Here is a 268,324-nt window from a genome sequence, read left to right on the forward strand (position 1 = left end):
CCTCCCTCCCCATCCCATCCCTCTGGGTCATCCCAGTGCACCAGCCCTGAGCACCCTGTTTCATGCATCGAACCTGGATTGGTGATCTATTTCACATATGATAATATACATGTTTCAATGCTATTCTCTCAAATCATCCCACCCTCGCCTTCTCCCACAGAGTCCAAAAGTCTGTTCTTTACATTCATGTCTCTTTTGCTGTCTCGCATATAGGGTCATTGTTACCATCTTTCTAAATTCCATATATATGCATTAGTATACTGTATTGGTGTTTTTCTTTCTGACATACTTTACTCTGTATAATAGGCTCCAGTTTCATCCACCTCATTAGAACTGATTCAAATGTTTTCTTTTTAATGGCTGAGTAATACTCCATTGTGTATATGTACCACAGCTTTCTTATCCATTCATCTGCTGATGGATATCTAGGTTGCTTCCAAGTCCTGGCTATTGTAAACAGTGCTGCAATGAACATTGGGGTACACATGTCTCTTCAATTCTAGTTTCCTTGATGTGTATGCCCAGCAGTGGGATTGCTAGGTCATATGGCAGTTCTATTTCCAGTTTTTTAAGGAATCTCCACACTGTTCTCCATAGTGGCTGTACTAGTTTGCATTCCTACCAACAGTACATTGCGCAATTTTAGACTAGACATAGTAAGTATCAATCACTTGCTTTATACTTTTGGTACTGCAACAATCTGGATCATTATCATTCCTCGCTGATGACGATCAACTTGAAGTACAATCTGCCATGAACTTCCAGGAATGTTTAGCACCTACGAGGCCCAACGGTAGACAACTTTGCCTAAGGTGTGGGTGCATGCATGCTAAGTTGCTTCAGTCATGTCTGACTCTTTGTGACCCTGTAGACTGTAGTCCACCAGGCTGCTCTGTCCATGGGATTCCCCAGGCAAAAATACTGGAGTGGGTTGCCATGCCCTCCACCAAGGGATCATCTTAACCAAGAGATCGAACCCACATCTCCTGTGTCTCCTGCATTACAGGCAGATTCTTTACTGCTGAGCCACCAGGGAAGCCCCTGCCTTAGGACAGTGATAGGAAAATTTTTATGTATTCTTTACTTGCAAGAAATGTCCCAAGATCAATAATGCCACTATTCTCTCTACCTGACTGCTGTGGAATTAACCAAGAGAGGTGAAATGACCAGCCAACTCACTGCAAATTTTGTGTGGCAAGACACTAGAGCAATGATTAAAGAGCACTCTCCTTGGACTTCCTTGGTAGTCCAGCAGCTAAGACTCGTGCTCCCAAAGCAGGGTTCAATCCCTGGTCTGGGAATGAGATCCCACGTGCTGCAACTAAGATTTTACTCAATTTAAATAAAAGATCCTGCATGATGCAATGAAGACAGATGATCCCGTGTGCCACAACTAAGACCTGGGGCAGCCAAAAAAACCCCCAGACACTCTCTCCTTTCACTGCTTAATGGGGCATAAGCATCAGTAAGACATAGAATCTGATCAATTTTAACACCAGCACAATTAAAAAGTAATAGCACCAAAAGGCAATAGCGAGAGTGCAAATCTTTATGGTTACCCCCTTACAAATAGCTGTGAAAAGAAGAGAAGCGAAAAGCAAAGGAGGAAAGGAAAGATATAAGTATCTGAATGCAGAGTTTCAAAGAATAGCAAGAAGAGATAAGAAAGCCTTCCTCAGCTAAAAATGCAAAGAAATAGAGGAAAACAACAGAATGGGAAAGACTAGAGATCTCTTCAAGAAAATTAGAGATACCAAGGGAGCATTTCATGCAAAGATGGGCACAATAAAGGACAGAAATGGTATGGACATAACAGAAGCAGAAGATATTAAGAAGAGGTGGCAAGAATACACAGAAGAACTGTACAAAAAAGATCTTCACAACCCAGATAATCACAATGATGTGATCACTCACCTAGAGCCAGACAGCCTGGAATGTGAAGCCAAGTGGGCCTTAGAAAGCATCACTACGAACAAAGCTAGTGGAGGTGATGGAATTCCAGTTGAGCTCTTTCAAATCCTGAAAGATGATGCTGTGAAAGTGCTGCACTCAATATGCCAGCAAATTTGGAAAACTCAGCAGTGGCCACAGGACTGGAAAAGGTCAGTTTCTATTCCAGTCCCAAAGAAGGGCAATGCCAAAGAATGCTCAAACTACCGCACAATTGCACTCATCTCACATGCTAGTAAAGTAATGCTCAAAATTCCCCAAGCCAGGCTTCAGCAATACGTGAACCGTGAACTTCCTGATGTTCAAGCTGATTTTAGAAAAGGCAGGGGAACCAGAGATCAAATTGCCAACATCCGCTGGATCATGGAAAAAGCAAGAAAGTTCCAGAAAAACATCTATTTCTGCTTTCTTGACTATGCCAAAGCCTTTGACTCTGTGCATCACAATAAACTGTGGAAAATTCTGAAAGAGATGGGAATACCAGACCACCTGACCTGCCTCTTGAGAAATCTGTATGCAGGTCAGGAAGCAACAGTTAGAACTGGACATGGAACAACAGACTGCCTCCAAATAGGAAAAGGAGTACGTCAAGGCTGTTAATTGTTACCCTGCTTATTTAACTTCTATGCAGAGTACATCATGAGAAACGCTGGACTGGAAGAAGCACAAGCTGGAATCAAGATTGCAGGCAGAAATATCAATAATCTCAGATATGCAGATGACACCACCCTTATGGCAGAAAGTGAAGAGGAACTAAAAAGCCTCTTGATGAAAGTGAAAGAGGAGAGGGAAAAAGTTGGCTTAAAGCTCAACGTTGATTCAGAAAACGAAGATCATGGCATCGAGTCCCATCACTTAATGGCAGATAGATGGGGAAACAGTGGAAACAGTGTCAGACTTTATTCTTGGGGGCTCCAAATTCACTGAAGATGATGATTGCAGCCATGAAATTAAAAGACGCTTACTCCTTGGAAGGAAAGTTATGAGCAACCTAGATAGCATATTCAAAAGCAGAGATATTACTTTGCCAACAAAGGTCTGTCTAGTCAAGGCTATGGTTTTTCCTGTGGTCATGGATGGATGTGGGAGTTGGACTGTGAAGAAGGCTGAGCGCCGAAGAATTGATGCTTTTGAACTGTGGTGTTGGAGTAGACTCTAGAGAATCCCTTGGACTGCAAGGAGATCCAACCAGTCCATTCTGAAGGAGATCAGCCCTGGGTGTTCTTTGGAAGGAATGATGCTGAAGCTGAAACTCCAGTACTTTGGCTACCTCATGCGAAGTGTTGACTCATTGGAAAAGACTCTGATGCTGGGAGGGATTGGGGGCAGGAGGAGAAGGGGACGACAGAGGATGAGATGGCTGGATGGCATCACCGATTTGATGCACATGAGTTTGAGTGAACTCCGGGAGTTGGTGATGGACAGGGAGGCCTGGTGTGCTGCAATTCATGGAGTCGCAAAGAGTTGTACACGACTAAGTGACTGAACTGAACTGACTATGTTGGTTTACTCATGCAGCAAGAGTTAGGTGAATTGCTAAGAGAATAATGACAATCACTAACAGAGCTTTACTAGGCACCAGATGCTATGCTAGTCCCCTAACCTACATCATCTCTGAACCTTACATGGAGATTTTATTATCCCAGTTTTTCTTATACAGAGCTGAAGCTGAGAGAATTCCAGTGACTTGTCTGAGGTCCCCTAGCTGGTAAGGAGCAGATGGGTTTGATGTTGCTGCCCTATATGAGGCAGCAGCAGCTAGGGACTTTGGGTTCGGCATTCTGAGAGAGATGCTAGTAGTAGAAATGAACAAACTGTAAAGAAGTTGTGGTGCAGTGGATAACTTGATTGTCCTGTAAGAATTCCAAGAACAACAAAGTTGAATTATAGTAGTAAGGGAGATGTTTTAGTAATGTGAACAGTACAACAAAGGGAGGAGAAAAATCTCTTCTACCTGACTATACCACAAACCACTGCTGATCAAAAATCATGCCTTTAAGAAATATTTTAGATTAAATCAGTTGTTTAGGAAGCCACTATAATGTTTTCTGTCTAGGAGGCAATAAAGTAGATTGGTTAGGACCGTGCACCTGGAGCAAGACTGCCTTGAATCAAATCCTGGTGCTGCCACTTCCCAGCCATGTGACCTTGAACTAGCTACTTATGTTTAGTACCTACCCCATAGGGCTGCCATGAGGGTTAAATCATTAAATACGCATGAAATGCTTAGAAAACACCTGGTCCAGGAAAAGCATATGGTCAATGTTATTCAATACTGTGTGCAGAGTAGTTATAAATGGTGTGATGAGATTGAAGGCATGGTCCCCACTTTCAAGGAACTTAGCGACGAGCTGGGATGAAAAAGCATCTGCTAATAATATGTCTCAAGAACTGGTACAACATTAAAACATCTGTTGTCAAGCTATATGCTCTTATATCACTGAAAAAATTTCCAATAAATATTAATAATAATGATTAAGGAAATAAAAGAGAAAGTAAGCTATGACTTAGATTTTGAAGAAGCTGATGGCTCACCACTAGAAAAACTTTTATTCCAGGATTCTGGAAAAGTGACTTGTCCATTATCATTATTGTTCCTCTTTATCTGTTATGTATTTAATGATAACCTTCTCCGTGCAAGACACTGAGATAGTGGTAACAAAGGACTACAAATCTGAAGGAACTCTTATCCTCAAGGAGCTTAAAATCTATTATAAGAAGTTAGATATTAATGAAATTCAAGGTAGAAAGTGCATTAAAGGCATCACCAGTTGTTAACACAATAGTTTCTAGAAGTTCTATTATGTACTTTTTTTTTTTTTTAAGTGTTAATCAGGTGCACACAGGAGCCCAGATGCCAAGTGCAATAATGAACATGAGAGAGATCTTGTTCTTTTAGGAGGGGCCTACTTGGTTATAGTAGGAATGGGGAGCAGTCCTCCCTAGGAATCCTCTGCAGGATGAGAAATTTAATCAGGATACAGAGACTGAGGAGATCTCACTAAATGGGCAAGAGCATCGGGATGAGAATTTATTAAATTACCTAGCCAGATCATCCATATGGTCCTAATTCTCTCTCTCCAGCTGTGCCTCCCCTATCTCACCATGCTTCAAAGGTAGATTCATTTTGGGAATAAATACTAGATAATAGATTGTGAGTCAGATAGACTGATATTTTCCACTCTAAGAATATTTCTGTTTTAACTAGATAAAACAGTTTTGTATCTGGACAATTACCTTTTAGATTCCTCTTTTTTACATTTTTTCCTACTATTACATCTGAACAAGGATTTTTAGCATGTTACAGTTTTCAAGTTGATAGCTCATTTTCCATTGGCTACACTCTTACTTTCTTCCTGATGACATTCAGTGGGGAATCTTCCTTTCTTATAAATCCGGCTAGAGGATGGGTTATGTTGCAAGGCTTTCTGTAGAAAACAGAAACCACTAGGGCTTCCCTGGTAGCTCAGATGGTAAAGAATCTGCCTGTAATGCAGGAGACCTGGGTTTGATCTCTGGGTGGGAAAGATTCCCCTGGAGAAGGGAATGGCAAACCCACTCCAGTATTCTTGTCTGGAGAATTCCATGGACAGAGAAGCCTGGCAGGTTACAATCAGTGTGGTCTCAAACAGTCAGACATGACTGAGCGGCTAACATGCACACACAATAGTTGATTATTAATACTTTTTTACCTGGAAATTTCATCTTCTTCCTGACTTTTTGTCTCTATCTCTTGTCCTAGATCTTGAATACTAATTTTAGGTTTGACTTCTGTTTGCTGATTACATAACAAATTCTGTTTGGTTAATTGAATAGGATTTATAGTTCATATGAAACCTAGCTCCTTTGTAGCTCAGCACCACTTTGGCTTTCCCTAGTGGGTTATATCGGAGAAGGCAATGGCAACCCACTCCAGTACTCTTGCCTGGAAAATCCCATGGATGGAGGAGCCTAGTGGGCTGCAGTCCATGGGGTCACTAAGAGTCGGACAGGACTGAGCGACTTTACTTTCACTTTTCACTTTCATGTATTGGAGAAGGCAATGGCAACCCACTCCAGTGTTCTTGCCTGGAGAATCCCAGGGATGGGGGAGCCTGGTGGGCTGCTGTCCATGGAGTTGCACAGAGTTGGACACGACTGAAGCGACTTAGCAGCAGCAGCAGCAGCAGCAGTGGGTTATATGAAACCTGAGGAAATCACACAGTGCCCTGCCTAATGGAAAGAGATGTGTACAGGTAACATCAAATTGAAATAAACGTAAAAGGAAACGAAAGTTAGGCAAAAGCTGGTGTTTGTAAGAAGGATAGAGTGTGGAGTTTGGGCCTTCCAGAAGGGGGATGGAGGTTGAAAGATGACTGATTTTTCAGTCACCTCCCAACAATGTGGCAGGACAGAAAGTTTTTATACTGTGAGTGTAGAGCCCAAAATGGGTTTATCACATGAATTCCTCTAGAAAGAATAGATGTGTTGACTAAATGCTGCTCAAGTAAGTTTGTGTGAATTCCCTTTCTAGGCCAGTTGGGCCCTGAACTTCTAGGCAAGTTGAGGAGCCTGCCGTGGACATGGGCAGGCAAGGCTAGCCCAGGGTTTGATGAGGCAGAGAATTGGAAGGCATCTAAAACAAGGTAAACACAGCATTGACCTGATATTTCTGGGCAGTAATTTGGAAACAAGGAAAAGGAAATGCAGATACTGTGATTGTACCAGTCTTATAATTTCAAGCACCAAACATTGGTGATTTAGAAGAGTGCTTAGAAGTTAACGTCATAACATATAACAAAGGATATTACTTATACAATCCAACAGAAACACTTTTCAAGGTTATTTTTTTAACTTTTGTAATATTATTTAATGTTTAGAATAATGACATGAGGAATGACATGGGTACAGTTTTCTCAGTACCCCATCTCTCCAATTCCTAAACTTCTCAGAGTTCTGCTGTGCAAATCAGCTAGCTTCTTTTTGCCTTTTAAAAAGACAGCTCATTACATTTTACTCCACTTACTTAAATCTATTTATCCTTTATTTTTTCATCTTCTAAAAATCTTTATTCATTATCCTTTCTTCTTTCATTCTTTTTATACTTTATTGTAATTTTATGTGAATTTTGGGAGGTAGCAGATATAAACTTGAATATTCAATTCACCAAGTTTAGAAGGTAGTCTATAAATTTGTTTTTAATTTATCAGAAGCCTTGCCTTTCTTGTGGTTATATTTCAAAATTAATCATGTTGATAAGGAAGAAAAGTACCGAGATATAAGTACATCTAGACAAGTATGGGAAATAGATGGGGAAACAGTGGAAACAGTGTCAGGCTTTATTTTGGGGGGCTCCAAAATCACTGCAGATGGGGACTGCAGCCATGAAATTAAAAGACGCTTACTCCTTGGAAAGAAAGTTATGACCAACCTAGACAGCATATTGAAGAGCAGAGACATTACTTTGCCAACTAAGGTCCGTCTAGTCAAGGCTATGGTTTTTCCATTGGTCATGTATGGATGTGAGAGTTGGACTGTGAAGAAAGCTGAGCGCCGAAGAATTGATGCTTTTGAACTGCGGTGCTGGAGAAGACTCTTGAGAGTCCCTTGGACTGCAAGGAGATCCAACCAGTCTATTCTAAAGGAGATCAGCCCTGGGTGTTCTTTGGAAGGAATGATGCTAAAGCTGAAACTCCAGTACTTTGGCCACCTCATGCAAAGAGTTGACTCATTGGAAAAGACTCTGATGCTGGGAGGGATTGGGGGCAGGAGGAGAAGGGGACGACAGAGGATGAGATGGCTGGATGGCATCACCGACTCGATGGACATGAGTTTGAGTGAACTCCGGGAGACGGTGATGGACAGGGAGGCCTGGCGTGCTGGGATTCATGGGGTCGCAAAGAGTCAGACATGACTGAGTGACTGAACTGAACTGAGACAAGTATCAATATTTATGTTTAGGTATAACTTGGCCCCAAAGCCCATTAGTTTTAAAGTGGCTTTATTTCAGTTTCAGCATGTGTGCTGCTATTGTTTATATTATAGTACATATTAGTAAATTGAAAACAATTTTTTGAAAAATAACTGTTTTTAATGACATCATGATTTCTAAGTGTAGTCACAATTTTAAAGTCAGTCTATAACTAGTTTTACCACCATTTATATTTTCTCAAGTTAAATACTCTTAATAACCACTATGTTATAGATACAGTGAAGAAAAATATAATTGCCATTATTCAACAATGAGTTTTCAAATCTGTGTATGCTCAGTCATAGTGAAGAAAGTCTCTCTGGCTAAGTGAAGTCTCTATTAAATACAGTAAGAGTTATATAACATGTATTGGTTGGTCTAACAGAGGGACAATTAAATGCTTATGTTACTAATTTTCAGAAGGAGTTAGAATATTTATTTTCAGAATGCGAAACCACAGATAGAATTACATCTCTCCAGGGAAAGGGACTCATTGGTTATGCAGTAAGATTTTCCCATCTGTAATGTGAGAAGCAACTTTATTACTACACTCAGTTCAGTTTGGTTCAGTCACACACACAGTCATGTTGAAATCTTTGCGACCCCATGGACTACAGCACGCCAGGCCTCCCTGTCCATCATCAACTCCTGGAGTTTACTCAAACTCATGGCCATCGAGTCAGTGATGCCATCCAACAATCTCATCCTCTGTTGTCCCCTTCTCCTCCTGCCTTCAATCTTTCCCAGCATCAGGGTCTTTTCTAGTGAGTCAGTTCTTCGCATCAGGTAGCCAAAGTATTGGAGTTTCAGCTTCAGCATCAGTCCTTCCAATGAATATTCAGGACTGATTTCCTTAAGGGTGGACTGGTTGGATCTCCTTGCAGTCCAAGGGACTCTCAAGAGTCTTCTCCAACACCACAGTTCAAAAGCATCAATTCTTTAGTGCTCAGCTTTCTTTACAGTCCAACTCTCACATCCATACATGACTACTGGAAAAACCATAGCTTTGACTAGACGGACTTTTGTTGGCAAAGTAATGTCTCTGCTTTTGAATATGCTATCTAGGTTGGTTGTAACTTTCCTTCCAAGGAGTAAGCGTCTTTTAATTTCATGGCTGCAGTCCCCATCTGCAGTGATTTTGGAGCCCCCAGAAATAAAGTCTGCCACTGTTTGCATTGTTTCCCCATCTATTTGCCACCAAGTAATTGGACCGGAATCCATGATCTTAGTTTTCTGAATTATGAGTTTTAATCCAACATTTTCACTCTCCTCTTAGACTTTCATCAAGAGGCTCTTTAGTTCTCTTCTCTTTCTGCCTTAAGGGTGGTGTCATTGGCATATCTGAGGTTATTGATATTTCTCCCAGCAATCTTGATTCCAGCTTGTGCTTCATCCAGCCCAGCATTTTGCAAGATGTACTCTGCATATAAATTAAATAAGCAGGGTGACAATATACAGCCTTGATGTACTCCTTTACCTATTTGGAACCAGTTCCATGTCCAGTTCTAACTGTTGCTTCTTGACTTGCGTACAGATTTCTCAGGAGGCAGGTCAGATGGTCTGGTATTCCCATCTCCTTCAGAATTTTCCACAGTTTGTTGTGATCCACAGTCAAAAGGCTTTGGCGTAGTCAATAAAGCAGAAGTAGATGTTTTTCTGAAACTCTCTTGCTTTTTTTGATGATCCAATGGATGTTGGCAATTTGATCTCTGGTTCCCCTGCCTTTTCTAAATCCAGCTTGAACATCTGAAAGTTCACAGTTCACGTATTGCTGAAGCCTGGCTTGGAGAATTTTGAGCATTACTTTACTAGTGTGTGAGATGAGTGCAATTGTGCGGTAGTTTGAGCATTCTTTGCCATTGCCTTTCTTTGGGATTGGAATGGAAACTGACCTTTTCCAGTCCTGTGGCCACTGCTGAGTTTTCCAAATTTGCTGGCATGTTGAGTGCAGCACTTTAACAGCATCATCTTTCAGGATTTGAAATAGCTCAACTGGAATTCCATCACCTCCACTAGTTTTGTTCATAGTGATGTTTCCTAAGGCCCACTTGACTTTGCATTCCAGGATGTCTGGCTCTAGGTGAGTGATCACACCATCGTGGTTATCTCAGTCATGAAGATCTTTTCTGTTCAGTTCTTTGGTGTTTTCTTGCCACCTCTTCTTAATATCTTCTGCTTCTGTTAAGTCCATACCATTTCTGTCCTTTATTGAGCCCATCTTTGCATGAAATGTTCCCTTTGTATCTCTAATTTTCTTGAAGAGATCTCTAGTCTTTCCCATTCTATTGTTTTCCTCTATTTCTTTGCACTGATCACTGAGAAAGGCTTTCTTATCTCTCCTTGCTATTCTTTGGAACTCTGCATTCAAATGGGTATATCTTTCCTTCTCTCCTTTGCCTTTCATGTTTCTTCTTTTCTCAGCTATTTGTAAGGCCTCCTCAGACAACCATTCTGCCTTTTTGCATTTCTTTTTCTTGGGGATGGTCTTGATCACTGCCTCCTCTACAATGTCATGAACCTTTATCCATAGTTCTTCAGGCACTCTATCAGATCTAATCTCTTGAATTTATTTGTCACTTCCACTGTATAATCGTAAGGGATTTGATTTAGGTCATACCTGCATGGTCTAGTGGTTTTCCCTACTTTCTTCAATTTAAGTCTGAATTTGGCAATCGGGAGTTCATGATCTGAGCCACAGTCAGTTCCTGACTGTGAGCTAGCAAAAACTTTCAAGAACCAGAGTAAGCAAAAACACTAAATGACAGACTCCAGTTTCACTGTTAAATTTTATACGCATATCTCTCAATATATAAATGCAGAAAGAGATATAGAAAGATATTCTTTCAAATATCTTTTATAATATCATTTCATAAAGGTGATATAGTAGAAAATTCTCTCCTGTAATATATTTTAAAATTTTCTACCATATCACCTTTATGAAGTGATATTAAGTACTTTGGTCACCTCATGCAAAGAGTTGACTCATTGGAAAAGACTGATGCTGGGAGGGATTGGGGGCAGGAGGAGAAGGGGATGACAGAGGATGAAATGGCTGGATGGCATCACTGACTCGATGGACGTGAGTCTGAGTGAACTCTGGGAGTTGGTGATGGACAGGGAGGCCTGGCATGCTGCGATTCATGGGGTCGCAAAGAGTCGGACACAACTGAGTAACTGAACTGAACTGAACTGAATGCTATTTTTTTCCCACTTAACTTTCTCCATTATTCTAAAAATATTTTGATTTTTGAAAGCAATTTTACTCTGGAGCTCATGAATAAGCTTCTATAACCAAGCTGAATTCTAGGAAATATTAAACATATATTGAGTATCTCATGCCAAATTGTTCATAGTTAGTATAAAATATATTCAATAAGTATTTTCCAAGCTTCATATATGTATATGACATTGTGCTGTTTATTGATAAGAATATACAAGGAACTATTTAAAAATCCTAACAGATGATGCTGTTAAAGTGCTGCACTCAATATGTCAGCAAATTTGGAAAACTCAGCAGTAGCCACAGGATTGGAAAAGGTCAGTTTTCATTCCAACCCCAAAGAAGGGCAATTCCAAAGAATGTTCAAACTACTGTACAATGTGCTCATTTCACATGTTAGTAAGGTTATGCGTAAAATCCTTCAAGGTAAGCTTTAACAGTACATGAACCAATAACTTCCAGATGTTCAAGCTGGATTTAGAAAAGGCAGAAGAACCAGAGATCAAACTGCCAACATCCGTTGCATCCTAGAGAAAGCAAGGGAATTCCAGAAAAAACATCTACTTCTGCTTCACTGACTATGTGAAAGCCTTTAAGTGTGTAGATTACAACTGTGAAAAATTCTTAAGGAGATGGGAACACCAGACCACCTTACCTGCTTCCTGAGAAACCTGTATGTGGGTCAAGAAGCATCCGTTAGAACCAGACATGGAACAACTGACTTGTTCCCAATTATGAAAGGAGTACATTAAGGCTGTATATTGTCACCCTGCTTATTTAACTTCTTTGCAGAGTATATCATGCAAAATGCCAGGCTGGATGAATCTACAAGCTGGAATCAAAACTGCCAGGAGAAATATCAACAACCTTAGATACGCAGATGACACCACTCTTACAGCAGAAAGTTAAGAAGAACTAATAAGCCTCTTGATGAGGGTGAAAGAAGAGTGAAAAAGCTTAAATTCAACATTCAAAAAACTCAGATCATGGCATCCAGTTTCATCATTTCATAGAAAATAGAAGGGGGGAAAATGGAAGAAATGACAGATTTTATTTTCTTGAGCTCCAAAGTCACTGCAGATAGTGACTGCAACCATGAAATTTAAAGATATTTGCTCCTTGGAAGGAAAGCAATGACAAACCTACACAGCATATTAAAAAGCAGAGACATCACTTTGATGACAAAGGTCCATCTAGTCAAAGCTACGGTTTTTCCAGTGAAAGTGAACGTGAAGTCGCTCAGTCGTGTCCGACTCTTCTCGACCCCATGGACTGCAGCCTACCAGGCTCCTCCATCCATGGGATTTTCCAGGCAAGAGTACTGGAGTGGGGTGCCATCGCCTTCTAGTCATGTACAAATGTGGAGAAGGCAATGGCACCTCACTCCAGTACTCTTGCCTGGAAAATCCCATGAACGGAGGAGCCTGGAAGGCTGCAGTCCATGGAGTCACTGAGGGTCAGACACGACTGAGCGGCTTCACTTTCACTTTTCACTTTTATGCATTGGAGAAGGAAATGGCAACCCACTCCAGTGTTCTTGCCTGGAGAATCCCAGGGATGGGGGACCCTGGTGGGCTGCCATCTCTGGGGTCACACAGAGTCGGACACGACTGAAGTGACTTAGCAGCAGCATGTACAAATGTGAGAGATGGACCATAAAGAAGACTGAGTGCCAAAGAATCGATACTTTCGAATTGTGGTGCTTGAGAAGATTCTTGAGAGTCTCTTGGACTGCAAGGAGGTCAAACTAGTCAATTGTAAAAGAAATCAACCCTGAAAATTCATGGGAAGGCTTGATGCTGAAGCTGAAGTTCCAAACTTAGGCCACCTGATGCTTAGAACCGACTCATTAGAAAAGACCCTGAAGCTGGGAAAGATTGAAGGCAAAAGGAGAAGGTGAGAGCAGAGAATGAGATGGTTAGATAGCATCACCAACTCAGTGGACAGGAATCTAAACAAACTCTGGGACATAGTGAAGGACAGGGAGGCCCGGTGTGCTGCTGTCCGTGTGGTCTCAAAGAGTCAGACGTGACTTAGTGACTGAACAAGTGTGTGGAGTGGTGATAGGCGGAGAGTGGACTGAGGTTATGGAAGTCCCTGGATGCCTCCTTGTTGAACCATAAAGAACTGGGAATTTTTCAACTGGCAAATGAGTAAGGATGGAGAAGACTTGTGACATAATGAAAACAGTGATGGAGGAAAAGTGAGCAAAAGAATAAAAAAAGGGTGTAGTTAAATCTAAGAGACTAGTTAGGAATACCTTTCTACATACATTGTTTGAGCTTATAGTTGCAAAACAGTCTGCAAATAAATTATAAGGATCAAGAATAAGTGGATAAATGTTAAAGGAGGGAAAAGAGTAAACATTCATTCTAAAGCCTGGAAAAGAGAAGTGATAGGAACAGTAACTGTTAGGAACTTTAGGAACTGATAGGAATTTTAACAGATTAAAGAAAAGTTTTCAGGTTAAAAAGAAAGCTCTTTGATTGTTGTGCTATGCTATGCTTAGTCACTCAGTAGTGTCCGACTCATTGTGAAGATTCTCCAGGCAAAAATACTAGAGCAAGTTGCCATGCCCTGCTCCAGGGGATCTTCCCAACCCAGGGATCGAACCTAGGTCTCCCACGTTGCGGGCAGATTCTTTACAGTCTGAGCCACCAAAGAAGCCCAAGAATACTGGAGTGGGTAACCTATCCCTCCTCCAGGGATCCTGACCCAGGAATCAAACCAGGGTCTCCTGCATTGCAGGTGGATCCTTTATCAGCTGAGCTACCAGGGAAACCCTTGATTGCTGTGGTTGCTTTTATAAAAGCTATCATGCTTCTGGTAAAACAAAAACAAAACAACAACAACAACAAAACCCCACAATGATAAAAGCAAACAATAGAAATATATAAAGTAGAAAAATGAAGTCCCCTTCTCCACTCCTAATTCCATTCCCCTGGAGTAACCATTGTGACAGCTTTTCTCTGCTGATTTCTATGTACGCACCAACTTAAAAGGAAACTGGAGACTCATGTACATGATTCCCTTCAATGTTTGGGCTCTTTCCCATATTGGTCTATATATAGCTATGTTTTCATGTATACAAAGAAACAGTATAATTGTTTTTACCTACCCTTGTATTGCAGAGTTCCAAAGAATAGCAAGGAGAAATAAGAAAACCTTCCTTAGAGATTAATGCAAAGAAATAGAGGGAAACAACAGAATGGGAAAGACTAGAGACCTCTTCAAGAAAATTAGAGATACCAAGGGAACATTTCATGTAAACATGGACTTGATAAAGGACAGAAATGGTATGGACCTAACAGAAGCAGAAGATATTAAGAAGAGGTGGCAAGAATACACAGAAGAACTGTACAAAAAAGATCTTCAAGACCAAGATAATCACGATGGTGTGATCACTCACCTAGAGCCAGACATCCTGGAATGTGAAGTCAAGTGGGCCTTAGAAAGCATCATTATGAACAAAGCTAGTGGAGGTGATAGAATCCCAGTTGAGCTATTTCAAATCCTGAAAGATGATGCTGTGAAAGTGCTGCACTCAATATGCCAGCAAATTTGGAAAACTCAGCAGTGGCCACAGGACTGGAAAAGGTCAGTTTCCATTCCAATCCCAAAGAAAGGCAATGCCAAATAATATTTAAACTACTGCACAATTTCACTCATCTCACACACTAGTAAAGTAATGCTCAAAATTCTCCAAGCCAAGCTTCAGCAAGACATGAACCGTGAACTTCCAGATGTTCAAGCTGGTTTTAGAAAAGGCAGAGGAACCAGAGATCAAATTGCCAACATCCGCTGGATCATGGAAAAAAGCAAGAGAGTTCCAGAAAAACATCTATTTCTGCTTTCTTGACTATGCCAAAGCCTTTGACTGTGTGGATCACAATAAACTGTGGAAAATTCTGAAAGAGATGGGAATACCAGACCACCTGACCTGCTTCTTGAGAAACCTATATGCAGGTCAGGAAGCAACAGGTAGAACTGGACATGGAACAACAGACTGGTTCCAAATAGGAAAAGGAGTACGTCAAGGCTGTATATCAACACCCTGCTTATTTAACTTCTATGCAGAGTACATCATGAGAAACGCTGGACTGGAAGAAGCACAAGCTGGAATCAAGATTGCCAGGAGAAATATCAATAACCTCAGATATGCAGATGACACCACCCTTATGGCAGAAAGTGAAGAGGAACTAAAAAGCCTCTTGATGAAAGTAAAAGAGGAGGGGGGAAAAGTTGGCTTAAAGCTCAACGTTGATTCAGAAAACGAAGATCATGGCATCCAGTCCCATCACTTAATGGCAGATAGATGGGGAAACAGTGGAAACAGTGTCAGACTTTATTTTGGGGGCTCCGAAATCACTGAAGATGGTGATTGCAGCCATGAAATTAAAAGACGCTTACTCCTTGGAAGGAAAGTTATGACCAACCTAGATAGCATATTGAAAAGCAGAGACATTACTTTGCCAACAAAGGTCCGTCTAGTCAAGGCTATGGTTTTTCCAGTGGTCATGTATGGATGTGAGAGTTGGACTGTGAAGAAAGCTGAGCACTGAAGAATTGATGCTTTTGAACTGTGGCGTTGGAGAAGATTCTTGAGAGTCCCTTGGACTGCAAGGAGATCCAACCAGTCCATCCTAAAGGAGATCAGTCCTGGGTGTTCATTGGAAAGACTGATGCTGAGGCTGAATTTCCAATACTTTGGCCACGTCATGCGAAGAGTTGACTCATTGGAAAAGACTCTGATGCTGGGAGGGATTGGGGGCAGGAGGAGAAGGGGATGACAGAGGATGAGATGGCTGGATGGCATCACCAACTCGATGCACATGAGTTTGAGTGAACTCCGGGAGTTGGTGATCGACAGGGAGACCTGGTGTGCTGCGATTCATGGGGTTGCAAAGAGTCGGACATGACTGAGCAACTGAACGGAACTGAATTGAACCCTTTTATTGATAGATATTAAGTATTCCAATTCTTGCTATTACAAACAATACTAAAAGAGCAGTCCTATATATTTCTTTGAATGTCGTCACAGTATTTTTTTTTAGACAAGTAATATCTACATGTGAAATTGCTTAGTCAAAAAGTATGTACATTAAGATTTTCCTTAATTTTGGCAAACTGTCCACCAGAGAGATATGCTCATTTAAACTCCTGCCATCAGTTTATTAGACAGTCTGTTGCTTACATTCTGGCTAAACTTGAACATTATGAATCTTATTAATGGGTCAATCTATTAGGTGAAACATGTCTTGCTTTAATATCTCTTTCTCTGATTATCACGAAGGGTAGGTGTATTTTCATAGGTTTTATTTTTATTTTTTCTCCTGTGGTTATTTCAGTTTTGTAGGGGTTGAACTGATGATGAGTGTCCTCATCTAGATGTCCATGGAAGCAATTAGATGTGTGGACAGAGGTCTGGGAGACTTTCACCAGTGGAACAGTGATAGTTGAAACAGTAAGGCCATAATAATTCCCTGTATAATCATAAAAAGAAGGGAATACAAGAACCGTAGGAAACAGCGTTAGGAAGGAGGAAAGAGAAAGTGATAGAAACTGAGCAGTAACCTCAGATAGAAAGCTCAGCAGTTGTAGGGACTGAAGTAGAATCAAGACGGTGCTCTGACATGTTAACTGGTTCAAGAGTTTAGGATAAGTCTTGAATCTCTGAGCTGCAGTTTCCTCATTTATGAAATAAAAAGGTTGGATAAGATGACTCTAATTATAAAAATTCACCATATCTGTAATTTTAACCCAAGAGATGAGACAATTTCATGGAAGTAGTCAATTTTAGAAAGCATAGGGGATTTGGCAGTAAGGTGGCCATTTAAAATAATTAGCATGTTACGGTCTAGGATGGATTGCTTACTTCTGTCACTGCTGCTTTTTTTTTCTTAATGATTTTTTAAAAATCCATTTATTTAAAAAAAGCTTTTTATTTGGAAATAATTTCAGATTTATAGAAGTTACAAGGAACAGCCAAGCAATGTTTATCCAGAGTCACTTATTCTTAACATTTCACTTTTTTATTACTTTTGTTTTCTCTTCTCTCTCCCTCTCTCTCTCTTTATATAAATATATTTCTTCCCTCCAATTATACATAGATCTTAGCCTATTACTCCTAAATATTGCAGTATTTATGGACATTATCACAGTATAGCTATGAATTTCAGTGATTTTAATGATATAATGATACAGTACTTTGATCAATCTAATATCTGCTTTCCAATTAATAAAATAATTTGCTTTATAAAATTTTCCCCCTCCATTTAAAGATCCAACCTAGTATCTCATATTGCCTTTAGCTGTCATGGCTCTTTAGCTAGAATATTTTCACAACTTTTGCCTTTTATGGCATTGATAGCTTTGAAGAATATAACTCCCACCCCCTTAAAAAAAAAAAAAAGACAACATAACATTCCTCATTTGGGATTTATCTGATATTTCCTCATTAGATTCCTCATTATATTTCCTCATTTCCTCATTAGATGCTACGTCCTCTGGGAACTGCATCTTGAGGCAAAGAATGTCCATCTGTCCCTCATTCGTGACGTTAATTTTGATTACCTGGTAAAGGTTTTGTTCAGTTTCTCCAGTGTATAATTACTGTGTTTCATTCCTTGCAACTAACAGGATATCTCTAGGAAGAACTCTTAAGATGACCCAAATATCCTGTTCCTCATCAAAATTTCTCATAGTTAGTGCCTATTGATGATTCTTGTCTTACCCAAACTGTGCCACTGTGGTTGCAAAATGACTGTCCAACTCCAGTACTCCCTCCACATTTACCTGTTCAAGTATAAGCAAGAGTATATCCTTCTCCATTGATTTAATGTTTATTACTAGTACGGATTTATGAGTTTCTGTTGTTTTTTAATTCTAACCTTTTTTTTTTTTGGCTGTGCTGGTTCTTCGTTGCTGTGCACAGGCTTTTTTCTAGTTACGGGGTGGGGGAGCTGCTACTCTTAGTTGTGGGTTCGCTGGCTTCTCACTGTAGTGGAGCATGGGCTCTTGTCGCAGAGCACAGCTCCAGGCACTCTCGGGCTTCAGTAGTCGTGGCTCGTGGACTCTGAGTGCAGGCTCAGTCACTGTGGGACATGGGGCTTAGTTGCTCTGCAGCATGTGGTATCTTTCCCGACCAGGGATCGCACACTACGTGCCCCACATTGGCAGGCAGATTCTTAACTACTGGACTACCAGGGAAGTCCTCTAGCCTTAATCTGAATGGAAGATGTATGAATATGAGGAAACTACTGTGATGAACATTATTGACAAAGATGCTCACCTTCCATTAAGTATGTAGAACATTTTTTATAAAGGAAGTAGAGTGCAATAATAATTTACTTATCTGGTAAACTCAATTTCCAAAATAGGAAAATACGAAAGTAGGCAGATGGCTTTTGCCCCACATATCAGAGTTGTTTTAGCATTATCTGAGTTTCTTTACTCCCACCTTTTGAAAAATATTGGTTATTTGGCTAGCATGATAAGACAATTCAAATGGAGGTGTGAATGTGCACACAGGCAATGCTGTAGCAGCAGTACAGCAAGAAGGGACAGCAGGAAGATTGATCATGAGGACTATCCAGCTCATTTAGACTCAAAGGGGTGCAGGAACATAGTAGGCCATGATTATTTGCCGTAGAATGAAGGGTTCTAAGTACTTCTAAGCTTCTGGGGGCATCCTGGTATTATAGCTTTTGTATTGATATAAGATACCTCTGGGTCATTAGGAATAGGTTAAGCTACACCATATTGTATTAGTTTCAGGCAGAGAAGCAAGTGGTATTTCCGAAAAAAACATCAATACAAGTGGGTTAAATGAAACTTACTAACTAGTACTTGAAGATGAAAACCTCAGTTACTTAGAATATCTAATTATGTTCAATCCCTCGCTGCCCTCTTTCCTTATCCTGTCATATAAATAAGGCATTACTGTAATTGTCATTAAAGTTCATTTGTATTAGTTCATACAAACATTTATTTACATACTAGTTTGTCTCCCCAAGAGTTGTGCCAGGGAGACATTAATCTTCACAAAGTAAATATATCCCTGCTGATCCATACCCTGCAGAGTTGCCCTTATTAGAGGTAGCTCAGTCATAAAATAAGTCCTTACTGGACAGCAAGGAGATCAAACCAGTCAATCCTAAAGGAAATCAATCCTGAATATTCATTGGAAGGACTGATGCTGAAGCTGAAGCTCCAATACTCTGGCCACCTGATGTGAAGATCTGACTCATTGGATAAGACCCTGATACTGGGAAAGATTGAGGGCAGGAGGAGAAGGGGATGACAGAGGATGAGATGGTTGGATGGCATCACTGACTCAGTGGACATGAGTTTGAACAAGTTCCAGGAGTTGGTGATGGACAGGGAAGCCTGGCATGCTGCAGTCTATGGGGTTGCAAATAGTTGAACATGACTGAGCAACTGAACTGAACTGATGTCTTTTGAAATTTGTTGCTCATATTTGAATGGACGGGTGATTATCTCTGTTCTTTGTATCTTATTATCTGTGGCATGTCTCTCTTGATTTGGGAATTGTGGCAGGCTTTTCCAGTAACTTGGTGTCAAGTTTTCTGGAGAATGCCTGTCTATTCCTTCAAACACCTGTGCATTTGAATTTTGAATATGCTACTTTGCCTATACTTTCAGTCAGAACACTGCAAACATAACAGATCTTTTCAAAATGTCCAGCCAATAAATATATTTGAAAAAAAAAAAGATTAAAGCTTAGGAAAATACCAGAGATACATGTTATTACTGAAATTCTGTTGGTTGTAAAAGAATTAAGTGTTACTGAAATAATAAGCTTTCTTATGCCACCAGTTCGATTTTGTTTTGACAGCTGTAATGACAAGAGTTATTTGTTGATTCTTTTTTACAGTGGTGGTCTCGTCTTTGAAACTGCTTGTTCTACATCTAAATGAGTTCCTTGGCTTACCCCTTGGAAATAAGATTGATGGACAGTAATAAAACTGTTACATAATGGTGGTTGTTCTGAAACTACTTTTAAGCCTATTGAATTCTTATTGATTTCTATTTTATATAATGGCATTTCTATTTTATACATTAGTACTTTTTGTTATACTAAGACTTTGTATATTTCTTGTCTTTTGGCAAAAGCAAATGGAAAACATAAAGCAACTCAGAGAATTTAACTGTGATTAAAGATGCTCTTGGAGAAGGCAATGGCACCCCACTCCAGAACTCTTGCTTGGAAAATCCCATGGATGGAAGAGCCTGGTAGGCTGCAGTCCATGGGGTCGCTAAAAGAGCAACTTCACTTTCACTTTTCACTTTCATGCATTGGAGAAGGAAATGGCAACCCACTCCAGTGTTCTTGCCTGGAGAATCCCAGGGGCGGGGGAGTCTGGTGGGCTGCAGTCAATGGGGTCGCACAGAGGACTGAAGTGACTTAGCAAAGATACTCTGATAAAGAAAAGTTGCTATTCTTCCTCTTTGGACGTAAAAAGTCACTGTTTCATTTGCATATCAATGAATAGGAAAGGATACTGACTTCCTAAAATAATTTCCAAGCTATGGAAAAAAAAGAACCAGACATTGAGAGTGAACTTTTTCTGTATTTTTATACACAAATTCTCAATCTTAACGAAATTTGGACTTTTGGAAATTTGAACTTAACACAACTCTAAAGGTTAATAAAATTACTATTTTACAGGTTATCAACATGAGAAACAGATTTTGAGTAATTATGCCAAACTCAGAAATTCAGTATGTTAGAATTTAGTATCTCCATGGCCTAGCTTCATGAGTCACAGGACTTCTTCTCAAGTCCAGGTGAAAACTTCACTGCTCTTACAGTAAATTTTGAAAGATTATTGGCAGATACAGGAAGACAGGCTCATTTGTTTTTAGGAAACTCTCCTAGTTTTATTCCTAGCTATGGAAAGCAATCAGAACCTTTGTAGGTGTGAAGGGAAGAAATGAGATCTGAGTCCTGTTTCCTGAAAGCCCATTTCTTTTTCTCAATCAACCCCACCGGGTGAACAGTACAGAGTAAAGGCTTTTACAATAAGCCTTTGTCATTGCACAAGTCGGATAGTGTGGTGCGGGCAGTTCCGAGGTTGGGTGATTCCGAGGCTGGAGAAATCCGTTTCAGCTATCTCATGCAGAGTCAATACTGTCCATGGAAAATGGAAAACTTTGGGGAATTACAGCAGATTCTAGCTCAGATCTTTTCTGCAGGAGCTGGGTAATGTCCACACTGAAACCACCAGCGGGTAGGAAATGAGGATCCCCACTGGGTTCATATCACTCCTCATTCCCTCCAGGAAACAGGAGACAGAGTGCCAGTCTGCCTCACCTGAGAACATTGGGAATAAAAGATACACAGTGTGTGGCCTGACTGCTGGTAGAAGTGGGACAGTTTCCGCAACAGACACTGGCAATGCTACGTCTCAGGCCAAGGGAAGGTCCTGCCAAGGTGAGAAAATATATAGCAGCTCCTGAAAGCTTCCCACATGTACCTGGTACTTGAAGTTATCTCCCCATGTGGATACTGGATGTATGAAGTTCAACTTCTGGCTGTTGGTTCCATTGCAAAGGCTACTATCAGAATTTTCTCTTTTATGAGTCACACTATGTTGAGCAAGGAGAAACCCTAATCAAAATTTAAAGTTATTACAATTACACAAACTAAAATTCCCTGTTGTTCCTCAGTCTTCCTATTTTTCAAAAGCAGTGATAATGGGATTTATATATGCAGATCTATATTGTTGAATTATTACTGTGGGCACATAACCTTTTCCTTAATCTCTAACAATTTAAGAAGATTAAAGATTTACCCAACTAGAAGGATTTTTCCTCCAAATGCTAGTTCTGTTTGCTTATTATTTTTTGGAACTTGAAGCAATTAACATCTGTGGAAAAACTTTCTTTACACATCACACATTCTCCCCTTTTCACCATTAGTCTGCTCTACTTTCCCTTGGTCTATTCTCATTTGACAGTTTGGTTGACCGTTTACTTCTCCTAGTGATTTCATCATGATTTTTTTTTTTTTAGGACTTTCTTTGAAAGTAAATGAAATAAAAATGAAAAGAACATGAACTTTACCTATCCTTTTTTGTTTGCTCTTTAACAACTTTGGGTGTGGAGAAGGAGGCGGGGAGGTGCTTTAAAGAAGTAACTCTATTTAAGAGACAAGGGTTGAAGGGCATTCTAGCTTCCCTAACTAGAGAGAAGGGCAGTCAGTGGAGAAAATAATTAGCATCCTACAATATATACGATTAATCTGTTCTGTTTAGGGGTAATTAGAGAGGAAAGAAAGTAAATGGGAAGGATTTTGTCGCTTTCCTATTTTATGGGCAACGCTGGTTCACAGTATTCCTTTCACATTCTACCATACATTGCCTGGAGAGAGAGGCAGATCATCCAATAAACCATCCATTTCTAAATGGTCTAATGATAGCACATACAAAGGTGGATCACCTTCCTTTTATAGTCAGACTGCATCAAATGGTGCTAATTCTAAATAGGCCACCCGGTATAGTGCACCCTCCGAAACAACACCCTTCCGCTGTTTAACGAAATCCATTCCTTTTTTATTCACAGGAAATATTTAATATTCCAGAATCTTGTTCTTGGATTCAACGTGAAAATATTGCTCACCTGAAACTCATCAATCTGAGACCCAAGGGATGCCAAAGTCCCTGTCATCTGCTCATTAAGCCAAGGGCATCACACAAAGGCCTACTTCTAACACCTCCTGAATCTTAATGAGAGTATTGATCTCTACAATTTATGATCCTACGGCAGTGGGGTGGCTCTTCACACGTGGAACCTCCTCACTTGTGCTCAGTGACTTCGAAAAATACCTCTAGCGCGGGCTGGATATAGTATCCGCGAGCCGAGGGTTTTCTCGGTTTCTTCGTTCTCTGGCCTTAAAGGTAAGGTGCCGGGCGCTGAAAGAGGCGGCCACCGCAGCAGATTTCACCGCCGAGGGCCGGGCGCGGGGAGCCGGTGGCCCGGCTGCTGCGGAGGCCCCACCTGTGCGTCCCTCCAATCCTTCCCTGCCCCCTCGTTTGGCTGGTAGCGGCCCCTCCTTCCGGCGGGCTCGAGGCGGAGGGACTGCGGCTGTGGGCGCGCGCCGCGGCCCCGGGCCTCCGGGGACAGTTGGGCTCGGCCCGGCCAAGGAGCCGCTGGCGGGAGCGCGCGCCGGGAAGACCCCCGCCGGCCGCGACGCTCGGGGCCCGCGCGAGCGCGCTCGGTTGGTGCACGAGCGCGGCTCCGCCCCGCCTGCTCGGAGCGCGCCCCCGCCCTGCCCGCTCTCCTCCCCCACCCCCGGCGCGGACGGGGTGGATCCAGCTCACTCCCCTCCCCCGAGCGGCCGCGGCGGCGGCCGGCGCTGAATGAGAGACGCCGACTGCTCCGGTCGCTGAGCGCTAGCCTAGGCGGCGGCGGCGGCGGCGGCGGCAAAACGGCGGAACGCGAGGCCCGCGCCGTCCTTCCAACCTCCGAGGCGTTTGCCGGGGCTGCACAGGTCGGTGCCTTCGCCGCGGGCCTGGAGCGGAGTCTCGGTGGGCGGTGCGGGGGAGGGAAGGTGGGTGCGCTGCGACCCTAGAGCGGCGCGGAGCCGCAGCAGCGGCGGCGGCATCGCGGGGAATGGCGGCGCCTGGGGCGCTGCGGTGTGTGTCGTTCGCCCGGCCGCGGGCCCCGGGACTGCTCGCCCTCGTCGAGAAGAGGGGGTTGCGGGGCTCGGGCTGAGGGAGGAGGGGGCTCGGAACCCAGGGCCGCGCCTCCCTCGGCAGCTCGCTTTCGGCGTCAGGAGGCGGCCATGGGGTCCCCGCTCCGGCTCCCTGTCCTGCGGCCGGGGGTCAGCCCGTCTCGCCTCCCCTCGCTTCTCCCCTGGGTGGCGGAAGCCCCTGGCCTCCGCCCGCGCTGCCTTGGCGCCCAGCGGCACCTCAGCCTCTCTTCAGGTGAGCGGAGCCGGGGCTCCGGGAGCCGGAACCCGCCGAGGCGGGCCACACCCCCTCCCCAGCCCTCGCAGCTGCGCCTCAGAAGCCCGGCCGCCCGGCTGGCCGCCTTGCGGACCCGCACTCTCGCGGTCAGGGTGACCTGTTGCGGAGCGGCCCGCAGCCCGAGTCGCCCGCCGACTCGGACCCGGAGGGACCGGTCTTGCGCTGGCCCCGCGCGGCGGGACGCGGGGCCGGCGCCGCTGCCGGAGATCGGGTGTGCTGTACTGCTAGGAGCGGGCGTACTGAAAAAATAAAAAATAAGAGGTTCCCCCAGGGGTCTGATCAAACACTTGCAGAGCGGGGATATCTGTCTGCAAATATCCGGGATTCCATTGCAGTATCGGATTAGGTAGGCTCATAAACACCATGCTTTGGAGGTGATTTAAGAGAAACCCGAGCCAGGAGTGAGGAGCTGTTATCTGTATCTGGAAAATAACCTTAAACCTGTGCTGAGCTAAATTATGCCCCCACATGCCCCCATCAAAGCTCTTTTCCTGTAGCTGTATGTTGTGTAGACGCAGTCCAGTTTCACTGTACGTGGGCGTGTTTGGGAAGAAGCTGCGAGCTGATAGGAGGTACCTTAGTACAAATGTTAATTTGTTTTACCCAGGAGGGTTGAGGGAGGAGGAAGAAAGGGCACTGATGTTAGCTGTGGAGGAGGGGGCCATTGAAACACTAAATTTCTGTTGAAGAAAGCTCTGAAAAGAAATACAGAGTACCTGGCCTTTAAGATGGTTAAGAAGGAAATACAGTCAGCAGTTAATTGAGCTTTGTCTTTTACATGCCCAGGATTTTTAAATTTCGACACTGTAGTTGCTATAGAGAGCTTTGTTTTCGTACCGGTGTTTGTGAATTGATCTTGGTGTTTTTCTGTATTCACCATCAAGCCAGCTCTGTCTCTTTGAAGATGACCATCAGAATTTTGGGAAACTTTTGGATCTGAGCAGCATAGTATTACAGTCATAGATCATAGCTTGCTGGCTCTAAAAGCCTATTCCATCCAGATAATTATGGTTATACAGTGCTGTAGAATCATAAATAATGTGTGTTACTGTTACTGCTGCATATCTTCCTGGAGACTTTAGAATTATGAAGGATCTTATCCAAACGGTATTATTTTAATAAAAGCCTCTTACTCAAGCTTTGTAGGCATAAAGTTTATCGTCTAGCTTCAAAGATTTGGAAAAGTACTTGTTTTATTAGCTTACAGACCAAATGCAAGGACATTATTTTGAAATGGTAAGATCTACCTTTTTTTTTTTTTTTCCATTTTATTCCACCTTTCATTCAATTAAGAAATTTGACTTTAAAACACTGAGAATGGAACTCTGGAAATATTGTTCATTTTGCCTAAATCATTCCAGATTGCAATATGCTTTTCTGATACATTCTTTGATTATCAGCAAGAACTGACCAAAATGTCCTGAGAGAAAATATAACTACTTTAAAACTGACCTTGTGGATCCTTGATGTTCTTTTATCATATATGTGAGTAGTGTATTTGTGTGTGTTTATGTACCTAGTACATGTCTCTTTCGGTTTAGTACCTGTCATTAGAGCTGAGACAGCAGTTTTTTGTAGTGAATGATGGATATATGTGTAAGTGAAATTGTTCTGTTGCAGTTTAAGGCACTTTTGTCCAGAGGCCCAGATTGTACATTCATTCATTCATTCCACACATGTTTATTCGTTTTCTACTTGGTGCCAGTTAGTTGCCTAGTTGTTGGTGATACAACAGAGAAAAGGATAGGTCTGTGCCCTGATGGAGCTTAAAGGGTAGGTAGGCAGATTGTCAGATAACACTATTTAGCATTAGTTTACAACTTTAAGAAGTAAAAACTCCTCTGAAGAGTTTTTTTGGTTAAGGATATTTGTTGTGTTTTTCCTTCTAAGGATAGTGGGTATTATTACTGAGTGAACAAAAGCATCAAGACAAGTTAATTTAAAAATACACTGATGTTTATGTACTTTGGGTATCTGGTTCCCCAAAATAAACACTCTACCTTAAGTCACATGATGCACAGTTTACTTGTGGTTAGACAGCTTTATACTTTTGGTTTATATAGTTAAATGAGATGTTTGCTAAAAATATTTTTCTTGGCACTTGTTTTTAAGGGAGTCTAATTCTTTTTTTCCCTAAATTTTTAAAATCGTTCCTAAATTTTTTCTTCCTCTGGCTGTGTATGTGTGAGTGGACCAAGGTCCTATTGTTCTTCCTTAGAATGTAATAACTGTTATCGCTAAATCAGAGAATTCTGACGGAAATTTTTCTTTTTAAAATATGACAAACACTGGTATAGTTTGTCACAAATTATTGTTGTTGTTTAGTCGCTAAGTCATGTCTGACTCTTTTGAGACCCTATGGACTATATAGCCCACCAGGCTCTTCTGTCCATGAGATTTCCCAGGGAAGAATACTGGAATGGGTTCCCATTTCCTTCTCCAGGGGATCATCCCGACCCAGGGACCTTTGCAGATCACAAAACTTTTTAATATACTGCTGCTGCTAAGTCGCTTCAGTCGTGTCCTACTCCGTGCGACCCCATAGATGGCAGCCCACCAGGCTCCCCCGTCCCTGGAATTCTCTAGGCAGGAACACTGGAGTGGATTGCCATTTCCTTCTCCAGGGGATCATCCCGACCCAGGGACCTTTGCAGATTACAAAACTTTTTAATATACTGTTGATTCTTAAATATGTTGGTACTTATTTACAGGAGTGCCAGCAATTAACATTGACCTTGTGCGTGTGCTCAGTCACTTTGGTCATGTCTGACAGTTTGTGACGCCTGCCAGACTCCTCTGTTCATGAAATTTTCTCGGCAAGAATACTGGAGTAGGTTGCTGTGCCCTCCTCCAGGGGATCTTCCCCACCCAGGGATGGAGTCCCTGTCTCCTGCATTGGCAGGCGTATTCTTTACCATGGAGCCACCGGGGAGGCCCAGAACATTGACCTTATGTAGGTATTATCACCTCCATTTTGAGCTGAGGAAATGGGTTTGAAAATGTGAGTACACCAACGAGCAAGCAGTGAACCTAAACCCAAGTCTTAGCTCTTACTACAGTGTGATGCTCCACCTGGGGAGTGTTGATGGGGGAGCATCCACATCCACTGCTGCAGTTCAGCATACGGTATAGCTGCTAGCCTGCCTTTCCAGAAATTTCTAAATAACTTTTAAACTCTAAACCCAACTGTTAGTTGAGATTTAATTAGACCTGTTTAGAATCTAAAAGTTCTGCTTTTTATTGCTGTATAAAAAAAGACAGTTTGGATCTACTTTTAATGATATAAATGTTTTGAGAATAAGATGTATTAAAATTAATCTTCTTTTCTGAATGTGAAGTTTTTATTGTATAACAACTGTATTTAGAATAAAGCAAATAGCTTCACTCAGTTTTCAATAAAAAGATAATTCAGATAGCCTGAAACTCTGGCTTAACCTGCGTGAGATTTCTTGGAGAATAAATTACCCTCTAAATTGTTTTTTTTGTTGTTGTTTTTGTTTTTTAATATGTCTTACTCCCGTTGGTTTACGGATTTTCTTCAGTGAGAAAATAAAGATTGGACGTGATATATTTCAGTAGCTTGAAATTAATCTGGAGTCCTTCTTGATTAACATCTTGAACTTTTGGTTTAGGAAACCTTTTAACCATGTCATAGGAATAAAAACACTGAAATTTGAAATATGTGGCATCTGCCTATTCTATGGAAAGAAGAAAGTTTGAGTATATATTTAGTGAGTCCCTTTAGTCAGTAATGGCTAGTTAGGGATGTAGGAAGCAGTGTTCATAGGACTCAGCTTGAAGGTGTCTGGCAGCTTATGTGTGCCACCACAGGGAACTTTGATACAGGCTTTTGAATGACACATGGCTTTGGTGTATGAGAGGCTTGAAAATGAAGCCCTCACCTTGAGCTTAATTGATACCCTTCTGTTATTTTGCTTATATGACCTTTTCTCCAACCAGATTTTTCCTTTAGAGCTCTATTTCCTTGTTGTTCATTCTTGGAGAACCCTTTTCTGAAAACCTTGCCTAAAAAGCAGCCCCATCACACTCTACCCTCATCTTTATTTCTCTTCACAACAGTAATTTATCTGACATTAAAGCATATGTTAATTTGCTTATTATCTGCTTCCCTCTGGATATAAGGAGGGACCTTCCTTGAAGTCCTTCACAGGGTCAAAGACTTTACTCGCTGATGTCTTCCTAGCACCTAGAAAAGTGCCTGGCACAGTCAATGTCCAGATAAACTTTGTGGAGTGGTTGAATTAATTGATACTAAATGATACAAAAAACACTAGTTATGTTTCTTGAAAACAACAACACATTAACTTTTGACTTTAAATAATACACCTGTGCAGTTAAAAAGAAAGTTGTACCGTAAGACTTAAAATGAAAACCCCACCCCCTGAATAATTTTCCCTCCCAGGTCCTGCTTTTAGAGCAATTATTTTTGATACATTTAGCTGGTTTTTTTTTTCTTTCTGATATTTATTTCCATATTTTAAGATATTACTTGTTTTTCAATTTTAGATATCTGTTGGTTTCCTCCTCTGGAAAATGAGTCTATGCTTTAGGGTTCTTAGGCCCGCTGAGCTTCCTCTCCCTTTATCTCCTTAATACAGTCACCTCCTATTACGTTATATCTCCTAATGTAACATATAGTTATGTAACTTGTTGTTTATAGTTTACATTATTATGACTTTGTGTATCTGTTTACTGTTGAACTATGCAGTATTCTGTGATTGTATTTCATGGATTTAAAATTTTGGGGGGACTTCTCTGGTGGTCCAGTAGCTGAGACTCTGTGCTCCAGTGCAGGGGGCCTAGGTTGCATTGCTGGTCAGGGAACGAGATCCCACATGCCACAGCTGAGTTTGCATGCCACAGCTAAGACCTGTTGCAGCCAAATAAATAAATATTAAATTTTTTTTCTTTTTTTTTTTTGCTTAGTGTCCTATTTGTCTCCCCCCAACCCCGCCCCCACCAGGAACTGTCGCAGTATGTGCAAACACATCAGATTGATCACTTGATTTTTTTTTTTTAATTAGAAATATCTCAGAGTTCCCTGTCCTTATGCCCAAATCAGCACTGGGGCTCTTCACTCTGCTGGGCATCAGCTTGTGATTTCCCTTTGTGACCCTGGGGGTTCTCTTTACCTTTTCCCTGTGTTAGGGTCCATGTTCTCTGGATCCCTGTCCTCCTCTTTCCCTGATTTACCCCTTTGTTTTGGTGAAATACATCCCTCAGTAACTTTCAAGAAAGAGTGTTTGAGGCGGTGAAATTTCTGAGACGTTTGCATTGCTGAAAATATCTTTCTTCTACCCTGACAGCTGGTTGATAATTTGGCCCGCCTCAGTGTGGGATTCTAAACTGAAGTAATTGTCCTTCAGAATTTCAGGGGTGGTACTGTAATTACCTAGCTTCAGGTGGCTGTTGAAAAGCCTTATGCCCTTTCATCTTCTTCATCCTTTCTACGTGACCGGTGTCTGTTGAGATCCTTTCTTGGTCATCAGTCTGTGTCTCTCGTGTCTTCTGTGTCTTGTGTGGGTCTTAGCGCATTTCTTCTGCGCAGGACTCACTGGGCACTTCAGCCAGCAGTGTCTGTATTAGATGAGAGGAGAGGTGATCATCTAGTGCGAGGCTGAGCCAGTTTTTTCTTTGAAGGGCTGAATAGTATTGTAGGCTTTGTGGGCAGTACCATGTGTTACTGCTACTCAGCTTTGCTTTTGCAGCATGAAGCTGCCGTAGACAGCACAGGCACGTGGTTTGCTGACCCCAGTCTGAGCACAGGTGGAAGGATTAGCCGTTGCTTTACTAGGAGTCCGGAGAGAAGACCAGAATTTGCAGACAGACATGATGGTGGTGGCTTGAGGAAGTTCTCATCTGAGGTTTTCTGTTAGTGGATGATAAGCAGGATCATTAGCTGAGAGTGAGGAAGAAAGGTTGTGTGTATCGGAAGTTTGACAAGGGGGAAAGTACATGACACAGTTGTCCATCAAAGAGTGGAAAAGTGAAGAGAATAGAGGAGAGGAATATATTGTGTTGGCTTGTCAGCATTAAGGGCTCACTTACCTGAGAGAGATGATTCTAAATTTCAGGTTCCTGGCTTTAATAGAAATATCTCTAAAATCTCACTAAATATGATATCTTACTAAAGGTCTCACCCCTCCCCCCACAATCAGGTGAGGTTTTTTAAAATTAATCATCAGAACTATTCACATATAAGTACTGTATACTTATATGTGTATATGTTTTTATATATACAAACATGACCTATATAACTTCTCATTTGTAGAGAAATGCCAAAAGAAAGTACTATAATTTTTCCCAAATGCATATTTGATTTAGAAATCATTTGCTTATTCATTTTTTAAAAGCCATGGAGCATTTTCTGTGTTCCAGGAATAGTTCTTGGTGCTGGGGATACAGCTGTAAACAAAAATACAAAAACATTTGCCTTTATTACACTTATATTTTAACTAACATCATCGACATTAACAAAGAAAGGAACATTATGCAGAGATGAGAAAATATAATGTTATTAAATGTATTTTTTTTCAGCTTTCTTGAGGTATAATTGACAAAATCGTGTAAGACATTTAAAGTATACAGAATGATGATTTAATACATGTTTACATTGTGAAAATGCTCAGCATCATTAGCTGTAAGACAGTGGTCCCCAACCTTTTTGGCACCAGAGACTAATTTCGTGGAAGACAGTTTCCATGGATAGGAGTTGGGGGTGGTGGTTCAGGCAGTAATGTGAGCAGTGGGAAACAGCAGATGAAGCGTCACGGCACTAGCCCCCTGCGTGGCCCAGTCCTAACAGGCCGTGGACAGATATCAGTCCGTGACCTGGGGATTGGTATAAGGGAAGTGAAATCAAGCCGTGATGAGATACCCCTTCACATTACTAGAAGGGCTAGAATTTAAAAAGTTTGGTGATGTAGCAAGTATAGGTGTGGATGTTGAGAAATTGGATCCCTCAAACACTAACAGGAATATAAAATTATGTAGCTTCTTTGGAAGATAGTATGGCAGTTCTTAAGGAGATTAAATGTTGAGTTACCATTATGACCCAGCAGTTCTTTCCTAGGTATATACCCAAGGAAGATGAAAGCATGTCTCCATAAAAAAATTGTTCCCAAATGATTATGGCAACATTATTCATTGTAAGGAAAAAAATAGAAATAACACAAATGTCTATCACCCAACAAGTGAATAAACAAAATGTGATATATCCATCCAATGGGATTATTATTTAGCCCTTAAAAGGAGTAAGGTACGATACATGTTATATCATCAGTAAATTTTGAAAATATTATGCTTGGTGAAAGAAGCAGTCACAAAAGGCCTGATATTATATGATTACATTTGTATGAAACATGCAGAACGGGAATCTGTAGAGATAGAAAGCTGATTAGTGATTGCGTGAGGTTGCAGGTAGGGGATGGGAAGGCCTAAAGAGTATAGGGTTTCTTTTTAAGATTTTAAAAATGTGCTACAGTTGACTGCATTGATAGTTCTACATGCCATTGAACTGTATACATTTTCTTTTTGGCCTCTCCGTGTGGCTTGTCGTATTTTAGCTCCCTTATCAGTGATTGAACGTGAGGCCTTGTCAGTGAAAACTCAGGAGTCCTAACCACTGGACCACAAGGGAAATTCCTGAATTGTGTACTTTAAATGGATAAATTGTATGGTATGTGACTTATATTTCAAAGCTGTTTAAAAAAGCAAGACATGGCAAAAATAATCAGTGATATGAGGCAATGTCATTATATTTAATTGAGAAAAGCAAGTTACAGAGAAAAGTATAAAATATCCCATTTTAATAAAATAGTAAAAATCCAATGTTTATTACAGAGTATAAGTGATCTTGTAAGATTGAAAAATGTTGCACACCAGATGTAAACATTTGTTACCTAGGTGGTCTTAGGTAAAAAAGAGGGAGAGAAAGAAGGGAGAAAATAACTTGAAGGAAAAGGGCTTGATATAGAAGAAAGAGCATTTATAACATAATAAACATAAATCTTGAAAAGAAAATGGTAGTTGTCTATGTGGTGAGATACCAGGGTTTTTTTCTTTTTCTTATTATATTTTTCTGGATTGTTTGATTTATTTTATCAATATAAATATCTAAAACTAAATAAGAAACAATACAAATAAAACATTTATGAAATCTGAAAAAATGCAGCAGTTTGTTTTCCATAATAGCACCCAACTGGAAACAAGCCAGATGCCCATCAGCAGAAAAATGTAGCAATAATTTGTGGTATGCTCTATACTGGCATACTATATATCAGTGAAAAATAAGGAACTACTGCTATACTTAGCAAATATGGGTGAATATCACAAACTATTGATAGAAATCAGACACAAAAGAGTATGTTCTGTGTGATCCTCTTTTCTTGAAGCTCAGGAAAAGGTCAAACTCATCTCTGTTGTTGGAAGTCAAAGTAGTGGTTAAGGGTTGGAACTAGCAGAGCAAGACTTCTGGAGTGCTGGAAATGCTCTATATCTTTATTTGGTGGTTACATGCACATCTACATAGTAAAAATTCATAAGTACATTTTAGTGTTTATGTGTATCTCAATAAAAAAAGTAAAACACATCAAGCCAGAAAAAAATGAAAAAAATAAGCTTTAAAAAATCTGGTGCTCATGTAAAAAGTCTTTGTATACTTTTAAGGATACTTATATCATTTCCAAAGACAGTTTCTCTCTGCCTTCAGTTTTTTATTAATTAATTTTTAATTGAAAGATAATTGCTTTACATAATTGTGTTGGTTTCTGCCAAACATCAGCACGAATCAGCCATATCTGCCTTCATTTTTAATGGTTGCATCATATCACTTTCTGTGGGTGCATCATAATTTATTTAAGCAGTCTCTCGATGGAACTCTTGGGTTGTTTCTAACTTTTATATACTGTAAAGAGTGGTAGAGTTTGCATTTTTTCTTATACTTCTTCCTGTACTTTTCTGGTCGTTTCCTTTTGATGAATTCCTAAAAGGAGGATGGTTTGCTTGTTTGGAGGTTAAGTCCATTTGCATTCTTGCCTGTGCCGTATAATTGTTTCTCTGCACTCTCACTGACTTGGTGATTAACTTTACAAACATAGATTTTGATCTGTTATGTAATAAATTCTTATTTTAATTTGCATTTTAAAATATTTTTGGTGAGATATTTTCATGTTTTTGGACATGTAGGCTATAATTCCCTTTTCATATCTTATATACTTATTGCTTGTATTCTTATCTCTTAAAAGTCTTTTAAGCAGGTAAGTCAAGTAAACAAAAAATACATAAAGATTAATACACTTAACACCTCAGATAGAAAAAGACAAATAAATACCAAATGATATCACTTACCTGTGAAATCTAAAATATGATACAAATGAACTTATCTGTGAAGCGGAAACAGACTCACAGAGAGAACAGACTGGTGGTTGCCAGGCAGGAGGGTTAGGGGAGGGGTGGATTGGGAGTCTGGGGTTAGCAGATGCAAGCTGTTATATAGAATGGATAAACAAGTTCCTGTTGTATAGCACAGGGGACTATTTTTAATATCCTGTGACAAACCATAATGGAAAAAAAAAGAAAAATACAGTTAACTTGAGAAATGAAGCATTACCAGTGCAGTTGAAGCATCCTGTTGCTTAACATTAATAACATGTTAGGGCTCTTCATGTATGAAGAATATTGGTTTTGTTGCTTGTTGTAGACCTTTTCCCTATCTTATTTTCTGTCATATAACTTAGTATTTCCGTGGTGGCTCAGACGGTAAAGAATCTACCTGCAATGCAGGAGACCTCGGTTCAGTCCCTGGGTTGGAAAGATCCCTTGGAGAAGGAAATGGCAACCACTCCAGTATTCTTACCTGAAGAATCCCATGGACAGAGGAGCCTGGTGGGCTACAGTCCATGAGATTCAAAGAGTTGGATGTGACTGAGTAACTATCTCTTTTTAGAGTCTTTTATTAAATCTATGTTGGCTTCAGTTGTGAGATATTCTGTTTAATAAACAATTAAGGATAGAAATATACTGTCAGTTAAACCATGACACTCTTAGTTTAAGAGGCATCCTAATTTCAGAGATGTTAAAAGATGAGAAAATATTCATCCTAGAATTGATGAAATATATATATATGTTTGGCTGTATGTGTGTGTTGTATGTTTTCTTTAGTCAGATTTATCAGTCTTTTCTACTATTTCCTGTTTTTCTATTGTCAGTCCTAGACTTTCCTACGCCAACATTAAAAAAAAATTCACCTAGTTTTACTTCTAGTATTTTTATGCCTTAAACATTTTTCATCTTTAATTCATCCTGTTTATTTTAATGTAAGATCTAGTTTTTGTCCTTTTACCCAAATAGTTAGCCAGTTGTCATAAAGTTAAAGGCCACTAGCAGTTTTTTGAATAAGTAATGAGTGATACAGTCAGATGTGCTTTTTGAAAAATATTAATATGGCAGTGGGTCTTGGTTGGGTTTAGTCTAAAAAGTCCCAGTTGCATTTTCTATTAAATGTATATCTTAATTCATTTGCAATAAGAGGAATATGAACATTACAACTGTGATTTCATATTGCCTTAAATAATGCATCTGAATATTCTTGGAATCAGTCAAATAATTAAAACAATTTTTTGCCACATAGACCATGGTTTTAATCCTGTGCTTAAAGTTTGTGTGAATCTGGGCAAGTTACTTAATTTTTCTTAATATTCAGCCTCCCTGTTTGTGAAGTGGGCATAGAAGTGTCTTCTCATAGGATCGCTGTAAGGATTAGATGAGGAGATATAAAAGCAAAGTACTAGGCTGAATTAGTTCTTAACTCTTCCTCCTTTCAGGACCGTGAAGATCAAGTGTACTAATCACAGCCTAGCTTCTCTTGTATCTGGGGTTACTCTAGATCTCTAGGGTTACTTGAGTAAAGAATTCGTTAGACCTCTTCAAATTCTGATTTAGGTGTCTCAGGATTTGACTAGAACTTTTCTGGCCTCCTGGAAGTAGCTTACATGACAGATCTGTCTGTTTTCTGTTGTTGCTTTTAAGCTGCTCTTCTGTGAATGTGCTGAAATCTTCATAGCTTTTAGGGTTTTGTAGGTAGGGGATTCGTATGTATTTTAGGTTTCACTGATACAGCTTTTATCCTGTCAGTTGTCATTAGGATAACCTCTGCTGCTTTTCTTTCACAGTTTAGATTTGTGGATATATTTTTTTGATAGGTTTGTGTGGTTCAGATCCCATTTCTTAGGGCTGAGGGTACAGGGGTAAGTTATTAAAAGGGAAATGTTTTGAAGATACCCTTGGATAAGAAACTCCTCTTTTGACTTGCTTCTTTTTGTCAGCAGTGTTTTTGAATGGTTTCTGTGAGCCCAGTACTTGCGAATGTTATCCTTGGAGGAGTAAGTTCTAGATCTTGCACTGGTTGTTTACATCTTCTTGGTGAAGAGGAGAGAGAGAGATGAAATCTTCTATATGAAACCACAGTAAATCACATGAGATTGTACGTAGTTATGTGTCAGATTGAAGAGCAGTGTGCAGGAGAAGAGGGGGGAGGAGTGCTCAGTGAGGGCAGGAGTGGTCCTTAGGAAATGTGTTTCATTAAGGTGGTAAGAACATAAGCTTTGGGGAGCAGCAGTACTGAAGTTACAGCAACAACAATCAGTTTTGGCATGCTTTGGCCCGAAGGGTTTTTGGAGGTTTTGGAAATAATTTGATAAAATGAGACCAAATTATTCAGTCCTTAGAAGCAAAGCAAGTTAAAATTTAAGGGATAACATATACTGTTACTGACTTTTGGCTTCTCACTCTATTTCCTTTCTTTTTAAGGTTGTAAATTGATCAATTGTAAATGAAGATTGGAGGGAAAATCCAAACTGTTTAGAACCAGTGTTTTTGTTTTTTTTTTTTTCCCCAAAAGGAGGGGGTTTCTACGTAAGTTATATATGTATTGGGTTATCCTCCCAACAAGATTTAAAACAACATTGATAGGAAAGTAGCATTGATAAGTTATATGTTTGCTTTTTCCTTTCTGTCCCTCTTACTTGGTTTTAGCTAATTATGTAGCAGAAAGTTCTTTCCCCTGCCATTGAAAAAGCCAAGGGGTGTAGGGTCAAACTCATCTGCAAAAGGATATTTTGAGCTATAATTCTGCAGGTTTGAACTTGGGGGAACCAGAGTACTGTTGAGGCCTCTGTGCTGTGTGTGAGCAGCTGTGAATTGGCTGTAGTAATAGTGTCAGCACATCTAGACCCCTCTTCTGCTTCAGTTCAGTGCGGTGCAGCGGACGTAGCTACGAAGGGAGAGGGTTATTGACGTTTACTACTTCTGTCTGAGCAGAATTGAAAATGATAGACGATGATGGGCTTTCCTTGTCTCAGTCGTAATATCGTTGCTGTCGTGTGGCCACCCTCGACTTAACAATCACTGGGCCTATGTCCCATGTCTTACTTGTGTGACGCTGTAAATTATATGATCTCCTTAATAACAACCAAAAGTTGTATTTATGACTGCTTAATTACTATAACTAAATAGATTAAAAATACTGACAAGACTTTTGAGCCCCAGATGAAGGGTGACTTGGCTGACTCAGTGTCCCAGACATGTGTTTGATAATTCTGGTGTGCCTGCAGTTGCACAGTACATTGCAGAGGAATAGACCTCAATAGCTATGTTTTTAACCACATAAAAGCTGTATTCCACCTGATTGATCCAGGAGTGGGCATTTGACCTAAGGGCTGCTAATCTGTAAACCAGCTAACAACCTAGCATTGTCTGGTGGGGAAAATTACAGCCATGTATAGGGAACATGGAGTTAATTTGCCACTGAGCCATGAGAGCCTAAGCTGGGAAGATAACGTTAGTGTGGAGTCCTGTAAAACTAAAGTTTAAGAGACTGGAAAGTTAAGTATAAGCAGAAGCTGTGAGTTACAGAAATGGTAAAGGAGTTGAGGAAGCCAGTTGGTAACCAGAAGAGAATGAGGCATCTGTGATGAGAGAAGCACAAAATTGTAAGCAGGAAGCCATGTGGTGAGAGAGGGATGGGCACAGAGCCTGAGACTGGAGATTGTGCTGTCTGGCTCTGTAGATACTCCTCTCCGGTTACTCCAGGACTTCTGTGGCTCCTGCCCTCCTGGAGACGCCATCCCGTTTTTTCCCCAGGAAAGCGTGCAGGCATTGGTGTCAGACTTTTGGCAGTAGAGTTCTGGCTCTGTCTTTTACTACTTGTGTGACCTTGGAAAGGTTGTTTTAACTCCTCTGTCTCATTCCTTATGTGTAAAAAGTGAGCATCATAAGTAATATTGATACCTTTCCTAATGGGGCTGATGTCAGGATTAAATGAGATGACACAAAAGTTTTAATAACAATAGTAAGATCATAACCAGTGTTCAGTGAGTAGTGTCATACATAACATGCTCTTTAGGGTAATTTGAATGAATTTCTTGCAACTAAAAGAGCCTAAGGAAATAATTTGCTTGGAGATTCACTTAGAGAAGTGCAGCCTAGTGTGTGGGTTGAGTAATCAGGGTTATTTTAGGTAGTGAACAGGGCACTAAAAAATAGTCTTATTCACCTTATGAGTAATGGGACTTGCTGTATTTACTCACATACCTTCTTTTATTGTATTTTGCTTCATTGTAGTTCACAGATACTTTGTTTTTTACAGTTTGAAGGTTTGTGGCAACCCTCCATGAGCAAGTCTGTTGGTGCCTTTTTTCCAGCAGCATTTGCTCACTTCTTGTCTCTGGGTCGCATTTTGGTAATAATTCTCAAAATATTTCAAGCTTTTTTCTTATTATATTTGTTATGGTGATCTGTGATCAGTGAACTTTGATGTTACATTGTAATTGTTTTGGGACACCCGAAACCTTCCCCATATACCATAGTGAGCTTAATGTGTGCATTCTGTCTACTCCACCAACTGGCCATTGATGTCTCCACCCCTACTGATCTCTGTCCATCTGTTGAGGCCTCCCTATTCCAAAAAAATGGGGTATTGAAATTAGGCCAAGTAATAACCCTACAGTGGCCTCTTAAGTGTTCAAGGGAAAGGAAGAGTGGCGCGCCTTTCACTTGAAATCAAAAGCTAGAAATGATTAAGTTTAGCGTGGAAGACATGTTGAAAGCCAAGATAAGAAAGCGGAACCAGCCTTATTGTTCATAATGGATCTGAACAGAAGATCAAACCAGTTAAATATTCTATTAGGGGAAGGCCCCAACTCTCTTCAGTTGTATGAACACTGGGAGGGGTGAAGAAGCTGCAGAAGAAAAGTTTGAAGCTATCAGAAGTTGGTTCACGAGGTTTAAGGAAAGAAGCCGTCTCTGTAACATAAAAGTGCAAGGTGAAGCAGCAAGTACTGATGAAGAAGCTGCAGCAACCTGGCCAAAAGTTTTAGCTAATGAAGGTGGCCACACTAAACAACAGGTTGTCAATGTAGACAAAACAGCCTACTGTTGGAAAAAGATGCCATCTAGGACTTTGACAGGTAGAGAGGAGAAGCCAAAGCCTGGCTTCAGAGGACGGGTTGACTCTCTTGTTAGGGACTAATGTATCTGGTATCTTTAAAGTGAAGCCAGTGCTCATTTACCTTTCCTCAAATCCTGTGGCCCTTAAGAATTATGCTAAGTCTTCTTTCCCTGTGCTGTACAAATGGCGTAATAAAATCTTGATGGTAGCACATTGGTTTACATGTTTGTTGTGGTTTTTTTTTCCAAGACAACTTTTATTGACGCATAGTTGATTTACAGTGTCGTGTTTCAGGTGTACAGCAAAGTGAAGCAGTTATTTTTTTTCAGATTCTTTTCCATTATAGGTTCTTGCAAGATATCAAGTATACTTCCCTGTGCCATACAACAGGTCCTTGTTGTTTATCTAATTTATATACAGTAGTATGTATCTGTTAATCCCAAACTCCTAATTTATCCCTCCACTTCCCGTTCCCCTTTGGTAACCGTAAGTTTGTTTTCTGTGTCTGTGAGTCTGTTCTGTTTTATAAATAATTTCATTTGTATCACTTTTTTAGACTATACATATAAATAATGTGATATTTGTCTTTGACCTACTTCACTTAGTGTAATAATCTCTAGATCCACCCATGTTGCTGCAAATGGCATTATTTCCTCCTTTTTTTTTATGGCTAAGTAATATACGACTATATAAATCTCACATCATCTTTATCCATTCATCTGTTAATAGACATTGGGTTGCTTCCAAGTCTTTGCTATTATAAACAGTGCTGCTGTGACCATTGAGGGGGGTGCATCTTTTCAAATTAGTTTCTGTCTCTTTCGGATATATGCCCAGGAGTGGATTGCTGGATCATGTGGTAACTATTTTTTAAGCAGTCTCCATACTGCTCTCCATAGTGGCTATACCGATTTACATTCCCACCAACAGTGTTTACGACGTGTTTTACTGAATATTTTAAGTCTACTGTTGAGACCTACTGCTCAGAAAAAAGATTCCTTTCAAAATATTACTGTTCATTGACAATGCACTTGGTTCCCAAGAGATGGAGATGTTCAAGATTAGTGTTGTTTTCATGCTTGCTAATACATCTATTCTGCAGCCCGTGGATCAAAGAGTAATTTTGACTTTCAAGTCATTATTATTTAAGAAATATATTTTGTAAGGCTATCAGTGAAAGTGTTAGTCATTCAGTCATGTCTGCCTCTTTGCGACCCCATGGATAGTAGCCCACCAGGCTCCTCTGTCCATGGGATTCTCCAGGCAAGAATACTGGAGTGGGTTGCCATTTCCTTCTCCAGGGGATCTTCCTAACCCAGGGATCAAACCCAGGTCTCCTGCATTGCAGACATAGTCTTAACCGTTTGAGCCACCAGGGAAGCCCGTAGCTGTCACAGATGTAAGGCTATGGCTGCCACAGATAGTGATTACTTTGATGAATCCAGGCAAAGTAAATTGAAAACCTTCTGGAAAGGATTCATCATATTTGCTGCCAGTAAGAACATTCATGATTCCTTGGAAGAGGTCAAAATATCGACATAAATAGGAGTTTGGAAGAAGTTGCTTCTGGATGACTTTAAAGGGTTCAAGATATAAGTGGAGGAAATAACTAGCGATGGTGGAAATAGAACTATAAGTGGAGCCTGAATGTGTGATTGAATTGCTACAATCCTATGATTGCTGCTGCTGCTGCTAAGTCACTTCAGTTGTGTCCAACCCTGTGCGACCCCAGAGACAGCAGCCCACCAGGCCCCACTGTCCCTGGGATTCTCCAGGCAAAAACACTGGAGTGGGTTCCCATTGCCTTCTCCAGTGCATGAAAGTGAAAAGGGAAAGTGAAGTCGCTCAGTCATGTCCGACTCTTCATGACCCCGTGGACTGTAGCCTATCAGGTTCCTCCGTCCATGGGATTTTCCAGGCAAGAGTACGGAGTGGGTTGCCATTTCCTTCTCCAATCTCATGATTAAACTCGGATGAATGAAGAGTTGCTTTTTATGGGTGAGCAAGAAAGTGTTTCCTTGATATAGAATCCTCTGGTGAAGAAGCAATGATGATTGTTGAAATTTTAACAAAGAGTTTAGAATATTACAAAAACCTAATGATAAAGCAGTGGCAGTGTTTGAGAGGATTGACTCCAATTTTTGAAAGAAGTTCTGTAGGTAAAATGCTATCAGTCAGCATTGCATGCTACAAGAAAATCATTCATGAAAGGAAGGGTCAGTCACTGTGTCAGGCTTCATCTTTGTCTCATTTTAAGAAATTGCCACAGCCACCCCAACCTTTGGTAGCCACCAACATGATCATCAGCAGCCATTGACATTGAAGCAAGACCCTCCACCAGCAAAATGATTGACTTGCTAAAGGCTCAGATGGTGGTTAGCGATTTTTAGAAATAAAAGATGTTTAAATTAAGGTATGTCCTTTTTTTAAGACATAATGCTATTGTACACTTAATTGACCGTAGTATAAACATGACTTATATGCACTGGAAAACCAAAAAACTGGTATGACTTGCTTTATAGCAATATTTAGTTTATTGCAGTGTTCTGGAACTAAACCCAGAATATTTCAGGGATATCCTTTATTTTTCAACCATTTACTAGTTGCTTGGAGCTGTTCTAAGTATTTTACCTGTATTAATTCATTGGATCATCACAATTAACTGTTAAAGAAGGTACGGTTGTTACCTTCATTTTAAAGAGGTAGAAACTTAGCAACAGGAAGGCTAACTGTCTTGCTTTATATTATACAGTATGTAAGTAGCAGAATTAGGAAATGAACCCAGGTGGTATGGTTATAGTTTTAGGCTTTTTTGAAAGCATCTATGTCTTTTTCAGTTTTTATTTACCATTTTAAATGAAGCCAAGGAGAAGGTTTGAGTTTGTTGCTACAGTTTCTTTTACATTATTCTAGTGCTTCTCTCCCATTTTAATAAAGAGTTAGCATCTAGTTATAGAGTATTAGTTGGGCAAGATAGTGATACTAGGTAGTATACTATCGTAAGAGGCTTATACTGTATGTGAAGTGGTACTGTCCCTTGAAGTTAGACCATGGTAAGTCGAAAGTTATATGCTGTAAATCCTGAAGCAATTCTATTTTTAAAAAGGTTGAAGGTAATAAGCCATCAAAAGAGATAAAGTGAAGTCAGAGTTATACTTATTTAATTCAAAAGAAGGCATTAAAAAAAGGAGAAAAAGAACCTTGGACAAATAGAAACAAATTGTAAGATAATAGACCTAAATTTGACCAGATTGGGAATCATATTAAATATAAATGGTCTAAACAGAGATTCTCAGATTGGGTTAAAAAGCAAGACTCAACTATATCCTTGCCTATAAAAAATATGCTTTACATATAAAGATGCAAACCGTAAAGGATGGAAAAAGATACACTCTACTCACAACAGTCAAAAAGAAAGATGGAGTGACTGTATTAATATTAGACAAAGTAGACTTCTTCAGAGCAAAGGATATTTCCAAGAATAAAGGATGTCATTAAAAAATGATAAAGAGGTCAGATAATCAGGAGGACATAACGGATCTAAACATTTGTGTCTCTAAGAACAGAACTTCAAAAATGGATAGCGCTCCAAGGAGAAACAGTCAAATATGCAATTTTAGCTGGATGTTTCAATACCCTTTCTTGAGAATTTAAAAAATTGACCTAATTAACATTTACAGAATATTTCATCTAACAGCAGCGGAGTATTATTCTCAGGTCTCTTTAAATGTACATAAAGCATTTTCCATTATGGACCATATTTTGGGTCATAAAGTAAGTCTCTATAATTTAAAAGGATTGAGATCTTATGTTCTCTGATCACAATGGAATTAAATTAGAAACAGAAAACTTTGGAAAATTTACTAATACTTGGAAACTAAATAATGCAATTCAAAGAGATTAAAAGTTTTGTACCGAATGAAAATGAAAACAGAACATACCAGAATTTGTGGGATTCCATTAAAGCAATACTTAGGGGGAATTTATATCACTGAATGCCTGTATTAGAAAAATATCTCAAATTAATGACCTCTACTTCTACCTTAAGAAATTAAAAAGCAAATTAAACCAAAGTAATTAGAAGAGAGGAAATGGTATAGACCAATGTGGAAATTAATGTATAGAAAACAGACAAATAGTAGATAAAATCACTACAACCCCAAACTGCTTCTTTGGGAACATCAGTAAAATGGATAAAGCTTTAACCAGACTTTCAGAGTTATCATCATTACAGACTCCACAGATAATGAAAGGACAACAGGAAAGTATTATAGACAGCTTTATGTCTGTAAATTTTATAACAAGAAAAAGATTGTTCAAAGACATATACTCAGGAGTAGACAACCTGAGTGGCTGTGTATCTATTAGAAAAATTGGATTTGTCATTTAAATATTTCCCCCAAAACACCATTCAAGCCCAGATGGTGAATTCTACTAACCATTTAAGAAATAAATTATATCAGTTCTGTACAAACACTTGAAAAAATTGCAGAGGAGGAGTGCTTCCTAATTTTCTTTGTGAGGCCAGCATAACCCTTATACTTAAACAAGATATACACTTTATGAGAAAAGAAGTCTGCACAAAAATATTCCACATGCAAAAATTTTAAATTATAGGAAATTGAAGGCGACATTTCATTAAAAATATATATATAATGACCAAGTGGAGTAATCATTCAGGAATGCAAGGTTAGTTTAACATTTAAAAAGCAGTAAATGTAATTCACTCTATGAACCAACTAAAAAAGAAAAACCATGTAATCATCTCTATAAATGCAAAAATAAAAACATTTAATAGTCTTACGTCCATTCCAGATAATACCTGAGCACAACAAGATTAGAAAGGAACTTCTTCAACCCAATAAAGAGCATATCCCCCCAAAACTACGGATAATGTATTTTTAATGATGGAAAACCAAATGATTTCTCCCTGAGACCAGAAGCAAGGTTGTCTACTCTCACCACTTCTGTTCCACACTGTACTATAAATTCTAGACACTACAGTCAAGCAAGCAAAAAAGATAAAAGGCACCTAGAATGGAAAGGAAAAAGGAAAAGTATCTCTTTTTTCTTTTTTAAACACAACTGTTAGAAAATCTGATGGAACCTATGAAACTACTGGAACTGCTAAGTTTTGTAAATTTATGGGATACAGGATCAATGTAGAAATATCAGTTGCACTTCTTTATACTAGCAACAAACAGAAATTGAAATTTAATACAACCGATACCATTGACAATAGCAACATGTATGCAATACTGAAAACTACACGGCAGTGCTGAGCAAAATTAGAGAGCATTTAGATAAGGCAGGAGACATTCTTTGTGCATGGGGTCAGAGACTCATTGCTGCTAAGGTGAAAGCTCTGCCCAGTTGAGTTATTGATTCACTGCAAGCCCAATCAGAATCTTAGCAGGCTTTTTCTGTAGAAATGGACAAGGCGATTCTGAAATTCATGTAGAAATGGCCAGGACCCAGAATATCTAAAACAACTTTGAGAAAGAAGAACGGGCTTGGAGAGCTAATACTACCTGATATCACAATTCATTGCAGAACTAAAGTAATCAAAACAGTGTAGTATTGGTATAAAGATTGAGAAATAGATCAATGGAATAGAAGAGTCCAGAAAAAAGTCCAATAAATATATGGACAACTGAATTTTAATGCAAGTACAAAGGCAATTTATTGAAGAAAAGATAGTCTGTTAAAAAAAATGATGCTGGCTCAATTGGATATATATCTATATATAAGCAAATGAACTTCATCTATACCTTGTACTGTATACAAAAATTAAATCAAAATGAATCATAGACCTCAATGTAAAACCTGAAGTTATAAAACATGGAGACAAAAACAGGGCAAAATCTCTGTAACCTTGATTTAGGTACAACACCAAAAGCACAGCCCAAAAAACCACACAACGATGAATCGAACTCCATCAAATTAAAGTGCGTGCCCTTTGAAAAATATTAAGAGGTGCTTAGTAAGCACCTGTGGAATTGAACTGGTTCTTTGGTCCTCCTGGTATCCTGACCTGGAACTGGGGATCATGGGCTCCTGTCTCTCTTCAGATCACAACTGTTCCAGTGGCCCTCTGTGGCCCTTATTTTTCTCACCTGTAACATGTATGGTTTGGACCACATGATTTCCAAGGTTCCTTCCAGCTTAGACACCTAACATGTCTGTGAAACAATTGACTTGCAAAGCAATATCTACCATTAAATGTATTTTTAAAAATAAAAATTAAAAAAATTTAATTCATTTGGTGAAGTAGTTCTCAAATGAGGCAGTTTTGTCCCCCAGGGGACATTTGGAGTATCTGGAGATGTTTGATTGCCAAAACTAGTTAATGGCGTCTAGTGGATAGAGACCACAGATACTACCAAACAGCCTGTTATGCATAGCCAAGTCCTCCTCACATAGAATTATCTAGTCCCAAATATCAGTAGTGCCAAGGTTAAGAAATCCTAGTATAGAATATCTAAAATCTGTTTAGCTGCTTATTATTTGAAACCTGTGGTATTACACCTTCCTATGTTGAATTCGATGGGCATGAGTTTGAGTAGACTCCGGGAGTTGGTGGTGGACAGGGAGGCCTGGCGTGCTGTGATTCATGGAGTTGCAGAGTTGGACACGACTGAGGGACTGAACTGAACTGATGTCGAACATATTCTTGGTAAAACAAGTTGCTTAATAAAATCCTTTGGAGAACATTGTGTCTTAGATTTTGGGGAATGTGTGTAGATGATGTATTTATGAGACTCTTATTTTTGAAATAATTTTTATATAACTGTGGGGAGTTGATCAATTTGGATATGTTGAAGTTTGTGTTCTCATACCATTTAGAAAAAATATATATTTTTTGGAATTCCCTGGTGGTCCAGCGGTTAAGAGTCCAGCTTGCACTGCAGGGGATATGAATTTGATCCCTGCTCAGGGAGTTAAGATCCCAGCCACATGCCGCAGAAAAACTAAGCTCACTCGCCTCAACTACTGAGCCCATGCGCCACAGCTGGAGAATCCATGTGCCAGAACAAAGATCCTGCATGACACAACTAAGACCCGACACGGCCGATAAATAAAAATCTAAAAATGTTTTTAAAAACTTACCACCACCATACATATAATTTCCCAGCCTAGTCTAATAGAGGCCACCAGTAGAGCTTAATTTTAATGGATGAACTAAAATTTAGTTTTTTAAATAATCTGAAATTTACGTTTGCTGCTGCTGCTGCTGCTAAGTCGCTTCAGTCATGTCCGACTCTGTGCGACCCCATAGACAGCAGCCCACCAGGCTCTGCCATCCCTGGGATTCTCCAGGCAAGAACACTGGAGTGGGTTGCCATTTCCTTCTCCATTGTGTGAAAGTGAAAAGTGAAAGTGAAAGTGAAGTCGTGTCCGACTTGTAGCGACCCCATGGACTGTAGCCCACCAGGCTCCTCCACCCATGGGATTTTCTAGGCAAGTGTACTGGAGTGGCTTGCATTGCCTTCTCCGGAAATTTATGTTTAAGATTCGCTAATGCCTACTTTGCTAACTTTTTGCCAATATTCCACAAATAGGCCGAGACCCAGGTTCTCAGATTGGAGAATTTAATCAGTTTATATGGTGATGCTTAGATCTTAGTATTTTTTGTTTTCTTGTTACTTAAAAAAAAAGAGAGAGAACCTAGGGGAGAGAGAAAATAGGTTTTAGTGGAAGAATGAAGGAAATGAACAGGGATTTGAATTGGGTTGAGAACATTGGCCCTTAATATGTTGCCTTATGAGAAGTGGTATTTTTTCAAATAGAGGGAAACTAGGAATTTTGTATATTCAGTTTGATAAGTAGTTTGCTGCTAATACAAGTTTATCTACAGCTGCACCCAGAAGACTGATGTTACACAGTTGAATTTAGTCCACGCATAGCCGCCTTCTACATGTTAATCCCACCTGTTGTACTGAAGGAGTATTTTCTGAGATAGAATCTATCCCTGTTTTTGTTCTAGGCCAGGAGTTGGCTGACTTTCCATCAAGGCCCCAGATAGTAAATACTTAAGGCTTTTTTCTCTGTAGGCCATACAGTCTGTGTTGCGTCTATTCAGGTCTGCCTTTGTAGCATAAAAGGAACCATAAACAGTACAGAAATGAAGAAGTGTGGCTGTATCCCAGTAAAACATAATTTACAAAAATGAGCCTGGGTCCAGCTTGTAGATCATAGTTTGCCAACCCCTGTTGTAAGCCATCAGCATTTTCTCTTTGGAACATTTGGCATTTCTGGTTAGTTTCCCAGTGGTGGCTGGTTGCAGATGGAAGAAAGAGGTACCTTGTCACTTGCAGCTGCTCTGCTGTATTGAATGGCTTTTCTTGATGATGGTGTAGGGTAAGTAGATGATAGGAGCTTTAACTGAGAAAGAGAGTTAACTTCTTAATTCTTTAATTAGAGTTAAAAAGGCTTGGTTCCCTTCTCCATCACAACCCATATGCAGGTGGTTGACAAATTCTAGCAAGTTTACCTTTGAAAAATCTCTGGAATTAGGTTGTGTGTGTGTGTTTAATAGAAGTACTTATAACCTCTTGGCTGGAGCAGGGTAATACCTTCTTATCACTCTCTGCTTTTAAGGTTCTTTTCTCTAATCCATCAACCTCCACAGATGTTGCCAGCTACCTTTCTAAAATGAAAGTGTTATGGCACACATGTCTGCCTATAAAAAATTATACAGTGGTTCCCAGTCATTCAGAATAGTGGTTCTTAACCACTTTTTATTTCTGAGTTCCTTTGAAAATCATTTGATAGCTGCAGATCCAGGAAAATGAGTTTGTGTGTGTGTGTGTTTATCACACAATTTTCATACTTTGGGGAGCAGGGCATTTCATGGCCCTAGGGTTTAATTCGTGATCTCTCAGTTAAGAAATCTTGATTTAGAGAATAAAGTGCATGTTTCTTCCCAGGCTGTTGTTAATATTTCGTGATCTGCCGCCAGTCTGTCTTCATAGGTTATTGTTCATTTCCGTACACACACGCACACATATACGCATGCGCACTTTTTCTGCAGCACATTAACCAGCATTGTCCTGACATGCCAATTTCTTCCATTCTTCTGTCTTTGCAAGTATTATTTACTCTTGTCAGGAATGTCCTTCCCATTACCCTCCATCTGCCCAATATTTGCTCATTAAGGCTCATCTCAAATATCAGGTTCTCTGTGAAAGCCATCCTCACCTTTCCTCCTTGACAGACATAAGTAAATACGGAGGAATTGTAGTGACTGAGACTTGTAGAGAATCCTTCCCTTTGGAAGGGAAAGGTATGGATAAGGATGGAAGAAGGAAAATTCTAGGAGAGAGTTCCTTACTTTTAAGAGATATTCCTCCTCTTAACCTCCGTGAGCCTCAGTTTCCTAAGTTGAATGTGATAATATTTATCTCAGGGGGCCGTTAAAATAAATGAATGTCCCAGTCCCTACATCAAGTCAGTCTTTATGCAGGCAATTCCCTTCCTCTGGTCATTGGGTGGCCCCAGGAACTTAGGCAGGAGCAAACATCTTCAGAGATCCAGTACTCTCGGTTCTTAATAAAATATCTGAATGGAAAACTAGGCTGTAAATCTAGTAATACAAGATTTCTTGAAATCCTTCTGCCAAAATTGTGGTAAGGTGTGTGTTGTAAGCTACAAGTTGCTATGCTAATATTTATGTTGTTATAGGCATTGCTGCTTTTAAAAGACCAGTGGATCTTTGCTATTAAAGTACGTGATGCTTTTTTTGGCTAGTCAGTTGCTGCTAGAATAGAGCTCCATCTTTCACAAATTAACACTTATGGTTTTCACTGTTCAGTGAATGACTGGGAGGGTGTATGATCTGATAATTCGTAATTTTGCTGGGCACATATTTGGTCCTAGTCTGCCACTGGTAGGCACATTTGTTATTCTCTGGTTTTTTTTGTGTGTGTGTAGTAACTTTGGTTGTGAGGACTGTTTATGCTGCAGGAGGCAACTAGTTCTGGTGATCAAAGAGAAGTAGAAGACAGTACATCTAGAAAGGAATTTGGGGTAAATTGTAAGATTCTGTGGTGGCTTAATAAATTCATGATGTAAAAGAGTCTGGTTTGCAACTTGCAAATAACTAGGGATTCAGTTCAGTTCAGTTCAGTTGCTCAGTAGTGTCCGACTCTTTGCAACCCCATGAATCACAGCACACCAAGACTCCCTGTCCATCACCATCTCCTGGAGTTCACTCAAACTCATGTCCATCGAGTCGGTGATGCTATCCAGCCATCTCATACTCTGTCATCCCCTTCTCCTCCTGCCCCCAATCCCTCCCAGCATCAGAGTCTTTTCCAATGAGTCAACTCTTCGCATGAGGTGGCCAAAGTATTGGAGTTTCAGCATCAGTCCTTCCAATGAACACCCAGGACTGATCTCCCTTAGGATGGACTGGTTGGATCTCCTTGCAGTCCAAGGGACTCTCAAGAGTCTTCTCCAACACGACAGTTCAAAAGCATCAATTCTTCGGCACTCAGCTTTCTTCACGGCACTCTCACATCTATACATGACTACTGGAAAAACCATAGCCTTGACTAGACGGACCTTTGTTGGCAAAGAAACGTCTCTGCTTTTGAATATGCTATCTAGGTTGGTCGTAACTTTCCTTCCAAGGAGTAAGTGTCCTTTAATTTCATGGCTGCAATCACCATCTGCAGTGATTTTGGAGCCCCCAAAAATAAAGTCTGACACTGTTTCTACTGTTTCCCCATCTATTTCCCATGAAGTGATGGGACCAGATGCCATGATCTTAGTTTTCTGAATCACCATTGAGCTTTAAGCCAACTTTTTCACTCTCCACTTTCACTTTCATCAAGAGGCTTTTCAGTTCCTCTTCACTTTCTGCCATAAGGGTGGTGTCATCTGCATATCTGAGATTATTGATATTTCTCCCTGCAATCTTGATTCCAGCTTGTGCTTCTTCCAGCCCAGCGTTTCTCATGATGTACTCTGCATATAAGTTAAATAAGCAGGGTAACCATATACAGCCTTGATGTACTCCTTTTCCTATTTGGAACCAGTCTCTTGGTCCATGTCCAGTTCTAACTGTTGCTTCCTGACCTGCATATAGGTTTCTCAAGAGGCAGATCAGGTGGTCTGGTATTCCCATCTCTTTCAGAATTTTCCACATTATTTCAGGGTTTTTTAGAATCACTGAAAGTCTGTTGGAGTAAAAAAATTAGTTATACTTTAATGTGCTACTTGCCTGGAAAATCCCATGGATGGAGGAGCCTGGTAGGCTGCAGTCCATGGGGTCACTAAGAGTTGGGCATGACTGAGCAACTTCACTTTCACTTTTCATTTCATGCATTGGAGAAGGAAATGGCAACCCACTCCAGTGTTCTTGCCTGGAGAATCCCAGGGACAGAGGAGCCTAGTGGGCTGCTGTCTATGGGGTCGCACAGAGTCGGAGACGACTGAAGCGACTTAGCAGCAGCAACATTCTCAAATTTGGGAATATTTCAAGATGTCTTGAGACAGATCGCTCTTAAACATTGAGGATCTGTTGTACTTGAAGTAATTACACAGGTACCCATTTGTTGAGGTTTATGAATTCAACAGGAAAGTCTTTCTATCACTGTGTATGTATATGTGTGTATATCTTCTTAATGAGACTTGTAAGATCCTGTAATTTAATAGTCCCATTTATAAGGACTGTCTTTTTATTGCCTCCAGTCCAAGCTTTTGTTTTTGCTGTGGCAAACGTTGCCCTTTATACCAGCTTTTCCAGACTCACTTCCTGATGCTTCCCATCACTCTTTTTTACATTTTACCCTCTAATTATATTGTACTCCACTACTGACAGTTCCCTGAATGCCAGTGACAAAGGATTTCACTGTCCCTAGCCTTTGTACATGGTGTTTTCCTTTGTCATTGTGTTTACCTAATGAACTTCTGTTAGAAGTGGAAAGAGAGAAACCAGATATTTTACCCTCTACCACTCCCACATTTCCACAGTACTTAAACATCCAGTTAAGGATTAGTAGGAAGAGGGTAATTTGGCATTGTAGAAAGCACCAAGGATTAGCAAATAGAAGGCTTGTGTTTAAGAGCTACCTGTCCCTTTAATGATGTGAGCTTGGCCAGATCACATGACCTCCCTCCCATTAGATTGTTGTCTAGCTGTAAAATCAGGAGATTGGAATAAAGCAAAGGGTTAGCAAACTCACCCACTCCTTCTTTCCTTTACTTCCATTTTTCTTCCCTCCCCTTTTTTTTCTTGCACATTGGAAGGATACAGTGCTTTCACGTTGCTTTATAGTAAATTACTACAGCAGTGATTCTCCTAGGGAAGGATAATGGCATTACCTGGGTTGAGAGGGGCAAATATTAAAATGAAGACTTGGAGCTTTGAAATGTACTCCAAGTGGAGATCTCCAGAGTACCTTTCCACCTCTTAAATAATGTTCATCTGTGTTATTCTTGGTAGTAGCATGAGGCAGAAATATTTGAGGGTTTATGTAGCTTAGTTCCAGAACGCTGTTCATGAGATCGTTTCTGGCTCTGAGGTTGAAAGTGACACTAAATAAATAGCCACTAGCGCCATCTATTGGTGGAAAGAGTTATACTTTTTATTAGAAATGGACCTTATTCTTTGAAATTTTACAAGTTGAAGATTTTTGGGACTTCCCCACTGGTTCAGTAGTAAAGAATCTGCCTGCAGTACAGAGACACAGGAAATGCAGGTTCAATTCCTGGGTTGGGAACATCCCTTGGAGGAGGAGATGGCAACCCACTCCAGTATTCGTGCCCGGAAATGGACCGAGGAACCTGTTGGGCTGCTGTCCATGGGGTCATAGAGAGCTGGACGTGACTGATCATACACACACTATGAAATGAAGATTTTAAGGCCAATAAGGTTTTGTATAACTCAGAAGAACTTGTAGGATTCCCTTCACTTTTTACTTTGAAAGACTTTCAAACCAAAAAGAAAATTATGAGAGCAGTAAAGAGAACTCCTGTTTACCCTCTGTACAAATTCATCAATTTTCAACATTTTGCCCTATTTACTTTGTAATTGATTTATTTCTCCCTCACACACACATATATGCTGTTTTTCTGAAATATTTGAGATTAGTTTTCATACCTCATACCCTTTTATCTCTTAATACTTCGATTGTATTTCTTAACAGCAAATTTATTTTTTTATATAACCACAATATAGTTATCAAATTCAGGAAACTGACACAGTACTTTGATTTTCAGTCTGTATTCTGGTTTCTGAATTGCCCTCAATAACATCTGTATAGCACTTACTGTAGTCCAATACAGCGGGTGTAGTTATCATGTGTCTTTGCGTTTTCTTTCATTTGTAATGGTTCCTCAACTTTTCTTAGTGTCTCATGACAGTGGCATTTTTAAAAGACTATCCAAAGACCATTCCTCAGTTTAGGTTTGTCTATTTCCTTGAGATTAGGTTCAGGTTATGGGTGAATTTAACTCAGATGACCATTATATCTACTACTGTGGGCAGGAATCCCTCAGAAGAAATGGAGTAGCCGTCATAGTCAACAAAAGAGTCCGAAATGCAGTACTTGGATGCAGTTTTAAAAACGACAGAATGATCTCTGTTCGTTTCCAAGGTAAACCATTCAGTATCATGGTAATCCCAAGTCTATGCCCTGACCAGTAACGCTGAAGAAGCTGAAGTTGAACGGTTCTATGAAGACCTACAAGACCTTTTAGAACTAACACCCAAAAAAGATGTCCTTTTCATTACAGGGGACTGGAATGCAAAAGTAGGAAGTCAAGAAACACCTGGAGTAACAGGCAAATTTGGCCTTGGAGTACAGAATGAAGCAGGGCAAAGGCTAATAGATCTTTGCCAAGAGAACACACTGGTCATAGCAAACACCCTCTTCCAACAACACAAGAGAAGATTCTACACATGGACATCACCAGATGGTCAATACTGAAATTAGATTGATTATATTCTTTGAAGCCAGAGATGGAGAAGCTCTACACAGTCAGCAAAAACAAGTCCAGAAGCTGACTGTGGCTCAGACCATGAACTCCTTATTGCCAAATTCAGACTTAAATTGAAGAAAGTAGGGAAAACCACTAGACCATTCAGGTATGACCTAAATCAAATCCCTTATGATTACACAGTGGAAGTGAGAAATAGATTCATGGGATTAGATCTAATAGACAGAGTGCCTGATGAACTATGGACGGAGGTTCGTGACATTGTACAGGAGACAGGGATCAAGACCATCCCCCCCCAAAAAAAATGCAGAAAAGCAAAATGGCTGTCTGAAGAGGCCTTACAAATAGCTGTGAAAGAAGAGAAGTGAAAAGCAAAGGAGAAAAGCAAAGATACACCCATTTGAATGCAGATTTCCAAAGAATAGCAAGGAGAGATAAGAAAACCTTCCTCAGTGATCAGTGCAAAGAAATAGAGGAAGACAACAGAATGGGAAACACTAGAGATCTCTTTAAGAATATTAGAGCTACCAAGGGAACATTTCATGCAAAGATGGGCTCAATAAAGGACGGAGGTGGTATGGACCTAACAGAAGCAGAAGATATTAAGAAGAGGTGGCAAGAATACATAGAAGAACTGTACAAAAAGGATCTTCATGACCCAGATAATCACGATGGTGTGATCACTGACCTAGAGCCAGACATTCTGGAATGTGAAGCCAAGTGGGCCTTAGAAAGCATCACTACGAACAAAGCTAGTGGAGGTGATGGAATTCCAGTTGAGCTCTTTCAAATCCTGAAAGATGATGCTGTGAAAGTGCTGCACTCAATATGCCAGCAAATTTGGAAAACTCAGCAGTGGCCACAGGACTGGAAAAGGTCAGTTTTCACTTCCAATCCCAAAGAAAGGCAATGCCAAAGAATGTTCAAACTACCGCACAATTGCACTCATCTCACATGCTAGTAAAGTAATGCTCAAAATTCTCCAAGCCAGGCTTCAGCAATACATGAACCATGAACTTCCATATGTTCAAGCTGGTTTTAGAAAGGCAGGGGAACCAGAGATCAAATTGCCAACATCTGCTGGATCATGGAAAAAGCAAGAGAGTTCTAGAAAAACATCTGCTTCTGCTTTATTGACTATGCCAAAGCCTTTGACGGTGTGGATCACAACAAACTGTGGAAAATTCTGAGAGATGGGAATACCAGACCACCTGACCTGCCTCTTGGGAAACCTATATGCAGGTCAGGAAGCAACAGTTAGAACTGGACATGGACCAACAGACTGGTTCCAAATAGGGAAAGGAGTACATCAAGGCTGTATATTGTCACCTTGCTTATTTAACTTCTATGCAGAGTACATCATGCAAAATGCCGGGCTGGATGAAGTACAAGCTGGAATCAAGATTGCCGGGAGAAATATCAATAACCTCAGATATGCAGATGACACCACCCTTATGGCAGAAAGTGAAGAAGAACTAAAGAGCCTCTTTTTTTTTTTTTTTTTCTAAAGAGCCTCTTGATGAAAGTGAAAGAGGAGAGTGAAAAAGTTGGCTTAAAGCTCAATGGTGATTCAGAAAACGAAGATCATGGCATCTGGTCCAGTCACTTCATGGCAAATAGATGGGGAAACAATGAGAGACTTTATTTTTGGGGGCTCCAAAATCACTGCAGATAGTGACTGCAGCCATGAAATTAAAAGACACGCCTTGGAAGAAAAGTTTGACCAACCTGGACAGCATATTAAAAAGCAGAGACATTACTGTCCATCTAGTCAGAGCTATGGTTTTTCCAGTAGTCATATATGGATTGTGAGTTGGACTGTAAAGATAGCTGAGCTCTGCAGAATTGCTGCTTTTGAACTGTGGTGTTGGAGAAGACTCTTGAGAGTCCCTTGGACTGCAAGGAAATCCAACCAGTCCATCCTAAAGGAAATCAGTCCTGAATATTCATTGGAAGGACTGATGTTGAAGCTGAAACTCCAGTAATTTGGCCACCTAATATGAAGAACTGACTCACTGGAAAATATCCTGATGCTAGGAAAGATTGAAGGCGGGAGGAGAAGGGGATGACAGAGGTTGAGATGGTTGGATGGCAACACTGACTTAATGGACATGCACTTGAGTAAACTCCAGGAGTTGATGATGGGCAGGGAGACTTGGCGTGCTGCAGTCCATGGGGTCGGAAAGAGTCGGACATGACTGAGCAACTGAACTGAACTGTGCAGTCGCAGCTCAAGTACTCGTAAGTGGTGTGTCCCAGAGTATCCCATGAGAGACACACGATGTCTGTCTGCTCCTCAGCTCAAGGCATTGTCCAGTTTCATCACAGTATACTTGTTTATTTTTCCTCTTGCAGCTAATAAGCAGTCTGTGAGAAGACACTGGTTTTTTGGGTTTTTTTTACTTTTCAAAAATTGAAGTCTTTGTGGGAAAGTTTAAAATATGCCGGTAAGCCAAAGTTAGGGAAAACTTGATGTGTAAACCTGGAGACAGCCCCATTTTAGTGTGTGTTGGTACAGGTTCTCTTCCATGCTGCAATGATAATGACAGCCGAAAGGGATTATACCTCAAATACCTTTTTTGTCACATTGCTTTATTGATTTAGCAGTAAGTTGTGGACATTTCTGCATGTATCATTGAGGATTCTTTTGTTCTTTAGTGACTGCATAGTGTTCCATTGCCTATAGATTGTTCCCTGGTGTTCAGTCAGCCTCACATTTCAGGTTTAAGAATCTCCTGAATGTCCAGGCTGTTTAATTGTCCTCCTTTTTATTTATTCCTTTTTAAAAAAATCTTTTTGGCTGTGCCACGTGGCTTGTGGGATCTTAGTTCCCTGACTGGGGATTGAACCCAGGCCCTCAACTATGAGACCGCAGAGTCCTAACCACTGGACCGCCAGGGAATTCCCTGCCCTTGTCTATAGAGCCTTTTCCCCTGTGTCTTAAGGGAGGCGCTGCGGCTGTACGGTTGCCCCACCTGAAATCTTTGCTTGGACATAGAGTTCTGATGTCTGTCCTGCTTCTGCCACACTGATTCACCATGCTGTCTTTCTCTTCCACTATTTGAATACTAACAGGCTGAGTTCCTTTCTCTAATCATTTCTAGGCCTACAATGACACACTTTTGCCAAATACGTAAATGTACTTCTGATTCAGTTGACTTGTCTTTATGCTTTATTTGCCAATATTGTGCAGTATGTTTTGTTTTTTTTTTTTCAAATAGCATGTAGTCTTATGAATTAAATGGACATTTATGGGCTAGTCTTCTGAGTTGAGCCTCTGACCAAAATGCGCACACACCCACCAAAACACAAAAACAGATGTTTGAGGGACAGGGTATCTTTTTGCTTGGAGCTTCCTTTCTGTTAATGGAATTTCTAGTTAACCTATATTTATATTTTGGGCCAAGTCATATAGGAGATCTTGGAGCTTTTTTTTTTTTTTTTTTAAATTATTTGGCTGCACTGGGTCTTAGTTGCTGTACACGGGATCTTCAATCTTCCTTGCAGCACGCACGATCTTTAACTGAGGCATGTGGAATCTAGTTCCTTGAACAGGGATCAAACCTGGGACCCCTGTATTGGGAGCTCAGAGTCATAGCCACTGGACCACGGGGGAAATCCCCTCTTAAGTATTAGAATCTTGGTAGATTATCTTTATGAACATTTTATGCTAGAGATTGAGTATAACCTTTAAAGGCATTACTTAGTAGATTATCCCCCTTTAGTATCTAATTTGAAAGCCTCGCCTCCCCTACAGATAGTTTTAGGCCATTTAGGTACATAGACATACAAGTTTTCTGTGCAGCTGTGGGCCAGTTTATAAATGGTTCATCCCATTATATGTACAATTTAGTAGAAATGCAACAAAATTATATCTGAAAAACTTATATTGAGTCTTTAGATAGGGAGGTTTAAGCGGGCTAGTTTGTTTTCATCATTGCCTGTAATATATGCTGTAACCCTGCTTCAGGCAGGCTGTTAAAGTGGCAGTGTGCTAAGTGAAATACTTTTCTGCTATCCCTATCTTCTTCCTTCTAATTTAAGGTCTCAGCTTGCTTTGTTTTGAAAATCATCTTTCTCACATATCTTAAATATGTACCTAAAATATCTCTAAATAAAATACATGCCTGGAAAAAAACATGGAGACATTTAAACTTAAACAGTAATTTGGGAAGTGATCTAGTAAACAGTCTTGCTGGGAAACAGTTTATTAAGTTCTTTTGACAGAAGATTTCTAAATATGTAGATTAGTTTAAACACTGTCTTTTTTTCTCCTCAACCTGGGTGGTGTGTGAAATTGCTAAACCTGTCTTTGTGGTTGGCTTACAGTGATTGAAGCTTCTCCAGCACATCTTGTTTTTCTTACAGTTTCAGGGTGTTCTTGCCATGTGAATTACTATTGTTTGAAAATGCTTGTTATCCTTTGATTAAGAATTAAGTATAGCTTAGAATATCTTATCACTTATTCTGTACTACTAAGGATACATGGGATAATTTCAGTGGACTTTTGAATAAATTTATAAAATAATTTACAACATTCATGTTTAATTTACACTTGGAAGTTAGCCAGCCAGCATGCAAAGTGGTGTCTCTCCTAAGAGACCTCTCATCATTAAATGCAGTGATTTAGTGTTGGAGACTGTTTTGTAGGTTTATCTCCTTCTTGTGCTGAAAGATAACAGTTGTTATTAACATGTGATACACATAGCACTTCTAAGAAATGAATATTTTTTAAGTAAAAGAAATTTTTAATTGTTCAGTACATTTCTTTTCCAGTGTGCTGCTGCTGCTGCTAAGTCGCTTCAGTCGTACTTGTGTCTTAAAATATGCTTTCAAAATGGTTCATTTAGAGGCATAGTTTACCATTTTTTCTAATTCATTAATTTATATTGTAATTTTCACATGCTTCTGGAATTTTAAAGAAGGGTTATTTGAGATCTGCCTCTTCCTTTCCTTTTGATTTTTTGTGGATTTTTTTTGCGGGGGGAGGGGGGTGGATTACTTGTTTTTATGTTTGTTTTGTTTTGTTTTAAGCCCATCACTGATAGATGGACTTTGAGCCTCTGTCTAAATATTAGCAAAGTTCCTTGGCCAACGCCTTACAGCTGGCTGGCAAGTGCCCAAGCTAGAATTTGAGCCAGGGCTTTCCAACTCCAAAATTTGTGTTCTTGCTATTATACTCAACATTTATACATGCATTGAATTTTTCCTATTTGATTACATATAATTCTCACAAAATCACTTTGATGTACACTTTATTGTTTCTTATGACTATGCATGAGTGCTCAGTCTTGTCCGACTCTTTGCAACCCATGGACTGTAGCCTGCCAGGCTCCTCTGTTCATGAGATTATTCCAGCAAGAATACTAGAGTGGGTTGCTATATCCTCCTCCAGGGGATCTTCCTGACCCAGGGATCAAACTTGTGTCTACTGCATCTCCTGCATTGGCAGGCAGATTCTTTACCACTGAGCCATCCAGGAAGCCCATTGTCTCTTATTTATACACAGAGAAATCAAAGTTCAGAGATTACATAATTTACGCAACAGCACATAGCTAAAGTTCTAGAATTAGTATTACTGTCTTACAGTTTTCCCACTGAACTGCTCTCACTACCCCTCAGGATGGGTGGAGCCAGTATTCACAAATGAATATGAATTTTGTTAGATTTTTTTTCTCTTAAATGTCATCCAAAGTTGCTATTTTCACAGCATCAGGTATTCTGAATTAGAAACTGGTGATGGAGGGTGAAGGTGATGGCAGTTAAGGGGATAGGGTGTGATCAGGGGCTTTTTATACAACCAGGAGACTAGGCGAGGGTCCTGGAGAGCAGAGATTGGAGAAGCCTGGGTAGGAAAGGGGTCTGCACATCATTTCAAGTGCTTCGCTGTTCTTGGCAGAAGGTAAGAGCGTGTTTTTTACTACTCACCTTCCATAAAGCTCAGTGGCATACCCCTGGCATGGTAATCCTTGAAATACTGGTTTTAGTTTCCTAAGGTCATTTCCCTACTCAGAAAACTTGAATGGTTCCTAGCGCCTTTCCTTTCCAATCTCAATTCCTCCTTTTAACAGTTGAGACCATCTGCAGTCTGGTCCTGTCACTTCTTTTCAGAATAACTCAGAAAGGTTGTCCCCACTAAGCAAGTCTGTCCACATCATACTTTCTCTCTGGGCCACCTTTGCTTTTAAATTTGCACCCTTGGTGGTGGTGTTTTACTTCCCCTTCTCTTCAAACCCTTCAACCTGTCTTATTTGGTAAACCTAAAGATATTTCCTCCTCTAGAAATCATGTGACTCTTGAAGCTGAATCACTGTGTAGTAAGTTGTAGTATTCCCTGATGTCTTCTGTTTCCCCTCTAGTTGTATTATAAATCTGCTCAGAGGAAGGAAAAACTTTTGGATTCTCTTCTTTGAACCCCCACTTCCCTCGTTTTGTCCCCCTACCGTCCCTCTCCACTCCTTTCCCTCTCTTTTTTACCTCCTCCCTCCCCACCCCAAGTTTTTGTTCTATCTGTGCAACAGTTTATCCATCTTTGCTATCTTTTGTTTTTCTGTCCATCCATCCTCCTTCCCTTTTTCTTCTTCTAGCTGCCTGTTTCTACTGTGTAAGCTTAGGCAAGTTACCTTTCCACTCATCTCTAAAAACGGGAGTATAATGTAATAATTTTGTAGGATTTGTTTTGATCATTGAGTGATTTTTTAGTGGAAAAATGCTTAGAGTGGGACCTACTGGATAGCAGGCACTCCATAAATGTTAGCTTTGATTTGTTATTGCAGTGTTTTGTGTATTTCAGTGTATAAAACAAAATGATAGGATTGTCTATAAAAGAAGTAATTTTTTTACGTAAACGTAGGTCATTATTTTAAAAAGTTATTAAATAGAGGTTAATTTTAAACTTATAAACACATTGACAATCTAAAATCACTAATCATCCTAATCACAGTTAACATAAATATTTATATTTTGATCTTGACAGTGAGAACTTATTTTCAGAATTCCACATTGCCTGGATTGAAGGAATGTTACTTCCCACAAATTTTGTTTCCTTCATCTGCTTTGGGTTGTGTACATCTCATTGGCTTGTGTACATATTGTATGTGAATATCTTATCTTGAAGGTCTTGGACCTTGCTGGTAGTATAAATTCAATTGCTGTATTTATGCTGGAGCATGCCTAGGATAACAGATTTTCATTTCGTAGGCAGCCTCCTCCAGCCACCGTATTAAGCCCAGGCAAAGACATACAGGTACTTATCTTTCTGTACCAGAATTGTTTTGTAAACCATCTTATCACTGATTGGGTAGACTATCAGTCTCTCTGGTTTTATTCTGGTTAAAATTGTGTGTGGATGGGGTAGAGAGGATAGTATATGTGTCTCTGTCCTCATCTCTTGGTTGATTTTTCTGTTCAACTGGTGTCAGAGTCCAAGCCCCCATCTCTATCCCTTGTTGTCATTTTTTAGCCATGTTGCTAGAAATAGAAAGATTCCTTTAAAAAAAAAAAAAAAAACTACAGCCGCGCCAGCTCATCATTGCTGTACTTAGGCTTTTCTCTAGGTGTGGCGAGTGGGGGCTGCGCTCTAGTTGTGGATGGGCTGCTTGTTGCCGTGGCTTCTCTTGTTATGGCGCACAGGCTTAGTTGCCCCCCACCATGTGGAATCTTCCCAGACTGGGGATCGAACCCATGTCCCCTGCTTTGGCAGGCAGATTCTTAACCACTGAGCCGTCAGCAAAGTCCTGTATTCATTTAAATGTGTATATTATTGTGTGCACTGATTATTTGATTGCCATTATGCCGGTATGTTTGTTGTTAAATGGACATTTATTTAATGTTGTCATGTAAACAACTGCTTTGTTCAGTCATTCACTCATGTTTCACAGACAGGTGCTTAAGTTAGGCAGTTAAGGTCAGTATAATGTTTATGTGCCTGAGTGCAAAGATGAAAAATCATGGTTTTTCTGTTGTGTTTTGTTTTCAATATGGGTCCTTGACATCAAGAAGCTCAAAGTTCATTATGGAGAGATATATAAATCAGTGAGAAAATAGAGCAATAGAATTTTGACAAAAGAACAGTGGAAGCATAAAGGAAGGAGACTAATGACCTCTTTGTGGGAGGCATTGGGGAGCTCATATAACCCTGGATGGAGGTATATCATAACCTCTTTCTATTTCTTTTGTAATAACTTGAACTTGTTATAAGCAAATACCCAAAGATAATCTTGTTTTGTGCTCTAGTAGAAATGATTTTAAGAGGCAACCACATTCTTTACTAAACTTCTCTCAAAATAGCTCAATATCAGTCATGTCAAAGTCAAAATTGTCTTTTTTTGTTACTCATCAGTGTTTTTTGTTGGCTGTAATTATTGAAACAAAATACTGGGGGATTTGGGACTAATCTCTAATTTTCTTAAATAAAAATTAAAGAAGGCAGTGAAAGTTCAGCTGTCATACATGCTGAAAGTGCTGTGATATACAGGCCGTTTAAACCTTTTGCCTTCCACGTAAAAATAAAGTGTTTGTTGCTCAGTCGTGTCCAACTCTTTGCAACCCCATGGACTGTAGCCCGCCAGGCTCCTCTGTCCATGGGATTTTCCAGGCAAGAGTACTGGAGTGGGTTGCCATGCCCTCCTCATTGTCATATAAAATGTGTCTTTAATATTTATTTAAAAATAAATTTTAAAGGAAAGCAAGTGCTATGACAGCATATAAATATTGAGTTTCTATTATGGTGTTTTAATTTCACCATATTGCTTTTTTTTCTTATGAAATTTATATGATCATAATACGATTTAGGTTCTGTGGTTGAAATTGTCATTTCTGTTTTCATATTTTTTCCTTAAAATTGTCTATTTGAATTTTTTAACGTGATTATGTACAAAGGCATTAAGGTCACTTTTGGTTTTCACTGTTGTAAATAGTGCTTGTTTGAATAACTTTTAATCTATGTAGTTTTTGCTTCTTCTCCAGAGTTTTAGTGAGATTATTTTTGTTACTGAGAGTTTAAGCCAGCATGTATAAGCATATCAATTCTGTATTATCTGAATGTTTCCAAAGAAATTGCACTAATGAATTATAATTCACTATTTTCCTTATAATTGCTTAACTCTTCTAAAGTATATTTTGTAAAATTACTAGTGTTTTTAACATAATATTCCTAATGATGATAGCATAAATTATTTTAGAAAAGAATACATAACTGGTATTATGATAGGAGATTAATTAGTGAGAAGTTGTCACTTTAACTTTACCCTCTTGGTATTTTTGTTTGGAATAAAACAATTTTCTCTCCTAAAAAAATAAAATGAAAAGTATTGGGCTTCTTGGTGGAGATACTATTGAGAAGGTGAGGAGGGGTTAGGAGACTGAATGATTTTGCCTCTTATTTAATAATCTGGTTTGGGCTTCCCTAGTGGCTCAGCTAGTAAAGAAACCACCTGCAATGTGGGAGACCTGGGTTCAATCTCTGGGTGGGAAGATCCCCTGGAGAAGGGAACAGCTACCCACTCCAGTATTGTGGCCTGGAGAATTCTGTGGACTGTATAGTCCCTGGGGTCGCAAAGAGTCGAACACGACTGAACGACTGCACTTTCTTTTTTTTCTTTCTTGTGACCTCAAGCAAGGAGCTAAATCTGCATATTTCAGGTTTTGTATTTGAGGATGATACTGCTTGGAAAGAAGCAGCATTGATGTTTGGGGATTATATTGAAGCACTATGCCTGTCTGGGGATTTAAACCTTTCTAAAAGACAGGTAAACTGTTTTTAGAAGTTTCAGAAGAGAATAGTAGGAAATAATTTAACTAAGAAAAGCGCTTCTGTCATGTTGGTGTTTACTGTGAATGATTGTGCTGTTTATACATAGTATTAGGAAAAGTAAATAATATTAAAGCATGTATTTGTCTTATCCAATTTGAACATTTTTGTGTGCAAAGCACAGGAATGTATTGAGGCACATGTTGTAAAAATTAACCCATGCCTGTTTCTTAGGACTTGCAATGTTTTTATGGTATTGTATGAGGCTTTGTTGTACTTGAACGCTGTTAAATACTATTGACATGTAGTACATTTGTAAGTGATTATTAGAATAAGACTTTCATTAAGGTATGCTTTGCTGCCTTTCATTTCACATAATGGATTTTAATATGACAGTTTTCATTAGGATATTTGAATGACTTTTTAATTAAATGCAGGCAGAGAGAGTGATTCTTTACTGTCAATAGTTTGCAAACGTATTAGTGTTTACTCCTGGTATATTACCTGCTTTTTAGTAAATAATAGCCATGCTGCTGCTGCTGCTAAGTTGCTTCAGGCGTGTCTGACTCTGTGCGACCCCATACACGGCAGCCTACCAGGCTCCTCTGTCCACAGGATTCTCTAGGCAAGAGTACTGGAGTGGGTTGCCATTTCCTTCTCCGATTATTAACCATAAAATTTATTTATCTGATATGTAAGTTAGACTAAGGATACATTTCTTTTAACGATTTGATGAATTTTTCTTAACACTAGGGGGCACTCTTGATCTATGAATTTGTATCTAAATTAATCAGGTGCAGAATGTGGAATGAAATGAAATTGTTTGAAAACATTTCATTGCAAACTGAATGTTGCCTTCAGAAAGAATTTGGATTATCAAGTTCATTTTGCATAGTAGCATAAATATAAATGATTCTTAGATCCTTAAAAATAAAGTTTATAAAATGAAATACTGTAGATTGGAGGACATTAAAGTATTTCTGTGCTCTATTCCTTTTCACATTGGTTTTCCAAATGATTATTTTAAAAATCATTGTTCCTAATATATTTCTAATTTAAAAAATTCTGTCACAGTGTTTTGCTCATAGCAGGTACTTAGGATATATCTGAAGAAATGAAGATAAATTTAGGATGTGACTGAAGCCTGCTACCATTAGTAAAAATTTTTAAGCATTTGAAAACCAGCAACATGTTTTTGCTACATCTGGGAAACATATTTTAGGTATTCTCATTCATTGTTTCTGCAATCAGGATATTGCTGATGCCCACCAACAAGTGTTTTGTCGGAGGTATATTCCTAAGATTTTTGTATTTTTTTAATTAGAAGATTCTCTTGAACTTAAGCTTCGTGTGGATTCAGTAGCGAGTAGACAGAATGTGCATTATTATCACAGTGCTCTTCACGTGTGTCAGCGCTGTTGTAGGCGCTTTACATGTGTTAGTTTCTCATCACCACTCTGTGAAGCAGGTACTTCTATCTCTGGGCACAGAAAAGGTAAACAGTTCACTGGGTTTAAACTTAGGCAGTTTTGTCCTGTAGTTTGTGCTTCTAAATCACTGCCATACGTTGCTTTTCCAGAGAAAGGAAACTTAGCATTTCAGGCAAATTAGTATTTCAAGCTCCGGTTGTTAAGTGGGTATAATTTTATAACGTACAGCATAGGGAATGTGGTCAGCAATATTGTTAATAACTCTATGTGGTGACAGATGGTTACTAGCCTTAATGTGATGCTCATTGTAATGTGTAAAAATAGCAAATCCCTATGTTGTATAGCTGAAACTAACTAATAATGTAAGTCAATTATACTTCAGTAAAAATAGATACAGTTTTAAATACCTAATTGATAGACACTTATTTCTCTTCTGGAAAATATCTTAGAAATTTAAAGTTTGAAAGGGGCCTTACTCTGTTTAGAGGAAGAAATTGCCTCCGAAACAGGTAGTTACCAACATACCCATCTAGGAGGCAGTTTCTTTGTGGAAAGGGATTAGAATCACAAGTAAACGTTTTGAGTTTCAGTAAAGTAGAAAAAATATGGTAATGTGGAAAAAATATTTGACAAGAATTTCAGATGGCTTGAATTTTATTCTTGACTCCTCATTTACCAGCCTGTGTCCTCAGAGACGGTGTTTGTGTTATGACTATAATGAAATCCTCCTTAATTAGCTTTATGGTCATTGTGAAGATCAGTGAGATAATGGATTGAGGCTATTCAATAAGCTTTAAAGCCCTATACAAATAAATATATATATATATCATATATTGTGTTATTTTTATAACATGTGATATCTTTATAAATAATAATTTGTTTTTAATTATTTGTGATATCTTTGTCAACTATCAACTTGTAAACTTTGTGACTGTAGACTATCAGCAATGCTAAACTTATTCAGTATGGTTGATTTAGGGATGTCTTTAGATCTCTAAGACATTATTTTGTTAAGCCATGTGTTACTTGGCAAGATTTTTTTTACACTTTATTTTATTAAAGCAAACACTTTAAAAATTTTTCTAACAATAAATGAAAAGTTATATCTTTGTTTGGCTGATAAGGAACATAACAGTAGCATGTATTGAACATACGTGTTGAAAGTAGCATTAATAGGATTGTCCTCAGACTGAATTTACTGATTTAAATGAAAAACAGAATTTGGTAAACTGGAAGTATTTTATTTGGGGGCATGGTGAGAGGTATGGGTTTGTTTTCTTAAACTTCCAATAAGACGCACAGTTAAAGTTTGCTGTTTATTTTTTTACAGGAATAATAATGTATTTGTGGCCTTGGACGTGATGCAGTCAGTCTTCTGTTGCTATTAAATAGCGTCAGGGACTGATGTTGTGGGAAGCATGGACCTAATGAACGGGCAGGCAAGCAATGTTAATATTGCTGCTACTGCTTCTGAGGTAAGACAGTTAAGAAGTTCAGTTGTAAAATTTCTTACCTGGCATTTCTAATTTTTTAAGCATTATGGTTGGTTACAGATTTTAAATCATAGCGTGAGAAAAGGGTTACAGACTTTTCAGTTTTTTTAAAAACTATTTTAATTGTACCATCCATGTGTTCATTATACATTTTAGGAGTTAATCCCTACCTACTTAATATAATTGACAGATAATGATTACTTAAAACTCTTTTTTAGTTTTAGTTTTGAAGGATGCATAGGATTTCTTTTTAAGGTATTTTCACATTATATGAACCTTGAGGGCATTAAAACAAGTGGGGCAGAGAATGACCAGTTGACACTGTCAGATCCCTTGATTCCAAGCCTGTCGAAGGAGGCTGAAGAACCGTTAGGCTGGAATGTTGAAAGGGCTCTTCTGGTGATGTAGCTCAGACTGTTGGAGATGAAGACTGAACTAGATGCTCATCTCTGGTTAATGGATTATGATTTTATTTTTGCCGCACCCCCCCCCCCCCTTTTTTTTTTGCTTTGTCTATAGATCTAGGGTACTTGCCTGCTTTCCTTAATACTTTCAACATCTAGCGTCTGTATTTCCCCTTTATTTCATCCTTACTGTAGAGGATGAGAAAAAATGTTTGACGCTTTTACACCTTGACTTCAGAGTTCCTTGGTAATTTCAGCTTCATTTTGCCCAGCCAGCTTACGTAGGCCTTGCTGTTGTTAGAATATTCTCAGTCAGTAGTTTCAATTATTTTTCCTATGTAGATTATTTCCATATTTTTAACTCTAGCTCTGGCTTCTGTTACAAATTTTATTAAGCATTTGTGATGGACCAGGCATTTTACTTATAATATGAACAAAATCAGTTTACTTGTTTCTCTTTTGCTCTACTACTTGTAAAGAAAATAGCTCACCCTCCTTCTCTGACTTCCATCAGTAACATCACTATTTCCTTAGCATCTAAGTTCAGTTCTATAGATTTTGCATTAACCTGCTTCTCCTTTGCCCAGCACAACCATTTTCACATCACAGCAGGGAGAGTCCACTAGCAGAACATAAGCTGGAATCCTCTGTAATGTAATCATCTAGTAACATCTTGGGTCCTGCCTGCACTGTAGCGGAGAGGATTACACAGGCCAGTGACCACCAAGAGCTAGAGAATGCCTGGCACCGGCTTAGAGCCTGGCCACCACACCTTATCTCTGAGAGCCAGTCCTGTTCTCCTTGTTTCTACTAGTAGCATCTTAGTTTGGTCAGTTATTATTTCTTGTCTAGAATATTGTTGTGGGCTTTTATTTTGATCTTGCACTTCTGTTCTCTGCTGTTTTTGGTCCATTTGACTGTAACTCAATTTTAACATTCTTAAAATACAGTTGTTATACTTTATTGTATTCCCGAACTGTCCGTGGTTCCTCATTACCTACTAACTAAATACCCATGACATTCAGCCCTGCATTTGGGACTTTTGTCAAAATGGGCTTAAATTTTCCTTCTAATGGATTTAACTACCACTGATTCTCTACTTGAAATTTATATTCTAATGAAAGAATACTACATCTTGCTGATGTTTGGATAAACCCTCAGCTTTTTCTATTTTAAATGGTATACTTTTATGAAAGTTTTCTCCTGATTCCCTAAACAGGAGCTTTCTTCTTTCTGAAGCTATTACTTTAAAAAAATTTTTTTAATCATTTTTTCCATAAATTTGTATATAGCTTTTATTCCTCCTTGAGGCATGGATTAAATATATTTGTAAATATGTCTATATTGCATGTATATTTACTTGGTATCTTTATAATCATATTTCTTAACTTTCTTAGATGTATGTGGGTATATGATGGTATATTTATGACTTTGTGTCCTGAAATATATGAAATAATATTATAGGAAACAGTACAGAATTGTTTGTTAAATAAAACAGATCATTTCACTTGTATAAAAACTTATGTTGGCTTTTTCTAAAAGTAGATGAATTTCATGAGACCTCAGAGTAGTATAATTCAGTATGTGAGAAGTAAGGGTAGAAAGTCTGCCTTTTAAATTGTCTTCCTGCTATGTCAAGAAAATAAAATAAAAAATATATATTTTTCTACCTTCTCTTGAAATAAAGATGTATTAACATATCAAAATGCAAGCTTCTCAGAAATGCGGTACCCTTACCCTTCTATCTTTACCTTTTAGACCTAACCTGTGCTTAAGCATCTGGTATCAGTAGAGGGGTGGTGAACTTTTTTCATACATTTAGAAGTGTCAATAGTTTTTTAGTCTTTCAGTGGATAAAGAATAACTACTGTGAACTTAGTGTACATTATGTCTCGGTACTGCTTAGCTTCTTATCAATACCACTGTTTATTGCCAGTGGGGAAGCAGGTAGAAGCACATCACTCAGAATTTTTTAAGCCCCTGCTACTGGTTTGTAAGAAGGAAAGGAGGAAAATGATTATTCATTTTGATAAGCATTAAGATTGCCATTATGACCTGCTCACTTCTTTTGAATGAGTTAGAAACTTGGAGAAAATTGGCAAGTTATATTTAAAATGAATGTCTTTACCTGACAGAATATATTTATTATTTGGTAGTTACTGGATTAGTATATACTGTTTAACTGATGTCTATTTGGATTATTGACATGAATAAATTTCTGTGTTAGTCTTGGAATATAAAATAACATTGTTGACATATCGTAAGCTAGTCATAGTTACAGAGATCAAATACATGGAATAAGATAAATATATGAAATCCATTTATGAGACTTTGGGTTTCTGCTCAGACACATAAAGAGCTTGGAATTCATGACTCCTGTCCTCACAGCTTGAAAAAAGCTGAACAGTCTGAAAACCTGCTCTGTTGGAGAACTGATGTCACAGAGCAAATTGACAAGTGATGCCCTGAGAACTGGAGAGAGAAGCAAATAGAGAGAATAACTGTTTACCAAGAGCAGAAATCACTGGAGTCAGGAAAGGGCAGGAACACTTAGTGTAGTTGACAAGCTGCTAGAGGCTCTGTGTGGACTAGCTTGAGAGTTAGCCTCTCCTGGGGGCTTAGTTTAGGCCTCCCACCCCACTTTTGTGAATTTTACCTCCAGGAGCCCCACCAGGTTTTCACAGTGAAGATCATGGAAAAATCCCTCATGCTTCCAGCTGGAGGAGGGGAAGTAACCATTTTGAAATATACTAAGGGGAAGTAATCATCCTGAAATATGCCCAGCATGTTCTTTTCTCCACCCGTCCTCAGGGGAGACTTTACCAGATCCTAATCTACCTGGGGAAAGAGGAATACCGAATTCCGAGCCCTCCAGCCTTCCTGTCTTACTTTCTAAGGGGAGTCTGGGGTACTGAGAATCACCTAAGGTCACAGCCCAAGCGCACAGGCTCACCAAAGTAACAGACTGTAGGGTGGTGGAACATGTCTTCTCTTCCTACTTCCCATACCTTACCACCACATCAGCAGGGTTCCTGTATGATAATAAAGGATCACAGCCTAAAGAACTGCAAGGCACATATCTTATCTAAGGAGTTTCTAGGGAAACCCAGAGACAAAAACAAGGACACCACAGGAAAGTGAAGACGCCTCTAGCCACAACAAATAATAAACAAAGTAACTCCTATCTAGATAAACATAAACTCTTACACTAAAGGCCTATTTACCTCAGTTTCTGTTACCCACTAAGTCACATCTGACTTTCAGCAAATTTTAAGACATGCTGAAAGATAACCAGAAAAACTTAGATTGAAGAGGCAAAGCAAACAATGTAGTAAGAGACTCCAGATATGGCAAGAGATTTTGGGATTAACAGGCTGGGAATTAAAATAGCCAAGATTAGTAATGTTAAGAGCTCTAATGGAAAATAATGGACAACGTGTAAGAATAGATGGGTAATATAAGCAGGAATATTGAAACTCCAAGAATCAAAAGGAAATGCTGAAAATCAAAAACGTTGTACCAGATGACTTTGATTGACTCACCAGGAGACTGATGACCAGCAGACACCTAAGGAAAGAATCAGTGAACCTGACATGAAGACATGTCAGTAGAATCTTCGCAAGCTGAAGTGCAATGAGAAAAATAGAATGAGGAAAACGGAACTCAATATTCAAGAGTGGTGGGGCCAGTGACAAAAGGTGTAGGGTACACATAATGGAACATCAGAGGAGGAGAGAGAGGAAGGAGCAGAAGAAATATTTTAAGTAATAATGGTGCAGAATTTCCCAAGATTAACGAGAGATCCCTTCCTTTGTAATGATTTCGATATTTAGTTGCTACTGAAAGGGTCACAAAGAGTCTGACAGGACTGAGGGACTGAACTAAACTGAACTGAAAGAGAAGGAAAAAGTAAAAATGAAATGTAATGACAGGTGCTCAAAACTGATGTATAATAGCTGTTGGCTTGACATACATATTATACCTCTGTAATTGAAACTTTGGTTAATTTTTTGTGCCATTTACTGAAGCCTGATATTCTATCACCATTTAACAGAACATGATCTGAATGTTCTTATAGTGCTTTTTCTTTGATTTCAGTCAATGATTTGCAAAATGCATCTTTATTTTGTAGTACAGATGAAGTGGAAATTTAACAGAAATAAGGTTTTCAGAGCCAAAAGCCACCTTTTGTTCTACATATGGCAACAACAAATTAAAATTAAGCAGTAACCTTAAAGCAGAAAACACTTAAATTTGTACTGTAATAGAAAGGGCAGTATCAATTGTACTATCACAGACAGACATTCACTTGACAGATAAGACTGGGTCATTTATTATTTAGTTAATGGAATTTTAAATGTTTTCCTGTTATGTTAGGAAAATAATTTATCTTTTTCTTAATAAACATCAGTTTTAAAAATTATAGATGAGTGTATCCCCCCTCTTTTTTTTAATCTCATTTGAAAATCGTTGAACTTGTTAAAATCTTTCATTTCTATTGGAAATGATAGGAGGTCAGGGTGAGGAAACTGACATACAGAAAAATGACTTACTCGCAAACCTAAAATCTAAAGTTGAGGTTAAATTTAGGAACTGACTTATTTGAAAAGACCCTGATGCTGGGAAAGATTGAAGGCAGGAGGAGAAGGAGACGACAGAGGATAAGGTGGTTGGATGGCATCACCAACTCAATGGACATGAGTTTGAATAAGCTCTGGGAGTTGGTGATGGACAGGGAAGCCTGGCGTGCTGCAGTCTATGGGGTCACAAAGAGTAGGACACAACTGAGAGACTGAACTGACTGACTGAGGCTGAATTTTACATTGCCCGACCCTTTTTCTAGTGCTCTTCCAACTAAGCAGTCTGTTCCGACTAACTTTTCTACAATTTGTTAACTCAGTATTCTTAGCTTCCTCAGTTTTAAAGCCAGTCTAGTTTCTGTGATATTGACTGCAAGACAATTTTTTAGTGGCTTCTTTTTTTTTTTTTTTTAATTTAACAGAAAAGTAGCAGTTCTGAATCATTAAGTGACAAAGGTTCTGAATTGAAGAAAAGTTTTGATGCTGTGGTATTTGATGTCCTTAAGGTTACACCAGAAGAATATGCGGTAAGTCTTCCACCTCTTGTTCTCCAGTTTTTGCACATAATTTACATATTGGTACTATCCAATTAGAATTTGTAGGCCCAACAGAGGAGATGTTTAAAAAAGAAAAAACAAACTGGATGTGGGAATCAGTGGAGAGAGTAGCACAACAATGGAGCAAGCAGAGGAATGAAATGGGGAAGATGAAAGAAAAAAATCCACTGATACTTTTAGAGAAGCTTTGTAGGTTACACTATCAACTTGAGAAGTAATAGTAAGCCTTTATGATAATTGCTTTCGTCTCTACCTACACCTCCTCCTCCAGCTAAATGTACTTTACTGACATAGGTAGGAAAGAAGTACTTTTATTTTTTTGTAAATTAAAAAATTAAAGTTGAAGGCATTATTGCATTTTCATGAAGGATACCTAAAAAAACTTAGTTCTTAACAGACAAGTGTTCATTTATTTGCGTTATCTTTTTCCGTTGGCTTGTTAGCAGAATATACTGAGTTCCTGATATTGAACTACTCTTACATTCCAGGAATAAACTTTGGTATATTGCTAGGTTTTGTTTTATGTGTGTAGTCACAAGAGGGATAGGTCCATAAGCACGTGAAGACCTTCAGTATGAGTTGCCACTAGTGTAGAGTCAGTTACTTTTCATAAGTTGGGAAAAAATACCCTTGTATTATTATCACATTTTATATTACTGTTTGAGTAGGTATGATTTAATAGTCACAGCAACACCACTGCTTTATAAACCAGTAGATCCAATTTTTGTTTTTTGTTTTGATTTAATGTATGTATTTGGGCTTCCTTGGTGGCTCAGGTGGTAAAGAATCTGCCTGCAATACAGGAGACTCATGTTCAGTCCCTGGGTCGGGAAGATCCTCTGGAGAAGGAAATGGCAACCCACTCCAGTATTCTTGCCCGGGAAATCCCATGAATTAGAGGAGCCTGTTGGGCTACAGTCATTAGGGTCAAAAAGAGTCAGACACTACTGAACAGCTAACACACACAATGTATGACCATGTTCAAACTTTGAAAATTATTTGTTTATTTTGTAACTTTACCCCACTTGTCTCACAGGAAAATATAAAAAGGCATGAGATAAATAGAAATAATTTTATTTTATGGTGTAAGGACTAAATTTTCATTTTTTTAAGCCCTTATAAAATTGGGACTTTTTTCTAGTAAAGATTTGAGTACAGACTAATAATTTTAATTTCAAATATATGTCATATTATGGCATTCCAAAGAAGAAATTCTAAAAATTTTTTACTTTTTATTTCAGGGTCAGATAACACTAATGGATGTTCCAGTATTTAAAGCCATTCAACCAGATGTGAGTAGTTTTAAGAACTTCCCTTTAAAATATGCAAAATGGTGAATTATATCTCAAATTGAGAAGTTTTAGAAACGAAAAATTACACTTTATATTAATTTTTAAATGTTTAAAGCTTTTGGCACTATTCAGGCTTTGGAAATGCGTGGCATTCATAGCTATACACTGTTGAGTCATAGATGAGACTCAGTCATTTTGGTTGATTTGGTTTCATCACTTTACTGAAGGGGGCATAGACTTAGGCAGGTTGGATGATCTACCTGAGGCTTTGAATCTTGTACTCCCAAGAAGTAAGCTACTGGGTTTCACAGCTCACTTCAGTAATCGTTTCCCTTGTTCCTTAATTTTATGACTTTATAATATGACTGTGTGTTGACACTTGGGCAAGAAGAGAGAGAAGGAAGGCATTTTTTGTTTTATTAAGAAGAAGGAGACTATCTGCATCTACCCACTGTAAACTGTTTATTACACTGTGTGTGTATGTATGTTCCTATCGTTATCACAGTCTGAATATGGTAGCATCTATTTTACTGATGAGAAAACAGAATGACAGTTGTCCCTGATTACAGCTTAGTATTAGAACTGGTTTTCAGACTTTAAAAATTGATGCTTTTTCCACTCTTATCAGGTGAGAATATACATATGACTTTGTATCCCCAAACTAAGTCATCAATAATACTGACATATTCAGTACCTTAAGACAGATACATTTTTAGTTCTTTCAGAACAAAATATAATGTATTTGTTATAGTATTTTCAAGTCAACTATAACATAGATGTTAGAGAAAACATCTGTATCTTCAGTGGCATAGACAGTCCTGTGTTTTTCAAGTTACTTAATTTCTGAATATCTCAAGTTTGTCGCTTACAAAATGAAAGCATGGGCCTAAATGACCTCTGAGTCTTTGTTATATCTACAGTTTTGTTTTGGTTTTTTTTTTCCCCTTTTTCCCTATACCGTGGATGGAGGGCACTCTGAAACCATTAGTTTAGCAATAGAGGAAGCAGAACAATCTAGTCTATAAAGAAGACACAAACAGAAAAATGGCTTTTGTATTTAAATAACAGTAACTGAAGTATTCATTTCCTCACATCCTTGAACAAAGCAAACTGAATTCTTCATAAAAAGAACAACGTTTAGTCCTAAAGTTCAGTCATCTTCTCTTTTTGTGCATGCTCAGGCACTTCAGTCATGTGTAACTATTGGCCACCTCATGCCAAGAGTTGACTCATTGTAAAAGACTCTGATGCTGGGAGGGATTGGGGGCAGGAGGAGAAGGGGACGACAGAGGATGAGATGGCTGGATGGCATCACTGACTCGATGGACGTGAGTCTCAGTGAACTCTAGGAGCTGGTGATGGACAAGGAGGCCTGGCGTGCTGTGATTCACGGGGTTGCAAAGGGTCGGACACGACTGAGCGACTGATCTGATCTGATCTGATGGGCACTTGCCTACCAGGCTCCTCTGTCCATGGGATTCTCCAGGGAAGGATACTGGAGTGGGTTGCCATGCCCTCCCTCAGGGAATCTTCCCAACCCAGGGATTGAACCCACATCTTTTATGTCTCCTGCATTGGCAGGTGGGTTCTTTACCACTAGCACTACCTCTTCTCTTTAGACATATTTTTTTTCCTTTTGAATAAACTGTGATTACTATATTTCTAGAAGTTTCATCCGAGATTAGTGCCATCCAGTAGAAATATGTGAACCATTTATATAACTTTACATTTTCTACAAAATAAAAAGAAACAAGTAAAATTAATTTCAATAATTGTATTTAACTGCAACATCCAAAATATTATCACTTCAACCTGTAATCAGTATAAAAATTATTGAGATTTTTACTCTCTTTTTTCTGTGCTAAGACTTTGAGATTCAGTGTATATTGTACAATTACAGCACATCTTGCCACATTGCAGGTGCTCCATAGCCATTTGTGGCAAGGGGTTGAACACTGAAGATCTAGCAGTGACTGCTTATGGACATAAGCTTCAAGTCAATGGGAATTTTTTGTGAACTTCCTAGAAGTGAACCTTAAAAATTCCCTTGACCCCACTTCCTGATCGAATTTAACACTGATCCTGTTGATTTTTTTTTTTTTTTTTTAGCCTAAATCTCTTATTTATCCATTCTATCTCTACTCTGAACACCCTAATCAAATACACCATGGTAACTCATCTGAATTGTTGCATTGCCCTCTACCTTATCTGTCCACATCCATCCTGACCCTTCTAAACTTTCTCTACCCAGGATCCAAGGTCATCTTTCAATACATAAATCTGCTTTCATGATTCTTCTGCTTAGAATGCTTCAGCGGCTTCCTGTTGCTCTGAAGATAAAGACAAATTGTCCCAATATTGTCTACGAACCTATTCTAAGTTTTGCCTCTTCCTACCTACTCCAACCTCATCTTCCGCCTTTTCCACCTCTTTCTGGTCTAGCTACAGTGGCCTTTTAGCCCGTCTCACCACTGAGCCTGTGTGCGTCCTAGTTAACTCCTAATCATCCTTCACTTCTCAAGTTAAGTTTGACTTTCTCAGATGAGTTTTTTTCTCTTCATACAGGCTCTCCCAGCACTTCCTACTACTTCACTGGACTTGTCAGTTGCAGTTTTACATTTATGGATTGTGGTTCAATAAGTATTTACTGAGTGTCTGTTCTATGTCAGATGCTGGTTTATAGCAGTGAAGAGACCAAAATTCCTGCCCTTGTGCATCTTACATTTGAGTAAAGTAAGCTAGTAGTGTGTCATGGGAAGTATCAGCCAGCCAGAAGAGGACAGGGTGTGAGGGCCGTGAGAGCTGTGATTTTGCATAGGGTGATCAGACAGGCTTCACTGCAAAGGTGCCATCTGAGAAAGACCTGAACGAGATGAGAGAGCAAGCCCTGCAACTGTTTGGGGGGAAGGGTGTTCCAAGCAGACAGAACAGTGCCGATATATAGTGCCATAAGTTTCTTTCTTAGTTCTTTTGGGAACAAAATATAGTGTATTTGGTGTAGTATATACAAGTCTACAATGGCCCTGAATACTTTTCCTTCCTTTATTTTGTGACTTTATAATATGACTGTGTGTTGTATCTTAAAGACAAGAAAAAAATCAAGGAAGACATTTTTAAAAAGAATTAGACTAACATTTATTATGTATCTACCCACTGTAAACTATTTATTATGCTCACATAAGGGAAAAGATTACTGGAGTGAGGTGTGAAGCCCAGGGCAAAGGCCAGTGAGCTCAGTGAGTAAGTGTGGGGGTCTAGTAGAAAGTGAGAGGGCCAGATGGCATGGGACCTGGGGAACCGTTACTCTGAAAAAAATCAGAAGGTATGGATGGTTTTGAGCAAATGAATGACATTTTCTGATTTGGGTTTTAAGTAGCTCTTCCTGACTAACTGGCCATGGTATGTGGGGAAGCAACCATGGGGGTGGGGAGGGGCAGGGACCAAGGACTGAATCGAGGAGACCAGATGAGCAAGGAAGGTGACTTGGGTCAGGGTGTGAAGGGAGGAGGTGGTGAGAAGTTGTCAGGCACTGTATGCTTAAGAGGAGTCAAGGATGATGGCAAGATTTTTGGCCTGACACCTGAAACATTTACTCCATAGCCTTTGAGATGGAAAATGGTTAGTATTGTGTTCATAGCTCCTGGGACTGCCATTTATAGAAAACAGAATATGCAGTGTATTCTGGAGAAAGGCCAGAAGAGCAGATTTTGAAGGAAGAGCTTGAGTTTGGCTTTGGACATGTTTAGTTTTACATGTGTGTTGGACAGCCAAAGAGAATGTTGAATTAGGTAATATATACTGTATTTTATATATGTATATGTATATATATATTCTACCACCACCACCCCACCACCCCCAGTTCAAGCTGGAAATGTAAGTTTGGGAGTTGTCAGTGTAGAGATATTTAAAGCGTGGGTGAGATTACCGAGAGTGAATATACTTGGAGAAAAGAAGGAACCTATTTAGTGTTGAGGAGGAGCTAGCAAAAGAAATTGAGATGCAGCACCTGGTGATTTAGGAGGAAAACTAGGTTAGTGTGAAATTCAGTGAACCAAGTGAAGTACGTGTTTTTAAGAAGGAAGGAGTGATCTGGTGTAAAGTGATGTTAATCCTGGGCTTATATGTTTATTGCTTGCTACTTCCACTAGGTTTTAAGCTACATGAGGACACTTAGGACAGATACTGTTACTATTTTATCTGGCATGTAGTGGGAACTCAATATTTAGAATGAGAAAATGAACAATGTTTAGTAAGTTTTATCCAATGAGAGAATGTTTTTCTTTTTTTTTCCCCCAAAATTGAAGCAGTAACTCTTGGAAGAAGCAATGTAGCACCAAAATATTCTTGTCATGTATCCATCTCATATAATCTTCAAGGTTACATTAACTCTGGCAGCATCAACAGGACTTTGTCACCTGGCAGAAAAACGTCTTCTGATTTATCCTGGGATATTTAAGACGTGTAATAAGATGTAAAGTGTAACAAGATGAAACTCTGTGTACTGACCTAGCCCAGTACTGTTTGAAGCCACTCTGCGTCCTTCCGTATTCGCCTGTCTTCCCTCCTCCCACCAGAGGAACCACTATCCAGTGTTGATCTGTATCATTCCTGTGCATTTAGCTATCGATTTTCTATAAGTGTATGTTCTCCCTTAACAGTATTTGCTTTTGCATGTTTCTGATTTTTTATGTATGGTATCCCGTGATTTTCTTTTTTGTCTACTTATGTCCAACATTGTTGACCAGCATCCATGTTTATACTCTAGTGTGTTAATTACTGAGTTGTAGCACATTAATATCCTTAAGTTTATTAAATACTGCCAAATTGTTTTCCATATTGTTTGTACAGATATTATTTGTTTATTATGTAAAACTCTTGCTATTGATAACTTTAACAAAAGATTTTTTAAGTCAAGATGTTGTCCAGTCTAATGTATTAGTCTCATATATTAGCATAAAATGAGGTCTCTCTATGTAGTCAGAATATTAATTTGACTACCAGATGAATTATTTTTGTTAAATCCAAATTTAACCTCAGATATGAAAAAACAGTGGTTATCACTGAACCAAATAAATTTTTCTTCATGTTTCTATCCATTATACCAATGTTCAAGTCTGTATAATTTTATATAAAGCTTTAAAAACTATATATATAATATATAAAAGGAAACTATTTAAAAGATCGTTAGTTACACTAAAACTGTTTTAGTCAAAACTCAGTATTCTGTGTATATATCCACATGTAACTATTTCAGGTGATGATTTATTCACATTTTCTGAAATAAAATGTTCTAAATCTGAGCTTTGAAGAATGTAGATTCTGAATCCAGCTATGTGGTTTAGTGATTTGATTTGCAAGTTGGTGATTGAGCCACACAGGTCTCAGTTTTCTGCAAATGAGGCAATTTCTGAGCTACTTGCAACTTATATATTTCACATTAATTCTGTTCCCTAAGTAGATCATTGCCATTGTTACCAGCTTGTGGAATTCTATATTCCCAAGTCTTTTTGTATCATGCAGAATTTATTTAAACTTTTGTCCCTAAACTTGTTATTGACTTGTAGGCAGAAAGTCCAGTTGTTTTCCCAGAATAAAGCTGTTTATCTGCCTGTCTGCTGCACTGTCTACCTCAGAATTGCTCAGGGGAAAAAAAAAAGAAAAACTCAAAGCCTTTTGTTTCCCTCTGGAAACTATTGGCCTTATGTTTGAGATGTCAAAAATTATTTTTTATTATATAGAGACTGTCCTTAGTCATCAGTAAAACACTGGCTGAAGAAATCTGGTCTTTTAGTAAGCAGATTTGAGTCAGATTTAATGCTCAGTCTGGTTTTTCTCCAACCTTGTGTTACACTTGAAATGGCTTGAAAGTGAAGGGAAGACAAAAGAACACATTTTGCCACTTTGTTTTTTTGTTTTATAATAGAGAATAATGGGAGAAAAACATGTTTACCAATGAAAAGAATTTAATGGTAAAGGAAAGTTCAGTAATTTTACAAACTACTTAATAGAATTATACAGAAAAAATGTTTGCTCAGGTTTTAAAGTTGTCTTTCTGAGTGGTTTGCACCATCTGTCTATCCATTTTTAGTACCAATCAGAAACCTGCGAGTCATTCTTTTCTCTTCTCCCTCTGTCCTCTTTCTTCTGTTTTTTAGTATCTCCAGTTGATTTTATTTCCTAAATAACTTTTCTCCCCTTCTGCTTCCCTATGCTTCCCTGTCAACGCTGAAGGAAATTTTTTAAAAGAGCACAGTATTTTTACAGGGCTGCAGCTCACTGGCTCAGAGTATGAACCTTCCCTAGCGCCTGTACATGTTTGTTCATCTCAGTCTGTTACCTGTGTTTACTGGTGGATCCTCCTTTATGTGGACACTGCCCTGACGTCCCTATAGCTGCTACTGCTAAGTCGCTTCAGTCGTGTCCGACTCTGTGTGACCCCATAGACGGCAGCCCACCAGGCTCTCCCATCTCTGGGATTCTCCAGGCAAGAACACTGGAGTGGGTTGCCATGTCCTTCTCCAGTGCATGAAAGTGAAAAGTGAAAGTGAAGTTGCTCAGTCGTGTCCAACTCTTAGCGACCCCATGGACTGCAGCCCACCAGGCTCCTCCATCCATGGGATTTTCCAGGCAAGAGTACTGGAGTGGGGTGCCACTGCCTTCTCCGCCCCTGTAGCTAGTGCTACAGAAATCCCATGCCCTGATATTCCTATAGCTAGTGCTGCAGAAATCCTAAGAATCTTCATTTGCACCCTGGCCCAAGCAGCATGGCCAAATTTGGAAGCTTCTGTGAATGGTGATTACTCTCACACAAAACCCGGCTTTTCATTCTTCTCCCGTTCCTCCTTCTAAGTAGCCATTCCTTAGTGATAGGCATGGGACGGAGACACCATGATATACGGTTGCTGACACTGCAGTTACACTGATTACAAGGAAGGAAAAAGCTGGTACTTCTGTTATTACATCATTACAGTTCTTAACTATCAGAGTTGCTCACTGTCTTTTTGTTCTCAGTATTCTTTAAATTAGACCAGTTTAGGGGGTAAATGGGCTTCCCTGATAGCTCAATTGGTAAAATCCACCGGTAATGCAGGAGACCCAGTTCAATCCCTGGGTTAGGAAGATCCCCTGGAGAGGATACCCACTCCAGTATTCTGGCCTGGAGAATTCCATGGACTGTATAGTCCATGGGGTCACAAAGAGTTAAACACAACTGAGTGACTTTCACTTTCACTTTGGGAGGTAAATTGTCATGTATTTTGCTTTCTCTTTTTTAAATCGGTCCAACATTCACAGCTCTTTCTGTGGGTGCTCAGAAAATTCTCAATTACTTAATTTCACTTATTTTAAAATTTATTTTAAAGCCCTTTGAATTCCAAAAAATAATTTAGTAGCAAAACATAAAAGGCATGAGCCAGAAGACTTGCGGTTTTGTTTCAGTTTTGACATCTACAGAGTGTGCCACTAACATAACCTATTTCATGTCATTCAGTTCAGTTCAGTTCAGTCGCTCAGTCGTGTCCGACTCTTTGCGACCCCGTGAATCGCAGCATGCCAGGCCTCCCTGTCCATCACCAACTCCTGGAGTTCACCCAGACTCACGTGCATCGAATCAGTGATGCCATCCAGCCATCTTATCCTCTGTTGTCCCCTTCTCCTCCTGCCCCCAATCCCTCCCAGCATCAGAGTCTTTTCCAATGAGTCAACTCTTCGCATGAGGTGGCCAAAGTACTGGAGTTTCAGCTTTAACATCATTCCTTCCAAAGAAGTCCCAGGGGTGATCTCCTTCAGAATGCACTGGTTGAATCTCCTTGCAGTCCAAGGGACTCTCAAGAGTCTTCTCCAACACCACAGTTCAAAAGCATCAATTCTTCAGCACTCAACTTTCTTCACAGTCCAACTCTGACATCCATCCATGACCACAGGGAAAACCATAGCCTTGACTAGATGGACCTTTGTTGGCAAAGTAATGTCTCTGCTTTTGAATATGCTATCTAGGTTAGTCATAACTTTCCTTCCAAGGAGTAAGTGTCTTTTAATTTCATGGCTGCAATCACCATCTGCAGTGATTTTGGAGCCCCAAAAAATAAAGTCTGACACTGTTTCCACTGTTTCCCCATCTATTTCCCATGAAGTGATGGGACCAGATGCCGTGATCTTCGTTTTCTGAATGTTGAGCTTTAAGCCAACTTTTTAACTCTCCACTTTCACTTTCATCAAGAGGCTTTGTAGTTCCTCTTCACTTTCTGCCATAAGGGTGGTGTCATCTACATATCTGAGGTTATTGATATTTCTCCCGGCAAACCATTCAGTATCACAGTAATCCAGGTCTATGCCCCAACTAGTAACGCTGAAGAAGCTGAAGTTGAATGGTTCTATGAAGACCTACAAGACCTTTTAGAACTAACACCCCAAAAAGATGTCCTTTTCATTATAGGGGACTGGAATGCAAAAGTAGGAAGTCAAGAAACACCTGGAGTAACAGGCAAATTTGGCCTTGGAATATGGAATGAAGCAGGGCAAAGACTAATAGAGTTTTGCCAAGAAAATGCACTGGTCATAACAAACACCCTCTTCCAACAACACGAGAGAAGACTGTACACATGGACATCACCAGATGGTCAACACCAAAATCAGACTGATTATATTCTTTGCAGCCAAAGATGGAGAAGCTCTATACAGTCAGCAAAAACAAGACCAGGAGCTGACTGTGGCTCAGACCATGAACTCCTTATTGCCAAATTCAGACTTAAATTGAAGAAAGTAGGGAAGACCACTAGACCATTCAGGTATGACCTAAATCAAATCCCTTATGATTATACAGTGGAAGTGAGAAATATATTTAAGGGCCTAGATCTGATAGAGTGCCTGATGAACTATGGAATGAGGTTCGTGATATTGTACAGGAGACAGGGATCAAGACCATCCCCATGGAAAAGAAATGCAAAAAAGCAAAATGGCTGTTTGGGGAGGCCTTACAAATAGCTGTGAAAAGAAGAGAAGCAAAAAGCAAAGGAGAAAAGGAAAGATATAAGCATCTGAATGCAGAGTTCCAAAGAATAGCAAGAAGAGATAAGAAAGCCTTCCTCAGTGATCAATGCAAAGAAATAGAGGAAAACAACAGAATGGGAAACACTAGAGATCTCTTCAAGAAAATTAGAGCTACCAAGGGAACATTTCATGCAAAGATGGGCTCAATAAAGGACAGAAATGGTATGCACCTAACAGAAGCAGAAGATATTAAGAAGAGATGGCAAGAATACACAGAAGAACTGTATAAAAAAGATCTTCATGACCTAGATAATCACGATGGTGTGATCACTCACCTAGAGCCAGACATCCTGGAATGTGAAGTCAAGTGGGCCTTAGAAAGCATCACTATGAACAAAGCTAGTGGAGGTGATGGAATTCCAGGGGAGCTATTTCAAATCCTGAAAGATGATGCTGTTGAAAGCTCTACATTTAATATGCCAGCAAATTTGTAAAACTCAGCAGTGGCCACAGGACTGGAAAAGGTCACTTTGCATTTCAATCCCAAAGAAAGGCAATGACAAAGAATGCTCAAACTACCGCACAATTGTACTCATCTCACACGCTAGTAAAGTAATGCTCAAAATTCTCCAAGCCAGGCTTCAGCAATACGTGAACCATGAACTTCCAGATGTTCAAGCTGGTTTTAGAAAAGGCTGAGGAACCAGAGATCAAATTGCCAACATCTGCTGGATCATGGAAAAAGCAAGAGAGTTCCAGAAAAATTTCTGCTTTATTGACTATGCCAAAGCCTTTGACTGTGTGGATCACAATATATGGGAAATTCTGAAAGAGATGGAAATACCAGACCACCTGACCTGCCTCTTGAGAAAATTGTTTGCAGGTCAGGAAGCAACAGTTAGAACTGGACATAGAACAACAGACTGGTTCCAAATAGGAAAAGGAGTACGTCAAGGCTGTATATTGTCACCCTGTTTATTTAACTTATATGCAGAGTACATCATGAGAAACGCTGGACTGGAAGAAACACAAGTTGGAATCAAGATTGCCGGGAGAAATATCAATTTCATGTCATTAGGCTTTGTTAAAAAAAAAATTTAGATAAGTGAAGGGATATTAGACTACTTGACCTTTAAAATACTCTTTAGGTCTTTGAGGATTCCTGAAAGTAGAATAAATTTGGGTGGTAACTTCAGAGTAAGAGCTTCAGTTAAGTGTAGCTTCAATCAGTAATAAATAGGATTTTGACCAAAACTGCAGAAGTCTTGAGATGATAAGTGTTGGGGGTGGTCAGAAGTCAAGTTTTTAGAGATTGGGGTCGGGGGCGGGAGGGTCTCAATGGAACATAAATTCCACCAAGGCAGAAACTTGTCTGCTCATGTGTCTATAGTGATTGAATGATACTTATTCGATACTTGAATTTGAGTGACCATTCCAAGGCTTGTACACTGTACAGCCTGTACAGCCTGCAAGCATATCATCTCCCATTGTTTACCATGTTTAGTTATTTTCACAAAAGTCTATTACCCAGTCCAAGAACGTAATTTTTATCAAGTAACACTTGTTCTATGGAAGCAGAAGTGTTTTTTCCTCTCTGCCCATAATCCACAACATTTTCTTCCTTAGTGTGAATTCTTCAGTGTTCAGTAAGGGCAAAAGTTTACCATAAGGTAAACACTCATTAATTTCTAGAATGAATTTTCTGGTATTTAGTTGAGGCTCTGCTGCTGCTAAGTCACTTCAGTCGCGTCCAACTCTGTGTGACCCCATAGACGGCAGCCCACCACGCTCCCCCATCCCTGGGATTCTCCAGGCAAGAACACTGGAGTGGGTTGCCATTTCCTTCTCCAATGCATGAAAGTGAAAAGTGAAAGTGAAGTCGCTCAGTCATGCCCAACTCTTAGTGACCCCATGGACTGCAGCCTACCAGGCTCCTCCATCTATGGGATTTTCCAGGCAAGAGTACTGGAGTGGGGTGCCATTAACTCTTGTTAAAGTTTTTGCACATTTCTTATATACAGAGGTTGCCCGAGTATGGTTTCTCTTCTAATCATGAACGTTTTTTATTTTTCCTTTAGAAAGCTCTTACACATTTACTGGGCTTCTCTCCAGTGTGAGTTCTCTCATGTTGAGGAAGCAATGACTGTATTCTGAGGAATTTTCCATGTTTCTTTATAGGATTTTTGTGGTTTTTTCCTATTATGAATTCTTGGATGCTCTATAAAACTTGTATTTCTTCTGAAGTCATTGCCACATTCACTACACTGATGGGATTTCTCCTCAAAATGAGTATCACGTTACTCAGCACAGGATGAGTTATGACAGAACGCTCTCTTGCAATCAGGTTTTCTCTCCATTAGCAGCTGTGCTTGAAATCTGTACTGTAGTCATTACATTGGATAATGTTTACTTCTCTTAGAGGTTCCCAAATCTTTATGAAGTAACAGGATCTGACTGAAAGTCCTCTGACGTGTATTACATTCAAAGAAGAAAGTTCTGTGCTTTATTGTTTATTCTGTTCAGTTCGGTTCAGTTGCTCAGTCATGTTCAACTCTTTGCGACCCCATGAACCACAGCATGGGGTTCCAGAGTCCACCCAAACCAACTCCCAGAGTCCACCCAAACCCATGTCCATTGAGTCGGTGATGCCATTCCACCATCTCATCCTCTCATCCCCTTCTCCTCCTGCCCTCAATCTTTCCCAGCATCAGGTCTTTTCAAATGAGTCAGCTCTTCGCATCAGGTGGCCAAAGTATTGGAGTTTCATCTTCAACATCAATCCCTCCAATGAACACCCAGGACTGATCTCCTTTAGGATGGACTGGTTGGATCTCCTTGCAGTCCAAGGGACTCTCAAGAGTCTTTTCCAACACTACAGTTCAAAAGCATCAATTCTTCAGCGCTTAGCTTTCTTTATAGTCCAACTCTCACATGCATACATGACTACTGGAAAAGCCATAGCCTTGACTAAACAGACCTTTGTTGACAAAGTAATGTCTCTGCTTTTTAATATGCTGTCTAGGTTGGTCATAACTTTCCTTCCAAGGAGTAAGCGTCTTTTAATTTCAGGGCTGCAGTCACCATCTGCAGTGATTTTGGAGCCCAAAAAAGTACAGTCAGCCACTGTTTCCCCATCTATTTGCCATGAAGTGATGGGACGTAGGTCAGTATAATAAGTCATTTAGATTATATCAATAAACACAATATAATATATGCAAACACAGTACAATAAGTCATTTAGATTATATCAATAAACAGTAAATACAAAGGATAGATAAAACCTTCCTGTATAACTGGGATACACTAGAGATGGAGGAAGAATTCTGGTTAAATGAGGGAAAGTACATATAGGTCATTCTGAATCTTATTAAAACATTTCTGAAGAACTTGCAATTGTGATCTTTCTGGTGATATATGTAAAGAGCTTTCTCTATGCAAAATTTCTTTCATATGCAAAGAGGCTATTGTCTTGGCAACATCCGAAATTCCAACATCAGGAATATCATAATTCTGTCCTTGTTTTAATGAAAAGTAACATTTTCATTAGGCTTAAAATATAAAAATCCATAAATACAGTAGGAGATTTGAAGAAAGCAAAGAAGACATACGACTTTTTTTCTCATATTTCGTTGGACGTAAGGTTAGCTGCTTTGTCAGTTCTTATTGCTGTTTCTCACTGAAAATTTTCTTAATACATAGTAAGGTCAGACTTAGGGAACTAGGGAAGGTGAAGAAGAAAGCTGTTGACTAGGAGAGTAGGTATATCACACCATCAGTGGTAGCAGAAGATAGCTCCTGCCTTAATCTCTGACCTCACTGTAAGGGGCAACATTAAGGTATTGGAAGTAGGGAGGTTGGGGGAGTAGAGAATGTGAGTTCATTAGAAAAGTGATGTGATATTTTTAATTTAACATAATACATTAGAATTATATAGTTTCAGAGCTTATTCTGTGGATTAGAAGCATAGGAGTCGCAGTGAGTGCTTCATTTCAGGCTGTGACTTCTTTCTAAACAGCCATATAGGCTGAATGGATATACTGGATATACCAGTTCCCTCCAGATCTTCCAGGTTTTGAGCCTAGGAATACCTACCTCAACAGTAGTGATTTTCTCATTGTGAGGACCCCTACCCTTTCAGTCTTGTACAGATTCCATCGCTTTTTCTTTCTTTCCCTCAGTCTTTGTCTACAACTGGTCTATATTGGCCTTTTCTCTTCTTCTATCTATAGGTATCCCTACAACATCACCCTTAGAGCAGTCCTTTTAAGAGTGTTGGAACCTACAAGATGAAATTTAGACCAAGAATTTGACTTTACAGAACAGACCTACAAGACATAAGAGAAGCTGTGACTCCCGTGAAATTCAGTAATTCTTTCATAGGGTAGGTGGTCATCAGTTGTGGTGTTTGCCTTCCCACATGCTTTCAAAATAATCTGTTTAATGGCTAAAAATGAACCCACGCATATTCTCTCTGATACACTTTTAGTGACCATTAAGAAATTGCCTTTGTATATGTGAGTTACTGTTAGAAGCTTTCTCTTCACTGCCTGTTTTAAAAATTGCAAGTTGAATCCATTTGAGCAGATTTTAAGCATCGAGGCTGCTCTATTTCCTTTAGCCTTTGCTGAAATGGAGGCTTATTTACATAGTGTACTTAACTTGAATCAGTCCTATTCATGAGTCAAACCCTAAAAAAACATCTTTTGAGTCACTAAGTTTACTTAAACTTTTTGGTGTTCATGGGAAGTGGTTTAGTATAGAGTAACTGGAGACCTGGCAGATAACCTGTCAATACAGTATGGTGCTGGTAGGAGAATTCATTTCTTAGATGGTATAGTCTCATGTGGAGAAAGATTCTAGGGTCTGAGACAGAAAGAGACAGAGACAAAGGGAAAAGCAGGTTTTTTTCCCACAGAGATATTTAGTGGCTGTTGAGGTAGAGATGGGGCAAGACAGATTCCTGTAAGGTCAGCTAAGCATAAATGCATGTCAGGGTTTAGGAGGAAAGCACTGAATGAGTCGCAGTGCGGTGTCTCCTTCATAGTCCATTATATGGGTTTTTCTTGTTGTTGTTTTATAAACTTTTTATTTTAAGGTAATTAGAGATTCACAGAAAGTTACAAAAAAAATACTACAAGCATAGTTTTATTTTAGATAGGGAACTGTTTTTCTTTTCCTTTTTTAAAAAATGTGTTTAGCTGCACCATGTTTTAGTCACGGCATGGGGGATCTAGTTCCCTAGCTAGGGATGGAATCCAGGCCCCCTGCCCTGGGAACACAGAGTCGTAACCGCTGGACCACCAGGGAAGTCCCCAGAGATAGTGTTAGATTCACGGTTTTGAAACCAAGAAGTAGGTGTTTATACAGTGCATGTCTGTACAGTCCTGTGGCGTTTCAGCGTCTGTGCAGATTTCCTAATTGCTGCCTCCATCAGGACACACAGCTGTTCCCCCAGCACAAAGCTCTCTCACCTGTGCTTCCCCGTCGCAGTCACACCCCCACTCCCCTCATCCACGATTCCTGGCAGCCTCCATGTTGTCCTCTACCCTAGTCTGTTTGATGTTGTATTAGATGAGCTAGTAATGGAACATTGTTTCCAAGGGGAAATGTTTTCTGAAGCAGAAAATATACTCTTAAAAGGTAAAGAACCTCTTTATTTCTTCATGTTTTTTATGTATAAGATGGAGAGCTCCAATGGAATTTTAACCCATTTGCTCCCAAGTAATTTGACTGGAGTTTCATTCATCCCCTGCCTTCTTTCAGGTCTGCTTCGAACAGAGTTTTCTTAGAGGAAAAGCATTTTTTCATTAAGTTAGTGATGTTGCAACTCACCAAAAATTGGATGGATTTTTCAAAACCTCTTAGCTTCTCTTATTTTGAGGAGTCAGAAAAGAATTTTAAAAATTTTAATGTAAAAAATAAGGCTATAATCCACTGCTACCTTTGTGTTCCTTATCATAATAAATTGTAATGATAAAGATAGGATCAAATGAGTTGATATGTGTAAGGCATTTAGAGTAGTGCCTGGCACATAGTGATCTCTGCCTTCGGGTTAGCTTTTATTTTTATTGCAGCTGTTAAGACCTGTGTTTTAAGGAAGAAAGAACTTTTTAAGCCCAGAGTCAGAAGATTAGATCACACAGAAAAGGACAGATGTATTGGCTACCGTCAATAGTTCTATATGCACATAAAGGAGATAGGGAAGATGTTTACGTAGGTTTATTCAGGTGGTGGGTTCTGGGTGGTGTATGGTCCCTGCCTGCTGCCCCTCTCCACCCCCCGATTTTCTGTTTAACAAATTTTGTTATTTAACAACTGTAATTACTCTTACAGATGGGGAAGTTAAGATATAACGTATAGAAAGAGAATTAAGTACACCTAGTTTTGATAAGACGCTTGTGAAACTGACAGGAGTTGCTAGTATGAATGATTCAGTATTTCAGAAGGGCAGTTTGACAAGCGTCAAGACCTTGAAAGAAAGGGTTCCTACTCTTTGACTTAGTGATTTCGCTTCTAGGACTGTATATTTAGGAAATGATCAGAAAAGGTGCAAGGATATTCTTTATTTATACTATATAGCCTTACTTATGACAGGAAAATGGCTTGTCAAATGGCTAGATAAGTTGAATAGCAATTTCATAGAAACACTTTGATTATAGCATTAATATAAATTTGGAAATTTTGTAATTGGTTAAAAACAAATTCAGAGTTGATGGATTTAATCCTAGAAATTGTGTCCTAAACCTTGACATCTTTATATAGTTGTATAAATATACTGTGATATTTAGGAAGACCAAACATGTTTTCTAGCAGTTTGATGTTTTTAATATAGTTATCATGTGTCATGTTTATGTTAATATAATATCTACCACTAAATATTTTGTGTCTATACAGGAAGATTATGTGAAATGAGTATATATCTAGGCTGAGTACAGAGTACTCAAATTCCTTTTTATTGTAGAGTTGCTTCTGTCATTTTCTTTTCCTTGATTAATTTCAGATTTGAAATTTGCAAATTCTAGGTTTAAAAAAAGTACTTTATATCTTTAGAAAATTTACTGTTTACTGTGTTAAAGTGATAATTGTTGTCTCTTTCTTCAGTATTCCCCATCTCAATTGCTCAGGCCAGAAACTTGGGAATTTTAGTACTTCTGGATACCTCATTCTTAACACTGTGTGGATCCAGTTTTTGATCAAGTGATATTTTCAGTATCCACTGATACTACCCTATTCCAGGGAACATTAAACAACATATAAAGTTGTTATAATACCATCATAACTTCCTCAGTCTTTCCGAAGTCAGTTCATTCTTTTTTGTTTTTATTTAATTTTTAAATTATATTGAAGATATGCATATATCATGTTTAAAAAGCTAAATATTTCCACAAGAGAGCAAAATATAACAATATCCTGTTGTTTCCACCCTTCCAACCTCCACCTTTGAGCCCTACACCCATCCAGGTCTCTTAACTTTTCTTATTTGGAAGACTTTATATTTGTTTTAAAGATAATATATCTAAATACCTATTGTTTATGAGTTTTCAATTTTGGTTATGATTTATTGACTCTCTACTATGGAAGATGATTTCACTCTATTTTCTCTTCCTCTCACATTTGCACAATTTATTTCCTCTTCTTTTCTTTATAGTTACGTCACAATTTTGACATGAATAAGTAATCATGGCTCAGCTGTTCTTTACAAGTGTAGAGAAAGCTGAAGAACAGTTGATCCGTGATTACTTACTTAAATTTTGTTTTCTTTCAGCTAAATAACTTACTTTAACTTTCTCTGTTTTTGGGCGCATGCTCAGTAGTATCCAGTTCTTTGCGATCCCGTGATTGTAGCCTGCCAGGCTCCTCTGTCCTTGGGATTTTCCTGGCAAGAATACTGGAGTGGGCTGCCATTTCCTCCAGGGGATCTTCCCAACCCAGGGTTCGAACCCATGTCTTCTGCATCTCCTGCGTTGGCTGGAGTGTTCTTTACCACTGAGCCACCTGAGAATCCCTTTAGCTTTCTCTATGACTTGTCACTGATTTTTCTGCCAGAAGTGAATGCAGTGAGTGTGTTTTCTCTGTGTTCAAACATTCCAGATAGTGTTTCATCTTTCAGAGATGTCTCTCTTGGAATTTCCGTCCTTGCTATTTACCATCTGGACTATCGTTCTTATGGTCTGCTCTTAGGTTTGTCTCAGAATCTCCCTTTACTCTTTTTTTTTTTTAATTTATTTTTTTAAATTTTATTTTATTTTTAAACTTTACGTAATTGTATTAGTTTTGCCAAATATCAGAATGAATCCACCACAGGTATACATGTGTTCCCCATCCTGAACCCTCCTCCCTCCTCCCTCCCCATATCATCCCTCTGTGTCGTCCCAGTGCACTAGCCCCAAGCATCCAGTATCGTGCATCGAACCTGGACTGGCATCTCGTTTCATACATGATACTTGACATGTTTCAATGCCATTCTCCCAAATCTTCCCACCCTCTCCCTCTCCCACAGAGTCCACAAGACTGTTCTATACATCAGTGTCTCTTTTGCTGTCTCGTACACAGGGTTATTGTTAGCATCTTTGTAAATTCCATATATATGTGTTAGTATACTGTATTGGTGTTTTTCCTTCTGGCTTACTTCACTCTGTATAATAGGCTCCAGTTTCATCCACCTCATTAGAACTGATTCAAATGTATTCTTTTTAATGGCTTAGTAATACTCAATCGTGTATATGTACCATAGCTTTCTTATCCATTCATCTGCTGATGGACATCTAGGTTGCTTCCATGTCCTGGCTATTATAAAAACCCTTTACTCTTAATTTGGGAATTTCCAGTATTTTCTTTCGGTCTTGGTTCTGTGGTTTCCTGGATCTTCTCTCCCTTTTTCTGACTTTGCTAGTTTGTTTTGATGGAAGACATATTCTGCAAGCTCTGTGAGAATAGGTGCATAAAAGGAAGATTCCCCAAGACTTCCTGAAAATGTCTGTGATATACTTTCATACTTAATTGATTCTTTTGTTGAATATAGAATTCTAGGATTTTGAAGGCTTTGTTTCAGTTGTCTTCTATCTTCTAGAGTTGCTGTTGAAATACCTGATACCTTCTGATCCCTTTTTTTCTGTATGTTATCTGTTTTTGTTTTGTTTTTGAATTGACAGATTTTATGATTTCTTTGTCTCCAGTGTGCTACAGGTTTTTGATGCTAGGCCTTGATTTGAGTATTTTTTTTTTAATCTTTTATAATGGACATTAGACAGGTCTTGTCCTTTAGATTCAGGAGACATTTTCTTGAATTAGCATTTTTTTCAGTAAGTTACTTTCCTCTATTCTCTCTGTATTCTTTTAGAATTATTTTTATTATTCAGAAGTTGACTCTAGTGGACTCTTCTAATTAACATACTATTTTGCCCCCATATTTAGCTTATTGTTTAAAAGGTATTATCACCTTTATCTTTGCTGATTTTTAACAGTTCTTTTATTATATTTTTCATGTCCAAGAGTTTTATTTGGTTCTCTGAATCTTTCTTGTTTGTACCCTTCTATTTTTTCTGTTTAATGGGAGCAATATCTAGCTGGAAGTAATAATTACATGGTTTTACCCTTTTCTCCAGAGAAGGTGATGGCACCCCACTCCAGTACTCTTGCCAGGAAAATCCCATAGATGGTGGGAGCCTGGTGGGCTACAATCCATGGGGTCGCTAAGAGTCGGACACGATTGAGTGACTTCACTATCACTTTTCACTTTCATGCATTGGAGAAGGAAATGGCAACCCACTCCAGTGTTCCTGCCTGGAGAATCCCAGGGACTGGGGAGCCTGGTGGGCTGCCATCTCAGGGGTCGCACAGAGTCAGACACGACTGAAGTGACTTAGCAGCACCCTTTTCTCCGTTTTCTTTTTTCTCCACCCTAACTCAGTGTCCTCAGAATTCTTCTTTCCTATGGATTATGTCTCTTTCTGGCCATGGTGGTTGTATTACAGCAGGGTTCCTAACCTGTTTTGACTCTTGAACCCCTTTGGAAAACTGAAGCTTCTGGAGCTGAACCCTTACTTAAAATCCAAGAAAATCAGTTCTAATAACATATACCTATCAAAATATTTTTTTAAAACTGTCCTATGGCTATATATGTGCCCCTTTGTTAACATATTAAGTATCTAGAGGTGCTGAAATTATAACTTCAAAGCAGTGATGAGTGTAAATGATGTTTTTGAGATATCTGTACCAACCGTAATGTGATATGAAAAATCTGTGTTTTTATTAGTCATAGATAAGTCACATATATTGCCAATTCTTCTATAGTTGGTAGCCTACATGTATAATTAAAAGCAATGTCATTTCAGTTGGAGGTTAGTGTAAAACAGAATTGTAATTTTCTTTTTTTTTTTTTTTTTTTTACATCTAAGTTCTTGAGCTCTTTGAATTCTATTGATAGATCTATGGGGAATCAAACATCCCCTTTTAGGGGTTTCTTCAAATGCCTGGGGTCATTGGCTTTCAGCTCAAAAGATTGAGGTTACCAGAAAGTTGATTGGAAGCTCTGAATGATTGACTGGGACTTGGCAACAAGTAGGCTTCGCTTTACGTTGTGGGATGCTCATCTTTCATTATTTGTAGATTTTCTTCTTGGGATTCAAATCTCTTCAAAGAAGAACCTACATTCTGCATATGGAGTATAGATCTAATTATCTATGTTCATATGGATAAGTAATTGTGCCCACTTGTATTCTTGTAAAATTTGTTTTTGTGATTTGCCTGAATGGTTATACTATTAAATATGTTCCTATTAAATAAAACAATTCTAGGAAAGTACGCAAACTGTCTTTAATGCTTTTAAACCATTAATGTAACACGAAAACTGGGCTTTTTCATGAATTTATATTTAATTTTTTAGGAGCTTGCAAGTTGTGGATGGAATAAAAAAGAAAAATACAGTTCTGCACCAAATGCAGTTGCCTTCACAAGAAGATTTAATCATGTGAGTTGCTTATAAAATTTTGATATTTAGTTTCTGAAATTCAATTCCTCAGTATGTAATTTTTCATTAAGAAATAATTTAAGTTTTTACATCAGTTCTAGAGCATTTTCAACCAATATCTCTTCAGTGTCTTTCCATATAATCTTTTTTTCTTTTTCCTTCTGTAATTCCTATTGAAAATTTACTGGAACTTTATGTTCTTTCCTACTTGTGTCTTAACCTGTCATATTTTACATCTATCCCTTTGTGCTCCATTCTGTGTTATTTACTCAGATTTATATTTCAGTTCACTAAAACAGTTCTCTTCAGATGTGTTAAATCTGCTTCAAATCTATGTACTTTTTTTTACACTAATATCATTCCCCCCCCCTTTTTTTTTCAATTGCTTAAGTCATCTTCAACTTTTTATTTTGTTTTATTATAAGGTGTATTAAATCCCACATCCCTAAGCTCTTGAGAGGAAATCTGCCAACGGCAGCTGTCATACCCTTTCCTTTTTTGCCTTTATTTCCTTTATTTTTGGCCTCAAGTGAAATCTTTTCTTTTCAAGTTAGTCATGTGCAGTGCTTAGTCAGTCAGTTGTGTCTGACTCTTTGCAACCCCATGAAGTATAGCCCACCAGGTTCCTCTGTCCATGGAGATTCTCCGGGCAAGAATACTAGAATGGGTTGCCGGGCCCTCCTCCAGGGGATCTTCCCAACCCAGGGATCAAATCCAGGTCTTCCGTATTACAGCTAGATTCTTTACCGTCTGAGCCACAGGGAAGCCCAAAATTACTGGAGTGGGTAGCCTATCCCTTCTCCAGGGGATCTTTCCAACCCAAGAATCAAACTGGGGTCTCCTGCATTGCAGGCAGATTCTTTACCAGCTGAGCTACCAGGGAAGCCTACTTTTTAAAAAATGGTTTTCTTTAACTCAGCATTTCTAGGGGTTTATAGCAAATAGTATATCTCAAGTTATTTGGTTCACTGCATTACCCAAAATGGAAGTCCGTTAGTATTTTTTTTTTCAGTTAGATTAAACCGTTAGTAAGGAACCTACAGCAAACATGTCTTATACTGAATTGCTTATTTAAACTATATGGCAGTTGTTTTAAATTTTTTCTGGAGTGGTCAGAATTTATCATCGTGGTAAACTTTTTTTTGCCAACAAAAACATTGTCACAATACCCACAAATTTGACTTTAGATTTTTAAACACTAATATTATTCTTAAGTAAGTCAAAAGATTGTTAGGGTCAAATATGTCACCATGTACCAAAAGCTTTTACACTTAATCAAGATTACAGTTGATCTATAATAAAATTCATTACTTAGTTATTCCATTACTCTATTATTTTCTCTTAGAAGTGTGATGGGAAATCTGAAGTAGCAAATTACAAAAGAAGTTGCAAAGAGACTTTTATTTTTAAAATGAATTTCTTGTAGATAGCATATAGTTGAGTCCTCCTTTTTTTTTTTTTTTTTTTGCCCCATCTGACACAATTTTAGTAGGTAGTTGCTAAAATAAAATCATTACTGTTTGAAAGAAGACAACAAAATCCACAGTCTCTATAACATTATCCATAATGATGACTATACAATTGAAAAAATTACCAGACACACAAAGAAAAAGAAAAAGTTGACTGAGTATTAAGAGAAAAAGCATTAAAACTCCAGGAGTTGGTGATGGACAGGTAAGCCTGGCGTTCTACAGTCCATGGGGTCGCAAAGAATTGGACATGACATGCGAATGAACTGACTGACTGAGTTAACTCGGCCGGGCTCAAACTCTAAATTCTCTTTCTTGTTGGAGAATAGATCGGTTCTTTCCAGATTTTGTCTTTATCTGGGCTTCTTAAAGTTTCTCCTGCACATGCACAGTTCCGAGGTCAACTGGAGATTTGGATGAACTTTTTATATAGATTTGGGGGACTTTTCTTACCTTTCCAGAATTTCACCCCTTATTGTCTAGCCGATTGTTCTCTGACTCTTGAAGCCATCAAGACTGTGGCCTTCTCTAAAATTCTCGGTGCACCACCTGGTAACCCTGAATGTCCTCAGACACTTAACTTTATAAGTGCAAATCTCATCCAGTGCATCTTACTTCTTTCAAAGATCTTTTCTCCAGTTTATGCCTTCTTTTGGTTCCTCTCTTGTGCTTTTAAATACTGTTTTTATAATTTGTAATTATAATCAGAGGAGCATTTCCAGAGATACCTGCTTCTCCACATTACCAGAAATGGAACTCTCCCACATCTTTTTAAAACTATGCTTTTTTCAATTGATAATCAAAACACTGGCACACATTGCCAGAAAACTGAAAAAATGTAGAAATGTATGAAAAGCTGGGGGGTAGGTGCAGAATCACCCAGAAATGACTGTTACTAATATTTTAGTATATATTCTTCCATTCTTTATTTTTTTCTTAATCTAATAGAAATCATGTTGTACATATAATTTACAGTCCTATTGTCTTCACATATCATGAAATATTACTGTATCATATTGATAAAATCACTTTGAAAACATTTTAAGTATCTGTATAGTCTCCTGTGACTTGACTCTATCAAAATTTTAATATTCATTCTATTTTGGCTATTTCTTTGGTCACTTTTATTTATGCCTTCTGGCCAGTGGCTTTCTGATTTTTTTTTTGGTGGGGGGGGGAAAGGTTGTCTAAATTTTTTAAAAATGTTACCTTTAGATAATTGGAAATTTGATTAATTAGAAATTAATGTTTTTAGAAATGATATTAATTTTAGGTTATGTTTGTAGAAAGACTCCTTTTTGAAAATGTTGATAGATACTATCATATATTGTCTGTGATTTGCTTCACAGTATTAATGGAGCATTTGAGAGTGGGATGAGAGTAGAAGTGAGAGAACTTGGCCATAACTTGGTTGTTGAAGCTGGTTGATGTGTACTGGGGAGTTCATTATTATTATGTTTAGTTCAGTATACGTTTGAAGATTTCCATGATAAAAAGTTAGGAATTATCTTTAAAGCTTAACAAATGTTTGGCTGTAAATAAAAGGTTTTCATAACACTTTTATATGATTATAAAAGCTTGAATAAAGCAGCAACAGTTAGAAATAACCTCTGAATAAAAGTTTTCTAAGATATACTTTTTAATGAAATACTTGATTCACTCCTAAAATACTTTAAATGTTTGTTTGAATCTTCTGAAACTGCCAGTTCTGGCCTACGGAACTGGCAGGTTCATATGGTTAATCTAATGTATATTAGGAAGTATTATAATAAAACAACTGTGAATTCACCACCTAAACTAAGAATATTACCAAAACTATTGAAGCATTTTATATGTTCTCTGCTCTGTCCTCACTAAAAGGGTAACTATTATCTGAAAAAAATTTTTTATCTTTTGTCTTTTCTTAATTTGATTTTAAAAATTTTAACTCTTGTTATAATTCCTATATGAGTAGATTTACCAGAAAAAGTTGTGCCCCTAAACAACATATTGTATATCTTGCTTTTCATCTTTGTAAAACATATCATCAGACTATATAGAGACTTCTGTGGTTGGCTTTTTTTCACTTGTATTTCTCTGCTGTATCCATGATAATGCATATAGTGCTTACTCATTGATTTTCAGTGCTGTCTTCTAGCATTTCATTGCATGAATGTATCAGAAAGAATTCATCATTCTTTTGAGGGTAAACTAATTTTGAGGGTGGACTAATGTGTCTCCTAATTTTTTGCTGTTGTGAAGAATGTTGCTATGAATATTCTAAGAGTTTGGGTGCCCATGTGCAGTAGTTTCTCTAATTGGTGGTTTTCAAACATTTTTTGCTATGACCCACAATAAGATAAAATATTTTTACATTGTAACTGAATATACAAACTAAAGTTTTCTGAAATAATACTTACCTGTATTAGACAATATGTACTTCGGTCTTTGCTTAAAAAAAAAAATTGCTGCTTAAACTTACTAAATTGATTACCATAAAATAACGGGAAAACACTGTGATTTGTTTGAAAAATGTGTTCCTAAATACAAAATTTGTGTCAGAGAGAGTATATCCATGTTTAACTACATAAGACAATATGTATTTTTAAAAATGATTATACCAGTTTGCTTTGAGCTTTCATCACTGTGTATCCTTATCAGCACTTGGTGTCATTAAACTTTGAAATCTAATTGATGTAAAATGACTCAACTTTTATTTTCATTCATTTAAATATTTACTAAGTTCCTACTATGTCCTGAATATTGGTCTTGATGTTGGGGATATATTAGTGAATAAGGAAAACAGAGATCATTCTCTTTATGGACTTTTTCATTCAGTTCTTCCTAATTTTAATTTTACTTTTTTTTTTTTTTTCATTTTCAGACATTCTATCATTTTCAGATTTCTCTGGTCATGTGTATTATTCTCTTATTTTTTATTTTAAACTCTTTATTGTAAAATAAAGCATGGATACAAAAAGAACCCATAAAACAAACATATGGTTTAATGAAAGTTTGGGAACTACCCTAGAAACCCCTCCATGTGCCTTCATCACAGTTCACAGCCTTTCTTCCTCCAACAATAAGTACTGTCCTGACTTTTATAGCACTCACTGTCATGTATTTATTTTTATAGTTTTTATCACATAAATATGGATCCCTAACTTAGCCTGGCCAGTTTTTTTAATTTGTTAAATGTTTGCAACTTTTTAATTTGCAATTTCTCCCTTTATCCTTTTCTCTTCCTTACTATTTCCTGTGGAAGAACCTCTAGAGTCTCCCATAGTCTCCCATAGTCTATATTGCATTTTGTGTAGTATATGTTCTATGTTCTCTGGAAATTAGCTGCTAATTCCTAAGGTTTAGTTGGGTTGAGTGCCTTTGGCAAGAGTCTGGGTTGTATGGGGTTTCTTCATCAGATCTTTTCTGTGATATTAGTAGATACATTAGATATTAGATATAAAGAAATATTTTTAGTGGGGATAATTTTATAGAGATATTTTCCCCTCATCTAGTATTTGCATACCTAGAGATTCCATTTCATACAGGTAAGGAAGAATAAGTATTTGATTTTTTTTCACTTTATTTAGCGGTTTTGAAGATAATGAATTGGTGTTCTGTCATCCTTTAACAATGACAGAGTAGTTTTTAATTTTTTAATTTTATTTTAAACTCATAAATGTAAACATACATGATGTGAATCAGTATTTTCATTACCATTATTATCATTATTGAAACTCATATTATCCTGTCATTGGCCAACAGGAGCCTCTTCAAGTTGGCTTTCATGACCTTTCTCATGACCCTTGTAATCTTGAACAGTTTCTTTGCTTTTGTTTGCAAAGACATTGCATGTTCATTTTGTCCATTACCAGCTCTCTGCCTGGAATCAGCGTTTCTTTAACAAATGTTGGTTTCTTATAGTAGGAAATGGACCTAGGTGCTAAAAATGCTCATTGCTATTAGAGTGACCATAATTTCTAGGCTTTTTTAGCAGATATAGCTAGGATAACTATATGTCATACACACACACATATATATACCAACTACTTGAAGATAAAATATTTCATAAATTCATACTAGTACTTCTAATTCAAATTCAAGACCAGAGTTCTACTTAATCTCTTCCATATTATATCTGTATATCCTTTCTTCCACACCTGCAACCTGGTTTTTCATGAATTTGGGGCGTGATACAGTATCCTACAAGTTACTCATTTGCCTTAACCTGCATAAATAAATAACAGTCTCAGAATAGCAATACTAATGCCAATAATACTCCTTTAAACAGTTATGTACATATTCTTGCAAATGTTGTATTTCTTTTATAATAAATAATATATAGTGTCTGGGCATATAGGCATTATATAATGTACTCTCCTTCTTTTAACCCTTATCATTCTTATTTCTGTGAATGTGTGTATTTAACAGTCACTGTCTTTCTAATGTTGGTGTTTCTCTAGTCATTTGATTTTCTGAAGCCTGTTCTCCAGGCATTTACTCAGGAAGGGCTCATTGGAACAATAATTCTTGAGTTCTTACACGTTGATAAGTTTGCCTGTCCTTTGTATGAAATTTTCTTTCCTTGATAATACTTGATGTAGTACTCCCATTTTTTTTCTGGCAAAGTGTTGCTATTAAAAAGTCTGATGATAATTAAATTTTCTTTTCCTTAAAAATCACTTTCTCTTTTCTTAGCCTAAAGATTTTTCTCTTTTAAGTCCAGTAATTTCATTAAACTGTGTCTTGCTGTTGATCATTCTGGGGTGGTATTATCAGGTGTGATTGGCTTTAGATGGGACTGTGAATTGGGAAGCACCTACACTTAGCCTTTCTGTCATGGAGGTCTCAGGGTAGCTGGACTTCTTACGTGGTAGTTTAGGAATCCCATAGAGAATGTTCCAACAATCAAGGCATGGGCTGCATGCTCTTTTATGACCTTGTCACGGAAGTCAGTATCAGTTTTGTTAATTTTCTATTCCTTGAAGCAGTCATGAGCTTGTCTAGGTTCGATGAGAGGTGACATATACCCCCAACTTTCAGTGTGAGGAGTGACAAAGAGTTTGTGGCCATGTTTTTAAATTACCATAGTATTTGTCTTAAAATTTGACATTAAATTTATTAAGTCAGTGATCATGAAGTTTAGATTGAATCATAATTAATATTTTCTAATAAGGTTGTTGTTGGGCTTCCCTGGTGGCTCAGTTGGTAAAGAATCCACCTGCAATGCCCAGGGAGACCTGGGTTCAATCCCTAAGTTGGGTGGATCCCGGGGAGGAGGGTGTGGCAGCCCACTCCAGTATACTTGCCTGGAGAATCCCCATGGACAGAGGAGGCTGGCGGGCTGCAGTCCACGGGGTTGCAAAGAGTTGGAAACGACTGAGCGACTAAGCACAGGACAGCACAAGGTTGTTGTTAAAATAACCTTAACTTTAGATACATTTTAGAAGTAAAATTTATTAGAATCAGGGATAATTATTGTCATTAGTAGCTCAAATATAGTAACAAATATAAAGATGTCTTTGTAAAATATATTCATTTTACATTTACATATACACTTTAAAATATACAAATTTTGACTGTTTATAGATGAAAGTGCAAATAAATTCTGAAATATTTCTCAGAAGAAAAGGTGGTAGTGGCTTTATTTTTGCACTGAGATTTCTAACTACATCCTACTTTTAGATTTGTATAATTTTGAACCAACTGATAGTGCTTTGATTTTGCTTTTATAGTACATGAATTGAAATATGTTATATAAAAAATGTGTATTACATACATATTGCTCTGTGTCATATGATAAGCACACTATTTTCACCAGAGCATTTTAGTAATGTTACAGACCCATCCTGCCTTATGATGAATGATGTTTATTGTTTTTTAAAAGAAATCTTGAAGATGGTTTCATTGAATTAGAAAGCATTACATAATTGTTAAAAATACAATCTTGATTTTAGAATGACTTAGATATATTTTTCTTTAAGTAGTTTTATATTTTATCCTATTCATATCAGGAAAACCATACTTGAGATTCTTGACATTTAGGATTCTACTCCATGTAAATAAATGGCAGCATGGGATTATACAGACACAGAAAAACATTCTATAAGTAGCATGTTTTACAGAGTCTGATCTTAGAGCTTATCTAATTCTGCCAGAGTGTTATAAAATACAGCAAAAAACACTTGTATACTGTTCTTGTTGCATCATTCTGGTTTTATTGCTTTCTCTTTTCCTTCAAATTTTACATTCGCTTTTATAGATGAAAAATCATTATGATGTGTTTATGTGTCTGTACGAATGTGTATATATGTTTCCCTGATGGCTCAGCGGTGAAGAATATGCCTGCCAATGCAAGAGACGTGGGTTCGATCCCTAGATTGGCAAGATCCCCTGGAGAAGGAAGTGGCAACCCACGCCAGTAGTCTTGACTGGGAAATCCTATGGACAAAGGAGCCTGGTGGGCTACAGTCACAGAGAGCTGGACATGACTTAGTGACAGGGACTCACACACAAACAAATACTCATGTCTATATCTGTCTGTCTATATATGTGTATGAAGTATGTGCAGCATTTGAAGAGTTATGTCCTGGTGGTGAGTCAGGGGCAAGAGAAAGTATTTTTACACAATTCTCAGTGGTTCATCAAGTAGCTCTTGTCATTCTTTGATCCTGTAAGTAAAGAATCTTACCATTCACCTATTTTTATTTTTTATTTGCAGGTAAGCTTTTGGGTTGTTAGAGAGATTCTTCATGCTCAAACATTAAAAATTAGAGCAGAAGTTTTGAGCCACTATATTAAAACTGCTAAGGTAAGATAAACTTGTGCTTCTGTTTTTAATTCAGTCATTTACGAATGCTTGTGAGTAAGTATTTGCCTGTGTGACTATAGTCACTATTTATTGACGCTGGAAAATAAGGCCTACTGATTAACCTAAGTTAATTTTTTAAATTGCATGTCTGTTGCCTTTGCCTTTTCTTCTGTTCCTCCTATCTTCCTCCCCTTTCTTTTATACTTTCCCTCTCTTTCTCAGAGAAGCTGATTTGTATTTGGGCAGAGGTCAGATTATGATGAAGTTTAATATTTATAAAATATTTTGGTATATTCTGCAGGTGACTAAAAAAGCCTTGCAGGATTAAGTAGAGAAATACATATCAGTTATTTGTCTTTCATATAGATTATTCTGCCAACCATGTGGAGAATAAGACTTAATTTTAAAAGAACAGTATAAATGAGGGTGTTAACCAAATACATTGAGTAACATAGATAATAGATGCAGCAGGAGAAATAGAACATGGATTTCAAAGACAGTTAAAATTTACAGAGGAAGATGGAATAGGACATTCCACAAGAGGTTACAGAATTTTGCTAAAATTTGTAACAACTCCAGATTTATGTCAAGTTGACTGAAAAGAGGTATAATGGTAGCCACATTCATTATTCTAATAATAAATACATAACTTATCTCACCTGTGAATGAAGGAAGATGGGATAAATTGAGGATATGATTTTTACAGTTGTAAAGTATTGTAATCATTGTAAGTCCTAACTGTTCCATGGCTTCCTTGAGCATCTGGGAGCAGTTGTATTCCAGCATTCTGTGGCACTAGGTGGCAGAGCTAGCCTTCTTAAAAGTTGTTATTTTTTCAGAAGTGTCATAAAATTTTAAAAAACATTCTTTGTGATATGTTAAAGATTGGATTTTAGCTAGTAGAATCCATGTCTTTTCTCCATAGATCCTGAATTTTCATTATTGTTTTCTGGTGTTTTTGTTAGTTTTTTTCTTTTTTTTATGAATGTTCCACTCAAAACCACCACATCCATTAAACCTGTCATTATTCTCATCAAATAATCATTTAATTCCTGTTCAGACTCATACTTTGAGTTATTTCTGATAGTGCTTACTTTTACCCCAAGCTCTAAATTCATAATTTTTTTGTCCATTACTGTGTCTTCAATCCCACTGGGGACTCTGCCTTCTATTTTGTTTCTTATAAAACAGGCAAGTCTTTCTCTTCTTTTAGTAGATGTTTCAGTTAGGTTCTATAGAGTCAGAAAACACCCACACATGTAAATGTATAACATATATAAAAAGGTTTAAGAAATTATCTCATGTGATTGAGTTGGGGAGAGGCTGGCAAATTTGAGTCCGTAGGGCCAGTAGACAAGCTAGAGACTTAGGAAGGAGTTTCTGGATTTTTGCTGTTATCAATACCACTACTTATACAGCATTCTTGTGTGAATCTCTTGGTGCTCAGCTGCAGGTTAAAATACTAGAAATATAGAGAGAGAAGACAAATTACCTTCAAAGAAATGACAGTAAGACCAATAGCTTTCATCAGCCAGTACCTGATGTTGTTCTCCATTTGTGAATTCTTGTTTCATTTTCTTTTTCTTATTTTTCCTCTGAGGCATTTTGTTTGTATGAATTTGCATCCCTAGTTTTTATGAATCTACATCCCTAGAAAAAGAAAAAGAATCCAAGGATTTTCTCTCCTATGTGTTTTTGTCTTGCTGCTTCCTGGTCCATGATGACAGCTGAGGTTGTCAGTGCAATAAAACCAAACTGATGGGATGGGAGCAGGTTGTTCTGCCATTTTTCTAGTAATAGATCTTGAGTCACACATCAAATATGGGGCCCATCCCTCCACACTTACTGAGCCTGCCTGTGAGGTTCACAACAATTTTCTCAGCCCTGTGATCATCAGTGATTTCAAATGCACTAATGTAAGCATGCTTCATCATCACAGTTAGAAACCTGATGATGACTTTGGAGCACAGCCTAATAAGCACCTGGCTTTTGCCTCTCTTTTCGGCATTGTTGATACTCTAGAGAGCATCAGCCAAGACATTCATGCACCCCATTATGGTGGCACAGAAAGATGGCAGAAAGAGTCCTTGTGTTTTTCCCTTTCCCTTTTTTATTTTTTTAAACTTGAGTTCATATTTCTTGAAATTTTATAGGAGTTCTTTCAGACCAGAATTAAGGTGGTATTAGAGTTCATCAAAAGAATAGAACCCCTTGCCTTTCCTTGGTTCTCATATTCAAAACAGGCAATTTTTGTCTTGGAGTTTCTTAATAATTAAGGACAGTTTTACATGCTAAGACCTTTGAGGTGTAAACATCTGATAGTTTGGAGAAATCTGAGTAATTAGCAATAATTTGACAAAAGTAGATGATCTCTTGGTAAAGTGATGGAACCTAGCATTAGCATGCATGCACAGCATCATATGGGATCCTTCTGCATGGAGGCTAGAAAAAGCAACGTCTAGTGTTGGGAAGCAGGTAGATGTCCCAGCATGAACAAGGAAAAAAGGGATGGGGATTCAGGTGGGAGGAAGCCAGAAATTGAGGAGGGCTGTGAAAAGCAAGCTTGAACCCTAGCCCTGGAATGTTAGGGGTCCTTCTGCTGCTGCTGCTGCTGCTAAGTCGCTTCAGTTGTGTCCAACTCTGTGCGACCCTAAGGACAGCAGCCCTCCAGGCTCCTCTGTCCATAGGATTCTCCAGGCAAGAATACTGGAGCAGGTTGCCATTTCCTTCTCCCGTTAGTGAGCCTGCTGCTACTGCTGCTGCGAAGTCGCTTCAGTCATGTCCGACTCTGTGCGACCCCATAGACGGAAGCCCACCAGGCTCCCCCGTCCCTGGGATTCTCCAGGCAAGAACAATGGAGTGGGTTGCCATTTCCTTCTCCAATGCATGAAAGTGAAAAGTGAAAGGGAAGTCCCTCAGTCGTGTCCAACTCTTAGCGACCCCATGGACTGCAGCCTACCAGGCTCCTCTATCCATGGGATTTTCCAGGCAAGAGTACTGCAGTGGGATGCCATTGCCTTCTCCTAGGAGGCAGGGGCACCTGAGTAGGACACAAATCAAGATCCTGGGTGCGGGCCTTTCTTTGAACTTGGATCATAAGGCAGAACTAGTAATAGTTCAGTATAAGAAAGGAAACTGCCTACTAGAAACAAGGATGCATACCAGATAACTTTGATACTGAGCCATAACTTTGGTTTTCTTAATGTGTTAGACAACTGGAGGTAGATGTATTCCCAGAGCTAGGAGGGAGTTCTGTGTGGGCCAAAAATCAGCTTACTGTAAACACAGTGGATACCCCAAAAACAAATCTCAACAATGAGGGTAATAAGTATGCTATAAGAACCACCAGTTGCCTAAACTGTATTTGTCTTCAAGTTGTCTTGTATTCATGCTATTTATTTTTCATCTCTCCTCCCCCTTTTTCTAAATCTTCCAGAAGTTGTATGAGCTGAATAACCTTCATGCACTTATGGCGGTGGTTTCTGGCTTACAGAGTGCCCCAATTTTCAGGTTGACTAAAACATGGGCGGTGAGTAATCTTCCTTAGTTAATGATAGGTTAGACTGCCTGTTGGAAGTGAAGATGTTTTAGTTCCTTTTGTAGTTCTTAGTAAAGTTAATATTATGATAATAGATAAGGATTTTTTAATTAGTTTGTACTCTGTTCTTTGAAACCTACATTTTTTCCTCTCCCCTTAAATAAGTATTTCATGAGGCTTGTTAAGTATTTTGAGCTAAAACCAACTTGGTGCTTGGTTTCTGCTCTTTAGGAAATCATCCTTGTAGAACTTTTTAAAACATCTTTGACAATATAGAATTTCAAGTTTACTGATGGGAAACTGTAAATGTGAAAATAAATTGCATTAATCATGTAAAGATTATGCTTTTGGAAAATTTGAGAAAGATATAAATTGTAAGTTGCCCCCCAAATTTACTGATTCAGATTTCCATTACAATATTTTTACTCAGTAAACTCTTGGGTTTTTTCCTTAGGAATAAAGGAAAATCTGATAGCTAACAGGGAAGTAGGCAGTGTTTCTGCACATTGTGATATTATGCTAATCATACTTGGTTCTGTTTAACAGGGTCAGAGTGTGAGGTTTTACTTTTGCACATTTGTGTATTTTTATGGTTGATCAATGTGATACTGGCCTCAAGCTTGCTGGGTATTTTTCATTTAGGTTTTATAGAACTGAAACTTTAGATTCAGTTAAATCTGTTCATATTAATACTGTTCTTTAATGTTAAAGAGGAATGGTTTTGTTTACTACATTTTGTGCAGAGGGTTAGTGTGTTCTTACTGTCCTGGAATAAAGACTTGACTAACTTTATCACAGTTTTTTACTTACTAAAATATAACTTTGTGTTTAATTAGCCTGCTGTTCTCACTTTTCATAGTGTCTGAAGAGACAGATGTTTCTCATACTGGAAAAACATTAGTATGGAAGAGCTTATGATCTTGTTTATATTTCATTTGTATTTTAGAAACACCTGAGTGAACAGTTTTCCTACTCTAAAAATTATTTTTAATAATGATGACCTAATTCTCTTTTATTAAAACTTTAATTTAATGAGGGAATGGAAGTGATTATAAATATATAGTCATGAATTCCATCTTTGAAGTTTTAGGGAAAAGAAATTGTACTCTGGTTTATATTGTGGTTTAGAAATGAGATACATTTCCCTCAAGTTAATTTTGTTTCCTTGAAGTTATTTTCATTGTCTCTGTCTCATGTCTTGCATCAAAAATAGTTTTGTTTAAATTTAGTAACAGCTCCATTATTAATCTGAATAAAATTTTTGGTGTTCATGTTAAACTTGAAAATATTCCGCAGTTTTGCTAGGTACTAATTGTTTGACGTGCATAGTGGATGATATAGACAAAGTCCTGTTCATATAGAGCTAACATTCTACTGGGAAAAGATAAGCTGTAAATATATAAATGATATATCATAAATAATGATGAATGCTCTGTAGAAAAATAAAACCGAGTAAATGAAATGTAAAATACTTCCCTCATGCTTTTCTGTGATATGTGGTAAGAATTTCTGATAAGTGATTAGACCCAGTTGCAGTTGGACCTGGCAATTGAAAAGGATTGATGACCTTGTCAAAGATGTTGGAATGATTAGATTTGAGAGAATAGTGAAGGAAAAAATGGGACAGTAAGAATAGAGAATGCCTTTGAGGAATTTTGTTGTGAAGTACTGAGGTGAGGGCCAGCGGTAACTAGAAGAAATGTGAGATTAAAGATTTGTGGTGTTTTGCTTTGATTTTAAAGATGAGATCCGTGACAGTATGCTTGAGTGGTAGTACAGTGATCTAATAAAATGAGGAGGTGAACAAGAAGTCAAGGCTGTGATACCATAGATTAGCCCAGAGGAGATAAGGTCCAGTACTCCAGTGGGGCAGGAACAGTGTCTCCGTTTTAACAGGAGAGAAGGGGGTGCATTTGGTTACAAACACAGGTATGTTGGTAGATTTGGTGGTGGGATTCTGCAGAATTCTGTTTCATAAGACATAAGAAGCAAGGTCATTAATTGACAGTGGGAGAGGTATTGGAGGTTTGAAGAGAAAGGAAAGGATGAAAGTCATCAAGGGGACTGTGAGAGTGAATTAATTAGGGAAACATGTAGGTCTTAGGTGGAGAAGGCAATGGCACCCCACTCCAGTACTCTTGCCTCCATGGACGGAGGAGCCTGGTGGGCTGCAGTCCATGGGGTCGCTAAAAGTCAGACATGACTGAGCGACTTCACTTTCACTTTTCACTTTCATGCATTGGAGAAGGAAATGGCAACCCACTCCAGTGTACTTGCCTGGAGAATCCCAGGGACGGGGGAGCCTGGCGGGCTGCCGTGTCGGGGGTCGCACAGAGTCAGACATGACTGAAGCGACTTAGCAGTAGGTCTTAGGAAGGTCCACTTGAGATTTTTGGTCATGAACTTAGAGTGAAACTTAGTGTTCAGCGTTACCATGAAGAAGTGCTGAGAATTAATTGTATTTAACCAGTTGGAATTTTTTTAGGCGTGTTTGTACCACAGAGGGGTCAAGGATAGTACAAGAGATAAAGTAGGTAAATATAAAAGTTGTGATAGATGAGGAATCTAACCTAAGTAAAAGGAAAGAAATAATGAACAGTGAAAGGGTAGTATGGTGGAAAATCCTGGTGCCCTCAAATACAAGGAATGTACCAAAAAACAACATCACAAATGGGGGAAATATTAGAAACATTATTTTTAACATCAAGCAAAAGTATGCTCATTTTCACTGTTTCTACTCAACATAAAAATTTTAGCATAGTCAAAAAAGATTAGAAATAATAAGATATATCCTCAAAAAATTAGAATTACATTGAGTTACCATTTATCTATCAACTCCACTTCTGAGTATATACCCAAAAGAATCATAAGATTGGGACTCAAACAGGCATTTTTATACCAGTGTATAAAAAAGCATCATTATTAACAATAACCAATAGGTATGAACTATCCAAATGTTCACGAACAGATGGATGAATGTACAAAATGTGGTGTAAACATACAATGAAGTATTATACATCCTTAAAAAGGACTGAAATTCTGACACAAGCTGCACCTTGGATAAACCTTGATGATGATATGCTCAGTGAAATAAGCTAGACACAGTAAGACAAATAGTGAATGATTCCATTTATATGAGGTGCCAAGAGTAGTCAATCATTCAGACAGAGTAAAAGGTGGTTCCCAGGGCTGAGAGGAGCAAGAAATGAGGAGTTCTGTTTAATGGTTACAGAATTTCAGGGAAGATGGAAAGAGTACTAGCCATGGATAATTGCAATGATTGATGGATAATGTGAATGAACTTACTGCCACTAAACTATACACTTAACACTGGTTAAAATGGTAAATATTATGTATATTTTACCACAGCTTTTAAAAATAGTCCTCTGAAAACAAGTCTCTGCTATCCCACCCCAAATTGAATCCTTTCATTCTGACTATTGATTTGTTATGAAAATTGCAAAATGTATTATTTTTATACATATCAGACTCCATGCTTCTTCAGTTTTGTGTTTCAGATATGTCAAAATCAGCTATGAGTTCCAAATAATTTGTTTCTCCAGATATTGTACCAGAGTTCTGGAATGATTGACTTTGGGGAAAAAAAAAAAGATTTCTTGTTATCCTTGCTATGTCATGCAGTATATTTTGCATATTCAAATACTTTGTTATGTGGGAGAGAAAAGAATGTTTGGATTTATAGATCGAAGTGGAGAGTTGCACCAAATCTTGAAAGTTCTAATCAAGTGTATTGAAATTGGGCCACAGAAAGTCGTGAAACCAGTGTTTGCAGGAAAACCCATCTAAAACATTCAGGGATGCTGGTTAGACAGTTTTTTTGTTTTTGTTTTTGTTTTAGAGATTATCTAAAGATAATCTGTTATCTTGGAGCCTGTAAAAATAGATTACAGCATCAATCCCAACTATATTACTTGTAATATTAAAAAGAGTAGTGGATTAGATGTTAGAATACTCTGTCTCCAGGACCAGACTGAGACCCATAAAAGCAGGACCTAGTCTTCGTGAATGATGACTGACGAGTGTTGGTGTGTTCTGCTTCTCCTTGGGGTCTCAGTCACCTCATCTTTAAATTAGTCCTCTTGACTTTTCTCTTAACCTCGTAGGAGAATTAGATGAGAATTTTATAGGTGGAAGTGTTTTGCCTGCTATAAAATAACAAATATTTTATGACATAAAGTGAAATTACAACATAATGAAATAGTAACTTCACATATTTAAAGAAGAGATTTTTTTTTCCAAAGTCTTTGAAATACTTAAAAACATGTATTTTCTGAATCTTTTAGTTAATATTATTTCGGATGACTGTCCTTGCTTTTCTTTTATTCCCCTTGATATCTCCATTTTTCTCAAAGGGCACGCACTACAGATCTACTCCTCAAGCCTCCTAAAACAGCTGCAGTTGATTGTTCAACTGTATATAATACAGCACTGATCAAAGGGATCAAGGAAAAAAATGTCAGAAATCCAAACATGTAAATTGTAGTTTTATAGTACTAGAAGAACTAGGTATGGTTAGAGTCATCAAGAAAAATTATTACTTAAATTATGAAATTCAGTATTTATTTCCTAATGCTTATTTACATAATTAACTATCTTTGAGGGGACAGGACAAGTCATGAAAATATTTGGGCCTTTGAGGTGAATATGAATATATAATTATTTTAAATTAGGAAAATGAATAATAAAAATTGTTTAACCATTTAAAATAGTAAAGATGAGAAATAATGTATTATAATTTACTACTTAGTAAGTTAATTATTTTACGTACATACAAAGTATATTGTATTTTATAAATAATGAATATGGGTTTATTATATTAATAAACATGTCTGATTTTGTTTTATTTACATACTACCAAAATATAATTAAAGAAAATAAAACTTTGAAATTAAAATTCAAATTTATAGTAATTCTAACTTTTAAGTCTTTAATAAAATTGGATACAGAAATAACTTGGGCTTTTCTGTTTGTCTTATAGTTATTAAGTCGAAAAGACAAAACTACCTTTGAAAAACTAGAATATGTAATGAGTAAAGAAGATAATTACAAAAGACTCAGAGACTATATAAGTAGCTTAAAGATGACACCCTGCATTCCCTATTTAGGTGAGTTATGTCACTGTATATTCATTATGCCTAGTTGTTGCTTTGCTTTAATCAATAGTTTATAAAAAATTCAATGTATTTTAAAAGTTTGTGTGTCCTTTAAAGAAATTAAAGGATTCTTAAGTTGAAAAAATTGTCTAGAGGAATGTGTTACCTTACTACCTGGAATGTATTTTCATTTTTTCTTAGAAATGAAGCATATGGTAAAGCCATACATTTTTCCTATTTTAGTAATGCTTTAAAAGAATGAACTAGTAGTTTGCAGTGAAGTTTAATGCTGTGAAAATATTTAACATTTACTTAAGAAATTGATCAAAAGATACAATGAATTTATTGTCAACATCATGAGTTCTTAGTTTATATTGTTGGCAGGTATTTTAACAGTGAATTATGAAAAACAGTCTCAATGAAGGTGTTATTGTTTTTCTGGAAGAAATTAGCTGTTTAGCTGTGGAAATTTAGCTCAGTGCTGAGACAAATCTGTATTTTACATATTATTACACATAGTGTGTATCTCTTTATTGTATATTTTACAGTGTTGATGAATTCCAAGAAGCATTAAACCAATAACGTAAGATATTCACCAAAATATGAATAGTAATTGTTTATTAGGTGTTTGAATAAAAAAATGACTGAAACTATACCTTTTTAATGTATATGTGAATTTAAATACAGAAAATATATTATGTATACCTAGTATATGCATTATATTATGTATACCTAGTATATGCATTAAAATAAATTGACTTGATCCTATGTAGAGAGTAATCAAAAGATAACATTTGTTTTTTCCCCGTATCCCCTTTTACCTCCTATTTCCACTCTGTCTTTTATGTAACTACTCATACTGGATTTTATCATAACTGTTTCTGAAAATCATGGAAAAACCTGTTCCTTGTTTAGGAGACTCTACAGTGTCATCTTTGAAGTCTTTATAGTACCACTGAACACAAAGTACCAGTATAGTACCAGAACTCAAAGCAGGGCAGAGACAGCTGACGCACTGTCCTTCAGCTGCTCTAGAGCATCACCTTAGTTTGTCAGAGATCTCAACTCATCATATCATTGTGGGACATTCTCAGAGTCCAGTGGGAATAGGAAATGTTGCACATCCTGTGTTGAAGGCAGAGCACTCCTGTGCATTGTGCAGTGGCCACGTACTGTTTGTCTGTTTCTTTGATACATGGTTCAGGGCCATAGTAAACATAACTCAGGCTCTAAGCTGATATTAGGAAAGGCATTCTGCATACGCTCTACTTTCTACCATTACCTTGGCTTTGACATTCTTAAAAGTGGGGAAAGGAAGAATAGAGGACTTTTTAAAGTCATCAATATCTTCATACTCCATAAAAACATAACTTTTCATAACATAAAGAACATTAGACAGAATTTTTTGAATTCACGTCACTCAGTTGTGTCCAACTCTTTGTGACCTCATGAACTATAGTCTGCCAGGCTCTGTTCATGAAGTTCTCTAAGCAAGGATACTGGAGTGGGTCGCCGTTCCCTTCTCCAGGGAATCTTCCCAACCTAGAGATTGAACCCAGGTCTCCCAAATTGCAGACTGAGAATTGGGAACTGTAAATTCCAAAATGGCTCTATGATATTCATTTTTCAAGTCATTGAATTGTCTTCTTTAAGCCTTGTTTTCTTTACCTAGAAGTAGCACACATGTTTTTCTTGAGGCTGGGTGGGATGACAGTGATCTCTTCTATATAAATCACTTATACTACACTTGAGAAAACCAAAGTCCAGAAAGGTAGAAGAGCTGATTCAGAATCCTAAAACCTAGTTAATGACAGTTCTGAGGTTCTGACCTAACATCCTTCCAATTATAGCTGCTAAACTCTTATTCTAAAATTTACTGATTCCACAATTGTGTTTTTTCTCATTGAAATAAATATGTTTTGCAAATTTCATAATTTTTTTTTTTTAGCAAAGGAGACTAAGATTATTTTCTATTAAAGAGGACAAAATAACATAAATCCTTGTGCTGTGATGTCTAGTTCAGGGGTCTTTGTTTTATATTTATCCACATAGAAACTTCAGTAGAGGGTTTGAACTTGTCTGTGCCTGTGCACTTAAGCACACTCTTATATACCTATGAGGGTGTGGTGGGAAATCATTGAAATAGTGGAATCTGGACAAGTTTTCCTTTAGAAAATATACCTGTTTTCTCCCAACTCTGATACCTGAAATGGAGTATTTTTTCCTGTGGGTTAAGGCAAATGAAGAAAACACTGACGTATAGAAGTTAGTTTGGAGAAAATAATAAAACCATAATCTTTCCTGTGTCTTCAATTTGGTCTGCATTAACTCCTCTTTTCAGTTACTTTTCACTTTATATATTCTCATGACCCAGAATCTTCCTTACTGCAATTCTCCACCAGTAGCACCAGTCTCTCTTGATTTACCTTCTAATTTATGGCTTTTGTTTTTTTGACTCCTCTTTCTCTGCCTTTCTCTCAAATCTGTTCTTTTAAAGGTCTCAGTCCTTTCCATTTATTTCATACACACACTTAAAATGGTCTCATTCAGCTTTTTCCCATATATCACCTGATGACTGCCAAATCTCAGATTGGACCTATATATTCAATTGGCTTTGTGGCCTAGTAATTCCTAATTCTTGTGGCCTAGTAACATTTTAGGTACTCAGATACTGATTGAATGAGATATCTATTGGTAACTCTTAATTTAGCATGTTCAGAAGTATATTCATCATTTTCCCCCTTTTTCTATACCTGATCCCCATCTTATCTCCTAGCTTAGTGACCTAGTGATCACAGTGTTGCATTATCTACACTGCTTCACCACCCTCAACACTTGGCGGGTTTTCTGTTCTTTGTTTTTGGCTTTACTGAATTTCTCCTCCTCCCCTACTTCTCATACCATCTGTTAGTTTAGTTCAGTTCAGTTGCTCAGTCGTGTCCGACTCTTTGCGACCCTCTGTTAAGCAAGATGCATGTTTGTGAGGGTTATCAAGAATTAGAAGCCAAAGTGAAAGTGTTAGTTGCTTAGTCGTGTCCGGCTCTTCACAACTATATGGACTGTAGCCACCAGGCTCCTCTGTCTGTGGAATTCTCCAGGCAAGAATACTGGAGTAGGCTGCAATGCCCTCCTCAAGGAGATCTTCTGGACCTGGGGATTGGACCTGGGTCTCCTGCATTGCAGGCAGATTGTTTACCACCTGAACCACTGGAAAAACCCCATTAGAAGCCAAAGGGTGAAGGGGAATGGCAAAAACTTATGCTAAAAATAGAAAACATACACTTTCAGTCTAGTTCAATTCAGTTGCTCAGTCATGTCCGACTCTTTGAGACTCCATGGACTGCAGCATACCAGGCTTCCCTGTCCATCACCAACTCTCAAAGCTTGCTCAAACTCAGATCCATGGAGTTGGTGATGCCATCCAACCATCTCATCCTCTGTCGTCCACTTCTCCTCCTGCCTTCAATCTTTCCCAGCATCAGGGTCTTTTCCAATGAGTCAGCTCTTTGCATCAGGTGGCCAAAGTATTGGAGTTTCACCTTCAGCATCAGTCCTTCCAGTGAATATTCAGGACTGATTTCCTTTAGGATGGACTGGTTGGATCTTGTTGCAGTCCAAGGACTCTCTCCAGAGTCTTCTTCAACACTACACAGTTCAAAAGCATCAGTTCTTCAGTGCTCACCTTCCTTTATAGTCCAACCTCACATCTATACATGACTACTGGAAAACTTTGTCGGCAAAGTAATGTCTCTGCTTTTTAATATGTTGTTTAGGTTGGTCATAGCTTTTCTTAATTTCATGGCTGCAGCCCCCATCTGCAGTGATTTTGGAACCCCAAAAAATAAAGTTTGTCACTGTTTCCGTTGTTTCTCCATCTATTTTCCACGAAGTGATGGAAGTGGATGCCATGATCTTAGTTTTCTGAATGTTGAGTTTTAAACCAACTTTTCACTCTCCTCTTCCAGTTTCATCAAGAGGCTCTTAAGTTCTTATTTGCTTTCTGCTGTAAGGGTGGTATCATGTGCATATCTGAGGTTATTGATGTTTCTCCCAGCAGTCTTGATTCCAGCTTGTGCTTCATCCAGTCCAGTGTTTCTCAAGATGTACTCTGCATATAAGTTAAATAAGCAGGGTGACAATATACAGCCTTGACATACTCCTTTCCTGATTTGGAACCAGTCTGTTGTTCCATGTCCAGTTCTAACTGTTGCTTCCTGACCTGCATACAGATTTCTCGGGAGGCAGGCCTGGTGGTCTGGTACTCCCATCTCTTGAAGAATTTTTCAGTTTGTTGTGATCCACACAGTCAAAGGCTTTGGTGTAATCAATAAAAGAGAAGTAGATGGTTTTCTGGAACTCTCTTGCTTTTTCGATGATCCAGTGGATGTTGGCGATTTGATCTCTGGTTCCTCTGCCTTTTCTAATTCCAGCTTGAACATATGGAAGTTAACAGTTCACAGACTGTTGTAGCCTGGCTTGGAGAATTTTGAACATTACTTTGCTAGCGTATGAGATGAGTGCAATTGTGTGGTAGTTTGAGCATTCTTTGGCATTGCCTTTCTTTGGGATTGGAATGAAAACTGACCTTTTCCATTCCCTTGGCCCCTGCTGAGTTTTCTAAATTTGCTGGCATGTTGAGTGCAGCACTTTCACAGCATCATCTTTTAGGATTTGAAATAGCTCAGCTGGAATTCCATCACCTCCACTAGCTTTGTTCATAGTGATGCTTCCTAAGGCCCACTTGACTTTGCATTCCAGAATGTCTGTTTCTAGGTGAGTGATCACACCATCATGGTTGTCTGAATCATGAAGATCTTTTTTGTATAGTTCTTCTGTGTATTCTTGCCAGGAATATTCTGTATTCTGTACAGAAGTATTCTGTGTATTCTTGCTAAGAATATTATGTATTCTGTACACGAAACATACACTTTAGCATCTACATAATTTTATACATTGGATTCTCCATGTAATTATTCATCCCTATACCAGTCTGTGAAGAAGCATCTGAGATTGTGAGATGATTGTGGAACATTTGGCACAAACATTTGGTAGACTTGGGACAGGAAAATGAAACAGTGAAATATTTGTCAGACAAGTTCTTGTGATGCAGTTAAGCTCATTTCCAGCATGAAAATCACCTTTTTAATGCAGTGACAGTTTCATTTTATAGCACACTTTGAGATTAAATGTATTCATCCCATCTATCAAAACAAACATGCTTTTCCTAAGAAAATGTGAAGCATTTCAACTTTATACAACTTTTTGACTGCTTGATTTATTTATATCATATGCAGCTGGTTTATTTTCTCATTCCTAATCTTCAGTACTAAAGTATGTTGAAGAATGAAGATTTTACAATAGTTTATATCCTGTTAATATTTACATTTTTCATATTTTGTCCTTATTAAAAATGAATTAGGATCATGGTTTTTAAATTTAACTTTTCTTCAGAATTTTTTCCCCACTCATATTAAACTAGGCCTAGTGCAGATAGATGCCAAAAATGACAATATTTACAAGATGCTGTACATTTGATAGGAGATAACTTGTCCTGAAGACATTTGAGAGATAATACTCATTGTGCATATTAGGAGCTTCTAGTTAACTATCCCTCCTCAAGTGTACAGAATTTGCATAATGGTATCCTTTATCCAGATGACTCCATGGTAAAGAATCCACCTGCCAAGTGGACGACCAGGGTTGGATCCCTGGGTCGGGAAGATCCCCTGGAGAAGGAAATGGCAGTGTATGCCAGTATTCCTGCCTGGGAAATCCCATGGATAGAGGAGCCTGGCTGGCTACAGTCCATGGGGTTGCAAAGAGTCAGACAGAACTCAGTGACTGAATAACCACCCCTTGTCCTTTAGTGTCTGCGAAGGTTCTTTTGGAACAGATATGTCAACCAAAAGAATCTGTACTGTACAGAGAAAAGGTAAAGGTTAATCACCTACTCTTAACATAAGAGGCATTATCCAAACTAACGGTGTTATTAATGTTATGAATTATGAACTGAACCAACCATCATTCTCTGTGAAATTTAAAACAGAAAATGAAGGCTTATATACTGACAAAACTCTTACTTTGATACTGCCAGATTTATTTATAATTCAATGTGGATTAAATTATAAAAAGTAGAAAATGTTTTCTTGGCTTTCAACTCATCATCTGTTGAAAAGTTGTCTCTTCTGTTGGTTTGCATTCAAGGTAAAAATTAGTCAGCCTGGACGATATAGTGAAAAGTTCTTAGGCTAAGGATGCAGTTTTTCTGGAGAGAAATAGTTTGGCAAATTTCAAGGAAAAAATTGTTTTATATGAGAATTATTGCTTTAAATCTGAAAATCATTAACAGCACTCATTTGTTCTTGTCATTGGAGAACAGTCTTAAGGGGCTTATTAGAGAATTTGGCATGGGAAGTTTTGCTTTGCTGGAGAGAGGGCAAAAGAGCATTGTGCAAAAATAATTTAGTTGTTGTATGAAACATGATAAATATTCTTTCATGTGCGTTTTCTAGCCTCATTTCTACTTTATTTATGTAACTTTGGGAAGATGCAGTAGCTCAACCAGCTTAGGATGTTTTCTGGGAAGGAAAGCATATGTTTTTAAAACTATGGAAATAAGGAAGTTGTTGCAGTTCTATACACTGCTTCCTATCAAGTAGAAGCAGAATGTTACAGAGAAAAGTAAGATGGCCTAACTCTGTCTCTTATAGAGACACCCCCCAACTTAATTTGCAGTTTTGTATGTTAGATTTTCAAGATAGCCCCCTCTCACCCCGCTCTCTTTTTTTCCCTTTTTTGAGAAGAGAAAATCTGTCTTTATGTTGGGCTTCTCTGATGTCTCAAGATAGTAAAGAATCTGCCTGCAATGCAGGGTTTGATCCCCGGGTTGGGAAGATTCCCCGGAGAAAGGAATGCCAACCTGCTCTAGTATTCTTGCCTGGAAAAGTCCATGGATAGAGGAGCCTGGTGGGCTTTTTTTTTCTTTTCCTTTTGTGAGAATAGAAAAGCTTTCCTTATATCCATCTGTAATAAAGAATATAAATTGTACTCTTTCCATCCCCTATCCTCTGACAAGCACTATTTTGTTTTCATTAATCTCTCTCCCTCAGCAGTGTGTAATAAACCCTTAGTTTTTCTTGGTCCAGGGCTCTGTGCTTAGCATCTCAAATAAAAGTGGGCACTTAATATTTAATACTTAACTGGTTGACTTCATTAATTAAATTATCCCTTTCTGGCTCTTCCCATTGTTCCAGCAATTTTATTCGTGTGTCATTTTTTGTATACAACTCCCTACCTTCTCCCAGTGTTCCGCTGGCTATCCAGTGTTTGCTTAGCGCTGTTCTTGGTGATAGATGTAGAGCAGGGATCAGAGTGGACTTCGACCCTTCCTTTGTGGAACTTAACATCTCTTTAATACCAAGGACTGTGTGATGTCATTACCTTGTGAATAACCTCTCCTATCTCCTAAGCTGTGAAAGAGGTGCATAACATTACCAGGCCTTGATAGCAGTGCCCTCATCACAGCAATGTTTGAAGCACGCCTAAACTTGCAAGGACCTTCAGATTTTATCTGATCCTCTTTAATGTTTCTGGAGTTTTCAACCTATCTTGATCCCTTAGAAGAATATAGTTCTTTAATTTTATATTAGTTTTAGAAATTTTTGCTAATCTATGTACAAATATTTTCAAAAACAGTAGCTTTTTATTCACATTTCTACAAAGATATTTTGACAAAGTCCAAAGTTTTAATGAGGGTGTTTTCCCTGCCTCTTTGGTAGAATTTTACGTGGTTAAATGTATAAAAGTCTTTGGCACTGATCTCAAAAATGCCTAATGGTCAAAAAATGTCACTGGCTTTTAATATTTTAAGAGTTTTATTCCATTTTCCTTTCTTTGATTTGTAGGTAATACACACCATGGATTACTTTACCTTATTCTCCTCACTAGGATTACATAGTGAATTCTAAAACAGCAATAAAGCATGTTCAGTCATTTTATTCTGAATCCTGAGAATGAGGTCTGAAATGAGCTCTGACCAAATGGCAGCTAGCCCTAGCTTTTTCTTTAGCCAAAATTACATTCCCATTTTCCATTACCTCATTTATATCCTTTTTTACTCTCATTTTTTTATATATATATTTAAAATTCTTCTAACTTTCTTTAATAGTGTATTTTATGAAGTTTACTTTAGACCATTCAGAGACTTGTGATATAAAAGGGCTAGGGATGGGGTTATATTGATTGCTTTCCCATTTTCATCGTTTTGGGGTTTGTTTGTTTTTTTTGAAGGGCCTATATCTTTAAAATATATGTATATTATGTGTAGAAGTTATATAGATCTGCATTTTAATCATAAAGAGAATCAGATTCCCCCAGTTCCAACAGCTTTGCCAGCAGTGTTTCCAACTTGATATTTCAGTAACGTGTTTTGTAAATTTTTTAGCAAACCTTAATAGGAGGATAATAATAAAAATCTTAAGTAACATTTATTTGCAACTTAATCCCATATGCCCAACATTGTACACTTTACATAAATTTTCTAATTTGTTACAACAGTTTATAAGTGATATTATTATTCATGTAAGTGAAAAAACCTGAACAAGGGAGGTTAAATTGACTTGCTCTTAAGATATGCATTATAACCATTTCATTTATAGCTCCAAGAAAGCATTATGGAATTATATTAATATTTTAGAAATCTGTCTTTAGTTTTAATTTTGAGTTCATCTTGAAAACTGAGCTTATTTTTATGGCTTCTTTAAGGAGAGGTCATGCCATCATTAAGTAGAATCATTCTTTTCTTACTTATTTTCTCAGACACTAAAAGAATAAAAAAATCATTAGGATATAATCATCTTTAACTTACTATTGATTAATTCAAGTATATAAAAATCATATCACAGTAGTACAGATTTACAGGTAATTTGAAACATTTTCATAGTTGTAGAAGCTTTTACAGTTTTCTTATATGATTACTAGTAGGAGTCCTAACAAATATAATGCCAAAAGAATTAGCACTCCTTGACTCATAGAGTCAAGTGAACATTAAACTGAAAATCTGATCTTTACACTCACACAGGCTTGGAGCCTGAGGATGAGTTTATTAGTTCATATGTACTTAATTTTAGAGATGTCAAGGTTCCTTAATATTGACGATGTCCCATTGAGTGGAGGATAGAGTCTAAGTCATTTTTAGGATAAGCTTCATTTCATTTATTAAAAATAACTAAACATAAGTAATCCTTCTATAAACCAGCTCCAAGTTTATAGCTCAATCTTACTGAAGGTAAGGCAACCACATCTTATTCCCGAGTAACCTGTAAAGTGGCTAGCTATCAGACCTTGCCTACCATACATGTGACTTAACCTAATCGCTCACAAGATTCTCATTAGGCTGAAATCTCTTAGTATGGCTATTCCTTTTTTTATTTTTTTGGCTGTGCCACACAGCTGTGGGATCATAATTTCCCAACCAGGGACTGAACCCTAGCCCCCTGCATTGGAAGCGTAGAGTCCTAACCACTGGACCACCAGGGGAGTCCTTTTTTTTTTTTTTTTTTTCTTTTTTTTTACTATGGCTGTTCTTAATTTTTCTTATGGCCAATGCTCTTTACTACCTGCCGTTAACAGGTGACATAGCTCTATTAAGTTTGCACATGAAGATCATGGATCAGTGTAATTTTGTGCTGGAAAATTTGGATATTGTTTCTTTTAGCACGTTGGTTACTCACTCTGTGCAAGACACCACATGATAGGTAATGCAGAAAGTATATAGATGAGCAAGAATAATCTGGTAGTTGAAGTCTACTGAGTCCTTACTAGTATCAAGCATTATTCTAAATGTTTCACCACATGTATTACCTCATTTGATTTTCACAGTAACTACATGAGCTAAGTACTGTTGTTATCTCCATTTTATAGATATGAAAACTGAGGCAGGAATATATAAATTGACCTCAGGAATATCTAAGTCTAACACATGTACATAGTAGATTTGAGCCACAAAGCCAAGCAGTTCTGCCTTTAGGACCTATGCTTAGCCATCATATAATATTGCTTCCTACTCCTTGATCTCGAGGAACTCAGTTGCCTAAGTTATTGTTAAGCTTTCCAGGAACTTTAGAGCAGAGCTGTATCACCTCTCTATAAAGGAGGGTATAATGAACCTGTGGGCAAGGCGCTGTGAGCATTCAGCAGTCTTCCAGTTTGTATGTTGACTTTCACATGATTCTCGTGTTAATAATATTCCTCTTCTGTGAAAATTCTCTGAGACTTGTCTTTAATAGGGTTTTGGATGTGTGAGTGAAATGCTGTAGTTCTGCAAATAAATGGAATGCCCTCGTAAAGTTTTATTCAATTAAGATTTGATAAAATGATTAGATGCCTAATTTCTCCCAGAAATTTTCTAGTGGAGTTTTCTGGTTCTAGGGGTGGTGGAGAGGGACTTGAAAACCATTCCAAAATGACCAGATAAAGCAGGGAATAACATTGCTGTCAGCTTGATGTTCTCTTACCTTCTTTCACCAGAAGTTTTGAGATGTGGCAGAGCAGAAACATTGGACTTGATGTTGATGGATTAGTTGTGCAGATAATTACCTTCAGTTCTGCCTGGTTGAGCAAAAGTCTCAAGAGATTCCTCTAAAATTTTTAGTTCACAAATGAGTTAAGGGAAGATCTGCTCTAAGCAGAACATATTTTTAGAAGATAATTATTCTAGAAGATTGGTAGTAAAGTTGTTAGTTGCAAAGATGAGCTAAAGACACACACACTGGAATTAGCCATTTGGACTACTGAAACCCCTGTGGATTCCATCCTGAAACTGTTGAATCTCAGTATTGGAAAGATATCTAACAGCTCGTTGAAGATGTTTTAGTCCCACCCATCGGTATGCAGTAATGCTTGTAAAGCTGTCCAAACTTTCTGACTTGACTAGCAGATAAACTTTTTCTAAATAGTTAGGATCAGTAAATTAGGGAGGGAAAAGTATTAATAAATAAGCTTAGAGTTGTAATTCAGTTCTGTAAAACCATTGACTCACCAAATATTCTGCATGTTTGTAATATCAATGTTTTACTGATACAAAAACATAAAGTAGATTTTAGGAAATTTTGGTATTCATACGAAATCATATGAAGGTAACATTGAAAAATTAATTTGTCTATTTCTGTTTCTATAAATTGGCCATTTAAATACTGTAAACATTATTTTTGTTTTTAAAAAATATGTATCTTGTGGATTTCTTCATTCTGAAATTGACATAAAATATATTGTCAAGAATTCAAGTTTAATCATTTCATGTGAAAGGCATAAACTCACTTTGAAATAACTTTTATTCAATGCAAATTGTTGGCAAAACTAGAGTTTTTTCTAATTTCCTGTCTATATTTTTATAAATAAAATGTATGATGTTGCTGAAATCTTAAAATTATTTCTCCATTGGAAGTTACAGCATTCTCATAAAGGCTTTAAATAAATTGTTAAAGATCTTGACATGTATTGAATTTTGATTTAAAATAAAGCTAAAATTTGTTTTACATTGTGACAAATAATTTACATTTTAGAAAACAAACTTTGGCTGTATTCAGTCAATAATATTTTTAAAATAACTTGGATTATAGATGCAGATAATCTTCTACAGTATATTAAGGGAAGATGAAACTATATTCATAAATCCCCTTTTATAGTTATAGTAAAAATTCACTTAAAAAACTATATCTGTAGAAATGAATTGTGCAAAATAATACACATGTAACATTTACATTTTTAAGAACTGAAAATTAGAGTTCTGTGTCATTTAAATTGGAGACTGCGTCTCTTCAGTCAATAGGCTTGATCAACATCTGAACTGCTCTCAAGGAGTATGAGCCACCTCGGTATTCGGCCCAAAATATCCCATCTTGGTACTTGCTTCTGTAATGGCCTCCTCTGTACCAGACTCCATTGAGATTCGAGTGTGCACAGGCATTGTACCACCATCCTCCTTTATGGAAGTGGGCGCAGTTTCCTTTGAGGAAAAAAAATACAGACATCAGAGTAAAAGTTTCTTCTAAGTGTGGTACTCTGTAAACCATCAAAAACCTACTCTACTTTGAGAACAGTTTGAGTTTTTCTTACTGATTTCAGTTAACCTTTATCTTCACAGTGGTGTTTTTTCATTTATCCTGTTACTGTTGCTTGAGTATCAACTACTTGAAAGATCACTTGAATTGCCTTTTTTATTTTGCTCTTTGCTTATTAGCACATGCTTTTTTTGTTGTTGTTGTGAGTGATTTTCTTTGCTGGGAGGCAGGGTAAATAAAATGCAAGTAGTGTTTGTATGTAAGAGAGAGAAATGGGAGAGATTGGGAGGGAAAAGATATGGAGTTGCTAAAGAGAGTAAAGTTGGGTAAAATTGATTTTTAAAATAGCAAAAAAAATCTATATTTAAAATAGTACTATTAACAAATCAAATGAGTTTCTGTAAATAAGGCATATATTATGGTCAAATCTGTCTTCCTTTTTCCTCTTTTGCCGGAGTGAAATAGAGACCTGTGTGCTGCTTGCCATAGAGCTCAATGTAAAAATAAATCAATTTTCAGGAGATATCTCTTTATCAGAGCCAGAAACCTAGGCTAAAAAGGCAAAAAGTGTGTGAAAATTAAATTAAAAATTACATTATGTGGATGACCTAATTGAGTCTTTCTAAAGAGAATATTTCTCCTCTGAATAAAGCTTTTCTGCAGTTCCTGTACCCCCTGCTGCAGTCATCTTGCTAGTCGTCTTTACCAAAAAGTGCCTTTACCCCATGTACCCAAATGACTCGCTTCCTTCACTCCCTTCACGGCCTTGTTCAAATGTCACCTTTTTTGTCCAACCCACGGAAAATGGCACCCTCCCTGTTCCTTGTTCAGTTTTACTTTTCCTGAAGCACTTGCCACCACCTGAGAAATCATTTTGTTTACTTCCAGAAAGTAAGTTCCCAAAGGGCAGGAACTTTGTTCACTGCTGTGTTCCTCAGAGCCTACAACAGTGCCTACCACATGGTAGGTGTCCAGTGGGATTTGTTAGCAGTTGTAGGCAGTTGCAAGTTTATTTCCAGATGACTATGTTTTGTTTCCCATCCCACCCCATCAGGTTAGAACAGCAAGACCTTGTTCACAGAGTTCACGCTTTGCGATTGCCTTAGAGAAGAGCTCCTAAAAAGCTGTTCCTTTTAGCAGGTTGTATTCCCTTTGACTGAGTCCAAAACAACTTTTCTGAAAAGACTTCAGTGGCATATACTTTATAACTGGGTTCTATTTAGTGCATAGAAAGTGGTGATCCTGCAAAGAAGATGCATCAGTTTTTTCTCACTCACCTGCATACATATCTTTATCTCTGTCCAGAGTGGTGAACTGTTTACCATTATGCCACATCATGGAATCCCCAGCATTCCCCTGGTAAGTCCCCAAACGCAGTCTGTAGAATTCACTTTCCGGTTCCAGGCGGAAACTGCTATATTCTGCATAGACTTTTTTGTCACTCCAGTCTTCTAATTCAATCAATAACTTATAATTATCTTGATTGCTAAGCAAATAGATATTTTCCAGTCCAAGCCAATATTCTCCATCAATGTTTCCAAATCCTTTCTGTTATTAAACAAAGAACATGCATACATGAATGAGTGTAGAGATAGTAAGCATTTTCTAGATGTTTTAAACACCTGATAGCTTAAAGATATTGACCATTTAAGTGTTAATGTAATCTTCCATTTTTGTAGATCACCTGTTCTACTGAAGTCCCACGTAATCACTTTGTTTTGTTTTGCTTTCTCTCAATTTGTCAGCATTTATTTGCACAACTAACTCCAAAGTCTACAAATAAGATAAAAGCAGAATTGAAATTATTCATAGAAACTAAAAATATTAACTAGTACACTACCCAGATCCTCGAAAAGCGTTCCTGATTTCTTTCATACTCATACAAAGAAACAAATTTTTGTTCTAAAAGTAATATAGGTATTGTCTCCACCATAGTCAAATAAATAATACATCTAACATTTTTTATGATACTCAGCAAAAATGGTAATATCTGTTTTAGAACAAATTATCTTCTTTAGCTCTATTAAAAATAAAATTAGTAAATGTAAGATGATAAAATAGTAATCTTCAAAGTCCTGTTGGAAAATTGTAGGTTAATGTTTGAAGAAAGTAACAAATTAACTATCCTATTTCCATAAATATTTGCCATCGCAAGTATGCAGCAGAATATAAGTTTGATAAACCTGATCTTAATGCTAAATGTATTTTCAAAGAGGTTGTGTTCTTTCACTTGTTACTTGTTTAGAAATGTATACAATTTCTCACATGGATATATTAATGTCTCATTATTATAAGCAATAATACAGAGTATAGGACTTCCAAAACATGACCTTTTTTCTAAGATTGTTTACCTCCGATTAAATACACTTGATAATGGGTGCAGATGTGGTCATGAACAAAAAAGCAGTTGTCTTCCTAGAAAATGAAATTAGGATCAATCTTTGCAAAGAATTAAATATATGTGTAAATCATCCAGACTGAAAGGGAACATTTTAAAGTACATCTTTAGTTTCCTTTTTACATTTTAATTTTGACTTGAAACCAAAGATGAGGATTGTCTTTTGGACAAATGCAGATAATGAAAAACATACGAAGAGCAATTTTTTAGCTGTGTATCTTATTTGTTGCATAGAATGACTATTCTTGCAAGAGCTGCTTTGTCTTCCTCTCCCCCCAGGGCTGAATCACTGATTTACCTTATAATTTTCCCAGTTTCTGAAGAAGTTGACAGAGCCATCTGTTCTTTTCTGAATAACAGTCCAACCCCCGGGATCCAAACTGTTCTCACACCATAGTTGCATTGGTCCATTGCTGTTTTCAGGTTTGATCATATAAATCCCACTGACTGAATGTCCAGCGTCTTTTGCATGCTGACAATCTTTGTATGGTCCTGTAATTAAAATTTTGGTTTGGCTTTGATTGCCAGGAAACTTAATAGGAAAAGAGCCATATTAAAGTAGTTTTTAGTCAAGAGTCTTACCGTTGTATCTTTCTTTACAGATACCATTTTTAATGTATTGTGTACACAAACCTCCAAAAGCTAAAGAAACTAAATTTTTTTTAAAAAAGCATCTAAATAAAAGAATTACCCTCCCCGAGTCCCACTATCTGGAACATTAACTTGATTTTCCACTGTTCTTGCAAGTCTTTGTCCAAATACATCTATTTTTTGTATTGTTATAATTCTGACACTTATAGAAAATTGTATTCTTTTTGTTTCAACAAACGTTTCCATGGGACTACAGCCTCCATTCTAGCACTTACAGTAACTGTACGACACAGTCTTTGATGTTGATATATCATGCTTACCTCTGCCACTAGGCACTGAGGTTTCATCTGATTTTTGCTATTATAAGTAACACTATACATAGTGTCTTCTTTTTGACTTCATTTTTTCATACATATGAAAATCTTGCAGGATTGATCTGCTAGATCAAAAGTGTGTGAACAGTTTTACAGTTTTTCATGGGGTCCAATTTATAGTTACCAAAATTTGATTTCAGTGGATCACACTAGTCCCTTGAGATACTCAGTGAAAATGGCATACCACGGTCAAGTAAGTTTTAGAACTGCTAAGTATTATATTACCCTTTCAGAAACACAGTATACATTCACATATGAAAGACTGAGAAGCCCTGAAATAAACCAGTCTCCCAAGCTTATGGAATCTTTTAAATTTTTCCCTCATACAACAGTTCATAAGAATACATTTCAGGAATGTTGGCAACATGCCTTTCTAAAGTGTTGTATCAATTTATATGACTAACAGTAATTTTCTTATTTAATCTACACAGTAACCTTCTGATAGTTTACAGATGTTCTGTAGATGAAACAGTTAACTGACTAGTCTTGAAACCCTAGACTTAAGCCCACTTTTTTCTAATCCCAGAACCCATGCTCTGAACTGTTATGCTACAATTGTTCCCATGTTATCTCACAGTTGTATGAATTCACTCCCTATTTTTTAATCCACTGATAAGTTCTTCATATATTTTAAAATGACAGAACATTTTGTGAAATCGTTTGTAGGGTACCTGACTCTTGAACTTGTGATTTCCATATTTCTGATCAAAGAAAGATAGCATCTAGTTTACTGAGCATTCTTCAGTTTCACCCTTCTCCAGTGTTTTGATGCTTTGAATTTTTTAATAAGCATGTCAAAATATTAAGTGATTCAGAAATAAGAATTACCCTAAAGATCAACCCTAAGTTACCCTAAAGAACAACCAAATGAGTATAGAAATGTCAGTTGTCAAATTTTATATTTTACTAAAAATTTTTAAGTTCTGACATGTAGAATTTTTAGAAATTGTGTGAGAGTTTAGTCAAGTAAAATTCGTACAAGAAAATCTGTACTGTAATGATAATAGGGTTGTTGAAATTTTGAGGAATGTGTTTTCTGTACGATGCCAAGTATGTACAAGGTCCCTTATGGGGCCTTATTGGGGTAGAATTAATCTCATTAAATAAATAGTTACATAGCTACAACATTAGAAGGCTTTCTTAGAAACTGTAAACTCTTCCCTCTAGATTATCCTTAAGGATGGAGACTGTTTTTGTTTTTCTTCTGACTTCATGTCATCAGTGTTTGAACTATTAAGTTCAAACTTAATAGTTTGTTAAGCAAATGAATCAGAGTTGCTTTCACATTTTGAATACAGGGAAATTGAAAACCACACGCAAAAAGAAGAGATGATCAATTTCTCTAGTCCATATTTTTATTGTGTTTCATTGATATTTCTCTGTTTCGGGTTTTTAAAAATTATAATGACTGTAAGCACTACTGATTGCTACTAAAAATTTATAGAAACTGGAAATACATAATGCTGCCTTTCTTGGGTTATATTTATTTTAAGTATTAAATTTCTTAGTTCTAGAGCTTCAATTAGATTATTTTTTATCATTTTTATTTCTCTTCTGAGATTCCAGTCTTGCATTTATTATGGACATAGTTTCCTTTAAGCTGTAATAACTACTTTAAAAATTCTTGTTCCTTCTATTTCTAGTTTGTTGAGAGCTGTTACCATGAATGGATTTAGGATTTTGTCAAGGCGTTTTATTTATCTACTGACATGATGATATGGTTTTTCTTTTTTATTTGTTAATATGATAAATTCTATTGATTGTATTTTTAGTGTTAAGCCAACCTTTTGTTCCTGGGATAACCTCAACTTGGTCATGTTATATTATTGTTTTTATATATAGCTTGATTTGTTAAATTTTTGTTAAGAATTTATGTTTTTATAGTTGTGAGGATATTGGTTAGATTGTGAAAACTCATAAATGGTTTCTTAAGCTAGGGAGGGCTCTTCTAAAAATAATGTTTTTCCTTTTCACACTAGCTGTAAATTAGATCACGTTCCATTTAAATGCAATGTGAATTATTTTTACCTATCTACCTTCTCAGTTATTGAATTTAAATTACAAAGTATTCATAGCCTTTAACACAGTGCTTAATAAAATAGTCATCATCAGTAACTTAGTTCCCTTTTCTTCTTTGTTGCTGACCTTTACACATAGTAGTAACTTATTTAATAATTTAAGTAGCTTGTGTAATAAATATGTTTGTTGTATTAAAAGATTTAATGTGGCTATTCAGAGTTGAATGTACACTCATTTCTATTATAGAAAAATAATGTATTCCTGAAAAACCTCATGTTCTGCAAAATCATGCACTAAAAATAACAGTTAATGTTAGCTCTTAGCATACTTTGTGTTCATCTGCAGTTATTTGTGGCACAGAACATTACTATGCTTGGATAAAATCCCATGTGAACCAATTTGACCACTTTGTTTCACTGATGTTATTCACCATTGTTTTTTTAACCAGTCATGTATGAGCTACTTCACGTTACAGAAGCATGCAAGTCAAGTCAGAGAAGGGTAGAGAAGTTTAAATGAAGTATGATTTCCAGATCCAGTCTTAGATTATTTTGTGCAATGCATGGTAACGTGTTTTATTTATTTACTTGTGGGTGAGAGCTCTAGTTTTTATATCCAGTTTAACTGTGTATCTAGCTTAACTCACTTCAGTGCTCAAATATTTGTTGAATTAAACGATTCCTGGCAGCCACAGTGGTTTCCTTGGTTCTGTCTTTTCTGCATCTGCAATAGGCTGGAGACTGTGTTAGGCTCCAGGGATAGAGAAACAGCCACAGAGTCCAGGGGGAAGTGGGGAAAGAAGACTCCACTATATCCTGATGAGTCCTCCGATCGGCCGCAGGGCGCACAGGAAACCTGGCTGAGAACTAGCTAACCCAGACTTGTGGGGAAACCATGGTGTTGGCTCCATCTGCCGAGGCATGGAGAGAAGAGAGCTTGATGAACCAGGAGAGTTAGAAGTTCAGCATGAGATGTCTGTGGTGGAGGGTGGCTCTTAGAGCTCTTGAGGTCTGCTGCAGGGTTGAAATAGATGTCTTCAGTCTGAGAATGCAGTTGTCATAGTTGTTTACAAAATTAACCAGATTTTTTCTAAGTTGTCACTTTCAGAACAGTCAAGAATATCTGAGGAACACTGCTTTTAAAACTTGTATCAGTATTATAGTTAATGCACACATGAAGTGTTTTTGTTGCAGTACATACAAATCTCATTTCGTAAGTGTGCTTCTTCTGTGAATGTCATCTTTGTAAATGTTTGCTCTGTACTCATTTGAGTATAATTTTGACAGTTTACATTTTATATTCTACTATATATATTCACAAGTTGGACTTGCATTAGATTATTGGAATTGCTGTAAAACATTTATAAGCATCGTTTGGAGTCTTGACAGAATTTTTGTAGAATGCCATTTGTCTCTCTTCTGCTATTTAATAGGCCCTCAGATATTTAAGCAAATTGGGGAGTTCCTGGGTTTTCTAGATCCAGCTTTGATTTGATAAGATTTCAGTTTATGCAAATTTAAAATTATCTTCAAAACCCACTTTTTTGTAGTGAGCTTCATGTTTGCAGTTTGGATGCCTGTTATACTTGGTTGATATAAAGGCTTAGGAAAATGTGGTAGAAATTCTTTTCTGAGACATGTGGATAAAATTAGCAGTATTTGCAGCTATTTTTTTCCTCCTCAGTAAAGCTAATAAGTATCAGAATTTAGTGTTTGTTTATATTTATTTTTATAAATAAACCATTAACCTGTCTTAGCCCAGTGTATACTATTGATCTTGGCAGAAATATTTTCTCATTATTACTTGCATATCTTATTTATTTTCTGCTATGCGATTAGATTATAGATCATTCTTATATTAAATGTTTTACTGCTTTCTCTTTACCATAAAAAGTGCTTCCCAGGCATTCTTAAATGACTAGTAAAGAAGTACCAGCTTTATTTTTGAGAGGCCAGTTTCCCAGTTTAACTTGCTGGTTTGTGTAGTATCAGAAATTAATTTATCTATGATATGATTCAGGAATTTGTTATTAGTCGTTTACAGGTATAGACTAGGAGTACCTTTCTTCCAAAATAGGAATTTTATTACAACCTTTTGCTTACAACCTCTTAAAATTTTTTATTGGAGTATATATAGCTGATTTAGTGTTGTGTTAGTTTCAGGTATACAGCAAAGTGAATCAGTTATACATATACATATGTCCATTCTTTTTTTTTTTTAGATTATTTTCCCATATAGGTCATTACAGAGTACTGAGTAGAGTTCCCTGAGCCATACAGTAGATTCTTATTATTATCTATTTTATATATAGTAGTGTGTGTCTGTCAATCCCAGTCTCCCAATTTACCCCTCTCCCCCACTTTTCCCTCCTGCTAACCATAAGTTCGTTTTCTACATCAGTGACTTGCACTGAGTAATCTTGAAATAGTTGTTTTCTATGATGCAATTGGATTCTTCTCAAAGCGTGAAAATGGAATTCTGTACATTGAATCTGAAGTCTCTTTCTTCCTCAGTTTATTTGGTGATTAAAATTTGTATAAGACTAACAAAGTCCAGTTAATAGGTCTGATTCATCATAGAAAAATACCAAAAAAAAAAAAAAGAAAGAAAGAAAAATACTGACCAGTCATGCCACATATTTCACAACATGTATTTTTTTATGAAGAACCCATGTTTTGAACAGAACAGTGTGTTGAAAAAGACAAGAAGATTTCATACTTTGAATAGCACCTTTACTGGAAGCCATCTTTATTTAACATACCTGTCCTCTTTCTATAAAGAAACTGTTTAATTACTTGAGAGGTAAATCCTTTTCTTTTTGTTGTTGAATTTCTCATTAATTTCCTTACTTTGTCCCAGTACCGTGTTTTTTGTGATAGAAGAAGTAGGACGAAAGGGATAACCAACTTAGAACTTTCAGATAACTGGTCAGCAAGTAAAATCTTTCGACAAGTAAATTTTTTAATTGGGTTGAGTTAAGTATAAGATAAATATATTTAGCATTTCTGGAATGGGAAATTTGAGGCAAATGCCTTCTAAAGTGATAATAGATTCTTTCTTGTAAAAATATGAATTACTTTGTTTATTAATCTATAAGCTTAAAATGCAGTTAGCAACCTGAGCTCTTATATTGAAGTTACTTAAGAATATACACGGCATCCGGTCCCATTACTTCATGGGAAATAGATGGGGAAACAGTGTCAGACTTTATTTTTTTGGGCTCCAAAATCACTGCAGATGGTGACTGCATCCATGAAATTAAAAGACACTTACTTCTTGTAAGGAAAGTTATGACCAACCTAGATAGCATATTCAAAAGCAGAGACATTACTTTGCCAACAAAGGTCTGTCTAGTCAAGGCTATGGTTTTTCCTGTGGTCATGTATGGATGTGAGAGTTGGACTGTGAAGAAGGCTGAGCGCCGAAGAATTGATGCTTTTGAACTGTGGTGTTGGAGAAGATTCTTGAGAGTCCCTTGGACTGCAAGGAGATCCAACCAGTCCATTCCAAAGGAGATCAGTCCTGGGATTTCTTTGGAAGGAATGATGCTAAAGCTGAAACTCCAGTACTTTGGCCACCTCATGCAAAGAGTTGACTCATTGGAAAAAATTCTGATGCTGGGAGGGATTGGGGGCAGGAGGAGAAGGGGGCGACATAGGATGAGATGGCTTGATGGCATCACTTGCTCGATGGACGTGAGTCTGAGTGAACTCCGGGAGTTGGTGATGGACAGGAAGGCCTGGCGTGCTGTGATTCATGGGGTCGCAAAGAGTCAGACACGACTGAGCGACTGAACTGAACTGAACTGAAGAATATACCAATTGTTTTTCATAACTGGTTAATAGAAGCGTACTTCAGCCCCTTTGCTCAACTAGTCGTCCTCGTTAATTTAGTTTTTGTTGGTTTAAATGTTAATATAAGTATTCCACTGAAACCAGCTGCATTTTTAAAATTTACTAATGGGAAGCATTATAAATAATTAAATTGAAAATTAGCTTATTACTTACTAAAAAGCATGTTTTTAGTTTCTAATGACTGTTTTTCAAACTTAACTTTATTAGATTGCCTTTTATATTCCCATACATGGCAAGGCATATATTGGAAATTACACTCCAAAAATATACGACAGGGATGGTCAGAGCATACACAAAGCTTATTTTCATTTGTATCACCTCAATTAATCATCACAACAAGCTCTTAGAAAAGAAGCAACTGAGCCTCAGAAGAGCCTTGCCAGAATCCAGATTTCCTGGTATGCAGGTCTATTCTCTAACATACTATGAAGGAACTTTCTCAACTTCATTTACCTACAAGGAATGAACTTATAAATATGCCATCTGTAAAAGGAAAGTGTTTTCTTTTATTAAAGACTATCGCCAATGAACAACATTACCAGTTAAGAATTTTTTGATAGCAGTCTGCCAAATGTATAGTTACATTCCCAAACATTTTGTTTTTCAGGTAGAGGGAAAGTAATTTTTCTGGGGATTATTTATTGTAAATGAACAAAAATATTCTGTTTTTTGCCATAAGCTCATAGTAAGTTTATTCTCCTGAGGTGCACTTTTCTTATAACCATTTTAAATGAAAATATAAAATTGCCTGTCATTAAGATACCTTTTTAAAAATGCTGGTAAGATATATATAACATAAAATGTACCAGCTTAACCATCTTTAAGTATACAGTTGAGTGGCATTAGTACATTTTCATTACTATACAATTAATCTCCATAGCTCTTTTCCTCTTGGAAAACTAAAACTCTGTATGCATTAAATAACAACTCAGCATCGTCCCCTCCCCCAGCCCCTGGCAGCCACCATTCTACTCTCTGTCTCTCTGAATTTACTGTAGATACCTCACATATATGTAGAATAATTGTATAGTATTTGACTTTCTGTGATTGGCTAGGACACTTTTTAAATATACATACACGTTATTCATTTAAAGGGTTTAGAATGACCATGTACCTACATGTAGAGGGCAGTAATATGAAATTCTTGGTGCCAGGAGCATATGTGAGTTCAGCAATAGACATCCATGTTTGCCCTTTTTGTTCAAGTACCCAAACAGCTGACATATTTTCCAGTCTGACATAGGAATAATATGAACAAAGATTTTAGCACATTACATATAAAGAAAAAATAGCAAGTCTGTTGTTGCTTGTTGTAGTTTATATTTGATAAGAATCACAGAATACTAGAACTAGAAAGAGGTATTAGAGTCTTCCAGTCCCACCAGTACTTGTACAAATGAGAAAAACAGGCAAAGTGATTTACCCAGGGTCAATAACAAAGAAAACAAGTTTCCTTAATTCTGTGCAGTTTCCCTTGTAGCTAATTAATGTCCTTGAGTTTCAGAGACCAACAGTTACAGAAAAAAATAAAAAGTTAATGTTTGCTTAGAACAACAAATATATAATGAATAACAGAAGAAGTTATGCCCGTGCTTCATTTTTACATTAAGGATTGGTTTATTTGGGATATATACACCATTATTTCTTTTAAAGCAAGTCTGTTTAATGGGACCTTTGATATGCTAAATCCTTAGCATGAGATTTAACTCTCTAATACTGGATTTTTTGGCACTGCAGCTCAGTGTCTAGTAAAACCTAGAGCTGATGTGTCTCATTTCCCATAGGCATGCTTAGTGTGTCATTGTCTGAATATGTGAATTATCATTTCTTCCAGAACTGGCGATAACCATCAAATTAAGATACTCCATGGCAGTCATCCCCATATTTATGTGACTATACATCCCATCAGTTAAAAAAAAAAAATTCACACACTTCAGTTATGTTTATTTATAAATTATATGTAAAAATTACTGATAAATTATATACATTAAAGGCTTAGACAAGACATCTATTTTTAAGAGAATATAAAAAAGTTTTTTCTTTCTTTATATGTCCAGGTGATCATTCCATCCACATCATTCCCTTGAAAATCAGAGGGCATGGAGATCTTAATAATGATCATCATTTGCCCAATTTACTGGTTCACTAGCCTCTTGTTTCTGACAGTTACAACATAAAATGAATGACTGCAGTAGAGTAGAATGTGTTAAAGTACTTTCATGAAGGTCTTTGGAATGACAGTTTTAAGAAGCTCTATAAAAATATAATATCAAGTTAATCAGCATTTATTTAGCATCTGCAAAGGACACAATATCCACCTACCATGAAGGAGCTTACACTATAGACTGAAGGCATTTTATGTATGTGTGTATACATAAGTACTGTGTGTACATGTGAAGATACCTGATAATTCAGCAGTGAATATAAGAAATATCGTGTCTTTGTTATAGAGTGTAGAGACATTCGTGTAGGAACAATCACTTCAAGCCTGGGGAAGTCAAAGAGGCTCTCAAAGAGGCTTCAAGGAGGACTCACTTTTGTATTGTATAATACTGTAGTCTGAGCCTTACAATTTGAATTAGGGAGAATGCATGGGAAATATTTAGAAGACAATGAGTTGATTTATTTTATTGAAGCAGATGGTTTTTGTGAAAGAAATCAATAGAAGGAAAGCTAAAGAAGTGGGGTTGATTCTTTTGAGGAGGATATTAATCTTCCCCAGGCTAAGCAAACTGGATGTTTTCTGTTTGTAGTAAGGACCTGCTGGGCAGGTGTGTGTTGTGATCAGGATGGAAATTTGAGGCAGATCTGTTGGCAGTGTAGAATATATTTTGGTGGAAAGAGAAAATGGAGTTAAAGAGATCAGTTGGCAAGCTGTTTTACAATTCTCAGTAAGAATAATGTTTGAGTGCCAGGTCCATGGTTCTAATGGCTCCTCATGTGTGGTAAATACTGTTGTTATCCCCACTTTACAGATGAGGAACAGACACAGAGCAACCCTTTCCACCCAGCTGTCACCCAGCTAGTAATCCAGGACGTTTTTGTCCACTCTCTGCTTTCACAGATAATGTGGATCTAAGTTAGAGTTCCGGTTCTGAACAGAAATGAGGGACACATCCATGAAAGACTGAAAAGCAGCACAGATACAACTTAGTTGACTCCATGCATGGGACAGGAGGGAAGAGTCAAAGATGAGCCAAACAGATTCTGAAATGGGTGGTAAAATACACCAAAATAGAGAAGTCAGAATCCATTTACCTATCAGTTTCATTTACAGAAATTTATTTCCTAAGAGTGTAATTTTAAGGATAGAAATGGTACGGACCTAACAGAAGCAGAAGATATTAAGAAGAGGTGGCAAGAATACACAGAAGAACTGTACAAAAAAGATCTTCACAACCCAGATAATCACGATAGTGTGATCACTCACCTAGAGCCAGACATCCTAGAATGTGAAGTCAAGTGGGCCTTAGAAAGCATCACTATGAACAAAGCTAGTGGAGGTGATGGGATTCCAGTGGAGCTATTTCATATCCTGAAAGATGATGCTGTGAAAGTGCTGCACTCAGTATGCCAGCAAATTTGTAAAACTCAGCAGTGGCCACAGGACTGGAAAAGGTCAGTTTTCATTCCAATCCCAAAGAAAGGCAATGCCAAAGAATGCTCAAACTACCGCACAATTGCACTCATCTCACACGCTAGTAAAGTAATGCTCAAAATTCTCCAAACCAGGCTTCAGCAATACGTGAACTGTGAAATTCCAGGTGTTCAAGCTGGTTTTAGAAAAGGCAGAGGAGCCAGAGATCAAATTGCCAACATCCGCTGGATCATGGAAAAAGGAAGAGAGTTCCATAAAAACATCTATTTCTGCTTTATTGACTATGCCAAAGCCTTTGACTGTGTGCATCACAATAAACTGTGGAAAATTCTGAAAGAGATGGGAATACCAGACCACCTGACCTCTTGAGAAACCTATATGCAGGTCAGGAAACAACAGTTAGAACTGGACATGGAACAACAGACTGGTTCCAAATAGGAAAAGGAGTACGTCAAGGCTGTATATTGTCACCCTGCTTATTTAACTTCTATGCAGAGTACATCATGAGAAACGCTGGACTGGAAGAAGCACAAGCTGGAATCAAGATTGCCAGGAGAAATATCAATAACCTCAGATATGCAGAAATATCAATAACCTCAGATATGCAGATGACACCACCCTTATGGCAGAAAATGAAGAGGAACTGGAAAGCCTCTTGATGAAAGTGAAAGAAGAGAGGGAAAAAGTTGGCTTAAAGCTCAACATTCAGAAAACGAAGATCATGGCATCTGGTCCCATCACTTCATGGGAAATAGATGGGAAACAGTGGAAACAGTGTCAGACTTTATTTTGGGGGGCTCCAAAATCACTGCAGGTGGTGATTGCAGCCATGAAATTAAAAGACGCTTACTCCTTGGAAGAAAAGTTATGACCAACCTAGATAGCATATTCAAAAGCAGAGACATTACTTTGCCAACAAAGGCCCGTCTAGTCAAGGCTATAGTTTTTCCAGTGGTCATGTATGGATGTGAAAGTTGGACTGTGAAGAAGGCTGAGCACCGAAGAATTGATGCTTTTGAACTGTGGTGTTGGAGAAGACCCTTGAGAGTCCCTTGGACTGCAAGGAGATCCAACCAGTCCATTCTGAAGGAGATCAGTCCTGGGTGTTCGTTGGAAGGACTGATGCTGAAGTTGAAACTCCAATACTTTGGCCACCTCATGCGAAGAGTTGACTCATTGGAAAAAACCCTGATGCAGGAAGGGATTGGGGGCAGGAGGAGAAGGGGATGACAGAGGATGAGATGTCTGGATGGCATCACCGACTCGATGGACATGAGTTTGGGTAAACTCCTGGAGTTGGTGATGGACAGGGAGGGCTGGCGTGCTGCAATTCATGGGGTCACAAAGAGTTAGACATGACTGAGCGACTGATCTGAACTGAACTGAAGAGTATAATTATAGAGGGGAAAAAAGAACAAGGTTAATTTTTAAAGTTTATGGGGGGAGCGGGGGAGAAAGACCTGAAGATTATTACCAAAGTGTTTTCAGAAAGTGAAAATGAAAAGTGAAGTCACTCAGTCGTGTCCGACTCTCAGTGACCCCATGGACTGTAGCCTACCAGGCTCCTCTGTCCATGGGGTTTTCCAGGCAAGACTACTGGAGTGGGCTGCTATTTCTTTCTCCAGGGGATCTTCCCAACCCAGGGATTGAACCTGGGTCTCCCACACTGCAGACACGCGCTTTACCATCTGAGCCACCAAGGAAGCCCATATAAATAGGTTCTCATCTCTAGCTTCTGACCAGAGCTCCAAAATTTCTGTAATTTCTTAAAAGATAAATGTACTAAGGGCATCTTATGCTCTAATGTACACTCCTATTACTACTAGTAACTATAAAGTAGTTCCTCAGAAGTAAACTATTACTGTAGTTTACTTCTGAGTATTTGGATATTCCAGAAGCATTTTTAAAAGTTTGTTAGTATTTTCTAGATTTTCCTCAGTAATTATTGTTTTTACAATAATAATTGACTTATTTCTTAAAGCAGAATGCTAGTTCAGGGAAAGATTGTTTTAGGGTCTAGTTATTAATTTACGTATTCATTCCTCAAGCATGTATTGTAGTGCTTACAATATGCGGAATACAACAGCCACACCTAATCCTGGCTAGATGTTTGAGATAGATAAATGAAAAGACAGTTTACTTTCTTCCAGAAATGTTCAGTCTAACAGGGAGACAGACATGCAGACAAATAACTTCAGTGTAATGTAATGGAAAAAAACATGTTGAAGGCATTGTCAGCAGTTTGGGGAGGGAGACTTCTAGATACATTTGTTTGAATCTGAGTAGGTATAACAGTTAAGACACTATTTTAGCTAAGCCTTGAAATCTACCAGGTTGGACAGATAAGCTGAAAGAAGGCATTTCAGTAGAGGAAGCAGCAGCATGTGAGATAATGATCCAGGTGCAAACATCCAGCTTTGGTTAGAATCAGGAGGCGAGCTCCATGCCGGAGTTATCTGAGCAGTGGTGAAGCTTGTAGCCTTGAAGGAGTGTGAGACCTCTAATAAAACAGAACATCTTCGAGAAAGCCTTTAAGTCATAGGAGAAGGAAGAAGATGCCAGTGAAGGACCTAGAGAAGTAGGAAGAGTTAGAGTATTATCATCTGGATACCCAAGAAAGCAGAGATGTGTGAATGGTCAGTGATGTCCCCTGCTACACAAAGACACGAGCACTTTGCAATGTACATACTTTCAGTCTTTTGTCTTTTTTCTGTTTTTTGTTTTTTTAATTATTTCTTAGTCTACATGCAGTCTTTTGTCCTCCCTTTTCAATAAGTGAATAAACTACAATTAATTTTTTTCTTTCTTTCTTTTTTTTTTTTTTTTTAACTTTTGGGCCTTTGGGTCTTTCCCTTTAAGAAAACAAGTCAATTTGTAAAAAATTCAGGAGAATATAGCTTACGAGAAATTGGATGTATGTGTAAAATAAATGTATTCAGAACGTTAACAGTGAGCTTACTAGACGGAAACAAAGATGACTTATTCATCTTTTTGTGGCAGACACCTTGATCAGTGACTGATAATGAATGAAAGGAGGAAGGGATGGAATTAGAGGTAGAGATCCTAGGATCAATCCTCAGGATTTTTGTGGATTGAAGACTTACTTATATTTACATGGTTACAGGGTATTTTAGCTTTGAAAAATAGGTGAGGTGGATACCTTTTCATGGGCTTTCCTGGTGGCTCAGATAGTAAAGAATCCTGCTGAAATGCAGGAAACCTGGGTTCGATCCCTGGGTTGGGAAGATCCCCTGGAGGAGGGCAGAGCAACCCACTCCAGTATTCTTGGCTGGAGAACCCTCATGGACAGAGAAGCCTGGCGGGCTACAGTGCATGGGGTCACAAAGAACTGGACTAAGCTGAGTGACTAAGCACAGCATACTTTTTCTTCTTCTTGAGACTGAGAGCAAGAAGCCTGGGTTTTATGCAAATGTTTTCAAGACAGGAAAGCACAAGGAACCTAGTACTAAGTATCTCAGCACAGCAGCAGAAGGTGGTGCATGTGCTGAGAGTGGAGCTAGGAGGAGGTTAATGCTAAGCTTCGGGAGATACTGTTGTTGTTTAGTTGCTAGGTCGTGTCTGACACTTGGTGATCCCGTAGACGGTAGCCTGCCAGGCTTCTCTGTCCATGGGATTTCCCAAGCAAGAATACTAGAGTGGGTTGTCATTGCCTTCTCCAGAGGATCCTCCTGATCCAAAGATTGAACTCACTTCTCTTGCATTGACAGGTGGGTTCTTTACCTCTGAGCCACCAGGGTAACTTTAGGAGAGTGAGAACTAATTGTTACACATTCCTTCTGAGGAAGATAATGATGAGAAGAACAGCAAGAGGTAAATGAAAGGGATGTTTAGCAAATGTGAGGACCTAGCTGGAGACAGGTAGGATGGCATAGAGGTTAGGAGTGGATTGTGGACTCATTCCTGTCTCAGTGCAAATAATTTAGATTATAAGAATTTGGATGAATGACTACTTTTCCCACAAAGTATACTGTTTCTAGAAACTGTTAAGACTGAGAGATGTATTTAAGAACAATTTCAGGTTAATAGAAAACAAAATCAGAAAATTTAATATTCATGTAAAATTACATCACCAAAATGAAGGATAGGCATGTATTATGAGCATTATTTCATAAACCGTAAAACATATTGACCTTGTACTTCCATTTTTAGCAGTAAGAGGTAACTCACCTTCATTGATGAAAGTTACCGGTGGTATCTTGAGAGGGCTTTTGGTGGGAGAAGTAACCAGATCCGGTGGCGGCATTAAATCTCTGGGATAGCCTGGATCCCTCTGTATCTCATTGCCTCCCAGCAGACCAGGAGTGTACTGATGACTGTTAGGGATGTGCTGTGGCACGACCTGGACGAGAGGAGGAGACACATGGGGGTCCTGTCGAGAAAATATCCTCAAGCACTGTTCTTCCAACAAAGTGATCATCACAGACTGGTTATTGACCAGATCAGTCAAGGAAGCGTATTTCACCTCCAGTTCCCTGTACCTTGTTGCCATCTTCAACATTTCTGTGGTGACATTGAGGATTTTATTTTCCAACTGGGAAAGTTCAAGTGAATTATCCCTCTTTCGGATAATCTCATGCAGCAGTTGCATATAGAGCTGAGTGACTCGAGAGTTCATGTTACGACTTTCTTTCCTCAGCAGCTTTACCTCATTGACAATGTTTCCATCCACGTCCACCACCAACTGCAGGACGTCTATCTCCCGCTTCTGCTTGGAGAGCACATCCTTTAGGTTCTCAAGATCCATCCTGGTGATCATGTCTTTAATGGTACCTGCATCTTGCCCTTTGGTATTGACACATATTGGCCCTGTTATTTTTTGTTCAGGTACCAGAAATGTGTATGAACATTTCTTTGCATCCTCTTTACCATCTGTGGCGCGAGGGTATCTCCTCTGGGTTATTTTTTTAATTTTGAACTGTCTTCCTCTGCCATGTCCAATGCCCATTAGTAGGAAGAATAGCACACTTAGGGTCCAGATAAAAGCCTTCATTTTGAAATGAGGTTGTATGCTATCTTTAAAAAAGAAAAAGCAAACCAATGAAGGGAAGAAGTAGAAAATAATTAATATTAATCTACTTTTTAAGTCAGAAATCTAAAAAAGTAAGGGAAAAACTGAATATCTATTGGTGTTAATAAATGGGGCCAGAATTAAAGTTATTAATTTTTAAATTCCATATTAAGTGCCTTCCTATTTGTTTAAAAATTAGGTTTCAGAGAAGAGCTTTCCAACTACCATCTTAGGTAATGCGTTTTGTTCCCCAGCTCAGTGAGCAGATCTTGGTGCCCCTGTGTTGAGGCATATGGTTAGATGCTCTTGGGGCTTTTGAGACCCTAGTAAGACACTTCTCCTACCTTTAAAAAGCTCACTTGTTGTCTTAAGGCTGGGAAAATGATACACAATGCCTGTAAAAAATTAATTACAACATTCTTCTCTAACTAGTGTGAAAGTTGCTGGTCAGTGTTTTTTCTTTATATTGTATGTTTTGAATTAATTTGACCTTCTCTAATAAGTATCTGTTTTATCTGTCAAATTAAAGAAACATTTTTAGACAAAATGTAAAACCAGAATGTTTTAGCATAGTAGTTTTTGCTTGTTTCATAGTATGTCCTTTTGGTATTGGTGACAAGTTTGAGAATGATAGCATGCTCACTGTGGGTAATCGTGTTTCCTAAATCATATTCCTATATATGCTCTAAGTTTATATATGATTCAGCAGGTTCATTCTTCTAAGAGAAGTTCTACTGAACTGCATTTTTGTAAAATATTAATAACTTTTTATAACCATTACCAAGGAAAGAAACTCAACTGTAGTTGAATCTGATTAGTGAAAAGTGCCTGTTTAACAACCATCTCATATCATCTAAGACTTCTCTGCTCCCATGGGCATGTTGAAGGCCAAGGCCACACAAGTAGGTAATATTAGAGCCAGGTCTAGAATCCAGGTTCCCTGGCTCTTTAGTCAGTGTTTCTAGCAGTGGCACATAGGCTGAAATGTGTGCTTGGAATGTTGCACTTCTGCTGTGAAAGATAAATGCTTATTTTTTTATGGTATAATCGATAGAAACACTCTAGAAAACAGTAAAACTAGTTCCAGGAAGCAAAACTGCTTCCTTTCTCTTTCATTACCTCCCTGCAGAGCAGTAGCGGTTAGAATGAATAGGATGTATCATCCTGTCGTCAGTATAGCCCACCGTGCTGCAGGATAGCCCACCTTCCTCTCTTATAAACTTCTTGTGTGCTGTTTTTGAAGGATGGCAGTGGATATACCAAGAACTTTTCTATCCCATTTTCCACCCAATTGTTTTTTGATTTGGGAAGCCAGGTCCCAAATGATTTATGATGCTACTAATAAATAGCAATGCAGCAGTAACAGTGGGTCATTTTTATTGGGCGTGCCAGGCATTGTTTAAGCCTTTTACATGCATTAAATGATTTTACCACAGCCCTCTGAGGTAGGTTATTACTATCCTCATTTTCAAATGAAAAAACCTGGCATCCAGATGTTAAGTATCAGTACCTCACCCAGAGGCACACTGCTTTCTAAGACATAGAGCCAGAATTTGAACCCAAGCAGAAGACTCCAGGGTTCATGTTTTTCATTAACAACTGTATCATATGGCAACATATTCTGTCCTTTTTTCTATCACCAACACTATAACAATCCTTTATATTTATGTAGTGCTTAACTCATATTAACTGTTTGCATTCACAGCAGCACTGGGATGTAAACATACACCATTTTGCAGAGAATAAGCCTGGAGAAGCTGAAACACTTAGATGGGATTCAGATCTTCTACTCTTACCTCTCTAGACCTGTGACTTTTATCCTACTCGGGTCATAACTGCAGAGGAATCTTAACTTTGTGTTCCTTGTCTTTCACAGTCTCTTCCTGGTTTGTATCTCTTTACATTGACCCCTTACTTAATTATGCACGAGTACTTGTGGATCAGTTTTATATCCCAAGCTTTTCTGCTGCCATTCCTTTCCCTCCATATGTATTCTATCAGTTGATAGTAACATGTCTGACTTGATTATGAATCCTCCTAAAATTAAAGGTTGTATCAATAAAATATGGACTCTTCAACTAGAGTCATAAAGATGGGCTTCCCCTTTATAACAGGCTTCCCTCATAAAGATGACTACTACTTTCTAAAACCATGTCTACTTCAGTGTTTTCAAATGAGTAAGGTTTGCAAACTGGAGTGATAATGAAAATAAAGCAAAGAATGGATGGAGTGCAGGGAATTCTTTTTCCTTTATTAACGTAAGATAGGAGGGATGAGCATAATAATATTCCATATCTATGTCCGAGGCCTTCTGTTTGCTGACAGATAGCCGGAAGCACACTTGGATGAGTACTTTTCATTTTTTGTTTTCATCCTTTGCCTTCTGACATCAGTTGAAAATTTAGACCAAGTTTCATTTATTTTATTTAAAAAGGGCTTTAGTTACTATATTCGAGTTACCTGTACCAAAAACCAGTAAAATGTTTCTTGTTATACTTGCAGATTCATGGGATTTAGATATGGTTTATTTTTAAAACTGCAGACAGTAAAATAGAAGCCATCAGCCTCCTGGGTAAACGTACAGCGTTTCTCCTGTAGTTAATGCAGCCCTTGTTCAGATGCACTCATTTCTTTCATTTCAGTAATGGAATGGAAACTCTTAGATCATAGAAAATCATTTTATCTAAGTAATCTACTATGAAAAAAGCTACCAAAACAAGGAAAATTCAGAAAGTACCGTGAAACTTCAAAACATGTAGACTTTTCTGAGCAGTGTTCTGATTGAAGGTCTTACATTCCTACCAGACACAGATTTGTATAGAACTGAGAAGCATATAATCCAACTCTGTTGGAACTTTGTATCGGTGTTGTTATGGAAGAACAAAAATGTGAAAATACAAATCTAAATGAAAATAGCCATAGCTTCCTTTTGCTGTATTCTGCCTTGGCTCTTTGTGGGTTCCTGTACAATTAAATCATACGGTGAATCACCATCTACGATAAGAGAATCTGACCTAGGATTAACATTTAAAGGGGACAACAGAAAGTTTATTTAAAAAAAAAATAAATACAATTTCCTTATCCTTTACAAAAGTCATGATTTCGTTGTCACCTAAAGCTGAATAAGGAGCCACATTTCTTAAGTAGTAGACTAGCTACGTCATGAGTAAAGAATGAGTTTTTAGAATACATTTACTGTTACCTTTTATGAAAACATTCTCTCATTTAATATTTTCCCACATATGTTCAGTTTTAAAAGTGAAAGATCCATAAATCTGTGTTACCTCATAAAACCTTTCTGTATATGTTAAAATTTTCCTAGGCCCCACGAGAATGTTGTAAATTAGTTACAGTATACTTAAGTTTAAATCTATGTCTGCTTGGTTGTTTTTAGGGGGGAAAAAAAGCCTTCCATGCTTTGAGTTAATTTTATTGGTACTATTTCTCTTCACAGTTGCTACATTGCCAGTTAGTAGGGAGAAGAAATGAAAGCAAAGATTTGACTTCCTTTCAGATGGTAAACGCGTAGAGGCATTTAACTGGCAGTGTCATGCCCTGAAAACAGCATGAGGCAATGAAATTAAATTTATGAAGCACTGAAGATACTGTAGATAAAGAACTTCTAGATTGTGAATTATGTTCTGGGAAGAGCCTCAAGAACGATTTCATCCCCTGGAGATGTTTAAGAAAGGGATAAATAGTTATCTGGGTTTCAGATTAAATGCTCGCTTAAGGCTTCCATAAGAACCAAGGTTTAATTGAAGTCCTGTACTTTGCATAGCGGCAACAACAGAAAAGAAAGGGATGACATATTTCTGATTCAGTATTTCTTGGAAATTTTATCAGAATTTCTTATAAAATATGTTTAACAGAGATTGTCCCAGTATTTAGAGTTTTGAATCTTTAAGAAAAGGACATGAAAGTGAAGTTGAGGAAATCTTACTTAGCTTTACCATTTTTTTGCTTGTTGAAGATTCTTACCTTGAATTTCTTTGGTTTTTTAAAAGGACAGAGAACCCCCAAATCATAGCAAACTTAAGTGTCTTTGGTTTTAAAGCTCATTGTTGGTAACTAGTAATTTTATTTTTAGTCTAGTAACAAAATTAAACAAAGCTCCTAGATAGAATATTTAAAGAATTGTGTTCGTTGACCAAAATTGTATTTGTCTAAAAGTATTACATACTTTTGGTCTTTGAATTATGTATGTAAGTAATTGTGTCTTCTGGGTCCTTACTTTCTATTGTTAACACGGGCCACTTATGCAGTGCTTCTGTCACATTGTATTCCTTCTTAACTATGCTCTGTAAGATTTTAGGACTACTTAATGTATCCATCGCTTTGGTTTGTCACATAATTCTGGTTGTAGCAGTTTTAATTTTTGTTACCCAAGTTAAAGTACTGTTACATATAAACTTAGAAACTACTTAAAAGTTTGAGTTTTAGCAAGAAATACCATAGACTTATTTTAAAACTCTTATATTTAGGATTACTAAATACTAGGTTATATTTGGTTATGCTGTGATTGGGGTATCGTTGCAAAGCCTTGCAGTTAATTTGATGTTTTCTTAATTGTGTTTGTAGCTTTACTTTAAGATATTTTAACAGGACATGTAAGTCATTAGCACACACACTGTAGCTGCAAAGACAAACTAATCATGTTTACAACTATTTAGTTTGTATCCTTTTGTTTTTATCATTGTGCAATAAATCTTATACATTTAACGTTAATTGTTAAAATTTCTAATGTCACTAAAGCACTTGTTTTTTGAAATGCAGAATGTATGTACATCAATCTATAAACATACACACTAAATACCATTAAATTGAACCTCAAATAAATCATTAATCATCACAAAGTATGTAATGACCAGTTTTATCTAAAGTTGCAAAACAAAACCTTTTCCAGACAAGCAAATTGTAGTATGTTCCAAAAGTCTTTGATTAATAAGAGATTTTGACATTTCTACTACAAATATAAAACAATTATACATTTCAGCATTCATAGAATTTTAAAATAAAAGTAAAAGAAATATTAAAATACCTTTTTGCATCTGTTGATAAAGCAAGCCCAGAAACTTGCTGCTCTTACTCTTGCTTTTAAAAATCAGAGTAGACGTTTGTTCGTCTGTGACTTTAATGGCAACTGCATTTTTGTTTTGGACCGTTGAATCCAAGCTGTAATAAGGAGCTTCTTTCTTCTTACAGCACTAATCAATTGAATTTGACAAGCCACCTATGTAATTTTAAGTAGTAGAGTGGAAGTTCCTGGTCTGCGGGCTGTCTTTAATCCAGCAGAGAAAGCATTGTGGCTTTGCTCTGTCTGCCACATGGAGAAATGCAGTAAAACCAGCTGCAGCTGACCCAGATTGTATATACAGTACCCTCGAATAGTGATTCCCTCTGTTTCTCAGGAGACTCAAGTTCAGCCCACATATTACGTCACCAAAAATTTGCTGGAGACTAGGGGGGAAAAATCTCCTTAGGATTTCCTCTCTGTTGCCTTAAATAGGGGTGGGGGTAGTGGCATCAGCAGGAGGTTGAACGCCTGCAAACAAGGAGAGACTGTGTGCAGGTTGAAGGAAGGGCACCATCTGGAAACAAACTATCATAGTTTAGCGGGCAATTATAAAACAAACATGTGAGTCTGCTGCAGAGATCTTTTAAGTTGAATACTGAAAAAATAGTACTCAACTTCACTTAGAAGTAGTTGCAGGCTGATGAGTTTGTTTTTTTATTACAAAGCTTAGGAGTGAGACTCTGTTCTAAAGAGGCAGCCTCCTAATTAGCCTCCCAATCCTAATTAATAGAATACTCTTTACAGCCTCGAAGAATTTTTAAACATTTTACTAAATTTGCCCATTTTAGAAGGTTTTGAAGTTGCAAAAAAAAAAAAAAAAACCTGGTGTGTATTTCTAAGATAAAACTGCTCATTATATATAATTATCAAAAATAATTGAAAAGCTAGGTATAAAATTCTCTCAGAAATTTAATATTTCTTAAATTCTAATGTTATATAACTAAATTCTGATGTTACATAATGTCACTTCCTCCTAGTCTGCAACATGACCCCACTTGTCTGAATACAGTTATTCTTATTAGTTTATGTTGTGATTTAAAAGCAAACATAACCCTGGCCTGAGTCTTAGGGGAAAGAGAGAGTTCTGAGCCCCCCATTGGCTGTGGGAACTTAGACAAGTCACTTTACTACCTCTGACCCAATTCTTCTGCTATGAAATTAGGGAGCTGCTTAGAGAATTAGTAATTGTCAGGTACCAACTATGCCTTTTTATTTCTTTAAATCAAGAATGTTAATTAACTCAGTGGCTGAGGAGACACAGATTTAGACATCTTAGGTAATTTGGCTTAGGACTTCAGTACTAAGCTGTAGCACTGGGATTTGACTCTGACTCCAAAGCATTTGGCCACACTCTCTCTGATTGGATTATATAACTGTTGATTGCTGCTTCTAGATAAAACTTGGCGGGCTCCTACTTTCTGTACGTGTTGCGTGCGTGTGTGTATGTGTGTAAGTCCCTACAGTCATTTTGTTTTCTTTGCGACTCTATGGACTGTAACCCACTGGGGCCCTCTGTTTTGTGGGGTTTTTCCAGGCAAGAATACTGGAATGGGTTGCCATGCCCTCCTCAGGGGATCTTCCCTACCCAGGGATTGAACCCGCGTCTCTTATGTCTCCTGCATTGGCAGGTGGGCTCTTTACCAATACCACGTGCTTTCCCCCTGTCGTTGCCTAACTTTGTGCTACTTTTCTCTTTCTCAGGCCCTATCATCAACTCTGTTTGTTGATCAACATCCTTTATTTGAAGTCAGCTTAGTTTCTACTTCTTTCACAGAATTAATTATTTCTTTAAATTCCTATGACATACATAGGTATAGCAGGGGTGTACTCAAAGGCCTACAGATGCTCACAACAAGAATGAAGCAGGTAATGTATATAGGTGAAGCAAACGAGAAGTAGGAGAGCAGAGGAAAATAGGTTACGACAGACTGACATCTGTAATGATTACTATCTATACTCTTCCCAGCTGTACCTCACTATTGCCAGATCTCCCCATTTTTTTAAGGAAAAGGTCATATAGATACTTTCTATGTTATTTCCTGATTTTAAAAAGACTGGGACAGCTTCTAGCCTTTGATTTATACTATGTAATACATTACTTGATCATTCAGTGATCACATTGTATTCACTAATACCTTAACCTGGAGAAATATGAGATAGTAAACTCCTTCAGAGCTTGTTTGTTTAAGCAGTGTAGGGGTTTCTAATTTAGTTCAGTTGCTCAGTTATGTCCAACTCTTTGTGATCCCATGGACTGCAGCATGCCAGGCCTCCCTGTTCATCACCAACTCCCAGACCTTGCTCAAACTCATGCCCACTGAGTCAGTGATGCCATCCAACCATCTCATCCTTTGTCGTCCCCTTCTCCTCTCACCTTCAATCTTTCCCAGCAACAGGGTCTTTTCCAGTGAGTCAGTTCTTCCTATCAGGTGGCCAAAGTATTGGAGTTTCAGCTTCAGCATCAGTCCTTCCAATGAATCTTCAGGACTGATTTCTTTTAAGATGGACTGGTTGGATCTCCTTGCAGTTCAAGGGACCTTCAAGAGTCTTCTCCAACACCACAATTCAAAAGCATCAGTTCTTCAGTGCTCAGCTTTCTTTATATAGTCCAACTCTCACATCCATACATGACTACTGGAAAAACCATAGCTCTGACTAGATGGACCTTTGTTAACAAAGTAATGTCTCTGCTTTTTAATATGCTGTCTAGGTTGGCCATAACTTTTCTTCCAAGAAGCAAGCATCTTTTAATTTCATAGCTGCAACCACCATCTGCAGTGATTTTGGAGCCCCCCAAAATAAAGTCTGTCACTGTTTCCATTGTTTCCCCATCTATTTGCCATGAAGTGATGGGACCAGATGCCATGATCTTAGTTTTCTGAATGTTGAGTTTTAAGCCAACTTTTTCACTCTCCTTTTTCATTTTCATTAAGAGGCTCTTTAGTTCTTCTTCACTAGTTAGTAATTCATATCACTGACCAGGTTTGGAAAGTGGATTGGCAGGTGTCTAGGGACAAATTATGGTTAGTTTGGGATGTTAAATTGAAAATGAAAGTCAGGAGCTGTGTTCTATAGAGAAATTTGGAGAGTCATCAGCAATCAGGTGATGGTTGAGGCCTCAGAAATAAGATAATTCAGAAGTACATGTAGATTGAGAAGATTAATGACAGAACCATGGTGAATACCAATTCCAAGGGACCTGAGGAAATAGAAGAATCGAGGGAGGATGGAAGCGAGGCAAGTTCAAGCCAGTAAAGACTGAGAAACAAGGGAGTAAGTAGTACAAATACTGCAGAGAGACTGAGCAGTAGAGAGGAGACCAAGAGAGATGTCTAAAGAATTAGTGTGAGAAGGTCATGTGTGCCTTTGCCAGAATAAGTTCCAGCAATGAGATAGATGTGAATTTCACATGTTAGCACATGTGGATCAGTAGAAACCTATATGCTGTCAGTGGGTGTATCAGTTGATATAGCTTTAAAAACCAATGTGGCACTGTCTTGTAAAGCTGAACGTTATATATGCCTGCATGTATGTATATATGTGTATATATCTCTCCTAGAGAAGTTCTTGTATGTGTGCACCAGGAGACATGTACAAGAATGTCTGTAGCAACAAGGAGGAAGGGGGCAAGTAACTCAAAACTCGTATCAAACAAAATGAATAAGTAAATTGTAATATAGTTACATATAGTTTATTCTCTTAAGGAATCACGGCTGTACTTAACAAGATGAATAAGTCTTAGAAACAAAATAGTAAGACGAAGCAATCACAGATCATATTTTTAAAAACTTATTTAACAACCATTTGTAAATCACTTATTGTGTACGCATTCTAACTTTACCAATATTATCATTTAATCACACGTATAAAAGTATGATTTTTTTTAAAGCTCAAAAATAAGCAAAAGTAAAATAAAATGTGCAGGAATACAGACATGTGCCCCAAAAAGAACAAGGGGAATAATCTTAAAATTAGAAATGGTAGTTCCCTCTAGACAGGAGGCAGAGAGATGACACAGGGAAAGAAGATAAAGATGAGGCAACAGTACTGATATTGTAGCTCTTACGTTGATGAGTATTTATTACATTATTTGATAACCAATATTATATGTTAAACTGTTATTTTTAAAAGATACAGTTATCTTTTTCACACAAATAAAATATGAATACATGTCAAAGGTTTTGTTTAAATCATTAAGTATACAGGGAATCAGGAAGATATTTACAATAACTTCAAGGAAGAAGTCCGAGTACTGCACATACATGCAGGCCGTTGGGAATGCTGGAATGAATTTACAGATAGTTGCAAAATTGTTCAACATCCACAGGGCAATAATCAGTTACATCCCACTGGACATAATTCATTGGCATTTTTATGGACAAGAATTTGTATTATTACCAGTTTTCAACAACTTATAAAATAGTTCAGGCCAAGAGGATGCACTGGAAACAGGATATACCTAGTAATCTTTTTGCCTATTGCAAAGTCTATCACAATTTTTCCTGACACAAGTAAACTTTTATATGTACCAAGTATTACATAAAAATAGAATGAAGGATAAAAAAATTAATTGTACCAGTCCTTATTTCTCTTTCAAGGTGTTTGTTGAAGAAGGCAAGAGTCCTGTATTGAGGAAGGGATCAGATTTAAAGGAAGGGTTGCTTTGCTTGTGTTTTTAAATAGAGGAGATTTAAATGTGCACACTGGCTCTTGGAAAAGAGCCATGGAGTGTAAATGATAGTGGAGGCAGCAGTGGATATGTTAAAAGGAGGCAGTAGAGATTACGTTCAAAATCACAGTTTAGATTTGGAAGAAAAAGAAGGGGATTCTTCTTCCTCTGAGATAGGAGGGAAAGAAAGGGAGCTAGGTTACAGATTTATTTGAAGCCATAAAAAATAAAGTTGAGAGTCTCTAAAGAAAAAGAAGTATTTATGATAGATGGCTTAAAGAATACTGTTAAGATTTACTGAATGGAAAAGGAATGATACTGGAATGAGTAAAAGGATTACCATTGCCAACTTTTTACATTTTGTTAAATACCAATTGTCTGCAAATACTGGTCAGGATTTTCATTTTTTAAAGTGCAAGATAGAGTAACCACTTGAATGAGTTTATTATCTTAAGCAGATTAAATATAAAATACTAAAGATTTTCAATAAAAAGAAAGTCTAAAAAACTATCAAGTGAGTGATACAGATACTGTATGAGTTTGTAACAGTGTAATTTAAAAAAAAAAAAACCTTGGAGTACAAGTGTATACTCTGAGATCCAGCTCTGTCACTAACAATTCATGTGGTGTTAGGCACTTCCTTAATATCTGTGGACCTTAGAGTGTTTGCCTGTGAAAAGAGGGTTTGGACTAGACAGTTTCTAAATTCCTTTCTTGGAATATGTGAGGAAACTAAAGAACCGTTGACATGGACCTGAATGTAAGATAATGATTCAGATGGGCAGAGTTGAGTTCAGGTATCATTTAAACTGGAAGAACCGGCATGAGAAAAAACACAGGGCTTATCTGGAAGGCAGTAAGTACATCATTTTGGTTGCACTTATTCTGAGAGTTCATGAACCGGGAGTAATGATTTGGAAAGTAGGAACATGGTGCCTTTTACACTTTACACGTGCATAGTAAACTCTCAGGAAATATTTTCTATAGATGTGACTTTGAATATCTAGGACAACTGAATCATTTGAGAGGATGTATTATTTTTGTTGGTACAGAAAAAAAGAACAAGGTTAACTTCAATGTGTAGTTAGTAGAACTATTTCAAAAATCCAACTGTTAATCTTTAATAAAAACAAGCCGTTTCTACTAGAATGAGACAGTTTTCAAAGTAATTAAGAATCAAGACTTCTCTGGTCCTCCCAAGGTTAAGAAACTCTCTTCCAAGGTGGAGCGGGAGGAGAGCACAGGTTCCATCCCTGGTTGAGGAGCTGGGATCTCATGTGTTATGGGGACAGCTGGGCCCGAGCGCTCTGGAGTCTACACACCTCAGCGAAGAGCCTGTGTGCCACAACCCAGACCCAGTGCGGCCAAATAAATAAATATTTAAAAGGAAAAAAAAAAGTAAGGCTCATGTGATAGTTACCCACTCGAGGCAAGCATGTATAGAACTAATATTAAGTTAACTGCCCCATGGAAGTGGAAGGGAAGTGGTTAGGCTGGCTAACTTAAAACTTCTTCAGGCTGTACCACAACTTGAAAAATAGGTACTAGTGTATAGACATAAAAACCAAGGTTTGGAAATTAGAATAATTATCTTTATTTTATACAGAGGCAGAGCCAGTTCAGGAGCTTATCTTCTTTCCATTAAGACCCATGGGTAGGTAGGTATTGGAGTTTCTAACTTCAGCTTTAAGTCATGTCTGACCTGGATGCCACAGAAATCTAGGCCTTCAGTCCAGTTCAGTTCAGTCACTCAGTCGTGTCCGACTCTTTGCGACCCCATGAATCGAAGCATGCCAAGCCTCCCTGTCCATCACCAACTCCCGGAGTTCACTCAGACTCACGTCCATCGAGTCGGTGATGCCATCCAGCCATCTCATCCTCTGTCGTCCCCTTCTCCTCCTGCCCCCAATCCCTCCCAGCATCAGAGTCTTTTCCAATGAGTCAACCCTTCGCATGAGGTAGCCAAAGTACTGGAGTTTCAGCTTTAGCATCATTCCTTCCAAAGAACACCCAGGACTGATCTTTAGAATGGACTGGTTGGATCTCCTTGCCTTAGTGGTCATGTTTTAACACAGTATTAATAATGAATATATTTTAAATAGGGCATATATTGAAATATAGCTATAAACAAACTATACTCATCCAAACAAGTAGAAAAACACTCATTTATCTTAATTTTGTTTCAGGTATCTATCTATCTGATTTAACATATATTGATTCAGCATATCCATCAACTGGCAGCATTCTAGAAAATGAGCAAAGATCAAACTTGATGAATAACATCCTTAGAATAATTTCTGATTTGCAGCAGTCCTGTGAATATGGTAAGTTTCTGGGAGTAATGCTGTAATTCATTTATAAAGGTTTGATTCATTTACACAGGTTGATGGCCACTTTTCACAGAGCAGGGTACATCATCCTAATGTAAAGGAAAATAATGATTATGTCACTGTCCAATGTTTAGCATCCTGTTTAAGATCTTGCTTTTAAGGAGTTCAAGTATTTCATATTTAAAATGCTAAGTTTTATCTTTTGCTCTTCTGTAATTTGTAGCAACTTTGCTAATGTAATTTTCACAATTATTTTCTATTCTTCTCATCTCATTTGATCTCCCTGATCTATTATGTAAATATTTCTTTTATTTTTCAGTTAGGGACTGAGCTGAGGCTCTTGTAGTAACAGTTGAGAAGCTTTCTTGAGTTCTATGTTGAGTAGATAACCAGTTTTGTCCAAGACGTATTTTATGGAAACACATATGTGAAAAGAACTTATGCAAGCCCAAATGATTAGAAAAAAAAAATTTATTGTTTTAAAGCATTTAAATGCTTTCAGTTTGATAGAAAATAGAGAGAGGTTTTTACAGCTATGTAATTTTAATGCTGTTTAAAAACAGTTTACAGTTTGTTGCTGTTTAACTTTAATTTCTTTTTTTTAATCCTTTTCTCAGTTTTTTTAACATAACATCAAATTGTAATGTTAAATCAGTCTTATTTGAAATTTCTAAGTAGGAGAGAAAAAAAACTACAAATGTGAGCCAGGCTTCTTTAAAAAAAAAAAAAGAAACCCTAAACTGCCTTATATGTTGCACTTAGATGAGGTTTGACTATAAATTACAATGGTGGCTCTGATTTTCTTTTATGAAATTTCTCATATATGTGGGACTTCGTAAATGGAGGTGTTTTAATCTATACAAACAGCATGCAGCTGCAGTTTTCTAAATGACCTTCAGTTTTACATTAAATAACATTTACCTCAGCCACGTCCTTCTAGAGTTAATTTAAATTTTGGTGCCATGTGGCCTTCAGTTCAGTTCAGTCGCTCAGTTGTGTCCGACTCTTTGCGACCCCATGAATCGCAGCACGCCAGGCCTCCCTGTCCATCACCAACTCCCAGAGTTCACCCAAACTCATGTGGCCTTAATTTACCTTTAAATATATTTTTCTCAGCTTAACTTTAAAAATTTTGCCTGAGATGTACTTTATCAGATAATTATTTATCATGTTTTGCCTAGATATCCCCATGTTGCCTCACGTCCAAAAATACCTGAACTCTGTTCAGTATATAGAAGAACTGCAAAAGTTTGTGGAAGATGATAATTACAAGTAGGTTGGATCTTCAGAAGTGGTTTGTATAACTGTGTCTTGTCCTCTACCCTTTCATCTCTGTATTCAAACATCTAAATACTGCATCTTATCATGCAAATACAGTTGTGTATTTACAGTGGTAAAGTTACCTATTCATGTGAAGTTTTTAAATCAGTCACTTGATGTGACTGAGCCAGTATACAAGTATGTCATCTCTTCTTCTATTAAAAAGCATTGTATGTTTCTCAACTTGTTGAGAGCTGATGTTTGATAGTTCTAGTTTTACATTTCTTCCTTTCTTTCTCCATTGAAGCATTGAATCTTTATGGAAATGTATCTTTTAATATACTGAAAAATTAATGAAGCAGTCCATGAACAGAAAAATTGCTCCTCTTTAAGGAAATTTTTAACACAGTTTTGAATTTGTTTTCAGTTATTTTTGTGTATTGACAGAATATTGAACCTTCTGGACTCTGAATTAATTTTGTCCAGTAGAACACCACACTTGTCCTTTCCTCTATTCAAGCAAGTCCTTCATTAAAGGTTTTCAAAACTTACTTTTAAAACAGCTGATATCCATATCTTTTTGCTTAACCATTCTCAGTCCTGCCCAACAGAAAAGGGATTTTTTCATTATTAACCCTTTTTATTTTTCTGGAGTCGGAAATGCAACCCACTCCAGTATTTTTGCCGGGAAATTTCCTTAGACAGAGGAGCCTGCTGGGCTACAGTCCATGGAGTCACAGAGTCAGACATGACTGAGCACACACACGTACATTCGCATTTATTTTTCAGTAGTGTGCTCTATATCATGACTACTAGCTTTCAAATTTAACTTTGTGTCTACCACAAATATATTTTCCAGTAAAAGGTTATACTTTAAATTTTTATCAAAGTGAAAGATAAGGTTATTTTTTAATATTAATGCATTATATACAAAAATTTTCTTATGCTGTGTGATAGTAATTATCAGCTTCTTTGTTCCATAAGTTTCAACATTTTTTAAAGAATTCTGGAGAACAGAATTGGTACCCATAATAAAAGGCTAGAAATTCCAGAAAACAACTGGAAATAACTTTTCTTCAAATATCAAATATATTAAGAAGCTCTGTACATATACTTAAAATGTATCTAAAGCTTTATTTATATTTGAAAACACCTTTATTGTCATCTTCTCCACCATACTGTATTATTACCACTTTATCTTTCTGTATCAATTTTTGTTTTACAGAAAAATTTTATAGGGTAATTCATTGAAAATGTATGAGGTCAGTGCATCAGCTTTTTAATAATCTTGGCACTGTTTAACAGATCTGATGCCCTAGATTGTAAGTTTCTTGAGTGTGATGGTCTGTGTCATATTTATCACTTACTTCTCTCATCTCTCTACTGACATAGCATAAAACACTCATATTTTGTCCAGTTGGGTACAGAAGATTATCTTAAAACTCAAAACATGAGTAAGTCATTATTAAAATTTCTGTGTCTGTCTCAAGAAATTAAATGGATTTTTTAAAAGTTAAAGTGTAACTCTTCAGTAGAAAGTGAAAGTCGCTCAGTCAAGTGGGAATCTCTGCGACCCCATGGACTATACAATCCATGAAACTCTCCAGGCCAGAATACTGAAGTGGGTAGCTCTTCCCTTATCCAGGGGAATCTTCCCAACCCAGGGATCGAACCCAGGTCTTCTGCATTGCAAGTGGATTCTTTACCAGCTGAGCCAACAGGGAAGCCGAAGCACATTGGAGTGGGTAGACTATCCCTTCTCCAACTGATCTTCCTGACACAGGGATTGAACCAGGGTCTCCTGTGTTGCAGGTAGATTCTTTCCCAACTGAGCTATCAGGAAAGCCCCTTCAGTAGAAGTGAAGTCTAAGAAATTGTTGCATAAATACAGAGTATGGTGAATTTTAATGCTGAAAGGATAGAGTTAACTAAGCTCTTAAGTAGTTTTAGCTGTCTGTATCCTGGCATGAGAGCTTCATTTTGGTAAGAAAGTGGATGCTGTTACACTGATTTTTGTTTTCATGAGTAACTAGAACTCGAGCAGCCTTCCCATTATACTCATTGTGTGTTAGTCACTTAGTCGTGTCCAACTTTTGCAACCCTCTGGTCTGTAGCCCGTCAGGTTCTTCTGTCCATGGAATTCTCCAGGCAAGAATACTAGAGTGGATTGCCATTTCCATCTCCAAGGGATCTTCCTGACTGAGGGATTGAACCCAGGTCTCCTGCATTGCAGGCAGATTCTTTACCACCTGAGCTACAGGGAAGTCCCATTGTATTCATAAACAAATATTTATTCAGCTTTTGCTATAGGTGAATGCTAGCTGCTGGGATTACAAAATAAGTAATTACAAAATAGTTCAAAGAGTACTATACTAGAGATGTGCAGAGGATGCTATGGGAACATAGATGAGAGGAGACCCAGCTCAGCTTTAACTGGGAAAAGTGAAGAGAAAATAAACATGAGCAGCTTCAGGTGACCATCTTACCTTAGTCTGCATCTTAGCAGGTGGGTTGCTCCACATGAAGAGTTAAGAAAGGTGTTTCAGGGATGAAACCATCAGTGGAATCGGCTGGGGAACTCCAAGTCACTTGGTGGTATTGGAGAATCTTATGGGACGCTAAAGAAGATAGTGTTTTCCTAAAGATGCAGTTGTGTTGCATGAACCTACTGATTAAATGTGTTGAAAATCAGAGCATTTTAACATAAGAGCTATTAAGGTCGTAAGTTGGGAAAAGTGGATTTTATGATGAAAGATTTAAATAGAAATGACTTTTCATTTATCCATAAGCCTCTGTTGTTGGCAGCTTCATCTACATAGGCAGCCAGTATCAATATTACAAGTTACATGCATGTGTTTTAGTCAGGGTGAAAATCTTTCAAAGTTATTTCATTTTAATACTGAGCATAATATCTTCTGGAGAAGGAAATGGCAATCCACTCCAGTATTCTTGCCTGGAGAATCCCAAGGACAGAGGAGCCTGGTGGGCTGCTGTCTGTGGGGTCGCACAGAGTCGGACAGGACTGAAGCGACTTAGCAGCAGCAGCAGCGTGGTATCTTTTCTCAGTGAATCCGCATCACTGTTACATATAGTGTTTTGATGATGATGTGGGCAACTGACACTGACTGCACTTTAAGTGCAGTTTAAGACGCTTCCACTTTTTATATTGCTGTCGGTTATCAGCCATTGTTAATAGCAGCGTGATTCTCCCGTAGCCTCCTTTCTGTTCCTTTCTGTTTTGGTTCTGTGTTAGGAAACTTTTCTAGACTGTGCTTCTGAAGGGGAGAGACACCCTGTCTGCTTGAGTCTCCATTACATTCCAGTGCTGAGAGAACTGTGCCTGACACAAAACAAGAGTTCAGCGAAGGAATATAGCATAGTCTGAAGCTCACATAATTAGAGTCAGCTACCTGTAACAAGAAAAAGAGCAGAGAGTTCTGGTTAATCATACATCTGTTCAATACATGTACTTTACATGGTTAAGTAATTAGAGTACAATTATGTGTGATTTCTCCTTTAGGATATCAAAGAAATTGATAAAAAGTTAAGCACCTAGAATAGATTTATCATTATAATATCATTTGTATTGTGCAGTTTCATAAAAAATTCCAGTTGGTAGGATGCTGAAAAATAAAAAGTCTTCATTAATTTCCAGACAAATGTTTAATGATAATACAGAGTACACCAAAGTGTATTTCCTGGACTACACCAAAATATTTTCTACAACTGCTTTAGTATCCTATCTCCTGAAACCATTTCCACTGATAGGAATTATAACCTCTTTTTGCTGCAGAACTCAAAATTGATACATTTTCCTAAATGGAACTTGTGTGTGTGTGTGCTCAGTCGTGTCTGACTCTTGACCCCATAGACTGTAGCCTGTCAGGCTTCTCTGTCCATGGAATTTTCCAGGCAAGAATACTGGAGTGGGTTGCCATTTCCTTCTCCAAAGGATCTTCCTGATCCTGGGATTGAACCCAGGTCTGTTGTCTCCTGCATTGGCAGGCAGATTCTTTACCACTGAACTACCTTAATTTCCAACTAATAAACTCTGCCTTAGAAAGGGATTTATCAGGGATTTTGTAAACAGCCTTTTTATTTGTATAGATAGATCTTTCTTTTGATAATTTGAGTTGGTTTTTTGGATGGTTAGTTTTAAATAAGGTTTGTTTTGTTTTGTTTTAATTTTCAGTGCTACAGAGACCATTAGCCCATCCAATAAGGATTCTAGAAAGAATTTGCATAATTTAACTCAGTGTTGGAAATTTACTGAACTTACTTGCCTTGTATCAGTATAACTTCAGGTTAAATCACCAAATAGCTTTAAATGTGTTGAATTGTTCAGCAGTAATGAGGTTCTTGGGAGAGCTATCTCTGTTTTTGAATATGAGGTTTTGATGTTTTTCCCTCTCTTTATATTTCCTGGAATCACTGTAAGATCAGCTTTGTATGAGAGAGAAAGGGGGCTTAATTAAGATCACCCTTGAAGAAAAATATATAGTTGAGATTATTTTATAAAAAATGTTTTTAGGCTTTTGGTAGAAAAATATATGATTTTAATGTTATTTTGTCAAATATTAATCATGTTATGTGCTTTTTTCCTTTCTGAAATTCAGGCTTTCATTAAAGATAGAACCTGGAACAAGCACACCACGTTCTGCTGCTTCCAGGGAGGATTTAGTAGGTTAGTGCAGCTTTCTCTTGTTACTGAGTAATAAACCAGATAACCTAATAAGAAAGAAGGGATATATCCAAAGTGAGTAAATGCTTAGCACATTTTATTCTGCCTGCACAGTTTTATTTTTGGTATTAAAATACATCTTTTTCTATTTGGTTTTCCTGTTTTTTCATTAAAAAGTTGTCACATGTAGTTTTTCAGTAATATGCAAATAAATATGCCAAGTAATCAAGAGTAATAGATATAGCCAACAGAAAATAATAAGTAAGTGTTTGTGAATTATCTGTTCTTTTTTCATTAAGCATACTGTAAGGGGCAGTGAGGGTTAATTATGTTAGAAATTTCTGTGGTCTAAGTGGAAAAATTTACTAATTTGAATAATTATAGGAGTCAATTTTAGTGGCTTAATTTTTTTTTTTTTAATTTCACTCTAATGCTGGACCAAGTACTCATAAGAATAGTCATAGTCTCTTAATTTATCTGTTGCATTACAATTGGGATTTATATGTATATAAATAATCTAAAAACATAAAATTGAAGAGAATTTTTTAAAGAAATCATAGACAATACCCTGTTTAATATTCCAAATACAGACGTTGGCACTAAGCTTTGTATTATTATGTATCCTAAAAATAATTGGAGACCCATCTAATAAGGTATGAAGGGAATGAGGGAGCAAAACCATGACAGTATCTACAGGGTCTGAGAGTGGTCCAAGCAGAGGAAATCGTTGCAGGCTATATCTATTGAAATTTGCTTTTCTTTTCATTCTTAAAGTGATATTTTGCTTGTAAAGCAACTGTAAACCAATAAAAAAATTTTTCAGTGTTATTTTGCAAATCTGTGTATTCTCAAGTTCCTTTTTTTTTAATTTCCAGAAACTTGAGCAGTCAGTATAGATTTAAATTGTAACTTGAATCCTTGACCTACTCTACATATTCTGTATCTATGAAGAAGCTGAAACTAAGAGTGAAGCAGTCATGTGAAAATTAAACAAGCACTGAACTAGGATTCAGAAGACCTGAGGGTTTAGTCTAGGTTTCGTGTGTGATATGAGACCCTTACACCATCTCTTCTAATTACATTGCTTCCTCCATAAACAGGCTACTTAGGGCAAGTAAAAGAGATAGAAATTAATAGATATTATTTGTTTTGAGGTTTTGTGTTTTATGACTCAGAAACTAAATATTTTTTATGTTCAGTCAATTAAATAGAATTCATATTACCTTAAATTAAACCAAAATTTTTATTTCATATCAAGGGATTACAAATAAAGCAATCTTTCTAAACCATTTAATAATTTCTGTCTGTATCTCTTTGTGTCTCTGTCTCTCTCTTTTTTAATTTAACCCTTAAGGTCCTGAAGTAGGAGCATCTCCACAAAGTGGAAGAAAAAGCATGGCAGCTGAAGGAGCCTTGCTACCACAGACACCACCATCCCCTCGGAACCTGATTCAGCATGGACATAGGAAGTGCCATAGCTTGGGTTACAAGTCAGCACTTTTAATTTTATTCAAATTTTTATGTATTTAGTTGGATTTATTTTCTACTTATTTTACTAGTTGGACAGAAAATAGTGTCCTTGCATAGTTTTATTTGTGTAAAGTAGTCTTTTTCTGATTTAGTAAACTATCTTGTTTGCATAAAGGCATTTATCTCTTCCTTACCTTAACTTGGAAATGAGCTTTTTCCAATAGTGCTTTCACATTTTGGGGAATAAAAATGAACATTACAGGTCGTCATCATAAATAAAATCAGGAAAGCAAACACTGTTTCCATTTTAAATTATAACTTATATCATTGCTTGTCTTAACCAAAACAAGTCACCATAAATAAAGCATATAAAAACTGTTCTTTTTATAACAAAATACAAAGAAAGGGAAACTGTCTTTTCGTTTAGCTTTACAAGATTGTTTCCTCAAAGTGGACCCCAGGTTCACCTTTGCCATGATTTTTGTGGAAATTTAATAGACATTTTTCAAAAGCGAATGTGAAAATAATTTTTAATGAACCCAAGCATCAAGATTAAAGTATTTTCTGTTATATAGGTAGATATGGCCTGGTTTTCTAAAAAATTTTTCCCTAAACTGTTAGCTTGAGGCTTTCATGGTAAAATCTGTGTGTTCATTAGTATGAGAGTTCAGAAGTAAGTTCAGGATAGCAGGTACATCTTTTATATCCTGAATCTTTATGTAAGAGTATCTTTTATATCCTGAATTAGTAACAGTAATGAAAGATATGAAAAATATTTCTCTTTGTTTCCAGTTTCATTCATAAAATGAACACAGCAGAGTTTAAGAGTGCAACGTTCCCAAATGCAGGGCCAAGACATCTATTAGATGATAGCGTCATGGAGCCCCATGCACCATCTCGAGGCCAAGCTGAAAGCTCTACTCTTTCTAGTGGAATATCAATAGGTGAGAAATAATTCTCTGAGAGAGTTCCAACTTATGTAAAATAAGACTTCTAACAAAACTCAGCTGGAAAAGCATGATTAACCCCACTACAGGTAGAAAAAGTAATTGATAAAAGCTAAGTAGCAAAGTGTGGATATAAGATCATATTACTAGTAGCCGCAAAAATTAATAATTCATGATGGTTTGAAAAGTGCTTGATGTTTTTGACTTCAAAAGGGGAAGCATTCAAGGAATGGTGGGGAAGAAAACAGGCACTGGTTGAATTGGTTACTGCATGTAGTTGGAATGCAGGAATGAGGAAAGGGGTAGATGAGTTATGATTCTCAGGTTTTTTTTAGATTAAGCAGCTAGTTAGATGGTGGTGCTGTTACTTAGGCAGAGAACATTATAACAGCAGCCATTTGTAGGTATTGAGGTATTTGTAAAGGGTGACTAGGTTTGGGGAATTAAGAATTCCATTTTGGACGTGTTTGGACCATAGTGAGTTGTCAGGTAGGTAATCGAATGTATGAATCTGAAGCTTAAGGAGGTAAAGTCACATCTATAGATACAGGTATAAGAATTAGCATATTTGTAGTATTTCAAGCCATGAGACCAGATAAGGTCACCAAGGGCAAGGATATAAATAAATAAGAGTAGACATGCTAACATTTGGAGGTGTCATTTTTTTTAAATGGTCAGCCATCAAAGGAAACTACAAATGAGGAACCACTGAAGTAGGGAGAAAAACAGTGTGGTATCACAAAAGCCCAGTAGAGGAAGGATCTCTGAAGGGAGGGATGTGCTGAACGTATCCATTCAAGTGCACAAAAGAGAAAACAAGAGGAGAACAGGAGTTGATCACTGAATTTGGCAAGATAAAAGTCACTTGGTGACCTTGACTAGATTTGCTTTATAGAATACTGTGGGCAAAGCCCTGGCTGGAGTAGATTGGAGAATGAGAGGTAAGAAAATAGAGATAGCTATTATGAAGAAAACCAGGACTGGAAAAGGACGTGAAGTTAAGAAGAATTTGTTTGTTTTTACTTCCTAAACTGTTATTTATTTTCTGAACCTTCTGCTGCTGCTACTGCTAAGTCGCTTCAGTCGTGTCCGACTCTGTGCAACCCCATAGATGGCAGCCCACCAGGCTCCCCCGTTCTTGGGATTCTCCAGGCAAGAACACTGGAGTGGGTTGCCATTTCCTTCTCCAGTGCATGAAAGTGGAAAGTGAAAATGAAAGGGAAGTCGCTCAGTCGTGTCCGACTCTTCGCGACCCCATGGACTGCAGCCTACCAGGCTCCTCCGTCCATGGGATTTTCCAGGCAAGAGTACTGGAGTGGGGTGCCATGACCTTCTCCGTCTGAACCTTCTAGCTGAGCATAATTTCTTTGGATAGTTAGGAAATCTCTATATGATGCTATTTTTATTTAAAAAAAAAATAAAGGAGGAAAATGTCTTCTCTGATTAACTGCCAAGGTTGCTCAGGGGCTTAGTCTATTACTCTTAATATGATCATCTCAATATTGATGAACAATCAGTAGAAAGAAAGATAGTAGTTCATTTTCTTGAACATACTGACTTCTTTTAACCCTTGAGAGTTTCAAACCCTGACATTGCTTTGGAACTGGAAAGCTTCGTTCAGCAGTTTTAGTCCAGTATTCCCTTTTTATAAATGCAAATGATGACAAAATTTACAGAACAGAAGACAAGTTGGTCACCTGAAATATCTCTTCATTAATACTGTAAATTGCCTATATGCAAATATTAACCTCAATCTGAAAAATAGTACACAGAATAATTTTGCAAAAGAGAGAGGAAGAAGCTTTTTCTAGTTAAAAATGTGTTACAGTTCTGGAATCTAGCATGTTACTTTAAGCAAAAAAAAAAGTAATTTTAAAAATTATAGTTCTCAATTTAGTATAAAATATTTGCCTTTTCTGTAATAGTTATCCTAAGTATTATAATGATGATTATTCTCTATTTGTGACTTTTACTTACCATAGATGTTCTTTTGGTTACCACAAGATAGTTATCTAATTATTTCATTCCATTACAGTTAATGTCTTATTTTAGAGAACTGTCTTTTAGAACAAGAAGGGGCTAATTCAATTTTTGCCTTTGTATTTATTGTTTAATTATTCCAAGGCTAAGTAGGTGAACAGTAAGGATTGTTGTATCCTTGTTTATAAATTAGGAACATTAGACATAAGCATTACTTTCCAGGGTGTTTCCTTTAAAACTTTAACATTCTAAAAAGAAAGTTTATAACCACAGCTGGTAGTTATTAATATACACACACAATTCATAATAACAAAAAGATATTTTCCTTAGCTGTAACTTTTACATACAATATTAATTTATGCCTTGGAGGCTCTGAGAAAGTACCCTGAAGAAATAACCAGTGCTTGGGACTGTGGCCTCTAACATTTTCTAACATAGCATATATGTCCTGGGTAACCCAGAATCCCAGAATAGTCTTGACCAGCTGAAGGAGGCATATCTACTTAAGATCCGTGCTTCTGGAAGAAACTTTTGTTTTCTACAAATAAGTCATACTGCTGCTGCTGCTGCTAAGTCGCTTCAGTCATGTCCGACTCTGTGAGACCCCAGAGACGGCAGCCCACCAGGCTCCCCCGTCCCTGGGATTCTCCAGGCAAGAACACTGGAGTGGGTTGCCATTTCCTTCTCCAATGCATGAAAGTGAAAAGTGAAAGTGAAGTCGCTCAGTCGTGTCCGACTCTTAGCAACCCCATGGACTGCAGTCCACCAGGCTCCTCCGTCCATGGGATTCTCCAGGCAAGAGTACTGGAGTGGGGTGCCATACTAATTATGCTTAAATTTTCATTCTTTATCACATAATATTCTACACATCAAAAATAACATACAGGCCTCCACTACCAACAGCAGATTGTCTCCAGTTTCTTATCTGAGCCATACAACCAGAAAATTATTTCAGTAACTGTTAGTACTTCCAAGGATGGGATATAACTTGTACCATTCTACATGCATGGAAGAGGTGTTAAATCCATCACACATAATGGGTTCCTTATAGTATTCAAGTTTGAGCCTCTCAAAGAACCCTGGTTGTAAAAGTCTGATAGATGGCTCAATGTGATACACAAAGGACAAATTAATTATTGATTAATTATCTTTAAAATAAATTTTAAATCAACCTACACTGTTTTGGACTCTCCAAGTTCTTTCCCCTCCAGTTAAGCTAATTTAAAACTTTCTATTGTAACTGATATTCTGGGTCTCTAAGAGAAAGTTTTTACATTGTTATGCTACTTTTTTTTTTCTTAAGGATTCCATCCTCTTCTGCCTTGCCTCTAAAGACAAAAGTTGAATTTCATTGAGCTTTTTATCCTTAGGATAGTAATGGGTTTTTTAAAAAAAAAAATGCAAAAGGAAGTATACCATGAACCTCTAAGAAATTTGTAATTATATTGGTCTTAAATTATGACAAACCTTATAAGGAAAAATTGTGTGCTTATATGTGAACTTATATGTACTTATTCTCTGATGATAGAAAAAGTGTTTACTAATGTAATAAATTCAAGCCATAAGTATACATATAAAAATATTTTATGCTGTTTTGTTTCTTTGGGTAGATTTGTCAACTCTGTTCTAATGTATTGCAAAATAAATCAAGCACAATGGTATTAGAATGAAGAATTGATATGTGAATGTTCACCAACAAATAATGTGAATAAGCACAGCTAGAGCATTTATTTTTTTAAAGTAAAATCTAAACTATAATTATGATGTTTAAAAAAATAAGATAACTTTTGATTTTAGGTAGCAGTGATGGCTCTGAACTAAGTGAAGAGACCTCATGGCCTGCTTTTGAAAGGTAAGAAAAATTGTCCATTTAAACTGTTTTGAGTTTATTTTGTCCAAGTATATGATGTTTCCCATCATATACTTCATTGGTTCATTGGTAAAGAATCCGCCTGCCAATGCCGGAGATGTGGGTTCAATCCCTGGGTTGGGAAAATCCCCTGGAGAGGGATATGGCAACCCACTCCGGTATCCTTGCCTGGGAAATCCCACGGAGAGAGAGCCTGCCGGGCTACAGTCAACGGGCTCTCAAAAGAGTCGGACACAACTTGGGGACTAAACAACAACAACAAAGTATATGATAATCTGAATTTTAAGACATAATATTTATTACATATAAAAGGACTATTTAGGCTTCCTGCTGGTGGCAGAAATTAAAAGTTAATACTTAAGCCTAGAATTCAGTATTATCTCGTAAAGACATTGTATTTGGTGACTTGACACATATATTTGATTTTTAGTACATTTTAAATTGTAACTTAAAATTAATAATAATCAGGGCTTCCCTGGTGGCCCAGTGGTAAAGAATCTGCCTGCCAATGCAGGTGACACAGGTTAGATCTCTGATCCGGAAGGATCCCACATGCCTCAGAGTAACTAAGCCTGTGCATTACAACTGCTGAGCCTGTGCTCTGGAGTCTGGTAGCCACAACTACTGAAGCCCACACACTCTAGAACCTAGTGCTCCACAGCCAGAGCAGTCACCACAATGAGAAGCCTGCGTACTGCAGCTGGAAAGGTGGCCCCCACTGTCCGCAGCTAGAGAAAAGCCTGCACAGCAACAAAGACCCAGCAGAGCCAAAAATAAATTTTTTAAAAAATAAGTAAAATATGAAAAAAATGACTTAAAAAAATAATAACCAATCATAGCTTACCTACTTTGATGTACAAAAGTAAAATCTTTTCCTTAAATTCTGGTTTATTTAAGTAATTTTAAGGTATTTAGTGAAATGATCAATTTCATTCTCTGCTAATTTATACATTTTAAATTATACTCTAAATAAGTAGATGAAAGTTTGAATTTAAATTGTTATTTATTAAAAGGTTCCACAAAGCACACAGACACATACTTAAATAATGTAAGTCATATTCTATTCTCTTTTCCTTGATGCTTTAATCTATAAAAGCTGTCATCTGCTTGCAGCAAATATGCTGTGTTGATCTTTCAGTATAAGATTTTTCTAAAAATGTAGGCAAGTAGAACAAATAATTGTTATTTAATAAATATCCATTAGAATTTTGCTGTCTTTGATCATTTTAGTTCTGCCATTGTCATACTAAAATATTTGAACCTTGAGCAAAATAATTGCTCCTATTGTGTATATACTAAGCAATAAGTTTCTGAGCAATCAGATTAGGTTGAATTTTGAATGTCATATTAAACTTGATGAAGTTGAAAATATTTAGTTACCTAACTCCTGCCAGTCACTTTTTTTAAAATATAGATTTATTTATTTTAAGTGTAGGCTAATTACTTTACAATATTGTATTGCTTTTGCCATACATCGACATGAATCCATCACGGGTGTACACGTGTTCCCCATCCTGAACCCCCCTCCCACCTCCCTCCCCTTACCATCCCTCTGGGTCATCCCAGTGCACCAGCCCCAAGCATCCTGTATCATGCATCGAACCTGGACTGGCAATTCATTTCATATATGATATTATACATGTTTCAATGCCATTCTCCCAAATCATCCCACTCTCTCGCTCTCCCACAGAGTCCAAAAGACTGTTCTATACATCTGTATCTCTTTTGCTGTCTTGCTCACTTTTTAATAGAAGCAATTATACTCACTATACATCTGAAATTGAACTATACATATTTGAATTGGTCAATTTCATGGTGTTATTGGAAAATTAGGTCCCTGGAGAAGGAAATGGCAACCCACTCCAGTACTCTTGCCTGGAAAATCCCATCAGAGGAGCCTCATAGGCTACAGTCCATGGGGTCACAAAGAGTCAGACACGACTGAGTGACGACACACATTTGTTCTTGAAGCTTCGTGAAGATTCTCACCATGGTGATTAAGACTTTACTTGCATATCCAATATTTCAAAATACTTTTGAGCACTTCTAATTATCAGTGTTCTTAAGTTTTATTCTCTTTGTTTTGGGAAATTTTTAACAATTTGTTTTTACATATTATTTCTCTTCCAAGTTTTTATTTCAGTCTCTTTATTTGAGTTTGCCTGAAACAGGAAGATCACAAGAGTTGCCTCTGGCATTCTGTCTGTACAAATTGTTTTATTAGTTGTCTCCCTCTAGTAAGAACATGGTATCATCAGAAGTAGATTATAGTATATTGTATTTAAATAAAAAATATTGATGAACAAAATTGTTTATCATGTGGCATGAGAAGTAATCAAGTAACCAGAATGGTGTTGTGTTAAATAATCTGTTCTTATTCCACCAGGTTACTTAAGGAAGATGGTATTTAAGTGTTAACCTTCACATCTCAAAATAGTATTTTTCTTTTGACAAATGTTTTGCTTTGCAGACATTTGCAGCCAAAAATATCTACTGTGCTTTTGCCAAGTTTAAATCAGTGGCTCTTTTGAACACTTTGAAATCAAATCAGTGCTGCCCAGCAAGATTCAAACATGAAATATTAAAAAGTGAATAAAGAATTGGGATTTAAAATACTGTTGTACTTGTGGATAATGAACTTTGAAAATAGACATCAAATATTTTGCCACTTAAGTTGCTAAAATAAAACTTTTTGTTTTAAATATCATTTATCAACAGTGCTGCTTTTGGCTTTTTCTAGGCAAAGAAATATCAGTGTTTCTGTGTGTATGTGTTTATTTCCTTTTTTAAGTATCACATGCTATTTTGGATGAAAATTAACTCATACCATTTTTTTTTAATCATTTACTGGCTTTCTCATGCATTGTAGTTGATGTGAAAATAAAATAAAGCCTCTATTTTTGTTCAGTTTATCTATTTTAGTAGTTTTTTTTTTTTAGATTTAATATATAAAAGAAAAGAAGATGTTTAGATCACATTAATTTTAAGTTTTTAGATCACATTGCTTTTAGGTATCTTCATAGGGACATATAATAAAAAATTATTATTCTATAAATCCAGGTACCATATATAAAGTGGAATCTAAGAACTAGAATATAAATAAAAGGATTTCAGGCTTTGTTTGGATATAAATACTTCTTTATTTTAGTAAATTTGTGAAAATGAATGTGTATATAAATACATGGTTTAAGAAGCAACCTCAAGTATTTATAGTCAATGGTAGAAGAAAATAATAATTTAAAATCTGTGCTGCATGCTTTTTAAAAAAAAAAGGAGCAATCATATACTATCCTTTTGTAGGATTTAGAAAGCCGTATTACATGAAGAAATTATTATGAAAGCTGTATTACACAAAGAAATTATTATGAAAGCTGTATTACACAAAAATTATTATACTGTTCTAGGTTATTGATGATGACTATGTAAATAAAATAATATATGCAATTTATAATGGAATCCAACAGGAACAGATTATACCATTCTCTCGGCCCGGTGACAAGAGTGGCACGAAATGGCTATCGAAGCCACATGAAGGCCAGCAGGTACAATCCCCCTGCATTCAGGGGTCACAGAACTCCCCTCTGGTGGTGGTGACTGGCTTTCATAGGTGTGGTCTCACATTACTTCTGTTCTTTCTCAGATAATTGGTTTCAAAGCTAAATTAAATGCCCATGAAAACTTTCTTTCCAAGATTTAATCTAGAGATAAATTTGAAGTATTCTTTCTGATCCACAGAGCTAATTGCTAAAATTTGCATCTTTATGTCACATTCTTTAAATAATCCAAATCAGTAGCTTTTTAACTGCACAGGTCTTTCTAACATTGCTGATTATTAGAGGAGCAGTGCAAAAACCCACTTGTTTTTCAAAGGCTGCAATCAAAGAATTTACTACATTCAGTTTGTCTTTTTTAAGGATTTTTCAGATTAACTGCAGGTCTGAATTTAAACAAGTCTGTTTTATGAAATAATATTTGTGTATTTAACTCATGTTCATTTGGTTATCTAGTTAATCCTGATCTCCTTCTGCACTACATTAGCTGCTGAAGAAAATAAAGATGGTAGATTGATTGGGGACTGGAGGTTAATGGTAGTGAATAATCAACCAATTCTCATAAGATAATGCAATAGCAAACATTTTAAAGTTAATTTTATGTCAGTTTAATAGTGTCTAATCTCCTTGGATATAAATAGCTCCAGCATGAAATTTCTGGTGGTTTCTAGGTTTTTAAGTCATTGAGAGCACCTAAACAATCAAAAAGAGATAAACTTCAGTTTTCATCACTGTTGTAGAAATTCTGCAGCTCACATCAAATCACTGGAGAATGACAGATTTTTTTTTTCATCAGTGTATATGTTTTAATTGACTCATAAAAATTGTTCTGTTCTTAACTGTAGGACCTTAAATGAGTTGGGGAAAGATATTTAAATGTTTGATTATTCTGTGATGGAAGCAATCTTGAGTTTTAGTTAATCCTTTCTTTCAGAGTTGTTAGGCTTTAATCACTTAGATGCACTGATGACATTAAAATGTCATTAAATTTTATTGCAGTAAGTTTGATTTTTTAATATGTTGTTAATTGCCTTTTTTACTTCTCTCACCTATTTTGGAATTGAGCATGTATTTTCTTTTGCTTTTTTTCCTTTTTTGATTTTCTGATATTTTTATTTTGCGTTTTATATGCTTAAAAAGACTTTTAACATATAGAGTCCTCACCTTTCCTACCAGAACTTGAGTTTCTTCTGGGGAAAAAAAGGTATCAGCAGTGCTGCAGTATGACATGTTGAGAAGAAAAGTCTTGAATCCCTAATTTACTCTTTACTAAAGTGAATCACTGTATTCTTTCTGAATTATGCTTGTTCAGATATGCAGTAAAATGCGTTTTTTAACCATCTGCTGACTTTAATAACTGCCTGATTCATTTTGTGACAGCTTGTAAATTTCAGATCAGTAAACCTTTGTAATTGTCAGTGTCTTCTCATTCTTAAAAAAGTAGCAGTCTTAAAATTGAAAGTAATTAATTTTATTTAAATACCTACTTGATAATTACTCAAGTGCTTATATGTTCTTTTCTTTTCACTTTTATAGTTCTGCAGAATCAGAGGATTTGGCAGTACATTTATATCCAGGGGCTGTTACTATTCAAGGTGTTCTCAGGAGAAAAACTTTGTTAAAAGAAGGCAAGAAGCCAACAGTAAGAATTATTTTATATTTTAAAACATGTCTAAAAATAAGCAAATGAATAAGACCCTTAAAAAAATGAAGACAATTGAAATAAAACCAGCTATATAATACACTTGAAATAATTTAAAATATATTTTGCCTCACAATGTTATTTAAAGTGTTATTATATCTGCCACATATTAATAGACTTTGGTTAAATTATACACTTCAGGTATTTAAATCAATATGCTCCTGTACTTCTCTTTGCTCCCTAATATAGTTCTTGGAGAATCTTGAAAGTATATCCTGTTAAGGAGTATTTTTAGAAGGAATAGAAAATAGAGAAAACTCTAAAAAACAGAATTCAGCCAATTTTGTTTTGTCAGTCCTAAGTAGAATGTATCAAGTAGACGTGGTAAGAATATTTGAGATAAAGATTTCAGAAGTGATCAAACTCAAAGCTAAGGTGGTGGAAGTGAAGTGGAATGCCTCTTTGGCAATGAGGAACAGTGACTGAGAAGCCGGTAGCATTTGAGTAGTATATTCATGTGTCTGTCCTCTCCAGGTAGCATCTTGGACAAAATATTGGGCAGCTTTGTGTGGGACGCAGCTTTTCTACTATGCTGCCAAATCTCTAAAGGCTACAGAAAGAAAACATGTACGTATTCCTGTTCCAAGTCGTTAACACAGTTTCACGGCCTCTATATGGTGGTAAGGAAAGTAGTCCTTATGGGATGTGAGGGTTTGGGGTTTTTTCCCCACTTTCTAACCCAAAAGTTCTTAGACTTTCTTTGTATGAGTATTGTAATGGAATTATTTTTGTTTAGTAACATGATCCTAAGAAAGGTCTTGGAATAACTTCCATATTCTGAAGTTCCTTTTTTGAATACTGTTTTTTCTTTGCAAATGTTAAAACTGCACCCTGCCATTATCTTATCTTCATGTCCAAGCCCTCCCAAACCTGGGGTTTTTTGTTTCAGAAAAAATGGTTGAAAACTGTTGCCTTGGAATGTCATTTCCTAATTTGTAAAGTATGAAAAATTAGGACCAGCATCTGCAGTTCTTTCCACCTCAGTCTCTGATTGAGTGATTTTTCCAACAGTGAAGAGGAATAATAGTTACTAAGGTTACTATCGTCACCTTCTTGTGCTTGAAAGATGCCTCGAAAAACTCTTTCTTGTAGAATCTTGCTATAAATGTAGAATCTTGCTATAAATCTTCTTTTGCATGCTGTCTGTCTTTGTATGCCAGTGATACACCATTTGAAAGGAAAATAATCTTCTGCTTTGCATTATCTCTTGGAGAGGAATTTATTTCTAAATTGTGTATTTTGAGGGTGGGGGGAATTAAGTGGTTTACCATATTGAGGAAAGGTAAGTAAGCCACTGAGAAAAAAAATTAAGTTCTTTTACTATTTATAAATTATCTAGTGATACTGTGTAATTCAGAAATGCCCCCTTTTTTTTTCTTTTTGGCAATTATCACTGTATGTTTTTTTTTTTTCCAACAATGGCTGGCTCTCAAAAACAATAACACATACATATTGCATGTATTTTAATATCAGGTATTACTTCACCAAATACTTTGACTAAATTTACTAGGATTTGGTGGTTTATTATTGTTTTGTTTTTTCCTTTTAGTGAGAAAATCCCTAGTTTGAAGTTTGGTTGGATGAGGCCAGTTATAAGTTCAACTTTAAACATTATCATTATACAGAGAAGCTTTTCTTTATTCTCACAGTTTTAGCCCTTTAATCAAACCAGGAATAGAGAAAAATACAGTTTTGGTTTACATAAATGTGGGAAGTGCTGTAATAAGATAGCATCACCTGCCTTTCTTTATCAGCTGTACCCATACCCTATTACTGTCCTGAATTCATGTTACTCATTGCCTGGCTTTTCTTTAGAGTTTGCCACTTAGGTTTCCTCAAATGATACATTGTATCATTTTTTAATTGTGCCTAAAAGGCACCATCCTTTTTGTTCAGTATTATAAATGTCTAGATCTAATCCTCACATTAAGGTGAAGGATAGACTAGAATGCCCACATATCTGACAAAGCCACAGTTTAGTTTCACTAGAATGTTTTGCAAAGTAATTGCCTCTGGTTAGTATTCTGTACTCAAAGGAGGGGGAAAAAAAAGGTTAATATAGCTGAATTATAATCTTCAGATATAGTTAACTGTTCACTTAGCCACTTTGAGAGACTTGGCTAGATTTCACTTAGTTGACTATTACAAGGAAGTAAAATGTATAAAATTTTTTTTATTTTTTCCTAACTGTAATTAGAAGCCAAACTAGAGAATTGATAAAATAACTGAATTTGTCATCTAATACATATGTTAAGTATCTTTTTGTGTTTAGTATAGGTACTTACACAGCTAGTTTGGGTTTATAATTGTATGAAGTGATAAATAATGCATATGAAATGTTTAGATATTAGAGCCTAGTGGGCTATGAGGGAGCCAGATTGAGTGCCAAGGAAATGGACTGTGTTCTTCATCTTTTCTAGTTTAAACTGTTAAGATTAAAAAAAGAATTATAATAACAAAGCAGTATGGAGACAAGTCCATGTTTATATTTATCCAATTTTAGGATAGAAAAAGGGCACAGAACTAAAAGCAGTGGAGAAAAATGTTTTTAATCATTTTCAAACAAAAGTTAAAATGCACATTGAAAGAAAATATTGGCTATATATAAGCAGTAGGTGTAGGATTAAAATATATAAACAGAGCATCACCTGTGTGGTGTTCTTGTCAAAAATTTAATCATGAGGACGCAATCAAATCCACATCATGGAACATTGTGTAAGACCACTGGCTTGGATTCTTAAGACCAAAATTTGACAGCTAGAGTAGAAAGAGGGATAGAAGGAATGTTCTAAATTAAGAGAAACTTGAAGAGTCTTGATAACTAAATGCAGTGTATGTACCTTGGTCTAATCTTGGAGGTAATTCTTTTAAGCTGTAAAGTTCATAATTAGGACAATCAAAGAAATTATAATAATGGACTTTATATGATTATGTCCATTAAATTTCTTAAATGTGAACCATTGTGATTATATAGTAATATCAGTATATTCTTAGAAGATACATGTTGAAATATTTAGGGTTCAATATTATGTCTGATGCTTACATTTAAATGTTCAAAGAGATCAAGCAAATGCAAAATGTAGATACATGGGTAATCCTTGTAGCATTCTTAGTAGTTTGAACTTTTTCAAAATTAAAAGCTGGAGGAGGAAAAAAGTCACTAATAAAAATATATGTGTTCCTATATGTAAATAAATGCAGGAGGAAGAAATGTGGAAACCTACACCTGTTTTATTGCTTTGTAAAGTATGAATTTTTTTTTTTCTTTGCATGTGAGGAAAAGAGCAGACTTGGGAATAGACAAGAGAGGAGTATGACTTCTTAATGTTTTAAAATGAAAGCATTCACTGTAAAACTATTTATAATGAAAGTATATTCATTATAACTTTTAAAAGTTTGCAGATATCTTTGAACCTCTCTGCATCGTAATGAGTGAATAAATACTGTTAGATAAGTTAAAAACAAAGTCTACACCTAAAAAAGAAGTCTGTAACATATGTAAAGACCTTCCGCAAGTCAGTAAGAATAAAACAACAGTGGAAAGATGAAATAGGGAGATAAATAGAAAGTGAATATAAATGGTTAATGTACATGAAAAGGTGATGAACCTCACTAGCTATCAAAAAGGCAGATTAAAGAAATGCTTTTTTTTGACCATTAGGCAGAAATTTTAAAGATTGATAATGTAGCATTGGCCATGATGTAGGGAAACAGACTATGACCCAAAGCTGGCAGAAATTTAAATTGGTACTTTTTGTGGTGGACAGTCCTACTCAGCATTTAACTTAATAATAACCAGTGATTCTTTATCTGAAAATCTGTTCTTTGAAAATCATTAAGCTAGTGCACAAAGATATCTATAGAAGAATATTCCTGTTCTATTTATAGTATCAGCAGTCTGCAAACACTGAAAATACTTATTATTAAGGAAATATGATGGGTAAAAACCACAAGTCAGAGTATAAGTATACCCCCATTTGTATATGAAAACCAACAACAACAAGAAGTCTTTGGTGTAATGCAGACAGAAAGGTCCAGAGGACTACACCCCAAAGGACGGTAAATTCTGGGAGCAGGATGAGGTTCAGCTGGTGGTCGAGGGCATTTGCACTCTGTGAATGGGCTTATATTGCTTGAGTTTTTATTATTATTACTGAAAAAAAGCAATTTATGCAGAGGTTTTTGGGTCTAAGAAAAGATATTAGAAAATCATGCTGTATGCTTTGATATAAACTATAAAACTATCAGATAGCTATGTTTTGCCAGTTTGATTCTTCGTAGCATTGTTGTTGCTAAATCGTGTCCAGCTGTTTTGCAATCCCATAGACTGTAGCCCTCCAGGCTCCTCTGTCTATTCCTTCTTCAAGGGATCTTCCTGACCCAAGGATTGAACCTGTGTCTCCTGCATTGGCAGGCCGATTCTTTACTGCTGAGCCACCAGGGGAGCCCTCTTCATCATATTAAAGCTAGTTCCTAATTCCTTTGGCTTTCATTTTTGCTGTAACCATGTTGTTAAAAATAATGTGATATGTTCCTTCTTTTTCCCATTTCTTTAAAATTGTGAAATATATACATGCAGAAGAAGATATATTGTATACATGTATATTTTAAAGAATAATAAATAAACACGTATATGACTCCACCCAGCATAAGAAGAATCATCCAAGTCTTCCCAGATAGTATCTTCTTCCTTATCAGCCATGATAAGGATCTTAGTTCCCCGACCAAGATCAGACCCATGACCCCTGCATTGCAAATGCAGAATCTTAACCACTGGATCACCAGGGAAGTCCATACTTTGTGATTTTAATGCATATACCCCGGATTATTAATGTTTGAAATAATTTTTTTCATGTTTACTAGCTATTTGTGTTTCTTCTATAAAATGCCTGGATAAATTATTTTGCTTATTGAATAATTTGTTTTCTTACTAATTGGTAAAAATTTCCTTTTATATATTCTGGATACTTATTAGCAATTATGTATTACTAATATCTTCCAATTTGTTCAGTTTTTGTTTCACTCTCTTTGTGATCTTTTAGTGAATGGTTCTTAGTTTTAAAGTAATAAAATTTATCTTTTATGCTTAATACTTCCTGAGTCATATTTTTTAAATCCTTCTCTAACGTGAGTTCCTCAAGATGTTCTGTATTTTCTACTAGTAAAGTTTTACAGTTTGCTTTAAAATCATTGACCCACTTGAAGTCAGAGGAGGGTATATGTGAGATGTGTTATGAAATAGGCATTCATTTTTATTTATCTGCCTGGAGAGGTTATTTTCCTGACACCATGTGTTGAACAGTCCGTTCTTACTTGGCTGGTCTGCAGAGCCCGTGTTGGTCGTTTGAGTTGGCATCAGGATTCACAGATCGCTTTCCAGACTTCCGTTGCCCTGTCAGCCTCTCCTTGTCCTAGTAGCTCACAGTCTCAGTCACTGTAGATCTGTAAGTCTCGTGTAGCAAGGCAAGTCCTGCCTCATGCTTCAGGAGCATCTTGGCTGCTTCTGATCCTTTGTCTTACACACAAATTTCGGAATCAGCTTCTCAAGTTCCACATAAAACCCTACTGAATTTTTTATTGAAATGACACTAAATCTGCAGATCAATTAAGGGTGAATTGACATCTTTGCAACACTGAACCTTTTTCTTCATCTCATGGTATTTTTCTGTTGATTTAGGTCTTCTTGAATGTCTTTTGACTATTATACTTTCCTGTATGTCTTTTGTTACATATATTCCTAGGTACCTTTCTTAGAAGTGACTTTTATAGTTCTAGTGTATAAAATTGCAGATGACTTTTATAGTGATCTTTTCCAAGCATCCTTGCTCATTTTTCTTATTAGTTTGGTGGATTTTCTGAACTGAATGGATAATACTGTCTGCAAGTGATGGCAGTTTTATTTCTTCCTCATCCTTGTACCTTTTATTTCTTTTTTGTTCTCTTATTATGCTGACTAGGTCTTCCAGTTCAGTATTGGATGAAAGTAGCAATGGTAGGCATCCTTGTCTTGAAACTGACTTTGAAATGTTTTATGCATTTTACCCTTGAGCGTATATTGCAGAATTTTAGTTTGGGTTTTATTTTATTTTGTGTTTTTCTTTCCTGTATACTTTGTTCAGGTTTTTTGTTTTGTTTTGTTTTTTAGTTGGTTGGGGGACGAGGGGAGTGTCGTTTGTTTCTTTTGTTTGTTTAGTATGTACTGTTGAATTCCTTGGAAGGGAATTTCCTAATTCAGTAACAGTATCTACCAAACAAACAAAAAAATAAATTCCATTCCAAGTCTACCACAAATATGCATTATATTCTAACAAATGCTTTTATTTTACATCAACTGAGTTGATAATATTTGAGTTGTGGCTCCCGGGCTCCAGAATACAGGCTCAATAGTTGTAGCACACAGGCTTAGTTGCTTCACGGCATGTGGAATCTTCCTGAATCAGGGATGGAACCTGTGTCTCCTGCCTCGACAGGTGGATTCTTTACCCCTGAGCCACCAGGGAAGCCCGACAGTTAAACTTTTGATAAAGAGTTGAAGCTGGGAAAGATCTGGAAAGTAGGAGATGATCTGAAGAGGGCATGCCTACATGGAATTTAGTAGTAAGAGGCTGGAGCAGAGCCAACCAGCAGGAAATCTTGTCTCTCCCTAGGAGAAACTGAAAATACACTTTTTAACAATAAGTTTTTACTTAGGATAAGCCATAAATTTTGTGTTTTTATTATTTTTTTTTGTCTCTCAGTTTAAATCAACATCAAATAAGAACGTGTCTGTAGTAGGATGGATGGTGATGATGGCTGATGACCCAGAACATCCGGATCTCTTCTTGCTTACTGACTCTGAGAAAGGTGAATCATTGAAATAACTAGGGGTTACCATACAACTTTAGATAACCCAGATTTTAGTTTAACTGGAATACTCAACTGGGGGCATTGCTTATATTGTTCCACCTCTTAGGAAATATTTCTGTCATGTGATGTATGCTAATTATGCCAATATTTTTAGATATCAGTATCTATTAATTGCTTCTTTAATAAGCTTATTTTCTTTGCTACATGGGAATAAGCTTGAAGAGCTAATAATCAAGAAAAGAAAGAGGGAATTTGAGAATCTATAAAACACTGTTACTTTAAAATCTCAGATTTACAATATGCAATACCCCTTCATTTATATCTTGAATAAATTGTTATTGTTAAATTCTGAATGTGGCAAAAGTTTTCCTTTAAATGGTTTGTGTTCCATTATTTTTAATTAAATTAATTGGTTATTTGACTGAAACCACTTTCCATATAAGTATAATTTTAATTATAATTCTTTGGTTATAATATGTAGTGGAGAAGGAAATGGCAACCCACTCCAATATTCTTGCCTAGAGAATCCTGTGGACAGAGGAGCCTGGTGGGCTGCTGTCCATAGGGTCGCATAGAGTCGGACTGAAGCAACTTAGCATGCATGCATGCGTTGGAGAAGGAAATGGCAACCCACTCCAGTATTTTTGCCTGGAGAATCCCAGGGATGGAGGAGCCTGGTGGGCTGCCGTCTGTGGGGTCGCACAGAGTTGGACACGACTGAAGTGACTTAACTGTATAATATGTAGAGACATTTATGAGTAACATTATTGGCTGTCAACCACAGGAGTTTTTAGAATGCACGAGAGAGGCTGGAGGGTGGGCCCTGTAGAATCAGGTCGTGTGTCTCCTTACCCTGCTTGTGTGTGTCGTGGGGACCTCAGTGATCATCAGAACAGATCCTCACATGATTGTAGCTCTTGCTTTATAACATCTGCCAGCCATTGATGAGCACCACAGAGGAAGCCAGAAAGGAAATCGTTTCGCATCTGCCCAGAACCTTCCACTTCGGCAACGCACTACTAAAATGATACTGTATTACCTTTTATTGACTATAAAGTTATATTCTTGACTTCTGTTTCTTTAGAATGTATATCAACAGATATGCTGCTTTTAGGATATTGTGGTATTTAGAGTAAAAATTTAAGAAAACATGCAGAAAAAATAACAGCAAGATGTCACATTTTGAGGTGAAATAGACTGATTTACAGAGTAAGGTGTTTCTACTCAACATTCTGAATTCAGCCTCCACCCTGCCAATCCCAAAGACATTCATTATTTATAAAAGTACATTTTAAAAGGAGATAATTTTCATAGGATTTAGTTAACAAATTCTTTGTTTTCCTTTGATTCCTTGTGTGTATTAGTCACTCAGTCATGTCCGACTGTCTGCAACAACCCCGTAGACTATAGCCTGCCAGGCTCCTCTGTCCATGAAATTCTCCTGCAAGAATAGTGGAGTGAGTAGCCACTTCCTTCTCCAAGGGAATCGTTGATTCCTTAGTGTACTTGATAGAACTACTTCTGAGTACAAGGTTTTTATGAAATCTATACTGACAGCCTTTTTCAGGAAGAAGAGTAGATAAATGGCCCCTGTGGCCAGCTTGTCGGATATGCCTGTTATTTAGGTTGACCTGATGTTTGATCTGGGTTCAACAAGCAAAAAATGTTATTTGAATAATTAAACATATGGTGAAGAGAACTTTTGCTTCTGAAAATGAATAAGTCTTTGATTGTTAAAATCTCAAAGAAGAGCTGAATAAAGCCTACATATAGATGAGATGAGGCTCCTGAATCACTGGATGCAGTTATAAAGGAAAGAGTAGAAGTCAGTAAGAACTGGGAAATAAGAACAACTCAGGTCAGTGAGAAGGAGAACTAAGCTTAACTTAGGGCAGCCTATACTACATGAATCCCTTCTTTTCTCAGTTTATTACCTTAGTACATATAAATGTATAAAAATACTCTTATCGTGTATCAGTTTTTTATTAGTCAACATAAGGTCTAAATGGTCTTTCCTAGTAACTTAGATGGTAAAGAATCTGCCTACCAATGCAGGAGACCCAGGTTTGATCCCTGGATCAAGAAGATCCCCTGGAGAAAGGGAATAGCAACCCACTCCAGTATTCTTACCTGGAGAATTCCATGGACAGAGGAGCCTGGCAGGCTACGGTCCTTGGGGTCACAGAGTCGTATGAGACTGAATGACTAACACTTTCACTTTCAAGGTCTAAATATATACGTCACAAATGAAAAAATGAATTTCTAATTTTCTAAAAGAGAAAAAGGTGCTTTCTCAGATTTTTCACATAAACCCTTATTAGACCTAGGAACTTCTCTAATAATTTTGACAAATGTAAGTAAAAACTAAAAGCATAGGTTATATTGATGTTAGCTGATTAATCCTTAATCACATTAAATAGCTAATGTTTAAGTGTTAAACATGTTAGAACATTTTGGCCTATAAAAATTTAGTCTTAGCATCTCCTAGTATTTAGGTCATCTAAATAGTGCTGAGAACTGATATTCTGTACTCTCATCCATGCATACAAATGTAGAGAAGCCAAACAATTGTTTTATTTAGGTATACTTAAAGATCATGTAAGAAAACAAAATACTTCTCTTCCAATTGATGAATAGCAAAGCAGTGACTTTCTGAATAAATTATAGCTTGTGAATGTAGCATATGGAACTCTGTATTGGAAAATCAGGTGATAGAGAAATAAACTGAGACTGAGAACTCTCATCAATTTTTGTTGTTTTCCCCTTGTTTTTAATAATTTTAGGAAATTCGTACAAGTTTCAAGCAGGCAGTAGGATGAATGCAATGCTGTGGTTCAAGCATTTGAGTGCAGCCTGCCAAAGCAACAAACAACAGGTGAGCATTTCTCTTCATCCTCAGAAGAGTCCATAAACTGGGAATGTATTTAAAAGAGCTGGAAAGAGAAGTATGTGGACTGATTTTTGGAATGAAGTAGAAAAACTATGTTGTTTATGTTCTTTTTTTGTTGACCACAGTCAGCAAGACGTGAGGTCCACATTTTAGTGAGGGAGATGACAGTGACGTGAATGACAGGAGGGAAGAGCCACGTGAAGATAAGGGAGAGCAGAGTTCTGGTGAAAGGAAGGGAAGTGCAAAGACCCTGAAGGTGAAACAAGCTTTAAGGTGTTCAAAATAGGGAGGTGTAGCCTGTGTCAGAAGAATGGGAATGAGAGGCAAGGAAACGTAGCTTCAGAGGTTAAAAATTTGATGGTACCTTGCCAACAATTATTCTGATGCATCTCTATTTGTTCTGTTGACAATTTTATGTGGGTTCCTATGCTTGCAGTGAAACCCAAAACGATTTGGACTTTTTCCTTGTTTTTATTTCACTGAAACAAAGATGGCCTAACCCACAGAGGTCTATGATGGGAACTGGGCTGCAAAGAGGAATGAATCCATAGTGCTGTGTTCCCCAAATCCTGCTGCTGATTTAAAGTTGAACAATGAATTGGGAGGGCAGACATAAATATAACTGGAGTTAAAAGTTTTTACACTCTTTTTGGCCAGTTTTTAGTTGAAAAGTTTATTGCCTGTAGGTACTGAAATACAGAAGTATATGGTAAATATTATCAGTAGCTAATTTTGAATTATATAATACATTGTAGAAGTTTATAAAGCTTATAAATGTGTTTTTTACCATGTGCTATCAGTACCTAAGTTATAACCGCTTTTTTGGTATAGGAAGAAAGTAAGGCTTAAAAATGCTAATAAATGACCTCGACAAGGTCAAACAAATAAAAAAAGTAAAACAAACAAACAAAATTAAAAAATGGTGGACCTAAGACACAAAGTCTGTCTTCATTCTGTAGATGCGTTCTTCTTAAATATTGTTGGAATAGGCTTTGTTCTCTTATAATTTTTGTTTTAAAAATAATAAAGCAAAAATCATATCCTTACCCTTGTCAAATTAGTGTCTGGGACAGGATGAAGGAAACAGACCTTCTTTTGCCTAAACCAAGTTCTTGAGGATTCAGTTGCATGCATACATTTTCTTTAAATGTGGCCTTAAAGTATTGTATCATTTTTTTTAATCTGAAGATTTCAAGGTTAATCTAGAGAGTGTATGCATACCAGCATAGAGATTCAGTTTCTTTTACTGTATTAGTGGATCTTCATGCTGAAAAAGTTAACCAGATGTGTATAAATGGTTTTGTTTTGTTTTTTCAGTTTGTTTGTTGCTATACTTAGAAGAATGAGAGAAGTAGCAAATTTATAAATTGAAGCCATGAAATTTGAAAACTTAGTAGAAGACTGTAACTCAAATACAACATCTTAAACCATCATCAGGCAACTTAGGAGGAAATGAAAATTTTACCTTATTTAAATATGGATTTCTTATAACCAGACCTGAGAATTTATACTTTAAGTACTCGTCTGTTCATACTGTATTTTATTTATAATTCACTTATGATTACATCATCAAATGATTTTTCATTCAGAAGCTGACATGTGTAAGAGATTAATCTTTTTTTTTAGTGTCCTAGGTTTTCAGGAAAGGTTGTTAAAGAACTGTTACCCTCTTTTTAACTTCCCTGGTGGGCCAGTGGTTAAGACTCCATGCTCCCAGTGCAGGGGACCTGGTTCTAACCCTAGTCAGGGAACCAGATCCCATATGCCTCAGCTAAGCATCTGCATGCCACAACTAAGAAAAGAGAGGGAGAACTGTTAAACTCTTCTAAAGGACACAGCAATGACTACTGATACATAAATATCTCTACCAGCACAGCTTTGGAAAACTGGTAGTAAAAGTTAAGAGCATTTTTTTTAACATGGCAAAACCCTCTTTAGTCCTTAACTAGATGACCCATCAACTAATTTTTAAAAACAAAATATATTTATATTTCTAAGAATTATTGTTGAATTTTAGATTTGAAATTGAATTAAATTTGATCCAGTCTATTAGCAGCCAACTGTTATTATAGCCTGTAGATTTTTCAGAGTCACAAAGTGTCAGATTAGAATTTATCTAGTGATGAGTTTTATTCTTTTATACTCATTTCATGATGACAAAGAAATTCTTAGTAATGTCTGTTATAAAATTATGCTGATTTTAAAATTTGCATGTAGGAATTCATTATAATACATATAATGAGAAAATTAATGATGACAGGTGTGTCTGGAATCTCACACCTACTAAGGCCATACTTACTCTTTCCTCACTCATTCACTTATTCACTCAGCAAATGTCTACTGAGCTCCCCTGTGTTAGACAAGAAAGGTATTGTCTCTGCCCATTTTGCCATCCAGATTTCAATTTACTGGAAAGGGTATTAACTTATCTCAGTGGTTTTTCTCTAAAAATGTTCTAGTATATTTTATCCATTATTCATGAACAATTACAATACCTTCTATCAAATTCCTTTGGGCTTAGTTAAAATGACAAGGGAAGATAAGAAATAGTACTTTGAAGAACACCTTTCAAATACTATCAGTTTGTAATGCTTATATTTTTTAGGTTCCTACAAACTTGATGACTTTTGAGTAAAAACGTGATAAAGAACAAGGTGAACTGTTACCCTAAGTGAAAGCGAGGACCTGATGAAAGAGTGCCAGCTACAAACCAATCCTGTGCCAGGCAGAGCCCAGAGGCTCCGTCTCAGCCTCTGAAGTCCTGAACCAAAAAAGCACTAATTTCAGGGAACGAAGTGAGATATTCCCAGGGAACACATCAGAGCTGTAAAACAAACTGCCATGGACCATGCTTCTTATCTCTGAACTGACCTGTGGAAACCACTGCCTTAATAGAATGAAAGGAAAACCACCACGAAACACCAAACAGTGCGTGTGAATCTCCTGGCGGTGCTGTGCTTGGAATAGATCGTAGCTACTTTGCATTTCTTTTAACTTTGTACTAATTTTGGAGGGGGGAATCGCCTTTTTTTAGATACACTTTAAAAGGAAAAACATATTTCTTATGGGTGACATCAGGAGCTGGTTTTGAACTGAAGTGTGAAGATGTTTCAGCTTAGTAAGGTTCTACCAGCCGCCTCGCCAAAAGGTTTGCTTAAGCTTCCATGAGTCAGTGGCCTCAACGCGCTTTCTCACAGCAAGAGTGTAGGAATTAGAAATGTTAATAATGTGAGTTGTTGGGGTTTGTTTGGGACTGGGGTGGGGTGGGGGGTTGTTTTGTTTTGGATAGGGGAGATTTTTTTTTTTAAACACTAAACTTCTGAAATTTAGTACTGTATGGGGTACATTATTTCCTGCTGGAGGTATAAAGGCTGAGTGTTCACATGCCAGACACTTTTTTCAAGTGGGCTCCAGAAAACATGGTTGTTTTTAACTGGGTTTAAAGTTTGGCCTTCTATATGAATTCATTGTTGGACCACATATCTGCTTAGTAGAGAACTGTAATCCCAACCTAAACTTTTCTAAGAAGATTTTACAGTAACTACAGTTTTCAGGTTTAAGTGGATTATCCCTTCTTTCACTCACAGGTGATTTTTGTCATCAAGGGTGATGGATCAATATTTTATTAGGATATTTTCTTTTACAGTGTTAAATGTGCACAATGCCAGTTTTTTTTGTTTTTTTTTTTAATTGTTTTCATTATTTTTGTTCAATATGAGATTCAGGATCACATTTGTTTAAAAGAGAATCTACATGTGTTTGTATGCATGTATGTATTTTATTATAAGGGATACAGAATAATTTTCAAAGGGAAAAAGGTGAAAGAGAGGCTGGAAATTTTGAGTATCAAAACTTTCCTTCCTACTTAACTTTCCTTTATCACAAACATTTTTCTCAAAATTTACTAATAGGTCCTTACCATGAAACCATATTTTGTTAATAGTTGATCAAGAGAGTTTTGTGAGAGCTCTTTTATGCAATAATGCATTTAACTTCCAAAATAAATGTTGAGTTTAAAAAAAGGAGGAAAAAAAAGTTTGAAGGTGAAATGCCTTAGAGTTTTAACCAAAAAAAAAAAAAAAAGGGCACTTGAACAAAGGCTGTGTGTTGGCTGTTATAAACTCGTGAGGCAGCATGAATTTCGCCTATGGCCCAGAGTAAGAAGTGCTTTTTGACTGATAACTTCTAATAGATTTCTATTACTTTGGGCCTCACATAAAAACTTTCAGATTGTATTCTAGGGGAATTTTATCTTTTTCCTTTTTAATCATAAGTATTTCATCCTTGAATCCATGAAACTTACATAGAAAATATTGCTTGTTAGAATAATTAACTAAAAGTATATCCATTTGGAAAGTAGAAGAGCTTTCTCAGATTGCTAAATTTTTAAATTTTGTTTTCTGTTTGAAAAGTATATTAAGAGTTCAAATATTTTTCCCACATAGTACAGTTAGAAATACCACTATTTCTGGTTTTGTGGGAAATGACATGAGCTGGAGAGGGCAAGAACATAGCTGAGACCTCCCAGCACAGCCCACGCTGGGCATGGAGAAGACCCCCTCTGCATAACCAGCATAGCAGTATTACTCTGAGACCTTGCACATCTGACTTTTGTTTTAATTTTCTTAACTTGTTTGTTTCTCTTCAGAAATAAGTGTTTTTAACAGTGTATGTGCTTTTAAAACACATTGTGGATGAGAACCCTGTGGATTTTTTATTACCTTGTCTGTTTGTCATAAATAAGCTAAAGTAGACTAAGTGGTAGGCTAACCATATTGCTGAAGATGGGCAGCTGGAAGTCAGAGCCTGACAGCACAGTTTTGCCAAAGAGAGAGCTCAAGTGGAAGACGTGTTTGATATTTTCAGCGCTAAACACAAGGCTGCTTGTGCAGAGTGAGAACAGTGTTCAGATTTGGTGACTAGACCACACATAGATTTGTGGCCTCTGACTGATGGAAACTCTGAACTGTGCAGCGGAAGTCACCATTGTTTTCTTGTCTTCAGATTTGTCCATTCAAAAGCTTGCTCATTGCTTTTTAAGGCTACTTTAGCATTTGAAGCAAAGAGAATTCCAGTGGGAGAAGTGAATTAAAATAGTGTGGGTGAATTTTTGATCTTATAATTCACCAAATGAGACCTAATAATAATGCAGGCAAAAATAAATACTACAATATTAAATATTTAGGCATCGTGTTAGTGAGAAGATGAAATTTTTCTCCTCTTACTAGGCCTACCCTTAATAAATTTGTAAACTAGCACCTCACAAGCTTGAAATTTTCACCAATATTAAGCCCATTTTTTTCTCTCTGAGTCAAGAAAAACTCATTGGAAATTCCATTATAATTTAAATTTAAGCTAGTTTTTGATAAGCATAATGATTGGTATATTATCCAGCCTGGTGCAGCAGTATAATACCAACCAAAATACAATTTGAGGCACATCTCATTTAACTGTTTGAACATGGAAGCTTATTTTTCATGCAAAAGTAACCTCTAACGGTTTTTAAAATGCAGCTATAAAAATCACTGTATGATGACCTTGAGGAGCTCTGATTTTGGTCTCATGCCCCCTCTGTGTGTGAGTTCTACTTATTTTTTTCAGAGACATTATTTTTAATACAACCTCCAAACTATAAAAATTAAAAGAACCAATCAAACACACCTTCCTATTACATTTTCTTCACTGTGTAAATATTATTTGTGTAAACATTACGAAAAGGGATCCAAACAATTTGAGTCTGAGTATTTTTTTTCCTCCCCAGGCATATGCTTCAATGATAAATGTTTTCCTGTGCGAAAAATGCCATATGACTGTTGTGCTACCTTCTGTATGGACTGTTTTGGTATTGTATCTTTCTGTATGTCAGGAACTTAGGGTGTTTGTAGCTGCAGAGTTTCTGTAAGTGGCTTTATGCCTCTTCTAGAAGGTTTATAAAGGAGCCCAATGTGCACTGTTACAGAAGGGAAAAATGTTTACAGTCTCTAGTGTATACACCTTGTATGTTAGTTGAAACCAGGGCCCGCCAAGAGCAGCCTGGCCTATTGCTCTCTTAGGATTACTAGAATTCACTTGGCCAAATGATTTGAGCAGAAGTCTTTTTTTTTTTTTTTTTTTTTTTAGGTTAAATCTGTAGTTATAGATGACTTTACTGCTAAAAACAAAACTACAGGACTTGGTATTAGTTTAAAAGTCAATAATAGTAGATTTAACCCATTAACTATCCACTCTTGATTTCGTTCCTATTTTCTGAGACATGGTCCTTTTCAATGTTCTTTTAAACCACCATATTATCTTTTTTTTGCTGTAAACAAGAGGTACCAGTATTGTTAACAGAGGATAATATCAGTTTTTTCAAAAATCATCTGCCTCAAAGGCTTTTGAAATAATTGGATCCCTTTTTGAAAATGAAAATGAATTTGACTGTGTCCTAGTGGAACAGTAGTACTGCTGGTGCGTGATAGGTGATACAAAGCAAGTGGTGAGGTATGTCTGACTTCTTCAGTGGTCTTTTAGGGTTTGCTTTTATTTTCTGTCTCTCTTCTTTTATATTATTTCTTTCAGGCATAGTAAATTTATAATTTTACAGCCAGAGTAGTATTCTCTTTTCTTGTAACAAACATTGTTATTTAACACATTGATGATAACAATTTTCTGTGTGAAGTTAACCTTTTTTGGTTTTGCTTCCTTAAAAATGGCTTGTGTCTAAGGTGACTTGTTTTATTTTTTTTCCCCCTATTTAGAGGATTCTAACAAAAGAGATCTGTGTGAGCAAACTTTTAAGCTTTCTGAAAGCTATTTCATTACACTGGTATCTCCAGTTGTAGTGCGGGGAAAATTTGCTCAGTGCCTTATCAATTTGAAGACCAACTTTAGGGCATCGAGTGTGACAATAATCATTTGGCTTCTTACTCCTCTTATTTCAGGAGTGTGTGCTATTCCTCTCTCCACCAGCTTACTCTTGCTCACAGCAAGTCTAAGAAAATGCGTGCGGATCGCTCTGGGTTATTATCGCATTCCTCCTTGGCTTTGAGTCTTTTCAGACAAGCTCCTTCCCTGCTCCTCTCCTTCCAGGGGAGAAGATTAAAAATAAACCCTCTAAGTCAGCCTTTAGATGAACACGCCTAAGAGCAACTTTGAAGAACATCCATCCAGCTGAGTTTATTTTTATTTTGTGTTGTTGAAATTGTTTTGAGCATAGATTCAATTATCAGTCCTTTCAGAAAATCCTTAAAAGAATACAGTACAGCCAGAAAGATTTGTTTGGGTTCTATAAAAGCTACTAAAATCCTGAGATGAGAGTTCCTTTGCCCAGAAGTGAGATTTAGTTCAGTACATTCTTACAATTAAACAGGACTCAGAACAATAAGCGGTCGCTTCACCTACCGGTTAGTGTTAACTTGAAGATACTGTCAGGAGAGTGAAAACAATGACAAGGTATAAATTAAAGAGAAGTTGAGAGACTAAGCTAGCTTTCTCAGTGAAAACAAAGTGTGGAAGCATTTTGCTTCTCTGAGATCTGGAGATACTGTTGTTCAACAGAGTCAAAATGCTCTCTTCACATTTTGTAAAGGGCTGGTGTGTTCTAGAGGAGGCAAGTAAATTTAGTCTTTAAAGCCAAATGAAGGGATTAACTGGTCCTTGAAGGTTATTAGTAGGATTTAAAGTTTGATTCTAGTCATTTGGACTGCAAAGTGGTGATGGGATTAAAGGAATACATAATGAAAGGAATGCTTTGGGATTGAGCTTTTTTTTTTTTTTTTAATAGACAAGTAGAAAGTTTCATAATTAGCTATGCTTTAGATACCAGGTAACAAATATCAATTTTCCCATGAAGATATCACCTATTAAAACTATTCACAGAAGATAGTCCAATAATTATTGACTTACTAAATCTGACAGAGTAGCTGATAAAAGTCACCAGACTCAAGAGTTTCTATACCTTGATTATCGACAGATCCATTGTTTTACAGCTGACTGAAGTATGTATGTGTGGGGAGGGGATGGGGAGCTCATTCACAGTGTAATCTAAAGGAGATAAAGGCATCTGTGGGGATGAATATCCAATAATGATAATATACAGGAAAACACAAGCCATTTTTACTCTCCTTCATCCCGGTTAACTTGAGGTACTAAAGATGAAGTACTCGTTTGCACTATGACCTCCTGGAGTGACGTGCAGCTTGGTTCCTCTCTCACTTTTGATTTCTGTTTAATATGCAAATGTGAGTGTGAGATCTTAAGTGTGTTTGCTTAAGCTAACTTGAATTTAAGTACAGTTTTCTGAAATATTTCTATTGGAATAAATTACTTAAAAATATAGGTTGTGTGGGGATAATTTGTTTCCATGGTTACATTTTTATCATTAACTTTTAAAGAAATGCTTTAAGTTGATTTCTTTTTTCCCAGTCTTTCTAGAATAGTTGACTAGGATTTTGTTGGTACAAGGAAGCTTCTGTCTGGGTAAACTTCAGTTGCTCTTCTCTATCCCAGAGCAAGGATATGCAGCATGCTGACAGATGGTGCCTTGGGGAAAAGAGGTCAAGGGTATAATATTTCCGACATATCTATCTCCCCACTCCAAGTATGTTATATGAGCAGTCTCCATAGAGGCCCTCTTTGCTAATACTATATTTCATAAATTCCAAACCATGACACTCACTTCTCACCATTTCTGAGAACAGAATCCGCCATCAACCTAGGGAGCCTTAAATTAGAAGAAGTACCAAAATACATGTGTTGAGTCTCCTATAAGTTATCAGCTGGGGTGTTTGCTCTGCCCTTTCTTAGAATTCCATGAGTTTGCTTCTAAGAAGCTTGGGAAACCTCCAGATGGGACTGAATGCCCAGTGTTTGGGCAAACCATAACCCAGTTTTCAACTATTTTCTCACTTTTTTGATGGCTTTTGAAATTTTTCACTGACACTGTGCTAGAACCAAAAGACAGTGACTATTCTCTTCTTGGGTGAGCCTGTCCTTGCCTCACATAGCACCTCGTTCTCCGTGTGTGCATGCTGAGTTTCCGGGTTCCCTCCTCGTTTCGTTAGTGGCTGTTTCCTGAGCCAGTACCACATTGTCTTCATCCCTGGATAGCTGTGTAAGTCTTGATGTCTGATGAGGTAATTGCATTGTTCTTCAAATTTGCCTTGGCTCTTTGTGACTTTTTCATCCTCCCTATGAATTCTATAATCAGTGTGTCAGGTTCAGTGAAAACACTGTTAATATTTTTATTGGACTTGCTTTGAATTTGTAGATTAATTTGAGAATTAACAGTTTGAAAACCTTACTCATCTCATCTATGAATATGAACTGTCTCTGTTTTATTTAGGGTTTTTAATGTCCCTCAATAAAGTTTCATAGTTTTCTCCCTCCTAGTTTCATACCTCTTTTATTAGTTTATTCCTAGGTAAACTAGTTTTTGTTTCTGCTATGAGTTATCTGTCTGTAGGAATGCTATTTTTATGTTGACAGTTAACACCCAGCAACCTTACTGAAATCCCTTATCCCTTAATTCTAATGGTTTGTCCAGTATGATTCCATTGTCATATTAGCTGCAAATAAGGTAATAGATTGTGAGAAAATACTTGGAGTTTATAAAACAAAGGATTCATATCAAGAATATACATGGATTGGATTTTTTTGCAAATTAATAAGAAAATGTATTCAGTAGAGAAATGTGCTAAAGGGTATGAATAAACAGTTTATAGAAGGAGGCCTATGTGGCTAATCTATGAAAAGATGCTCAACCTCAGTAGAGAATTTCAAAGTAAATCATGGAAGAGCTGTCTCATTAAACCTGTCAAACTGGTGAGGCAGTGCCAGAGAGCATCTGGGCAGTATTACAGAGATTGTGTACATATACAGAGCATAAGAATTCAGAATTCCGGCCCTGGACCGCTTACTGGCTGCGTGATCTTGAGAAAGTGACTTAACCTTCTTCCTCAGTTTCCTCTTCTGTAAAATGATCACAGCGACAAGCCCACCTCAGAGAGTTGTGCGGCTCACCTTAGCTGATGTCTGTAAAGCCCCATGAGCAGAGCCAGCACTAGGAAGAACTGTCAGTGTTAGGGAGAGTTGGAATCAGTTACGGAGAGTGGGATTAGAGGTGAAGGGGAGAATAAGGAAGAGGTATTTGCCTAGTTAAGTCATAGTGAACTGAGAAGTATCTTATAAACCTTAGTAAACTAAATGAAGAAATAAACCAGGTATATTCATTACAGACTAACTGGCAAGTAGAGAAAAACCTGAAGGACAGCCACCTAAAAAAAGAACCCTACTTTATTATTGTTGATTATTAAGATCCGTATTTCACCCACCTGTTGCTTGTTCAATGATGACTTCTGAACACCACCCCCAAATTGCCTAAATCGGAATATGAGGACAGTACCTGGTGCACACCGAACTTTGAATTCATTTTGCTCTGATTTGCCCATAGCCCAGGCTCAAGTGAAAATAACAGTTACTGAATTTGCTTTGTTATTGCCTAATTGTCAAAACCAAGTTGTTCATACAGTTAAGGTTTGGAAACTGTTAGCATCTATATTGAGCTGTTGCAGAAGAAAGACAAGTTGCTGTTTTTATTGACAGAAACTATTCTGAGATTTTAACATGAAAACAGAATCCTTTTCCATTAGGCATGGAAGAAAAACCTGGAGATTCACATTGAGTTTCTTACTTCTTAAGCAATTATCAGTAAGTACAAACAATAAGTACAATCAGTGAACCTCTGCTGACCACTGAGCTCTACAGTAGCCATGTTTTAAGACCTCGTGCAACCTCAATGATGTGTTAGCAAATCTTAACCACACGAATACAGGATTGGGATTTCTATGTTGAAAGAGATTAAATAACTGTACTTTGGGTTGTGGTCATATCTACCTGGATCTTTGGTATAGACAGCCTACAAAAAAGTTGAGAGTATGACCTGATGTAGTTTGAATTGAAACCTTTGATTCTAGCCTAACTTGCTATGACATAACTAATTACGTTCTATGTCTCATTCTAAATCAAGATAGTTCATGAACTTACTTGAGTGACAAATTTTCTGTGATTCCTTAGTTTTACTAAATTAAAATTCCCAGACTCTTAAAGGAAGACTCATTTCTGGTTCCATGTTTCTCCTTTAAGAAGAGGCTTGTATTCGTGTTTCCTCTTTGGTTAAAATCATCCGTGGATGCCTTTTGTTCTTTGCACTTACTTCCAGCAGGAGGGCCTTTTGCTCTAAAGGGACTCTCAGAGAGGGCCATCAGACGTCTGATGATAACTTGACGTTTTCTGTTGGCAGTTCAAGCTCAAGTACCTGCCATCCAAACTGTGAAAAAGGAAAAGGACAGTGACAGAATGTATTAAATGATGGAAGTGTCTTATACCATAGTGAGCTGTGTGTTTTGAAGCAGTAAAGAGAACTTTTCATATAACACCTACAGCCTTAGAAACCCATCAGTATATACTCATTGCCAAAAGAGGTAATGAGCTTTTCAGCCTAATTTAAATCGTAGGAGTGGGTTATCTGTCATAGTGTCTAAAACAGATCATCTCTTTTTTTATACTTCTCAGTCAGTTCAGTTCAGTCGCTCAGTTGTGTCCTGAGCGATTTACGATTTACTCTTTATGACCCCATGGGCTGCACCACGCTAGGCTTCCCTGTCCATCACCAAATCCCGGAGTTTACAAAAAACTCATGTCCATTGAGTCAGTGATACCATCCAGCCATCTCATCCTCTGTCATCCCCTTCTCCTCTCGCCTTCAATCTTTCCCAGCATCAGAATCTTTTCAAATTAGTCAGCTTTTCACATCAGGTGGCCAAAGTATTGGAGTTTCAGCTTCAGCATCAGTCCTTCCAATGAACACTCAGGACTGATCTCCTTTAGGATGGACTGGTTGGATCTCCTTGCAGTCCAAGGGACTCGCAAGAGTCTTCTCCAACACCACAGTTCAAAAGCATCAATTCTTCGGCACTCAGCTTTCTTTGTAGTCCAACTCACACATCCATACATGACTATTGGAAAAGCCATAGCCTTGACTGGATGGACCTTTGATGGCAAAGAAATATCTCTGCTTTTTAATTTGCTGTCTAGGTTGGTCATAGTTTTCCTTCCAAGGAGTAAGTGTCTTTTAATTTCATGGCTGCAATCACCATCTACAGTGATTTTGGAACCCTAAAAAATAAAGTTAGCCACTTTTTCCACTGCTTCCCCCTCTATTTGCCATGAAGTGATGGGACCGGATGCCATGATCTTTGTTTTCTGAATGTTGAGCTTTAAGCCAACTTCTTCCCTCTCCTCTTTCACTTTCATCAAGAGGCTCTTTAGTTCCTCTTCACTTTCTGCCATAAGGGTGGTGTCATCTGCATATCTGAGGTTATTGATATTTCTCCCAGCAATCTTGTTTCCAGCTTGTGCTTCTTCCAGCCCAGCGTTTCTCATGATGTACTTACTCTGCATATAAGTTAAATAAGCAGGGTGACAATATACAGCCTTGACGTACTCCTTTTCCTATTTGGAACCAGTCTGTTGTTCCATGTCCAGTTCTAACTGTTGCTTCCTGACCTGCATACAATTTTCTCAAGAGGCAGGTCAGGTGGTCTGGTATTCCCATCTCTTTCAGAATTTTCCACAGTTTATTATGATCCACACAGTCAAAGGCTTTGGCATAGTCAATAAAGCAGAAATAGATGTTTTTCTGGAACTCTCTTGCTTTTTCAGTGATCCAGCGGATGTTGGCAATTTGATCTCTGGTTCCTCTGCCTTTTCTAAAACCAGCTTGAACATCTGGAAGTTCACGGATCACGTATTGCTGAAGCCTGGCTTGGAGAATTTTGAGTGTTACTTTACTGGCGTGTGAGATGAGTGCAGTTGTGCAGTAGTTTGAGCATTCTTGGGCATTGCCTTTCTTTGAGTCTGGAATGACAGTTTATCCTCTCATATTAACCTTTTTCCCCCCCTTACATATTTTGTCAGTTGTCTCACTTTTGGATGTCTACTCATTTACAGTATGTTGTCTCCCTTCATTTTGTTTAGATCATTGATTCTCAACCTTGGCTGCAGTTCAGAATCATCCAAGGAACTTTTAAAAATTTCAAGGCCTGGGCTACACACCAGACCAATCCCATATGCATGGGAGCAGTTGGGGCAGGGGGCACTAAGCCTCTCAGATGACACGAATGTGTAGCCAGGGTTAAAAACCAACATTTAGGTTGTTGGTCTCTAAACACCGCAGAGGCTTTAGGACAGTGCCTTTCAAACATCCAAAGGCATAAGAATCCCCTGGAGGGCTGGTTAAGACTTAAATTGCTGGGTCCCATCCCCCAGAGTTTCTGATTCAGCAGTTTTGGGTGGGACCTAAAAATGTACATTTCTTACAAGGTTCCAGGTGCTGCTGATGCTGCTGGTTTGCAGGCCATACGTTGAGAACCACTGGAAATGAGAAACTAGGTTAGGAGGGGAAGATGAGAGGATCCATCTTCGATGCACACTAGGCTGTGAGTGTGCAACTTCGTGCTATGAATGTGGTGGACGGGGTGCTGTCCAGAGTGTGAGCATCTGTGCCAGGTGGTAAGAGGGCACAAAAGGAGAAGACAGCACCTCAAAACTCTGAGGAAGCTCAGGATGAGAGGGAGGAGGCCAAGCTTGTGCCTGGGCAGCCACAGGGTTCCCAGCAGCTATGGCATGGCAGAGAGGCGAGGACTGAGGACGCTTCACGCATATTTGATCTCTGGCCCATCTCCTGTCCCTGCAGCTCAGTGCTGACCTCTGCAGAACTGGAGCATAGCAATGTTTTGACTGCTTGCAACAAATGGCAACCCACTCAAGTACTCTTGCCTGGAAAATCCCATGGACGGGAGCCTGGTAGGCTGCAGTCCATGGGATCGCGAAGAGTCGGACACGACTGAACAACTTCACTTTCACTTTGCACTTTCATGCATTGGAGAAGGAAATGGCAACCCACTCCAGTGTTCTTGCCTGGAGAATCCCAGGGACAGGGGAGCCTGGTGGGCTGCCGTCTATGGGGTCACACGGAGTCGGACACGACTGAAGCGACTTAGCAGCAGCAGCAACAATATATTTACTCACAAAGCAGTTATTTCCGAACATCCAGGATACCCTTTTCCTCCCTCTTAACAGCAAAGCAACAGGAAGAAAATTGTTCTGTATTTGTAAGCCTTCAGCAAGGTCATTTGCTCCAATGCGCCATAGTCCCTACCACTCCCGATAGTCTTTTTTTTTTTAATATTTATTTATTTATTGGATATGCTGGGTTTTTGTTGCTGTGTGCGGGCTTTCTCTAGTTGCGGTGAGCAGGGGCTGCTCTTCGTTGCTGTGTGAGGGCTTCACATGGCAGTGACTTCTCTTTTCTCAGAGCTTGGGCTCTAGGGTGCATGGGTTTCAGTAGTTGTGGTTCAGGGGCTTTAGTTGCCCCTCAGCATGTGTAATCTTCCCAGACCAGGGATCAAACCCATGTCCCTGCATTAGCAGGTGGATTCTTAACCACTGGACCACCAGGGAAGTATCCCCGTAGTCTTTTGACCTATTTTCTCCACTCATCTCTTTAGCAGCCTAAAACAGAAGGTCCCATTTTATGACAAAGAAGGAAGCTGGCCTGGAAGTAAAGCTGTCTGCAAGAACAGAGGGAAAAGATGGAAAGAACCTAGGTCCTTAGTGATTTCCTTGTGCTGCTGAATTAACCCAACCCTGTCAGAGTCCAGCTTCTGAACTCCTTACAGATCGTGATCATCTTTTATTTTTAAGACAAGAAAAGAGGGGAAGGAGAGGAGAAAAGAAAGAAGACACAAAAGAATAGAGAAAAGAAAGATGGGATGGAAAGAGAAAATAAGGAGGAAGAAGGGGAAAAAGCAGGCCACTTTTAAGACTTATGTGCGCTGGTAAGGAATGATGGAGCTGCAAAAACATAATAGATTTCTTGCAAGATTTCTGTTTGTGCCCCCACAATTTATTAATTTTTAAAAGTACAACCAGGAGGTATTAACAGTCTCAAAATAAGGGAGAGAAACACCTCTTCCTTATGTGGTGGTATTACTATTAAAGGGAGGATACAGGTGTTGACACTGGGCGCCCTGGTGGGCCGTGGAGCCCCATCAGCCTCTGCTCTTGCCCACGGCTAGAGTGCCCTGAGCCGTCTCTTTTGGGAGCCAGGTCAGCCGCTGTTCTGCTCAACAGGGAACACTCCGTTCCTCTACTTGGGTAAACCAGACACAGGCCCCTGCTGCTGCTTCAGTCAACAGGGAGGCCGGTGACCAAGCAGCTGCCTCCTCGCGGGGTCAGTCCAGTGTCGGCAACAGGCCCTCTGCTCCCTTGGGGCCCTGCTCTGCCTCTGCTGACAGCACCAGCTTCGTCGGAGATGCTGAATTCTCATCAACTGTGAGAGCCAGATTGTTTCCCTCCTTGCTTTTGTTTTGATGTGTCTTAAAATGATTAGGCTTTTACTCTCAAATATTTCCGTTCACCCTTACTGGCTCATGAACGAGGCACCTCACACACCACAGCGGGACAAGGCGCGCTACTATGGTATCCAGTAAACAGTGGCTAAACAGTCAAAAGTCTTGCTCAAATCAAGTTCTCTTTTGTACTTGTTGTTCTTCCATCTGCCCTGAGCTACGTAATGGCTGTCCAAAAATGTAACCCACTGCACCTCTGTGAGGAGTTCAAGAAAAGCAGCTTCCTGGACCTTTGCCAATGACTTCTTGCATCATCTTAATTGTCCATTTGCTAGTTAACAAGTCAGTCTAGAAAGAAGTCTTTCTTCTTTTATTCTTGGAAAGTATGTACTTGGGAATGTCCAATAAAAGCCAGTATGTGCTGAATGCCTGCTGTCTGCCAGGTTCTGGCCAATGAGAGGCTGTCTCTGAGGGCTGCCCGGCTGGGAACATGAGGGCTGAGGAGAGGCCACTCAGGAGTGACCGAGGGTCTGATCAGTGATCACCTGCGTGAGACAGGTAAAGGCTCTCACCCTGTGGCTGAGGTCAGACAAGGGTGGTCTCTGGGAAGAAGGGGCACATTTCCCTGTCTGGGGACAACCAGCTCCCCATCACCGGGTTCCGGCACCTGGACCCCTGAGCCACTCTCTCAAAGTGACTAAGCACCTGCCTCAGTCCAGCCCACTCTAGTCCTGCCCTGTGTCTCGTCACTGTGTCCCTGCAGACCCCACTCTCAAGTCCCCAGCGTATTTCATGGAAACTTGTCAATTTGATTCATCACACAATCTCTGATGGCTTGGTTATAATCTTACTCATGTTATACACAATCTCTCAGTATTCCTTATAACAACTCTAGGAGGAAAGGATACTTCTTCCCAGATAACAACAGGAAGAGTCAAAGAGGCTAAGGAATTCAGTGAAGTCACTCAGTAAGGGGTGGAGCCAGAACTCAGTCTCTGATCAGTCTCATTCTCAACCCGGGTAGACCTTGGCTTTCAGAGCCATAACCTAGCAATTTCCGTGCCCAGAGCTAGCAGCACGAAAGCTCAGCAAATAATGTTGTGATTTATTATGTGACTCAAAGAAAGAACAACCAGCAGCTTCCTGTTTTAGTTATTCTTGCTTATGACAGTTTCTAGCTAAAGAAATTCATGTGCTGTCAACATGCAAATGTAACCTTTTTTTTTTTTTTTCCAATGTCTGTGCCAGGCCGGAGCCTCCCTATGGGCCTTGCACGCACTGTGCTGAATCTGGTCCCTTGAGTTTACAACCTCACCACAAATACAAAACACTAAAACAATTATCACGAACAACCCCGAATTGCTTAAATGTCACGTGTACATATTACATCAGAGAAGTTCTGCTCAATCAGAAGGAAAAGCACCATGCTATGGCCTCAGAGAGCTTGGAAAGGCTGGGTAGAAGAGAGGAGATTTTTGTGTGGATAGGATTTAGGGCCAGAGGAGAATTGAAAGCAAGAACTGGAAGTGTTAACTGACATGGGTTCTTGGTCTCTTATTGTTAAGTTGCTCAGGGGTGTCCAGACAAGGACTTCAGGCAAGGCTTTATTGGGACTCAATTACAGCAGGAGGGCATGAGAACAAGAAACAGTTTCCCTTGCTTGCTCCCTGATGAGGGGTGGCAGGGGGTGGGGGGTTGATTTGGGCCAGTCTCTTAAATGGGGTGAGCATAGGGGCCCATCGGTGGTTCGGGCTTCAGGGCTGGCTTAGGTGGTCTGCTCATCCGCTTGATGGTGCTGTGGTGCAAGCTCAGTCCCCTGCTTTTGCTCCTGCACCTCAAGAGTGGCAGTTGGGTTTTGGCCTTTTCTTCGCAGGTCCCAGTCTGTCTCAGAAGTACACAGTTGAGGCTGCAAAGAGATCACACTGACAAGACCCAGGGCACAAAGTAGAAAGAGTAGGTTGGAATCCAACGGTCAGGACTTTGCCAGGATGAGGAATTGAGGGCGGAAGCTGGGAGAACAGGCAGGGAGTAGTTAACACTCCAAGGGAGAGAGAACGAGGGCCTGACCAAAGTAGGAGCGTGGGAGGGACAAGACTGAAGGAATCTGCTCCTCTGCCCCAGGCACCCAGACACCCTGCTCTCTGGTAACCAGTACTAGCTGGAATGATGAGCGATGGCTCAGGGGCAGGCTATGTTGGTCCCCACTGGCAATACGATACCCTTTCTAGAAAAAAGTAGAACTTCCCGGCACCCTGCATGTTCAACGGCCAATTTCACTCACCTCCTCCTATCAATTGTACTTAACCTTTCCGGTCTATTTCCTCATCTGTAAAATCAGCATGAAATGGTTCTTCCTTCCTGGGGTTGTTATGAGGTTGAATGAGATAATGCATGCAAAGTGCAAGGCCAGGCACTAGGCTCATAACTGCTAGTGATGAGCCACCAGTATGACAATCTGCTCCCTTGGTCAGCTAGAACCTCCTGAGCCATGAGCATGCTTTATGAGGACTTACTGCTGTGGAAAGTGGCTATTAGGAACCCCCTCTCTCTCTGGAAAGCATTAGACACTGGCAAATAGCTGAAGGTGCAATCAAGCAAATTTATATTGTGATATCTCTCAAGTTTCCCGTAAGTTAATTTGGACACAGGTAGCTTTCTAACAAAAAGTTCAGAATTGTTCCATTTTGACAGTCAACCGTCCTGTTCCTTATTTTATACTACTGTCCATACAGGCTCCTCTTCTCCCTTTGTGTTTATACTGGAGTGTACCTGAGCTAAACTGTAATGGAGCTCTGGGTGGGAATCTGGGATGCTTTAGACCCACCCATAGAGGTCAAGGCCTGAGAATACTAGAAGGATCTGAGAATACTAGATGGGCACTTCAGTAAGACCTCACCCATTTCATCCTCCAGGGCACTGTGCCATACATTTGGCATATGTCATGTTATGTAATCCTTACACCAGTCTCGTGAGGTAGGAATTGTTAACATTGTTATAAATGAGGAAATAGAGTCTTGGTTGAAGGGTCTTGCACACATACATCTAGCCAGCACTGCAGCAAAGATCCTCTCTCTTGTGTGTCTGGCTGAAGCCCCTTCTTTCCTGCATGTGTTCCTCCCTCAGGTTGTCACTCCAGGCCTCATGGTAAGCCTAGTACAGTTGTTACTGTGATTTTAAGTTTAGCATTTTTTGTTGTTGCTATAGGATGCTTAAGAGGTTTATAGTTCCATTATGGTGGTTTGCTATAATACTTCTAACCTGTATATTGTTTTTTAGTCACTAAGTCGTATCTGACTCTCTGTGACCCCATGGACTGTAACCCACTTGGCTTCTCTGTCCATGTGATTTCCCAGGCAAGAATACTGGGGCAGATTGTCATTTCCTTCTCCAGGGGATCTTCCCAACCCAGGGATTGAACCTGCGTGTCCTGCATTGGCAGGAGGATTCTGTACCACACAGCTACCTGGGAAGCCCTCTAATTTATATAATTGGGAATAAATGTAAACACCGCAAGCTCTAATCAGCCCCAAATAGCATGTTATTTCATGACAAATAAATAACATGTTGAATGAAAACAAAAGCCATAGGACAGAGTATGGAAAGCCATGGTAAATGGAACTTCTTGCTCATCACTAAAGAAAACAGGCTGACATGAAGAGTCAGTTCAGACAGAAACTAAAGATCAAACAACAGAGCATTTTAGCTTATGCTTTTTACAGCTGGATTCCAAGGAAGATAAATTCTATTTGAACTTATCTTTTCAAATATCTTGCTAATAAAGTCAGTCGATTATTGAGCGTCAGACAAGAAATTTAAAAGATGTATTATATGTATGTATGACTTAGGACATGTAATTGTATATGTATGTGAGATTAATATGGTAAGGGCGCTAATGGATAAAATAGCATGCAAGAACAGATAGACAATGTAAGCAGAGAGATGGAAATCCTGAGAGAGAACTCAAAAGAAATTCTAGAAATGAAAAAAACATGGAAATGAAGAATGCCTTTGATGGGCTTATTAGGAGACTGGACACAGCTGAGAAAAGTATCTTTGAGCTTGAGGCTATTTCAATAGAAATCTCCAAAACTGAAAAGCAAAGAGAACAAAAACTGAAGGAAAAAAAACCCAGAACAGAATATCTGGCGTCTCTGGACAACTACAAAAGATATAACTGAGTAACACAAATGCCAGAAGGAGAGGAGAAAAAGGAACAGAAGAAATATCTGAAACAAGAACAGAATTTCCCCCAAATGCTAGATATCAAGTCACAGATCCAGGAAGCTCAGAGAACACCAAGCAAGAGGAATGTCTCAGAAAAACTACAGCTGAGCATATATTTTCAAATTATTGGAAAGCAAAGGTAAAGAAAAAATACTGAAAGAAACAGAAGAAAAACACCTTACCTAAGGAGGATCAGAGACAAGAATCAATCTCACTTCTTCACAGAAACCATGCAAGCAAGAAGAGAGTGGAGTTAAACATTAAAAGTTTTGAGAGGGAAAAACTACCAACCTAGAATTCTGTACTCTGAAGAATTATCCTTCAGAAATAACTGAGAAATAGACTTCCTTAGACAAACAAAACTGAGGGAATGTGTTGCCTGCAGACCTGCCTTGGAAGAAAAGTTAAAAGTTCTTTGAAAAGAAGAAAATTGACATAGATCAGAAACTCAGCTCTACATAAAAAATGAAATAGCATCAAAGAAGGAATAATGATAAAACTTTTTGTAAAAACTTTTTATTTTCCTTAAGTGATCTAATAACTGGTTCAAAATAATAATAGGAACAATATTTGATTATGAATGCTTATGTATCTATCATATATATACATCTTGAAGTGAAGTCGGTTGCTCGTGTCCGACTCTTTGCCACCCCGTGGACTTTAGCCTATACCAGGCTCCTCAATCCACGGAATTCTCCAAGCAAGAATACTGGAGTGGGTTGCCATTTCCTTCTCCAGGGGATCTTCCCCACCCAGGGATCGAACCTGGGTCTCTCTCATTATAGGCAGACGCTTTACCATCTGAGCCACCAGGGAAGCCCTTATACATCTTATATATATGTATGTACACACATACACATATACCTATGTGTGTATGTGTGTGTATATATATATGTAATATGCTTATATAATAAGTGAAATGAGTGACATCAGCGGTACAAGGGACAGGGAGGAATTAGGATTATTTCCTTATTATTAGTCATTCACATGACCCAAGAAATTGTATAGTGTTATTTGAAAATGAGCTTGTATATTCTGACTTTAGTGCAACCACTAAAGAAAGAAAAGAAAGAAAAGTATAACTGATATCCCAAGAAAGAGAAAATGGACTCATATAAAATGCTCAGTTGAAACTGCAAAAGGCAGAAAAAGTGGAAGACAAATAACCTCAAGGAACATGGGCAACAAATTGAGAACAGTATCAAATAAAATAGATATTAATCCAACCATATCAATAATCCCTTTGAATGTCAATAGTCTGCATGCACTAATTAAAATACAAAAATTGCCAAAGTAGATAAAAAGACAAACAAGTGGTTGTCTACAAGAAATGCACTAAGTATAAAGACACATGTAGATTAAAAATACATGAACAGAGAAGGTTTATACCATTCTAACACTAATCAAAGGACTGGCTCTATTAATTTGCATCAGAGCAGATTTCAAAGCAAGAAAGTTATCAGGGATAAAGAAGGACACATAATGAACAAGAGGTCACTACTCCAAGAAGACCCAACAATCCTAATGTATACACATCTAACAGCATCAAACTTTATGAAAAGTACTTCTTAAGCAGAAATCAGGGAAAAGGTGTTAAGGGGTGTGTGTCTCATATTCTGGAAGAGTTTGGAATGCCCTCTCTACCATTCTTTCAACACTCCTGGATAAATACCAATGTGATTATTCTTTAACCCCCTTTTTCTAGGCTCAATACAGGGCTATTCATGTCTACCCATTTAATTCTCTTCAAATAACATGACCTTATTACAATCTAGTTTTGTCATTTCTTTATATAATTCAGTTTTCCAATAAATTTTGAGTTATCTAAACTTACCGGGAGTTTGTGATGGACAGGGAGGCCTGGCGTGCTGTGATTCATGGGGTCACAAAGAGTCGGACACGACTGAGCGACTGAACTAAACTGAACCTTAATGTAGCAAACCATGAAATCCTCAACAATGCATGTGCAAAACCTACCTGAGACAGGTCACATCTGCAAGTGGTTAATCTCAGATGTATTATGAGGGTTCTAGTAGCATTCTTCAATTCCTGACTCCTTCTGACCATGTCCCCAAATTCTGAAGGTGCTCTCTATACTGCCCACAAAGATGGCAAATGTGTGTTAGAATCTGAAAGTGCTAGAAGACTCTGGAGGGAAAGAGGAACTGAATTTATACTGTCCTGAAATAAATTTGGTCATACAGAGGCTGTCTCACATAGTTCTTTTATGTCTGATGCAGCTCAAGTATACAGATAGCCGATCCCCTGGAGTTTGTGGTAACAGAGCTCCTAACAGCCTGACTGGTTTAAATAGCAGTCATTTATTTCTTATAGTTCTTGAGGCTAAGAAGTCCAAGATAAAGGTGCCAACAGATTCTATTTCTAGTGAGAGCTCTGGCTGGCAGACAGTGGGCTTCTTGGAGAGAGAGGGGTGAGCTCTAGTCTCTTCCCATTCTTAAAAAGGCACTAATCCCATCACAGGGGCCTCTCCCTCATGACCTCATCTAAACCTAATTATGTCCCTAAAGCTTCTCCTCTAACTACCATCATATTAGTTAAGATTTCAAACTATAGGGTTTTCCCTGGTGGCTCAGAGGGTAAAGCATCTGCCCGCAATGCAGGAGACCTGGGTTCAATCCCTGGGTCAGGAAGATCTTAGGACTTCCCTGGTGGCTCAGATGGTAAAGCGTCTGTCTACAATGCGGGAAACCCAGGTTCAGTCCCTGGGTCGGGAAGATCCCCTGGAGAAGGAAATGGCAATCCACTCTAGTACTATTGCCTGGAAAATCCCATGGACAGAGGAGCCTGGTAGGCTACAGTTCATGGGGTTGCAAAGAGTCGGACACAACTGAGCGACTTCACTTTCAATTTCTTTCACTTTCAAACTATGAATTTAGGAAGGACACATACATTCAGTCCATAGCAGATACCACTGGGTTCTTTTGTACCCGATATTTTCCATTAAATGGGGAAATGGTAGACGGGTTTTGGGATGCATACAATTGTTTTGGTACAGAGCCCAAATGAATTCTAGAACAGAGAGGTTTGTTTCTAACCAGCTTCTTAAATGAGCTTTAAGTAAAAGGTGAAGGAAATTAATGTACCTAGAGATGTTGTACCATGATTTTGCCAAAGATTGTCCAGGGTCTTTTAAGGCCACAATTAGAGACAAGACTAGACCTTTCCATTCCTCCTCTGCTCTTCTGGACGCCAAACCACTGCCTTTCTCCAAAAAGAAAAATTAAAAACAAATTCTCAAGTGGTTTGATAGTAATTCAGACCAACAAATTTTACTTTCCATTAAAAGTCACCAGCTATCATGTGCTTAGCTTTAAATGGGAATAACTTGCTCTCAAAGAACATTTTTCAGTTGATGTCACTTGTGAGTTTTATTTTCGCCTAATAAAAAATGGATTTGCATTAGTGTGGCTTTGGTGACAGGAAACCCCTGCTTGGAGGCCTGACTTGGTGATCTGCCCATGCCCTGAGGAAAGCTAATTGTTCTACCAGCCAACTCAGAGGACTAACACTGTGGTCAGGAGAGGCCTTTGAGGGGACAGAGGAGAGGGGTTGGTGATAATGTTCTGGCTTCTTGCAGGGAGGCTCTCATGGGGCTTCTTCCCTTAAAAAAACAAACCAAAAAAAGGCATTAAAAAGATGTGTTTAGAGCAGGGTGTAGGGAGCAAGGGCTTTCCTGATAGCTCAGTTGGTAAAGAATCTGCCTGCAATGCAGGAGACCCCAGTTCATTTCCTGGGTTGTGAAGATCTGCTGGAGAAGGGACAGGCTACCCACTCCAGTATTCTTGGGCTTCCCTTGTGGCTCTGCTGGTAAAGAATCAGCCTGCAATGCGGAAGACCTGGGTTCAATCCCGGGGTTAGGAAGATCCCCTGGAGAAGGGAAAGGTTACCCACTCCAGTATTGTGGCCTCGAGAATTCAAAAGCAGGGGACTGAGCATGCCCCCTGCACTCAATACCACCAAAGCAGTGGGCAAAACACTGAAGCCACCCCACACCTCCAGCCTGACCCCTGGACACACCCCTATCCTCACCCCATATAAGGAACAGGATCACCCCACCCCCAGTGAGCAAGCAAGCAAGGAATCTGTTGTTTGTTCTCACTCACCCCTGCTGCAGCAGGATCCCCAGTAAAGCATTGCCTGGGTGGGGGGAAGTGCTTTTAGGTATGAGGATTGGAGAGAGGAGTGACTCATTTTAATGTGATTACCAGTTTGAGGGAGGCAGCCCTTCTGATACCTGTGTGCTCAGAGACTGGGACCAAATCTCTGCCACAGCTCTTCTCAGAGAAGTGTCACTGTGGCCCCACCACTCTGGGCAACGGCCTAGACATCTCTTTTCTGTTGGCCACTGGAAGAATCTCATCACAAGTCTCAAGAACAAAACAAATCAAAAAGAGTCTCTGCACTGAAGCTCCTGAAACCTGAACCCTGTCAAGTGCAGCCACAACTCTGTGGACACTCAGGATCTGCCCGCTGCGGGGCCCTGTGATGACCATCTGCTCGGCAGGCAGGAGGGTGACACCGAGGACCTGGAGGCACCATCGACCTAGGTCCTCAGAAGGGTTCGGGGGGCTCTCTCGCCTCACCGGCCCCTGACGTGCACACCCACACACACAAGCATCACACACAGCAACTGTGGGCAAGCTCCCTGTGGAAACAGCAACATCCGAACCTGGGGCCATGACAAGGGCCCTCCCAGAGGAGGAAAAGCTCTCCCCACCCATCCGCCTTGTCTCAGTGCTCACAGTGAGGACTCGGAGTGTCCGAAGATTCCTGAATACTGTTCTTGACAGACACCAAAGCGCTCTCCTCCTCCTCCAAACGTGGAGCTCTGGGGCTACCCCCAGGGAAGACGCCTCTGGCAGCGCCCAGCCCTCCAAGCCACTGGGGCCAGCTCCAGGAACACTGAATTCTGGCCACACTTGCAGCCAGGCCTGGTTACTTTAGATTCCCTCTCCTCCCCACTTGTCTTTTCAAGCTGGAGCCAGCCAAGGTATTCGTCATATTTTCAAGCTACCCTGCTGCTTGATTTATGCTCTGACAGGGCAGAAGGGAAGACTCTGGAGTGGGGTGGGGCAGGGGGGTGAAGGCGGGTCTGGGTTGGCAGGGGGTTGAGGGATACTGAAGGGTCCTGTCGCCCTAGGTAGGGGTCACTGAGGGTGTCGCCAGTTTTAGGATCGACTCTGTTCAGTTAGTGCTGAGGAGCACACAGGCTCTGTCTCAGGGGAACAGAGATGATATCCCTCTCTCTCCCTCTCTCTCATGTTGAGGTACAGCCATAAAAGGAGTGAAGCTTCATTTGCCCTCTCACTGGGTTTCACCTAAAAGGGCTTTCAGAAAAATTTCCAGCCTTCTCCTGCGGGACATTGGATGCGGTCTCGTTGGCCAAAGAGAAAACGAGTAACAGATGAAGCTCATACGGATGAAGAGGCCAAAACCGAAATGTTAATCACCTCAAAATATGCGCTGCTCCCTCCAAAACCGCTCTTGGCTCGCCTCAGAGGATCTCTGATTGGAGACTTTTCCCCCAGGGGTGGGGGGGTCTGCTGCTGATATTCGGGGTTACATTTGAGGGTCCAAGCTGCAAGAAGATAAAGAATTGTCATTCAGGGCACTTAACGCGCCCATTGTGGTGATTTGAAATGGCTGGAGTACTGACCAGCCCCTCTTGGTTAAAAGAATCCCACTAGGACACTCCCATAAAAGCTCAAGATGCTGTCATCCAAGATGAATAAAAATGCCTCTTTTGATTCCACTGCATATGAAAACATGAGATCATTGGAATATATTTAGAGTGAGATTTGGCAGTGTATTCATGTTTACAATTCTTGGACTCAAAACTCTAATGTGAACCGGAGGCTCTCTTTTCCCTCTTCACCTTCTTTTCTTTCTCTAAGAGGGTGAAGGCCTGTTCCAAGAGTTCAGAATCCCTTTCCTTATTAGATTCTGAAGTTAACATTGCTCTGTGATTGATGACATCTTCACTGCCACTGACCAGCTTTAGAGGCCCCATCTTGAGGTATTAATGTATTAATCAGACCACTGAAGTGACTCCACACCAGGGCGAAGCATCCATTGGGTTTGAGCAGAATATCTAAAAATACAGGCTTTTCCTCAGTTCTTTGAATCATGACTCGGTCTGATTGCATGAGGGAGAAGTCTATGATACCTTATGGTCACTGACTCCTGTTAATACATAGATTTGGGGTTCTTTATGGAGCCTTTAGGAGCAGCATGGAATCAATAAGAATCTGCCTGTGCTCTGCTGTCTGGTACTATCTCATCTTTAAGGGCTCTTGTTCTCAATACTGGCTACTCATTAGAATCATCAGGAAGCCTTAAAAAGCACTGATGCCTAGTCCCTAACCCACAGCGACTCTGATTGTATTGATCTAGGGTACAGCTGGGCATCAAAAGTTTTAAAAACAGTAATATACTCTATTTCCAATTTTAAAAAATAATCATTTATCACAGTGGTAAAGAATCTACCTGCCAATACAGGAGACACAAGAGACTCAGGTTCAATCCCTGAGTCGGGAAGATTTCCTGGAGTAGGAAATGACAACCCACTACAATATTCTTGCCTGAAGAACCCCATGGACAGAGGAACCTGCCAGGCTACAGTCCATGGGGTTGCAAAGAGTCAGACAGGACTAAATGACTAAACAATAACAATTAAAATATCAGAAAAAATTGGAAGAATACTTATCAATGTGTTGATTATCTCCGAGTGGTAGAATTGAGAGGAAATTTTATTCATTTCTACACTTTTCTATATGACCTGAATTTTTATTTCAACAAAGCAAAATGCAATGAAACAAATTACTGCCATAAAGAAAGGGAATGCTATTTCTCACTTAAAAGGAAAGAAGCTCAAATACTCAGAACTCTTCATCTCCCACCACAACCTGATGCCCTTCTGCATCCCCAGTTCTGAGAGTGGCACTGGATCTGCACAGCCGCACTTACTCAGTGCTCCTCCCCGCCTCCCATCTTCCCCAGCTCCGCTCACTTTATCTTCATTCATTAAGCATCCTTAATACTTCCGACATTTCTCTGCCTCTGGCCACACAGGCTCCCCATCCTCTGCTACCTCGATGTCGGTCTCCCATGATCTCGCTTCCATGCTGATGGCACTGGCTCCTCAGCAGGCTCTGTCCTGGAGGCTGCGGTGTGCAGTCCTCCAGGGCACACTGCAGCCACATTTGCCCTATACCCCACGCCTGGTCCCAGCACTCACCTGCTTCAAGCCTTCAATGACATCCTGCTTCAAGCCTTCAATGACATCCTCTATTTCCAGAGCGTGCTGCAGTTCCTCACACGGCTTACCAGGCCCTCTGTGACCTGCCCTGCCCACTCTCAGAGCCCCTGGCCCTGCACCCTTCCCCCAAACCATGTACACTGGAGACCTCCAAACATCACCTGTGCTTGTACTTCTGTGCTTGGAAGGCCCTTCCCTCCCACACTAACCATTTTCCCTAGTAAACTCCTACCCCTCAACTTTCTGCTGGGGCCGCCTTCTCCAAGGAATCTTTGCTTTACTGGATCTCAACACCCAGTCTCTTTCACATCTGCCTATACCTGTGTCTTTAAGTCTAGTGTTGGTTATTTGTGTGTGTGTCCATCTGTCCATCTCCCACGCTGCTCTCTGACCTCCTTGAGGATTAGGACCTCTCACCTTTGTGACCCAGCACCGCTCACATTGCCCGACAGGTCCCAGGTGTTCAATGTATGAGGTAAGGAGTGGATGGATAATATCGATCCCTTACATTTATACAGCTCTCTGATTTTTCAAAGCATTTCTGTATCTGTTTGGGGGTGGATGTTGTGACTTCAAATTGTCTTCAGAAGTACCACCTACATCCTCTGCACTCTAATTTATCCTCCAGGCAAGTCTGAAAGAGAGGAACCATTTATTCTTCCTCCTTTTTCTGGTAGTGAAAGTGAGGTACATGATAATGGGGGGCTGGTGGGGGAGCTGCTGCCCAAGGCCATATGTTCGGCATGTTGAAGACCCAGGAGACAGACTCTCTTCCTGGGTTCTTCGCCCTCACCACCTTATTTCTTCAGCACTTTGGCTCCACTGGCCTGGCTCCCGAGTCTGCCCTGGGCGATTGCCCACAGAAAAATGGAGATTGTCATTCATTAAAAAAAAATCCTGCCTCCTCCATTTTCCAATCATGCTTTCAGAAAGGAAGAGAGGGGAAACCAGAAGAAATGTGGAAACTGAAGCTCTGCTGAGTTTAAGATGAGCTACTCAAAGGTCTGCAGTCTACCACTATCCACCTTCTCTGGAGAGAAAGCAAACTCAGTATGTGCGGATTTCTCCTCAGGAGGAAGTAACACACTCACTAACCCCTTCCACTTTAACCAGGCCTGGGCTGCCAGGCACTCCTTTCCAGAGGGTCGTCAGTGGGAGAAAGAGCAGAGCAACCTGTCTTCTGACTCAGTGGCACGTCCTAAGACTGGACACAGTGACCAAAACCATGGCTCATGGCTTTGCCCATCAAGCCAGGGTTGGGAGAATAACATTAGGAGGGCCTTGTCTCTGGCACACTTGGAGTCATCCTCACTTGATCTTTGCATTAAGTCTGGTCCAGAGAAGGCTTCTTCTCAAGCAGGCATTGGAGGAGGTCATCAGGAAGATGTGGGAATCAAAGACCCCTCACCCCTCCCCTGGTCCCTGCACTAGGAGCTGCCCAAGGACACAGCCTTGAAATAGTAAGCTGTTGTTGAGACCATCTGGACAGTATATGTGACTGAACCCAGCTAAGCCCTCTGTATAAACTTTTAAGATTCTGGCAGGGAATGTGCAAAGATCTACTCTTCTTGAAGCTGCGCAAGACAAGCCTTATATGTCAGTCCCCTCATTTATCAAATCTGCCACCTACCAATTTAATCTGCAATGGCCCGCCTCTTTCCTAGTCTTTCCCTGCCCTCTGAGTACTGGGGGTCTGTTTCTGACAACATTCAGGGAAGCACCCAAGGTTTTGAATTAACAGCAGGGCCAAGGGTGCATCTTCACCAGGCCCTTCCCAGGACAGCGCAGAGGTGGGGGTGGGGGTGGGGAGGTTGTGAAGGTCAGGAGTGGGAGGGTGCGGCAGGGAGGAGTGTTGCCCCCACCTCAGATTCTCCTATAAGCTATAGGATGGAGCCCTGGTACAGGCATGTCCCTCCAAGGAGAAGGAAGTCACATAGTGGAGCTCCACCAACTCTTAACAGGCACCTATACTGTGCTATATACTATGCCAGGAGCCAGTTGAAAGTCACTCAGTTGTGTCTGACTCTTGGTGACCCCATGGACTATACAGTCGATGGAATTCTCCAGGCCAGAATACTGGAGTGGATAGCCTTTCCCTTCTCCAGGGGAGCCAGTTAGGTAGGGATAAATTAGACATGGCTCCACACCAGAAAAACAAGACATGTACACACAGAGGCAAATAACCATGATGCCTGGAAAACGGCAACAAGAGAGGCAAACAAGGTGCCATGCGAGTTTAGGAAAGATGATTTCCAGATGGGAAGTCAGCAAAGACTTCCTGGGAGAGATAGCATTATTTAAGCTGAAACTTGAAGTGAGAGTAAAATTTGGACAAGAAATATTGTTGACTGAGGATAGAGAGAGATGGAATAGTAAAGATAATAAAGGCTTTTCAAGTTGCAGTGTCTATGATTGGGCTGCTGCTGCTAAGTCACTTCAGTTGTGTCTGACTCTGTGCGACCCCATAGACGGCAGCCCACCAGGCTCCCCCATCCCTGGGATTCTCTAGGCAGGAACACTGGAGTGGGTTGCCATTTCCTTCTCCAATGCACGAAAGTGAGAAGTGAGAGTGAAGTCGCTCAGTCGTGTCCGACTTTTAGCGACCCCGTGGACTGCAGCCTACCAGGCTCCTCTGTCCATGGGATTTTCCAGGCAAGAGTACTGGAGTGGGGTGCCATTGCCTTCTCCAATGATTGGGCTAAATCACATGAAATTGCAGACATTTTCCTGTTTTACTTACAATAACATTGATTTCAGATGGCTCAACATAATACTTCCCAGGTGAGTAGAGACAGGAAAACACAGGTTGTAGAGAGGAAACAAGGCAGAAGTCCAGCGTCTGTCAGTAGCTGGCAAACATGCACTTAGTTTCACCTTTTGTCAACGTGTTGATAGAAATATCCCTGGGATGGCTTTTTTTTTTTTTTTTTACTTTCTCCAAAGGAGACTGATACTGTGAGGTTTGTCTGTTGTCCAAAGACTTGAACTTTAGAATCAACTGAAATAATGAGTTGCTGGAAAGCAGTGTTGCATCCCCAAGTCTGAAAGATTTGAGTTTAAATCCTGGCTCTATAACCTGTGAGCTATGCTGCCAGTTTCATAACTTTCTGACTCATACTTTTCTCACCTGAAAAATGGTGAAAATAATAGTATAGTAGTAACAGTATAGTATTATAGTAAAAGTAATAGCATTTCCCATAACATCTTATAGGAAAATCCAAACGAACTTTTTGGCCAACCCAATACTTCCCTTCTAGGACTTCCCAGGTTATCCAGTGGCTAAGACTCCTCAGTCCCAATGCTGGCAGCCCAGGTTTGATCCCTGGTCAGGGAACTAGATCCCACATGCCACAACTAAGACCTACTACAGCCAAATAAATAAATTGAAAAAAAAAAAGACTTCCCTTCCTCGTAAGATCATGGAATTGAATACATGAGTTGGTGCCTGCATGGCTTAGCATAATAGCTAGCCCTTAGAAAGTGCCCAGCAGCTGTTTGACTGTAACCTATGTCAAGAGGCACCGAGAAGGACACTGTGTCCACAAATCATAAAGGGAATTCCATCCTCAGTCCCTTGGCTTGTTTCAGTGGAGACAGCAAGACGGAGACCTATTTTAGTGCCCACTTTAGTCACAGAAGAGGGAAGGAAGACACAAGGAAACATACAATACTTGAGTTTCTCAGGCCGAAATAACAAGGGCTTGATGCGATCCTATAAAGCCATTCAGTTGCTTTCAGCCCTCAAGCAAACCTGCTAAGGAATTTCATGTTCCCAGGTCTCCCCTGGCAGGCACCCCTGGCACAGAGATGGGTTCTTTTGAGCAACAGGGTTTCTGCAAGCTACCGAGTCAACCCCCCGGGAGCAGTTCCCAGGAGAGAGCAGTGATGTCAGAACAGCAGGCTGGCTTGGGCACCAGCGGTGCAGGAAAAACAGATGCTGGGCTTTCCAGGGAAGTAATTCTTGGCCACTCAGGGAAATATAAAACCAGAGAGGTGAGGCGGTAAAGGACACATCCTGACCAGGATACGCAGGGTCGGGACAGGCCCCTGGGTAGGGCTTCTGGCCCAGCGGGGTGTGGGCTGACTTACCCGGGTTGGTTCCCTGCATTCTAATGTTGGTTTCACTGCATTCTAAGCCGTCTCCTGCTGGGCATGGGGACAAGGTCCCATCAGCACCAGAAGACTGGCTTGTGTATTTTATAATCATCATCAATAAGAATTTTAAAATGCAATTTAGGGTTCTAAAGTAAAGAGTGTTTGTGATGGGGCACTGCTTTGAGAGTAAGAAACTGGAGTGTCAGGGAACACTCTCTGCCAGCCCGCCTGACCCTCCTGCCTGCCCTTCGCCCACATCACTGCTGTCCTCGGTGACCCAGCCTCATCCAGGGGCCAGCAGCCCGGTTTCCTGTGCCTGCAGGTTCCTGAGGCGGGGCTCAGCAGGCATCTTCCCATTTTTCTGTCTATCTTTTACCACCCCTTCCCACGCCCCTCCCCCCCCCCAAAATTGATGGAGCTGGGGGCAGGAGTGGCTTGTGAACACCCTGAGACAAGGCTTGTCGTTGGGGACTAGAGACCCCTGTAAAAACCCTGAGGGCAGCACTTCTCTCTGCAGCCCTAAACAGTTTCCTCGCGGTTTAAAATTTTTAAAATTTTAAAATTCAAGTCACCATTTCTAGTCCTGCTGACAAGTCTTTGGGGTCGGAAAATGGCTCCGGCTGGGAGCAGCAGCTGGAGGAGCAGCCGGCCAGGCCTGGCCTGGGCGTCGACTGCTGGGAGCCTTCCCAGAGGCCAGGCGACCATTTCATGCTGAGAGATCAGTTCCTCCCGCCCCCACTGAGAGGGACCACAGGCCAGCGCCCTCCTGCCACGCAGAAGGAAGCTCCAGGCCTCCGCGCTCAGGAGGGCAGCTTCTCGATCATTCTCTGCACCGTCAGCAGGCCCTGCTCGAGCTGCCCTTCACCTCACCCCCTCCAGGGAGCTCCGGAGAATTTCCCCTCCAGTTTCAAAAACAGCATCTCCCTCCACTCGGCCCCACCGTGACTCAGCAGCTGCAGAGAGGAGTCTTTTCCAGGAAATGACGCTGGACTTGAATCTTGAAAAATGAAGCCAGGGTAAGGGGGCAGCATTCGCGGAAAACCAGGGACAGGAATAGTGGTCCATTCGGCACTTCCGGTGTGTGAGCTGAGCCTGGAGAGAGGCCCAGAGCCAGCCCGGAAGCGGCCATCTGAGTAAATGTTTAACAAGCAGCTGGGGGAAGTGTTAGACAAGTTGCGGATGTGTAATGTCTGTGCCAATTTCTGTGGTGTAAATACTTCCCTCCATGGCAGAGTTCAATCTACCTGTGGTTTGACAACCAACTCACAAGAATTCCTGAAATTTTAACAATTAGTTTGCCAGCTGATAAAGGCTAGCTCCAACACCCTAGTTTATCACAAGTCGCATATAAACCCTACCCTCCCAAACTCGTTGGCTGCCACAAAATCCCTACAAAGTCCTTAGGTAGAGGGGCAGCATCAGGTAACAGTCTCCCTCACCTTCCTGCTGATAGTTGTTCCTTCTCCCTACCCCACGGACACAGGCATTGAGCTCAGTCACTTTTCCTGGAGTTCCACACACAAAAAAGGCTCACTCACATAATGTAGCCAATTTGTGGAAATGGAGAAGGTCTACATCACAGAGATGCTAATTACATCCAAAGAAATATTAAATTGTCCATTCTTAAGTTTTTCCAAAGCCATTTCCACCATCCCGGGTTTGGTCTCCTTCCATAATTCTTTGTCCCTCTGTCTCCAACCTTGACTGACTCCGTCTGCCCTTAACACCACACCACTCACCTCCCCCATCAAATCCTATCACAGAGAGCCCCTCACCCAGGCCTGCAATGTTCAGTACATATTCAGTCTATCGATGGCTATTTCAACTCCGAAGGGCCTCTGGGAGGAACACTGACTACTCTTTACACCTGATTAATCAATGACATTAATCAATGCCCATTGATTAATCTTATGAAAGTGTAGCCATCATCATTCCTCAAACTATCAGAATTCCTTTAATATTCACACACTACTAACACAGGTAATAAATAAAAAATTTATTGCAAACAATAAGATACCACTACACATCAATCTGAATGGCCAAAATCCAGCACGATGACAGCCCCGAATGCTTGAAGGGTGTGGAGCAATGGGAACTCTCATTCATTGCTGGTGGAAGTATAAAATGGTTCAGCCACTTCAGAAAGCAGTTTGACACTTTCTTACAAAACTAAACATAGTTTTACCACATGATCCAGCAACTGTACTCCTTGGTATTTACCCAAGTGAACTGAAGCTAAACAAAAACCTGCACATGAAAATTTATAGCAGTCTTATTCATAATTGCCAAAACTCAGGGGCAACCAGGATGTCCTTTGTAGGTAAATGGATAAATAAGTTGTGGTACACCCAGATGATGGAATATCATTCAGCACTAAAAGAAAGATAATGAACTATCAAGGTGTGAAAAGACATGGTGGTGGTTTAGTCTCTAAGTCGTGTCTGACTCTTATGACCCCATGGATTGCAGCCCGCCAGGCTTCTCTGTCCGTGGGATTCTCCAGGCAAGATTGCTGGAGTGGGTTGCCATTTCCTTCTCCAGGAGATCTTCCCATCTCAGGAATCGTACCTGGGTCCCCTGCATTGTAGGCAGATTCTTTACCAACTGAGCTACAAAGCTTAAATGCACGTTACTAAGTGAAAGAAGCCCAGCTGTAAAGGCTACATACTGTATGATTTCAACTATATGACATTCAGGAAAAGGCAAAATTACAGAGGCAGTGAAAGGGTCAGTGGTTGCCAAGGGCCGGCACTTGGGAAGAGATGAATAGACAGAGCACAGAGGTTTTTTAGGGCAGCAAAGCTACTCTGTGTGGTGACACAATGGTGATGCAGAGCCTTATACATTTGTCCAAACCCATGGAGCACAATCCACCAAGAGTGAACCCTAATGTAAACCATGGGCTTTGGGTGATGATGCTGTGTCAGGGCCGGTTCACTGATTACAGTACCTCTACCTGCTGCTCCGGAGGGGGATGTGGACTGTGTGGGAGACTGCATCTGCTTGGGGTACAAGGGGTAAAGGGGAATTCTCTACTTCCCACAGTTTTGCTGTGGACCTGAAACTGTTATGAAATTAAATTCTTTTTTTTTTAATTCATTAATTTAGGACTTCCTTGGAGGTCCATTAGTTAGGAATCCGCCTGCCAATGCAGGGGACATAGGTTCTATCCCTCATCTGAGAGGATTCCACATCCCTCAGGGCAACTAAGTGCTTGCACCACAACTGCTGAAGCCCGTGTGCCCTAGAGCCCGTGCTCTGCAACAAGGGAAGCCCCACAATGAGAAGCCCGAGCACTGCCGCTAGAGAGCAGCCCCCACCTGCCTAAACTAGAGGAAGCCTGCACAGCAATGAAGACCCAGGGCGGCCGAAGGTAAAATAAATACATAAAAATTCATTAATTTAGCACATTGGATTTTCACAAACATTTAACACTGATTGCACACTTAAAGTGATACCTCCAGACATTTAATTAAATTCACAAATTTAACATAGCAAATGCTCTTTAAAGCTCTCAATGTATTAAATACACAAAATATTACAATCCCAAAGCTGTTTAATACCCTTACATCAAAACCTGTTATAAAATTACTAATATTGTGGATTTCACTTTGTTTCTTCTCCTGAATTCTGCACCTTCCTGGGGTGCCAGTTTTGACACTTTCCTAGGATTTTGGTGATTTTTACCAAGTACTATTTTTAGCTGACTAAGGATTTTAACAATTTTACCAGACCACAAGAAAAAGAAAAAGCACCACCTCAAACTGCTGGAGTTGCAAAATCTGGGTGGTTGAACAATTCGTTCTAAGTCAGGATGTCAGGCTAGGGGTTGCAAAGGAGATGAAATCAGGTCAGGAAGCTTCCTTTTCATAACTGTTCTTTGTTTCTTCAGTAAGACTTTTTAAGTCCACACCTTTTGGGAAGGTTTTCTGTTTGACGGCATTGAATTTTCCCCGTCAGATGAATTCTCATCTTGCTTGCCCAGCATTGACCTAACCCATTGTCCTGTCATCATGATGAATTGACCTGATCTGTTAGCATTATTAAAAATGCACATCTTCTTGCTGGTGTTGTGTTATAATTTATAAAGACCATCTCCAAGTTTCATTCCCTAAAGGAGCAGGCACTGGGTCTGTAGTGTCGGCTCCTCTCTAGGACCCCATGGAACATGGGGTAACCACCTTCACTCAGTTGTCTGTATCACCCCAAAGTGGGGAAACTGCAGCCTGGACAGTGCCTACTTTTTCTTATACAAGTTGGCTAACTCAGTGTTCCCAGCATTTATTCTTTCCTGCTTTCACAGATAGAAACAAAATATATCTATCCTTGGTAAACAGATATTAATAGAAGAAAGAAAAGACCTGTTTACATGAAATGCCCCACTTACTAAAGTCAATACAAAACAACATATGCCATTACAGTCACTGCCCTTTTGTTCTCAAACCACTACTCCACATGCTTAGAGAGTTTTGAGAATTATCTTGAACCCATTCTTTCTCTGGCTTGACTTGTTTTAATTAATGTCCTAATGACCAAAGCTTGGCCCAGAAGCCCCTTTGTTTGGCTCCTTTGTCCTTGCAGCACTGCCCTTGACATTCTTGAAAGCATTCTTGATTTCTGGCAACAACAAGACGTTCCAGACCCATCCTAATTTTTTTCCAGCCTTGATACCTGGAATCAACTGCGTCTGTGGAATCCTCATTCCTGTGAGTGATATCAGAGCTCACAACCTGGGAGCTTGCGGTGCATGTGAGCACCGGGGGGGATGAGGGACGGGGGCAAGAGTGCCACCCTCGTGGTAACAAACAGAAAAATATTTCTTTTTAAGGTAATGTGTTTATATTACTTTTTCTGACTTAACACATCAGTGACCACTGAGCCTTTTTCTGCAGCTCTCAGCTATTCTCCCCACCCCTTCCTGCAAGAGAAAGGGAAGTGGACGGAGATTTACTTCCCCACTGATGCAACTGATGCCCCTGCCTCCCTCACCCTTAGGAGGATGCTGCCCTGCACTGACTTGGTTTTCAACTATTTTCTCCATTGTGCATTCCAAGGGAGTGGGGTGGGGCGCAAGACTGACTCTGTGTTTTGGATGAATTCCCCTTGTTTTGAGAATGGACAGGATAGAGGTAGGAAGATCACTGAAGAGTCCGTTGTGGCAGATCAGAAAGAGAGCCTTGAACCAAGGGAGCCGCAGGAGAAGCAGGGAGGAGGACGGGGAGTTGGGGGTTATTTGGTGTCTGGATAATAGAAGAGAAAAGAGTACAACCCGTGTGTCTGGTTCTAGCCTCTGAGAGTACGGTGGTATCAGTCACTGAGATAGAGAGACTGAACACCAGAGGTCTGGGGCGAGTTTGACTTTGACCTATTGAGTCCGAGATGTTTCCATTAAGATGGAAACCTCCAACAGTCAGTTTCAGCTGGACATGTGGGTCAGAATTTCTAACATGAACCACAAGCAGAGAAAGCCTCCCAAGCTAAAAGCAGGTGGTTTGGGGCTGTCTGTTGGCAAAGAATGTTCTCTGGGGGCCATCCACAGCTTGGGCTGTTTTCTTGGGAAGACTTGGAAACTTGTCTGTTTTTCTAATTTTCGTTTTGTCTGAGTCCTTGCCAGGAATCCCTGATGTTTTTACTTAACACCAGAGTTCCAAAACCAAAATAAGCAAACACCCCAAGAGGCTGGGACCCAGAGAAGGGGCCAGCCACCTCTCCCCATTGCTAATCCTAGAGAAAAGGTAAGGGTGATGGAGAACTGGAACCAAGGTGACAGAGGCTTCTGGAGCAAACCCTGGCCATTCCAGAAGCTGATCTTCCCATGTTTGCCTAGTAGGTTCTGGAGTCTCTAGAGGAACCACAGAAGTGAGGAATAGAGGGGGCTTTGCAGAGAAAGACCTTCTCCCATTGTCTAAGCATCCGTTGTGGTGGTGCTTGGAGCATCATGTGGACTGAGCATCACCTGACCCGAAGAGTCCGCCTTGGCTGAGACAAGACACTACAGCTTCTTTCCTGACTCTCTGCAGGACTGTGCTCATCTGAGAATGTTGTTTGATTTGAGACGGCACTAGGCAGCCTGTTCTCACTCAGGCTCTGGGCACAGCAACTTGAATCTCAGCTGTTTGCCTAATCGAGTGTTAGGTTATATTTTCCCCTCTCCTGATTATAAGAAATCGCCACATGTAATCAACACTCTCACCCTCATCACTGTTCTCTACTCTGAGCCAGAGAAAGTCAGACCTGGAGAAGGATCACTCCCCAGGCTAACAGCTAGTCCAGGGGCCCTGTCTCCAGCCTCATTTCTCACCTTTCCCCAACACAAACCCAATCGAGTGAGTTCTGTCTCCTCACTGGCCCCCTACTCACTCCACACATTCCCTTCTCATGCCCATCTTCCTGCCTGAGTTTCCACCATGTCCTTGAGCAAGTTAACTTTCCCCCTTTCTTTACACCAACTGGGGTCTCACCCACCCTTTGGAGCTGAACTTGGCCCCATTGCATCCAGCCCACTCTGATGGGGACCTTATCACTTCTTCAGACCAAAGTAGAGTACAGTCCAGACCCCTCCTTCCTACAGCTTCTTACACAGTTGGAGGTACAACATCAACTTTAAAAATGACAACTATGGGAATTCCCTGGTGGTCCAGCGGTTAGGATTCAGGCCTTTACTGCCGGGGACCCAGGTTCAATTCCTCATTAGAGAACTAAGATCCCACAAGCCATGCAGTGCAGCCAAAAGAAATAGATAAATAAAATAAAATGACTACTACAGTTGGGAGGAGTAAGAAATTTCTCTTGGGTGTTTAGAGGAAAACCCCAAGTACACTTAGCCCTTTGCTTTTTTTTTTTAAGAAAGCTTTTTTAAAAATATTATTTTTTAAAATGTATTTTTCTGTGCCAGGTCTTAGTTGCAGCCTGCAGGATCTTTCGTTGCAGCATGTGGTGTCTAGCTCCCCAACCTTTTCACAAACATAGGCAAGGGAGAGGGCCTAGTTTTCAGAGCCAGAGACAGTGCAGGAATCTCAAGGTGCCTGAGACCTAGGGAAGATGGCTTCCCTGGTGGCTCATTTGGTAAAGAATTCACCTGCAATGCTGGAGACTAGGGTTTGATCCCCGGGTCGAGAAGATCTCATGGAGAAGGAAATGGCAACCCACTCCAGTATTCTTGTCTGGGAAATCCCATGGACAGAGGAGCCTGGTAGGCTACAGTCTACGGGGCCGCAAAGAGCCGATATGATTTAGTGACTAAACCGCCACCACTGTGACCTAATTGCCTATATGATGGTGATTGGGAAGCCAGCTTTGTGAGCTGGGCTGGTGCAGACAAAACTGAGACAGAAGTTGACCTTCCTCCAGTTTCTCTGCCTCCCATTCCACCTACCCCTTCATATCCTGCTGCCACACAACAATGCTGGCCTCTGTGCCCTTCCGAAAGAAATGTATGGACAATGATGTCCATCATACGATTATTTATAAAAATGAACATTAATCTTCAACTACTGGGGAACAATTTAACCATGCCTCAAAAATGTGATAGAAGACTCTACAGATGTTAGAATGGATCAGCATGAAGATGAGAGTATGGAAAGACGTCTGTAGGCTACTTCTAAGCAAAATAAGCAGAACACAAAATTGTAAACTCTGTGATTAGAACTAAGTAAAAAAAAAAAAATGTGTATTTCTCTGGCTGAAGGTTAAAAAGATCCATGGACAAACGGTGTAAAAGGAGTAGGTAGGATTGTGCCTTGGACTGTTGTCTCTTTAAATTCCTTCAGTGTTACTGTAATGTGTTAATAATAAAAATGTCATATAAAGTTAAAGTGCCAGTCCACTGGCCCATTCCAAGTAAGTTCACGACAGGCTGATCCTGGCCTGTGTTTACCTTCCCCTGGTTACGAATTTGGATCAGAAAGAAGCCTCTTGGGAAGGAGAGGAGCCTCCTGAATTGAAGACAAGACACTGGGAGGTGAGGTCTTGGATGGGACAGAATGCAGCAAGGTCTCTGCTGCCCTAGCACCTGGTATGTCTCCTCACAGGGCTGGAGAATTTCAGGGCTCTGCTGGCCATAGAGACCACTGCACTTTTCTGGGCTCCTCCCATGGGCAGGGTACCCTGCGGTCAAGAACCTCCATAGCCACCATGGAGGCTACAGACAGACCAGGCTAAATCCAGGCTATGTTTCAGGCTACAAAGGCAGGAAGAGAGTCCCTGCAGTCCCAGAAGCTGAGGAGGATTTTGACAGATGAAGAAGAGCTCAGATTTGGCTGAACTGAAATAGATGAGGCCCGTGCCGGGAGGCAGGTGCTCCAGGAGAGAAAGCACGGAGTCTGCAGACTGAGTTTAAATCCCAGCGCCATCATTCACTACCCAGGTAATCTAGAGCAAGCTATTAACCTCCCCAAGCCTTAGTTTTCTTGTCTGTAAAATGAGCATTAATGATCCGTACAGGATTAATTCTCCTAAGTATTAAGAGAGACCAAAGAATACGAAAGTACAGTGCCTGCTCATGGGAGGCACTCAATAATATTCATTTCCCATATACACCGCTGCTGCTGCTGCTGCTGCTAAATCGCTTCAGTCGTGTCCGACTCTGTGCGACCCCATAGATGGCAGCCCACCAGGCTCCCCTGTCCCTGGGATTCTCCAGGCAAGAACACTGGAGCGGGTTGCCATGTCCTTCTCCAATGCATGAAAGTGAAAGGTGAAAGTGAAGTCGTTCAGTCGTGTCCGACTCTTCGCAACCCCATGGACTGCAGCCTACCAGGCTCCTCCGTCTATGGGATTTTCCAGGCAAGGGTACTGGAGTGGGGTGCCATTTCCTTCTCCAATGCATGAAAGTGAAAAGTGAAAATGAAGTCGCTCAGTCGTGTCTGACTCTGTATACACTACCACATGTGAAATAGATAGCCAATGGGAATTTGCTGTATGACTCAGGGAACTCAAATCTGGTGCTCTGTGACAGCCTAGAGGGGTGGGATAGGGTAGGAGGGATTTAAAAGGGAGGAGAATATGTATACCTATGACTGATTCATGTTGATGTTTGGCAGAAACTAACACAATATTATAAAGCAATTATCCTTCAATTAAAAATAAACAAATTTTTAAAAATAATATTGGTCTCCAACTTCTGTTATTGGTACAGCTGGAGGGGAACCCAGAGCAGTCTGTCTCCAAACCCATGATGCTCCCACAGAACCACTTGATGAGAAGGACAGAAAGAGTCTGTGAATCGGGGCAAAAGGCATAGAAATGCCAGGAGGTTTCCCGAAGAGTGCAAGGTGAGAGCAGCCCTGATAATAACCCCTCTGGGTAGGGTTCTTACTTCTAGATTTTTACCCCACACTTGTTTGTGTTTTATCACCACCCTCTGTGTCAGTCTGAGCCTCACAAAATCTGTTTCCACTGAGTTGGGCGCTCTCTCCAAAGCATTTTGCCCTCAGGTCTGCCAGAGTTCAGGGAGAGGAGTGGTGGCCCCACACAAGCTCTCTGATCAAAGTCGAGGGTGATCTTGCAATGTTTTGACCAGCTGTGCCAACCCAGTGCCTAAACTGTGAAATGAATGCCAGAGGGAGTCTCCATGAGTGCCAGCTGCCCTGTGTGATAGGAAGGACGTTGGATTAAGACTCGGGACCCTGGAGCAGGGTTCATAGCCTGGGCCCACCCCCACTGTCTATTACATGTCCTCAGGCAGGTACTTTGCCCTTTCTGATTCTGGTGAGCTAAATGAGGGCTTTGGGCTTCATCAGAGGTTCTCAGTCCCCTGCACATTACTACCACCTGGAGACCTATCAAACCCAACCAGGCCAGGGACTTCCCTGGCGGCCCAGTGTTAAGGCTTCCCACTTCCACCGTGCCTCCCTGGCTCAGACGGTAAAGAATCCGCCTGCCAAAGCAGGAGGCCCAGTTTTGATCCCTGGGTCAGGAAGAGCCTCTGGAGGAGGAAATGGCAACCCACTCCAGTATTCTAGTCTGGAAAATCCTATGGACAGAAGAGCCTGGTGGATTACAGTCCACAGGGTCGCAAAGAGTTGGATACAAACCGAGCAAGTAACACACACACTTCCACTGCAGGGGCACAGGTTCCATCCCAGGTTGGGGAACTAGGATCCCACGTGCAGCACAGCACAGCTGAAATAAATAAAGACTCTTATTCGTTAAAAATTTAAGACATTTAAAACAAAAACAAACAATACCCAACCAAGGCATAGGACTCCCAGGCCCCCGGAGAGAGTCTAATTTCATTGGTCTGGGGCAGTCTGGGGCGTGGAGATGTTTTTTAAAGTTCCCTAGCCTTTTTTTCAAACTTGGCCACACCTGAGAGTCCCCTGAGGCATTATTTGTTTGTTTGTTTGTTCTTTATTGACAGAGTTGATTTACAATATTGTGATAGTTTCAGGTATACAGCAGAGTGATTCAGTGTTTTTGCAGATTAGATTCCATTATAGATTATTATAATGAGTATAATTAATTCCCTGTGCTATACCTTATATCCTGTTGCTTATCTATTTTAAATATGGTTTCTTTAAATAGGGTTTCTGCAAACTATTATATAGTTTGTATCTGTTAATCCCATCCCGCTGCTCTTCCCTCTCCTTTTTGGTAAAACCACAAGTTTTGTTTCCTATGTCTCTGAGTCCGTTTCTGTTTTGGATATACATATGTTTTATTTTTTTTAATTCCACATACAACTGATATTATCATGTAGTATTTGTCTTTCTCTTTTTCTTTGACTAATTTCACTAAGCATGATGCTCTCTCGGTCCATCCACATTTCTGGGGCATTTTAAGTACTGACTCCTGGGTCCCACCTCCAGCCATTCTGCCATGAGATGAAGCCAGGCATCGCAGTTTTCGAAGCTCCCTCGGGGGATTTGAATACGCAGCAAAACACATCTCACCTGGTGGCCTCTCTGCAGGAGGCTGGCATCACACTGGCTGGTGATGCTTTCTGGGCTTTGTCGGATTTTCATTCCTCAGGAAACAGAACCAGGAGTGACCAGCAAGGCCCAGCCCAGTGGCAGAGCTGAGATCTCTGTGACCGGCAGAGGGTCCCTGGCTGAGAGAGGGTACCGGTTGCCTTCTGCCTGCCTGCCCCAGGCAAGGTGAGTGCTGGCTGGACACAGGCGTCCTGGGGCTGTGTGTTTGTGGCCACCATCTCTCCAGCAGCGATTGCAGAAACTCAGGAGAAGGGCATGAGTACCACACGCAACTGATGCTGGAGACTTGGGTCTCCAAATGGGTCATGGTTTGAATACTGGGGGGTCCCAGGTGAGTCCCCTACTCTTTCCACACGTTCATTTTTTCATACACATTTTTGGCCATTTACCAAGCACTCTGCTGGGCCCAGCGAAAACAGGTGAATTGGTGTAAGTGATCACCAGGCAGGAAGGGCAGGGAAGGAGAAAATTCAGGCAGAGGCCAGGGACTGTAAGTGGTCAGATAAGGACGGCTCGAGGGAGGGAAAGGCAGGGGCCCAATCAAGCCTCGGGCACCATGCTGAGGAGCTCAGGCTTTATCCTGGTGAGTCCCGCTTTCCAGGCACAGGAGCCTCACACCAAGTAGTGTCAGGGTCACAGGACAAGCCGTGCTACCCTCTCTGCCTCCAGCTGCTCTCACGAGATGCCTGCTTCAAGGAAACTAATGCTGGGAGTCCCTGGGTCTGTCTCCAGGCCTACCAAGACAGCCCTGAAGTGCCTGTCCCACCCAAGAGTGTCTCTCTCCCAGCCCTTGTGAAGGCATCCTCTGTCTAGCACTCCCCAAAGCCCAAGAACGGTCCCCTGGGCACCTGCGGGTGGCTGCCAAGGCTTCTCCAAGAAGACCTCGCCACGTGGGCCTCAGCTGCGTGCAGGCCTCTCCTCCCAGGCTGAGAGAGCACTTGGGGAAATCACAGCATCCCTTGTGTCTGTTGACCTTCCTCCTGGGATTCCCCAGAAGTACTCAAAGCCCACCTCCCCTGCAGACAGCCACTCCAAGCCCTGCCTCTACCCTTCCCTCCCTCAGGATGAGCTCTCCCCTGAGGGGGATCCATAGCCCGTGCTAGCAGTGGGCTAGCAGACCACCCGGCACTCTGAATCCTGGGACCGCCCCACCCCACCCCATGCACTGCTGGTCACTGGGAGCACTCAAGACAGGAAGGTAAGCCAGAGAGACTTGTGTTTTCCTTTGTAAAAAAAAAAAAAAAAAATATATATATATATATATATGTATGTATGGGAAATTGAAGATGCTGTTACAATGTTATAAATTACAAGTTGCAATTTTTTTTAAGTGAAAAAAAAGATTTCAGCAAGTGAGATAAGGTGGTATCAGCACCACAGCAACCACCTTCAGCTGTTAGCACTTTGCAGCTTGAAAGTGACTTTGCTGGCCTTTTATCACAAGATTCACAACCAGCCTATGAGACAGGAGTCAAGATTTTCCCCATTTCACAGGTGAGTAAATGGAGGCTCAGAGAGGTCGGGTGATTTGCCCAGGGCTGCACAGCTAGGACAAAGAATGGGAATCTAAACATTTTGGCTCCAACATACTGGCTATATCAAGCTGCTGACAGCCTTTTTAAAACTATGAAGTGTTACACAAATGTCAGGCATTAATAATTATTATCACTTCCACCGTGTGGAGCTTGGCTTGAAGCCCCTGTGCAGCCCACACTCAGCTCTGCTGCGCTGCGCACGCTCCTCTTTCCACTCGCCTGTCCCCAGCTGGCCTTTGATGAAAACGCGCCATCAGGAGTGGGTAGAGCTATCTTGAGATTCTCCTGGCCAAGGCTCCAGGCTCCCAACAAAATGTGAATCCCCGTCTGGTTTTACATAAGTCTTGTACTGTCTGGCTTTGTACTGTCCTGACTCCGAGTGTGTCCAGAAACACCGAGGCCTCGCAGGGTGCCTGCACTGTTCCAAAGGCAATACCATGGAGTGGGACACACGGAATGGATGAGGGCAGCCTGTCTGATGCGGCGTGAGGCTCGGAGGTGACCGCCCCTGGAGGATGCTCCCGTAGGCATCTCTATGGCTCAGAGCCATTCCAGCGTCTCAGCACAGAGCTTTAATGCTTCCCCCATGGTTAGCTTTTGCTGGAGCCTGAATTCCCTCTTCTAAAGTGTTGGGAGAGATGCAGCAATGTAGAAGACAGGGAGTAGCAAGTGGGGGAAGGTTCTGGGGATTGGGAAAGTCAAATACTCCCTCAGAAACATTTCAGTGTATAAAGGCTGAGAAACATATGGATTGAATTTTCCCAAAGAATACACAAAGAATTTAAAAATTAAAGGGCTAGGGTGGAGGTTGGATTTTTTTTTTTTTTTAGATGATTGGCTGTTTTTCCCCCAGAGCATATTTTGGGGAATTTTATTGGCAGCCAAACCACTTACAGCATCCTGAGATATTAACCAGACATGGAGTCATCCAAGTGACCTATCACCCAGCTCAGCAGTTTAGCAAGCTGTCTGTCTCTCCCTGTTTCTGAGCACACATTCCTGCCTGCTCCACACCCAGAGGCTGAAGAGATACAAGATGACTGTAGGTATTCCTGCTGCCAGTTGGTACCCTTTGACTGTGGTCTGCAGGGACTGGGGGTCACCCAGTGTGAGCTCCAGAATATTGGCTAATAAAAGTCAGGCGGTGACGACGAATCTGGCCTGAACTTCTCCATGGTTCAGTTTCGTCATCCAACAAATGGGAATAATAAAAGCGCTTCTCTCATACTTAATTACGAAGAATTAAATGGACATGTAAAATGCTTAGTTCCGTGCCTCGCAAACTTTGGCACTCAAAAAAACTGTAATAAAAATAATAGCAATTATTATTATTACTATATGATATGTACATATATATCAATACCTAGAGTGGAGTTCTTCAGGACAATATGAAGGCAACCAAAGGATTCATTAACTATTCATTAGATATTTCTTGGAGGCCTGATGTATCAGTCAAGGTCAGCTAGGTTATTTTGCGATAACAAACATCCCCATTGTCTCAGTGACTCAAAACAACAAGGCATCTTTCTTGCCAACATTAGGTACCTCAGGCTGCAGGGGCTCGTCTCCACCCAGCCCTAAGGGGTGTGGGCAAACATACAGCATGACTCTGGAACACCCCTTTTGGAGGCAGCACATGTCACCTTTAATGCACATTTCAAGAGCCAAAACAAATCCAACGGCCATTTCAGGGGAGTGGGGAGAGTGTGGTTCTACTCTGAGCCAGAAGGGGCAGAACAGGAAGAGGCAGCAGAGACAATGAAGGAATCTTACCAACCAGCTGCCCCTCTCGGTGCTTGGGATGTAACAGTGAACAAAACCTGCCCTCAGAGACCTTATCATCCAGTGAAGGGAGAAAAAGAATAGACACAGTAAACTGAGGGCTACAGTTTGTCTCAGGTTTTTTATTTTTATTTATTGGAGCATAGTTGAATCACAACGTTGAGTTAATTTCAGGTGTACAGTATAGTACACCTGTACACATTCAGCTATTCATGCATGCATGCGTGCTAAGTTACTTCAGTCATGTCCGACTCTTGCGACCCTATGGACGGTAGCCTGCCAGGCTCCTCTGTCCACGGGATTCTGTAGGCACAAATACTGGAGTGGGTTGCCATTTCCTTCTCCAGGGGATCTTCCCAACCCAAGGACCAAACTTGGGTCTTCTGCGTCTCCTGCATTGCATGTGGATTCTTTACCACTGAGTCACCAGGGAAGCCCTATACATCTACATATATTCATTCTTTTTCAGATACTTTTCCAATACAGGTTATTACAGAATATTGAGTAGAGCTTCCTGTGCTATATAGTAGGTCTTTGTTGGTTATTTATTTTATACATAATAGTGTGTATGTTAATCCCAGTTTCCTAATTATACCTCCCCACTCCCTGCCCCATTTTCCCCTTTTGTAACCATAAGTTTGTTTTCAAAAACTGTGAGTCTGCTTTTGTTTTGTAAATAAGTTCATTTATATCATTTTTAAAATTAGATTGCACATCTGAATAATATCATGATATTTGTTTTTCTCTGACTTACTTAGTACGATAATCTCTAGATTCATTCATGCTGCCGCAAATGGCATTATTTCATTATTTTTAATGGCTGAGTAATATCAAAATATTTCAAGCTAGGCTTCAGCAGTATGTGAACTGAGAACTTCCAGCTGTACAAGCCGGGTTTTGAAGAGGCAGAAGAACCAGAGATCAAATTGCCAACATTAGTTGGATCATGGAGAAAGCAAAGGCGTTTCAGAAAACATCTACATCTTCTTTATTGACTACGCATTAAGCACCAACTATGTACCAAGAAGCATGCTAGTTCATTTCAAGAACTTCTGCTGAATCAGCTACAAACCCATCTATATTAGTCAATCTGTTGTTCAGTCATTAAGTCATGTCTGACTCTTTGTGACCCCATGGATTGCAGCATACCAGGCTTCCTGTCCTTAGTCAACCTAGGCTGCCATAACAAAAGGCCATGGTCTGAGTGGCTGAAACAATGGAAATTTTCTTTTCTCACAGTTTCTGTAGACTGGAAATCCAAGATTAGAGTGCCATCAGAGTCAGATTCTGGCGAGGTTCCTCCTTCTGGCTTGCTGATAGCCCCCTTTTCACTGTGTCCTCATGCAGTGAAAAGGAAGAGAAAGAGGGTGCTCTGGTGTCTCATCCTCATCTTGCTGCTGCTAAGTCGCTTCAGTCGTGTCCAACTCTGTGGGACCCCATAGAGGGCAGCCCACCAGGCTCCCCCACCCCTGGGATTCTCCAGGCAAGAACACTGGAGTGGGTTGCCATCTCCTTCTCAAATGCATGAAAGTGAAAGTGAAGTTGCTCAGTCGTGTCTTACTCTTTGTGACCCCATGGACCCCAGGGATGGAGGCTCCTCCATCCATGGGATTTTCCAGGCAAGAGTACTGGAGTCGGGTGCCATAGCCTTCTCCACATCCTCATCTTATAAGGGCACTAATCCCATCATGAGGGCCCCATCCTCATGACCTCACCTAACTATCTCCCAAATTAGATAAATCTAATTATCTCTCTTCTGGCACATGGGCTCAGAATTTGCATCTTGCAAGTTGCAGAGCGAGGGCTTGTTAGTTGTAGCACAGGGGTTCAGTTGCCCTGGAGCATATGGGATCCTCCCAGACAAGGGATAAAACTGGTGCCCATGTATTGCAAGGTGGACTCTCAACCACTGGACTACCAGGGAAGCCTGGTTTTCTCTGTTGTAATGCCACATGTGGAGTGTGGAAATTATTGATGAGATGGGGCACTCTTGTACTTGTGCCCTAGCCTCTCCAAGGGTACCATACAGCCAATGAGCTACTATCACATTGGTGGTTACAGCTTCAACCTATGAATTTGGCAGGGGGACACAGACATTCAGTCCATAACACCATCTAACCAGGTCATCATCTGCAAAATCATTTTTAATGAGAGTCCTCATTAAGGTCCATGCTTCAATTCAGAGTGTATTATTGCACAGATCCTGCAGTCTGGTGACCACACTATTAAAGAAATGAGACCATTTCTTTGCTGAAGGCTTACAAATTGTATATTTAATAATCTTCTCAAAAGGTTTTGCCAAGTTTCAGGTAGGTTGGTATTGTAATCTACCTCTTGTCCCAGTTTTTAAAAATTGGTTTAAAATCTACCCATCTCCTGGCATCTCTTGCCTTTTCCAAGACTCCTCGAAGAGGACCAATCAGAGTTTGGGGATATTCTTTGCAGGTTCTGCCCATGCTCTGGGTGTATCTGAACTAGGTTAAAGGTGCCAGGATCTCCCTTCCTTGTGTAACTGGATAATTTCTTAATAATTTCTCCTTTAAATGTCCTGATCCCAAGATTGGTGAAGGTAGCTACATCCTTATGTGTTCCTTTCTATGGGAGTTTTGTACAATAAGGTCAACAATAGAAGTACTTACTTGGCTGTCTAGTCCAGAATTGGTTGGAGAGATTATGATAAATACTTTCAATCACAATTGGAAGAGTAGGGGACAGAATTCCCTGAGGCACAAAAAAGAATCATCAATCAAGGTGCGAGGTAGCAGGACTGAACAGTGAGGAGGAAGTGAGAAGTCCTGGGTGGTTGGCTGCCTGGTACCCTTGGAGACGCTAGGGCACAAATACAAGAGTGCCCCATCTGATCAATGAATCCACACCCTACATGTGGAATTACAGCAGAGAAAACCAGGCTTCCCTGGTGGTCCAGTGGTTGAGAGTCCACCTTGCAATGCAAGGGGCACCAGCTTGATCCCTTGTCTGGGAGGATCCCACATGCTCCAGGGCAACTGAACCCCTGTGCCACACTAACAGGCCCTCGCTCTGCAACCTGCAAGATGCAGCTTCTGAGCCCATGCGCCACAACTACCGAAGCCCGTGCATCCTAGAGCCTGTGCTCTGCAACTAGAAAGCAGTCCCACTCTCTGCAACTAGAGAAAAGCAATGAAGACCCAGCACAGCCAAAAATAAAGAAATAACTGCTAAACAACAACAGAAAACCTTCAAGGGATCACTGAGTTCAGACCAGGAGGATATCAGCCACGACCATAATGACCTAGAGTTGTGTGACTTTGAACAAGTTCCTCCACCTCTCTGGGTCTCAGTTTCTTTATCTGTGAAATGGAAGTGTTAGTGTTATTTGTCTCAGGTTTTGTTATGAGGATTAAATGAGTTCCTATATGCAAATACTTACAGCAGTGCCTGGGGTCTCCCCCAGACTACCAGCCAGGAGACTGAGCCCCATCCAAGCCCCATATAACTGCAGACCCAGTAGACATCACATGGAGAAAAAGCACCTCTCAGGCAGGCCCAGTGAGCCCACAGAATCATGAGATAATGCAATGGGCTTTGGTGGCATTTTTTTTTGTTTGAGGAGTGGAGGTTAGTATATTAACTTTTTTTTTAACTGGAGTCAAGATATATACTGCGCTGTCCTGGCAGCTGGGTGGTAGAGAATCTGCCTACCAGTGCAGGAGATGAAGTTTCCATCCCTGGATCTGGAAGATCCCCTGGAGAAGGAATGGCAACCCCACTCGAGTATTCTTGCCTGGAGAATCCCATGGATAGAGGAACCTGGTGGGCCACAGTCTGTGGAATCACAAAAGAGTCACAAAAGAGTTGCTTAGCGACTAAGCAACAACAACGAAACATACATTAACAACAACAAAAACATACATGACATACACTTTATCATCTTAACCTTTTTACGTGTACAGGTCAGTGGCGTTAACTGCGTTCACATTGCTGTGCCACCATCACCACCATCCAGCCACAGAATTCTTCTCATCTTCCTAAACTAAAACTCCGTCCTCATTAAACACTAACTCGCTGTTGCCCCAGCCCTTGGCACCCGCCATTCGACTTTGTGTCTATGAATTCTACTGCTCTACGTACCTCATTCGAGTAGAATCACACGGTATTTGTCCCTTCGTGACTAGATTATTTCACCAAGCATAATGTCTTTAAGTATCATCCATGGTATAGCATGTGTGAGAATTTCCTTCCTTTTTAATTTCCTTCCTTTTAAATAATATTCTCTGTATGTATGTGTATACCACATTTCCTTTATCCATTCATCCATTGACGGACACTTGGATTGCTTCCACCTGTAGGATATTACTTAAGAATAATACTGCCAGGAACATGTGTGTACAAATATCTCTTCAAGTTTTCAAAGTTCAGAGTAGAAACCCAGAAGCAGGATTGCTGTATCATATAGTATAATAATTCTGTTTTTAATTTTTTTGCGAAACTGCCATACTGTTTACCATAGCTGCAGCATCATTTTACACTTCCACCGACAGTGCACAAGTGTTCCAGTTTCTCCACATCCTCACCAACACATACTGTTTTCTGTTTTTCAGGTTTTTGTTTGTTTCGATAGTAGGCATCTCAGTGGCTGTGAGGTGTTGGGTTGGTTTGTTACGCAGCGGTAGGTAACCAAGACATTGCATTTGCAGTCCCGATGCTTCCCTAGCTGTCTAGTTACCGTGGGCTCTAACATGGCACACTGACCTCCCCACATAGTCTGCCATCTATTCTTTCCAATTTTTCTTGCTGCCTGAGAAGTCTAGAGTAGGTGGTCCCTAAAGAGACCATTGGAGAAGCATATTGAGAATTTCCCCCAACACTGTTTTCTGAAGAATTAGACACCCTGCCTCCCTGGACTTACTGTAACATTTTGACTTTGGCTTTCATAGGAAATTCTGAAACTTCAAGGTAGAACTGGGTTTAAGGCCATGGCTGGCCACCCTCATTTACCATTGTAGACACAGATCTCATACCCCTGAAGTCTTGTATATTTCTTCATGTGTTCACATATAAATCTAACTTTTCATTGACTCCCACATTCACATGTTCAGATACAAGGTCAGACCTTTATGACACAATTACAGTGAAGTTCAGCCAAGGTCAATCTGTCTAGCTGCCCTGGAGCCCTCAGCAGACCTGCAGGCTGGAAGAGATGCCAGCCCGGTGGAAATAGAAGGGAAAGTCCTGGGTGCTGGGATCTCATGAACAGCTTTCATAAGCTCTGTGTTCAGGCTTCTTCCCTGCTGATTAAATCAGAATCTCTGAGTGTGGAACCCAGGAATCCGTATTGACTGGTGACTCCTACATATACCAGCCAAGTTTGAAAACCAAAAAATCTTCATCTATCATCAAACATGGGCCTAGAGCAGAGATTTTTTTTAAACTGGGGCCAAGTTCACATGACATAAAATTAACCATTTTAAAGTGTGTAAGACAGTGGCATTTACTACACCCACCATGTTGTGCAACTACCACATCTATCCAGCTCATTTTCATCACCTCAAAAGGAAAGCCTGTACACCTCAAGCTAGCATTCCCCACAGCCCCTGGCAATGGCTAGTCTGCTATTTCTACCCAAGCCGTGTCCTTTACTTGGAGAGAGCTTCTGCACATGTTTACCAGGTGATTTGGAAGATCAAAGTGCCCAATCTTCAGAGTGAAATGAATCACTCCCTCATCTGATTTCCCATGAAACCTTGTGCACACATTCTGCTATTTGTCTTATTTATTGGGGCTTCTTCGTGGGTTCATCTTTTCACACTCACATTGGAAATTCCCTTACAGAAGAGTCAGATCTGCACCAGAAATAGTAATAATAACAGAGGCACCACTAAAAATATTTGCCAGCCATCACAGACTTAGAGAACGAACTTATGGTTGCCAGGGGGGAAGGATTGGGGGTGGGGGGAAGAGTTAGAAAGTTGGGGATTGACGTGTACATACTGATATATTTAAAATAGATAATCAACAAGATCCTACTGTATAGCAAAGGGGAAAAAATTATTTACCAACCAAAAAAAAAAATCTGTTTCTGTGGAACCTAATCTGGATATGTCATATAAATGGAACCATATGATGTGACCTTTTGTTTTCAACTTTTTTCACTTAGCATATGTTTATCATGTTGTAGCATGTATCAGAACTTCATCCCTTCTTATACCTGAATAATATTCCATTGGGTGGGTAGATGACGTTTTGTTTATCCACTCATCAGTGGAAGGATATTTAGGTTGTTTCTGCCTTTTATTTACTAGGAATAATGTGGCTATGAACATTCATGCACAAGTTTTTGAGTATCTGTTTTTTATTATTTTGGGGGTCTATATCTAAGACTGGAATTCCTGGATCGTATGGTAATTCTATGTTTAACTTTTTGATGATCCACTAAACCATCTTCCACAGCAGCTGCGCTATTTTGTATTCCCACCAACAACCTACGAGGTTTCCAATTTCTTCACATCCTCGTCAACACTTGTTATTTTTCATTTTTCTTTTTTTTATTATTACAGCAACTCTAGTAGGTGTGGAGTGGTATCTCATTGTGGCTTTAATTTTCATTTCCCTAATGACTAATGATATTGAGCCTCTTTTCACGTGCTTGTTGACCATTTGTATATCTTTGGAGAAAGGTTTATTCAAGACCCAAATATTTCATATTCCCCAGTCCTCACAACTGAAAGAAAAGGATTGTGCATGCTTTTAATAGATGAAGAAAAAGAGACTAGGAGAGGTTAGGTTGTCCCAAATCCAACTGGTGATGGAAAGGAAGGTCTACCTGACCCTGAAATTCACACCACACACATGCCCCAAACATCTGAGTGTGCAGATGCTAGTGCCAAGTGAGAAGCTGCAGGGTGTGGAGGAGGGGTGAGCACACAGCACTGGAGCCACCATGGAGGTCTTCAGGTGGGAAGTGGGGAGAGGGTTCCGCATGGATTTGCAGTGGCAGAAAAAGACACAGTGTAAGGGGCAGGGCACACTGCAGGGGACCCCACGGCCAGGTCTGTGTCCGCAACAAAGAAAGACACGGCTAATGTGAACCACTGTGAGCTACTTGAGTTTCATGCTCTGGGCTCCCTTGGGCCCCAGTAACTCTCAAGCTTGGCCATACTCTGCTCCAGTTCCGGATTCTGGGATAGACTCAGACAGACCCAGCCGATTCCAGGGTCACACAATTGGAAGCAGAAAGTCCGAGCCCTGCACAAGCCACCACCGCAGCTGCAGGAAGCCTGGAGGTGTGAGCCGACGTTTCTGTTAAACTTCCAGCTTCATCAGAAACCCGTGCCAGAAAATGGCTTTGCAGCTGTGTGTGTGTGTGTACACGGACTCCAACATGGGCCCTTTAAGAATCCAACCTCCACCTCTAAGAGGTGCAAATTGAAATTGGGATGAGGGTCCATGAGGTGCGAGGAGTTCCGACAATCTGAGGCTGAGGAGAAATAAGGACCAGAACTGCCCTCAGGCCTGGCAGGCAGCCTTCAACTCTGGAAATGATGCTGAAATATTTAAGCCTCTCTCTCCTGGGGCTTCCTGTTTCCTATTTGGTCTCTGGTTTCCAAGCAACACATGAATACCCTGCCCCAACTCCTGAAACGTTCAGGTCTCCAAGTGTCCCTCTTAACGCTGAAGTGCACATCTGTAATGAGTTTCCGATCTGCGGGGTCTCCCATCCATTCTGCTCTCTCCGGAGGACAATAACAACCGAAGATGCCTTGTGGTTTGAGTGTGTGTGTGTGTGTGTGTGTTTCCCCCTTTGTAAGTTCCTTCAGTTTAATAAATCCTGCAAAGTCAGTTTGGCTGGATCTGGTGTGGGGGTGAGACAGGAGATTTAGGGTTTGATTTAGTAAAGAATCGAGTCTTGGCAGGAGCCCAGCAGTGCTGGGAGAAGGTGAGGGAATAAGTAAGCGGAGTCGACCAGCTGCTGTGCTGTTGGCTGGAAGGAGAGAGGAGCTGCTTTTGCTTTGGGTGACTCTGATGGGCTTCAGGGGACATGAAGCCCTTTTTTAGATGCATGGAGAACCCGGTTTCTGAGTCCAGAGCAGCTGGCAGGGTTGCAGTATAAAAGTAAGGGTGGTAGAAATTTGGGGAATTGCCTTAGTTTTTGTTTTGAGTACGAGAATACAAGATATATAGTTTTCAAAGTTGAATAGCACCTCAGGGCTTATCACAAAAAACAAGCAAGAGTCCTCAGCCACTTCTATCCCCTCCCAAGCCCCTAACCCCGGGGACAGCCACCTTTATTTCCTATAGCTATTTTTTAATGACCCTCCATATTGAAAAGATTATCTCTTAGTTTATTTTTCATTTTAGACATCCTTTATTGCCTTCTATGGAGAAGGCAATGGCACCCCACTCCAGTACTCTTGCCTGGAAAATCCCATGGACGGAGGAGCCTGGTGGGCTGCAGTCCATGGGGTCGCTAGAGTCGGACACGACTGAGTGACTTCACTTTCACTCTTCACTTTCATGCATTGGAGAAGGAAATGGCAACCCACTCCAGTGTTCTTGCCTGGAGAATCCCAGGGACGGGGGAGCCTGGTGGGCTGCCGTCTATGGGGTCACACAGAGTCGGACACGACTGAAGTGACTTAGCAGCAGCATTGCCTTCTACCAGAAAAGATAAGGATTTATCTCTCTACACACCCCCCCACACACACATACACACACTTCTACTCTCTCACCTTACAGTAAGTTTTGGTTTTTTGGTTTATTTGTTTTTTTAATTTTTACAACATTGTGTTGGTTTCTGCCGTACAACAATGCAAATCAGCCATAATTACACAGTAAGATTTATGGCAGTTTTTGAAAATCAGTATTCAATATTTGTATTATTACTAGGTAAATACCCAGCTGAGGCTTCTGGCCCCAGATTATGCTGCTGCTGCTAAGTCACTTCAGTCGTGTCCGACTCTGTGCGACCCCTTAGACGGCAGCCCACCAGGCTCCCCAGTCCCTGAGATTCTCCAGGCAAGAACACTGGAGTGGGTTGCCATTTCCTTCTCCAATGCATGAAAGTGAAAAGTGAAGGTGAAGTCGCTCAGTTGTGTTTGGCCCCAGATTATACTTTCCCATATGTACAGCTTCCTCACAGCTGCCCCACCCCTACATGGACAACTGCCCCTTTTGTTTGCTTTCTTCTCTACTTACCTATGATTAATTTTTCTCCAAAATGCACTGTGAGCAGACCTCGGACAATGGGCCACTTTTGTGTTTTCTCTGAGACACCAGCCTTGACTCTGACCTGGGCCTGACAGAACACGAGGGGCTGTCAACCAGGGCTTGGCTTCGACCTTACCCTGGAGGTCCCTGTCACCTCCCTCCCAAGATTCTTATACACCCAGTGTTCCCTTTCTTGGCTTCCTCCCTCATTTTGCTGAACTCCTGCTCTAGTAGCTTCGAGACCAGGCTGCCTGGGAGGTACATCATCTTAAAGCCTACAGGTTTGAAACGCCTTTAGTCTGTCCTTCCGAGATTAAGAGTTTGGCTGGAAATAGAAGCTGTGACTGGAAGGCATTTCTCCCATTATTTTGAATATATCACTTTCTTGTCTGCTGGTTCTCAGTGCTGCTGGTGATGAGAAACCTCATCCCTTTCTCACTACTGATCTTTGCTGTGACTTCATAGGATCATCTCTTTATTCTGGATGTTCTGATGATTCAAGATTAAGTACCTCAGGTTAGCTCTATTTTCATTCTTCTTGCTGGTGCCCTGTGGGACCTTTCAAGCTGGTGATTCATGGCCTCAGACGCTGAAAATGTTTCTTGTATTAGTTTATTGATAACATCCTCCTCAATTTCCCCTGTCTCTCCCACTGAAACTTCTCTAGTGTATGATGTTTAACCACCCTGTTTTCCATCTCTCTTTTTGTTCCACTTTCTGAGAGATGTCATGAATTTACATTCTATCCCTCCTACTGAGTTTATTTTGACTATCATATTTCCAGAAACTATTTCTTATTCTCTGGGTGTATATGCTGTCCTCTCTTTTGTGGACCCTGATCTTTCTGAGGATCATTATAATCATTTAAGTTTTCTTCTGCACCTTATATTATCTTTATTTCCTTAATTCCTTTCCTGAATTTCTGTTTGTTTGCTTGTTTTGTCTCCATCTTTAAACATTGGGGGTTATCTGGTATGGATAAAAATACATAAGCCAAAAGAGCAAAACATAAATAAGCCTCCCTTTAGAAGCAAAATATAATTATACATATATATATAAGCTCCCCTCTTAAGGAAAAAAATTAGGCTTTCTTTCAATAAAATACTTTGCTAGGTAAACTCACTAGTGTAAAATTTAAAATCCAAATCAGATTGCATTTTTCTGTACACTATATTTTCTGTTCTTAAGAAGTCCTGACACTCAAGGAATAGAAAATAAGAAAACTTGTGTTAAAACTTTGTTTTCTATTTAAGAAACACATAGAAAACACCTCTTATTCTTGAATTAGTCATCAGATTTGTGAAACCTTATTTTGATAATTATGTTATCATAAATTTATGACCACATGAATACTATTAGTGGTTCAAAATCCATGTAAACCTTTTTTCATAAAAAGCATGGTTTTCAAAACTCAATGTAAATTCCTAGCAGATAAAGATAATTCTACTTGTTGTCTTACTTCTGCAGTAAAGCAATAGTTATTTTAAATATGCACTGGCATGCCTCACTTTATGGCACTTTGTAGATACTGAGGTTTTTACAAATTGAAGATTTGTGGCAACTCTGCATTTTTCAGTGATAAAGTATTTTTTAATTAAGGTGTGTACATTTTTTTTTTAGACATTATGCTATTGCACACTGGATAAACTACAATGTAGTATAACCATAACTATTACATGTACCAGGAAACAAAAAAAAATGGTTTTTTGTACCAAGTGACTTGCTTTATTGTAATATCTGCTTTATTGTGGTGGTCTGGAAATTCCCTATCTCTGAGGTATGCCTGGACAGTGTTTTCCGAGCATTTTTCCTGAAGTTTGAACTTAAGGCAGAGTGTGTGTTTGTTGGTTCCCTGATGATTTTCTCCCGCTCTGGTGACCCTGGGCTGCCCGGGGGTGACTGGGTGGTGGGTCTTCTCTGAGTACTGGGACCAGGCGTGGGGGCTGCAGGAGCTCTCCACAGAGTGACCAGGTTGAGATCTGCTTATTTTGTTGGGAGGACCCAAATTTCAATAGCTGTAGGTCTTTTCACTCAGGCTCATCAGTTTTTCCAGAGAAGAACACTCCAGTTGCTGGCCTGGAAGTACCTTCAATTGCTGGACTGCTCAGATCAGGGTGGAAAGAGGGCCCTGGTCCCTCAGAGAATAGTGTCGGGCCTTTCGGTCAATTGTCTCGCCTTCAGCGAGTGCCTTTCTCCCTGTCTGCTGGGCCTTGTGACGTGGAAGGTAGTCTGCTGGTCTATTTCTGTAGTGAGTAAACTTCTCATCACCCATGGGGGTGAGGGAAGGAGAGGTGGGTTCCGACTCTCCCTGTGTGCTCTGCTGCAGTTAGTCTCTTTTTAAAGTTGTTGACATCTCTTATCTTTGTCTTTGGGAGTTTACACATTTTGTATTTTTTCTTTCTTTCTTTCCTTTTTTTTTTTTTGGTGGCCACACCATAGGCATGCTGGATCTTAGTTCCCTGACCAGGGATTGGACCCATGCCCTCTGAAGTGCAAGCTCTGAGTCTTAACCACTGGACCACCAGGGAAGCCCCAGTATTCCTTGATGAAAGTTCTTAAATAGAGTTTGAGGAGGGAAGAGAGACATACATATGTTTTCAATCCATTTTGTTTAACCCAAAATTCTCATTTTTCTTTGGGGATGACCAGAGATTGTGCCCATCAGACTCCAGCTCCTTCATGAATGCCTTCCCAACTACTCATTTATTCACTTATCTATTCATTTATTTAACCACTATTTTTTCAGTGTCCCAGCTTCAGAGCCTAGTGGAACACTCATGTAGACAGACAGAAGCCAGTGTGACAAGGCTCATACTTCACAGATATGGGACTCAAATCTGGGTTTTTGAATCAAACCCAGAGCTCTTTCCATGTGAGAATCCAAGTTAAAGAGTCATATATACAGTGGGCTGTCCGTGCTCACATGTTCCACATCTGCAGATTCAACCGACTGCGGCTAAAAAGTTGTGCTTTTTTTTAATTTCCAGAAAGTTCCAAAAAGCAAAACTTGAATTTGCAGTGTTCTGGCAACCCTCTGTATAGCATTTACATTGTATTAACAACTAATATACCTAGCATTTACACTGTATTAGGTATGATAACTAATCCAGAGATGATTTAAAGTACATAGGAGGGGCTTCCCTGGTGGTCTAGTGGTTAAGAATCCGTCTGCCAACGCAGGGGACACGGTTTGATCTCTGGTGTGGGAAGATCTCATATGCCACGAAGCAGCTAGCCCTGTGTGCCACAACTACTGAGCCTGTGCGCCCTAGAGCCCGCGTGTTCCACAAGGGAAGCCACCTCAGTGAGAAGCCCGTGCACCGCAACTAGAGAGCAGCCCCTGCTCACCACAACAAGAGAAAGCCCGCACAGCAACAAAGACCCAGCACAGCCTAAATAAATGTATAAATAAATCCGTCAGGAAAGTACATAGGATATGCATAGTTTATATGCACACATTATACCACTTTATATAAGGGACTTGATCAAGGGATTTGGGGATCCTGGGGGCCCTGGAACCAATCCCCAGTCCCCAGTAGATACTGAGGAGTGGAGGTGATTGTACTGCCTTCCAAAGCCCTGAGCTGGGCAACACAAAAGAAGCTTTCTTCCCTCTGGAGAAGGCAAGCACTCCGCTCTGCAGGGCGGGAGGCAGTGGGGAGCTTGGGGGTCATGAGTACGGAAACAGTGGTTGTAGGTTCATCTGTCGTGGGTGCTCTACCAGAGCCAGGTCATTGGACAAGCCCCTAGACCCCGTCCAATTCTCAATGCCTTACTTCAGGGCAACCCATCGACCCAAGCTTGAATCCTGTGCCCTGAGCTGAGATTTCCGCTTGGAATGATGTCTACCAGGAGTCACTAGGTGACCCTAGCAGCTCCCCCAGCAGTGTCCTAGCCCATAAAAGTTGATTCTCTCAGTCCCCTGACTTGAAACTGGATCCCCACTGAGACTGGAATACTATTTCCAAATTCTTGATAGGTATTTAACTTCAGCATTCAGGAAGAAGAAATTGAATTCCTGGGAATTCTTAGAAATTTGCCAAATCGCGTTATTCTTGAAATACTTTCAACATTCTTCAGGTTGTTGTTCAGTCATTCAGTCTTGTCTTACTCTTTGCGACCCCATGGACCGCAGCACGCCAGGCTTCCCTGTCCTTCATTTTCTATGCTCTTTACTTATTATCATGCATACCTAAAATTTTTTGTTTGATATATAAGAAGTGTTAAGTTCAATGGTATTCATGAAGAATCACTGCCTATATAGTGAATATTCAAATACAGGAGAACAAGCGCATGTTTTGGGCTGTGCTGTATTTGGATAATGTAACATTCAGATCTTCTTGCAAGGTGAACAGTGCTACCCAAAACTGTGTTAAAATCGCCAGGATAGCGGACTTAGTTTTGCTTTCAAAACTTGTTATTTCTTGGAATACTACTCATAGGATTTGAAAAAGGTGTACAAACTATATGTACCTATTTATTTACTTTGTTTGCAACAATAACTCAAGCTCTAGACAGGGCCACAAACACACATTCATATCATAACAGCTTTAAGCAAGGCAGACTATATAGTGACCACTTCTCTCCTATGGCTTCCCATCCCTGTTCCCCAAAACATTGACCTTTACCATCAACTCAGCGTTACCAGCACTTTTTACTTCTGATTTCGCTAGATGTCAGTGGAATCCCTCACACCAGTCACGTCTCTGTGTTGGTTGTTAAGCGTCAATTCTCATAGGAGAAATGTGATACTTTTTCCTGTATTATGGATTGATTTTTCTCAGGATTCAGGATTTGGAAAAGCATACTAATTTCCCAAGAAATGCCCAGAAGAAATGTCTGCATAGAAACAGTAGGCCGCAGTTATTTTTTGCCTGATTTCTGAAGGAAGCACCTTGTTAAACATAATAATGTCAGATGAGAAATGCAAGGGAAAGGAAGGTGGCAGGTTTGGCCCCAGTTACCCGGTCACTGCCTGTTAGGGGCAGTCCCCTGGGTGCATGGCCACTCAGGCACAAGCAGCCTTTGTTATTCCCTCAAGGGCCTCCTGGGAGCAGTCAGATCCCCGACCCCATTCTGCTCTTCAGTATTCATGGGGCAACAACCATGTACTGAGAAGCATGCAAGGTGCAGGGGACATGTAGATTAGTAAAACACAGCTTCTGTCCTCAGGAGATCTGGTCTCCTCTAAGGACTACTCACAGCAGGGTCTGGTGGGGCCAAGGGGGGGCGTCGCAGTGACCCCAGCCTCTATCTCATCTTGTCATCTGCAAGCTTCACCTCTCACTCCAGGGAGATCCCAGATATGTTTTCCCCCGGTCACAGCTGAAGTTGCAGCATCAACACCTGTGTGTGCTTTTGTCTCTCTGGGGCACCCAAGTGGAGAGAAGGTAAGGGTAAGTTGAAAGGATCTGTTTTATTCCCTATGTCTATTGTCTCTACTTGTCAAATCAGTGGAAAGTTTAGAAGGGCCATATGTTTACTGGAAGGAAGGGCAAGGCCCCAGAGAGGCTGGGGACCCAGGTGTGCTCTGGCTTCCATCTGGGAGGAGAAGAAATTCTCCACCAGAAGCAGCACAAGTTGGGTGGTAGAAAGTGAAGAAGGCAAGCCAATTATTCCTGGAAGAAGGAGGAAGTAGGGAGAGAGTGAGAGGTTCCAGGCAAGGGTGGATTTAACATGAAGCTAATAAAGCACAAGCTTTGGGACACCTCACTGGCAAGAACATGGGAGAGCCTTTAGCAATTGCTTAAAATGTATAAAACTTGAAAAAAGGAGGTGTATTAACCATTATCAATTAAGACTATCGTCTTAGATGATTGATACGTATACACTGGGAAAAGTTTCCCTCTTTGAGTTAATTAAAACATCCATCACCTAAAAAAATAAAAACTAGTCTTTTCCCACTTTGACATCTCTTGGTCACACTTGGTTTCATGGTGGATGGTGGGCTATGGGCTGGCTTTGGAATGCTATGGGCATTTTTAGTATCCAAGGGAAAATGGAGCCAAGAGTGCATTGTATATATGCGATTTGCAGTGACTTCCTAGTAGTTGAATAATTTTTAGCACCTTTTCCTAGTGTAGGAATGGCCTGTAGGCATGTTCCTACTGTCTGCTTATGACAAATGACCAAAGGCCATATTACAATATGAATGTGACCTCCGTACCTAGTACCGGAAGTAGGTGGGAAGTGTGAGAGAAACTACGTTCAAAATGTACAGAAATCAGAAGCTAGTGTGTGGAAAAATCCCTCCAGTCATCATAAATCTATAAGACAGAGTTTGATTGTTAGTAATGCAGTTCGATCCCTGGGTTGGGAAGATCCCCTGGAGGAGGAAATGGCAATGCACTCCAGTATTCTTACCTGGGAAATCCCATGGACAGAGGAGCCTGGTGGACTGCAGTCCATGGGGTCACAGAGTCAGACAGACACAACAGGGCAACTGAGCACACACACACAATATACAGTCAAAGTTTTCTTCTGTGGAGATTCTCTCTTGTCACGAATATACTTAATAATGTAGCATATCGCAACTTTAAGCACACCACATGTTTTCCATCTTTGTTAGGACTGACAAATAGAATGTATGAATTCCTGAGTTTGTAAGCATAAACTGGTAGCAATATTACATAAACTGCTGATCAGCTGTAGTAAAGAGTGAATTCTCTTTCTGTTCTCTCTATAGAAAATGATATTACAAATTGCCGGCAAATGAAGTGCTTGTCAAAGAGTAAGCAGCCGAAACACCTGGAAAAATACTATAGAGGTGTGGTGGGCGGTTAACAAAAATGTTATTTTTCTGGATTTTGTGATGCTTGTGCGATTTGTTGGCTTTTTAAAATTTATAATTTGATGTCATCTGTTTTCTCATCCCAAGTAAATATTTGTTTCTCATTCTAAGGAAAATATCTCATTCTAAGTAAATATTTATAAAATTGGGTTTGCAAATATGATTTTGTGTTTGTAATTTTATATTATTTTTCTTAAAATGAGCCCCAAATGGTGAAAGCTTCAGACCCACAAAGTCCAGATCTGGACCTGGGCCTGGATTTGAGGGTCAGTCTTGGCCTTCAGGTTTCCTTGGGATCTCTAGCTCACTCCTCCCCCAAGGTCTCCATCCCAGCCTTCATCTCCTAGGCCGTGGGAAGTGAAAAAAAAGTGCAAGTCAGTCAGTCAGTCATGTCTGACTCTTTGCGACCCCATGGACTATACAGTCCATGAAATTCTCCAGGCCAGAATAGCCTTTCCCTTCTCCAGGGGATCTTCCCAACCCAGGGATCGAACCCAGGTCTCCCACGTGGCAGGCAGATTCTTTACCATCTGAGCCACAAGGGAAGCCCAAGAATGCTGGAATGGGTAGCCTGTCCCTTCTCCAGTGGATATTTCTGACCCAGGAATCAAACCAGGGTCTCCTGCATTGCAGGCGGATTCTTTACCAATTTGAGGCCGAGGAACCCCTTATCCTCCGGGAGCAGCAGGGTCTGCCAGCCAGTGAGACCTGTCTTATGCCGTATTAGGACGGCCTCTGGGGACTTTACTTCAGAAAGCCCCTTCTGGCAGGGTGGTTGGCCGTTGTGCGAGCACACGCCATGCCCCTGGGGTAGAGTGAGCCCCACCCCCCGGCCTCATGGCCTGGCCGGAGGCCCCACCACCAGCACTACCCGAGACTAGGAGTCCTGCAGTTGTTAAATAAGGCCCAGCAGAGGCGGGCTGGCTGCCGCAGACCAGAACCCCCACGTTCCTAAGGGGGATGACACTACCTCTTCCTAAACTTGCATACTTTAGGCTTTTCCCCTTTTCTGGCATGTCTTCCTGCCCACCCCATGGTGCCCGAGTGAGTGCCCACTGTTTTTAAATGAGTCAGAGAACATGGAGCCAGCCTGCGCAGGGCATCTGGACAGAGCCCCGTGGCCCCTGTCAGTGCAACAGCGTGCCTGTTGTCTTCTTCCTCACCCGGACCATCGGGTCCCCCCAGCCATGCTGCTCCAAGCCGTCGGGGAGTTTTCTGTTTTTCACAATTAGCCAGAACTCTCTGCAGAAAGATGGGACAGAGAGCTGCGGGGTCCAGGGCGGTCCCCACCCAGCTGTGCTGATCCAGGCATGAAAGGACACTGACCCCGTGTGGCCACTTGTGGACGTGCAGCACCAGGAGGGAAAAGAAAGGCAGAGAGGCACTTGTGAGGTCTTTCGGTCCTTTGACCTCAGGAAATGACCCTCCCAGGCCCTCCCGCATCAGCTGAACTTGGTCCCTACTCATGGCACAGGACCCCTGGTCAGAGCCAGCTGTTCATCCCTGATGACATGTCCCCATCCCGCACTCAACTCTGTGTTAATATTGGGCTGTAGCTTCACAGGACATTTGAGTTCAGTGTGGGCAAGAGAGGTGCCATGGAGGGGCGGGCATGGGCCACTCAGAAAGGGTTTTGACAGATGGAGGAGAGGAGAGTTCTGTTCCCCACCCTCAGGTCCCCAAAGCCCAGACCACAATGTCCAAAGCATAGTAGCTTACTTAGTGGGGAATCTGCAGACGCCCGCACACCTGTACTCCAGGTGAGGGAACTGGCCTGAGCCCAGGCAGGCAGGTGGGGCGCAGGTATGGAGGGCTGGCCAGGGGAGCTGCCTCTCAGCAAAGGTTCCAGGATAGGTGGGGCACTGAACTGACTTCTCTAGAAGCTGAGTCTCCAGCCCCAGTTCTGTGCTCTTTCCCTGACCATAGGGCTCTCTGAAAGTGAAGAGGCCTGAGGGCCACCCTCTGGGCTAGGGGAGGAGTGAGTGTAGAGCTAGGCAGTTGTAGCATTCTGATGCTATTTGAATTCTGAACATATCAAAATCAGGCTCTGTTTTTAAATATTCACTGTTCGTTTGATGCTGTGATCAAGGTCCTATGAAAAGAAAGTGTCATGCTTGGGAGAGATGAGGAAAGAGGTTCAGAAAAGTCAAATAGCGAGTCAAGACCACTCTGTAAGAAGCCAAGCAGGGGGTTGAAAAATATAATGAAAATACAATATAGGAAGGGCTGTTGGGCTCCAGAATCCACGCCCAGCTGCTGCCCCTTGTAGCTTCTAAGGAACAAAAGCCTGACTGGTTTTCGGAGCTCCCTCCTCCCCAACCTCAATCCACTCTCCCCTTGCAGTAGAGTTATGGCCTCACAGTCAGATCTGATCACCTTGCTCCCTGCTCAACATTGTCAGCAGTTCTCCTTTGGCGTCAGGGTAAAGGCTCCAGCCTTTGCCTTAACTTCAGAGGCCTTCCTAACCTTTCCCCTTGCTCCAACCACATAGTTCCCCTCTAATTTCCAGCTGCACTGAGCCTTAGGCAGTCCCCTAACCCACTACCTCTCAGACCTGATGTGCAAATGAATCCCCTGGGGACTTTGATAAACTGCAGATTCTGATTCCCTAGATCTGGGGCGGGGCTCTGGATTCTAAACTTCTAACAAACTTCCAAGTGATGCCAATTCTGCTGGTCCACAGACTGCGGGTGAGTGTCAAAGTAGTAAACATGTCATATTCCCCTCAACTTTGACCCCTGCACAAACTATTCCTTTTGTCTGAAACATTTTCCCCTTCCTATCTTCTTCCTCCCACTCTATCACTTTCGTTGTTGTTGTTCTGTCGTTAAGAGACCCCATGACTGCAGCAGGTCAGGCTTCGCTGTCCTCAACTCTGTCCCAAAGTTTGCTCAAATTCATGTCCATTGAGTCAGTGATGTTTTCTAAGCATCGGATCCTCTGCCACCTGCCTCTCTTTTTGCCTTCAGTCTTTCCCAGCATCAGGGTCTTTTCCAATGAAATGGCTCTTCGTATCAGATGGCCAAAGTATTGGAGCTTCAGCTTCAGCATTCAGTCCTTCCAATGAATATTCAGGGTTGCTTTCCTTTAGGATTGACTGGTTTGATCTCCTGCTAATCCTACTCCTCCGTACATCAGGTTAGATGCCTTTGCCTCTAGGAAGCTTTCCTGCCGACTTTGAGGCTAGTTAGGGCATGCCTCATCTGATAGAGCTGCAAACAGATAACTGAAATGGGATCTGGGGTTGGGTTTTAAAAATACTCAAGAAAAAAAGTGGGATCAGGAGATAGATGAAATGAGGGTGACAGAATATTGATCCCTGTTGAAGCTGGGTGATGGATACTTGAGGGTTCATTGTGCTCTCAACATTTGTACATGTTTGGAAGTTTCCCCCCAAAAAAACTGATAAAAAAAACCAAAGCCTAGGTTAGGAGCCTCTCACATGTGCCTCCTTAACTTGTGCCCCTGCGTGTCCCCAACCCCCCTCTAGCATTGACCCCACTGCACTGTGAGTTGCAAATTTTGGGGGGGCCAAGATTATGCTGTGTTTTGTTCACTCTTGTACCCTGGCCTTTGGCACAGTCATCAACACAGAGTAAATACTCAACATATTTTTGTTAAATGACTGAATGAAAATCCTGCCAAGGTGACAGAAAGTGAATTGTGGCAAACACATGTTGAAACAAAACCATGCACTATTGCTCTGCCTTATGTAGAGCTGGTTTGTGTCCGCTCCTCGAATCCTCTGTGAAGTCCAGTGTGTCTTGGGAGAGTCAATTTAAATGGTGAAGCAGAAAGAAAATTTAGACCCAGGACCTCTTTAGTGTATAAGGGAGAAGAGTAAATATGATATGATTCAAAGCTGTTGAAACAGAAATAATATAGATTCATTCATTCAGTTACCAAATATTTGTTCAGTGTCTGAGCGTAAGATTTGTCTGTCATGTTAGAGACACCTCTTCTCCAGAGTAGCTATTTGCATGAGCTTATATGAAGTTTTTTTTAAAAAATCAAAACTCAACTGAGTACATTTTAAAGATCTCATTGGCTTTATTCAATGATTCATGAATCAGACAGTATCCACTCTAGCAGATAGAAAGGAACTCAAAGGGGTTTACCAAATGAAAGAGTTTTATAGGAGAAGGGAACAGGAGAAACGAAGTAATACTAGATTAAAAAAAAAAAAAAAGTGAGTTATTGCAAAGTTAGTTATTTACTTTAGTGAAAGGCAGGATCTATCAGGCAGATTACCTAACTAATGCTGATTAGGCCTGCTTGAGTGGCTTAAGGTTCCATTTCCAGGAGAGCCGAAACCATAACAATGTCTCAGTTTGGTGACGTAGGCTTAGAATAAGGAACGCCATTTTGGGCCTGTTGTCTTGTTTTTAACAGAAGCTTGTGTTTGTTGGCCAAATGAAAGAGGCAGAAGGGTTTTTTTGGCATGGGGAGGGGTATTGTTTCGGTTTGTGAAGGGGAACCTAAAGAGAAGGAAGAGAGACTGGAACAAAGATGGGATGATGAGGCCTCTGGGTCCCATCCCAGAGGAACTAAAAACAGTAAGTTAGGGCTAGAGGTTAAAGAGCAGTCTTTGGAGGATCCTAGGCATCAACACAAGCCAATAAACCACTTCTACACTCCATTTCCTACACCCATCTGCTTGAACCCAGTGCAGCTTTTACTCTCAGATTGCATGGTGGCCAGGAGCATTGGCAGTGGGGAGAGAGAGCATCATCTCAGTTTTCCGTCTTGAAGAATGAGGTGAATGGTGATGCCTTTGAAAGGCGTGAGAAATATGGTGGGAAGAGCAAGACTGAAGGAAACGCAGTGAGTTCACATGTGGAGACTTTTCACTAGGGGATCCCCTGTTTCCTTCACATGTGGAGACTTTTCACTAGGGGATCCCCTTTAATGTGTGAGAGATAGGCTTGTGCAAACCAAAAGAAGGGGCCACCTGGTTCCCGCAACTGGAAACAAGCTTCCAGGACTCATTACCCTATGAGGCAGGATCAGAGGCTGGAGTTACAGACAGAATCACAAAAGACAGGTGGATGCAAGAGTCAGGAGAGACAGAGCATAGGGGAACTACCACGCATCACGGTGAGTTCAAAACTTCTGTAACTAAGAAAGGCAACGGGTTCTTTTTAATTTTTTTTTTTTTTTTGTATTATCTATTACTTTTGGCTGCACTGGGTGTCTTCCGTGCTGCACGTGGGCTTTCTCTAGTTGTGGCAAGTGGGGGCTTCTCCCTAGTTGTAGCGTGCAGGCTTCTCACTGCAGTGGATTCTCTTGTGGCAGAGCATGGGCTCTAGGGTGTGCAGGCTTCAATAGTTGTTGCGCACAGGCTTAATTGCTCCCCGGGATGTGGAATCTTCCCAGACCAGGGATGGAACCCTGCGTTGGCAGGTGGATTCTTAGCCACTGGACCACTAGAGAAGCCCCACGATGGAGTCCTGTGACAGTGGCAGGACTTGGGCATGTATAAACTCACGTGCAGAGGTTGGCTGACTTCACTAAACCATACAGTCTGGGGACAGACCCAACATCTTGTTCATTTCCATACCACTAGCCCTAGAACAATGTCTAACTCAAAGTAGGTGCTGAACCAATGTTTAAAAAAATCAATGAACTAAATGAATGTTCTTGGAATGGTGTTGATTTTTGCTCTGCCCCCAGGCTGAAACGATTAATCTAGCTCACTCACACTCCATTTGGTTATCCTTATCTCAGTTACTGTGTTTACACAGCATTTTATAACTCCCCTGTCCTCCCAACTTCAGGGAAATTGAAGCTTCTATAATGAGGGAAATTTTCACTTAATTGTTTTCTGTGGGAAGTCAACCTCAGCTCACATCTGGTGGCCTCCACGACATCCTCATGCTGAAGGGATTTTATATTTTCCTTCAGCCTGCTGGATCCAGACCTTAGAGAAACAAACCTCCCTGTCTTTCCATTAAGAGGAAGTTTAGTCTCATCTAGACTCTGTCTGCTTAGGGCCTGATTTTAGATGAGCAGAGCAGACTGTAGCAAAATAAGCAGAAGAGAGAGAGAATTCGATGTGTGGGTTAGGCTCTTTTCTTTTTCTTTGTTTTTTAAGGAAATAAGTCTTTATATAGATACATAATTTTATTTACTTATGTATTGACTCTGCTGGGTCTTTGTTGCTATGTGGGCTTTTCTTCAGTTGTAGCGAGCAAGGGCTACTCTCTGGTTGCAGTGTGTGGGCTTCACGGTGGTGGCTTCTCTTATTGCCGAGCACAGGCTCTAGCTCACAGACTTCAGTAGTTACAGCTCCCAGGCTCTGAGCACAGGTTCAGTAGTTGTGGTGCATGGGCATCGTTGGGCTTCCCAGGTGACTCAGTGGTAAAGACTTCATCTGCCAAGCAGAAGATGAGGGTTCAATTCCTGGGTCAGGAAGTTCCCCTGGAGAAGAAAATGGCAACCCACGCCAGTATTCTTGCCTGGGAAATCCTATGGACAGAGGAGCCTGATGGGTTACAGTCTACGGGATTGCAAAGAGTCAGACATGACTTAGCGACTAAACAACAACGACAACAGTAGTTACCTTCAAGAAAGACAAACAAGGCAGCAATTGGGAGACTGTAGGTAGGGCTCCTGGGATGCTAGAAATATTCTATTTCTTCACCTAGGTGGCTGTTAGATGGATGTATTCACTTCATGGTAATTTATTTATCTGTTAGCTTATGATTTTTAAACTTTAATATAAACATCAGTTCAATTCAGTTCAGTCGCTCAGTCATGTCTGATTCTTTGCGACCCCATGAATCGCAGCATGCCAGGCCTCCCTGTCCATCACCAACTCCCAGAGTTCACCCAGATTCATGTCCATTGAGTTGTTGATGCCATCCAGCCATCTCATCCTCTGCTGTCCCCTTCTCCTCCTGCCCCCAATCCCTCCCAGCATCAGGGTCTTTTCCAATGAGTCAACTCTTCGCATGAGGTGGCCAAAGTATTGGAGTTTCAGCTTCAGCATCAGTCCTTCCAATGAACACCCAGGACTAGTCTCCTTTAGGATGGACTGGTTGGATCTCCTTGCAATCCAAGGGACTCACAGGAGTCTTCTCCAACACCACAGTTCAGAAGCATCAATTCTTCGGCCGGCGCTCAGCTTTCTTTACAGTCCAACTCTCACATCCATACATGACCACTGGAAAAACCATAGCCTTGACTAGACGGACCTTTGTTGGCAAAGTAATGTCTCTGCTTTTGAATATGCTATCTAGGTTGGTCATAACTTTCCTTCCAAGGATTAAGCATCTTTTAATTTCATGGCTGCAATAACCATCTGCAGTGATTTCGGAGCCCAAAAAATAAAATCTGACACCATTTCCACTGTTTCCCCATCTATTTCCCATGAAGTAATGGGATCAGATGTCATGATCTTCGTTTTCTGAATGTTGAGCTTTAAACCAACTTTTTCACTCTCCTCTTTCACTTTCATCAAGAGGCTCTTTAGTTCTTCTTCACTTTCTGCCATAAGGGTGGTGTCATCTGCGTATCTGACATTATTGAGATTTCTTCCGGCAATCTTGATTCCAGCTTGTGCTTCCTCCAGCCCAGCGTTCCTCATGATGTACTCTGCATGTAAGTTAAATAAGCAGGGTGATAATATACAGCCTTGACGTACTCCTTTTCCTATTTGGAACCAGTCTGTTGTTCCATGTCCAGTTCTAACTGTTGCTTCCTGACCTGCATATAGGTTTCTCAAGAGGCAGGTCAACTGGTCTGGTATTCCCATCTCTTGAAGAATTGTCCACAGTTTATTGTGATCCACACAGTCAAAGGCTTTGGCATAGTCAATAAAGCAGAAATAGATGTTTTTCTGGAACTCTCTTGCTTTTTCCATGATCCAGCGGATGTCGGCAATTTGATCTCTGTTCATCTGCCTTTTCTAAAACCAGCTTGAACATCTGGAAGTTCACAGTTCACGTATTGCTGAAGCCTGGCTTGGAGAATTTTGAGCATTACTTTACCAGCGTGTGAGATGAGTGAATTGTGGAGTAGTTTGAGCATTCTTTGGCATTGCCTTTCTTTGGGATTGAAATGAAAACTGACCTTTCCCAGTCCTGTGGCCACTACTGAGTTTTCCAAATGTGCTGGCATATTGAGTGCAGCACTTTCACAGCATCATCTTTCAGGATTTGAAATAGCTCCACTGGAATTCCATCACCTCCACCAGCTTTGTTCGTAGTGATGCTTTCTAAGGCCCACTTGACTTCACATTCCAGGATGTCTGGCTCTAGGTCAGTGATCACACCATCATGATTATCTGGGCTGTGAAGATCTTTTTTGTACAGTTCTTCTGTATTCTTGCCATCTCTTCTTAATATCTTCTGCTTCTGTCGAGCCCATCTTTGCATGAAATGCTCCCTTGGTATCTCTAATTTTCTTGAAGAGATCCCTAGTCTTTTCCATTCTGTTGTTTTCCTCTATTTCTTTGCATTGATCCCTGAGGAAGACTTTCTTATCTCTTCTTGCTATTCTTTGGAGCTCTGCATTCAGATGCTTATATCTTTCCTTTTCTCCTTTGCTTTTCATTTCTCTTCTTTTCACAGCTATTTGTAAGGCCTCCCCAGACAGCCATTTTGCTTTTTTGCATTTCTTCTCCATGGGGATGGTCTTGATCCCTGTCTCCTATACAATATTTCACTTCAATTAAAAAAATTGTTTTACTGATTAGATTATACCCCAAAGAAGAGTGATGTAGATATAACTTGCACAGTCAGATCTGGCCACTCAACCCAGGGGTGTGGGCAGTGAAGCCCTCCTGCTGTCCTGTAAGCCCCCAAGACACACTGCCGGGGGACTCAGGTGACACCCCCCTCGGGGTGTCTCCCTGCGATAGAGGAGCACTGCCCAGCACCCTGTGTCACTCTACCCCCCAGAAAGGTCCTCACTCCATCAAGGCCCAGCTGGTTGTGCAGAGCAATCAACACTGTGATCCAGCAGGGAAGGCCAATCCTTCCCCAGGCCTCCCAGTATTTACCAAAGGGGCTTGTGAGAAAGACCAGGCATGGGACAGGGGCTTTCAAGATCTTTGAGGTCAGTGGGCCAACTACACAGAACCGCCCCAGGCTGTGCAAGAGCTCAGAGGAGACAGCTCACCTCTTCCCTCTTCCCACTCACAGCACAAAAAGCATCTTTTGTCCCAGGGCCGATGTCAGTTCTCTCTCTGATTTGATCACTGGCTAAGTTTAGATCCTTCCCACAACCTCCATTCTCTTGCAAAGAAAGAGCAACAAGATAACTCAGTCCTAAAAATGGACAAGGGACGTACCTGGGGGTCCAGTGGTGAAGACTTCAAGCTTCCAGTGCAAGGGGCATTGATTTGATCCCTGGTCAGGGAACCAAGATCCCACATGCCTTGAGACGTGGCCAAAAAAATATCTTTTAAAAAAAGGACAAAACATTTAAACAGGCTCCTCACATAAGAGATATACAAATGGCCAAGAAATATATAAAATGATGCTCAATATCATTAGTCATTGGAGAAATGAAAATTAAAACCACAATGAGATAAGACTTATATCAGAATTGTTACAATGACAAGACCTGATAATACTGTCAGGGAACAGGGCAAGTGTCTGTCTACCTTGCTGCTGGGACTGTAAACTGGCCTCCCTCTTGGAAAACTGTTCAGCACTTTCTACTAATGCTAAATGAACCCAGTAATTCTCTCCTGGGTGTGTACCCAACAGAAATGAGTGCTTGTGGCCACCCCAAACATACAGAAACACACAGGAATCTTCAGAGCAGCTTTGTCCCTAACAGCCGTGATACTGGATCCAACCCAAATATTTGTCACAGGAGAGTGAATGTTGGGATTTTCCGGGCAGTCCACTGGTTGGGACTCCATGCTTCTACTGCAGGGGGCACAGGTTGGATCTCTAGTGGAGGAACTGGGATTCCCAAATGCCAAGAGGAGGAGCCAAAAAAAAAATTATTTTTAAAAAGAGGAGAGTGAATATTGAGGCATAGTCATTTACCACAACACTACTCAGCAAATGCAAAAAAGACCAAAATGCTGCTGGATGGACTTCACATGACGCTGAGCAAAAAGAAGACAGACACAAGATTACATACTGTATGATTCCATATAAATGCAGCTCTAAAACAGGCAGCACTAATCTATGTGCTAGAACTCAGGATAGCAATTCCACTGCTGGATTGTCGGGTGTTTACTGGGAAGAAGTGCCGGGACCACCCACGTCTTGGTACGGGTGGTAGTTACATGGGAATACATACAAATGAAAGTCCATCTAGTGTTATACATTCTTCAATTCAGACGACATATAAGCTCTACTTCAATAAAAATTTAAAAGAAAGATGAAACCAAAAAAGCAAGGGAAAAATGAAAGAAAGAGCAACAACAAAACTCTCTCATAGGCAAAATGGTACGGTCACCCTGGAAAATGGGCGATTTCCTAAGAAGTTAGACTTTCACCTCCCTGGGAACCAACAATCCACTTTGGGGTATTTATCCTAGAGAAATGAAAATGTGTTTCACACAAAAACCTGTATATAAATGTTTATACCAGCATTATTGATAAGAGCCCCAAACTGGAAATAAACCAATGCCTTTCAATAGCCAGTGGATAAACTATCACACATATGCATGGAAAACTACTGGGCGATGAAAATGAAAAGATTATGACATTTGTGTCAGCATAGATGGATCTCAGATACATTGTGCTAAGTAAAAACTCAATCTCAAGAAGGTACATACTGTATGATTCTATTTCTATGACAGTCTGGACAAGACAAAAACATAAGAACAGAGAACAAACCAGCAGTAGCTAGGGTTTGGAGATGGAGGAAAGGTCTGAATACAAAAGAGGCAGCACAAGAGAAAGCTTTGGGAGGTTGGAATTGTTCGATATCCTATCCGAGACCACAAGAATCTGTATGTGTGTAAAAAGGCATGCATTATACACCCAAAAAGTGACTTTTACTCTACGCAAATTAAAAATAATTTAGTAAAAGCAAAAAACCATAAGTTGCGATCATTTCACATGCTAGCAAGTTTACGCTCAAATTCCTTCAAGCGAGGCTTCAGCAGTACGTGAACCAAGAACTTCCAGATGTACAAGCTCATTTGCAAGAGGCAGAGGAACCAGAGAACAAACTGTCAACATTCATTGGCTCATGGAGAAAGCAAGGAAATTCCAGAAAAACATCTACTTCTGCCTCATTGACTATGCCGAAGTCTTGATGGTGTGGATCACAAAAAAACTAGAAAATTCTTAACGAGATGGGAGTACAAGACCACCTTACCTGTCTCCTGAGAAACTTTTATTTGGGCCAAGAAGTAACAGTTAGAACCGGACATGGAACAGCAGACTGGTTCCAAATCGAGAAAGGAGTATGACAAGGCTATATATCGTCATCCTGCTTATTTCACTTACATACAGAGTACATTATATGAAATGCCAGGCTGGATGAATCACATGCTGGAATCAAGATTTCCAGGAGAAATATCAACAACCTCAGATATGCAGATGATACCACTCTAATGCAGAAAGTAAAAAGGAACTAAAGAGACTTTTGATGAGGGTGAAAGAGAAGAGTGAAAAAGCTGGCTTAAAACTCAATATTAAAAACCTAAGAGCATGACATGTGGTTCCATTACTTCATGGCAAATAGAAGGGGGAAAAGTGGAAGCAGTGACAGATTTTATCTTCCTGGGCTCCAAAATAACTGTGCATATGACTATAGCCGTGAATTAAAAGATGCTTGCTCCTAGGGAGGAAAGCGTTGACAAATCTAGACAGCACATTAAAAAGCAGAGACAAAAATAAAATAAAATAAAAAGCAGAGACATCATTTTGCTGACAAAGGTCCGTCCAGTCAAAACTCTGGGTTTTCCAGTTATCATGTATCAATGAGAGAGTTGGACCAAAGAGAGGGCTGAACACATGAGAACTGATGCTTCTGAATTGTGGTGCTGGAGAACCTTTGGACTGCAAGATCAAATCAGTGAATCCTGAAGGAAATCAACCCTGAATATTCATTGGACGGATTGATGCTGAAGCTGAAGCTCCAGTACTTTGGCCACCTAATGCGAAGAGCTGACTCACTGAAAAAAAGACCCTGATGCTGGGAAAGATTGAAGACAAAAAGAAAAGGGGTCCACAGAGCATGAAATGGTTAGATAGGATCACCGACTCAATGGACATGAATCTGAGCAAACTCTAGGAGATAGTGGAGGACGGAGGAGCCTGGTGTGCTGCAGTCCATGGTATTGCAAAGAGTGGGACGTGACTTAGCAACTGAACAACAAAAGCAAAAGACAAGGGAGTTCCCTGGTGGCCTAGTGGTTAATATTCCATACTTCACTGCTTTGGCTCGGGTTCAGTCCCTTGTCAGGGAACTGAGATCCTACAAGCCATGTGGCGTGGCCAAAACATAAATAAATAAATAACATTTTTTTAATAATAAAAAAGGATAAAATTATATCTAAAAAACACACACAAAAAAACAAAAAAAACGGGGGCTTCCCTGGTGGCTCAGTGGTAAAGAATCTGCCTGCTATTGAAGGAGACAGGGGTGTGATCCCTGATTCAGGAGATTCCCACATGCCACAGAGCAACTAAGTCTGTGCGCCACAACTACTAAGCCTGTGTTCTAGAGCCTGGGAGCTGCAACTGCTGAAGCCCTAGAGCCCGTACTCCACAAGAGAGGCCACCACACTTAGAAGCTCACACCCTGCGATTAGAGAGTAGCTGCCGCTCACTGCAACTAGAGAAAACCATGTGCAGTGATAAAGACCTAATACAGCCATAAGTAAATAAATCAATTACAAAAAATAAAACAAAGATCCAAAATAAAACTCTACCCTCTCTTCACCGATCCTGGCCTTCACTCCTCTGAGCCCAAGCTGGAGGGGCAGGTGGCAGAGACCTCAAGGACTAGGGCAGGGCCTGGCTCAGAGCAGAAATTCATGAGCTTAATTTCCTATCCGACCGTTCACATGGCTTTGGAATCATCACCGTCCTGTGAAATGCCATCAGTTCACTGTCCATCTCTGTGTGTTTGCTTTTTAATCCTCAGAACTCACCACTCAGAGACAGCTGAGCGGCCCACATGACTCCCCAAGGAAGAATTTGTTCTCTGAGGTCATGGCCAATGCAGAGTCCCTTTGGGGTCACAGAGGGAAACTTATCACCCAATAGACCCATCTTACCCATAACTCAGGACTCCTCCCAGCTGGCGGGTCCGGGATGTGAGCTGTTATGCACGTGGGAAGAACTGCAGGTCAGTTGGCCTTGGTTACAGAGAGTGCCTACCGTTCCCCAGTGCCTACCATGTCCCCTCGCTCCTCGGTGCGTGTACTCATGGTGGTGGTTCTGCCTACAGTTCTTTCTTCCCAACCCAAGACCTTACGCCTATCCTCCTGGACTGCTCAGGACCCTGCTTAAATGTCACCCTCCCTCTCCCAACAGAGGCAGAGTCTAGCACTTGCATATGCAAGTCCTGTTGATTCTTCCCCTAAGCACCCGCCAGTGGCCCTCTGCTTTCCACCAGCACCATCCTGGCCTCAATTCAGACCCTCTGACCTGGACCCTTGTGAGGATGAACTGGCCTCCAGGCCACCTTCTCTGCTTTGACCTCAGACTGCTCCAATTCTCCCTTAAACTTTAAAACCTCCGTTGGTTCCCTGCCATGGTGTAGGCACATGAGAACCTGCCTGGCTAGACCCCTGCAGCTTTTTCCATGCCTGCCTCCTTCCCAGACACATCCCCTACACGCCCGTAAGATCTGGCCACCTTCTCTCCTGCTCTTTTCCATCTCTGCTCACCCTGGTCCCCCTGCCTGGAATGTCCTTCCTACTTGTCTATTTAGTAAAGACCTACTCCAGTGCCACCTCCTGGGCACCATGCCTTCTTTCCACCTCATCAGGCACACTCATCCATTCAACAAGTATTTCCTGAACACCTACTTGCTGGAAATCAGAACAGTGCGTAGGACGGTTGAGGAGCTGCCCTGGGGGAGCTCCCACTGGCCTGGGTGAGACTATGAGAGAGACACCCGCGTGCACTGTAATTTCAGAGTCTCCAAGGTGCAGGGCTGGTCTCAGTGACCTCACTGAGGACGTGCCACATAGGTGGCAACGTGAAAGAAACCCTCCCTCTGCGTTTCTGAGCACTTTGCCTTCTTTATGGAGTCTCCTATCTGCTGCCTGACTTAGAGATCAGAATATTGTGTGAAACACACGCTAAAAAATTGTGCTTTGTTTCTCTGAAATCCCAGTTTAGCTGGCTGTCCTGTGTTGAATCAGACAGGCCTACTCCTAAGGTCTCCCTGCCCCGTGAGATCTGGGAACGGGAACTCTCGTACCTTCAGGGCCCAGCACTGTGGCTGGTTGTATTAATAGTAGACACTCAACAGTGAAGGATCCAGCAGCAGCACTCACGACCCTCGATGGCCTATTTTACTTGCACAGAGTCTCCTGGACTCAGTAACCTCCTCCGCAGTGGGGGCGACGCTGGATACTGTCCTCTGTGCCTAGTGCAGGGCCTGGCTAGACACAGCCCAGGGGACCTGGGGACCTTTAGCTGCCCTCCTACCGTCTCCACCCATGGCTCCTTCCCTCTCCTTGCATAATAACAAAATAAGAAAAACATTTTAAAATGTGGTGAAATATGGAATGTGGAAAACCGACATTTTCTCAATCTTATGTTCATGAATAAAAGCACCTTTGTAACACATATATGTGGAATCTAGAAAAGAGGTACCGATGAACCTATTTGCAGGGAAGGAATAAAGATGCGGATGTGGAGAATGAACACGTGGACCCAGGGAGGAGGCAAGGGGAGAGTAGTACTTATACACATACACCGCTGTGTGTGAAATAGCTAGCTAGTGGGAAGCTGCTATATAACGGGGACCCCGGCCAGTGCTCTGTGACGACCCAGAGAGGTGGGAAGGGGGAGTGGGCGGGAGGCTCAAGAGGGAGTGGATATATGTATACAAATAGCTGATTCATCTTGCTGTACAGCAGAAACTAACGCAACAATGGAAAGCAATTACACACCAATAAGTAAGGAAAAGCATGTTTGGAAAACTTTGCCATATATATGGGGCTTCCAATACGTATTGATGTGCAGTGTACAATCTAAGAAGAAACTGTTCTGTCCAGTTCCCTTACTACCCGCCTCCAACCAGACAGGCTCCCTTAAGCCTCTCTTCTATTGAAACTGTGGAGCTGGCCCATGTAGCTGGCGGAGAGGAGTTTGTTATCTGAGCAAGGGACGTGAAAAGGCAGTCTTGTGATTCAGGCTGTACGTGTCTGTCTCCCTAAGGGACTGGCACTCTATATTATTCCCAGGGCCCTGCATGTGGATAAAGCTCAGGAAACGCAGGTTGGAAGGAAGCCTGACTGTGGAGACCAACGGTCAGACCTGACAGTAAAGCCCTTCCTTACCCCAGCCAGCTTCCGAAGCAAAGAGAAAAGAGCAGAGCAGGCTGCTTCAGAAGCGGACCCCATGTCGCCCCCTGGAGGTCAGCGATGCCATCAAGGCTCAGCCTACACCATGAACGGGTCACAAGCAGCAGCCCGGGAAGACTGTGGTCTGACTGCCCAGCAAGTTCTATGAATAAGCCCAGTCTTCACTCACAGTTCATGAAAGGAACACTGTCCCAGAGCAGCCTCAGCCCCTGTGGGTTTCAGCTCAGAAGGAGAATGTTGTTGCTTGAGCCTCTTTCGAGTTTTAAAAAGGACAAGGAAAGGCACTGTGTACAGTGTTTTACTTCGGGCCTTTTTTTTTTCATTACTCCAAACTGTTGGATGTTGAAAACCTTGCATTTACTTGTGAATTGCCTGTCTGTGTTTATGTATGGAGGAGGGTAAAGACTTGAAGAGTCAAAATTACTTTTATTTTCCTTGTAAGTTTCTCCACAACTTAGCTTTTCATCGAGCATCCCATATTTATTTCTGTGTAATTATGTCATTATTTGGTGCATTTTATAACCAGAGATGCTAAAAATTGTTCTATCCCACCCTTCCATGCTGAAGTCAGATGAGCCACAGTGGTGGCACAGAATCCAGACCCACCCAGCAGTTAGACGGGGCCTCACTTACCCATGGAAAACAGTCCTGGATGAGCACACCAATTTACCCAGGAGAATAAGCAAAGAAACACTGTAGGTAATAGAGTCAAATACTAACTCAACGACAGAAATTTAATTAGGACCACACGATTTACTTGTATGTAAGATGTTTCATATATCAAAGGCAAATTAGGAGTTAAATGGGAGAAGGAAAAACTGAAGACAAGTTGGAAATAAAAAACAGCTTGTCATGTTCTTGCCCTTTTCTTGGTCAAGCTGTTGATTAGCAGGCAGCTAGCTAAGAGGGTCACTTCATGGCAAATAGATGGGGAAAAAATGGAAACACTGACGGACTTCATTTTCTTGGGCCCCAAAATCACTGCAGATGGTGACTGCAGCCATGAAATTAAAAGATGCTTGCTCCTTGGAAGAAAAGCTATGACCAACCTAGACAGCATATTAAAAGCATATAAAAGCATATAGAAAGCAGAGACATTACTTGGCCAACAAAGGTCCATCTAGTTAAGGCTATGGCTTTTCCAGTCATTATCTCACATTATACATGAATGTGAGAATTGGAACATAAAGAAACCTGATTGCCAAAGAATTGATGCTTTTGAACTGTGGTGTTGGAGAAGACTCTTGAGACTCCCTTGGACTGCAAGGAGATCAAACCAGTCAATCCTAAAGGAAATCAGTCCCCTGAATATTCATTGAAAGCACTGATGCTGAAGCTGAAGCTCCAATACTTTGGCCACCTAATGTGAAGAACTGACTCACTGGAAAAGACCTTGATGCTGGGAAAGAATGAAGGCAGGAGGGGAAGGGGATGACAGAGGATAAAATGGTTGGATGGCATCACCAACTCGATGGACATGAGTTTGAGCAAGCTCCAGGAGTTGGTGGTGGACAGGGAAGCCTGGTGTGCTGCAGTCCATGGGGTTTCAAAGAGTAGGACATGACTGAGCAACTGGATTGAACTGAGCTAAGAGGGTGGCTCAGCAGTAAAAAATCCACCTGCAAAGCAGGAGATGTGATTTCAATCCCTGGGTTAGGAAAATCCCCTGGAGAAGGAAATAAAAATGGCAACTCACTCCAATATTCTTGCCTGGGAAATCCCATGGACAGAGGAGCCTGGCGGGCTAGAGTCCATGAGGTCACAAAAGAGTCAGACATGACCTAGTGACTAAACAATAAGAACAACAAGCTAAGAGAGTGGTCCGGATGTTCTGCCCTTGGCAGTGGGATGGGTGATCAAAGAGGACAATTTCAGTCATTTGTGAGTTCTCTGGAGCCCCTGGGAATATAACTGTACTGTGAACATGACAAACTGTCTCTGGGTTAGGACTGCCGGGGTACTGGGCGAGCACCCCCATCTCTGTTACGCAGCTCTGCCCCACAAGCCTTGTACACATTTCTCAGAAGCAAACAAATGCAAACAACCTAAATGTCCATCACAGGGAAACCCGCTAAATAAATTATAGCGTACCATCAGCAGAGGATACAAAAGACATTTTAAAATGTTTTAGTAATTTAAGAAAATTTAATAAGGGAATATATATTAGTATGAAAAGTCGTGCATGATATACCTTAAGTTAAAAATAAAAAGTGGATTTCAAAGGAATATATACAGGGGCTTCTGGGTAAAGACGGCAGAATAAACACATGTATATGCTATTTTGGCTCCTCTCCAAACCCTGCTAAAACAACAATCAAAGGCTTTTTTTTTTTCCTAAGTAAGCTCTTTACTAGAAACTTAGCAATAACATAAATAAGTACAAAGTCTCTAAAAAGGATAACACATAAATGAAAATTTGCTTTAAAATAAGACTAAACCTGGTTCGGTAACTGGGACCTCAAAAGGTATTTTAAGAGGCATATACTTGCAAAGATAGGGAAGAAAAAAGAAAATGACAAAATTTGGAAGAACGTGGATAAGTGATCCCCCCTTGGGAGTTCAGGGAGATTCCCAAGCTGATGTTGAAGAAGACCAAGTAAAAAGTCTGTGTAGGAGTGAATCAGAAGGCTCCAAGGGAAGACTGCTTAAAGACAGTGAAACTGTTGAAATAACAAATATGTCTGTGCTTACAGAGAGGAGATAGAGGCAACTGGCAGAGGTTTTTGGGCTGAAATAATAATAAGGACAACTAAACAAAAAATAAAAAGTCATTAACCTTAAAAAAAGGGGAGGGTGTGGGTAATCAGAAAAGCACTATATCCATCAGGGTCCAGTCAGGAAATAGAAACACACAGTAATTTGAAAAACTTATTAACTACAGAAGTGGGTTGCACTAAGGAAGGACTGGCCAGTAGAAAGTGAACTCTAAAATACAAAAATAGCAGACACAGGCAGCCACCACCCTCTCCGGCTGAGATAAAGAACCAAGGAAGCAGGGACTTGCTTGAATGCCACCCCGACTCCCACCACTCCCCTGCCAGGGTGCTAGAAAAAAGACATTTATGGAAAGGGATCTCACTGGAGACACCAGAAGGGGTACTTTGGGAAGCCCCTGGCTGCTATGCGCTGCAGGAGCCTGGCCATCTGCCAGGGGCACATTAGAGCAGAGAAGAAAAGCCCCCTCCTCCTTGCAGTGTCTCTCTGGCACCCTCTACTGACAGGGCTTAACATGGTGCCGCCGCCCATTAAAAGAAAAATATTTAAAAGGTGAAATATGATTTTCAGAGCGGGCAATAAAGGGTAGGTTGGAGCTGAGGAGCCATAAATTGATAACTGGCACAAAGGTCTTTTTTAAGATTATTGTGAGAAAAAATGAGATAATATCTGAGAGGCCTTTAGCATGGGGCTTGGCGGACAAAATGAGCTCTCAGTAACAGCAGTTACTACTGGGTGATTGCTACTGCTAAGTCGCTTCAGTCGTGTCCGACTCTGTGCGACCCCATAGACGGCAGCCCAGCAGGCTCCCCCGTCCCTGGGATTCTCCAGGCAAGAACACTGGAGTGGGTTGCCATTTCCTTCTCCAATGCATGAAAGTGAAAAGTGAAAGTGAAGTCGCTCAGTCCTGTCCGACTCTTAGCGACCCCATGGACTGCAGCCTACCCAGGCTCCGCCGTCCATGGGATTTTCCAAGCAAAAGTACTGGAGTGGGGTGCCATTGCCTTCTCCCACTGGGTGATTAGTTGGCTGTTAGTAAAGAATCCTTTCCTTTTATTCTTGGATAGCTAAGTGGATTATCAAAGAAAACAGTTACAGTTGTTTTTAGACTATCCAAGAGACCTCAGGAGGTATATGTGGCAATATATGAGGATACACTGGAGTAGGGAGATACTCAGATGAGAGAATCCATTAGCAGAGTATTGCAATAAAGAAATAAGGAGGGTCTGAGTGGGTGGTATCACTCCCTAAAGAAACAATAAGGCCCTGCTCCAGCTGGCCTCAGCCAGGGCAGTGGGTGACCCACCAGGTCAGAAAGTGGTTGGCCTTTAAGGAAAGATGCCTTTCAGAGAAAAGCACAGAATCTACCCTTGTAGAGTGCCTTAGTTGGAAAGTTCTGGGCTGCATATAACAGAGAGTCTGACTGGTCACTGCTTAGATACTCTTAGTTGGAAGCAGACAGTTCAGGTCTGGTCAATTCAGTGGCTCAGAAAGGTTCCAGGTGGCAAGAAAGTGCAGCCACCACCATTCATGCACTGCTGGTGTGCATTTAAATTGATACCACCCCTTTGGAAAGCCGGCATTAAGTCTGACGTAAGCATACTTGATAACCCAGTGGGTCCACTCCTAGGTAACCCAAGTGTCCTTCTTGACAGAAGAATGTTTATGGCAACATTACTTATAACAGTCAAAATCTGGAAACTATCCCCATGTCTACCAAGAGTAAAAATGGATAAATAAATTTTAACATATTCTCACAATGGAATTCTATTCAGCAGTGAGAGGGAATGATCTGTAACCACACACAACATGGATGAATCCCACAAACTGTTAAATGAAGTACACCAGACACAGAAGAATACTGTACATTCAAAAAAGGACTTATCTGGGGAAAGAAATGGCAACCCATTCCAATATTCTTGCCTAGGAAATCCCACGGACAGAGGTACCCAGCAGGCTATACAGTCCATGGTGTAGTAAAAAGTCTGACACAACTGAGCAACTAAGCATGTTCCAGTGTCATAGCCTGGAATGGAATGCAACCAGGGCTTTGGGCTTCCAAGAGACAAAGTCATATTAGCTTAAAGGAAGAGCTTATCCCAGAGAAAGTATACAGCATACCAGTTCATAGAATTTAAGAAGGTACAGGTTGCTAATTCTGATGCCCTGAAAACATTTCAGACTTCATGGCTGGTTCTGTGAGTGGCTGAAATGCTTTAATATTTTGATTGCATCTGGTAGATTTCTGATGAGTCAGAAATCCAAACCACACCATTTTATATAAACATTAAATCCAGAGCAGTGAAAAAAGGACGTATCAGTCAGGATCCAACCAGGTTCCATCTACACAAGGCACAAAAGTAGGTAAACTTGTCTATGATGTTAGAGATCAGGATAGTGTCTAACTTTGTGGGAGGTAGTGATTAGAAGATGCTGGTTAAACAGATATGTTCAGTGTGTGAAATTTCATGGAGCTATATGCCTATAATCTTCTATATATATAATATCTTTAGGACTTTAAAAATAGGGGAGAAAAGCATCTGGCACTTTCTATGCTTCCTTTCTGCCTTCTTCAGATGGTTGGCCCCGTTTTTAGGCTTCTACCCTCATGGTTATAAAGTTGCTGCCAGGTTGCATACTAACCTCTTCAGAAAGACACATCCCAAGGTAGGAAGTTGGACATTTCTCCTTGTCATTCTCCTTTTAGTAAGGAGGATGATCTCTAGGAACCTTCCAGGTAATTTCTCTTCGGGTCCCATCACTTGGGATTGGTCATATGTCCCTGTTGTAGCAGCATGGGAAGCTGGGGAAACAACTTTGGGCACGTCCAGCCCCTACAAGAGGCTGAAAACAGAGGGACGTGTGAAAGAATGACTACAGAATGGGAAGCCAGTAGTGTCCACCCCGTACAGTAAGAGTCACACATGTAGGTGAAAGACACCACTAGCCAGATCCAGAGAGCCATAGCTCCTTTCTGGTAGGAAGGACCAGGCAAGGTGAGAAGGTGGTCCTAGTTAATCAGACAGCTCCATCCATTGGGTACCAGGAGGGAGAATGGTGTTGAAATCCAATCTCTACTTCCGATTCTGCTCTAACCAGTTGTGTCACTGTGGGCAACTTACTGCAACTCCAGACCTGTTTCTACATCAGTAACGTGAGGAGACTGGACCAAATCTAAAGTCAGTACATCCTTGCATGAAACTTCATTACTTCAAGGTCCCTGAAAAGACATTGAGCTGCTCTATTGCTGACATTGGATAATGTTGCCCAACTGTTATTATGAAAGCTTTTCCCTTTTGAGGTTGGTTTGCTTCCTTCTGTAAACACTTTTTTGAAGCAACATTCTCAAAGCAATTCTCCATTCTTCTGACATCCTCTCCCCCCTTCTTCTTCCTCTTCTTCCCTCTCCTTCCCTCTCTCTCTCCCTCTCCTCCCCTCCCACCTGTCTGACCTAACCAGGGAGTAATCTATCTGCACTACCCTCCCAACATAGGATGAGTACCAAGAAGATACTAAGAAGGGCCACCCACAATCAATTTTTTATATGGAACCCATCCTTTCCTAGAGCTTTCCTCATGGCTCATACAGTAAAGAATCTGCGTGCAGTACAGAAAACCTGGGTTTGATTCCAGGGTTAGGAAGATCCCCTGGAGAAGGAAATGGCAACCCACTCCAGTATTCATGCCTGGAGAATCCCATGGACAGAGGAACCTGGCTGACTACAGTCCATGGGGTTGCAAAGAGTTGGACATGACTGAGTGACTAACACGCAAGGAAATGCAATATGTTCCTGCTGCTGCTGCTGCTGCTAAGTTGCTTCAGTCATGTCCGACTCTGTGTGACCCCATGTGAACTACACTGTTATAAATTAAGATAGTAATTGTAATCACCAGGGAAATCACAAAGAAAATGACTGAAAAATATATAGTAAAAGAAATAAGGGAATTAAAAAATAGTATGTACGGCCTCCTACCAGGCTCCTCTGTCCCTGGGATTCTCCAGGCAAGAACACTGGAGTGGGTTGCCATTTCCTTCTCCTAGAGCTAAACAAATGGAATTGCCCTAGAATAATTTAACTGTCTTTCCTAAACATGTATACAAACATAATTAATGACGATGTGAGTTTAGTTCAACCTATGCATCCTTATTCAGTGATCTTGTAAAAGTTTTATAGTCTCAGTTTACATATTCAATGTTCCATTTGCTTTATTTTCAGTCAACATGTATTTATTGAGCAACTACTGTGTACCAGACACTCTACCAGTTTCTATAGAGTAAGACATAGCCCATATCCTCAAAGAGCTTTCAGTCAGTATGAGAAATAGATAATTTCAATATCAGAAGAAGAAAGTAATAATTATAAATATGTACTGATCGACACACACAATGCATAAAGATTTAGCTTATATAACAAAAGAGCACAGAGGAAAGGAGAAGCTATATAGATGCAAAGCTTCATGTACTATATTAAAGTTGGCATTAATTTGAACTACACTGTTCTAAATTAAGATAGTAATTGTAATCACCAGGGAAATCACAAAGAAAATGACTCAAAAATATATAGTAAAAGAAACAAGGGAATTAAAAAATAGTATGCTAGAAAACCTAGAAAGCATATTAAAAAGCAGAGACATTACTTTGCCAACAAAGGTCCATCTAGTCAAGGCTATGGTTTTTCCAGTGGTCATGTATGGGTGCGACAGTTGGACTGTGAAGAAGGCTGAGCGCCGAAGAATTGATGCTTTTGAACTGTGGTGTTGGAGAAGACTCTTGAGAATCCCTTGGACTGCAAGGAGATCCAACCAGTCCATTCTGAAGGAGATCAGCCCTGGGTGTTCATTGGAAGGACTCATGCTGAAGCTGAAACTCCAATACTTTGGCCACCTCATGCGAAGAGTTGACTCATTGGAAAAGACTGATGCTGGGAGGGATTGGGGGCAGGAGGAGAAGGGGAAGACAGAGGATGAGATGGCTGGATGGCATCACCAACTCGATGGACATGAGTTTGAGTAAACTCCGGGAGTTGGTGATGGACAGGGAGGCCTGGCGCGCTGAGATTCATGGGGTAGCAAAGAGTTGGACACGACTGAGTGACTGAACTGAACTGATTCAGAAAATACTGATTTGGCACAAAAGGCATTAATGGATGAGTAAAGGAACAAAAAGTCACAAGACATAGAGATAACAAATATCAAAATAGCAAACAAATCCTACCTTATTTGTACCTTACATTAATTGGATTAAATATTTCAAATAAAAGGCAATACTGACAGAATGGATCAAAAAAAGACAAAGGATGGTAAAAGAGATTCCATGCAAAGAGTAATCAAAAAGAGTTTGGGTAGCTACACTAATATCAGACAAAACAGACTTAAAAAAAAATGTTGCTAGAGACAAAGAAGGACATTTTAGAAAGATAAAGGGTCAAGTCATCCAGAAGATATAACTATGAAAACCACATATGCATAATAATGGTACTGCAAAATACATAAAGCAAAAACTGACAGAACTGAAAGGAAAACAGGCAATTCAACAAGAATAGTGACTTTAAACACGTGTGCGTGTGTGCTCAGTTGCATTAATTGTGTTCGATTCCTAGAGACCACAGGGACCATAGTCTGCCAGGCTACTCTGTCCATGGGCTTCTCCAGGCAAGAATACAGGGATGGATTGCCATGCCCTCCTCCAGGGGATCTTCCGGACCCAGAGATCAAACCTGTGCCTCCTGCATTGTAGGTGGATCCCTTACTGCTGAGTCACCAGGGAAGCCACAACTTTAATACATACCTATTTTCAATAACGGATAAAAGAACTATGCAGAATATCAACAAGGAAACAGAAAACTTGAACAATACTAAAAAACAACTAGAAGTAGAGACCTATAGAACACACCACCCAGCAAAAAGCAGAACATGCATTCTCTTCACAGGTCATAGAAGCATTCCAGGACTGCTCACATGATAGGCGATAATACAGGCCTCAGAGATTTAAAAAAACTAAAGTCACACAAAGTACGTTTTATAACCACAATGGAATGAAATTAGACATCAGTAACAGAAGGGAATTTGGGAAATACACAAACATGTGGAAAGTAAACAAAGCACTCCTGAAACACCAGTGGATCAAAGAAGTAATCACGGGGGAATTAGCAAATGAAAACAAAATGCAAGATACCAAACTTTACAGGATGTTTCCAAAGTTTAGAGGGAAATGTACAGTAAATCCCTATATTTTAAACAGAAGAAAGATCTTCAGTCACTATAATCTAGAGGGGTGTGCAGAGGCCTAGGCGAGCTGAGTGATGGGGTACTTAGCTTTTCCTTAAAGATGACATTTTATGGATGAGTAAGGCTGGAGGAAGGTAGGAAGGGAATTCCAGACAGAGAACAATTTGAACAAAACCACATAGGCATGAACTAGCAGGGGGTATGCAGGAGAGCGTTACACAGTTCTGCATTTCTAGAACACAAAATGTGTGGCCAAGAAGGCTGATGAGTCTGTGCAAGAAGGCTGTGACTCCCAGCCCAGAGGTTCTGTATGCTCTGCTGAGAACCTTGGGCTTTCGTCTTCACATCAGTGAAAGTTTATAAGCAGGTAGGTATATAAAGTGGTTCAGATTTCCTTTTGTTTTGTTTTAAAATATTTATTTATTTGGCTGTGTGGGTCTCAGATGCAGCACATGAGATCTTTGCTCTTAGTTGCAAGACGTGGCATCTAGTTCCCTGACCAGGGATCGAACCCAGGACCCCCAGCATTGGAAGTGTGGAGTGTTAACCACTGGACCACCAGGGAAGTACCCAGATTTCCTTTTGGAAAGATCTTTCCAGATGGAGTTTCCTATATGGATATTTTGGAATGGATAGCAAGGGGTTAAGGTGGAAAGATTGGAGACAGAGAGGCTGGAAAAGGATTCACTGCCATAATCTAGCGGGGAGAAAATGGAGCCTGAACAGGAGGTGCAGGGGTGAGGCTGGAGGGAAGGAGCTGGATTTGAGGAGTCTTTAGCAAACCAGAGTTGGCAAAAACAGTACCTCCAGTACTGACTGGAGGTGGGTGAGGATAACGCTTCTAGGAGAGTAGATACTTCAGGCTTGGGTGAGTGGTCACCACAGTGACCAAAGACCAGAATGCCAAAGGAGAAACAGGTCAGAGAGTGTCTTAAACTGTTTTTCTCCCCCCACCCCCCACCCTTTTCTTGTGCATGGCCATAGAAGAAATGCTATCCTGGTAGTACTGCATCTGCCAGCAATTTGCTAACCACTCTGAGAATGCTTGCACAGTCCTCTCGTGGGTCCCCTGTACTCCTTCCCCCAAGGGGTCCCCTGTGCCAACATGGCTTGCCTCCCCATTTCTCCTACAGGGTCCCCTGGGGCACACCAGGCACAGCAGTGAGCTGTTGGCTGCTTTCTCCCTGGGATCCTAGGCCCGCTGTGTCGAGTGTCTTGTCCTCCCCTGTCCTGGGCCACCTCCCTCTTCCATGAACATCTACCTTCCAGGACAGGGTCACAAAAACTGCAGGCCTGAGCACCGGATTTGTGTTTTATTTGGCCTGCCCTGTATTGAAGATATATTTTTTTGGACTTCCCTGGTGATGCAGTGGACTAAGAATCCAGCTGCCAACGCCGGGGACACAAGTTCAGTCCCTGGGCCGGGAAGGTTCCACATGCCATGGAGCACTGAGTCCACACTCTAGAGCCCACGAGCTGCAGCTACTGAACCTGCGGGACCTAGAGCCTGTGCTCTGCGATAAGAGGTGTCAACGCAATGAGAAGCCGTTGCACTGCAACGAAGAGTGGCACCTGCTCGCTGCAACTAGAGAAAGCCCAGGCGTAGCAACAGAGATCCAGTGCAACCAAAATCAAATAAATAAACTTTTAAAATTACAAAAAAGTAAAAAATACATACTCTTAAATATAAATGACTTTGAAGGAGGGATGAAGTCTTTCCCTCATGTTCCCTGGAAACCTCTGGTTGTCTCATCCTCAGCCTACTTTGCTCATTTCCCTTCACGCCTGGCATCCCCAGGCTTCTGAAAGACTCCACTGGAAGAGGATATGCCGGGAGTCTGGTCCATCAGAGGGCAGCATCTTGACAGAACAGATTATTGGCTTCCCTGCCACATCTTTCTTACCTTCAGGATGGGGGTTTGGAGAGAAATGACTGCTTTTCTGTGAATGCCTTTGGAAGGACAGTCCTACCTCCCTGTCAAAAATAAAAACCTGTCGCGTATATTAGACTAAATTGTATGAAATTGCTGATATTGAGCTGGTTTTGCCGCCCTAAAGATGGCAATTTCACACAGTTCAGTTGATTCACAGGATCCCGGCTTAGTCACTAGTAGAACAGTGGTTCTCAGACTGGGTTGCAAGTTAAAGTAAGCCGGAGCTTTTTAAAACTACCCTTGATAGGACCTCCTCCTAAGATAATTAAATTTAAATCTTTGAGGATGGGGGCAGGCGCAGGGATATTTTCAAAATTCGTATGTGGCCAGATTAAGGACTGCAGCTTTAGAACATCCCTGAGTCAGTCCTGAGAGAGGCTCAAAGAGTCTCAGCTTAACTCCTGAGCACTTTACCTGTGGGTGATGGGAGCTGAGTTTGAGGAGCTCAGAGCTTCCATGTGGCTGCAATTACCTCATACAGTAATTAATGCAATTACTTCATGCATTAAATTGAGTTAATAAAAATAAAAGAGCTTCCATCACAGCAAAAAAAAGAGGTGGGGGGGGTGTTGAATATGCCTGTGCAAGTAGTAGCATCCTAAGCACATTACAAAAGGCCTAACTTATGGGAATTGGCCATTTGGAATCTGCAGTGTTATCTCTGCCAAAACCACTGGAGTGCCCACTGGCATTAAAGAAAGGCCCAAAGAACTGGAAAACGTTCAAAAACATGGCCCTGGCCATGTACTCAAGAGCACACACCACAATAAAGTATGCATTTTGACCTGGATAATTCAATGACTTCAGCCATGCTGTTGTTTTGTCACTAAGTCTTATCTATTTTGTGGCCCTGTGGACTGTAGCCCACCAGGCTCCTCTGTCCATGGGATTTCCCAGGCAAGAATACTGGAATGGGTTTCCATCTGCTTCTCCAGAGGATCTTCCCGACCCAGGGATCAAACTCGAACCTCTTGCATTGGTAGATTCTTTACCGCTGAGCCACCAGGGAAGCCTGGTTTCAGCCATACACGGCGGTTAAGTGAAATACTCTGTGAGCTATAATCCCTTTGCATTCTCAATTCTAGGAATTTCACTTTGTCCATAATGTTTTTTTTCCTTTTAATTAGCAGATTAAAAAACCAAAACAAAATATATTTTTAGTTTAAATATTTGTATTTAGATAATGCTGGATCATCAAAAAAGCAAGAGAGTTCCAGAAAAACATCTATTTCTGCTTTATTGACTATGCCAAAGCCTTTGACTGTGTGCATCACAATAAACTGTGGAAAATTCTTCAAGAGATGGGAATACCAGACCACCTGACTTGCCTCTTGAGAAATTTGTGTGCAGGTCAGGAAGCAACGGTTAGAACTGGACATGGAACAACAGACTGGTTCCAAATAGGAAAAGGAGTACATCAAGGCTACATATTGTCACCCTGCTGATTTAACTTATATGCAGAGTACATCATGAGAAACGCTGGGCTGGAAGAAGCACAAGCTGGAAACAAGATTGCCAGGAGAAATATCAATAACCTCAGATATGCAGATGACACCACCCTTATGGCAGAAAGAGAAGAGTAACTAAAGAGCCTCTTGATGAAAGTGAAAGAGGAGAGTGGAAAAAGTTGGCTTAAAGCTCAACATTCAGAAAACTAAGATCATGGCATCTGGTCCCATCACTTCATGGGAAATAAATGGGAAACAGTGGAAACAGTGTCAGACTTTATTTTTGGGGGCTCCAAAATCACTGCAGATGGTGACTGCAGCCATGAAATTAAAAGACGCTTACTCCTTGGAAGGAAAGTTATGACCAACCCAGATAGCATATTCAGAGAAGGCAATGTCACCCCACTCCAGTACTCTTGCCTGGAAAATCCATGGACAGAGGAGCCTGGTAGGCTGCAGTCCATGGGGTTGTTAAGAGTCAGGAACGACTGAGCGACTTCACTTTCACTTTTCACTTTCATGCATTGGAGAAGGAAACGGCAACCCACTCCAGTGTTCTTGCCTGGAGAATCCCAGGGATAGGGGAGCCGGTGGGCTGCTGTCTATGGGGTCGCACAGAGTCGGACACGACTGAAGCGACTTAACAGCAGCAGCAGCAGATAGCATATTGAAAAGCAGAGACATTACTTTGCCAACAAAGGTCTGTCTAGTCAAGGGTATGGTTTTTCCAGTAGTCATGTATGGATGTGAGAGTTGGACTGTGAAGAAAGCTGAGCACCGAAGAACTGATGCTTTTGAACTGTGGTGTTGGAGAAGACCCTTGAGAGTCCCTTGGACTGCAAGGAGATCCAACCAGTCCATTCTAAAGGAGATCAGCCCTGGGTGTTCTTTGGAAGGAATGATGCTAAAGCTGAAACTCCAGTACTTTGGCTACCTCATGCGAAGAGTTGACTCATTGAAAAAGACTTTGATGCTGGGAGGGATTGGGGGCAGGAGGAGAAGGGGATGACAGAGGATGAGATGGCTGGATGGCATCACCAACTCGATGGACGTGAGTTTGAGTGAACTCCGGAGCTGGTGATGGACGGGGAGGCCTGGCATGCTGCGATTCATGGGGTCGCAAAGAGTTGGACACGACTGAGCGACTGAACTGAACTGAAATATATTTTTAGAATAAAAGAAAATGGCACATATTAGTTTCAGGGTGATGAAAATATTCTAAAA

At 39.6% G+C, this 268,324-nt stretch overlaps 2 protein-coding genes, 1 long non-coding RNA gene and 1 pseudogene across 9 annotated transcripts; 2 read left to right on the top strand and 2 right to left on the bottom strand.

The window, feature by feature from the left end:
- Positions 1-23,474: 23,474 nt before the first annotated feature.
- Positions 23,475-186,413, top strand: RALGPS2 (Ral GEF with PH domain and SH3 binding motif 2). Of its 5 annotated transcripts, none has more exons than XM_027565437.1 (20): positions 23,475-23,634; positions 65,038-65,182; positions 70,607-70,711; positions 71,983-72,033; positions 91,907-91,990; positions 100,160-100,249; positions 103,686-103,778; positions 108,787-108,913; positions 150,756-150,893; positions 152,081-152,171; positions 156,776-156,843; positions 158,195-158,330; positions 159,103-159,254; positions 163,035-163,089; positions 166,572-166,649; positions 168,195-168,300; positions 168,835-168,927; positions 175,098-175,203; positions 177,990-178,081; positions 180,702-186,413. In XM_027565437.1, the coding sequence occupies exons 2-20, from the start codon at positions 65,126-65,128 to the stop codon at positions 180,729-180,731; spliced, it is 1,752 nt and encodes a 583-aa protein (XP_027421238.1). In that variant the 5' UTR covers positions 23,475-23,634; positions 65,038-65,125; the 3' UTR covers positions 180,732-186,413. The 5 variants fall into 5 exon arrangements, with proteins under 5 accessions (XP_027421238.1, XP_027421242.1, XP_027421241.1 ...); XM_027565440.1 differs by lacking the exon at positions 23,475-23,634 and adding an exon at positions 58,128-58,428; XM_027565439.1 differs by lacking the exon at positions 23,475-23,634 and adding an exon at positions 59,748-59,772.
- LOC113906802 lies at positions 101,777-102,876 on the bottom strand (annotated as a pseudogene).
- Positions 117,369-144,468, bottom strand: ANGPTL1 (angiopoietin like 1). 3 transcript variants are annotated; one of them, XR_003514989.1, is made up of 6 exons: positions 143,865-144,465; positions 137,983-138,828; positions 123,657-123,850; positions 122,238-122,508; positions 119,416-120,905; positions 117,369-117,721 (listed from the first exon to the last, which is right to left on the bottom strand). XR_003514989.1 is itself a non-coding variant. In XM_027565442.1 (5 exons), the coding sequence occupies exons 1-5, from the start codon at positions 143,872-143,874 to the stop codon at positions 120,718-120,720; spliced, it is 1,509 nt and encodes a 502-aa protein (XP_027421243.1). In that variant the 5' UTR covers positions 143,875-144,465; the 3' UTR covers positions 117,369-120,717. The 3 variants fall into 3 exon arrangements, 2 of the variants coding, with proteins under 2 accessions (XP_027421243.1, XP_027421244.1); XM_027565442.1 differs by having other exon boundaries at positions 117,369-120,905; XM_027565443.1 differs by lacking the exon at positions 117,369-117,721 and having other exon boundaries at positions 120,169-120,905; positions 137,983-138,824; positions 143,865-144,468.
- Positions 186,414-201,563: 15,150 nt separating the features above from the next.
- LOC113906803 lies at positions 201,564-203,490 on the top strand. The gene is made up of 2 exons (XR_003514990.1): positions 201,564-202,723; positions 203,001-203,490. It is a non-coding gene; the product is annotated as an uncharacterized LOC113906803 (long non-coding RNA).
- Positions 203,491-268,324: the final 64,834 nt, after the last annotated feature.

This window comes from Bos indicus x Bos taurus, chromosome 16 (genome assembly GCF_003369695.1).
Source record: "Bos indicus x Bos taurus breed Angus x Brahman F1 hybrid chromosome 16, Bos_hybrid_MaternalHap_v2.0, whole genome shotgun sequence".
NCBI classification, from domain to species: Eukaryota; Metazoa; Chordata; class Mammalia; order Artiodactyla; family Bovidae; genus Bos; species Bos indicus x Bos taurus.

What these genes read in the sequence shown, in the direction of transcription:
- ANGPTL1 (XM_027565442.1), bottom strand. An exon ending in GGTAACTTTCATCAATGAAG is followed by an intron (nt 123,851 to 137,982) that starts GTGAGTTACCTC and finishes TTTTAATTACAG; the next exon opens with GACCATACAAAGATTGTCAG. An exon ending in AGATAAAGATATGTATGCAG is followed by an intron (nt 120,906 to 122,237) that starts GTGAGTGAGAAA and finishes TTTTCCTCAAAG; the next exon opens with GAAACTGCGCCCACTTCCAT.
- RALGPS2 (XM_027565437.1), top strand. Translation starts at nt 65,126, where the DNA reads ATGGACCTAATGAACGGGCAGGCAAGCAATGTTAATATTGCTGCTACT. An exon ending in GGTTGACTAAAACATGGGCG is followed by an intron (nt 103,779 to 108,786) that starts GTGAGTAATCTT and finishes TTTGTCTTATAG; the next exon opens with TTATTAAGTCGAAAAGACAA. An exon ending in TCATGGCCTGCTTTTGAAAG is followed by an intron (nt 163,090 to 166,571) that starts GTAAGAAAAATT and finishes GGAATCCAACAG; the next exon opens with GAACAGATTATACCATTCTC.